Source organism: Rhinolophus ferrumequinum, chromosome 6 (genome assembly GCF_004115265.2).
Source record: "Rhinolophus ferrumequinum isolate MPI-CBG mRhiFer1 chromosome 6, mRhiFer1_v1.p, whole genome shotgun sequence".
Taxonomy (NCBI): domain Eukaryota; kingdom Metazoa; phylum Chordata; class Mammalia; order Chiroptera; family Rhinolophidae; genus Rhinolophus; species Rhinolophus ferrumequinum.
Window position 1 is genome coordinate 44345432 of NC_046289.1, and position 257779 is coordinate 44603210.

The 257779-nt window shown below is 45.2% G+C and overlaps 5 protein-coding genes and 4 non-coding genes across 11 annotated transcripts; 7 read left to right on the forward strand and 2 right to left on the reverse strand.

Moving 5' to 3' along the window:
• Positions 1 to 111967: 111967 nt before the first annotated feature.
• On the forward strand, positions 111968 to 126913 carry LCTL (lactase like). Its single transcript, XM_033109573.1, has 14 exons — positions 111968 to 112101; positions 112634 to 112773; positions 113147 to 113310; positions 113963 to 114050; positions 114309 to 114418; positions 115834 to 115962; positions 116064 to 116159; positions 118083 to 118137; positions 118234 to 118395; positions 121855 to 122129; positions 122653 to 122779; positions 122972 to 123171; positions 124070 to 124133; positions 125569 to 126913. Exons 2-14 carry the CDS (start codon positions 112656 to 112658, stop codon positions 125682 to 125684), a joined length of 1704 nt encoding a protein of 567 aa, XP_032965464.1. The 5' UTR covers positions 111968 to 112101; positions 112634 to 112655; the 3' UTR covers positions 125685 to 126913.
• On the reverse strand, positions 125690 to 156676 carry ZWILCH (zwilch kinetochore protein). Of its 3 annotated transcripts, XM_033109570.1 has the most exons (19): positions 156399 to 156676; positions 154506 to 154557; positions 151877 to 151972; positions 148760 to 148878; positions 146627 to 146826; positions 146022 to 146092; positions 145408 to 145563; positions 143424 to 143495; positions 139588 to 139681; positions 139053 to 139102; positions 138336 to 138441; positions 137722 to 137801; positions 135871 to 136027; positions 135390 to 135418; positions 132556 to 132692; positions 131365 to 131460; positions 130073 to 130185; positions 126920 to 127035; positions 125690 to 125825 (listed from the first exon to the last, which is right to left on the reverse strand). In XM_033109570.1, the coding sequence occupies exons 1-18, from the start codon at positions 156449 to 156451 to the stop codon at positions 126947 to 126949; spliced, it is 1770 nt and encodes a 589-aa protein (XP_032965461.1). In that variant the 5' UTR covers positions 156452 to 156676; the 3' UTR covers positions 125690 to 125825; positions 126920 to 126946. The 3 variants fall into 3 exon arrangements, with proteins under 3 accessions (XP_032965461.1, XP_032965462.1, XP_032965463.1); XM_033109571.1 differs by lacking the exon at positions 135390 to 135418 and having other exon boundaries at positions 132556 to 132670; XM_033109572.1 differs by lacking the exon at positions 143424 to 143495 and having other exon boundaries at positions 156399 to 156675.
• A 191-nt stretch (positions 156677 to 156867) lies between these two features.
• RPL4 (ribosomal protein L4) lies at positions 156868 to 161866 on the forward strand. Its single transcript, XM_033107262.1, has 10 exons — positions 156868 to 157007; positions 158497 to 158668; positions 158859 to 158965; positions 159326 to 159464; positions 159895 to 160019; positions 160459 to 160588; positions 160860 to 161016; positions 161167 to 161250; positions 161348 to 161468; positions 161549 to 161866. The coding sequence occupies exons 1-10, from the start codon at positions 157005 to 157007 to the stop codon at positions 161777 to 161779; spliced, it is 1269 nt and encodes a 422-aa protein (XP_032963153.1). The 5' UTR covers positions 156868 to 157004; the 3' UTR covers positions 161780 to 161866.
• On the forward strand, positions 158717 to 158787 carry LOC117024260 (small nucleolar RNA SNORD18). Its single transcript, XR_004423345.1, has one exon. It is a non-coding gene; the product is annotated as a small nucleolar RNA SNORD18 (small nucleolar RNA).
• Positions 159168 to 159266, forward strand: LOC117024261 (small nucleolar RNA SNORD16). The gene has a single exon (XR_004423346.1). It is a non-coding gene; the product is annotated as a small nucleolar RNA SNORD16 (small nucleolar RNA).
• Positions 159723 to 159794, forward strand: LOC117024258 (small nucleolar RNA SNORD18). Its single transcript, XR_004423343.1, has one exon. It is a non-coding gene; the product is annotated as a small nucleolar RNA SNORD18 (small nucleolar RNA).
• On the forward strand, positions 160649 to 160716 carry LOC117024259 (small nucleolar RNA SNORD18). Its single transcript, XR_004423344.1, has one exon. It is a non-coding gene; the product is annotated as a small nucleolar RNA SNORD18 (small nucleolar RNA).
• Positions 161867 to 162016: 150 nt separating the features above from the next.
• SNAPC5 (small nuclear RNA activating complex polypeptide 5) lies at positions 162017 to 168573 on the forward strand. Its single transcript, XM_033107264.1, has 3 exons — positions 162017 to 163278; positions 164503 to 164592; positions 165410 to 168573. The coding sequence occupies exons 1-3, from the start codon at positions 163189 to 163191 to the stop codon at positions 165518 to 165520; spliced, it is 291 nt and encodes a 96-aa protein (XP_032963155.1). The 5' UTR covers positions 162017 to 163188; the 3' UTR covers positions 165521 to 168573.
• On the reverse strand, positions 168304 to 239376 carry MAP2K1 (mitogen-activated protein kinase kinase 1). The gene is made up of 11 exons (XM_033107263.1): positions 238782 to 239376; positions 205404 to 205614; positions 204022 to 204168; positions 196586 to 196663; positions 195983 to 196034; positions 177866 to 177990; positions 174985 to 175186; positions 173613 to 173677; positions 170673 to 170734; positions 170234 to 170279; positions 168304 to 169327 (listed from the first exon to the last, which is right to left on the reverse strand). The coding sequence occupies exons 1-11, from the start codon at positions 238859 to 238861 to the stop codon at positions 169214 to 169216; spliced, it is 1182 nt and encodes a 393-aa protein (XP_032963154.1). The 5' UTR covers positions 238862 to 239376; the 3' UTR covers positions 168304 to 169213.
• Positions 239377 to 257779: the final 18403 nt, after the last annotated feature.

The window sequence follows — 257779 nt, forward strand, 5'->3', positions numbered from 1 at the left end:
CATCGCAAGGAAGGCTAATAAAAATGGGTGCGCGTGTGAGCCTTCCTAGCTTGCGTCTCTTGGGAGCAGGGGGCAGCTGGTTTGTTGGGGTAGCGGGATCTTCCGTGATGGCACGAGGTCTCCACATCCCCTGCGCAAAGTCAGGGGTGGCTCTGCTGGGCCAAACCCAGGGCGTGGGACGCTTCGCGCACGGGGACTCCAGGCTTGCCCCAGGTAGGGAGTTACAGAGGGTGGGGTAGAGGCGGGGAGTGTCTCCTCTCCGGCTGCTTAGTCGCCACAGCCCTCCCTCGGAGCCAGGCGGGCCGCCAGCCGTCCCGGGCCCCCTCAGGCTGTTGCTTCCTCTTCCCCCTTCCCCAATTTATTCTCTGAACCACGGAAAGGAATGTGGGTAGGGGGTCGTGCTTTCCCCAGCCACGTTTCGCAACGGAAATAGGGGTAGGCTTGGGGACGGGGTCCCTCCGGGTGTGGGACGAGCTGGGGGGCGCGGCGGTAGCAGCAGGCCGTCCGGCGCGGGAAGGGTTAAGGCCGGTCCAGGCCCTGGAGCCGGCGCGGCGGGGTACCTCCTCGGGCGCGCTCGCTCATCCGAGGGTGGCAAAAGTTCAAGCTTGTAAAGTCCGGATTGGTCCCGCGCGGAGGGAAAAAAGGCCCGGTCCCCCCTTCCCCCCCGGGCGCGGCGCCGATTGGCGGGGCCACGGGGCGGGCACCGCCCTCTCCCCTGCGCGCGGCGGTCCCGCCCCCGGCACGGCGCCCCGCCCCTTTCCGGGCAGGAGCCGGAGTTCGGCCCCTTGCTGAATGAAAGAAATTCCGCTACTCCGATTGGCCCGGGGCTGGGCGCCATTCCCCCACCGGGGCCGCAGGGGCTCGGGCGAGCGGGTCTTCCTCGGGGTGCCCACGTGTGGGCATGGCCTTCCGAGTGTGCGGCGGTGCGAGTCCCCGGCCCTGAGTCTGTGTGCGCTGGGGGAAGGGCAGTATTTGCAGGAAGGATTCGGAACCATTTGAGCTTTACCTGGAGCCAGGTAGTGCTGGTGCTGCGCTCTCTGGGGGAGGCAGTTGCTCTCCCGAATGGAAGATTGAGCTGAGAGGCTTCCCCACCCTCATCCCCTACTACTTTGGCTAAATCAAAATAGTTGTCTTTGGCTCAGTTTTGTGTTTGAAAATGGGAATGATGATGCCTGCCCTGCGTTGTTCACAGACCCATATAGATCCTGGGAGAGAGTGCATTTTAAGAGGGCAAATCCCAAGTGATCGGCAGGATGGATTTTCACAAGTGAACACACACCTGTGTAACCAGTACCCAGAAGACGACGTGACCTGCACCCCAGAAGCCTCCTCTCTTGTGGCCTCTTTTAGTCACTTCTCGCCCCCAGGGAAATTAATGCATCTTAAAATACAAGGAGAAATTCAATGTACTGTATTTTCTTTTATCAGGGTATTTGCTGGTTTGGCTGTGGATTACAATAATAGTTCATGGTACTGAGTCCTTACTATGGGCAAGGCAATGTTCCAAGCATTACAAAGATTTAGTCATTTAGTTCTCACAACAACCCAGATAGGTATTACCTCCATTTTACAGATGAGGAAACTGAGGCACAGGATCTTGCCTTTCAATTTGCCATTGAAATGACGGTATTGAAAGTGCTGAAATGTTAAAACCCAAGGGGCATAAACCAGTATGGGCTCTCACCCCCAGCGGCCAGAAAGTGGAGTGTGGGTCTGCGTAGCTAAAGCACAGCCTTCAGAGCAGCTATTTTCAAACTGGGGCCCATTGGGCTTGCTGTATCAAAGAATATTGAGGGGAGGCCCGGGACTCCATAGAACAGCACTTTGGGGGTAGGAGGTATGGTTGTTACCACAAATTTACAGATAAGGACACTGAGGCACAGAGACATTAAGTAACTTCCACAAACTTGTTTAGTGGCAGAGGTGGAATTTGAACCCAGCCAGTAATGGCTGGGGTAAGGGGTATGTATGTTAAATACACATGCATGCCCCTTACCTGTCCCATTCCCTTTGCTTTCCTAATGGGCCAGCAGGCAGGAGACAGATTACCCCACAGGGCTTCTACTAATGCTCAGCACCTACTCCTGGGGGCAACTGTGTGAACCGTGGCTCTTTCCCTTCCATCCCCCCCAAACCTCTCTGAGGTACAATGGCATCCTTTTCTGCAGCGTTCCTGGGGAGCGCTGTGAGAGATGCCTGGCCTCTGTTGGGGCCTCAGGCCTAGGAGAGACTGAAGCATCCTAGGAGGACTGCCTTCTTTCCTGAGCAGTAATTTGGACCAAGTTTGGCTTCAGCTCTTGCTCATTGAGAGATGTGGTATTGGGGGTGGGGTGCCATTAGGGGCTATTTGGATGAACCTGAAGAGCAGTAAATCCAGAGTCTGCTAGGCCTGAGTTCCACACTGACCCTACTTAACCTTTCTCAGCTCTGTAAGCCTCGGGGTTCTCATCTGTGAAATGGGAGTAGGAATCATGCTTGAGGTGGTTGCCAAAATTGGGACATGAGGACCCAGAGTCATCCCTCCTTATGGGAAGACTTCTTCTGAGGGGAGATAGTATCAAGAAGGGAAGGGTGGTGACAGTCATTCCCACTGTCCTTGGATTCCCAGGGCCCATGCAGCCTAGTACCAACCTGCACTGTGACCACAAGAGGGTGTGTGCGGTGGGGCCCAGCAGGGCAGGGCCGTGGAGCTACAGCCCCTGGAAAACAAGCTCCAGTTTCTTGGGGGTGTAGAAGCAAAGAAGTAAGTCTAACCTCTCAGATTCAAATCTAACCCCTCCCCATTATTCCAATTTCCCCCAAAGCACCCTGCATTTCCCCTTGACAGCACTCCTCACAGTTTGTAACTGTACAATTCCTTGTGGTTCTCCTCTGCCTCTGGAATGTAAGCCCAACGTGGGTAGAGATAGTGAAACTATCAGGCACAGGCCACACAGCAGCGTGGAGGGAGTGGAGTCAGAAGCAGGCCATTTGATGCCATTCTGTCCATGCCTTCAAAGAAGCTAATTTGCACAGGACAGCGCCTGCCCCATTTCTCCTCCCCAGTCTCCCTAGCACAATGCACGTCACACAGTGGGTGCTCAATAAATATTTGTCATGTGGTTGAACTGTAATCCCTCACTTCACCAAGCTCCATGCTCACCATCATCTGGTACCAAACACTTATATGCACTATCTCATCAAATCCCCCGAACAACATAAGAAGTTATTCTTATCCGGCCTAGTTCTTTTACAGAAGGAAAGCAACCAAGACATTCAATAATTTGTCTCTGGTCACACAGCCAATAGGTGGCAGAGTTGGGACTTGAACCCAGGGCTGCTTGAGGTAAGTGTCCATCCTCTTAACACCTGGTCCTAGAAAAGAAAACATGGTCCTTTGCCCTTGGGAAGTTTCCACATTAGCTAGGAAGACACAAGGCATGAAACAAATCACATAAGGCAGAGCTTGCTTCTTGGTGGTGGAAGGGGTAGGCTCCAGGGGCCACTGCTTCTGAACAGAAGGTCACAGAGGGAGTTTGGGCCACCTCTCCTAAAGTCAGATGGAGACTAATTCATCCTAACCCACTTCACAGGAAACTGATGGATAAACCAAGGTCCTATTTACTAATTTTTAAGGAGAATAACTTAAAACTTAGCCCAACTGGCTAAGTGGTATTGTCTGCCCTTTAGGAAGGTAAATCTACTTGGCCAACATGTCCCCAAATGGAGGAGTTGGGATACCCTTGGGTGGTAGACAACCCCTCTGAGGCTTTGATGAATGCTATGAACACCTCTCTTGAAAAATGCACATGTGCATGAATGGAAATTTGTGTTCATTCATTCGACACATGCTTACTGAGCTCCTAATGGGTTGCCAGGCCGTGTTCTAGGTGCTAGGGATCCTACAGTAAGTAAAACACAAACATTCCTGAGCTCAAGGAGTCTCGTGGGAGGACAGACAGACCATAAACAATCAGCTATACGGTGTTTTGGAAGGTAAAGGTGCCAAGATCAAAAACAAAGCAGAGAAGAGGAGAGAGGAATGCCAAGAGAGGGTATAGGTGGTTCAAAGAAAGTAGCCGAAGAAGGCTCCCCAGAGAACATGATATCTGAGCAAGGACTTGATGGTGGTGGGGGAACTGCTATGACACCATCTGGGAGAAGAATGTTCCAGACACAGAGAACAGCAAGAGCAAGGATCTTGAGGCGGGACCGTGCCTGGCGTGTTCCAGTACCATTGAAGAGGAAAGGAGATGGGAGAAATACTGGAGGCAGCCTGTAGGCTGACACCGGCCATTGTTGGGTCTTTGGCTTGTCCTCTGAGTGAGCCAGGAGATCGGAGGTTCCGAGTGGAGCATGATCTGCCTTGCTTTAGCTGGCTCCCTCTAGCGGTCCTGTGGAGAATAAACTGTAGGGGGCAGGGTGGCAAGGGGCCTGGTGCTGTGATCCAAGGAGAGGTCATACTGGTTTGGGGAGAATTGGCCAGTTCCTGGACATATTTGAAGCTAGAACCAGCATGATTTGCTGTTACATATCTAAGAGAGTGAGAGAACGTCTGAACAGTGTACACATGTTATCAACGCTTATTCATTTTTAAAATCAATTCACTTGTATTTAGCCCTATCATAAGCTGTAATATCCATGAAGTCACGAATGTCCTAGTTATATTTATCACTTTAAAACAAATACATAAAATATGTTTATCTGTGAATGACCTGAAATTATCCTGGGAACTACCAGGATACATGCAATGTTGAGAACACTGGTTTAACCAATTCCTAACCTCACCCACTTTTAGGCATTTTTGTTTGTTTATTTATTGGCTTTTTACTACTTTCCCTCAGAGAGAATGATTTTCCTGGTCCTGTCTATAATTATGGGGCCCATTACCACAGCCTCTCTAAATCCACTGCTGGTTTTACTATTGCTGCTCCATGCAGCCTGTGCTTGGACAGTACAAAGTAATAGTTCTTAACCATTACTTTAGAACCATTACTTTGTTGAACCCAACAGACCTGGATTCAAATCCTGCACAGCCATCTTTTACCTCTGTGGTCTTGGACAACTCTCTTCACCTCCTGCAATAACCCCCAATACTGTGCTATTATTATTCCCAGTTTATAGATTACAGATGGGGAGCCCGAGACTTAACTGGTAATAATAATACTGGGAGGTTGTTTTGAAGATTAAAATGCTTAGCACAGTGCCTGGCATCTAATAAGTTCTCGGTAAATGGTAGCTATTAGTGAAATGAACATGGAGCCAATCATTATCAGGTTGAGCCACTGAACCAACCCTGCCAACTACTCACTCCCTAGGAGATTCAGTTTCCTCATCTATAAAATGGACCTACTTGACTGAGTTAAATAGGTAAAGTCCTGACACACTGTAGGACTCAGCAGCTCATCGTGGGAAGTGACCTGGAGAAGGAAGGTGGGCTGTGTAAGGGAACCAAGAGAAACTTCCCCTCCAATGGCTACTGGTCACAAGTCTGGGCTGCATTTAACCCTCCACTATCTAAACAGCCTTTCACGAGTGCAGAGCAGAATGGGACAGGGACGGGGAGCCTGAGGAGATACTAGGACCAGGAAAGGAGCCGGACTTGCCCAAGATCACAGGGCCAATTAGAGGCATTAGGGAATGGAGCCGAGGTTTGCTGACTCCCAGGGCTCCTTGCCCCTTATCCCAGTGCTTAAGGCTTCTTGCCCGCCCCCAGTTGGGCAATGTGTGTAGCGCAGGAGGTAAAAGGGCAGGGCAAGCTGTGCGGTCAGACTGCCTGGGTCCTAATCCTGGCTCTGCTCCTTACAGAGTGACCTTCGTTACTTTACCTATCCTTTCTGAGTTTCGGTTTCCTCATATGTAAAATGGGTTTAATAATAATAGTACCTACCTTATAGGATCATCGTGAGTATTGATTGAGATAACATAGGCAAAGCTTTCAGAGCTGCTGTTGCCATTTTGCTCCTTGTGGATGTCACAGGAGAGGCCACACCCTACACGTTCTCAGCTTCCAGAAATATCAAATGTTTGAATGAAGAGAGGTGTGAATGAGTGAAGTGCAGACAGTCTCACAGTTGTTGAGAGGGCTGGAGGCAGTAGCACAAAGGTCAGGCTGAGGACTGTGGATTTGCTACAGTGAAACTGGATTACCTGCACCAATCTGTCTCAAACTGAGTGCTGGGGTGAGGGTGGGGAGGTCTTGAAGCAAAGGATTTTTCTGGAGAGCTCATTTGAGTCAAAAGATGATGGTGAAATGTATTTACATATTATATTATATTTGTAATAGATTCCATTTAATATTAAAGCTAACCCAGATACATCAGGGAATAGAATGCAAAACTCCCAGGAATTCTGGACAGAGCTGGGAGACTTCTAAAGAATGGCATAGTCACTGAGTAGCATCAGACCACGAGCCCAGACCTCACCTGAACCCAGCGCCTCCTGGAAGAGGCTCACTCCCCTCCACCTGAAGGGGAATACAGGCACCCTCGATTAAGAAACGATACCCAGGGATACGGCTCATTTTGGTGCTTGGCTGTAATGTTTCTACTGGGCACTTGCTACAGGCCAAAGGCATTTAGGGCAGGGAGCCCTGCCCTTCAGGGACTGGGAGTTTATTGGAAGAAATGTCTGTCTGCATCTAATCGTTCCTTTACACCATGGCCAGAGAGAGCCTTCCTGCCTTCCTTTCTGACCCTGAGGCTCCCAGAATGAAAACCCTTCACTGGATCTCCATAACCAGCAAGAGTAGCTTCTCCACCCCGTTAAGTGTAGGTTCCACCTCATCTCCCTCTCCCACCATGTGGGCCCTGAACAAGAGAGTGTGTGCTCCTGAGAACACCCCAAATTTCCTGTGTCCCGCTCTCTGTCACCCAGCCTTCACACAAGCTCGTCTGTCTGCCTGGAATGCCATTCTCCTTTTCCTCTGAACAAATATTTTTTTCTCTTTCTCCTCCAGTGAGGCTCTATTCCTTGCACTGTCCTGGCATTTGTACATTTTCCTTCCCAGGGCTGAAAATGATGAGTCAATATCTGAGAGCACAGCCTGAGTGTTCCTTATCTCTGTACCCCTACCTAGTCCAGCACACAGGAGGGGCTCCAGAAATTGGGGAGAGGAGATTTAATTTTTGATATATATGACAGAGGTACCAACTTCCTCTCCCTGCAGCCATGCCCACACCTGTTGATGCTGCAATTCCATTTTATATTTATACCATACAGATGTGCTTGCATCTGAGTGAAATGATGTATTTATACAGTTACATAACACACAACTTAACGACTAGGAAGTTATGTTCCAGAAGGTTACTGTATAATAAAAAGAAACTGGAAACCACCTTTGTCAGTAGAGGATCTAGTTAAATAAATCATGGTAGATCATCCAGCTGTTGAAAAGGAATGCGGCTGTCCTCGGTATCAAAAGATCAAGATACTAAGTGGCTAACAACAATGTGTACAGTATTCTACAATTTGCATACATTTTTTACAAAGCATATGCGAGTATGTTTGCATATGCATAAAATGTCTGTGGAAAGAAACCTGGTAAGCTGGTAGAGATGACTGTCTGGTCGGGTGAGGACAGGGAGGCTGGAAGCCAGGTGAGAGGAAGATCAACCCATGCCTGTTTGGGTTTTTGTTTGCTTGCTCGCTTGTTTTAATTCATTTTATTAAATAGGTAATGCTTGCATATGGTATAAACTCTAAGCAGGACCAGAGTGTCCGTGAAAAGAAGCCTCCATCTTTCTCCTGCCTCCAGCCTTCTTGGTGGGCACTATTCAATACCTTTCGAAGGTTTGCACCGTGGGCTGAATTACCCATTCTAAAGGAATTCAATCAAGTATTGAAAAATAAAAAAGTGTATTTTAAAATAGTAAACATTTGTTGAAGAAAAGAATAACTCAACAAAAGAAGAGTTGATTGAAGAATTAAATACATGAAAAAGTTCAATAACCTGCAGGACCTGACTGAGTGACAAATGAAATGACAGAAACAAAACGAGCTGTAAGTAAGAACTGACGACAATTGGAGTGTCTCCTATCCTGTCTTGCTCTTGGTTTCCTGTGTGTTCCTCTTCCTAGCTAGACCAGGGCAGGCTTTATGCTCTTGCTTACTTCCTAGAGCTAGGCATATAGAAAGTGTATCCTAAACATTTCTTACCTTAATCTTCACTAGTACTAGCCATGCTCTGGGGAGGGGCTGAGGGACATAGTTGCCAGTGCCTTCCAGGGCCCAGGACTGTGTGCAGGGTTGCATTATGCGTTCCCTGAGCCCTAGACTCTTTTGTCTTCATGGGCCCCTTCTTCCATTATATATATATATATATATATGTTATACATATATATTATATATATGTATACATATATGTTATACATATATATTATATATAACATATTATATCATATAATATATACATATTATATATATATTTTTTTTATTTTTAACAAGTGTAGTGGCATCAAGATAAATGTAGTCCAGGCTGGGTTCATTCATTGTTATATATTCATTATTACTCATTGTTTTCCCCTTCTGGTTTCAAACACAAGTAAAATTGAAACATTTCATAGCCCCCCTAAAATTCTCGTGGGCCCTAGGCACTGAGTCTCCTGCCTCTAATGGATCCTTTGGCCCTGGGCCTGTGCCCTGAGCCTGTGTCCTGGGCCTAGCTGGTGTTCAATAAACAGGCACTGCTTCTGGGTGCAGTTTGGCCAGGGAATATGCATGGGCTGTATCCCAGCTCCAGCATTCCCCGCTGGGGCTCTGAAGGCAATCACCAAGGCTTCCTGAGCTTAGTTTCCTCCCTGCGAAAATGCAGTGTTGCAGTGAGGATTAGACGTAACATAAGGTGCTTAATAAATGCCTAATATTATTGGTTTATTTGTCCCCAGGATGAAAGAGTACCTCTGGAGGTGGGCCAGGAGGTAGGACCCCAACCACAGCCAAGAATCCCAGCCCCTTCAGAAGGAGAGATGGAAGGAAGGTGGTGGTGGGAGGTACAGTCATCTGGCCTTCTCTTAGTGTAAGTCTGGAGCAGATAAAGAAAGATTCAAAATCAGCTGCTGCTCGGGGCTTCTCAGCCTTCACTGTGTGTAATAGTCACCTGGGAGCTTGAAAATCACTAAGTCTCAATCCCCACCCCAGACCGTTATTAATCAGAATATCTACTTTGGGTCTCAGGTATGTTGTGTGTTTTTTTGTTAAGCTCTCCCAGGTGATTCTAATATGGGGCAAGACGAAGCATCCCCACGGCTGTTCCTGTGGATGGAAGGATGGAGCCGGGGAATGACCTATCTTGTCCAGCAGACAACTTCTCACTCCGACAACATCTAAGACCACGAACTCTCAGTGGCTGCCAGAAGTGGATTGTAAGTAGGGCGAACTTGTAAGGGTCCCTTCCAAGACCCTGCACCCAACAGAGTGTTCCTTTTCTTAAAGACAGCCTCCCAAATGGTGTAACTTCAGGTTGTCCTTAGCCTGGATCCAACCGTGTGGGTGCCGCTCTCAGCCCAGAACCTTGCTGGACCCTCAGATAAAGGGAGAAGAACATGCCCCTGCCTAACGGTGGGGGTGTATAACGAAGAAGACACAGGACTTACCCCAGCAAGCACTGAGTGGGTTTCTCCAAGGGTGGGCAGTGGGCCCCTCCGCCTAAAGACTCAGGTGTACTTAACCTGCCCTCCTGAGCCATCCCAGACCCAGCATCTCTGGGTTAGGCCAGCGGCTGCATGGCTCACGTTCTCCCAAGGGGATTCTCATGCACAGAAATATTTTTGAGTTAAGAGAGGACCCATGTTCTATATCTTAATCAGGGAGGAGGTTACACAATACATGTGTCAAAAAAATCAACACTTAAGATATATACTTTATGTACCTGACTCAAAAACAAAATGGAAACAAAACAAAAGAAAATCAAACTACCACGTGTCTGCAGCTTAATGAAGGAGAATCAGGGCAGCTGCCTGGAAGAGAGGCTCTTTGAGGTAGGCCTATGCAGGGAGAGGAGCAGGGAACAGGACAGCGGGGGAAGAGACTCCTGTAGCCATAGCAGTGGGAGGCAGGTGGGAACAGAGAGAAGGTTGGTTCTGAGGCCACTGCTTCACTCTCACCTGGAAAGAAGGTGTCCTCAGAGGCCCACAGGCTGCTGCGGTCAGCATAGGTAGCCCTATGTAAACTCCCCACTTGCCTCCAAGTGCTTCCAGGTCATTCTCCCCAACAAGACGGCATTGTTTAGGGCTTCAATGCCGGGCAAGAAAAACAGAGAGCCCAATTGTCCCTGTCATAATGGGTATATAATTTATAATAATGTCAGCTATTAAAGGATTTTAGTAATTAACTGACAGTGGTGTGCTATTTCACTGAATTTTTGCCTGCTATAATGATCTTGAACTTTGCGAGGCGGTTTTGAACTTGCTCAAAATAAGCCCTGAATACAAAGAAGGGCAAGATCATTCCAAATGAGGGGTAAGAGAGGTTGGACAAAATGAGGCTGTTCTCCCAGGAAGAGGGGTGAGCTGTGCAGAACCAGGGAGATCTGAGGCCCACTGTCTTCCCAGGGAGCTGCACAGCCAGTAAAATGCCTGCCAGTCCAGAGTGGTGAATAAAGCAAGTGAGCTGTTTCATAATGATGTGCTAAGTGGCATTCTTTTCAACACACCTTGTTTGCGTGATACACAGCTAGGAATATTTTTCTCTTCCCCTAAGAAATATGCTTCCATTCTCATTTTTCTTAAAACATATGACAATCTTGGTAAACCTTTTGCTCTTCTGATTTTTAATAGACACATATGATGGGGGGGGAAAGCCAGCACAAGCTCAATGATAAATAGTAACTGACACTGAGTGCTAGAGAGGCATTAGGGAGTGGTGGGGTCTGTGGCAAGTTGGTGAGCTCAGGCCCAATGTGAACACAACATCTGCTACTCCACTCTAGATAATCAAGACTACAGGCCCCTGGCAGAGGCTGTTAGGTGCCTATTGCAACCTCAGTTCTCCTTTTTCTTCTCTTTAACAGCAGGATGATAATTCTTTTTTTTTTTTTTTTTTAGCTGGGCATATTTTATCCTCGGGAGAAGGACTAGCTTAGCCTGAGCATAGGCACAGGACTAGCCCTATCCATCCTTGCACTTGGTGTAGCCATGTGACTATTTCTGGCCAATAAGATCTAAGTAGAAGTTTTATGCAGGAATTTTGGGAAGGCTGCATAAGGAGAGCTGACTCAGCTGGGAGGCACCCTTTTATGCTTTCAACTTTTTCTTCTCCTAAATTATGATTGTGATGGCTGGAGCCCTCGACGCCATCATGCAGCATGAAGCAAACTTCAAATGGGAGCTATCCACTGACGACAACAGAGCAGAAAGAGAGGAGCCTAAGCCTGATGACTTTTTTAATCCACCACCCCAGGCCAGGGCTGCCTATCTGTCACCTGGCTATTTTTATATGAGAAAGAAGCATCTATCTTGTTTAAGCTACTGTTACTTTGCATTTTTCTCTTACCATCTGCCCAACTTAATCCTAATTAATACAACTGGCCTTACTATCACCAGCTCACCCAAGCTTTCACATTTAGCTAGGTTACACAGATTGGTAGATGACATAGCTTGATGTCATGAATGCTGGAAACCTTTTAAAAATATTTAAAATACTGAACAGGCCAAGAAAACCATGTCTGAGCTACATTCAGCCCAAGCACCCCTCGGGCCTGTACCACTGATGGCAGTTATGAGGACTGTTGACAAATAGCCAGTCCTCTCTTTTCTTGGAACATATTTGGAGTAGGATTCTACGTGCTGCTCTACCCCCTTGAACTCGGCATATCTATGTGGCTTGCTTTGCCAACGCAATATGAGCAGAAGTGATGTGAAACAGGTGATTGAAGAGCCAGTGTTGGGTTTGCCACATTCTCTTTTTTCTGCCTCTGTTATTATGGAAGCAAGTCAATATGGCGTTTCCTCCAACTGCAGCTTTGAATCGGAAGACCAGAGCCTGATCACCCACCAAGTAGTGTACACACAAGAAATAAAGATGGTTGGAAAGCCACTGGGACTTGGGGGTGTTTGTTACCACAGCCTGACCTAGACCATCCTGATTGATTTGCCATCTGCACCCTGGATATTGATCGTTGGAATTTTATGAAGCCCTCCTGCGGTCTTTATCTCTAGGGTGAAATTTCCCCATACTTGTAGCCTTCTTACTCGTTCTAGTTTTCCCCCATTTATCCATGCATTCATACATCAAACACAGGGGTCAAGTCAAATCACTGCTGTCTGGGAGCTCACATCCTTCCTTTGACTGGGTTGTTTCTCTTTCTGATATCCCTTTGGACCCTTCCCAACCTGCCTCATATCCAACCTAGCACCGGAAAGGAAAGGAATGAAAGAAGGATGAAGTCCTTTGAGGGGAGCCTCTTAGGGCTAGCATGTGTGTCAGGGTTTGTTTGTTTCTTTCTTTTATCTAACTCAACCCTTATCATCTTCAGTAAGAAAACCAAGACTCAGAGATGTTAACTAACTTGCCCAAAGTCACACAGTTGGAAAGCAGCAGACCTAGACTTGAAGCCAGTTCTGACAAGGCCTGTGCCCCTCGACTACCCTACACCACCTGCCTCCACGGAAGTCTCTTTCCTGTGGTCAGTGACACTACTGGAAGCCATCTGTAGCTACAGGGCAGCCTAGCAGAGGGCCCATCTCCCACTTTGACTCCTTCTTTCATCACAGATTGAAAAAGCGTTTGAAACTTCCCTGAATCTGATGCACGCAGTGCAAGCCCATGGGCAGCAGAGGAAAACAGGAGTGCTTGGTCTGCAATACACGGGAGCCTAGATTGCTTGAACACGGGGTTTGGAATTGGTGAGTGGAAGCTGTGCCCATTAGGGAGCTTTGGGCTGCAAGTAATACAACTCAATGGGGTCCAAACAATAAGAATTTTTTTTTTTTATTTCATGAAAAAAGAAAGTTGGAGGTAGGATAGTTCTCAGAGAAGTTCCACAAAGACATTGAGGAGTCAGCTCTCTCCATGTCTGCTGATTCATCCTCAGTGGGTCAGTTTTGCCTTAGGCTGTTTTTCCTCACTGTTGCAAAATGGCTACTGCAGGTCCAGGAGTCACATCACACACAGTGAAGAATCTCTCTCCTGCTGTCTCCTTCCTAAGAGTAAACCTTTTCCCAGAAACTCCCTAGCAGATTTCCCCTCAAGTCTCATTTGCCAGAATGGGATCGCTGATTGACTTCAGCTAAAGAAATGTTACTTGGTAGGGGGCTAGATATCTTCCATTCATCCATTCCATTCCCTTCTCCATCCTCTCTGTGTCCTGTGAGGCTGACGTGTGTGGACTGCATCAACAGGCAGCCTTGCTCTCTCACTTCAGGTTGGACTCGGCCAAGGGGAGACACCAGCAAGTGCCCCCAGAACAGGAAGAGGAAGCAGTCAGGGTATTTACTCCCCTGTGTGCTTCCTGCTGGGTGGCCATGAGTTATCTGCATCTTCTACTGAAGACCTCAGCTCCTGTAAGGCAGCACTCTCCATACCATTCCCTCTCCTGGTTTTGGTTCCCGCTCGCTCCCTTGGGGTCTCCTCAGGCCTAGGGGGCGGTATCTCCCCACCATTGCTAGCCCCAGGCTACTTCACCACCCCTCCTGCAATGCCCAAACCTTCCACAGGCACGCACGCACGCACGCACGCACGCACGCACGCCTTTGTAAGTAGTCCTTTATCCACCCCTCTCAATAGTCTGAATGTGCTATTCTCTACCCTTCCCCAGACCTGACTGATACACCAGCTGGGCATAAAGCTCCCTTTTCAGTCTTGAATCACTGTCTCCTGGGCCTTTTCCCAGAAGGTCTCTTTAGCACTTAACCCCCAGTCTGTCCCAAATACCATGCATCTCCTTCTTGCTCCCCCAGGCTGACTTCCCCATGTCTGTCAGCCTCCCAGGATCAAAACCTGGTTGTTAGCTTCTCTGTCCCACTGCCCTGCCTGCCTCACCTCAATCCAGAACAGGTTTCATCGATTCCACCTCTGCTCCCTCTCTCCCATCCCTCACTCCCTACCCAGTTTCAGGCCTCCATCACTGCTCACCTGCCTCATGACAGACAGCAGCCTCCTACATGACCCCCTGCTTCTGATTCACGCCCCCCCTGCCGTCACAGGAAACTCCCTTAACCACAGCTCTGATCCTGATCTGATTCTCCTGATCAAAAACCTGCTCCTGTTTCCTGCAAATTAAACTCCAAATGCCTTAATCTGACATCAAAGCTCTCCACATTCAGTCCCCAACCCTGTTTCCCAGGCTCAGTTCCTACTGCAAGTATAACCCTCTGGCTATGCAGGTTGTATCAGTCAGCTATTTCTGGATAAAAAGTCACCCCAAGTCCCAGTAGCTTAAAACAACAACTTATATTATTGCTAACAAGTCTAAGGTCAGCCAGAAGTCCTGCTGCTCTGGGCCCGGCTCAGCTGATCTTGGCTTGGCTCACGCATATGTCTAAGCAGCTAACAGGTTGGCTGGACTTGGCTGGTCTAGGATGGCTTCCCCCACATGTCTGGTGGTTGTCTGGGGGAAAGAAAGTGACAGGGCTGCATGTCACTCATCACCTAGCGCACTAGTCTGGTGACTTATTAGTTATCTATTGCTGCGTAACAAATTACAGAGCTAAGCACAACAAGCTTTTACTTTCCCCCAGGTTCTGTGGGTCAGGAATCCAAGTGCCCTGTAGCCGGGTATCTTTGGGTCAGGGCTTCTCATAAGGCTGCAGTCAAGGAATGGACGAGGGCTTCAGTCACCTCAAGGCTCACACAGGGGGAGGATCTATTTCTAAATCTCGCTCACGTGGTTTTTGGCAGGTCTCAGGTCCTCCCGGGCTGTTGACCAGAGACATCATTTCCGTGCCACGTGGGCTTCTCCATAGGGCATTCATGGCATAGCAGCTGCAGCCCCTCAAAGCTTGCCAGCAAGAGAGCAAAAGGGAGGGCAAGATGGAAGTCACAAAGTCTTTTCGTAACCTAATATCAGAAGTGCCAGCCCACGTCTTTTGTTGTATTTTATTCATGAGAAGTGAGGCACTAGGTCCAGCCAACACCCAGTGGGAGAGGATTAAACAGGATATTAATCCCAGGAGGTGGGGATCACTGGGACATTTTAGAGGCTTTCTGTCACACCGAGGCTTGGTCAGACACTGGTGGCAGGGTTCCAAGAACAGCAACAGCGAGTCCAGAGGTGGGCAGTGCCTCTTGAGGCCTAGGCTCGGAACGTGCATATGTATGGCCAAAGCAAGTCATAGGGCCAAGTGCCAATTCAAGGGACGGGGAAACAGACTCCATCTCTTGATCAGAAAAGCTGCCTAGTTACATTGCAAAGAGAATATTGGCAAGGGTGGGGGAATCATGTCCATGTTTGCAAAGCCACACAGGCTTTCCCACTGGTCCCCCTAAATGCCTTGTGCTTTCTAACCTAGGGCCCTCTAGGCACACAGTTTCCTCTTTCTTTCCTGGCCCCACCTCTGCCTGTTACCATCCTGCCAGTCTTCAAGGACCTGTATTAGTTTCCTTTTGCTGCTATAACAAATTACCACAAACGTAGTGCCTTAAAACAACTCAAATTGTAGGACCTTATAGTTCTGTAGATGGGTGTCACTGGGCTAAAACAAGAGCACTGGTAGGGCTGCATACCTTTCTGGGGGCTCTAGGGAAAATTCATTTCCTTGCATTTTCCAGCTTCTAGAGGCAGCCCGCATTTCTTGGCTTCTGGCCCCTTCACCCATCTTCAAAGCCAGAATGACTGAGAAAGTCCTTCTCACTTACATCACTGACACTGATTCTCTCAGTCTCCCTCTTCCACTTATAAGGACCCTTGTGAGTACATTGGGGCCACCCGATATTACAGGATAATCTCCCATCTCAAGGTCAGCCGATTAGCAACCCTAATTCCCCTTTCCTAGGGAACCTAACAGAATCACAGATTCCAGAGACTAGGACATGGACATCTTGGAGGGTGGGCATTATTCTGTCTACCGTCCCCCCACTCCCGCCCCCATGAACAAGAATGGCAGCAGCATTTGTTGAGCACTTACTATATGCCTGTCGGCGTGCCCAGTGTTCCCTTCCCTAAACGATCTTATCCATTCTTCACAACCCTTTGAGAAGGTTCTATTAGTGTTCTCATTTTGCAGACTCATAGGAGTTAAGCAATTCCTCAAAGCCCAATGAGAACGTGCTGGGTATTTGGGATTCGAACTCAAGTCTGCCCAACTATGAAGCCACAGTCCCAACCGCTTGCTCATGAGGCTCCTATGAAGCCATCCGATCCCTTCAACTACACGTCACCCGTCCTCTGTGCTCCCAGAGCTGAGCGATTGGGCCTCTCTTTTGAGAAATACTCTTCTGAAGTCTCAGTTTGGGGCAGGGCCACCTCAGCGGGCAAAGTAATCATAGTAGTTTGTTAATGAAAATCTACTAATGACAGTTCACGTGCAACATCTCTCACACCCATTGCTAAGGCAGGTGCTCTTTCCACTCTTCAGCGGAGAAAACTGGCTCAGAGGGGTAAGGTTCAGCCTCAGGGCTCCTTAGCATCAGTGCTGGGAGTTGAACCCAAGCAGATTTCCAAAGCTAGTTCTTCCCTTTGCTGGGCTGCCTCTGCAGTAGTAAGTGGGGTGAAACATATATATCATTACCTAACGAAGCTGGCAATGTAGCACGATGGTTCAATGGGAGATTCTGGAGTCATATTTCTAAGGTTCAAGTTCCAGCCTTCCCATTTCCTGCCTGTGTGATTTGGGCAAGTTACTTAACCCACACCTGCCTCAATGTCTTCACCTGTAAAATGGACATAATGATAGCACCTGCCTCAGAAGGGCTGTGTGGGGATTAACGGAGCTAATATCCCTGAAGTGCTTGTGGCAGTCACTCGATAAGTGTTAGGTATTCCTGTGTGTTGGTCTTGTCAGCTGACGGTCAGGCATGGCCCTGCCCCAATGTCTGGCCACGTCACTGGCCTCTGCTCCAGCCTTGCTAGGCATCTCTCTTCTGTGCAAGGGCATCCCCCAAGCTACCTAAATGGAAGGTTATCTGGAAGAGCAAAGAAGGTAAGTGTTGAGAAAATGCTTGTGAACTCTGGAGTGAAGTGCCCACGTTGGCTGCAATGACCTTAGGAAGGGCTTCAGTCAGGCTCTAACCCATAGGCCCCAGGGAGGACCCAGCGCAGGCCTGCTCAGTGTGCACTCCAGGGGAACAGAGCGCCAGCAGCTGTCGTATTTCTTCCTCCCCTCCCACCCATCTCCACACCCCACCCCACCCCAGCCCCCCCCCCCCATCCATCCTGGGGTGGCTGTGGCTGCAGGAATGCGATGGTATCTCAGCAAACAGACAGTTTGTTCCCAGAGGAGACTGGGCCACCCCCAGGAGGCCCCACTCTCCCAGGCACAGTAAACACAAGGGTCTGTCCTCTTTATCAGCTTGGCTCAGCAGCAGCGGAGACAGTCTGCCCGCTGGAGAGTCTCTGCAGAGCGATAAGCCGCTGGGCCCCTTGTTGGCTGCCCTCCTGGGGCTGCATCCGAGCTACTCCTCCGGAATAAGAATCTGGGGGCTGGCCTGGCTTGGAGCCTAAACACCTCATCCAGGGGCTGGGGGCTGAGGGTGGGGGCTGGCTGCCTGTACTCTGAGGGTGTTGTCCACTCCCCTGAAAGAAGCAAAGGCCTAGAGTGGTGCCAAGAGGGCAGCGTGCACAGCCTGCAAAGCCCCCAGTTGCTCTCAAAGACTTGTGAATCCTTTAATTACATGGCTTTGCAAGAGATCTTCATCATCATCTTTGCAGACCATATATATTGATGACCGTTTTCCCTCCAATGTGTTCCAGTCCACACTCTATTCAATGAATTAATGCACAGAAAGCACTTGGCACTGGTTCTGCTAAGGGCTCGGTGACAGTGAGCTTGCAGTAGGTGCGGTGCAGCAGTAGCAGACCTGCCATCGTCCCAGGGATGTGGGCCACCCCCGGTCCCTTGGAATTATATAACAGCTAACCTACGTGGGGAGGGGGTCCATCATATCCTCCGTTTCTCAGCTGACAGGAGGTGGGGAATACTGGAGGGCACAGCATTCCCATTTGTCAGAGGAGGAAACAGGAGCACAGAGAGATGATGCACTTTGCCTGAGGCTGCACAGCCAGGACACGGCACTGCTAGGACCAGCCCCCAGCCCTCAGACTCAAAGTCTGACACATCCTTTTCCACCCTGGCCACTTCCTGCGCTCCAGTAACCATTGAGGAGCCCAGGCTGGGTCACTGGTCCATGTCCTGGATCCTCCCAGGGATCAGGCAGGGACAGATCAGGATCCTGGGGGGTGGGGAGTGGCTAACAGCTCCCCCATAGCACCCTAGAAAACAGCAGTGACTGCAACTCCGAAATAATTGGTGGCAGCTGTGAGCTCACAGGCTGAGCACTTGGCTGAGAGTCCAATAGCCCCAGGCTCCAGGCCCAACTCTGCTGTGTTTAAGGTGATGACCTGGGGCTGGGCATTTACCCTCTCTGGGCTTGGTCTCAAGATCTTTATTTCCTTATCTGTAAAATGTCGCCTCCTTTGCCTTGGCTACCTTCTCTGAAAGTTGCTGAGTGAATTAAATGAAATAGTACACGTTAAAACCTTCTGATTTGGAGCTTCTGAGTAAAACGTCCTCTCCTCCTGATCAGCTGACTTTCAACCCCCTGACTTTCATTCAGTGCCAAGCTCATGCCTCTTCTTCCAGGAAGGCCTCCTGGTCTTTCAGCTGGTCACAACAGAAGCCTCCCTGGAGCCATCACATCTCTCCTGAGGTACCTTCTCCCTTGCATAGGGTCAAAGTTCAGGACCGATTCCTCCTGGCATTCCCAGATCCCAGCATAGCATCCAACAACCTATTAAGTGCTTAACAAAGTGAATGAGTAAATGAACTACCAAAGAGAAATGGCCGCTGTATCCCTCTTCGCTGCCTACAAGACTTAGAGAGCATGTCTCCTCCTCCCCTTTGGGCAGCTCACACTGGCGAAGACCCCTGAGTGGAAACTCTTCCTGAATATCGCTTCCTTGCTTTGCCACCTCGTACTCAGCTCCAGAGCCTCGTGTGTTCCCGAGGATTCTGTCCTGACTGCCTGGCCTGGCCTTCAAGGCTCTTCCCAGCCAGGCCTCTGTGTCTGCTCAGCTTCTTCTCTGGTGCCTGGTCCTGAGAGAACCCTGTCCCTGGACCTTCCTGCCGTATCTGTTCTTCAACACTCACAGAAACACCTCTGCTCAGCCACGACCATTGCAGGAACTTCAGACGTCTTCTCCTTTCTAAATGCTCCCCCCCCACACACATATACCGCAGGGACCCTCTCCTAGCCAAGGGATGTCCAGGTGGCCTTTGGTTCTCATGAATGGGTCCACCATCACTCACCCCAACAACGCAACAGGGCCACTGAATCTCTCTCCCCCGTATCAACAGGCTCTGATTCTCAGAGTAGCAGAGAGAAGGGATGGGTACTGAGCTGGAATTTCATATAGAACAGCCCCAACTATGTCTCAGGTTTTCTCTAGGCCACATCTTCCTCCCAGCACCTGCTGGAGTCTTCCTGCTTCCATATCTTATTCAGATACTACATCACGGGGTGCCCCTTCTCCACGGCTGCAGCCTGGGACCTCTGGCTACCTCCCCAGGCATGGCCATGGCCTTGCTGCCATCTGCTCCTGAACCCCCACCCTGTCACCACCACAGTCACAGATACTGAGTGTCTACACTGCCAGGTATACAGGTACTGCGGACACAGCAGAGAACACAACTGACACGGTCCCTTCCCTCATGGAGCTTTCACTCTAATGAAGGAAATGAAGGAAACAGACAAAACAAATGAGCAAAATATACAGCATTTTAAGTTAGTCTTATTATAGGGAACTACTATCATTGAAAGTAAGGACTTTGGGCTGGCCCAGTGACTCAGGAGGTTGGAGCTCTGTGCTCTTAACGCCGAAGGCTGCCGGTTCGATTCCCACATGGGCCAGTGGGCTCTCAACCACAAGGTTGTCGGTTCAACCCTTCACTCCCGCATGGGATGGTGGGCTGCGCCCCCTGCAACTAACAACGGCAACTGGACCTGGAGCTGAGCTGCGCCCTCCACAAGTAAGATTTAAAGGACAACAACTTGACTTGGAAAAAGTCCTGGAAATATACACTGTTCCCCAATTAAGTCCTGTTCCCCTTCCCCAATAAAATCTTTAAAAAAAAAAAATGTAAGGACTTTGGCTAAAATTAAAGCAGGGATGAGTTTGAGGAGTGTGGATTAGCGTTACTATTTATTACTATGGAGTGGTTAAATAGGCTGCCTTGAGAAAGTGACATTTATTCAAAGAGTTGAAAGAGGCAAAGGGGTAGGCTCTGAAGGTCTGGGTGAACAGCATTCCAAACAGAGGGAACAGCCAGTGCAAAGGCCCTTGCTTGAATTCGTGTTCCCTCCTCTGTGCGCTCACATTTTTCACTCCTTTATTTGGCCCTTAGCAGAGTTCTAGAGTGTTAGGTGAGCTTGTTCACTTGGCCACCGGTCCTGCTGCACCAGGAGCTCCTTGGGGCAGGGACCCTGTAATGGTCAACTTCATAGTCACCCCACACCCCACCCTGACAGGTCCAGACACACACACACCCAGACCCACACACTCATGCCCAGACATACACACCTACACTTGCACGGAGACCATCCAGCAGGGCAAATAGAGAGGCCTCGGTTATTGTCTACTGAGATGAACTGAAGGCAGAGTAAATAATAATTAAATGCGCCCAGCCCTGTCTAGCTTACAAAGGTCTCCCTTGTGCCTACTCTTTGAGCTTGAGAACTGGGTGGTTATTAAAGTGAGGCTCAGAGAGGCCAAGGTGAGCAGGCTGGTAATTGGTATTTGCAATACTGGAACACAGCTCTTCTGATTACCATCCAATATATGTTTTCATTAAAAAAAATAGGTCAGAGGTGAATGTAGCACAAAATTCAAAATGTTTATAGAGGGAAGTGTCCCTCTTCCCCCACGCCATACCTACCCCAGGCCCCCAGCTCTCTCCCTGGAGTCTGACCGCAGGGTTTATTTCCAATTTACTTAAATGGAGATTTAGGCTCCCTTCTCTCTGAGAAGAGAATCTGCTTTGCAAATACAGCGGACAGGGTGAAAACAGGCTGGGAGCCCCAGCTCTGGAAGCACATCCCCTCTGCTCCTAGAGACGAGGCTGTCTGGGCCCAGGCTGGGCATCCATTTGGTTTCCCCAAACCACAGCCTCTTGGATCCATGACGTGCTCACTGCGTGTCCTACCTCGTAGTCCCTGGGGAGGTTCCAGTCTCCATGAGGAACATATTGTCCTCCAGAGGGGAGGCAGGGACAAGGCAGAAGGGGGAAGGGGCTTGGGAGAGGGCTTGGGGAGTGGCAGCTGGGCACTGCGGAGGAAATCACACGGTGCTGGAGTGTCCTTAACATGAGAACCCCACGTGCGGACCTTTGTATTCTTCCCCCGTGGTTTTCCAGCGGATGAACTGTGAGTTCCCTGTGAGATGCACGGTGCTGGAATCACTGGGTGACTACGCAGCACATCCAGCAGTGTCCCAGGCACACTCGACTACAACCGTGTGGTTGTGCCTGCCTTTCCTTTACTGGGAGCAGATGAAAGTGAGTCAGCGCTGGGCCTGCTGGGAGCAGCTTCCAGTCAGGGGAGGGCGCACACACACCCCGCGGGGACAGAGCTCAGGGAGCCTTGGGGAACCAAAGGACGGTGTTCCTCCTGGAGTGAGAGAAGCAGAGAAAAGACGAAACACCCAGGACCACAGGCAGAGGAGCTGACATATGTAAAGAGCAGGGATATTGACGAAATGTTAAGGAGAACTTTGGTCTTGGGCGGCACAGACCAAACAGGAAGAGTTGGCGGGGGTCAGAAGTGAGGGGCCTGAATGTCAAGGGGAGTGTTTGACTTTATCTTATAGGTGGAGGTTTCCAAGCAGGCTTGTGGCACGATATGATTAGTGTCTGCTCTGGATCTCACAGATTGTGAGTACAGCAGACAATAGGTTGGAGGCAGGAGATTCTAGAGGTTTCCAGGGCATGGGATATCAAGGCCTGACTAAAGCTGAGAGCATGTATTCACAATGCTTATTTCTTAAACAGGACGATGGGTACACGATATTCATGTTCTTTTTTTTATATGTCTGATAGTTCATAATGAGAAAGAAATTTTAAATAAAAGAGATGTCCATGAATACCAGGGGTGCCAAAAAAAATGTACACAAGTGGACACTTTGGTCCACGTTGCTCAAGCAGTAGCTCACCGTCATCAGAAGTGTCTGGACGCAGATGGTAACCACTGTGAGCACCTCTTGTAATTGCGGAAGTCAGACGTGACTTGTATTCATCTTTTGTTGTCGGTATAGATCGAGTATTACACTTTTAATAGTTTTCCATTCTTAAAATGTGTATACTTTTTTTTTTGGCACGTTCTGTATAAGCTCCTAGCGGATGAAGATAGTAATTGCTAATACTGAAGCTTATTATGCCCTCAATAAGAGTCCTCAATAGGCACTATTCCTAGGACTTTACAAATATGCGCTCATTTAATCCTCACAACTCTATGAGACAGGTGTTTTACTCCCAAATTACAGATGAAGTCAATGAGGTACAGGGAAGTTGAATATCTTATTCGAGGTCACCCAGTGAGTAGGCTAGAACGCTGGATTCAAGGATCGCGCTCTTAACCAGGGCTTGTACTGCCACGTGGGTTCTGTGCACTAACACATCCCCAGCACCTGGCACCAAATCTACAGTAAGTTTTTGTTGAATGAATGAAGCCCAGAGAAGTTCAGCAAGTTCCCTTAGGTTACACAGCCCTTCAAGTTTAGGCCCCTAAGCGAGCCTAGGTGGCAGGCTCTGATGCAGTGCTCCTTTCCCAACCTGGCTACACCCTTCTTCCCTCTCCTGTTCCTCTTACTGTCTCCATTCCCAGCTGTCCCCAGTCACTATGCTGGCATCCAAAGCCTGTCAGCCCACAGGCCACGCACTGGGTGGGGCTAGATTGGGCGGGGCTAGGAGGGGCGGGGCCCACACAGACAGAGGCAGCTGTCTTACAGCTAGCTCTGTCGCTTGGTATCTGTGTTACAAACTATGAGAGATCCAGCTATTGGGGGTTTGTTTTCCAACCCCAAATGGCAGTGCCTTGGCAAGGCCTAGGCTGGGTAGACCCGGGAGGAGGTCCAAAGAGCCATCCTCTGCCCGGGAACCAGATGCCAAGATTCTAGGCTCAAGGCCTGAAAACATCCCCTACTGTGGCCAAATATGGCAGTTGAAGGGGTCTTTCCACTGCTAGTGCCTGGGGAGCTTCCGGAGATACCCACTCCCCACCCCCACTCTTGTCCTCTAGCAAAACTGTCACTGGTTTTCCCAGTGTGATACACAGACCAGCATTAGCAGAGTCCCCTGAGAACTTGTCAGAAATGCAAATTCTTGGGCCTCATCTCAGCCCCACTGAATTAGGAATTCTAGAGACAGTGTCCAGCAATCTGGTTTAACCAGCCCTCCAGGGATTATGATGCAGGCTCAAATCTGAAAACCATCGTTCTAATCTGTAATTTCCCTGATTCTGGCCTAAAGCACAGCTGCCATCTTTCTTGTGCTCAAAACATCATCAATGGCTCCCGACTGTCCTAGAATCAAGCCCAAGCCCTTCTCCTGCCATCCAAGGCCTTTCACAACTTAACCCCCCTTTATACTCCAGCCCCCCACCCCCCAAGTCCAGCCAGCCTCTACAACTCTTTTAGACAACTACATAAGCTGTCTTCCCCAAAACACATCCTGCATGTGTTTCCAGGCCCTTGTTAATGCTGTTCCCTGTGCCTGGATTGTCCTTCCTTCTTTTGAGTTTCTCTCTTCCAGGAAATCTTTCCAGAGTGCCCAATTCTTGATGCCTCTCTCTGGAAACGCCTCCGTCTTTGTACTCTTGACCAGGTCTTAGCATTGATTGGGGTTTGGCTTTGTTATAGTCTAAATTGTGTCCCCCTCAAAATTCATTGTTGAAGTCCCAACCCCCAGTACCTCAGAATGTGATTCTATTCAGAGAGACGGCTTTTAAAGAGGCGACTAAGTTAAAATGAGGGTGTAGTGCGGGCCTTGGTCCATTCTGATTTGTATCCTTAAAAAAAGAGGAAATCAGGGCCGGCCCGGTGGCTCAGGCAGTTGGAGCTCCGTGCTCCTAACCCCGAAGGCTGCTGGTTTGATTCCCACACATGGGCCAGTGGGCTCTCAATCACAGTGTTGTAGGTTCAATTCCTCGAGTCCCGCAAGGGATGGTGGGCTCCGCCCCCTGCAACTAAGATTGAACATAGCACTTTGAGCTGAGCTGCCGGTGAGCTGCTGGATGGCTCAGTTGGTTGGAGCATGGGCTCTCAACCAGAAGGTTGCCAGTTTGACTGAGCCCCTTGCAACTAGAAACGGCAACTGGACCTGGAGCTGAGCTGCGCCCTCCACAGCTAGGATTGAAAGGACAACAACTTGACTTAAAAAAAAGTCCTGGAAGTACACACTGTTCCCCAATAAAGTCCTGTTCCCCTTCCCCAATAAAATCTTTCAAAAAAAAAAAAAAGAGGAAATCTGGAGACACAGGGGACGTGTGCCCATAGTGCAAAGAAAACGTGAAGAGGCTGCAAGAGGGCGGCTGTCGTTAACCAAAGAAAGAGGCCACAGAGGAAACCAATCTTGTGGCACCTTGATCTTGGACTTACAGCCTCCAGAACTGTGAGAAAATAAATGTCTGTTGTTTAAGCCAGTCTGTGGTATTTTGTTATGACAGCCCTAATAGACTAATATAGATTTCCTAGGGGTTCATTATATTTTTCCTGAGGTCTCTGGCTCCACTTTCAAAATGTCACTCCCGCCCAGGCCACTGTGGCAGTCTGTGCCACTGCTCCCTAGCATGACCCTGGACCCCAACAATAGCCACTTACCAGATGGGGATCCCAGCTCTCCCACTGGGGGCATGGATACACACACACAAAGGCAGATGGACACTGTCGACTCCCTCTCTGTCCCAGCTTCACGAATGGCTTCTCTCTGAGGAAGAGTGTGCTTAGCATTAAAAGGGAAGAAGAAATCATTTCCAGTTAGTGGATTCCACCTTCCTTATTCCTTGCCTCTTCCCCTTTCCTCAAGTCACCTTGCGATACAAGCGACAACACTTAATATGACCCACCTAGGAAACTCTGACATCTAGTGCACAGAGTCCTGAAAACCTGGGTTCCAGACTTGGCTCCCTAACCTGCTGTGTGGCCCTGGTCTCTCTCTGGGCTCTGGATGTCCCTGTGAAAGGAAGAGCCTGGATGAGCAAATGCCAAGCAGTTCTGGGGGAATATGAGAGGCTCCAACTGATTAGAACAGAATGTGGGGTGGGAAGCAGGCAAATCAGGTTGGAGGAGAAAGAAGAAGCTGGACCATGGAGATCCTTGCAAAACCACACCAGGAGGTGAGAATTGTGAAGCCAGGCAGTGAGGGGCCACAGGCAGGCTTCCGAGCCGAGCGCGGAGGGGCCAAGGCACCTGATGATGACTGGCCGTGCAGCAGGGGGCAGGAAGCTGCCTCAGAATGCCCACGCCCCCGCCTTCCTAGCTTCCTCCCTTGCCACACTCCCTGGGTTTACTCCTCACCTCCTTGGAATATTCCAAGCCCTTTCCCACCTCGTGACCTTTACCCTTGCTGTTTCCTTTGCTGGAAAAGTGGAAGACGCAAACATTGCTAGCAAGCCCTTACTAGGACTAAACACTTCCTAAGCACTTCACATATATTTACTCATTTAATCCTCTCCACAACCCTACAGGTAGATACTGTTATTATTCTTATTGTGCAGATGAGCAAGCTGAGGCACAGAGAGAAGTGACTTGCAGAAGACCTCACAGCGGGGGCAGGGCTGGGATTCAACTCTTACCCCTTGGGAACAGCTTGCCTCGCCCTTCACCACCCAGCATAAAACCCCTCCCCATGCACACCTCCCACTACCCCTAACCATCTGTGGTTTTCAGCAGAGCATTTTTGTCTTCCTGACATTTTGCATTTCTTTTTTGGTCTCTGTTATCTGAGTTGTCCATCCGATTGTGAGCTCTGTGAAGGCAAGACTTTGTCTTGTTCACCCTTGTATCCCTGGCTCCCAGCACAGGGCCTGGCATATAGCAGGGACTCAATAAAGTTTTTTGAATGATTGACTAAAGGAACAGGCATGTGGATGTGAGATGGGAAAACTCAGCTCAAGCCTCACTGGACCCCTCTCCTTTCCTGAACCCCCAGGCCCGAGAGAAAGGGTCCCTCCCTCCCGCTTTGTGCCCCCTATCCCTGCACTTGTTAGCCCACCCAAATGTGTCTCCCCACGAGACTGTTCACCACCTAAAGTCAGCAACCGTGTCACGGCCATCTTAATACAAAGTATACTAATTAGAACACATTCTTACTATTGCTTTCAGGTGTACAAAACAATGTAGTGATTAGACAGTTACACACCTCACCAAGTGGGAACCCCAACAAGTCTACTGTACATGGCTATTCCAATACCATTGAGTGTATTCCCTATGCTGTACTTTACATCCCGTGACTGTATATTTTGGAGCGTTTATTGTGTCCGGCACTGTTCTAAGCATTGTACAGGAACCCATTTAATCATTCCCACAGTTTTGTGAGGTGTATACCGCTATCCCCATTCTATAGATGAGGAAATGGAGGCAGAGTTAGATTAAGTATCTTGCCCAAAGTCATACACCTAGTAAATGGCAAATCCAGGATTTGGACTCAGGCCCTCCGGACTATAAAGTCAGTGCTGTCTTCCCCATGCAGCAGCGGCAGGGCTGCGCCCCACTGGGTCCTGGGTGGGGCTGAGGCCTGCATCAAGCTCTGGCCTCCTCATGGGCTGGCTAGCACCTCTTCCTGACTATACACAGGCCTGCAGGCCCTCAGGGCCACACGTGGAGCATTGGTGGACCTGAAGCCTGAATACAGAGACTGTGCCCCTGCATCTACTGGGGTTTCCAGTGCAGAGGAAAGAGCTGGCAGGGCAGCCGCTTCTGGGATATACTCGTTTCCTGTTGCTGCCATAACAAATTGCCACAAATTTAGTGGCTTAAAAGAACACAGATTTATGATCTTATAGTTCTGTAGGTCAGAACTTGGACAAGGGTCTCTAAAATCCAGGTGTGAGAAGGGGCAAATCCATTTTCTGGCCTTTTCCAGCTTCTAGAGGCCTCCTGCATTCCCAGGCACCTGGCGTCCTCCTCCATCTTCAAAACCAGCAATAGCAGATCCCGTCCTCACGTGCATCTCTCTGACTCTGCTTCTTTCATCCTCTCTCTTTCTCTGGCTCTCTTCTTCTGCCTCCCTCTTCCAATTTTAAGGACTCCTGTGATTACATTGGCCCCCTCCAGAGCATTGAGAACAATCTTTCCACCTTAAGGTCAGCTGGTAGTAACCTTCATTCCATCTGCAACCTTAATTCTGCATTTCATGTACGCTAACACATTCATGGGTTCTGGGGATTAGGATGTGGCCATCTTGGCGGGGAGGGGCATGAGTCTACCTACCACACCAGGTGTTTCTCAGACTGTTCCTCAAACTTCCCCAGCCCTAAATATCTATGAAATCATTGCAGCAGCCCCAAAGACCTGCCCAATAGGACAGCCCGGGCCGCAGTTCCCTCGAGGTCTCCAGTGTTGGGACAGGTAGGGGGCACAGGCCTCCCTCAGAGAAGCCCCTCACGACCTACAAGGAAAACACATGAGGGCCAGCCAAGGACTTGTAGTGGAGAGTGATCCCTTAGAACACTGCCAGCTGTTATCAATATCTCACTAATCCTGAGCAGGAAAAGATTCTCATCCCCATTGTCAAGGGCAGGAAAGTGAGGCTTGGAGAAATGAGGTCACTTGCCCAACATATTGCCAAAAGCCTATGTACGTGCACATGCTCTGAATGGTGTGCTCACTCTGCAACCCTGCTTCACACAGTGAGGGCTGTGCATCATCCGGGTGGTCAAGGGCCTGGAATTCAGACAAACATGACCCTTCTTGCCCCATAATAATGCTTTATTGAACATAAGTTGACCCAAAATATTCCTTCTTTTTTAAAATAGCACAAATATATAAAATAAAATGCAAAAGTCACTTGAATTTTTAAGAAAAAGCCTGAGTCCTAATAGAAACTTGGGGGTCGAGGGGTGGGAGTGGGGGTTTGCATTGGTCATGTCTGTTAATCTTGGAGGTACATTTTTCTATTCCCCAATCTTGAGGGACATTTCAAAGAAGCGAGGTGCCACAGCACCAACACAAAACTGCAGACACATATGTGAGCACACACACTGTGGGAACAGAGCCCCAGAGAGCAGTTTCCAGGCTCTCGGCCTCGCGTGAAAAGGTGCTGGCTCAGGTAGTAAATGGCCATCAACTGTGATTGGATGGCCATCAGCTGTGGCTAGTTGGCCGTCAACTGTAACCAGTGAGCCATTGGCCACTAATATAACTGCCGTGGCTACGCTAGCAGAAAATGGGGGCTAGCAAGAAGATGGAGGCTGAGCTAGCAAGAGCAGATTGCAGTTAGCACGAAGGAGTGTGATGGAGTGTGGATTGCGGATTCTGTGGCTCCTGCTTCCTGTGTCTCCAACCCAGCTGCCAGTGAGACTATAGTGATATGACTCCCCTACTTACGGCTCCGTGGGTGTTCCTTTTTGGCCTCACTATATCCTGCATTCTTATGTGGGGAACGGGACCAGAGACCCCGCGTGACTCTCCGCATGACACACACACACACACACACACACACACACACACACACAGCCACTCTCCCCAGAGGCCCAGAAAAGTCTGTGGTCCAGCTGCAGCTGACTCAATTCTTCCTTTCCAATATGGATGCTTTATATTTCTTTTTCTTGCCTGACTGCACTAGCTAGAACTTCTAGTGCAATACTGAATAGAAATGGTGAGTGGACAGCCTCAGCCCATTAAAAAAAAAAAAAAAAAAATCTTACCATTTGCAACAACATGGATGGACCTAAAGGGTATTATGCTAAGTGAAATAAGTCAGAGAAAGACAAATACCATATGATCTTACTTATACGTGGAATCTAAAGGACAAAATAAAGAAACAAACGAAAAAAGCCCAGCAAAAATAGATGTTAGCTGTGAATTTTTCACAGATGCCCTTAATGAAGCTGAGAAGCTCCCTTTTATCTTTTATTCCTAACTTAATTGAGAGTTTTTATCCAGAATGAATGTCAGATTTTGTCAAATGCTTTTTCTGCACTTACTGAAATGATCATATGGTTTTTCACGTTTAGTCTGTTAATATGATCAATTACATTGTTTTTTTTTTTTAAATAGTACATCAACCTTGCATACCTGGGTAAACTCTACTTGATATAATGCATTATCTTTTTCATATATTGCCAAATTCAATTTGCGAAAACTTTGCTATTAATTTTAACATCTATGTTCATAAGGGGTATTGGTCTGTAGTTTTCTTGTAATGTCTTTGCCTGGTTTTAGTATGAGAGTAACGCCAGCCTAATAGAATGGGTTATGAAGTATGCCCTCCTCTTCAGTTTCCTAGATTTTGTGTATAATAGTATGCTTTCTTCCTTAAATATCTGATAGAATTCTTCAGTGAAGCCATCTGAGCCTAGAGTTTTCTTTGTGGAAGGTTTTTCACTGCAAATTTAATGTTTTCAATAGATATTGGGCTATTCAGGTTATCTATTTCTTCTTAAGTTTTGGAAGATTGTGTCTTTCAAGGAATTTGTCCACTTCATCTAAATTGTCAAGTATATTGCCACATCTTGTATATCGCATTCCCTTATTAGTATTCTAATATCTGTAGAATCTGTAGTGATGGCCATTCCCAGTGTTGGTAATTTTTAATCTATTATTTTTCTGGGTTTTATTCCATTAGTTTTTGTTCTGATCTTCATTGTTTCCCTCTACTTCCTTTGGGTTTTTTTTACTCTTCTAATTCTTTAAGGTAGACACTGAGGTAATAGATTGAGGATATATTCTTTTTAATATAGGCAGTTTAGTGCTATAATTTTTCCTCTGCATACTGCTTTAGATGTATCCCACAAATTTGGATATGTTGTGTTTTAATTTACATTCAGTTCAAAATTTTTAATTTACCTTTGATTTCTCCTTTGGCTCATGGTTTACTTAGAAGTATGTTGCTTAGTTTCCAAATATTTGGGGATTTTCCAGAGATCTTTCTGTTGTTATTTTCTGATTACTTCCATTGTGATCAGAGAACATACTTGGTATGACTTGAATCGTTTTAAATTCATTGAGACATGTTTAATGGCCCAGAGTGTGATCTGTCTTGATAAATGTTCTGTATGCACTTGAAAAGAAAGTGTATTCTGCAATTGCTAGATATGGTGTTCTAGAAATGTCAATTAGGTCAAGTCGGTTGGTAGTGTTTTTGAAATCCTCTATGTCATTCTATATCACTGATTTTCTGTGTCTTTATTCTATGAATTATTGAGAGAAGAGTATTGAAATACGTCTGTAATTGTGAATTTGTCTATTCTTCTTGCAGTTCTATTACTTTTTGCTTCATGTACTTTGAAGTGTGGTTATCAGGTGTATAACCATTTAAGATTGTTATGTCACTTTAATGAATTGACCTCTTTATCATTATAAAATTAACTCCTTTATCCCTAGTATTGGTTTTGTTCTGATATCTATATTGTCTGATATTAGCATAGCCACTGCAGCTTTCTCTTGATTCGTATTAGTATGGTATACTTTTTCTATCCTTTTACTTTTAATTTTTTTTTCTCTTTATATTTAAAGTGGGTTTCTTGAAGGCAGCATATGGTTTGGTCTTCTTTTATTTTTTTTAACTTTAAACAGTGAAACTTTATGTTTAAAATGAATAATGAAAGTAGTTTGGATGATAAAAGCAGTTTAAGGGTCTTGTTCTTTTATCCAATCTGACAATCTCTGGCTTTTACTGGGGGTGTTCACCTTTAATCACATTTAATGTGACTATTGATAGAATTGGGTTTAAATCTATCATTTTGCTATTTGCTTTCTATGTGTTTTATCTGTCATTTGTTCCTTTTTCATCTTGTGAAAAAAATTAACTGAGTAGTTTCTTAAGATTCTATTTTATCTCTTTTGTTAGCTTATTAGCTATAATTCTTTTTGTGTGTGTGTTGTTAGTGGTTTCTTTAGTATACCGCTTTAATTTATCACAGTCTACCTTCAAATGATACTATACCACTTTGCATAGAATACAAGAATTTTATAATAGTATTCTTACCTTTGTCTCAGCCTTTGTGCAATTGTTGTCAGACATTTTACATTTGTATTTATATTGAATTTATAAATTCAGCAATACATTGTTATTATTTTTCCTCTAGTCAATTATATTTTAAATATATTAATAAATAAGAAAAATAGTAGTAACCATTTCCAGTGCTCTTTATACTTTGTGTAGATCTGGGTTTCCATCAGGCATCATTTTCCTTCAGCTTGAATCTTGTGAGAGTTTAAAAATTCTTGTAGGGAAGATATGTTAGTGATGGATTCTTTCCACTACCATATGTCAAAAAAAAGTTTTTCCTTCACTTTTATTTTTGAAAGATGTTTTTTCTGTTTAAAGATTTTCCTTCCTTCCTTCCTTCCTTCCTTCCTTCCTTCCTTCCTTCCTTCCTTCCTTCCTTCCTTCCTTTATTTTTTATATTTTGAGAATGTTCCAGTCTTCTATGTTGCATTTTTTACAATAAGAAATCTGCTGCCATCCTTAGCTTTGTTTTTCAGTATGTAATGTGTCTTTTTTTTTTTTTTTTTAACCTCTGGCTACTTACAAATTTTTCTCTTAATCACCAGTTTTAAGCAATTTGATTATGATGTGCTTTGGTTTCGTTTTCTTTCTGTTTCTTTTGCTGGGCTTTGTTGCATTGCTCAGATCTGTGGGTTTATAGTTTTCATCAAATTTGGAAAAATTTCAACCATTATTTCTTTAAATCTTTTATCAATCCTGCTCTCTGTTCCTTAAAAGATTTCAGTTACACGTATATTTGGCCTCTTGAAGTTTTTCCCACAGTTCCCTGATGCTTGGTTCATTTTTCTTAATCCATTTTTTCTTGCTGTGTTTCATTTTGGGCAATTTCTTTAACTGTGTCTTCAAAATCACTATTTTTTTTTCCTTCCGTAACATTCAATCTATCATTAATTCTATTCAGTATGTTTTTCATCTTAGACATTGTGGTTTTCATCTTTAGAAGTTTGATTTTGGATCTTTTTTATGTCTTATGTGTCTCTATTTAACATGTTCAAGCTTTAGCTTCTTGAACTTATGGTATACAATGTAATAGCTGTTTTTATCTCCTTTATTTATTATGCACTAATGACCCTCTCCTTATGGAGGGCTGCATTTTCCTTTTTCTTTGCATACCTGGTAATTTTAATTAGATGCCAAGCATTGTGACCTGTTGGGGTAAAATCCTTTTGTATTACTAAAGTTATTCCTGAGATTACTTCTGGGACATAGTCAAGCTACTTGGAAAGAGTGTGATGTTTTTAGGTCTTGACATTAAGCTTCACGAGGCAGAAGCGTAGCGATTAGTCTAGGGCTACGTCTCCCCACTACTGAGATGAGATCTTCCACAGCACTCCAACTGATGGCCCATGAGCTACGATGTTTTATGCTGTGCATGTTGGGAAGAGAAACTATGCTAAGCTCTGTAAAGCTCCAGGTGCTATTCCTTCTAATCTTTGGGGTTCTTTCCTGGCCTTGGGTAGTTTTCTCACACACATGCGCTGATCAGTACTCAACTGAGTACTAGAGAGAACTCTGACTTTCCAGATGTAGCTCTCTCCTATCCAGTGCTTTTCCCTGTGAATTCTAGCTACCTCGGCTTCCTTGGACTCCCAGCTCAATCTCCCAACTCAAGATGACTGCTGGGCTCTTCCTGGGTCACTGTCCCTTAGCTGTGGCCTAGAAATGCCCTCCAGTCAGTAATTTGGAGCAATCATCATAGCATCTCATTTGTTTTCCATCACTGTCCTCTATTACCTGATATCCACTGTCTGGAGCATCTTTGTTTCTTATATTTTTGTCTGGTTTTAAATTGTTTTCAGGTAGTAGGGTTAATCCAGTTCCTGCTACCTGAAATTATCAATAATCAGAATTTGATATTTAAAACAAAAACAGTACTATTTACAAATATTAAATACAAATATATCTGACAAAAGAAGCACAAGACCTGTACAGTGAAAACTATAAAATGTTGCTAAGAGGAAATTAAAGCATATTTAAATAAATACCATCTTCATGTATCAGAAGAATCACTATTGCTAAGATGACAATTCTGTCCAAATTGACATGTAGATTCAATAAAATCCTAATCACAATCCTAGCAGCTATTTTTTGTTGAAATTACCAAACTGATTTTAAAATCCATATGGAAATGCAAAGGACCTAAAATACCCAAAACAATTTTGAAAACAAAAATCAAAGTTGGAGGCGCCGGCCCGCTGGCTCAGGCGGTTAGAGCTCCATGCTCCTAACTCCGAAGGCTGCCAGTTCGATTCCCAATGGGCCAGTGGGCTCTCAACCACAAGGTTGCCAGTTCAATTCCTTGAGTCCTGCAAGGGATGGTGGGCAGCAACCCCTGCAACTAAAATTGAACACGGCACCTTGAACTGAGCTGCCGCTGAGCTCCTGCATGGCTCAGTTGGTTGGAGCGCGTCCTCTCAACCACAAGGTTGCCAGTTCGACTCCCGCAAGGGATGGTGGGCTGTGCCCCCTGCAACTAGCGACGGCAACTGAACCTGGAGCTGAGCTGCGCCCTCCACAACTAAGACTGAAAGGACAACTTGACTTGGAAAAAACCCTGGAAGTAGTACACATTGTTCCCCAATAAAGTCCTGTACCCCTTCCCCAATAAAAAATCTTTTAAAAAAAATCAAAGTTGGAGGACTTACACTACCTGTCCTCAAGACTTATAAAGCTACAGTAATCAAGGCAGTGTGGCATTGCCCTCAAGAGAGGCAAATATATCAACGAAACAGAACAGAGAGTTCAGAAATAGACCCACAAGTAAGTGGTCGATTGATTTGTGACAAATGTTCCAAGATAATTCAATACGGAAACTTTTGTTTCCTTTTGGTTTTTTTTTGAAGACTTTTGTTGTCTTTTCAACAAATGGTGCTAGGACAATTGGATATCAGGATGAGGAGGAGGAGGAGGAGGAGGAGGAAAGGGAGGGGGAGGGGAGGAGGAGGAGGAGGAGGGGAGGGGGAGGGGGAAGAGGAAGGGGAGGAGAAAAAGGAGAAGGAGAACTTTAATCCATACCTTGCACCATACATAAAAAATTAACTCAAAGTGCATCATAGACCTAAATGTAAAACCTAATACGACAAAACTTTAGAAGAAAACAAGAGGAAATCTTTGTGACCCCGGATTAGGCAAAGATTCTTTTAGATGCACACCAAAACTACAATTGATACAAGAAAAAAACTGATAAATTGGACTTTATCAACATAAGAACTTCTGCTCTTTGAAAGGCACTAGTAAGAGGATGAAGAGAGAAGCTACAGATGGGGAGAAAATACTTGCAAATCAGATATTTGATAAAGGACTTGTACCCAGAATATACATAGGACTCTCAAAACTCCATAATGCGAAAATAAACAACTCAATTTTTTTAAATGGGCAAGTGATTTGAAGGAAACAGTTCACCAAAGAAGATATACAGATAGCAAATAAGCAAATGAAAAGCTGCACAATATCGCTCGTCATTAGGGAAATGTAAATGAATATCACGGCACACGTTAGAATGTCTAAAACCAAAAAGCCTGATCATACCAAATGTTGGCAAAGACGTGGAACAACTGGAATTCTTACACTGCTGGTTGGAAGGAAAACGGTAGAACCACTTTGGAAAACAGTTTAGCCATTTCTTTAAAAAGCTAACCATGCATCTACTATATGACCCAGCCTCCCATTCCTAGGTATTAACCCAAGAAGAATGAAAGCTTATGTTCAGACAAAGACTCGTGTATGAATGTTCATAGCAGCTTTATTTATAACAGTAAAAAACTGGAAGCATCCCAAATGCCCACGGACAGGTGGATAGATAAGCAAATTGTGGAACATCCATTCAATGGAAAACTAGTCAGCCATAAAAAGGAACGGACAATTAAAATATGTACGCTATGCATGAATCTCAAATAATTATGCTAGTGAAAGAAGCCTTATACCCCAGAATACCTCCTGTCTGACTCCACTTATATAAACTTCTTGAAAATGCGAACTAATGGTTAGTAACCTAAAGCAGATCCCTGGTTGCCTAGGGACTGAGGTGGGTGGGTAGGAGAGGGGAAGAGAGGGAAGGATTACAGAGTGGCAGAAGAAACTTGGCAATGATGGACATGTTCATTTTCTTGATTATGGTGATGGTTTCATGAGCATAAACATATGTCAAAACTTATCATGTTGTACACTGTAAATACATGCAATTTATTGTATGTCAACCACATCTTAACTGAGCTGTTTTTAAAACATGAAAAAAAGAAACAGAGATAAATCTGACCTGGACTCTGCTTCTAGCACCCTCCTGGCGAGGGGGAGGAGGGCTGTGCATTGTAACCTAATCAAACCCTCGGCTGGAAGGGCGGAGTTTGGGCACAGAGCTCGGTGAGAAGAGCGCTGAAAGCACAACCTTCTGAGTTCCTGAAGTCACCCCCCCACACACACGGGAGGCTGGCTCTCCCTTATCTCTAATGGGCCTTCTCTCTCCAACATTCTTTCATCCTAAGACGTTTCCAGCCAAAAAGAGTCTTCCTGAAATTGGGCCGGGCAGACTGAGGAGGCAAGAATGGTATTAGAGCCCCAACTCTGGAGCCAGGCTCTCTGCACACATTCGTGTATTTAACACTCCTGTCACCCCGTTATGAGCTATTAGTGTGGTCTGTGGTCACACTTTGCTAATGAAGAAACTGAGGAGGCGGGGAGAACAATGGAGGCTGATAAAGGTGACACACTGATCCAAGGACAACAGCTGACTGAGCCTTCCAGCCACAGCACGGCCCTGGGGGTGTTCACACCAGTGGGGGGGCGGGTAGTTTTAAGCGTCTTCTCACTCTTATTTTGGATCCCACCCCACTCCAAATAAGGCATATTAAACCCACAGATCCGCCAGTAAATGATTTTTTACTGGGATTATTCATTGTACTGCAGGGTCTTTGTTGTCTTTAGGAGCCAAGACATGTATTTTTTCCCAGTTTCAAACATTTTCTTAAACTCTAAGTTCTAATGGCAAAAGAGCCTTATTTGTTAAGGGTCTTTTCTGGGGGTGTGATGGGAGTCCTGGCTTTGTGGGCAAGGATGTGAAGATCCCGTAAGAGGCCCTGGGCTCAAATACAGGCAGTGGGGCGCAGCGCTTCAGGGAAGCTTAGCTTGGCATGCACGCTCGAGTCCGAGCGGTCTGCTGCATACGCTGGCTGCACTGCCATTCCTGTGTAACCTTCGCACTGCCACCCCACCTCTCTGAGCCTCGGTGTCTTCTTCTGTGACGTTGGGACCTTAATACCTACTTGACAGGGTCGGTGACTAAAGCATCTTTGGTTACGTGGTGTTTACGTTCCTTTGCTGTGCAGAGACACGTGAAGACTCAAGAACTAATGTCTGAATAGGTGCCAGAAATCCCGTCCTGTTGGCCATTTCAGAGCCCTGCTGGACTGGGGCTGTTTTCCTTTGGAGTCATCTTACCTTATCAAGTCACAAGTCCCTGAGTCACCCCCAGCCCCGGTGCCAGCTCCCAGGCTGTCCCCGCCACACTTCCTGTGGCCCTCCTCCACCCGTCCCACATTGTTCCCTGCCCCACGACATTCAGGGACGTTTTGTCTCTCTGGGTCTGGCGACTGTGAGCCGCTGGGAACAGGAACTGCTGGATAGAGGCCCCTGGCCATTTCCAGGAAGTCCATGTGGAATGGAAGAGAACGTGTCAAGCAGCAGGCCTGTCTGCACAGCCTGGATTCCAGCTTCCAGCCACTCACCGCCTGTTACCTCCACCCCCACCCGCCCGTGACAGAGGGCAATAACAAGGTCAGAACAAAAGACACCAGGCCGACTTTGGGCCCCCATTTGCCTTTCATAGTCACAATGTTCACCCACCATTCTAGCAGGGTCCTGGATGTGCCATTAAAGGTTCTGGATATGGGGCGGTCCAGGGGCCTGGGGGCCAGGGGCCAGGCAGCCTCAGCACTGGAGCGGGGAGCATTGGCATTGGTTATTTCTAACACATATAGAAGTGCATCAATAGTTTAACCGCTGGTGTGGTCATGCCCATGCATGCCAACTGAAGGTCAGCCCTGCAGGTTCAGCCCTCTCTACTTACTCAGGAGACACCCCTTCCAGGAAGCCCTACCTGACGCCATCAGCCAATATTAGGGGCCCTTTCCATTGGCTGTGATTACCCCCATCATACCACTTGTCAGACCATGATCCCCAATACCTGTTGCCTTATCTGTCTCTCCCTCGAGATATTCTGGGAAGAAGGATTCAGGCTGTCTTTTCCATCTCTATCTCCATGAAAGGGGCTGCACTTTTTTCTTAAATGAATAAAAGATATTTATAGGTTCAGAATCAGTCTGGCTGGGTTCAAATCTCTGCCTCCCTTCTCATAGTTATGAGATCTTAATATGTTTGTGAACCCACTGTACCTCAGTTTCCAACTCTGATGAATGGGTTAATAATGGCTGCCTAAAGCATTAGCTAGAACCATTTGGGCTGTGTCTTCCTTCTTTTTTCACTAACCCTTAGATGAAGCTTGAGCCACCACCTGCCACAGACCCAGACAGAGGGGTAGCTTCTGGTTGGAAGGGGAAAGATCTCCTGAAAGACCTCACTTGAACTTGGCTGCTGCCCAACCCCTCCTAACTCTGCTAAATGCAAGGCCCATCCCTCTTTGTGAACTCCCAGGCTTTGAAATGTGTGCATTGACATATGTGCTACATATGAAAGGGTCACTGTTATCTTAATGGGAACAACTTACTTTTACAAAGGGCTTTGGGAGTCACACACCTGATCTTAATTAACCTCCCTGTTACAAGCACCCTGTAATACCAATAACAGGAGCTTCCCTTTGTACAGATGAGAAAACTAAGGTTTCAAGAGTCCCACAGCCTGCTCACTCATGGTGGGGTTTCAGGCAGCCGTCAGTGGGCTGGAAGAGGAAACTGAGGGAGGGCAAAGGGGCTTTCCCCGGGCTTTTGAAACCTGATCCCACAGCTGATCAGGCCCCCTCTTACCTGCAAGTTAGACCTAGAAAGCAAACAAACCCTGTGCGCTTGCTGACTCTCTGGACAGGGAAGATCCAGGGAGAAACGGCCCAGGGAGTGTACGGAGCTGACTCTCCACCCTTGGTTTTTATAAGTTCAGGCAGGAGAAAAAGCTGGGAGAAAATCTGCTACTAATAAGGAAATCAATTAGTTGGTGTGCGTGTCACGAAATGCTTCAATAAAGATATGCCTTTCGGGGTTTTTTTCCTCTCCCTTTAATTTTTTCCCCCAAACAGACCTGGCTGGGGCCAGAAGGCGTTTCCAGCCTCCTCCTGTAAGAGGGTGGCTACGACGCAGCTGTGTCTGGAGCTGATTACCTACCAGAGGGATATGCTCCACTGCCCTGCTGGCATCGTGGGCAGCCACGGGGTCCCCTCCTCTGCCTGGCACGGCTACACCCATGGGGGGGTTCAAGGAGCAAGGGGGTGTCCACCCCAGGTCCCTATCAACCTGGTCCTCCAACACACACAATGACACACATACAACAGTCACTCCAAATCACACGCCTGTGTAATCACACACACGTCCACAAACACACATATAATCTCTCCTAATAACATGCTCACAAGCAGTCCAAATTGCCCACAGACCCACATATAACCCACATACATGCACACATACAATTACACATACACTCACCCCCGAACATACATATACACAATCACCCTTCTCCATAGACACATATAATCACACACACTCCAATCGTACACACTCACATATACAAATCACCATACATAATCTACACACACTCTCACGCACAATTAATTACACCACGTACTCACCATCCCCCACATAGAATCACACACCTAATCATACAGTCATTCACATAATCACACACACACACACCTAATTGCCTACGATTGCACACACAATCACACACATATATTTAATTTGGGAACCCAGGAATATCTGAGCTAGGATGGATCTTCAAAGTCTTCAATTCTAACCCTTCCTCACATTATCCGTGGGGAAAGTGAGGCCCAGAAAGAAGACATGAATTGCACAAAAGACACTTCTCTATCCCTACCCACCACCCAGTTAAAGACGTCTTGGGATGAGAACTATTGACCAGGGGATCTGGGAATGAGAGGTGGAGCCCAGCCCCCAAAGAACTTCAGCCAAATCTCCTAATGAGGAAATATAGAAATAATAACCAGGAAGGACTCCACAAAACCCCATAGTCTACGTGCAGAAACTAGGGCCTTACTGGGGATCAGGCTTCCTGAACCGTGGCTCTGCCAAACTTGGTTGCTCGGTGACCTAGGGCAAGATGCTTCATCTCTCTGAGCCTCAGTTTTTTCAACTGTAAAAGGGGAATAAAACTGATCTCATGGGATCATGGGGAGGGAGAACAAGTTCACGTCTCCAGAGCATTCAGCACTGTGCCTGGCAGGCAGCAGGTATTCAACCAATCCTACTTCCTTTTCCCTCTGTCCCTTACTCAGGCCACAGGTTTGCTGTCTGACCTGGGTGAGTGCCTTCCTTCTCCAGGCTCTGGCCTCTCCAGTTAAACAGATCTCTAATGCCAAATGGCAATGAGCTTCTTGGCTGAGAGCTGGAGAACAGAGTGGGCCCAGGTGGTAACCAAGATAATGGCCTAGAACTTGCCCCTGAGATTCTGGGCCTTTAGGTTCGAGGGGAGCAGGGTATTGCCCCTCAGAGAGAAAGCTTTGAGGGGAACTCAGCCTTTGTCAGCCCCAGCCTGGTGAGGCTGGTATTTGAAATATTCTTCTGAGCGGTTGAGAGACGCTGGGAGGTCTCAGGGCAAGCTGGGAGGAGGGATGGGGTTGCCTAGGAAACCATGTGTTTTCACTTTTCTGAGAGGGGGAGCCTGAAGAGGAAGGGCCTGGGGTGCATACAAGTGGAGGGGAGTAGGGGGGAATGTGTACCCTTGGGGGGCAAGCTGAGGGGGAAGGGAGGAAGCCAGTCAGGAAGGGGCTCAGTGCGAAGCTTGAGAGAAAAGTGACTGAGGACAAACGGCAGACTAAGAACCACCAAAATGCTTGCCAAAACTACAGATTCCCAGGCCCTGCCAGGGACCCATGAAGTGGGCAGGAGGCTGGACAGGGGAATGAAAATCTGTTATTAACCAGCTCCTGGCCTGGGAACATGGGGAGGACAACAGGGGTATCAAATCAAGGAGAAGAAAACAGGCCAATCCTGGCCCCTGTTGGGACATGGGTGTCTTCATCCATAAAAGTAGGGCTAGAGGAGGGTGGAGCAAATGGCACCAAAGGCTTCTCTGCACATCCAATCCCTGGAGGCTGTGTCAGCAGCCTGGGCTTTCTGCAACCGGCTGAACTGGACTCAAATTCAAGTTCTCCCAGTTACTGGCATAATCTTGGACAAGTCGTTTCCCTGAGCCTCAGTTTGCTTGACTGCAAGATGGGTATAACACCTATTATAATTTATCATTTTATTAATGTGGTAGAGTAACATGTAATATGAGACCTGTTCTTCTATCCTTGCCTTGGGGTATAAGAGCTTCTCAGTCTGGTTCCTGCTGAAATTACCTTTCATCTCCACCCCCCCACCCACCCCAGCCACCTTACATCCTCCTGCTATACCCCCGATACCTCACACGGGGGCCCAGGCCTTGCCTATGCTGGGCTGTCTGTCTTCTTCCTTGTAATCACGCAGACCAGCTCAAACATCCCGCCCTGGCTGTTCCCTGGCTTCCCCTCCCCTGGGACTCCACAATGCCTGCTCCATTCTTGCCAAGCTCTTCACCACTGCCTCTCAGCTCAGCAGCCCCCTAGCTGACACATGGCACTCACAGAGGGAAGGGGGAACTGCTGGGTGGCTGCATGAGATCTGGGTCAAACTCACCGGCAGGTATGCCCTGCAGGACCAGCCCAGCTTAGCGCCCCAAAGAGCACGTTATACTACATCCCCCACCCCAAGTGTCTTCACCTGCAACTTCCTGGGTTACTTCAGACCACCGGTAGCTGGGAAGGAGGGGAGAGGTATCTTCTTGTCCTTTTTTCATGTGTAGGTGGTTCTAGTTCCCCCCGCCGCCATCACCTAGGGGCTGAAGGTGGTCTTTGGGTGGCACCTTACAGAGAAAAGAGGAGCCCTTTAAGCTGACGTGAAGAGGGCATTCATTCTAAGCCACCGGAGCAACCACAGTAAAGGCGGCCCATGTAGCTGAGGACAAAGAAGCACTTCTAGGAAAATGGACTCAGCTGTCTCCAACCCCATTGCAAAGGAACCCAACCATTTTTGCTGGATCAGGGTATGGGCCCCCACTGGCAGTTGGCACATTCTGGGGCTCAGCTAGCCCTGCCTCTTTGCCACCCAGGCTCTGGGAAAGGAAAGCCTTCTAGACCCAGAATGGGGAAGATCTTGATGGGAGACTAGGAGAGGGGGTGGCTTTGGTCACTTGTGCCCTTCTCTGCGTCCCAAGTATCTCTTCTATAAAACAGGTATGGGGCGATCTCCCACAAGGGCTCTCTGGGCTCCCAGTTGGCCAGTTCCTCCCATATCAGCTGCCAGGGGCTGGTTAGGGCCTCTCTGCCCCCCCTGCCCCCCCACCCCCCCACCCCCCTACCCCCCGCAGGCCTTCACAGGCCGTCCACCCACCAGCAGCCCCACTTCTCCCATACCCTCCCCAGGCCCCAGGGGCTGGGAGCAGGTTAGGCCTCCTTCCTGCTCTGCGGGACACCCCCACCCCAGCTTTGCCCTGGGGGAGCCCGGAGGGACCAGCCCGCCAGCGTGGAGCCGGAGCGGAGCTGGAGCCGGGTGGGGGGAGAAGCCGGCCCGCCAGGGAGGCCGGCGGCGGGAGACAGCGCGGAGACAGGAGCGATAAGCCGGCAGCTCCCCGGGCGGCCCCTACGGGCCCTTCTGGGTCACAAAAAAAACGAACTCAAACATCCGGCGCGGGGAGGAGTGGAGCGGGGCAGGGAGAGGAGGGGGGCCCACTCAGGCGGGTGGGGTGCACAGGACTCCCTGCATGGTCTCACTCGGTTAGGACCCCGCCCCCACTCCCGCCCCCCTGCCTCCGGAAGGCTAAGGGTTGGGGAGGTAAAGGGCCACTGTGCCCTACTGGGACAGGCTGTGGACCAGGGGCTAAGGTCCCTGCTCTCACCCTTTGGGACAGTGGGGCCCAGGAACTGGGGTGCGCAGGGCTCTCTAGGAACTTGGGAATGGAGCACTCTTACCACCCAACTGCCAGCAGGCTTTCCTCATCCCTGCAGAAGAGTCTTCCAGCCTCCTGATTGGGGTGCTTCCTGCCCTGGGGAACCACTGGTTAGGGCCTCTCTGCCCCCATCCTGATAGTGCATGGGACCCAACCCCCAGCCCAACAGGGGCTGTACTTTAAGACTCGGGAAGTGGGTGAGGTCTGGTTACCAGCATTGACTGACCACATACATACCGTGTGCCTAACCATTATTATTATTATTATCCTTTAAAACACAAAAATCCAGAGAGGCTGGTTTGGCTTGGCTTTGGCTTGGCTAAGGCCCCTGTCCCTTCCAAGTATCACACGCCCTCCTTTTACAGTTTCTCAGTCAAACATCTCAATAGCCTGCACTTGCTCTATACACTTCCTTGAATCCCTTTGCATCTGTGTTTTCATTCATTAATACTCATTCATTCCAATGCACGAGGCCCTTACTCCAATGCCAGGCACCAACCCTGGTGTGGCAATGTACGCGGGACACAGAACAGGCCCCTGCCCCGCACAGTATTTCACAGTCGAAAGAGAAAGAAAAGGAGCACAATCAAAATCTTGTTGACAGTTGTGAGGAGCATTTCGCAGTGGGAACAGTGTGTACAAAACAAGAAAATTGGCCTCCTTGGAGTGGGGATGGGGTTCAGGGACCTTCCTTTAGAAGGCAGTTTGCCCCAGGGATCTGACAGCCCGGGAGACCCAAGTGAAGGGGGTAAGGGGGTGGACTCTGGGGGTCTCCCCTGTGGAGGTGCTGAAGCTGGAGGGGACTCCCACAGGTAGGAGAAGCTTGAAGCAGGTGCCTCGTTCAGAGCTGAGGCTGGAAATATGAATGGGTGTGGGGCAGATGCCAGAAGGCTTCCTGAGCGCTGATCCATGGTAAGAATGGTGGTGGGGTGACAAGAGAGTGTGAGAAACCTGGCTGCACCGTGACCTGGGTGTGTTTTAAGCCCCCCACCCTCACCCCCAGCCACTGTGCAGTGAATGGACTCAAGGGGTGAGGATAGAGCAGGGAGACCAGACAGGAGGCTGTGGCAGACGCCCATGGAAGAGATGCCAGGGGCTTGCCCCCATCTGACCGCCTCATCGCTCGCTCCATCGAACTGCGTTTGACAGGTTCCTCGGTGAGCTCCACGTGGCCACGTCGCCGTGATCCTCTGTGCTGCTGGGCCTGCTGGCTGCTCCCTCACTGAACTGCCCCTGTCCGCGGCATCCTGGGCCCAGGGTCTCCAGCACCTCCCACTTCCGCCTTCCCACCACTGTGCTCAGGCCCTTCCACTCCACCCATAATGTCCGGACATGCAGGCTTCGGGCTCCCCTTACTCTTCAGACAGCCTCAGCCACGCTCACAGATCCAACCACTGCCTAGACACAAATGACTTTCAAACATCTTCCCCCTCTGCTCCAAACACCTTTGTCCACTGCACTCTGGACGTCCCACCTGGCTTTCCTTGGGTACCTGAAAGCATCCTGCCCCCAGAAGACATGTTTCGATCCCCCTGCATTCCCCCAGCCGGAAACTTAGTGCCATCTTCAACCCCTCCCACTCTGTCTCTCACACACCGGACCCCACCATCCCCCTTCATATCTCAGATTCATTTGCTCTTCTCCTTGCCCATAGCAACTGCTTTTTAAAACACAGATCGGTCTCACCTGTCCTTCATGCTGCTTCTCTGACTCTCCGTCAGCCTCAGAAGAAGCCCAGGATTCCTGGCGCAGCTTCCATGACCTCCAAGGCCCAGGATTTACACTCTCATCCCCCACCAGCCCTCCTGCCTCACTGCCATTCTTTAGACACACTTTTACACAGGTTATTTCTTCTGCCTGCTGATCTGTACACTCTGCTAAGACCCTCTCCTCCAGGAAACCTGCCCTGACTCCTGGTTCTGCTTGCTCCCTGCATTCCTCCCACTTGGCGTTGGTGATGGATGGGGAAGACAGACCTTGCCCTTCCTATATGGTCAGGAATCGCTGGAGAAGAGGTCTGACCTAACAGACCTACTTCTAGGAGTCATGGCCACAAAAAGATGGGACATCAGAGACAGACAGAGAGTTAGTCCAGCTCCATTCTGGACCTGCAGGATGATTACAAGGGGAGCCTATGGGACATCCCCATTGGCCCAGAACCCTTCATACCAACTGCACAGGGCTCACCTAGAGGTGCTATGGGAGGCGTCAGGAAGGCAGCTCATGTTGCCCATCTCCCTTCCTGGAAGTCCCCTTAGAGCCCCTCTGCTAGGAGACGCATTATCCTCCCCTCTCCCCTGATCAACTGCAAACTCTCCAAGACGGGATGTACACATTGAACAGCACTTCTTGCTAGATCCCCCTTAGAGATCAAGCATCCAACCCTGATCAGCTGCGGGCAGCTTAGGGCTGTGTGACAGGATGGTACTTATGTTTCAACACTCTACGTACACAGAGCAGAACCCTGAGGAACTCCGTGTTCACAAACACACAGTGGGGGGATTACCTAGAGGGCTGTTTCCCACAGTGGGTGGCCTGCTTTGCTCTGCCGACAGCTTGGCGTATAAAGTTGCTTGAAATCCCTCCTGCTATAGAGACGTGGGCTAATCCGAGGGGCCTCCATCTCTACCTCGGCCCTGCGGCTGACAGAACACTCCTCAAATGAGGCCGTGAGAGGGCAGAAAGGGTCTTCAGAGCTCACCTGCTACAGCCCGTCATCGACAGACGGAGAAACTGAGGCCCAGAGGGGGTCGGGGGCTTACTCGGGGCTACAGAGCAGGGCAATAGGCCGGACCGCAAGTTCCCAGATACCAGGCCCGTGCTCTCCGGTTGCTTCGGGGCCTAGGCGTGGAAACGTTCTGAATTCAGTGGGGGTGGTATTTTCTAAAGGCACCAGTGACTCTGCAGTTGGTTAAGTCGTGGGGAAGGAAGACTGAGGGGCCTCGCTTTAATAATTTTTGGAGGGGGGTTACTGCTGACAGAATGACACAGCTGGCTTTGGGGAGGTTGTACAGAAGTCCCTAGAGACTCCTAGAGCTGCATAAATTCTCCGTGATTAGTTTAAAATCACTACAACACACTTATACATACAAACTCATATACCACTGCTGTTTTCATTTAGCTGATTTTACTATACGAGCGTGCCATACTCATTGAAAAAAATTAGACAATACAGATAAACAAAAATCAAGCAATGTAATTCATCCACAAGTCTACCTCGAGCGACAAAGAGGCAGTACTGCCAAGGAGTCGGGAGTGCAAGCACAACAGACTACCTTGACCTGAATTCAGCCCTGACTGTCCTGCTTAGCGGCTGTGTGACCTTCAACAGGACGCTTAACTTCTCTGAGCCACAGTTTCCTCATTTATAAGATGGACACTAGTCTAGAAGTTATGGTGATATTCACTTGGTGTTTGGCCTTCCAGAAACCACCCCCATTTTCAAGGACAAATGTAGAGAAAAATAGTTCATAGAATTGGACCAAGTAACCTTTGCCTTCCCACCCCACCCAGCTTCTGTGATTGTAGCATGTTGATGATGGGCCCTGGGGGCAGGGGCCTTTTTTGCCTCCAGGCCTCCGTTTCCCTGCCTGTATTCTAGATTCAGGACCAAAACAGTTACTCTGTTGGCCAGGCCTGATGGACCATCTTTGTGCCCTGGCTGGACCATCTTTGTGCCCTGATCCCTGGAGAGGTGCCAATGGCCAGGAGGCCAGCCCAGGCCGCTGGTGACCGGAGCAGCTGAGTGCAGTCAGAATCTCTAGACCACTGCAAGCCTTCCCCAGCAGCGCTGTGTACCCGCGGCAGGCCAACCAAGCCAAATACATGGGTGCATGCACTTCACGCAGCCTCCCTAGCTGAGCCACATCAAAGACCAACTACAGGCCAATTACACCGAGATGTTGAGTCACAGGCCATGGGGGCGGCATCCCAGACCACTGACCCTTAGGGGTGCAGGAGGAAGTACTAGAGATTCATCCATTCATCAACTCACTCACTTATTCATTCACTGGTTCGTTCATTCAATAAACTCACAGAGCATTGTCTAAATACCATGCATTGTGTTAATGCCGAGGATTCAGACTGAGCAAAACAGCCCCTGCTTTCAGGTGGCTCCTGGGCTGGCAAGGACATAATTCCCAAAGGTACCATCAAGGTCCATGCACTGCGAGGTGAGATCCAGAGGAAAGCATGAGCCCTTCTAGTTTTTGAGATTCAGGAAGACTTACCAGACAGAAGACGTGGCCTTTGAAGCAGGCTTTGATGGTCCCTTGAAGGTAGGAGTAGGCCAGACAGAAAAGAGAGTCAAGACGTCCTGGCAGAGGGTCCAGAGTTAGCAAACGCTGTGATTGGTGAGTTGATCATAGAAATCACAGAGTGAGCCCTGGAAAAAGCCAGAGATCAACTTGTCCCATCCCCTCATGTTACAGAAAGGAAGACTGTGGCCCGGGCGAGCCCAAGTGTGGCTGGCATTGCCTTGCAGGAGGAGGGATCTGAAAACTTTGCCACAGTTAATGTGAGTCACCAGCTTAGCTGCCCAAAGGCTTGAGGTTCAGGCCAAACTGAAGACAGGTGTCCCAGGCAAAGCCTGTCTCTTCCCAAGGGACCTGCAAGGAGTCGTTTGTGTCCTTGTGTTTTTATGGCCTGCCTTTATTTGGTTAGTTAGTTATCATCACTAATAGAATAAGCAGCCAAGAACCTGAAGCTCTTTCTACTTTTAAGTAGCACAGAGAGCAGGATAAAATATGTCTGAGCTTCTGCAAGAGAGCTTCAGGGTAGATGTGAGGAAGAACTTTCTAAGGGTGGATGGGCCAAGTGGGGCACAGGAACAAAGGCCAGAGAAGAGGCCCCATAGGACCCACTTGTCTCCTCACTCCAAGCTCCCTTTTCTATCGCACAGCGGTCCGTGCCCTGGTACCCCCAAGGGAACTGTATGTCTGGGTCTCCTATGAGAAGGGCCCTGAGCTCTGGAGGCTCTTCTGGGGCCCAAAGTGGTTCAGATTTGGGGCATGCACCCATTTGGGAGTCTGACAAAGACTCCCGTCCCAGAAAAACTCTCCACCTGTCCAGATTTCACCTGCAGTTTCAGCAGTTCCTGGAGCCCCTGAGGCCTGTCTGTGAACTCCAGTGTGGTGGGAGGAGGCTCAGAAGACAGACAGGCCCGAGTTCCAAGGCAGGCGCCACCTGTCACCAGATATGTGACCTTGAGTCACATAACAGCTCTGGGCCTCAACTTCCCTGCTGTGAAAAGGCGAGAAAGACTACCCTTCCCACAGAGTTTGGCAGGAGATTGATTAATGCATGTAAAGCAGCGAGCACAGCGCTGGGCACTGAGAGAGGGTGTGTATGCATGTCTTTCCCTCCCTCCTGAAGGGCAGGCTCATCAGAGATAGCGGGAGAGACAAATTAAACAGACAGAAACTTCTTCAAAAACTCTCTCCACAGTAGAAGACTGGGACTTTTGTTCACTTCTCAAGGCTTTCCAACCTTTCTACAAAGAACACACATTTATATATATATATATATATATATATATATATATATATATATATATATATACACACACACACACACACACACACACACACACACACACAATGTTATTATAGGGGAGAAATAGGTCCAACGTGGGCGTATGAATAAGCTTGCCCTGTGGAGCTGCACAGGCCCCTAACCCTGGCACCTCCCCACCATGGCACCTGTCCCACTCAGCCCTCAGGCACACTTTTGTGTCTTTGTTCACGTGGTTTCCTCACCTGATACTTCCTTCTGCTCTTTTCTACCTAGGAAACTCCTAGCCAACCATCACAACCCACCCCAAATGCCCCCTCTTGTCTGTGTTGGACAAGCTTGCCACCACACCGAGCCTGCCCACAGGAATTTGGTCTCCCCTCCAGCACAGATGTGTTCTGGCTAGTTGTTGAAAGCTGGGACCAAGGTCCTCACATCCCACCTCGTACCCTGCGCCAAGTGGTAGTTTTGTGACCTGGGTAAATGTCAAAACCTAGGTGACCTCATCAACCCTTCTCAGGAGTTTCTGAGAAGGTGAGCACGTCCTGATTCCGGACCTTATAGTAAACCCTGTGCTGGGTGGGACCAGCCAGAGAAGCAAAGGAAAGGCGGTGCAGAGGGGTGAACTGAGCTCTAACTCAAGAGCAGTGACTCTCAACCTTTTATTCATTATTGCCTCCCCACCCCAGCCTTTGGAGACAGTGTTTTCTATTTGCTCCCCACCACAAAATTCCAACACCCCAGATACACTGTATGTCTGTCTAAGTACCATACATATATTCATGATTTCAGATTTTTTCATGCATCTTCTCTGAACTGATTTTTGCCCCCCGGGGGGCAATATTACCCCGTGAGAATGGCTGCTTTAGGGGAGGGAATCATCCACATTAGCCCCACCAGCCTTCACACCAGCCTGTGAGGAAGGCACCAGGAACCCCTTTGTACAGATGTTTAACCTGAGGCACAGCTGAGTTAACGGCCCAGCCAGGATTCTCAGAACACAGATCCCTTGACTCGCCACTTGCCTTGAGGGAGACAGCAGGCAGCTGCATGCTGACGGGGAGAAGCCCTGAGCTGGGAGGCAGTCCCTTCCTGCTTCCGGGCCTCAGTTTACTTTCTCCTAAAGTGAGGAGGGGGTCTCAGTGTATCCTAAGTACCCCGAAGGTTTCAAGCCTCTCAAAGGAGTCTTTGGTGGCCTCCCCCATGCTGGGAGAGGGCCCGCCACCGACTGGAGCTGCTGGAGTCAGGTGGAGGGAGGGGGTGGCTGAGCTGCCAGCCCCAGAGACTGAGACGTCTGCTCCCAGCTGGCGGCCTCCCAGGGGTGCTCGGCTGGGAGCCTGGCTGGCCCCAGCTTTCCCCAGGGCCTGATAAAGCAGAAAAAAAGAAAGCACACTGTGAAGGGAAGGAAGCACCAGCAGACAAAGGAGGGAAGGGCACGCTGATTCCATCAGCTCCAAGCCCTCAGCCACCCTGGAGGGCTGGGCAGGGCAGGACGTGCAGACGGGTGGCCTGGGGAGCTGGCGGCAGGATGCTGGGAGCCGGCTGCCCAGTGATCATGGTGACTGCCTATCCTGGTGCCCAGGCTGCCTGGGGTGGGGACAGGGACCGGCCAGTGGAGACAGGCTTCAGCACACTGGCCCTGCAGCCTCCCCACAATTATTCCCATACAGTGGTGTCTTTGAGCCTCTTATGGGGCCAAAGCACACAGCTAGTCAGGGGCAAAGCCAGGTTGGGGCCTGGGTCTTTGGCTTCAAACTCCAGGCTCTCTTCTACCCCATATCTCACTGTGTCTACCAAAACCTGATTCTGTCATCTGAGGAGGCAGGGAACCGCTCAGAACATAGAAATTGAATCGACCCAGCTCATGATGTACCGGGCACTGACTTCATCTCCTCAAGGGCCCCATGACGTCGGCTGTGTTATCATTTCTACTTTACCGAGGAGGAAACTGAGACCTAGAGCGGTGAAAAAACACGCCCAAGGAACTAGGGTTGGAATCAGAGCCCATGTTCCTCACAGCTGGGCCTTTGCAAGGGCCTCCAGGGCATCCAGCTTTCCCCTGGTCGGGGGTGGGGGCTCCAGGGAGGGGGCAGGAAGCCTCCCAGACTCCTGTCCCAGAGCTCCGGGGCCTTCTCTGAGGGCTGAAGGAGGGGGAAGAACAGCTAGACTTTTTTTCTAAAATTAGGAACCAGAAAAGATACTCTAAACTTGCAAACAGAAAAAAAAAAAAAAGGAGTGCAGCGTACGTAGCTTGGCTCTGGCCCTTCCTTGGGGTCCCAGTGGGATGAATGACACCCAGTGGGATGGGTGGACTGGGAATCTGCAGGTCGGGGTTCGGTGCCAGCTCTGCCACTACGTCCAGCTGTCCATCTACCTCTCACCGGGCTGCTGAGAGGAGCAGAGAGAATCTGCTCTCCTCAGAGGCTCTCCCCAAAGGGGAGCTGAGAGGACGTGAGATGGGCTTGAGAGGTGTCCCACTGAAGCGTCCCCCCTTCTCAGTCAATGGTCCCCGGGCTAGCGGCACCCAAGGATGGGTCAGACCGGACGCCTCCGCTCTAGAAGCTCACAGCCAGTGAGGAGCCCTCACGCACATTCTCCCACCAGGAGATACTGACAACCAGACCACCATTCACTCAGCAGCCCCAGGAGACAGAGATTCTCTCCATTTGACGGGGGCGCACACTGAGGCTTGGAGAGTGAAGGACCTTCACGAAGCCTCACTCCAAGCCTGAAGCCTTTGCAGTGTTTCTCGTGGGGGTGGGAAGTACTGAAGGGCTTTAGAGAAGGGAGGCTGACGAGGAGGTGGTGCTGGCTCTGGACCTCAGAGGCCGAGCACAGCTTACCCCCTGCTTGTTCTCTGTCCCCTGTCTTCCCGCAACCACCCCACCTGGAGTCACAAAGAGCATCTCACCAGGACCTAAAATCACAGCTCATGAGGCTGGAAGGCCCTCAGGGGCCGGCTGACTCAAGTTTTCAGCCACCTTCCTGTGAGAAAACAGGCTCAGAGAGGGACATGATGTGCCCAAGCTCACACAGCATGGGGTGAAAGCCAACCTGAGAGCCCAGGTCTCCTGACTCCCAGTGCAGTGCTCTCTCCCAGGTAGGTAGCACATGCAGCATTCTCTGGGGTCCTGTCCCCACTCAGTACAGTTCACTGGGGTGACTCATTCACCCTATTCAATGGCTGAATCTCCTTCCTGAGGTGTGCTGGGCTCAAAGCAGAGTGCTGCAGGGAGCGGGAGACCCTAGGCTTGGGCCAGGGTGGAGGAGGGGCCATGGGTGAGAAGGAGGCAACAGGGCAGGGCTAAGGGACCCTGGATATTACATCCAGGGACAAAGTGATGGCTCCGCCCTCCTTCCCTGCTATGCAAGTACCCCAGCCAGGGCATTGGGCAGAAAGGACCCCTCACTCACCCAGGCACAGGGGTACTGAAAACGGGGCTAGTGCTAAGCCTAGGTGACCTAAAGTACCAAAAATAGGGGCTGGAGGGGGGATCGAAAACACAAAACAAACACATAACCGCCCCCAAAGGAAAAGTCCAGAGTCTGAATTTTAAACAGGAAGAACCAGGCGTCAGACTCGGAGGAAGATAACAGGGCCCAGCTGAGCAAAGAAACAACAGAAAAAGAACTGAGGAACGCTGGAGGTGGGGGAGGGTGTTCCTGCCCGGAGCCTGAGACCTTCCCAGCTCTCCCTGGTCCCCAGGGAGCAGAGGTGCTGGGGTGCCAGCTGCCACGCGGTGACAAGGGTCCAGGCTCACCTGAGGAACTGTGGAAGGCCTGCGGAAGGAGAGTACCAGGGAATGCAGGAAAGAGCCTGGGTTGGGAGCCAGGCAGACCAAGGCTGGAATCCTTGGGCAGGTGACTTTCTGAGCCTGTTTCCCCGTCTGAAAAAGGTGACTAAGAAGATCTACCTTGAAGTGTAGAGAGGACCAACGTAGACAGGAATGGCCAGCGCTGGGCCATTGTATGAACCACAGAGGGCTGATTTTTATTATCCCGGAGACCCCGAGGTCCACAGGCCCAGTGAGTGCGGCCTCCTTCCTCTTCTGGAAGCACTGTGGGCACATGGGTTCGTGCCTTTGACAGGTCCTGGCAGCCTGGTGAATCAAAGACGGTCCTTCTAACACCAGACAGACAACATCTAACCCATGAGTCTGCTCGGGCCGCCATAACAAAGAACCACAGGCTGGCTGGCGCACACCATAGAAATTCATTTTCTCACAGTTCTGGAGACTGGAAGTCTGAAATCAGGTGTCGGCGGGGTTGGTTCCTTCTGAGGCCTCTCTCCTTGGCTTGTAAAGGCCACCTTCTCCCTGTAGATCTGCATAGATCTGTCTCTCAATCTCCTCCTCTGATAAGGACACCAGTCTTATTGGATTAGGGACCATCCTAATGACCACGTTTTAACTTAGTTACCTTTTAAAGACCCTATCTCCAAATCTAGTCACATTCTGAGGTACTGAGGGTTAGGACTTCATTATATGAATTTTGGTGGGGACACAATTCAACCCGTAACACTCGCCAAGTCCCCTCTACCAAGCCTCCCCATTCAGGGCTCCATCCCAGAATCTTCCGGAAGGAGAAATAACCATCCTGAAGTCCAACTCAAGTTTTTCAAGAGAGGGTAAGTGATCATCTTAGGTGACACACAAAGAAAAATATCCATAAAATCTAGACTCCTGGAGGAGAACACAATCCAGAGAGAAGAGAATCCAAAGAGAACAATCTTGAGTCCCTCAGCCGAGGGCATCCTGAAGGTGACGTCCTCATGTCTGTGTGCTCTGCCAGCTCAGAAAAGTTGGGGATTGAAGACTTTGGTGAGGGTAGGGAGGGCGACACAAGTCTGCCTGCAACTTCCCCAGAGTGCCAGAAAGAAAACAGCTAGTGTTTATGAGCACCTACTGTGTGCGGGCACTGTTCAAAGCACTTCACATGTATTAACTTGTCTAAGCCGCACAACAATCCTATGATATATGAGACAATTTGTACAACCACTTTAGACAAGGGAAAACTGAAGCACAGAGAAGTTAGGCGACTTGCCCGTGACCACACATTTGACAATGACTGAGCGTGGCATTGCTAGGATTCAATCCCAGCAATCCTGCTTCCAGGGACTGTGTTCTCATCGGTAATGCTTCACTGCAGGTGAAGTGGCACGAAACAAACCCTAGGCTGGTCGTCTGGCCTGGCACTTCTAGCACTTGCAGTGGGACCTTGGCCTCCAGTGTCCCCACCTGCCACAGGACACGTAAGAGCAGATGACTCTTGAGTCTAAGGCAAGCTACCCCTTCCCTCTTTCTTGTCCCTTTGAGGCTTCCCTCAGGAGCAGAAGAGCCGTCTCTGGCCTCACTGCTGTGGAACAAAGTTGCCTCTCAGGGACTAAGGGTCTGGAGGGCAGAGCAGGGAACAAGACAAGCCCTCGGCCGTGTTTGCCTCTGTGCATCCTCCACAGCTGCTTTGCCCACACAGGGGTGGCCCTGGCTCAGCAAGGTGGTAAAGTCTATTTTGGGGAAACCATCCCCAAAATAGAGGCCCCGCGAGCAAGGAGAGGAGGTCCCGGGTGTAGTCGGGTCTGTGCCTGGCTCCTGGAGGTGAACCTTCTCCTGCCTCAGCCACCGTGCGAGTCCTGCCCCCACCACCACCTCCAGAAGGTCCCCAGCCTCTCACTCCACTCCCAGCCTCCCCCACCCAGGGCAGAGGCCTGGAGGTAGGAACCTCAGGGTATCACAGCATCTGTCACTTACCCCCTTGGACCTCACCAAACCAGTGCACCCATCCAAACTTCTCCACAGCTACGAGGGGAAAAGGGTGCTGTAGATGGATACTTGCGGACAAGGTGAAATGTTGTGGAAATATTGGTAAGTGAAAAAAAGGGGAAAACTTTACAAAACAATATATAAAATATTATTCTATAGTCTTTAACACACATATACACAGAGATATTTTGAAACACATGCCTAGGCAGAAAAGCTCCACCAAAATGTTACCAGTGGTTTCCCTGGGAACGGACACTATGATCTCTCTCTCTCTCTCTCTCTCTCTCCCTCTCCCCTTCTCTCTCTCCTTCTTTCCTTCCTTCCTTCCTTCCTTTCTGTTTTTTCTATTTCCTTACACTTGTGATAAAGTCTGTTTTGGAAGCCATAAAAACACAAATTAACTATATAAGCAAACATGAGAAATAGAGTAGTAATGTTAAAAACGTGCACAGAGCTTGGACACCTCCCGCAATAACCTCTCTCCTTAGACGATTGTAATCCGTCTCCCCCCGCCGGCCCTCTATTTTTTTCCAACTTCTCTTCATAAACCTCACACATGCCCTTCTTTTTATAATTTTCAAAGAAATATCACGTCCATTACACGTGTCAGTCCTCAGGGGATGAGTGAGGCCGATGATTAGCATGAACGCATTACGCAGATGAGGAAACTGAGGCCCAAGGAAGAGCTGTGACTTGTTCCAAAGTCATCTTGCAAGTGAGAGGCAGAGTGGGCTTCACCCCCTGCCTCTGGAGCCCTCCAGTCTGGGGGTGCCCTCAGGGACTTGGGGGACCTGAGCCAGAGCTTTGGAAGTCAGGGGGCTGAGAGCAGAAGGTGTTGGTCTGAACTCTTCTGGACCCAAAGGAATCACTACTGTGTTTTTTTGTTTTTGTTTTGAGGAGCACAAGAGACTTACAGGCAAAAAAGGCCCAGTTGAGACCAAGTGAAAAATTAAAGTGTGATTTAAGCAAAGAAAATGTGTTGGGGCGTGGTGAAGTGGAAAGGAATGAAGAGGACTACAAAATCAAGCAAGAGCGAGTCAGTTAGGAAAATTAATTTACATCAAGGAGTTTGGATTTCATCCAAAGGCTGGTGGGTAACCATTAGCAGGGAAGTTGCATGACCAGTTTTGACTTTTAGGAGGGTCAGTCTGTCCAGAAGGTCGACAGCTGATTGGTGGCATGGAGAACAGGTAGGAGGGCACTGCCTTACACCAGGTGAAAGATGATGATGGTGTGAAATAAGGTGATTGCAGGGCTAATGGGGGCAAACGAATGACTGGACAGCCCAGCGTAAGTGACAGAAAAGGTAATAGCAAGGTTGGCATTTAGGTTTCTGGCTTCAGCAGCTGGCCAGATAGATGGTGGTGTGATTCAGTGAGCTAGCTGGATAAAGTATGTGGTGAATTGTTTTGTACATATGGAGTTTGAGGTTCCTGTAAGCCAAGTCCAAATGTCCAATATGCAGGTGGACATAGGGGTTTGTGGCTCTGAGCCAGAGATCCCTCCCTGGGACTCAGCAGCAGCAGCGGGGTAGTGGTCAGAGACATGGCAGTGACTTAACACAAGGAAAACTGGGAGAGGACATTGCATGGAACGTGAATCGCCAACTTGCTCTGAAGCTTTCTGCCTAGATTTCTCCAACTGCAAAAGAGCAAGCAGTTCCCTGCAGGAAGAACAAGCTTGGCCTTCTCCCCATTTACCCCTCCGTCCTAAGTTGGCTGGAGGGACCCTACCTGCTGGAATAGAGTCTGGGGCTCAGCCACATCCTGTTCTCTGTCCTGTGCCTTAGGCCTGGCCCTTAGAGCCATCCTCCCCCGCCCCTCTTCTTGGCTCCCCCACACTCCCCACAGGGCCCTGGCTCCTTCATGGAGGTGCTCAGCAATTGCCCTGCCTGAACTGGAAAGGCGGGGAGGGCAGTGGGCACAGCGCTGGCCCAGGTACCAGGCTCTGCCTGTCCTGGCTTACCATGTGACCCAGCGCAGCCAGCCAGTCCACCTCTCGCGGCCTCTGCCCGAGAGTGAAAGATGCCCCTTTATGGTCCCTGCAGAACGAGCATTAACTGAGCACAGAACTTCGCTAAAAGACGTTCAAGCTAAGCACTAGCAGCGCCACGGCTGCACCGTGGACAGAGTGGAGTCTCCAGGCAGGTCACTGGCCCCCGTCTGGAAAAGAGCTCTTTGCCTGCACTTAGAGGCACAACGTACCACTGAACCGCGGGGGATGGGACTTCACTTTCCTGGGCCTCGGGATTCCTCCATGTAAAATGGGAGGTGAGTGGACAGGGCCCTGCACGGCCAGTTTTTAAAAACCAACCACGACAAGAACAACAGCTTCTCTGGCTCTGCTTCTGGCCTGGGGGATGGAAAGCCAAGAATAACAGTGGACTTCCATGGGCCCAGGACTTTACAGGTTATACCATATTCCAAAACACCCAATGTGTTTGCTGCCTTCCCAAACATGGGAAAGGGTGGACGCTTCTGGTAAGCAGATCTAGAGAGGGCAAGTTTCAGGCAGGGAGGAGTCAGGGCCATATGGGAGCCTGGAGCACCCGGGCCCAGATCAGTTTGGCCCCTGTGACCCTGGAGCTGCCCTCTGGCTCCACAGACTGAGCAATGTAACCACAGAATGATAATCGTGCCATTCATAATAGCCACCCTTTACGCATCACTCACCTTGTGCCAACAATGGGAGGTGCTGTACTTGATTTAATTTATTTAAACTTCAGGCAACTGGATGAGGAAGGTTCTATTATCATCCCCTGGTTGGTGAATGGGAAAACTAAGGCACAAGGAGATCCAGGAACACGCCTCAGGTGAGACAGCTGGCAAGCGGCAGAGCTGGGATTTGAACCCAGGCAGCCTGACCCCAGCACTGACTCCCTTTAAACGCTGTTACACTGGCTCCCAGGAGAACGGCCCCGGATGCATGAGACCCCAGGCCCCATCTCAGCTGCAAGCCTTCCTACTGCTCTTGTCTCTCTATGCCCACGAAGCACGTCCCAGCCCGACTGGGACACAACAGAGGGGGACACATTAGGGATGTGAGACCAGCACCCCACTGTTAAACCCCCACAAGGGCCCCTTGAAACGCCCGATGCTATCCTCTCCACTGTACTCTCAACAGGTGGCTTCGTGAGGCGGAATTAGGTGCGTGCCATGACACATCCTGCAAACACCATCTATCATTCGGCCCTGTTCATGTGAAATTCAATAAGCACACACATCTATCTGCATAGAGACACGACAGGAAGGATGCTCCCCAGTGAGGTAACCATGGCTACGTCTGGGTGGTAGGACTTGTAGGTTTCTCTTTATATTTTTCTATACTTAAAAAATATTTTTAAACAATCACTTGCATCATTTCTATCAAAATAATACAAAATTTTTATGAAGCATCTAAGGGCCAAAGCCAGGTTGGAACCCAGGTCTACGGGGCTCGAAACCCTTCATTCTTTGCCCTTTTCCATTCTACCTCACTGAAATGCTGTCACTTCTTCAGTCTGAGGCTGGGTGTCCTCCGGGGGCAGGGCCAGCTTCCAACATCACGGAGTCAAGTGTCAGCTACTCCCCAGGCTGCCCTCCTTTGGAGGAGGGTGGGCGCTGACACCTTCAGCCTTAGCAGAATAATTTGAGGTACTCTCAGCATATTTAGCCATCAACCCACCTCCAGTGTCTTAAATCCCACCATTAACTTTAGTAATAAGTACGAATAATCAGTAATAATCGGCAAAGGAATTACCAGTGGCTTTTTTCCTTATCTCTATATACTAATATTTTGACAATGATTCATATATTGCCTTACAGTAAGAAAAATATTTTTTTCAAAATTATAAGATTAGCGGAACTCCAAGCTTTGATTCTTACCCCAGGACATAAAGGTTTTCTTTTTCTCTATCTCCCATGTAAAACCTCTAAGCTAAACACTTTATGCACATTACCCATGATCTCAGGGATATACACATATAATATCCTTGCGAGAAAGAAACTCTTGTCTCCATGTTCGAGTGGAGGAGCTGAGACTCTGAGAGGCTACAAGGGTAGGAGACCTGCCCGAGGTCACACAGGCAAGAAGCCGCCCAGTCTGGGTTCAAACCCAGCTCTGTCTGCCGCCCCAGTCAGGGTTCTCTCCCTGAGGCTGCCCTTTCAGCCGCCCCCACCCCCCATCTCCTCCACATCACACCACCACCTTACTTCCGCCCTGCCTTCCCTTCCAATTTGGTCACCAGCTTCTGCCAGTCCACCCCGACTGACCACCAGAGGAGGAACTGGTTAGCATTCCTTCTACTAGATCCTATAAAACGCTTGGGTCCGGGCAGCCACATCCACGCTGTAATTAGAAGCACATTTCTGTGGCTCGGTGGTGCCCGCTGCAGACCCTGGGCCAGCATCATACTGCTGTGTGCCTGCCAGGAATACACACCATGTAATTTCTGCCCTATTGACCAAAGGTGTTCTTTGTCCTTCCCAAACCACACAAAAACCCCATCTAGGGGACGGGGCCCAAGCCTGAGAGAGTTTAAAGCCAGTCTCCCACAAATGGGAGGGACGGGTCCATGGGAAGGAGGCAGGCCCTAGTGGCCCAGGGCTGGGCTCCGAACCTGGAACAGAGTACACGGGAGCAGAGCCGCCACCCACGTACTTCCTTACCTGGAAGCCAGAGAGGGGAAAGGAGGCCAAAGCCACATACTCTTCAGGGCCCTGTGGGGGTCCCAGCTCTCCAGGACAGGAAATCTCCCCAACCCCACTTTGTGGGAAGGACAGACCACTGCCCAAGCACATGTTGGGTGCCAGGAATACAGAAATGAAAGGCTGGCCCTGCCCTCAAGGAACACCCAGTCCCCCAGGGGAGACAGACCCGTACTCATAAATCAGTCTTTCCGCACTACCTGGCCATGTGTGCTTCTGTGCGGACCCAAAGCTGTGCAGACTTGTGTAGTAGCAATCAGAGGGGGGCAAGGAGAATCGCCAGGGGAGTGAAAACAGAGGCAAAGGCATGCCCCCCCCAACACTCCCCCACCAGGTCTGAGGGTGTCAGCAACACCGAGACAGGCAGGGGTGGGGAGGGGTTAAGCTGATAACACTACTGGGTGGGCTGGCAGGGGGTGCCTCAAAGGCCTGCTGAGGAGGTCAGACAGGCCCTCTAGGCGGTGGGAGCTGTTCAAAGGTTTTAAATAGAGTAAAACGGTCCAATTTGCATTTGGGAGCTGGAACTTGGGAACTTCTAGGGAAGAGAAGTGTGAATGAGTGTGTGTGGGGGGTTTGTTGGCAAGGCTGGGGGCGAAAGAGGCTTGTTGGGGAAGTAGGGTCAGGGTCCCAGTAGGAGGAGAGGAGGAGGGAGAGCAGGCCAGGGCCGGGGAGAAGCTGGGGAGGTAGGAGTCACAGGGCTTGGTGACTGACTCTCCCTGGGGAGCGAGGGCCAGCAGGGCACCCAGAGTCTCGCCTGGGTCCATGGCTGGTACACCCCACAGGAGCTGGCACAGGTCTGGAGAGAGGTGAGGAGTGCAGTGTCAGACCAGCCTCACGAGGGTGTCTGTGGGGTCCCTCGCCATGGTGGGACTCATACCCGCACAATCCTCAGCCTCCCCTTGGCCCTGACTATCCCCCAAACCTCACCCCCGTCTCCTACCTCCAGCCTCCAACAGTCTCTGTCCAAAATATCCCACATCTACGGGGGGCTTTGAGGGCCCCTCCTCCCAGCACCACCTCCCACCCCTAGAGACGTGGGTTTGGTCCAGCCATCTAGTCTCCCTGGGCAAGAAGCCAGGGGCAGCTGGGGGAGGCCATGCATGCCACGTCTGGGGACCACACCCAGTGGGGGTTGACAGGCAACCCTGCATCACCCCGGCTGGGATCCTGGGACACAGGAGGAGCCCCCACCCCTGCTCCCTGGGCACAGACTCGGTCCCCGGCGCATCCTCACACCTGTGCAGCGAGCAGAATGTCTGACCCCATCGCTGAGATAAGGGCACTGCAGCCCAGACAGGCTATATGATGCTTTTCTGATCACGTCCCCTCTAGCCTCTGTGTCCCCATCTGGACAAGGGGGCTCTGTGTGGCTCCTGGAAGAGAGTGGAAGGGGTCTGGGAGCCAGCTGTGTGCTCCGCTGCCCCGGGGTCTAGGACATACCTGCACCCATCGGGCCTCAGTTTGCGCATCTAGAAAATGGGCACCGTGGTGTCCTCCCCCTCCCGCCCAGTGGCTGTAAGGACTGAATGGAGTGTGGACGTTACGAAGTACACACCAAACCTGTCTCCAGAGAGGGGGAACTTATCGTTCACATACTGATGATTTTAGAAGGAGAATACAGTTTTGGATCACATGTATCATTTTAAAATAACACCAAAAATTTGTTCTCTAAAACTTAAACCACAGCATGTCTGAGGCAGAGCAATCCCTGGGCCCCAGACCTGGCTCTACATCCTCCCCAGACACCCCCACCCCAGCCTGACTCCTGGAAAAACACCCCCCTGGCTCCCCAGCCTGGCGAAGGGCTGGGGGACACTTTCCCAGCAATGAGTCCAGCTCAGCCGGGTGGGACACAGTGGCGGCAGCTGATAAGACGGCCTGTTTAGTTCTGTCTGCCGCAGGCCTGGGGGAGGTCCCGGCGGCAGACAGTGTGGCTGTGGCCTCTTCCCCTTCCTGGGCCAGCCTGGTGCCCCCCAGGCTGGGCCCGCCTTTGCCAGGGGGTCCTGCAGCCACTGTCTCCAGGCCCCTGACTAGAATGAGCTGGGCGCCAGGGCGAGCACAGTCATGCGTGGTTGTTGGTTTACGTTATTCTGTCGTTTGGTGTATTACATTCTTTCAGTTCAGAAAGCTCCATAGGGTTTCCGTCCCTCATCTGCTGCCCTCCTCCCCCGTGCTCTCCCCAGAGGCCAGTGCTGTGGGAAGACTTGTGGATGTACAAACAAACATGTGTGTATATCCTGGCCTTGGTGCTCCATGCATCCTCCCCACAGCACTGGCATGAGGGCGTCCAGGGGGTGTGCCCGCGTCTCTGGATAAGTCTTGGTCCATAGGTGCCACCTTGTCACTGGCCACCAGCCCTGCCCATCGGCCATTCCTCTGCCTGGCACATGCTCCTCCATTCCCCTCTCTCACACCCCTTACTCCCCATACCCTTCCTTTCCTTCTTTGCTCTGCTCATTCTTTCTCATCCTCCAAGTGTCAACTTAAATGCCTTCCCTCTGAGCCCTCTCTGGTTCCCAGGCTTCAGCCCTCCCCTGCTTGGTGCTTCCATGACACCCCAAACGTTTTTTTACCATGCCCATCTGGAATAGCTTGTTTAATGATCTGTGCCCCCACTAGAGAGTAGGGCGACCAACTTGTCCCAGTTTACCATAGATGTTTCCCGTTTGGGCACTGAGAAATCCACATTCCCGGGAGGCCCTTGGGCCCTGACCAGTGAAGACAGTTGGTCACTCAGGAAGACACTGACTCTGCGAGGGACAGGAAGGACTCTCCCTCATCCATCTCAGTCCCTCCAGCATCTACAGTCTCCATAAGTATTTGCTGCATCATAAAATAACAGCCCCACTTAGGACATAGCAATTACTCTACGCCAGGCACTGTTCTAAGCACCCTACACATATAAACTCATTTAATCTTCACAACAACCCAACAAAGCAAACGAAGGCCCCAGGTTAAGACAATTGCCCAAGGTCACACAGCAAGTGAGGGTTGGAGCCAGGATTCAAGGGTCTTTACCCCGCCACTCTGGGTGCACAGCTATTCCTCGGTCTCCTGCACTGGCCTGCAGGGGCTCCTGCAGAGGGAGAGTTGGGAAGGAAGAAGCCCCTGGGCTCCCACAGCCCTGCGGTGGGCAGTACTGCCAGAGACCGGGCTGGCCAGGCCCGGAGGAGAAACCTTGCTTTAGGACAGCACTGCTGGAGTATGAGCACTCCTAGGAACTCCACCCAATGCCCCAGAGCTTTGCTACACAGTTGAGAATTCTCTCTGCTGTGGGCAGAGGGGCCAGGCTCAGAAAGGGAAATAAGGGGAACAATAATCACTGTCCCCATTTTACAGGCAGCTTACAGAGGATTAATGATCTGGCTTCTGAAAGCCTAAGAGCTCTGCATAGCTGCCCCTTCAACAAAGAACTCCTCTTTTGTTTAAAAAATAGAAAAAAAGAAAGACAGAAAAAGAAAAAAGGAAGGAAGGAAGAAAAAAGCTTCCCCTTCATTATGGAGTCCTGGGACCTCAGCCCTGGCTCAGCTTCTTTTTCACTCTGGCTGTGTGTCCTTGCACAGGTTTCTGAACCTCTCTGAGCCTCTTTCCCCACCTGTAAAGTGAGACTAACAATCGTACCTACCTCATAAAATTGTTTGTGGATTCAATGAAAATATATAAAGTATTTAAAAGAGTTGTGATACAGAGCAAACCCTCGGTAAGTGTTGACTGACGTTATTTCATTTTTATGCTGTTCCTTCTTAGAATGCCCTTCTCCGCGACATGGTGCAACCCAACACGCTTCAAGGCTTTCCTGGCCCCGTGACTCACACCTGCCCTGGTGTGTCTGAGATCCGGGGACACTCTGCACCTTGGGAGCTGCAGCCTCATCTGTTATTTGCAGTAAAAGGCTGACGAGTAGCACAGTCAGACCTGACCCTACTCAGTTACAATAAACCGGCCGCTGGGAACAGTCAGAAGGATTGCAGGGACATGACTGAGTGGCTTCTGTCAGAAGGTTTCGGGAAGTGGGGGTGTGAGTGAACAGAGCCTGAGATAGTGTGTGGGGATCAGGAGCACCCACATTCCAGTCTGGACCCCAGCTCCTTTATTAGCTAACTGTGTGACCGTGGGTTCCGAGTTGCCTTCCTCATCTGGAAAACGGGGGACAAGCACCATCCTCCTAGTGCTATTAGGAAGATGCTTTAAGTAACACACGGGGGGCACTTCCCTAGGACCAGGACGGGCCACCAAACGCACAGCTGTACAGCTTCATGCAGGTTCCAGCCGGCTGAGCAGCAGCTTCCTGTCTACAGCTCTACGGTCATTCCTCATACCTCAGACCTCATACCTCACACCGTGCTTGAGGGCACACTCCTAGCAGGGAGCCTAGGAGCATGGATGGTGTGGTAAGTGTTGCAGACATGGTACTTCCCTATTCCCTTCCACTGCTCCCTGATGGAAGGGACAAAGGTCTGGAGGACTGTCACTCTTTCCTTTTTAAAAAAATTTTTATTGGGGAACAGTGTGTTTCTCTGGAGCCCATCAGCTCCAAGTCCAGTCACCATTTTCAGTCTTTAGTTGTAGGGGGCACTGCCCACCATCCCATGCGGGAATCGAACCAGCAACCTTGTTGTTGAGAGCTTACGCTCTAACCAACTGAGCCATCCGGCTGCCCCAGAGGAGTAGTCACTCTTAAGTTGCTTTAGGCAAGTCACCCAGTTCAGCTGGGCTGGAAGAGGGAAGGAAGGAGAGAGGAAAAGAAATAAGGGAGCGAGGAAGCGGGGAGGGTGAGATGGAAGGAGGTGGGGAGAAGTGAGAAAGGAAGGCGAAGGGAGAAAGGAAGAAAAAGGGGAAATGGGGAAAAGGAAGGAAAGAGGGAAGGGAGGAGGGAAGAAAAGAAGGAAATGAAGGAAGAAAGAGATGGGGCCGGTGCAGGCCAAGCTGACCACGAGAGAGAAGGGTGGAGGGCTGACCACGTCAACCACTCTGTCTGGGTAACAGGAGCTTCCCAAGGTATGAGTTCAATCCCATTTTCTTCCCCTGGGTCTCCTCAGCCTGCCACCCAGGGATACCAGTTCAAAATTTACTTGATGGAAATCTGCCACCTTAAAACAAGGGGCAGAAGAAAAGAACAAAGTTGGTGGCCTCACACTTCCTGGTTTCAAAACATATTACAAAGTCCACTAATTAAAACAATACCATACTGGCATAAGACAGACATATACCTCAATGGGACCGAAAAGGAGCCCGAAAATAAACCCTCACGTATACTGTCAAATGATCTTGGTCAAGGATGCCAAGGCTACATAATGTAGAAAGGACAGTGTCTTCAAGAAACTGTGCAGGGAAAACCGGGCAAGCACATCCGAAAGAATTAAGTTAGATCCTTGCCTTACACCATATACAAAAATCAATTCAAAATGGGTTAAAGACCTAAATGTAAGACCTGAAAATATAAAACTACTAGTAGACAACATAGGGGAAAAGCTTCATAACACTGAATTTGACAATGATGTCTTGGATCTGACACCAAAAGCACAGGCAACAAAAGCAAAAATAGACAAAGGGGACTACATCAAACTTAAAAACTTCCACAAACCAACGAAACAATCAACAGAGTGAAAAGGCAATCTACAGAATGGGAGAAAATATTTGCAAACCATATATTTAATAAGGGGCTAATATCCAGAATATATGAAGAACTTCTATAACTCAATAGTGTGCGTGTGTGTGCACACACCCTGTCAACCCTTTCTGGGTTCTATTTCCCCGTGGGACAGGGAGGAGGTTGGAAAGTGTCTCCACTCCTCCAAGGCACACACGCACACACACACACATAATTTAAAAATAGGCAAAGGACTTGAATAGATATTTCTCCAAAGCAGACATACAAACGGCCCACAAGCACATGAAACGCTCAACATCACTCATCATCAGGGAAAGGCAAATCATAACCACAATGAAATGTCACCTCATACTCGTTAAGATGGTCACCATCAAAAAAACAGAAAATAACAAGTGCTGGTGAGGATGTGGAGAAATTGGAACCCCTGTGCACTGCTGGTAGAAATGTAAAAGGGAGTGGCCGCTGTGGAAAACAAAATGGAGTTTCCTTTAAGAAAAATTAAAAATAAAATTACCATACGATCCAGCAATTCCACTTCTTGGTATATGTCTTTGTCTATTCAGGCTGCTGTAACAATGGATCATAGACTGGGTGACTCATAAACAACAGAAGTTTATTTCTCACAGTTCTAAAGTCCAGGTGTCTGAGATCAGGGTGCTGCATGATCAGGTTTTGGGGAGAACCTGCTTCTGGGTTGCAGACTGCTGACTGCTCGATTATCCTCACCTAGTAGAAACCAGAGAGCTAGCTAGCGCTCTGGCCTCTTCTTCTAAGGGCACTAATAACATTTATGAGGGCTCTAACCTCCTGGCCTAATTACCACCCTAAGGCCCCACCTCCAAATAACATCTCATTAAGATTAGAGTTTCAACATATGTATTTGGAGGACACAAACATTTAGTCCATAGCAGTGTATATTCACAAGAATTGCAAACAGGATCTCGAAGCTGTATTTCCATATCCATGTTCAGTACAGCATTATTCACAATCACCAAGAGGTGAAAGTAACCTACATGTCCATCAAAGGATGAATGGATCGACAAAATGTAGCATACACATGCAGGGGAATGTTTGTTATTCCACCTTATAAAAAGAAGGAAATCTTGTCACAAGGTATAACATGGATGAACCTTGAGGACACTATGTTAAGTGAAATGTCAGTCACAAAAAGACAAATACTGCATGATTCCATTTATACGAGGTATATAAAATAGTTAAACTCAGAAGCAGAAAGCAGAATGTGGTTTCCAGGGGCTGAGGGGAGGGGGGGCTGAGGGGAGGGGGAGCTGAGGGGAGGGGGGCTGAGGGGAGGGGGAGCTGAGGAGTTGTTCAATGGGTAGTCGGTGATACAAAATGAAAAAATCTGTTGCACGATACAGTTAACGCTACTGTACGTTTAAAAATCATTAAGATGGTAACTTTTATGTTATGTGTTTCTCACAGTTAAAAAATAAAATGCATAAATCTGAAAAAAAAAAAATACTGGGGAAGGAGTTCCACCATCCTAACCCAATTTCTGGTTCTTGTCCACATTTCCTCATTGCAATCAAAGTACACAAACACGGTATACTTCAAAAGAAAAAAATACTCCACTGTTTTGTCATTGCAAAAGTAATAATGCTTATTGAATTGTAAAAATGCAAACAATAGAGACATGTAAAAACAAAAACCCCCTTCAGCATGCCCCATGGCTCAGAAGTGACCTCCAACACTTGCCATGTCCTTTCCCTGCTTCTTTTACATATTTACAAATAGACTCTTCCTTTTCACACAAATGGAACCTCGGGGTTTAGTTATTGCCTTGCAACTTTTCTTCTTTTGTTGTGGGTGATCAAATTAATTGCAATTTAATCCAAATTAAAACAACAATGCATGTGCCTCAACAAGCCAAAAGTCACAGAGATGGGGACCAAGAAAATGCCGCCCCTCTTTCCTCCCACCCCCATGAAATCCATGGAACTATCCAGAACAGGCTGGCAGAAACCTTTCCTCGGGTCCACATGCAGGGAAGAAAGGGTTCATATCCCTCATATGTGGAATTCCTACCGATGAAATGGAGAAAGTCAAACTATAGAAAAATGAGCAAACAAAGCAGTGATACCAGAGGTGGCGGTTGAGGGTGGAAGGGGGTCAAAAGGCATAAACATCCAGTTGTAAGATAAGTCCGTCCTGGGGACGTAATGTACAGCATGGTAACTATGGTTAACGATACTCTAGTGTATATTTGAAAGTTGCTAAGAGAGTAGATCTTAAATGTTCTCATCACAAGAAAAAAAAACTTAACTATATGAGGTGATAGATGCTAACTAAATTTATTGTGGTAATCATTTCACAATATATAGACATATTAAATCATTACGTTGTATATCTGAACCTTATACAATGTTATAGGCCAAGCAGACCAAGAGAGTCAATCAATATCTCAATAAAACTGGGGGAAAAAAGAAAACTGGGCAAAATTACTTGCCACTTTCTTTCAATATATGCACACCCTTTTCTTTAGGTTCATACAAACATAACCAACATATTTACCCTGGTGAAGCCTTTGAGGCTTGCTCCTGCCACACACACACACACACACACACACACACACAGACACACACACTTTTTTTAAAACACAAAATGGGATACTTTAGGTACGACTGCACAACTGCCTTTCGTCGCCTAACAGATTATCACAGACAACCCCACCGGTCACTGCATGTAGATCCAACGAGCTCATGCTTAGTAGTCTACAGTATTTGCCGGTATGGATGTAACCAAATTTATCCACCCATACCCCAGAGGTAGACACTGAAATTGTCACTATGATCAACACAGCAATTAAAAAAAAAAAATTTTTTTTAAGTTCTGGAAGTGGGATTGGTGGGGGAAAGGGCTTGCAGGTTTCTATTTCAATAGTTAGTGCTTGGTGGAAAAGGGTATTTTGTTTCTATTTTTATTTGCATTTCCCCAACAACGGGGGAGGTCTGTGCCTTTCTCATTTTGCATTTCCTCTCCTTTGAAGTGTGTATTGTCCATTTTTCTATTGTTTGACTTTCTCTAACTAATCTGTAGGAATTCTGTATGAGGAATTACGAGGGATATGAGGCATGAACCCTTTATCTCCGTTATACATAATAAACATTTCTTTCCATGTGCTGTTGCCTCTAGTCTTGTTTGTGGAGTCTTACCATCTAGACATTTAAACATCTTATGTGGTCTAATCCGTCTCTTCCCTTATGGTCCTGAGTTCCTGGCTAGTTTGAGAAGATCCTCCCTACCTCCAAGATTATACTTTTCCTAAATATTTACCTTATATTTTGACTTCTAATTTTTCATATGTAGGTCATTTATCCAGATGGATACAACTTTCTTTTTATTTATCACCTGCAGCCTTTCTCATTAGCTTACACAGATTAGCTCACTCTTTTTAAATGCTACATTCTGTTCCCCTGAAAGATACACTAACTTATTTAATAATAGCTACGAATTATTGAGTGCTTATTACATGCCAGGCACAGACCTAAACATCGCTAAACATAGGCATTGCACATATTAGCTCATTTAACCCTCACAAGTTATGGGTAGATTCTATTATCTCTTTTTATAAATGAGGAAATATATCTTGTCAAGATCACACAGCTAGGAAATCAGTGGTAAAGCTAGGATTCTGACCTAATCCAAGGAAAAAGGACTCAAAAATCCCAAGCTCTTAAGCACCATACGCACTTTCTCTACTGTTTACAAATGTGACTTGAAATGTCCCATACTTTCATTTCTGTAAGGACGGAGAAAGGGGGAAAATAAACATTTCATACATTCTTCCTCTACCCCAAACCCTATACTGGGGGTTTTCACAGGTTGTCTCCCGGAATTCTTTGGAAAGTCCTCTTTCTGGTGGAGCTATCCACTTTCCAGACACAAAACTGGAAACTCAGCGAGGTTAAGCCACTCACCCAAGGTCTGTAGGTGACTGTGGTGGCTTCAAGCCCAGTTCCATATCGCTGGTGTATTCCAGTTTTTCACTTATGTGAAGGGTATGTTTACTAGCTTTACAAACAACACATCGATGAACCCATAGTTTTGTTTTGCTTTTCTTTCGCTGCTACCGCACTATTTTCTTGGGATATATTCCCAGAGTGAGTCAAAGAGTATGAATACTTTTATGGTTTTCCATCTATACTGCCAAACTGTTATTACAAAGGGCTGCACCCACGTTCTCTGACACTAGCCCTAAGGGGAGCTTCATTTCCTACAAATTCAAACATTCAGGTGGGGAAACTGAGCTTCCAATGGGGGGCGCTGTGCCACATTTAACCCATTAAACCCCAAGCAGAAGCTTTATAGAGCGATCTAGTGGATAAGCTTTTAAGGAAAAGACAAATCGGACAAACAAAAACCAACCAAACAAAAACCCCTTTCTGATGTCGTACCCCTTGGGGAAAGCGCTCCCATCAGCTTGGTCCGGGAGTAGGGAAGCCCAGGGAGGCGTCTTGGGGAGGGAGCAACCCAGGGAGGAGGGTCGAGCCAGGTCGGGGACCAGGGCCGGAGGGCGTGGCCCTGTTTCACCTCCATCCCGGCGCCCGCCGGGACCTAGGCCCTGGCGGGGGCGGCCGATAAGGCGGGAGCGGCCAGTCACCACAGCGGTCCCGGCCGGGCGAGAAGGTGGAAAGGGTCCCCAGTCGGGGGAGAGTAGATAACGCCCCGCGCTCAGTCCTCCGAGACTCAATGACGCCGCGGCCGCGGGATATAGAGGCGCCCTGGCCCGGGCGCGGCTCCCGGCCCCCGGCTCCCGGCGCCCACAGCGGGCAGGCCCGGGGCAGCAGGGCAGCGGGGCAGCGGACGCGCCCATGGCCGGGAGGCTCCAGGAACGCCCACGGCGGGACCGCCCCAGCGCCCTCACCCGCCTGCAGAGCCGCGGCCCAGCTAGACCACCAAGAGGCCTCCACCAGCGCCAGGATCCTGGCCCCTGCCCGGGTCTGCCTGGTGACTTTAGACAAAAGTCTTCCCCTTGGACTTCGTTTTCCTTCTCTGTAAAACAGGGGCATTGAGGAATTGTCAATAACCCCTCCACACAGAGCATGTCGGGCGCTTTGCAGTGTACAAGGACCCCCTGTCACGGAGCTTGGCTCTCCAACAGCTCTAGAGGAAGATGGTGCTGACGTTTCCCCCTTTCCACAGGTCGCGGGTTAAGGGACTTGCCCTGGCCACCTGGCCACAGAGCATCTGGACAAGGTCCAGAACCCAGCATGCCAGCGTCTCTCCCATTGCCCCACAAAGAGGGGTCTCTCCCTTTAAAGGTTGATAAGGAAATCCCCAACAGTGGCATTTGCATTCTGCCTTTTCAAATTCCTCAAATTCCCCACATAAAATTCAGTTGGCTCCCAGACAGCCAGGGAGGAGGAGGGCTGGGACAGGCTGCACAGGGGCAGCCAGGAGCCATAAACTGGCCCCAGCCCTCTGACAGAGACACAACTTTGGGGGTGGGTGGAAATTCATACACACATAGAAAATCTCCCTTTAATCACCCCACTGCCAAAACCAAACATCTCAAGACAACAGCAAGCCATCCTGACGTCTCCACCTGGCATTCAAGGCCCTGCCCAGCTTGGCACAGACCCTCCTGTACCTGCCAGCCCTCCACAGCACCCCTTCCACTGCACACAATTTGCCTGCTGCAATGTCTCACCCACCCTCTTGCCTCTCTGGCAGTCCAAAAGCCTTCCTTTTTCTCCCTACTCACCCCCATAAGAATTTAACTCTTCATGGTGCCATCCTGATTTTTTTTTTTTTTTTTGCATTCAATTTGCCTTAAGAACCATGCCCCAAGTAAGATGTGATGCTCTGTAAAACAGCTATGGTTGATTGCATGCCTGTGTCAGGCCCGCTCATACAGTATCAAATCCTGTCAACAAGCCCAGGAGATAGGCAATATCACTCCCATTTTACAGATATGGAAAACTGAGCTCAAAGAGGTTTGTTAACTTGTCCAGGGTCACAGAACCAGGAATTGGATTAGCCTAAGTCCAGACTGAGGCAGAACATGAGTAAAAAGCGACTGACTGGGAGACCTTGGATCGCCTGGGGGTGCTGGCACTAATGCAGTGTGACTTCTCTTGGGCAAGTCCCTCCCGTTCTCTGGGCCTCAGTCTCCTAGGAGAGAAATGGAGATGATGAAAGCACCTCCTTCCTAGGGCATCGATGAGGCTGGGCCCAGAGGTCAGCCCCTTCTGGAGAAATCTGGTTTACAGGTATGCCCCTTCCCCCAGGTTATAAGCATTAATTCATGGAAACTGAATTAGCTGTGCCCCATGCAACCCAGGCAGGCCTCTTCTGGAAACAGGTGGCCATTTCCTTCTGGCGTGTGGGCAATACCATCAACCTCTGGGCCCTCGGCTTCCATCCTCTGTACACACTCCTGTTCCTCCCCTCTCTCCACCCGCAGGCTCTCAGGGCCCTGCTCCCTCTCTCTTCCCCGTTTAAACTCTCTCAGGGATAAGCCACTCCATCAGTAAGTTACAGTTGAGTATGAATGAGTTCAAGTTACCAGCATGCTCATCCCAAAATACGCATGTTATCTATCAGCCTGGGATTCTGGACAGTTACTAATTTGGGGAAATAAGCCCCTCTCTCTCCCCAGGCAGGAAGTGCATCTGGAATTTCATATTTTTATATTTTTATTGTTTTTCCCTCTGCCCCCCCCCACATCCTGAGCTGGGGGAGAGGGTTTATATGAACCCACTAATTAACAGAGAACAGAAGCCTTTTTATTTTATAAATACAAGCATAGATATACTGTATGAGTAGAAATGCCGAATGTTCCCTAGAGAGTGTTTAAACTTTTAAAAATATTCCCCCCAGGGTCTGGGCAGGTGGGGCCCTGAGGGGCTTTTCCATGGAAGACATTGTGGGGGATGGGGGTGTCCCTCAGGAGAAGGGAGGCTCCTTGGGCTCTGAGCTGGGCCCTTTTGCAACATGGCCTCAAGCCCACGGGGGCCCCCTAAGTGTTAATTCCTGCCCAGCTGTACAGGCCCTTCCCCACATGGGCACCTTTGCCAGGGCAAAGGTGAGAGAATAGTTAATGACAGCTGTCCCAAAGGTTAGTGGACCTGGATTCTGGGGTGGCCAGGCAGGGCTGTGAGACCTTGGGCAAAGGTCTGGACTCTGGCTCTCTTCCATCTGAAGCATGGAAGTTACCGGTGAGAGGAGCCCTGGGGAATCTTCCCGCTCTAACGTCTGGTGCGGCTGTTCAGATGCTGTTCTGGGAGCTGCAGGCGGACTCAGCTCACCTGTAGGTGGCTGGACTCTGTCCTACAGGTTAAATGCCTCCGATCACTTCAAACGTGGGCTATTATTCATCCTCATGATGACACAAAACAGCCCTCTACCATTATACCAGTTTCAGACGCGGAAACAGGCTCCGTGTTTGACCTGCCACCCAGACCCTGTGAAAAAAGCCAAGCAGAAGGGACTCTCCCTTTTCTGCAACTATGGAAACTGAGGTCTAGAGAAATCCAACAACTCTTGTCATGGGGCCGGGTCCTTGTTCATCAAACCCTGGGAAGCACCAAGTGCGAGCTGAGTGCCTGTGGTGGGTCACTGCCCCTCCGGGGCTAAGTTTCCCTCGCTGCGACGTGAGGCTAATGGGATTTGGCCTCACGTTTGGCACATTCGGAGGAGAGAGACCACGCTAAAACAGACAGGAAAAAACCCTCTTCTTCCTTGCCAAGGAAGTGGCCTGAGTGGCGCCATCTGGTGGCTTGGCCTCATCACTGCAGGAGCTCCAGAGTCTGGGAGGCTCAGGGCCTTCCGGTTAGATTTCCCAGAGTTTCCAGAAACAATCTGCACGAGTTTTGAGCCCAGATCTGGATGCAACCAGAAGAATTCAGAGGAAGCCGGTTTGACGGCTAGAGCAGCTTCCACTCTGGCCCTGACAAAGGAAGGGCTCCTTCCTACCTGGTCTCCAGGGAACCAGAGAGCCAGGCTGCTGTGGTAGCATCTCACATGCCACCCCAGAGATTCCTGTGCCCACAGCACAATGGGGAGACTGAGGCCCTGGAAAGAATATCCAGCCCTTGATCACAGTCACACAGCAAACAGGGAAGCAGACAGGCCCAGGAGTAATTCCGTGCTTACCGTGTGTAGCAAAGCCTAGCTTGCTGTGTGACCTTGCACAAAGGACACACCATCTCTGAGCCTCAGTTTTCATTAGAAAAGGACATCACGTGTAAAGTTGCTCTGCAAATGATATGAGCTGTATTTATCATTATTATTCCAGCAGATGTTTCCACTGTCACGTCTCAGCCTCTCTACAGTGAGGGCCCCATAGCACCACTTCACAGAGGCCCACAGCTTGAACAGCTTGCCCTGGAATACACTTAGTAAGTGGTCAGTCAGGAATTCAAACACTGGCTATTTCAGGAACCGCAAGCCAAAGACATAAGGGACACAGAGGTGTGATGCTGGAAGACTCCTTTCAGGTGGTTCCAGAAAAAGGATTCATATGGGAGAATGAGAATGATGAAGCAGAATGGGGCAGACTGTAAACAATTGAGGAATCTAGCTATGGGTTATACAGGAATTCTCTGTTCTAGTTTTGCAACTTTTCCCTAAATTTGAAATTATATCACAAAAATGTTTTAAAGCCCAGCTATTTCAAAATGCCATCTCGGTGCCACTACACACTCCTGGGGAGCAGATGAAAAACCCAGGCTTCTGAGCTCTTTGCTCTAGACCTGTGGTCCAATTCCTGAGTCCTCTGGTGGAAAACGTGCCTGCTGGCCACAGCCCCACAATCCCTCCGTGGAAAGTCAGAGGGTCCCTGCTCAGCAGCCAGCATTACCCAGGTCCCCAAGCCTCCTCAGGGCCTCTCCTCAGCCTGCCTGTTTCCCAGCCCCCACCTCACTCCCACCCAGGTCCCGGCCAGGCTGTGGTGTGAGGCCGAGGTGGGGTTTATTTATAAGTTCCCGCTGATTATGAATCACTGGAGGAACTGCCTGCAGACTGGAGACAAAAGTCTGGGGCTGCCTGGCCAGGAGGAAACACTCTTTACATTCGACTTTCCCCTTGGCACAGGTCTCCCCGCGCCTGGCCTGGTCAGGTTCTGCCAGCCCCTTCTGTTCTCAGAGGCAGAAGCACATTTGCCGCCAAGTCCTGTCGGCCTGTCCGCCTTGCTGTGTAAACAGGACCTGGGGCTGGCGGCCTGGCCCCACACTGGAAATGAGCCTGCCTTCCGCAGCCCGGCTACTTCCTCCTCACATCCGGAGACTCCTCAGAGTTCAGATGAGGGCTCTTGTGCAGGAGCGAGAAGAAGCTGGGGTTTTGCCCTCTATGGTCTTCATCAGCCCTGATGGAGGATCAATCGACGAACGGAGGAGCAGAGGACTCAAAGCCCAGTACAAATGATCCCTTCTCTGGCAAACCACCCACCCTGGTCTGCCCCCTATTGTAGTTCATAGTTTAGTTACAGTCAATGAACATGGACGGAGCACCTCCTATGTTCCAGGCTCTGAGTAAGGTTCCTGTGAGGCAGTGAGGCGTGGAGATATCTCATTCATATCATCATTAATTCCTTTCATTTGACTGTAAGCCTCTTACGGGCAGAGTTACTGTCTGACTCATGATTTGCTAATCTTACAAAGTTCCTAGCATGGTACGTACACGTAGTAAAAGCTCAAAAAAGTTTCTGTTGCATTGACCTGGATTAAACTAGGGCACGCCAACTAGAAGGAGCCCAAGTGCCAGCCCACTCCCCTTTTAGGGCCTCTGTCCCCACCCTGCCTTGGCATTCTGTGACCTGAGAGCCATATTCCTTCTAGGAGCAACTTGGTTTCCCTTTATGAATATCTGAACCAGGTTTCTATGAGTGACTAAACGTGTAAGGGATTTGATTTTAGGAGGTGCTAGAAACCGTCACCTCACCTCACCCTGAAACACCTTCCCCACTGCTCTGAGATGTCACCCACTTGGAGGCATCCCTCTGGGTTGGGCATTGCCTTCTCTCCAGAGTCATTGATGTGATGGTAAATCTCCCCTTGGGTGGGTAGCACTTCTGGGTGAATGAAGGGAGTTCACTCTGGGTGGTTGGCTTTGTATCCCCATTGTACAGATGAGAAAACTGTAGCTTAGAGAAGTGACACACTTGATCAGGGCTAATACAAGGGAGAGTCAGGTTTTGAGCTCAGCTCTCTGCAGCCGATGCCCACTAGTCTTCACACGGAGTTGAACTGCCTTCCCTTTATCGGATGCCATCTTCAAGTAGGACGAAAGGGGGAAAGCTACGTCTCGTGAGAGGGAGGGAAGAGTGAACGTCAAGTCCAAAACTTGCTATGCCAGCCATTCCAGGCTGTGCCCATGCAATCTTTCCATCTCTCCATTTGTCAATATCTGCATTTAACAGATGGCAAAACTGAGGCTTGGAGAGGTTAGGATGGGCTCAAGGTCATCAAGCTAGTGATGGCAGCCAGGACGCTACCAGGCCCCCGCTCCTGTCTGGATAGCCTGGGGTTGGTACAGTTCCACGGAAAAGCCAGCCTGACGTGCAGGGACACCTGGACAGAATGATTGTCAGAGGGCTTTAGGCCAAATGTGATGCAGGGCTTTCTTATAACGTAAGGGTTGGGAGACGGGCAAACATCTAAAGGTGTTTTTATTCCTGTAGCTTCTATTTTACTTGCCTCAAGGGTTTTGCAAGAGTCCTGCACAGCTGTATAAAGCAAGGCCTTCTCCTTTTCTGAATGTGAACCTACACCTTCCACGGCCTAGCTCTAGAAGCCTCTCCCAGAGGAGTTAGGGTTACCAGGTGAGGCTTAAATCCCACTCACTTTCTAGCTCAGAAGCCTCCGGTAAATCTGTCCAAGGGTCAGTTTCCTTATTTGCTCATCTGCAAAATGGGGATAATATTAGCAATTCACAAAGCTGTCTTTGGGAAGAAATGAGTTAAGACATGAGCTATCTTCAGAAAGCAAAGTGTGAGCAAAGAGATGGTCATTATGGCGGCCTGCACTGGTCTTGTGCCTTCACACAGGATGTCCCCTCCTCACCACCAAGATCCTCAAGTACCTGAGGGAGGGCAGGGTGACGGGGGTGCTGTGTCCTGCTCTTCAGCTCTACCTTCCCCTCGTCTCATTCCGTACCATCCCTCCTTGCCCGTTATGCTAAGCAAAATGGTGTGTGACCCTCTCAGTTCCTGCTGATGGCGTAGACTCATTAGACCTGGAGGCAGAGGAATGGGCTCAGGACTTCTCTAGGTCCTGTCTGACCAGAACATTCTGAGAGATGAAAGCCCCCTGAACAGGGTCCTGAAGTCTCTTGCCTCCACCAGTGGGCAGGGATTTTTACATCCATTGGCCCACTTAACTTCACAGCAATCCTACCAATTAGACACCATGAGCCCCATTTGGCAGATGAGAAAACCGAGGCTCAGAGGGGCTCAGTGACTTGCCCCAAACCACTAGGCTAGTAGGTGGTTTCAAACCAAGGCCAGCGGCTCATGTGTACTCGTTTCAGTAGCTGAGGTCTTGGTGCCCAGGAAAGACCCAGGTCTGAATCCTGACCCTGACTCTCATGAACTATGCGGCCTGGAGCAAGTTCACTCACCTGAGGCTGTCTCTGAAAATGAGGACAATGACACCCTATTGGTTGTTGGAAAAGTTCAATGATACAATAGATGTAGACCCCCGATGCCGCAGCTGGCATGCAGGGCTGAATCAATGTTCATGGGCCCCCACCCCTGCCACTAGGCTTCCCCCAACTCTAGGGACTCTTCTTCGTCAATGACGACCTCAGTGTCCCCATCAAAAGAGCAGGAAGGAGGGTGGCACCAGCTCCAGCGGCAGGATCCTGACTGGAAAGCATGGACCTCTTAGCAGCTGAGCTCCCCAGTTTCTGTCTGTGTGCTGGTATCTGGCATGGTGCCCACACAAAGTGGGTGCTCGGAAAACATTGTTGAATGAATAGATTTTGTTTGGATGCCGAAAGGCACTGCCACCTGTTTGCTGTTCCAGGGGACAATGGGTCGGCCTATTAGGAATGGGGGGTGTCCCAGCACGTCTGAGGGGTGAGGTCACTGGGCTTGCGTGCACTGCTTACAGGAAGCATGCTAGTTCGAGAACGCCTGATGCCAGCCGGCAGACATTTCCTGGCTGGCATCAGCCCCCTGCCTCTTCCTCCTCCTCTCGGGCCCCCAGGCCTGGCCCTGGGCTGGCTTTTCTTCTTGCCTCCAGTCCCATCCTGGGATTAGGATGCCTGCGTGTCCCCTGGGGTCCTCCCCTCCCTGCGCCCTCCCAGGATCCAGGGCCACCTTGTCCTCAGCAGTCGGAGGAGATAGAGCTGCTGTCCTCTCCAAGGCCACCTCCTCCCTTAGGGGTCTTGGCACCCTGCTGGGGTAGGCGCCCCAATTTGACTCCTTCCATCGACCACGTCAGTGGACCCTTGGGCTGTCCCATGCATGAGACAAGGGGGCCGTGTTATACCAATAATACCCCGGTGCTCCAGAAGCACAGCACCCCCAACAGCTCTTGGTGTGACTGACAGAGGGTGACACTGAGGCACAGGCAGGTTAAAACAGTTTTCTAGGACTGTCCTGAAGTCCAGACTGGGGACTCCTGCCAAGTGCTGGGACTGGCTCCTGCTTCTCCACAGTCTTTGGGCAAAACCCTTCTTTGGGGCTCTTTCTCCTCCTCTGAAAAATGAGCAGAAAGGGTTGGATAAGACTTTTGCTCCTTCCAGCCTTCTGACTCGGAGTACATCCTCCCTCCTTCAACAAATTCACCCACACCCCCTGTTACGTGACTCACCAAAGCCCCTCAACCATTCTCCCCTGTGCTTTTCTGCTTCAGTGACAGAACTGTATATAACTCAGCAGTGTTAATAATCTCTCACTTGCATACATCGGTACTGTTTTAAAAATCACTTTCACACATAAAACTTTAATTTTCCTTATACCCCATTTTACAGATGAAGAAACTGAGGCCCAGAGGAGCTGTCTGGGTAGCTGGCCTATGGCAGAGCTGGGATTTGAACCTGTGCCTGTGCAGGGGCTGTGTTTAACTCATCCTCCCTGCTCCCTTGGCCTGGGTGCTGGGCCAGGCACAAACCAGAAGCCTAATAAACCTGTGTGGGCATGTGTTTGCTCTTCTGGGGTCTGACATGCCCATTTAAATGGGGGTCTTCTGGAGATGACCAGAGGGAATTGGTTGGACTTTCAGACCCACAACAGGACCAAATCGGCAGGTACTTCTGCCTTCCCATGTGCTCTGGTGGTCACCAGAGCTGGGGAGCCATTCCCTTAGTTTCCCCATCTATAAAACGGGAGTAACAAACACGCTCAAGTCTTAGGGATGGTGTGAGTATGTACTGGTGCCAAGTCACCTCCCTCCACTGGGCCAAGGCAGCCAGGCCCTGCCAGCTTCTGGGGTTTAAAAGTAGGAGCTGGCCTTGTGCCACCAAGGTAGGCTGGGAGCCCACACCTCCATCTCCCAGCTTCAGCACCGCTCACATCAAAGCCCAGCCACTCTCCGTTCCCGCCAACCCAAACCTGGCTGGCAGGAGTGGCTGCAGCCAAGAAAAAGGCTGGGTCTGACAGGGGATTTTTGCTGTCCAGCGCTCAGTGATTGTGGTGTAATGACCTCGGTGGCCGTCAAAGGGGACTCTGTTCTCTGAAGCCAGGGCTCCCCCAAGGTGGGAGGGAGCCAGCTACCCACAGCGTGAACTCGGGCCAACAGGGCTGCTGGCTCTGGACCTGGCAGAGGCCTCCATGCTTCACGCGCATGACCTCATTTAATCCTGTGACAACCTTGCCAAAGTGCTGTGACTATCTGCATTGAGTGGACAGGCAAATTGAGGTGCAGGGAGATGAAATGACTCATCCATAGTCTCACTACTAGTGAGGGGCAAACCAGGTCTGTCTGACCCCACTAGGCACAACGAATGACCCCAGCACCAAGATCTGGCTACAACCTGTTTCACAGTAAGTCCACACTGATGGCTGGATTGGATCGACTTGAGCACCTACTGTGTGCTAGCCTAGCTACTTTGTTTGAATGTCATTGGACCTAAAATTGAGTAACTTAGAGAAGGAGGCATCACTAGCCCCATTGTACAAATGAGTAAACTGAGGCTCACACAAGATCCACTTCAAATATCCACAGGCCCAGGGAACTGTTTAGTAGCTGAGCTGACCCCTTCACCCCCTTCTTCCTGCCATGTTGGAAACAGAACAACAGTCCCCAGTGGTACTATCCTCCTGACTCCCGAATAATGCCCCTATGTGTGTGTGGCCTGTATTGCCAAGTGCAGCTGGATTGTGGCTCCTCATTCTTTGGTGTCTAGGAGGACCTGGCCCTGTCCTTTTTCCTTGGCAAGATCAGAAGTAAACAGCTCAATGAATTATCAAAAAGCGAATACAACAGTGTAACCTCCAAAGCCCTGCTTTTGGAAATGAGTCTGTTCACCCAAGCAGCACAGAAGCACTTGGGGAAGCCAGACTGAAGGATCAGCCTGGGACTTGGAACGACTGCCCTTCTAAGGTGCTGCCTACTGGTGCGGGAGCTGCCAGCCTCTTCCTGACAGTGCAGAAGTGAGTGGCAGCCTCGGCATCCCCTGCAGCTTGCTGGCAATGCAGCAGCTCAGGCCCACCCCAGACACACTGAGCACCAGTCAGCTGCGGGCACTGAAAGCTACTGAGGCCCCGTCTCCAGACGTCCTCACTGAATTGTTCTGGGCTGGGGCCTGGGCCTTGGTATTCCTGACGGCTCCCTCTGGGCAAGCACACCAGAGGTACCTCTGAGGCTCGGGGGCAGCTGGGCAGCTGGGCAGCTGGGCTGTGGAGCCACGAGTCCTCAGTGCTGCTACTGTTCTACCTCTGCCCTTCATGGAGGACGAGAAAGAGCGCCCTGTCCGAGGGCACACCGTGTGTGAGCAGATGCGTCTAATGTTAAAACAGGAAGTGATCTTGGAGTTAAACTTATCCAACCCCCTCTTACTGCACTGAGAGAAACTGAGGCCAAGGGAGGAGCACTGAAGTCTAGGGCTTCTCTCCATCACACCATGCTGTCTCTTGGCTGCTGTTGTCTCCCTACAGAGATCAGATTCCAGACCAAGCAGAGGACAGGCCCCTCTGCACCTCTGGCTCTTCTGCTACGAATGGCGAAACACTTTCTCCCCTAAATATCAATATGTAGATTAAGGACCTTCTCGCTCACTGGGGTCATAGTATGAAAAATGCAACTCTGCAAGAAACCAAGACTCCATTAAGGGAATACTGAAAACTGCTATTATATCCATTTTGGAAATGAAACAAAACAAACCTGAAAAATATTTGCCAATAATTATGACAAGCCAAAGATTAATTTGATGATATCCTTCCTATGTAAAGCACTTTTACAATCAATAAGAAATAGACAACTCAAAAGTGAGCAATGGATATCAGAAAAGTTATAAAAGGCCCATAAGGGGCGGCCAGAGGGCTCAGCTGGTTAGAGCGCGAGCTCTCAACAACTAGGCTGCCGGTCCAATTCCCGCGTGGGATGGTGGGCTGCGCCCCCTGCAACTAAAGATTGAAAACAGCGACTGGACTTGGAGCTGGGCTGCGCCCTCCACAACTAGATTGAAGGATGACAACTTGGAGCTGAGGGGCCCTGGAGAAACACACTGACCCCCAATATTCCCCAATAAAATAATAATAATACAAAGGCCCATAAATATAACAAAAGGTGTCCAACTTCACTTACAGTTGAAAAACCGCGAATGAAAACACTGGGACACAAACCTCACTCATCAGGTAAATAAAGATTTCAGAAACGACTCGGTCATGATGTGGGGAAACAGGCAAGTGCACACACGCCGCGTGAACACGTAAATGTACAAAATGTGGTTTTGGCAGCTTGGTGACATCTATGAACATTTTAAACATGCGTGTTCTTTGACTCAGTAATTCCCCTCCTAGAAAGTTACCTTGCAGATAAATTCATACAGGGACCCAAAGATTAGGTACAAAGTGTCATATCAGCACTGCTAGCAATACTGGAAGACTGGCAAGGACCCCAACGCCCATGGATGCGGTCATTCAAACAACGAGAGTGACTCACGCGTCCCACTTGGAAGGGTGTGTACGTTGCAGAACAGTGTACGAGTTATGATTGTTTGCACAAAAAATAGATAAATATTTACATAGTTCATACGTGCACAGAAATGTCTGGAATGATACACTAAACTGTTAATATTAAACAATGAGATAGAGGGGGAGACTTTTCCTTTTTTTAAAAATCTCATATGAGTTTGCGATGTTCACCCAAAAGCCCATACTACTTTTGTTACAAGTCATTTTTAACGCAATTGAGTTGTGCTTAGTACTCTTTCAGTGGTTGCTGGAGACAATGTCGGTTTGAGATGGGGTGCAACATACTAGAACTTTCTCAGAAGGACCCCTGGAAATCTCATTTTAATAGTTAGCAGTCACCAGTACAACAAAATGCAGACCATGCTACTGGTAAAATCCATTGTTTAAATTAAGTGATAAAATCTGCCGAACTATATTCCTTGTATGTCTTTATATCAGGCTAGAGGATAAAAGCAGAAATTCAGGGAGAGAAGACAGAAAGGGGAGTGGCTGTGGGGTTAGTACATAAAGGCTTATGACAGCATGAAGCTAAATGAAAAGCTCCACTGGGTCAACCCCCCGTTTTCCCAGTGTCCACGGGGGTGTGAGGGGCCCAAGGGGAACAGCAGTGTCCCAGCTAGAGAGGGACTTCTTTCCTCAGAACTTGGAGCAGGACAGCCCCTTGGCGTTCACTTAATTTGCAAACTGAAAAGAAGGTGCATGAAGCCCTTCTTCCGGTCAGGTGAAGGGCGGGGGCCGGGGGAGGCGTGGGTGGGGAACGCTGGCTCCTGTGGGTGCAGCAGAAAGGTGTCCGCAGACCCCAAGGTCTGGGTCCAGGTCTCACCATAGGAGGAGTGCCCACCTGCCGTGCCCCCATGACGTGACGTGGTTCCCTTCAGACCCCCGGACTTCTTATGCCCACCCCTCTTCCCACCGTCAAATCCTGTTCTCAAGGGGGCAGGGGGGAGGGAAGGGTGCAGGGGGAGGTTGGGTCATGCTTTCCACTGATGCACAAGATATAGAGCTGGATAGAGCCTGGAGATTCCTTGGGACAATTTCCTCATTTTATAGCTGGGAGAAGAGGTCCAAAGAGCAGAAGGGACTTGCCCAAGGTCATCCAGACAGCTAGTGGCAGAGCTGAAACTGGGCCTTTGAATGAGGAAAAGTCCCAACCCGTCTGTCTCCACACTCTTCTGGATCTGTCTGGCTGACCTTCTCCATGGCCCCATCTGTTTGTTATTCAACAAATATTTACTGAGCACCTGCTATATGCCAGAAAATGTTCTAGGCCCTGAGGACACTGCAGTGAACCAAACAGACAAAACTCCTACGCTCGTGGAGCTTATATTCTAGCATAATTACACTGCCCACCTGCTATGTTTTATGGAGTGCAGCTGGGAAGGTCTGGTCAGCAAAAACCACTCTGTCCATGTCCCATGCTTTGCAGGACAGAGGGTCTCATCTCCAGAGAAAATGGAGCATCATCCAGGAGTGGGCCCAAGGGATCCCCGGAGCCCAGCTCTGCAGGGGAAACACGCCCCCACCCATGAGAACCATCTCCTTTGATCCCCAGAACCACCCTATGAAGTATTCTTATCACCACTTTACAAGTGAGGAAACGGAGGCCCAGAAAGTGAACACACCAGGCAAGTAAGTGGCAGGCCTGGGCTCTCTCCTGCCCTCAGACAGGGGTTCTGGCTACTGCCCAGGCTCGGGCGGGGTGGGGGGGTGGTGGAGCAAGGGGAACACGGTGTGTTTTCTATCTGGCTCCTACTTTTGGAGGAGAGAGTGGGGGTGGGGGCTCTGCTGATATTTTCTCAGGGTGCTCAGAGAAGGTCACATTGCCTGCCCTGCCCTTCAGTCCCAGCCCCCGTCCTGGGACTCTAGTACCCAGAAGAGTTCCTCACCATGGAGGGTACCAGCCTTTTCTGTGAAGCTTAATGAAAAACATAGGCCTTCTCCCTAGAAATATTCTAAACGCCCCCGTCACATCCTTTTGCATACAAATTCCCTGAAGCCCATCCTTGTACCAACCACTCTGGGCAGGGTGGGCCCTCCAGGGAGCTCTCCTAATGGGGGGGGGGGGTGAATCACAGCATGAAGTTGAAAGTTCAGTCCCCCCTGACGTTCCTGCTGCCCCTTCAGAGCATGGCTATTTGAGGGGCCGGCAGCTTGTCCCGGGAGGCACCTCTGGCCAGGCTGTGCTGCCCAGATGGGGTGTGAGTGCCCCCTGGGGGCGGCTCGTCCAAGTGTCCCAGGAAATATGAAGCCACCCCCTTCCCTACTGTCATTTAATTTGATGCCAAGACTTGGTCAAGAAAAGTTGTTACTTAAAACACTATTTTTAAATTAAAATGGTCACCGATGGGCGTTAGAATGCCAACTCTGCTTTAAATGTAGGACACAATCTGTCACACTACTTCAGTCTCCAGGGAATAGGAACTTGCTCTCCCCTGCCTGCAGTGGTGTGACCATGGAAGTCTTTACCTCTCTCTGCCAAATTTTCTCAGCTGTAAAATGGCCATAATAACACTCCCTGCCCCGCAGGGCTTCTATGAGGGTTAATGCACGTAAAAGCACCCAGAACACAGCGCCCGAGAGATGGAATCTCTTACTGCTGTCACTACTGCCGTTGTTATTATTGACGGTCGTAGGTGTTAACGCTGGAGAACTGCTGGAGCCACGCCCCTGCAGCACAGAAGGACCCGGACTGGAGCCTCACACCCATTAGGAACCCAGGATCCACACACCCCCAGTGCCCCCAGCTGTTCCCCACCTCCCAGCTCCCCTACTCTGTCAGGGCACCAGTGTCGCCGCAGCTCCTCCAGCAGCTCAGAGGTGAGCTGCAGCCTATCCCAACCCCCACGTTTGTGGGGTCCTGCAGATCTGAGGGTCTTAAGCGCTACAGGTTCAGGAAGCTGAGGGAGAGGGAGTGCTGGGCACGAGGGATAGGGAGGGGGAGACGCTCCAGGTGAAGAGCACTGAGAAGAGCCGTGATCCTGAGGGTGGCCTCAGACAGTCCTGGTGAGGAGCCAGGAAGACCAGGCATTGGTGCCCATTTGGTCCCGCTCTGGGGGTGTTACCTTGGGCAATTCATTTCCCCTCTCTGGGCCTCAGTTTGCTTCTGGCAGTGAGGAAGGCTGGACTCACCAGATGAGTCCAAGTCCTGGGGGGCCTGGCTCTAGCCGCTTGGCGGAGAACTAATTTCTTTCTTTGTCCAGACCCGTGGGGCAGGGTCCTTGGTCTACACTTCCCAAAGCCTAACAACTCAAGTCTTTGGCCTCCTGCTAGGCTTTCGAGGGCTCAACATCTGTGTCAGGGCTCAAACAGGTTCCGAGAGCTGAAGGGGGCTCAGGGGACCCTCTAAATCCAAGCGTCCATTTCACAGCCAAGGGGACTGGGTGCGAGAGGGAAGTGCAGGGACCTGTCCAAGGTCACAGAGGGAGACACGATAAGCCCAGGGATCTATTTCCTGGTCCTACTGATTTATAAGCCCCGACGACCACCTTCAGCAAGGCCAGCTTGGTAACAGCCCCGCATGGAGGCAGAGAGCACCAAAAAGAATCCTTTCTCCTCCAGTGGGGCTGCGGAAGGTAGAGGGCTGGCACTGGTCTCACAAAGGAGTCTCAACCCCGCCCAAATCAACTTCCAAGGCCTGGTCTGCCTGGCCTCCTCTCCCGAGCGTAAAACACAGAAGGGGCCCTGACGCTGTCCTCACCCCCAGACCAGCCATAGCTGGCGGAGAGAAGGGGAGGGAGGGAGGGGAAGAGATAGAGTGATAGCTCAACTCAGTTTACCCAAGACTGTTCCAGTTTTCTGAGTCCCAGGAACTGCAAACCAGGGTACCCCTCCTCTTCGGGGAAATGGCCATGGGGGTTCATGGCCCAGGTAGGCCCTGGAAGCCGTTTGGGCCTCATTTCCCTAATAAAGCCTGGAGAGGAGCTGCAGGCTGGCTTCCCTGGAGAGGAAGGGATGTCCAGCCTGCATCTCCTCTCTGGGCTTTATCAGGGAAACAAGGCCCGAGGGCTTCCAGGACCCACCTGGGCCACTGACCCCATGTCCCTGCAGACTCACGACTGACTAGTGATATCAGAGCAGCATGTTACCTGCTCTCCAAGAAAGAGAGTGGAACGTCACCTTGCCCTCAACAGCAGAGCTGCCAGGGACCAGGGTGGGTGCTCAGCCCACACTGGTGTTCAGTTCCCAGGAGCCCAGAGGACCACCTCCCTTGCTGCCCACCCAGGCCCCAGCCCCTGGGCTGCAGGGTAGAGAGATGACAAGAACCACTGATGAAATCTGAGATATCCTTGGAAACAACTGAGCCTGAGGTATGAGTTACGTCTGAGGTTCCAGGCACCAAGGAAACCTCCCTTAGAAGGGGAATTTCTGGGGGAGCGTGTCTCGACAGACAGGGCTATGAGCACATCACAGAAGTTTCTGAGTCCCAGCAAGACCTCAGAACAGGCAGGATGATCCTCAGGCCCCCAAGAGCCTGGAGAGGGCCATACAATTAAATTGAGACTACCCTTTGGGGATAAAGGGAAGAACCCAAACTGCCTGAGTTTGTACCACTTCCCCCTTCTGCCTCCCCTCCCCCAGGAGGGCTTAACATGGATAGTGAATGCTATGAGGGAAAAATTCATTTCTATTCCTTCTCATCTGAATCACTGACCTAAAATTTACTCCTGCTACATTGCCCGTCCAGTTCACTCCTCCCTCCGTGTCCCCAAACCCTCTCAAAGCCCCAAAAGGATAGAGAAACGGAGGGGAAAATGAACCCCCGTCAGAAGGCACAGATGCATCAGTGTCCTGGGGTTCAAATACCGGCTCTGCCACTTACCAGCCGCAAGCCTGTACCAAGCTCATAAAGCTTCTGAACCTTGATTTTCCTATCTATAAAATAGGGATAATAAGCCCCAAGTCAGGGACTGATGAATGAGCTAATTCACACAGACCGACCCTGAATCAGCATTCATTTCCTCCTTCCACCTGGGGCCTCGATTTGCCCATCTGTACTGTGAGAAGTCTGCCCCAGCTGGTCACCCAGGTGACCTTCTGGCTCTTTTGGTCAGTTGGCTCCGGCTGGCTTTCTGTTACCCACAGAGGGTTCCAGCATGAAACAGCGACATCTGCCAGAGCACAACTCCAGCTTTCAGGAGGGAGGGGCCCACCTCAGCCCTGATTAAATCCTGTTGAAAGCTCTAGCTGGCCCTGGCCAGGCCCAATGCCCAGCACACACCTGTCAGGAATGAATGACCCTTTATACCAGACCCGTCCTGGAGACCCCAGCCATCAACCCTATGCCCCAGACAGCCTGCTGCATTGCCCTCTGTCTGGGCATTTTGTGTGATTGAGTGGAAGATGCTAATATTTGAAGCCACAGACAGGTGGGCTGGGCTGCTTGCTCAGTTACAATGCACAGATGGGGGAGGGGCCGCCGCAGGTGAGATCAGGCTTCCAAGTGGATGGAATCCAGCATCTGCCAGCCTCTTCTCCCAGGATGCTCCTGTGGAGACCACAGAGCCCGGGCATTCAAAGGAGGAATGGGTAGATACAGCCCTTTCTCTGGGTACCCGCTTCATTAGCTCTGGGGCAAGGAGAGGAAGGGGGCATGAGAGAGAAAAGGATGGATGGAGATGCTGAAAGAAGTGAAGAGATCAAGCTCAGACACTGCCCCCTTCTAGAAACACTCCCTGCTGCCCGTAACAGGAAATGGCTGCCCCAGCCGGATCCAGAGCTTGGTACTGACGAGAGCCCACTGCCTGTCCTCCTGGGTAATGAGGTGCTCTCAGCAACCCCCCCCCCGCCCCAGTTTAGCCACCTGGTACTCTTCTGGGGACTCGAGTCACAGCTTCTCCTTTCTGACCTTCACACATAAAGGGTGGCCCGTTCCCCGCTTCCTGGCTAAGACTTGGTTGTCCCCTAGGGGACCCACTACTCTGAGATGCACACAAAGCTTCCAACAAGCACGAGTGATTCCCCTTTGCCAAAGTGTCACGTACCTCTTCCCTAAGAAATCAAAGCAAAAAGGAAAAAACCCACAAGTTTAATTTCCAGCGGGGTCTTCTGTGACAATTGCCTTGTAGTTACTCAGGGAGCGTTTAGGGCTAACAGTTGGGGGGCTGGGTGTGGTTAGGCCTGAGCTGTCCAACATGGGCCCACCTGCCACGTGTGGCTATTGAGAACTGAACTGTGCCCCGTCTGAGCTGAGATGCACTGTTAGTGTAAAATGCACCTGAGCTCAAAGACTTAGTAGAAAAGAAAGAATGTTAAAAATCTCATTAACAATTTTTATACTGATTACATGTTGAAATGATAATATTTTGGACATATTAGGGTAAGAAAATATGGTATTAAAATTAGTTCTACTTATTTCTTTTTACTTTTTAATGTGGCTACTAAAACAACTATACTACACTTGTGGCTCACGTTGTATTTCTATTGGACGGCATTGGGTTGAGTATTTCTTTCCTCCCCGCGAGGCTCTGAGCTCTCTCAGGGCAGCAAAGGCAGCCCGGGAGGGAAAAAAGCCTCTAAGACATTAGGAAAGGCCTTGAATGCCAGGCTGAGAATTGCCCTCTCAGCACTGGGGAGCACTGAATCTGGGAAGGGGTTCTCATAAGGCCAGTTCCATGTACCCGTCATCCAGGAAGACAGACTCCCAGCCCCAACCCTCTGCCCCACCAGGTCGAGGAGGGGGTGGTACCTGAAAGCAGAGTACTGTTGGGGTAGGAAGGGAAACGACGTCCAGGAGGACAGAGCAACCGCTCAGTGGCAGCTGAGTCAGGCCATGCCGGGAGGGGACCAGAGAGAAGGGAACGGACCGGAGGTCAAAAGAGGAGAGGAATAAAAGAGGGCAGGGAAGAGGAAAGCAGCCAAAAGTGGGAACAGAGGAGGAAAGAGTAGCTATCTTTGAAGGAAGTTTCTTTGAAGGAAATAGTACAGTCCTGATCTTTGAGCCCTCCACACTGTGAGGCAGACTTTCAAAGAACTCCCCCCCTACCCCCCATCTCCCAGAGGAAGGAAGTCTCCAGGTGACACTGTTGGTCTCCCCCCACCCTTCCCTGAGCCGCAGGCCCCTGCCACCACCTGAGCTGGCCCTGTACCACACTGGCCCAGGGGCAGGCTTGGAACTGGTGGAGAACTGGGTAGAAGACAGGCAGCTTTGGAGCCAACATTTGCCACCACTTCCCGCCCTAAGATGGATGCTAGACTTGGCAGGATCGGGTCCTTAAGAAGACCTGTTTCTCATTTAAGAAGGAGCTGTGTCTGCAAAGGGCCTGGACTTACCATGAGCAGGGCCCGGGCCCTGTCCGTGCCTCCGCTATGCTGCAGACAAGCGTCCAGGCAGAGGGAAGGTATTAGCATCACAGCCACTGACCTCTGGGAGGCAAAACCAGACTGAAGAAGGCGCTGGTGCAATGGTGCCCTTTCTGGTTATCCGAGGATGTAGAGGGGTGGGGTGGGGGGAGGGTCAGCAAACTATCACTTGAGTTTGTATGGCCACCTGGGTTTGTATGGCCTATGAGCTAAGAATGGCTTTATGGTTTTTAATGGTTTGCCAAAAAATCATAAGATGAATATTATTTCATGACCCATGAAAATTATAGCAAATTCAAATTTCAGCATCTCTAAATGAAGTTTCACTGGCAAACAGCCATGTCCATTCGTTTACAGATTGTCTATAGCTGCTTTCACGATACAACAACAGGGTGGGGCAGTTTTAACAGAGGCCGTGGGGCCAGCAAAGCCTAAAATATTTACTATCTGGCCCTTCACAGAAAATATTTTCAGACTTAAAAGGTACTGATTTTCAGGATCAGACAGACCTGGGTGGGAATCCAGCCCAGCACTTGCTAATGGGGTAACCTGGGAGATAAAAAGGGTCAACCTTGTATGTTGAGAGGTTTAAGTGAGATGACGCAGGTACATACTCAATAAGTGTTAGCCATTGTTCTTTCTGCCATTATTATTCCTCGTAGGTGGAAGAGGCCGAAGACCTTCAGATCTCCGTCACCACCCAGACAGTGAGCTCCACTGGACATGCCACACTCGGCCTGATGGCCTGCTCCCCTAAACCCGCTCCTCCTCCTGACACCCCCATCCTGGCTGGTGATAGGGAATCGTGGGACCGTTGTCAAGTGCCCTTCACCCTGACTCTCCAACCCAGCAAGTGCGGGGTGGGCAGCTCACATCTGTGAGCAGGTGAGCAGGCAAGGCTGAGCAGCCAGGTAATGAAGGAAACAAGGACGAGAGGGATGTGTGTGGCATTGCCCTTGTTACGGGCAATCCCAAGATCCTTATCGGCTGGTGGTGTTGTCACCATTTTACAGAAGAGGAGACTAAGGCTCAGAGAAGACAAGTGACTTGCTGAAGTATACACGGATACATATATATACCGGGGATGCCAAAAAAATGTATACAAGTGGACACTTTGGTCAACGCTGCTCAAGCAGTAGTTCGCCATAATCAGTGTCTGGACGCTTGATGGTAACCACTTTGAGCACCTCTTGTAATTGCAGAAGTCAAATGTGACTTCATCTTTTGTTATCGGTATATATTATTACAATTTTAATAGTTTTTTCCTTTTTTAAAGTGTGTATACATTTTTTGATATAAATATATATACATATATATACATATATATATATACATATATATATCACATAATTTGAAATTCCAAATGTAGAAAAGAATGCAATAAAAAGTCTGACTCCCAACCCTGAATCCCAGCCACCAAGTTCTCTGTCCTGGAAGCAGCTGGCCTTGTGTGTCCTTCCAAAGATATTCTATGCATATATAAGCAAATATGAAAAAAAATATACACACATAAATAAATAGCTATATGTAGACATCCTTCCCTCCCCATTTTCTTTACCCAAATGGTAGTAAACTATATACATTGATCTGTGTGTTGCTTTTAACACTTACAACATATCTTGTGTTCTTTCCCCATTAGGATAGAGAGTAATTTCATTCTGTTTCACATAGCATTCCATTGCATGAATGTATAATTTATTTACCCAACCCTATAATGATGGACATTTGAGTTGTTTCCAATCTTTTGCAATTACAAAAGTAATGCTGCAGTGAATAGCCTTATATATTTGCTGCTTCATACGTGTGTGAGTATATCTGTAGGATAAATTCCTAAAGTAGAATTGCTGGGTTAAGAGCTCTGTGCATTCATAGTTTTGATAGATAATGTCAAAGAGTCTGCAATACAGATTGATCCAATTTACAATCCCACCAGCAACACGTGAACACAGAGGCAGGATTCGAATTCAGGTCCATCTGGTTCCAAAGCCAGCACTTGTTCTGCTGCACCATGACCAGCACTGCATGACAAGAAAAGTTTTTCCTGATAACTGAGGCCACCTCCCACTCTTGGGTGGTCATGCTGACCCACCTGGAATGCCTGACGGACATGTGGAAGTCCTCCCTGATCCCTCCTCCACACCCTCAATATTTAACTAACATTAAGTCCTGTTGGTTCTACCTCTGAAATAGTTCTTGAAAGCTTCCATTTGTCTCATCCCAGCTGCCACCTCCCAGTCCAGACCACCATACTTTCTCACTTGGATTATTCCAATGGCCTCTTACCTGGTCTGTCTGCCTCCACGCTCAGGTCTACCAATCCCCTCTCTACATCTCCTGTGGATAAAACCACTAACTATTCTCCACTCTTCATTCTTCTCTTCTTTATTAACAGAACCCCTGTGGGCACCTTTCCCAGCCTGCCTTGTAGACAGATGGGACCACGTGACCAAGCTCTGGCTTCCCAGGGAGAGCACTTATGACAGGCAGAGCTCCCATCTGCCCTTAAAGGGGAAGGGCACACTTTCTACCTGCCTCTCCCCGTCCCACTGCTGGAACACGACCAACAGTCACCTTAGACCTCGAGATGAGGCTGGGAGTTGAGGATGGCAGAGCCACAAACGAGAAGGAGCCTCAGGAGGCTTCTGGGCGAAGAGCAAGGTCCTGGCAGGGAGCCCTGGCTGATGCACCAACGGCACGGCCCACGCTGCCTCAATACCTGAGATCCAGCCAGCCAGCCAGCACGGATACGGCAGGAAGCAAAACCTTCTTGGGAGTTGACTTGGAGCTCAGCCATTGAAATGTCATTCTCCTGGGTTCCTGCTACACACACAAACACACCCGCACACGTGCTCATGCCTGGCAGCTCTCTGCTAGGAAAGAATGCGGCCTTTTCCCTTTCGTCCATCATCACTATGGTTTCAGACAGCCTGCATTCCTCCTCCGTGACGTCAGCAGCCTCTCACTCCGGGCAGTCACGGAGAACCTACACACACTCAGTGATCCACTCTACTGGGCCAGCTCTACTCTCTGGGCCAAAGGAAGAGCAGCCGAGACAGTCCCCAAAAAGGTGATCAGCACACACACCTAGTACACATGGACGTACATTCTCTTTATCTATAACCAGGTGTATCCACGACGGGCTACGTGCACAGCTGGATCTGAAAGGACGGGCTACGTGCACAGCTGGATCTGAAAGCTGGATCTGAGTCCTTTCTGAACAGCAGCCTCTGCTCTCCAGAGCGAGGATGCCAGTATTGGTGACATCATGTCATTCAGAGCTCAGATCTGTGTATAACCATTCATGTTGCACAGGCTGTGGTCCCCACCTGCCAAGGCCACCTGTACAATCCCCTGCCAAGTTCACCTAACTATGTCGTCAGTTCTCAAAGCATGTCTCATATGATCTCACAGGAAAGAACAGTTAATAAACATGAGTTTTCTACCTTTTTTCTTTTCCTACTATAGCTTTATAGTTAAGTTTTGAAAATAGGTAGTGTGAATCTTCTAGTTTTGTCTTCTTTCTCAAACTTGTTCTGGCTTTTCTAGTTTCCTTGATTTTCTGTATACATGTTAGAATCAGCTTGTCAATTTCTACTGAAAATATCGTGCTGGAACTTTAATTGGAATTGTATTAAATCTCTAGATCAGTTTGGGAAAATTTAACATCTTACCAACTTTGAGCCCAACAGTCCATGAACATAGTATATCATTCCATTTGTTTAGGTCTTCTTTGATTTCTTTCATCATTTTGTAGTTTTCAGCATATAGATCCGGCACCTAAGTAATTCATGGATTTTGGTTCTGCTGTGGGTGGTACTTTTAAAAAATGTATTCAATTTCCAATTGTTTATTGCTACTATAGAGCAGTAGGCTGGTTTGTTTGTTTGTTTGTTTATTTTTGGTTTTTTGTTTTGTTCTGTTCTGTTTTGTTTTGTATAGTGACCCTGTATCCTGTGATCTTACTAAACTTACTTATCACTACAAGCAGCTTTTTGTAGATCTTGGGGGCATTTTCTATGTAGACAATGTTACATATGAATTGTGCTGTTTCTCCCTTTCTAATCTGTGAGCTTTTCCCCCCTTATCTTATTGTATTGCTTGAAAGCTCCACTATAATGTTGAAGAGAATGTTAAGAGTGGAAATCCTTGTTTTTGGTCTTCCCTTTGTGCTTCCCAGAGTGTCTGGGAATTTACTGCTGACATCGCTTGCTAGCTTAGTGATGAGGGGTGGAGATATTCCCATTGTCTGTTCTCAGCGATCCTGTCTCTCTCTCAGCAGTAAGGGATATCTGATGACCTGGACCCCCTCCTTTTTCTGTCTCTCCCCATGGATACATATTTTTTTTAATTCCTTTTCCCTAGTTGCACTAAGTCTTCCCCCTGTACCCTAAGCATTGCCTTTTCTTTTTTAAATAATACTTTTCTTTATTTTAAGTGTGTTTTTCCAGGACCCATCAGCTCCAAGTCAAGCAGTCATTTCAATCTAGTTGTGGAGGGCGCAGCTCACAGTGGCCCATGCGGGGATCGAACCGGCAACCTTGTTGTTAAGAGCACCGCGCTCTAACCAACTGAGCTAACTGGACACCCCAGCATTGCCCTTTCTTACCTAAGCCGCTTGAGTTTTGTGGTGGAGAAATGGTAGAGGCATCCAGGGCAGGGCATTGTTTCTTTCCTGAAGTGGGAACTATACATCTCCCCTAGACCTCCCTTTTAAAGAGGGTTTTTCACCCTTTTTAAAACTTTTCTTCTTTCATGAGCTCATTAGCCAGAATTAAGAAGTACCTCACCCAGTGATTGTCATTGTACCTAGATGTCCCTTCCTCTCTGAGAGCCAAGCTTTGTCCTGGGCCCTGTCCCTCAGCCCGACTCCTGTCCAGGAGCCTTCTCTGACCTTATGTACGTAGCCCCCAGTGCCCTCGCCACAGCTCTGCACTCCAACACGTCTGTGTCACATGGCTGCACCAGCTCACTCTAGGGACCACACCACAATGAATACAACTTTCCCCATTTTATCCATGAGGAAACAGTCTCACAGCAACTGACTCCCCCACCATCACATAGCCAGGTGGTGCAAAAACCCACAGCACTCATCAGCCACCATCAATTATTCAATCAGACATCTGTGAGGCGGCGTGGAGGGAGGAATTTTTAGGGCTAGAGAAGTGGAGAGGGTCTTCGAGTTTTAATGATAGCAGACAGTGGAATAAGAGTGGAATTGAAGATTTAAGAGAGGAGATCTAAGGGGAGGAAGCAGATGTGGATTAAGGAGTCATTTAAGTTGGAATAGCAGGGAGAGAAAAGGAACTTAGGCCTTAGAACCACAACTCCAAAACAGAAGCCTCTATTTTCTCTAGTGTTAGGGCGTGCAGGGGCCCAGGCTGGAATTCGCAGGACTTCAATCAGTTGCCTTCTTAGGCCACTTTCCCTAGCAGCCCTCCCAGCCAGGGAGCAGGAATGGAGATAAGACATGGACCCCCAGTGGAGGAGGGGAACAAAGTGCTGCAAGAGACGGGCAGGGCCAATGGTGGCTGGCCCCTGTCCGGAGGGCTCCTGGAGGAAGTGGACCAAGCACATAGTGAGCAGTCAGTAAGTCTTTTTCTTAATTGCTTTAAATGTCCCAGGAAATATCTGTGGACGAATTCTCTGAATCCCAGGGTGGAGCTCATGGTGGCCATGCTGCCACTGCCATCACTTTGCATGCCTGAGCTCACAGAGGCAGGGAGATGTCTGCGTCTGGGCCTGGGGGAAGGCACAGGCAGCTGTCTGTGCCAGGCAGCAGGGGGAAGAGGGATGCTGAAGGCATGAAGACAAGGGCAGTGACCTGGCCTCCGCATGCCGGCCTTAAAGGTCAGGCTAAAGCTGGCGACTCTGTGACGACTGCCCAGGCACAGGCTGGCTGTCAGGGGCTGCAGGGACCCTTCCTGCACATGTCATTGTTGCCTGTCATGTGTGCAGCTGTATCTCCAGTGCCCAGAACTGTGCCTGGCACGGATAGATGCGCGACAAATTTGTTAAGTATATGAATTAATAAATTTCTTCCTCACAATATCCTTGTGTGATATAATAATTTCTACTTTACGGAGCAGGAACTAAGATTGAAAGGAGTTCAGACTCAGCTTTTGTGGGAGGCAGAATTCTAAGAGTGACCCCATGACACTTGACCTGGTAGGAGCCCCTCCCCTTTGTGTGTGGGTGGTATTTGTGAACATGATGAGATTTCATTCTCACGGTTATGTTATATGACAAAAGGGAGACCTGGGTGGGCCTCATCGAATCACTTGAGCCATTGAAAAGTAATTTTCTCCAGCTGGTGGCAGAAGGGGACGTCAGAGCGATTTGAAGCACCAGACCCCTTCAATGCACCATTGTAGCTTTGAAGATGGAGGCACCACACACAAGAACCAGAGTGGCTTCTAGGGGCTGACGGTGACCCCCAGCTAACAGCCTGCAAGGAAATAGGACCTCAGTCTTATAACCACAAGGAACTGAATTCTGCCAACAACATGAATGACACTGGAAATGAATTCTTCCCTAACGTGTCCAGAGAAGAGCCCCGTCACAACTTGATTTTGACCTTGCAAGACCCTAAGCAGAGAACCCAGACATCCCCACTTGGACTTCTGCCCCACAGAACTGTGAGTTACTCAGTGCATGTTCAGTGCTTTCCTGGGCCCTCAGCTCACAGATGGCAGGTCAATGGAGCTCTCAGCCTCCGAAACTGCATGAGCCAATCCTTCCTAGTAAATCTTTTGCCATGTTATCTATACTCATATATTTCCTATTGGTTCCTTTTCTCTGAAGAACCCTGACTAGTGCAGGTCCCTCCCAGCAGGCACGATCACCCATTTCCAGCACTTGAGTCACGCTGTTCACCAACACTGCCCATGGCACACCCATCATGTGTCACAGCTTCTCCGAAAAGACTCTAAGGTGGAATTTAAGGAACAGGGTGTTTATTAGAGAGGCTCTTAGGATCAACACCTGTGGAAGGGAGTGAACAGAAGCAGGAGTGGGCAGAGGGAGCAGGTGAGCTGTGGTGCAGGTCCCAGCCCACGGGAGCTCGGGAGTACACGTGCCCTTCAGAAGTGTCCTGAGTAGGGCTGGGACGGCCTCAGTAAGGCAGTGGATGTGGGCCACCTGGGGAAGCGGTGTAACCTTAGTGAAGCAGCTCTTGGCAGTAGAGGCCATCCCTGACAGCACGCCCAGCAGCTGGGGCAGCAAGTTCTTCCTAGAAGAGGGGTCTGGGTGCTGCAGCGCCCTGGCCACCACAATTTGTCACGTGGCAGTCACTTCCCCCACCTGCTCCAGACAGACTCCCTGGAGTGGAGGGAGCCTACAAGCTGAGTCAATTCTACATCCTTTGCCTCTCTCCTCCCACCCCAAACCACCTTCGAGGCTGTCATCCTTGGCACAGACCCCAGGTGCTCGTGGAGTTCAGAGGGTGTCTGTGAGGGGGGGGGGGGGGGTGCCACGCCCAGGCTGCAGGGCAGGGAGCCAAGCTGGAAGCCAGGAGCTCGGGTTCCCTGCGTGGCCTCCTAATACTGACCCTCAGAGAGCAGACACTGCCTCCAGGACACGGTTTATAGAGTTGTGGCTAAGTGGGTTGGATGTCACAGTGATGGGGGACAGGCACCGTTGGTGATGAAAGAATTGTCCCAGGTCCCATCCTGGTGAAAACCCTGTTTATAAATCTCCCAAGTCTAGAACCTGTCTGTTTTGTTTTGTTTTTACATATACAAAAAGTATATGTAAAATTTATGTATATTTTACAAAGCATTTTGTCGTATGGCTTAAAAGCATACACGGGAATGCAACCACTCTGTAAATCAAGGAAAGATAAGTACTTTGTTTAGTTTGACATTTGATCAAGAAATAGTCCTTGTTCAGAAAATCATGTCAGGTGTTTGACTCCCCAGAACGACAGCCCTGTATCCACCTGCATTTTACTGGCCACATTCTCAGTGCTTCTCTTTATCGCTAAGGGGTACTGAAACATGACAACGTTTTCCTAGTGTAGTGGTGCTTATACATTTACAGATTGAAATACCTTGTGTTTTATTCTCAGTTGCTTTCTTTTTATTTCTCCTTTATATTACAATTAAGGCACTATATTTGGTTTTTCATTATGTCTCTGGATCGGTGGTAATATCTGTGAATTTCATTTCAGGATGGTAAAGGGGCATCCACAACATTTTATATTAGAAGGAGGGTGATAGGTCTGACAGGTTAATCACCTCTGACGTGGGTGTCTTCCTCTTGACACTATCTCCAAAACTCTTCCCATCGCTCACCACCATCACCATCCCGGGAAAGTGGATTCTGAAACCTGTGGGGGGAGGGTGCCCTCTGCAGGCCCGGCCCCCTTTACGGGTGCACCCTCCCAGCTTTATTCCTTTCACTCTACAAGGCTTCAGGCAGCGATGCTGGGCCCAGGCAGGGAATCTCCCAGGGCAGAGACAGAGACCAGCCCACGTAGCAGACCTTACGGCATCAGTGGGTATCTATGTGGCGCTTGAGTCTGTCTGAACAACTAGAAAGGTGCCTGGGAGCTAAGGAGTAGGGTTACCGGGTAAAATACAAGATGCCCAGTTCATTTGGATTTCAGATAAACCACAAATCATTTTAGTGTAAGTATGTACCATGCAATGCTTGGAACATATTTACAGTAAAATAGTACAAGTTGCTCATCCAAAGTTGAAATGTAACTGGGCGTTCTGTATTTTTGTTTGCAAACCTGGCAGCCCTACTCGGGAACCAAGTCCACATGTCTGTGTGACCCACCATTGTCAGTATGGCTGAGTGACTATGGGGACAGTGTGCGTGTGTGCGTGTGTGAGTGTGTGTGCAGGGGCTGTGCACAAACCCCAAAGGTACCATGGGAAGGCAGAACTGGAGGATGATACTACCACGAATGCCAGGCCTGAGGCGTGCGCCTGTCAAGGAAAGAGGGTCAGGAACAACTCACGTGGACGCAGCTTGAGTGCTGGGCCCATCACCCAGCAGGCTCCGGGGACTCCTGGGGTTCAGATTCCCAGAACTAGTCCCTCCACACATACACACCCACCTCTAGATTCTGTGTCACTGGGTCTAGGCTAGAACCTGGCTCCTGTTTCCCTGGGTTGGTGACAGTTTTGTCATTAATGTAAGTTAAGGCCTAGACCCAGGCTTTGAGGTGTGGGGAACAGGCAGCCCTGCTCCTTGGAGGTCCGTGGGCTCAGCTCCCCAGTGGATGCACTGGCTGGAGCCTGACTTACCTTCTCCTGTCAGCAGTCCAGCCTCCTGGCTATGGTTCATCTTCTCTGCCTTCCCAGCGGTCTGCTGCGTCCCTGTGGAGAAGGTTCTAGTATGAACAACACTGTTCAGATGAAGAAACTGAGGTCACAAGACAGAGCCAGGACCGGAACCCCGCCTGCCTGAGTCCAGGCTGATGGAAGGACCGGGCTCCAGAGTGATCCCCGCCGCCAGCCCCGCCTGGGTCTCCTCAGCTCCCCAAGGGCCCGCAGGCACGGCCCCTATTCGTTCACATTTCCCGGCCCGGCCAGGTCCAATTGCAGTCTGTGTGCCGTGTTCCAAGTTCCTGACCACCCCTTCCTTCCCACCCTCTCTCCTCTGTGCTGGGAAGACGTTCTGCACAGCTGGCTGTGCCTGGTCTTCCTGCACCAGAATATTATTACCTACAGGTGAGCGCTCTGATGATGCAGACGCAGCCCCATTCGCCACTGCTTGGCGCGGTAGGGCGTTCTGGGCGTGCTGGGAGAATGAATCGCGGGGGGAGACCTATCTGATAAGTGGCCTACAGAACTGACTTCAGGTGTCCTCAGCTGCCTGAATAAAGTTTCCCGAAAATAAGACCGGGTCTTATATTAAGTTTTGCTCCAAAAAACACATTAGGGCTTATGTTCAGGGGATGTCCTCCTGGAAAATCATGCCAGGGCTTATTTTCCGGTTAGGTCTGATTTTCGGGGAAACACGGCATCATCAGGAAGCCCCATAGCTGCAAACACCACTTTCCGAAAACCTAGGACTGTCAGCTGTTGAATGTGAACACTGTCTGATTAGGAACGAGCCCAAATGCTCACAGGTCGGTAAGTGCTTCCTAGCCACACAGGAGGAGGAATTGTGAGGAATAACTTCATGTCTTCAGTGCCGTGTGCCGGGTGATCACAGCTGCATAGACAGCCTGGAGCTTCCATTATTCACTAATGTTATTTTGCGGTCATTTGCAAGTCCTTAAAGTCCCACGGAATGGATATTCACATATCTTAGGATCGCTTCAAATTCAGGAGTCTTAGGGTTAAGTGAAAAATTGTATTTATATAGTACATGAATTTCCTACGGCTGCTGTAACAAATTACCACAAATTTAGTGGCTTAAAACAACACAAATTTATTATCTTACAGTCCTGGAGAACAGAAGTCCCAAATGGGTCTCACTTGGCTAAAATCAAGGTGTGGGCAGGGCTGCATTCCTGCTGGAGGCTCTAGGGGAGAATCAGTTTCCCTACCTTCTCCTGCTTCTAGAAGCTGCTCTCATTTCTTGGCCAGTGGCTCCCTTTCAGCCAGCAATCACATCACTCCAACTTCTGCTTCTGTTATCACGTCTCTCTCTCCCTCCCTCTGACTCTCCTGCCTCCCCTTGCCTTACCCTTTAAGGGCCCTGTTACACTGGGACCACCTGGATAGTGCAGGATAACTTCCCCATCTCAAGACCCCTAGCTTAGTCACATCTACAAAGTCCCTTCATATTCACAGGTTCCAGGGGTTAGGATATGAATCTCTTTTGTGGGCATATTATTTTGCCTATCACACCTAGTTTAACGGTCAAAATCCAATCATGTTATCAGCCGGAGAGGGAGCTGTACCACAACTGGGAAGTGTGTGGAAAATTTGGCATCAAGGACGTGGGCTACTTGACCGTGACATAGATTTTTTTGTATTAAGAAGTAATTTGTACATATGTACTTGGTATGTACAGATTATAATGATTGTAATGTATAAGACAATTTGGTCTTTTGGAGTGATGGCTTTTTAATTAATAATTGAATAACTTAAACTGAGGGTTTTAAGTTGAACTCTTACCAAGTTCATACACAGTATTAGAACATATAAGAAAACTTTACATTCACCATATTTTAATTTTTACTATTACTTAATTTAGATTTTTATTTTTATAAGTTTAACTTATTTGGTTTTATAAATATTATTTAGTACTCAGGAGGAAAGCTCTCAATGGTTGTCAGAAGTCAGAGTACTGAAATAGGAAGTCTAATTTTTAAATAAAGTTTAAAATATTTCAAGTTATTTGATTAGCTAAGTTTATAAACAGGACCAAACATTATTCAAAGAGCTCTCAAAGGAGACGGTTAAAATTTGCTGGACGTAAATAGAATAGTGAGATTTGCAAGCTGAATTTAAAGTGAAGAAAGCAATCCCTGGTTTTGTTTCCCCTGAAGGGGGAATAAAGAGGGAAGGTGTTGCCCTGAGCTGTTGCCACAGCAGCCTGAGGAAAGACTGGCGTGAGGTCCCAAAGGGCTGCACAGACCCGGGACAAATCACATCAGACTGAGGCAAGTGGATGCCTCTCGCTGCATTTTTTGATTGTTCATTGTTGTTTTGAACTTTTTTTTGTATTGTGAGAAAAAAGTAAGCGTTTATTTTTTAGATGTCATATTTTCAATTTAAAAGAAAATGGGCACAGTTACAGGATCAAAAGTTAAGTAGGAACTCTATCAGGTTAGAATCAAATTGGAGAGGACCTCTCTTCCAGTAAAGGCAGATTTAGATGACTCAGACCATCCTTGCTACTGAAAGCAACTTAAAAAAAACTGGCCACAACATTTTCATAATCTTAAAAGCATCAAAAAGCTAACAAGACACAAAGAAGTTGCCCGGCCAGCGAGTCTGGCATTGGGAGGCGCTTCTGCAGTGATGGAGTTGGCCATGCAGAGAGAGGTGGCTGAGAAGCTGAGCAGAACCTCTGCGAGCCTTGAGTGGGTCAAGGAACAGAGATTAGGGCACAGAACCGGGAAACCAACCCCCACTCAGGAGTGGGAAATTCAAGAGGCGGCACTCTAAGAGTCAGTGTGGACCAGAAGCAAACTGGCCCTCGCCAGGTCACTGCTCTGGCTGTGAACGATCTGCGCCAGCCACGAAGTCTGAAGCCTTCCACTGGACTAAGGTGATCCTGGATTGCTAGTGTCCCAGAGGCCTGGGAGCAGCTAACTGCACTCCTCCCTGAAAGAAGATGACATCCTTGTAGGCCTCACGTCATTTTGAAAGGTGGTGTTTCACACAAATGTCCATCCTCCAATTAAAGATGCACAAGGTGACAAGACCACCTAACCAAGGGCCAGCTGAAACGAGAGACATCCAAAAGATCCGTGAGATATGATCAGATCACACTGTGAAACAAATGTGCTTGTTGTTTTTCCAAAAGGGAGTCGTGTGCGTGTGTGTGCGTGTGTACGTGTGTGTGTGTGTGTGTGTGTGTGTGTGTGTGTGTGTGTGTGTATTCCCAAGGGGAAAGGGCTGGAAGAGAATGCTGGCCTCTGCACACCGGCCTCCTGCCTGTCCCTTCCCCTCCACTCACAACTCACGCCCCCAGGTGGCCCTGAGAAGTCTTGATTGCACTTTCCTTCCTTTGTGCCTTTGTTCCAAGGGTTCCCAAATCCTACTGGAGCCCCCCAGGATGGATGCCATTTCCTATAAGCCTTCCCTACTCCTTCCAGCCAGGATTCATCTTTTTCTCCCCTATTATCTTCATCTCTTGGTACCCTCTTATCCCTCTGCCGTGGACTTTGAACTGTTGTATTCCTGCCTCGAGCCCCACTGGACCAAGAGCCCCTCCCGTTTTCACCTTGCATGCCCTCTGCCCAGGGCTGGGCACTTTGGAGGGCAACCACAGGGGGGCAGTAGACAGGACTGCTCGTCAAAACTCTTGTCAATTCCTACCACCGTTATCTTGACCCTGGTTCTAAAGGCCAAGGGAACACTCAGGGGACCCACTTCCACCCAAGCCCTCCCACAGGCGGACGTGTGAAGACTTACGACACTAGTGCTTACATTTTCAGTGTGCTTGAACACACCCAGGATCTCAATTTTTCCCAGCAGCTGTGAAGGGTCGGCATCGTTAGCCCCATTTGACAGGCGAGAGACTGAGGCTTAGGGAGTGACTAGCCCACCGATTCTCAAGCCTGGATACAGTTCGGAATCACCTGAGAGCTTTTAAAAAATAAGTCCAAATCACTTGGGGTATTGCCCAGGTGTTGGTATTTTTTAAAGCTCTCTAGGAGATTCTAATATGTAACCATCGGCCAAGTTCAAGGCTCACAGCCAGTGGGAAGCTGAGCCAGTTCTAGAATCCCAAATCCTAAGGTAGTGCTCTTCCTTTTATCCCGGGAATTGGGGAGGTTGCTGGACCATTGGTTACTTGGGGTCCTACAAGCAAGAAGAGTGTTCAGAGCGGGTGGGCTCCACCGTCTTGGATTCTGTGAGGCCCACCCCTTCCCTCCTTTCCTTCCCTGACTCCAGAACTCAGGCCCAGACAGCTGAGGCCCAGGGGACACCGGGTGACTCAGATGCTTCCTGTTTTCTTGGCTACAGTGACAGGGGGATGGAAACGGCCTGGGCTGGGGTTCATGGCCTAAGACAGGGCCCTGGAAAGAGAAGGAGGTTGAGCTGTGGGGCCAGCCTGCCCTGAGATGCAGGAGGGGTGAGCTAGGCAGAGCCACACGGGGTGGTTGACCGGCCTCAGCGAGTGGAGATGAGGGTGATTTGTTGAGTGGCCAGGTCAGCAAAGCCAGCTTTTCTTGAAATGCAGGGATTTTCTGAGTCCTCAGCGGTTGAAGGAGAGACCTGCAGTTCCCCCTGGATGTTTGGTTCAGGCAAAGCTGGCAAGCTGGGAGGCTGTTTGGGTCAGAGGCAAGAGCTCTACTGGAGGCAAAGGATCTGTGTTACCTGGTCCAAGCCCTGCCATGAATTACCGTGTAACCCTGAGTAAGCCTCTGCTCATCTCTGAGCCCCTGCTTCCTCTCCTGTGAGATGGGAAGAGGTTGGCATAAACTGAGCCCTGAGAGGCCCTGGGATTTTAAGACAAACCATAACGTCTCCCAGCCTTACAGAGCACAGTGCAGCCGCTAGGGAACATTTACATGATTTTGATTTGAAGCCAGACAATAACCCTAAAAGTTAGGCAGGGAAACTACTGTAATTACCCGACTGCTGTTGTAGACAATAACTAGGGAGACTAAGACAGCTGCTGGCCAAGGGTATCTGGAAATGGGGACTTGGACACTCGTGGTGGCCCAACTTGGTTGCTCCCTTCCTCGAAGGGCAACACCTTGGAGATGTTTATGAAAACTTATGCATGCTTGAATCCTGGCCTCGCTCATCTCCCTGCCGGGGTCACCCTCCGCAAATGATCCTAAATTCAGAAAAGCCTTGTTGGACAGGAAGATGTTCACTAGATGAATTTTGTATGAATGAAGTGTTAAACACAGTGCGGCCCTTTAGTGATAGGAAAATGCAGACTGTACAATGAGTGTTAGCTACCTATTTCTGAATAACAAATTACCCTCAAAACGAGTGGCTGAACAAGCATTTCTTACTACCTCCCCGTTTCTGTGGGTCAGGAAGCCAGGCCCACGTTGGCTGGGGGCCTCTGGCTGAGGGTCCCTCAGGAGGCTACAATCTGGGTGTGGGCTGGGGCTGCGCTCATGTCCACGTCTGGCTGGGAGAGGACCCGCTTCCCGGTTCACTCACAGAGCTGCTCCCCAGTCTCAGGTGCTTGCTGGCTCCTGAGAGAGACACCAGCTCCCCCACGTGTGGGCCCTCCATGGAGCACCCCCAACACGGCAGCTGGCTTCCCCAGAGCAAAGGAGCAACCCGGACGCACGGTCCTTCTGTCACCTGATCTTGAAAGTGACCTCCCTCATTTCTGCTGTCCAGCCAGTCGTTCCTCGGGATCTACAACGGATTGGTTCCAAGACTCTTGAGGATACCAAAGTCCAAGGTGGCTCAAGTCCCTTACATAAAATGGCATAGAACAATGCATACAGTCAGCCCCTGCACCTGTGGATTCCTGGCCGCGGATTAAAACTATCGTAGAGTCCATGGATTCGGAACCCTCGAATAAGGAGGGCCAACTGTATGCTGTTCATTAAGAGCGAGTCACTAGATCTAGTCCAGGTTCAAGGGGAGGGGATTACATAAGCCAGGAGGCGGGGACTGTAGGGGAGGTAAACGTTTCCTCAACCTTCTTAGGGTCCCTGGCTAGGTCTAAAAATTATTAGGTTGGTGCAAAAGTAATCGCGGTTTAAAAGGTTAAAAATAATTGCAAAAAACTGCGATTGCTTTTGCACCAACCTAATAAATTGAAAAAGACAGATTAACAGGAGAAAAGCACACACATGTATTTACTATAAGTTTTACGTGACACAGGAGCCTACATAATGAAATGAAGACCTGAAGAAGCAGTTAGACTTAAGTATTTGGATGCTAGGTTTGCTGAAGAGTAGGAGGTCGTGTAGAAATATGAGGCCAGAGAACGAGGCAAGTGTAGTACAGTAAACTGGGAGAAACTGGCAAGGGCTGTTTGTTCAGATTCCTCTTGGTGTCCCTTTGTCTTTAGAGATAAAGCTGCTCCTTTCCCGCTGGTACAAGGAGGGTACCTCTCACAGGAGGGGTTTATGACCTGATTCGGGAGAAAAGGGCAGCGGAAGATCAAGGAGACCTTCCTGCTTCTGCTGTTTTCTCATATGGCTTCAATGTGAAATATTCACTATGCCAAGGTGCCATATTTCAGGGCACCGTGTCCTGATCCCTATCTAGACCACTGGGAGCCAGCTCAGACACTGCCTATCATATAGCATATGTGAAATGTTCATGAGCTTCAGTGAAAGGAGGACAACACGATGATCACTTCTGAGGAAGAATACAACAGGGAAAATAAATGGGAAGGAATGTGTTAAAAACACATGTACACCCCTACAAATCAAATGGGGTCTACATGATAAAGCACCTTTATAAATTGGGTCTTTTGCTCTTCCACACAGGTATTCACTTATGCATCATTCCCCCCGCCCCCCAATTATTTATCCTCCAAAGTTCAGTAACTACTTTTCTGGCCTAAAGGCCAAGGGGCTGGGTAAGAAGGAGTCCAGGCCCCACCTTCTGTCCTTGAGCCCGTGAAGCAATAGGAAGCTACAAATTCTCACACTGGGACAGGCTCAGGGGCTGTAGTCCAGGCAAATCCTAACCACCTCTTATCTCACTGCATATTCCTGGGTTTATGGGATGCTGAGGAGTCGGCTTTGGGGTGGTCCTGCAGGCAGCATTGTTTGGGGAGGATTTGGTTGTAGAGGGCGTGGCAAGGAGTGGAGAGACAAAGGAAGTGACCCAGAGAGAAAGGGGAAAGCAGCTGACATGGTGGAAAAACACCTGAAAGTTGAAGTCTGGGCCTGTCAGTCACTCGAGTGACTCATTCAAGTCTCAGTTTCCTCATCCATAGAATGGGATGAAAATAAATATTGTCTTTCCTCATTCAGCAGAGTTAAATGAGATTGATTATGCACAGCAATACACGCTATAAACTGTTACGCTCTGGACCTGTGTTGGTTTCTTCAGGGATTAACTAGAGCAAATATACCCACTTCTTGCTATTGAGCTCCCAGTAGGAGTCAAGCCCGTCCCCAACCACCAGCAGGCAGGGGGCCTTGTTGGCTCCCACATCCTGAGCCACAGTTTCATTCTCATCTCTAACAAGTTACGTTAGTTAAATGATGATGCTGAATATGCTTCTTTTAAAAAGAATGAAGTTACCTCTCATGAAAGATGATTGGGCAACATCCATCAAAATCACAATTGACTACGCAATTCCATTTTTAGGACTAGACACACACACACACACACACACACACACACACACGCGTGCACGGATATGAAATTACATGTACCGGCATTTTCACTGCAGCATTATTTGTGAGAGCAAAGCATTGTAAAGAAAACAATGTCCATCCACAGGGGACTGGTTAGATCAGTTATGGATCACCCATAGCATGGAATGCTGTGAAGCCATTAAAACGAAGGAGGCAGTGCTGGGTGCACTGATCCAGAAAGATCTCCAACACGTATTATAAAATGATAAAAAGCCAGTTGCCAAACTACGTCATCTATCTCTCTCCACTAATGCAGAAAGTCAAACCAAACTACCTGATTTGTATGAAATACTGAGGAAACACAGGGAATGACTCTGCCAGTTGTCAGAAGTGGCCGTTTGGGGAAGGGAAGGTGGGGAGAAGGGATAAGAAGGGCCTTACCCTTTTTTATTCCATATACTTCAGGAACGGTTGCCATTTTTTTTCTTCTTCCTTTCTTTTCTTTCTTTCTTCCTGTCTCTCTCTCTTTTAGAAACTGTTTATTTTCCTTTTTTTGTTGAAGAGTCTGTGGAAGACTGGCTGAAGAGCCCTCTGTGGTTGTCCCTACCCATTCAATGGCCTGCGCAGTGGAGACTTCAGCAGGGAACGGCTGAACAGGCGCGGAGGTCACCTGCACGCCTCTAGACCAGTCTGCGACCTCGGGTTGAGTGGCAGTAAACTTAGGCAGTGAAGAGGTCCATTTACCCTGAAATTCCTCCTCAGTCGCGGCCTTTGCATCAGGAGCCTGCTCTTTCTCTTCAGACTCTTCGGGGTCTCTGTAGAAGTAGCGATGGGGTGACCTCCCGCAGGGGCTCATGGGACATGGTGCTGCGTGGGCGCACAGCTTCCGGGGTCAGCACGCACCACCTCAGCCCTGATGAGTGAGCTCGCTTGTTGTTGCATGGGTTGGCAATGTCCACATAGCGCAGAGGAGAGTCTGTTCCACAGAACGAGGGTAGGCAGGTTAACATCAGAAGCCTCTGTGAGAGGTGGTCAGCCCGGGGACCAGTGACCCCCGGAAGTCACGTCTCCCGGAAGCCTGCGGGGAGCTGCGTAGTGCAGGTTAGTTACAGGACTGAAGCACTAGCAACAGGAGTGGCTTCTGGGGAGCAGCACACTTCGGCACAGCCGCTGGCTGCTATTCCTGGATGACACTGGTATTAGCTAGGTTTTCTAGGGCAACTATATAGCATTGCTGCCGGCAGAAGCTTCTCCAGATTTATGATGTGGATACCCTCGCGTTTCCTCTGGGAGCTGTGCTGTTCCACTTGGACATCAAGGTCGCTGCCACCTGGGTGGATTCCTGCTGCAATAAAATTCTATTTTTTAGCAGGACTTTATTGGGGAACAGTGTGTACTTCCAGGACTTTTCAAAGTCAAGTTGTTGTCCTTTCAGTCTTAGTTGTGGAGGGCGCAGCTCAACTCCAGGTCCAGTTGCCGTTGTTAGTTGCAGGGGGCGGAGCCCACCACCCTTGTGGGAGTCCAGGAGTCCAACAGGCAACCTTCCGGTTGAGGCCACGCTCCAACCAACTGAGCCATCTGGCCACCCGGGAGCCCAGCGGCAGTTCATTGACTTCATTCTAGTTGAGGAGGGCGCAGCTCGCTGTCCCATGTGGGAGTCAAACAGGCAGCCCCGTTGCCCAGGGCTCGAGCTCTAACCAACTGAGCCACCCGTCCGCCCGTTGCAATAAATTTGAGGACATCCTCCTACTTCATTTTCAGGACCTCAAGGGCTCCAGTCACTGTGAAAGTTTCCCTTTAAGTTATAACAGTGAAGCAGAAAAATGCTTTTTGGACAACCTCTCTAGGTAGCATGAAAAGGGGTTGCCATTTCTTTGTGATGTGAATATATTCATATATTTTCTGTGTAATTTTTTAAACTTAAAATATGTATTTTTAATTTTAATATATTTTAATTTTATATAGTTATATTTGTATTTTTTTGTTATAGTTGAATTTTAGGTAATTATATAAAAGTTTTCATCCCTAAGTTTCAGAAAACTTCTGAGATCATCACTGGGCCTGCAGACACTTATTCCTTAGGATGGCGTCACCTCTCTGTAGGAGGACCCAGGCGCCCCTCTTCCAAGATGGCGCCTCTTCCCAGATGAGGTGCTCTATGTATCTCGGAGTTTGTCAGACCAGGACCCCAGAACCCCTACCCCAGGCCTGCTCCCTGCCCAGGGATGTTCCCTTGAGCGTGTTCTCACACCATCTGTGTAGGGATGAAAGCAAAACAAATAAAAACCCTTCATTTATTCCTTCCTTAAACAAACAGTATTGCCCTGGACAAAGTGACAGAGGTTCAATGGTAAATAACAACAGATAAGGTTAGAGTCTAGTAAGGTGACAGACTCTAATCAAACAGCCTCCTAAATGAAAGTGAAATGAGGTCTGTGATGGATGCTCTGTAAAACAGACCCAGAGAATGTCCTAAGGAGAGAAAAGCTGAGGAGACTTTCCCCCATTTTCACCGAGACTCTTTCCCACTCCCCACCCATCCATCCTTTCCACTTTTCATGAACTGGAACCCGAAGACTTGGCTGGGGTCTTCAGCAGCCGCCCTGGGGGCTCCCCATGAGTGGAGATGAAGGGAGAAAATGCAAGGCAGGACCCAGGAAATCACCAGCAGATGAGCTCAGACCAAAGAGCCCTGGTGGGGATGTGCTGTCCAGGGAAACAGGCTGGCTCCAGACCTGTCACCATCATCATTTCTTGTTCTCAGGCACCAGCCTTGAGCCATCCACGGCCACAGTTCTAAGCACCATCCCCTCCCCAACCTTGGCCCGCAGGGGTCCTGGGCAGCAAGGTTTCACTACCAATGCCAGTGTCTGGATGGAGAAAAGACTTCTTCGTGTGTGTGTGTGTACACACTGCATACTATACACAGGTCCGTACTCCGTGGATAGTGTCAATTCATTCCAGATTTACTGGAACAGCCTCAATTTTCACATATTTGGATACCACAAACCATTGAAATATCCTGAAAATTCCAATATGATTATTTATGTAGCACTCCTTCAGTCTTGTTCCAAAAAAAGGATTTGAGAACCAGCTTGCAGAGTCGTATATACTTCAGAGGATTTAAAAATAACAGACAAGGGAATCGGGGAGAAGGGAGAGTTAGATGACGCACAGAAATGCATAATTCAAGTCCTGTGTACATGCTGGAGGCAGATCCCAAATGTATCTCGGAATTTCCAAGCAGCCAGAACTAAAAGGGAAACAAGATGGCACGGATTCCTGCCCTTGACACCTGCAGGAGTTTTCCCCAAAAGTCCTCAGAAAGACTCAGTGTGACTTCAAGTTAGAAAGGAACAAATTCATGTTCCGCATCTTAATAGTGGTTTGGTTACACAAATGACCGCATTTGTCAAAACTCACAGAACAGTATACTTAAGATTTGTGCATTTCACCGTCAGCAAACTTTACCACAAAAAGAAAAGAATTATAAACAAATGTAGTTAATGATATGCTTGCTGAAGTGTTTAGGGCTGAGGTGAACTGACATTCACAGCTTATTTTGAAATGCATCAAAAAGGTAAGATGAATTGCTGGATGGAAGGAGGAATAGAGGGACTGACAAGCGAGAAAGCAAGTGTAGTAAAATAGAGTCTCAGTGGCGGGCAGAGGGTGTGGACAGTAGGATTCTCTGAACTTAATCTGTGCTTGAACATTTTTATAATAAAAGGTTGGAGGCTCTGAGAAATGAAGTTGCCTTTGGAAATTACCATCAACACCCACAGGGTAAAAGACCCCAAGTTTTGTTTGCAGAGCTAGAGCTAGCAGCTGACCCCCTGGGCACCTGGCCCGTGGGCAGTGAGTGACAAGCTCTGCCCTTTTGGGTGCAGAGCTCTGGCTTCAGCAGGGACGGAGAAGCCTGGCTCCTGCAGAGCCCACAGCATGGCAGGGTTTTGGCATCAAAGATCGTGGAAGCCCCTTGTCAGGCCCCTTGGAGGCACTGTGCCTCATCCAGAGACCCTTAGAAGGGGCAGAGTTGGATTTCAGCCTTGACAATATGATTACATGGATGATGGCATCGCTTATGGGGGCTTTTCTCTCTGCTGGCACCGCACTAAGCATTTACATTTATATATCATTGAATAACACAGATACTATTGTCATTACCATTCACATGTGCAAAATGACTCGGAAAAGTTCAGTAACTCATATGTAACACTCAGCTGGCAAATGCTGAGCTGTGATTCAAAGTTCTGTTTGGCGCCAGAGGTTTCGATCCTAAGCCTGCCCTCTTCTGCTCCACACCTGCTCTCCCCAGCCCTTCCACTTTCTTTCCCATCCCCTCTCCCAAAGGCCTGTCACACACTTGTCTCTGCTCTGGCCTCAGAAGAGAGCTCAGGAGAAAGTCCGACTCAGGCTCAGAGTGCGCCTTATAAACCAAGCACCCCACTTCTGCCCCTGTATTTCTCCCCAGAATGCTGCTCTGACTGACTTCCCTGCCTACCACAAAATTAAGACCTAGGCACTTGAAAACAGCCTGTTGCCTCTTTAATAGAATCCCTGAGCTAAGGAAGACTTCAGACAGTGATAGCCAGGAGGAAATGAAAGCCCAGAGAGGGGCAGTGCTGGCCCCATGTCACACAGTATGCCAGGACTGAGCCTTGTCTCCTTAGCTCAGGGCTGGGCAGAGCTGAATTGGGATGCAGGGCTGTCGGGAGGTGTTGGGAGGTGGTGGATGGGGCCTAGAGACCCTCTCTCGGGATAGAAAGACTAGTCCTAAGACCAGAGAGGAGAATTGCTGGGCCCTGCAGTATTATCCGGGGGACTCTGAAGAGTGATTCTCATTTCATAGATGGGGAGCCTCAGTTCCCGAGAGGCTGTGCCTGTCACTGGATCCCACAGCCAGTTCCTGGCTACAGGGAGGCAGGGATCCTTCTCCCTGAATCTCCAGGATCCTTCCCACTTCACCCTGGATGAGCTCTGAAGGATCCTGAGACACAGAGCAGGCTGGGTGGCCCAGCGAATCCGAGCTGCAGCTCCCTGGTATCCATATCCACTGCATCCCCACCCGCACCTTCCCTCCCTCCATGCTTGGGACCCATCAGTCCTCCCCAGGACCCAAGACCAGACCTTTGGCTTTTACCAAGTCCCTTCCTAAATGTCACAGAGCTTGGGCCATAGCCTGAGCCCTGCAGGAGCTATTGGGAGAGGTGCCCCGAGCTCTGCAGCCCCTGGCAGTGAAGCAAGAGGAGACAGTTACAGGGGCCCAAGGGTTAAGCCACCCCCGACACACCTGCTGTTCAGCCAGGCCTGGCCCCCAGGGACTTCAGGGTCCTGCCCTGGTTGCTCTAGGCCCCAGGGCCCAAGCAGCCCCTGGAGCGTGTGTATGTGGGGGAGGGAGTCTGTAGGGGGGTCACCCAGCTGTGAGGCCCACGTCCTTCCAGCCAGAGCCAGGCGTAGAGCCATGGGAGGAGCGCAGGATCAGTCAGTGGAGATTGGGTCCACAGACAGAGCCTAAGGAACCCTGGCCATGCCAGGCCAGCGAGCAGACCCTCCAACACAAACACTGGGCCCCTGGCTGTGCGGGAAGAGGGCATTTTTCAGAGATGACATCAGCTCTTAAAGTTTTATGTTTCCTGCCTACCTCAGCCCAGAGAGCCACGTCCCCAGAGCCCATGAGCCTGGAAAGGCGGGCAGCAGCTCCACTGCAAGTGGCACATCACTGGCCTTGCACAGGACAGATGGCCATAATGGTGGCTGTCCAGCGGCCGGCTCTCCATGACGACACAGGCCTGCCTCTGTAGCACAGATGCCGGAGGAGAGGAGATCTGAGGTCCCCAAACACGCCTCGGGGCCTTGGCTCATGCTTCCCTCTGTTCCCCTGCCTGCCCTGCTCTGCCATCTAGCAAATGCCTCCCTGTCCTCCAAGAATCACGTCGTGTCCCCTGCTGTGAAGCCAGCCCACCCCCCAGAGCCTCCGCCATGTCCTGTCCACCCTTCCACTAGAGGTCTGACCCCTCTGAGCCATGTTTAGAACCACCAACCTTTACCTTTCTCCTCGCTCCTTCCTCCGTCGGACTGGAGCCCCCGGAGAGCACAGGCCAAGTCCCATGTCACTTTGGTCCGCAGGGCCTCCTATAGTACTTGGTGGGGACTCAGGAGGCGTTTGCGGAGGAAAGGCTGGAGCAGACAGCGGCGAGACAGCTCTACTCAGCATTCCCCGTCCCTTCACCGGGTATTTGCTGGGGGACCAGCCCTGGCCTCCACTCTGACAGGCAGTTTCTGCCCCAGGAACGTGCCTGGGGAGCCTCAGAGTCTAGCGGGAAAGCGCCTTAGTCACCTTACCACAGCCTTTGACAGTGCTGTCCAAGGCAGCCAGCCCCAGCCCCCAGCTGAGCCCCAGGTGCGGGGAGGGGACGTCAGAGGGACAGCAGAACCTGCCTGTGTCTGGCCACCTGCCCCCAGGCCTTCCTCAGCAAACCTCTGGACAATTGCACGTGGCAAGACCCAGAGTTGCTCAGGCAGGAAATGGTGGAGGAGCTCAGAACGGGTTCAGTAGTGCTGCCAGCCTCAGAGCAGGGCCTCCTCCAGGCTGGCATGAGGTGCAGAGGGGCCACTTCTGTCTGCACTGCAGAACAAATCTGCCCTTACTGGGGGCCTGGAAATCCACAGCCCGTCTGCTACACCAAGGCTGAGGCTGCTTCGGCGGCAGGGGATGCTGGGCGGATTACATGAATCAATATGTGAAAACACCTGGGAAGCACCCACTATGTGTTATTCTTTTTCAGGATAATCATCATGTTAGTATTTGTGCTGCCGAAGCGAGCACTATCATGTTATTTAGATTCTACTCACATGATTAAGTGCCAGCTGAGTGCTGGGAATGCTGGGTGAGCACGGCAGGCATGCCCGTCTCCCAGGAGCCTAGAGGTGGGCAGGAAACACAGACAAATAAACAGCTGACATGGAAGCACAGGGCTGGAGGGGTAAATCCTAACCTGGCTGGGGGGCGGGGGGAGTCAGGGAAGGCTTCCTGTAGGATGTGCTGCTGCCCACAGACCTGAAGGATGAGTAGAAAGAAATTAATCAACTACAAAAGGGCAAACCCCTCCCAGCTGAAAGAACCACAATGAGGGTTCAGCTAAAGGAAAGAAGGATGCAGGCTGAGTGAGGTGAAGTGAGCTGCAAGAGGGGAAAGGGAGAAGTGGGGGCACTGCCGTGAAGGAAGCCCCAGTGGGGGACCTGGGCAGCCAGGGTGGGGAGAAGGAGGTGCTGAGCTTCCAGGGAGGGTGTGTTCCAAAAGGTAGTCCTGGTTAAATGAGTAAGTGAAGGAATGAATGAGGGGTCCTAAGAGGAGGGCGAGGTGGAAAAACCAACTTTCCCTTCTACAGTGAATGTTCTCTGGCCGCAGGGAGGGGTAGACACAGAGACAAGTGCCCACATATGCCGAGCCCCACTCTGCCATCCCCACCTCAAGCTTAGCAGGCTAAGGTGTGGCACATCAGGCCCAGAAAGGGCCAGGGGGCCTGGGTCGCTGCCCCTCTGCCCTGGGAGAGGGCTGACTACGCCACAGGCCCAAGGCCCAGCTGCCAGGCTGCTGACTCAGGCCCCACGGGCCAGCTCAGCATTCCTGGCCGCCCCACTAAATGGGATATTGAAGCTCTTTGGAGGGGAGGGAGGTTAGGCCACTGACCACGCCCCCAACCAGAACCTTCGGCTGGACTGTGGGCTCCGCTCTCAGGGGGCAGCACAAGCCCTGGCTGTCAGTCTGAGAACCCTCTGGCCACCAGCAGCTGCTCTGGGGAGTCTGGGACCAAGGACAATTAGGTAAGTAAGCTGGCTAGGCTGGCATCAGAGAGGGGAGCCCAGTGGGACGGAATCACCCTGACCCTTAGGACTGCAGGCCCTGAAATGGAGACCCTGTTCACGGACCCCAGCTTGGAGAGGGGTCTGTCTCTCTGCTCATACCACTGTGTGTAGGTGGGGGTGCTGCAGGCGCCTCCCCTACCCGACTGGAGCTTCCCTATGGCAGAGGTGGTTTTCCCATTAGATTGGGGCTTCTCACAGGGTATGGGCTGGGTCTCCCCCATCACACAGGGAGCGGAGTTTGGAGCCTTTCCCATCAGCCCCTGCGCTGCCCGAGCCCCGTGTTCATCCCCTCCTTACTGTCTCACACAGGAATCCCACCTGGTACTCAGCATCAGCCTCTGCGGGTGGGGCCCAGCACAACCAACCCTTCTCTAGATAACGCGCCCCGCTTCATCCTGTCCTCTTCCCATCCTGGCCTTCGCCCCAGGCTGTGATCTGGCCCCCTAATCCTAGCTGTGTGGGCCTCTACCTGTCAGGTGTGCTTTTCCAGGAATAGGGGAGGGCCGGGCGCCATGAAGCCAGTGCCGGCTGTCACCCTTTGGTGGGTGCTACTGCTGGTACCCAGGCTGGGGGCCACCAGGACGGGATCCCCAGAAGAGGCCTCCTTCTACTACGGAACCTTCCCACTTGGTATGTCCATTCCTCTTTAGGTCTGTCTGTCTGTCAGCTTGCCCACCTTGGCTGGCTCGCCAAGGAGTTTGGTATTTTAGCTTCCTGACAGGTAGAATGTGGAAAATAACTCCTTGTAGTTGTTGTAAAATGGAAGTCCCTGACAGTTTTTGAAGTGACCGTGCAGACAGTATGCTAATCAGAGCTAACTTTGTCCAAACTAATGTTTGTAGTGTCTTATGCCTTCACCCATCCTGCCCCTCATGCCCGCACTCCTAGGGAGCCAGGGGTTGGCAACTGGGGACGGGACTTGCCCTGCGGCCCAACACCATAGCCCCAGTGCTGGGTGAGAAGTTGGGGAGCCCAGAGCCCAGCGTGGGGTCTCTGCTTGCAGGCTTCTCCTGGGGCGTGGGCAGTTCTGCCTTCCAGACGGAGGGCGCCTGGGACCAGGATGGGAAAGGGGCCAGCATCTGGGACGCCTTCACGCACAGTGGGAAGGGGAAGGTGCTCGGGGACGAAACAGCAGATGTGGCCTGTGATGGCTACTACAAGGTCCAGGTGCGTGAAGGGGTGTGTGTGTGAGCATGTGTGAGCTGAGAGGTGGGCAGTGACAGGCCGGGGAGCCCAGGTGACGACGTCAACCCAGTGCTCTGCTAAACACCCCCACCAAAGGGTGCAGTGCCAGTGGGGATTGGGGCGTATGCGGGGTGTGGGAAGGTGGATGTAGGAAGGAAGGAAAGCAGGGCCCTCCTTGAGCCAGGGCCTTGGTCCAAGTGCCGGGTGGCCACAGGGCTGATGCCACGGCCCCAGGACCTGCAGGCTAGCGTGGCCTGAACTCCTGGGCCCAGCATGTGAGTGGGCCCCCTGTGGAGCGAGTGGGACCGGCTCATCCTGAATCCCTCTGCTCCACACCCACTTTCCTCTCTGGATTGACTTCTTGGGGAATTCATCACCCAAGTTTTTTAGGAACACCCTGATGGACTTCTCAAAGTGCCCTCATAGCCTGCATTTTATTTGACTCTTGGCATATTCCTAGAAGGAAGTGGGGGCAGATGGCATTGCACCTATTGTATAGATGTGGACAGCTGCTCCCTCACCCACCAGTAGTAGGAACAGGAGTGAGCCTTGGCCTGGGGGCCCCTAGTGTGACCCCTCCCTGCCCACCCCAGGGCCCCAGGTGACCCTGCCCTGCCTCCTGCCATCTGCACAGGAGGACATCCTTCTGCTGAGGGAGCTGCACGTGAACCACTACCGATTCTCCCTGTCTTGGCCTCGGATCCTACCCACTGGCATCCGAGGTGAGTTAGGGCCCCTTTGGGCCATGTTGCTTTGCAGGGACACCGTGAGTCCTGGGAAGGGAGATCGCTGACGTGGTTTCTTCCGGCAGCAGCTCTCACAGGCTCTGCAGATAGCTGGGCTCCCAGGTCTACATAAACCACCCGTCTGCGTGACGAGGTGCTGGTGGGCTAAGGTGCCTTCGGGCCCACGAATGCTGCGTTGCAGAAGGCCAAGGCCACGGCCCTTTCTTGTCAAGTCCCCTTTTATCTCACCTTCAGCTGACCAAGTGAACCAGGAGGGAATCAAATTCTACAGCGACTTCATCGATGCCCTTCTGGGGAACAACGTCACCCCCATTGTGACCTTGTACCACTGGGATCTCCCACAGGTGAGAGCCGTGCAGGCTCAGAGGCCCACAGAACTCAGCAGGGGGAGCCTGGTCTGGGGACCTGGGGTATCCTGCGGCAGGGGGGTAAGGTGGGTTTCTGGACCGAAAAATGTGAGGGAGTGAAAGAGAAATCTCTCTGACTCACCAATGGCCGGAGATCACGCTAGTGTCACTGATGTTTGTAATAAGTGATAAGTGCAGATTTTGATGTTTTCTGAAACATTTGCCCTAAAAACAACAAATCAAACTATAAAGACAGAAAGGACACGGCATGATTAACAAGTTTGTTTAGACGTTTTTCCCAGTTTGTTTGAGCCAGCCCCCTATGTGCTCGTATGAGCCCCAGCCCCTCCCCAAGTGATTTCCACTAAGTCTCCCCGTGCTTAAGAATATCACTGGCAGACATTACTTGTCAAGTGATATTCACATTCATTTAACAAGGCCCCACGGGGATCGTGGCTCAGCCGGGACAGGAGCCCTGTGTGTCCCTCTCGGTAACACAGGCGGCGGGAGGTCAGAGGATAGAGACATGGCTTCAGGGAGCTGTTGGGGAGGAGGTGGAGTCCTGTCAGTACTTGGAAGGGTGGGGCATGAGGTGGGATGAAGGGGTGTTCTAGCTCAAGGAGCAAGGCCAGGAGGCAGGGAAGGGCTGGGCAAGTGATTGCGTTGGAGTTTGAGAGCAGGCAGGAGGGGAAAGGATAGAGTTTGCACACACGTAACTTGGAAGGCCTCAACAGCTCAGCTAAGGGAACGAGGGTTTGTTCTGTGCGAAGGGAAGTCACCAGAGGCCCCTAAGCTGGGACTAAGGGCCTAGAGCAGGCATTAGAGAGATGAACTAACTGGAAACCACCTCCCACCCTCTCCCTTAGTTAATTGCTCTCACTAACCTACCACTTCAGCATCCCCTCAAGCCCACCAAGGAGAGCTTGGTAGATAATATTGATGGAATGATGAATCTTGGGAAAATCTGCCCTTGTAAGCAGGTGCCTTTGGGTGGGAGAGAGCCCCCTGCTGAAGAAAGCGAAACCCATTCTCATAACAGGTTTCTGACATCTGTACGGCTGCCCAAACCCTAATCAGAGCTTCTATGCCCAGTATCGTATCTTATTTCTTCAAAAGTTATATTCAAGACTATTTTCCCATTATCAGACCTCTTTCCCTTTACAAATTTTCTTATTCAATCTGTCAAGTTCCTCCATCTTGTCTGTATGTCACACAGCTCATTTCCACATTTATGTTGTTTCATGGTTCATCTCTGCCGCCATCTTCAAGCCTGAACGCCCACGACCCTGCATCTTTGCTCTCCTTTCCTCTAAACATCCTCTGTAGCTGTGATCATCCATCTTTCTTCCACAAACTTGGCCAATTGGCTCCAAAGGTCTTTTCTGCTTCTCTCTCCACTCGTATGTTCACAGCTGCTCCAAGTCGAGTACGGCGGCTGGCAGAACATAAGCATGACCAAGTACTTCACTGATTATGCCAATCTGTGCTTTGAGGTCTTTGGGGACCGGGTGAAGCACTGGGTCACTTTCAGTGATCCTCGGGTAAGCAGGACCCCTCTCCAGGTGGGAAAACCCACTTCCCAGACCGAGTGTACCCTGCCAATTCTTATGGGTCCTGCGGTCCCCACTTGCCATCCCTGTAGAAAATGGCAGAAAAAGGCTATGAGACGGGTCACCATGCCCCAGGCCTGAAGCTCCACGGCACGGGTCTGTACAAAGCGGCACACCACATCATTAAGGTGAGATGGGCCCTTGTGGGAGGGAAGGCTGGGTTCAATGTGGAGGGATGAACCCGTGTCAGCTCAGCCTGCCCCAGGGGTCTAAGCCTGAGCTCGGTCCTCGGCCACTCCACCTCAAAACCAGCATATTCCAAAGCACTTTTGCACCGTCCTCTTTCCTTCTATAAGGATTTATGAGGGAATGTCCTGTAATCCAGGGCTCTGCTGGACACAGCAGCTAAGACAGAATAGTGGCTGCTGTCTAGAACCTACAATCTAGCCTAAGGACGGAGCACATGCGTGTGAAAACTTGTCATCTACAGGCTTAAACTGTCTCGTGTGGAATGGTGACAGGAGGAAGGAGGGATGACAGTGAACTAGGGGCAAAAACTGTCAATGAATGAGAAATAACTGGAGAATGGTGAGGGCCAGCAGTCAGAAGGGGTTAGGCGTGCTCGCTCGTCTCATAGCATGGACTTCAACAGAACTGGGGTTTTGAAGAAGGAAGGGGAAATAGTTTGGAAGCAGCAATAAAGAGCAGGGCAAACACTTCCCTAAGGTGTGTGTGGTGTGAGAAAACAAAAATGGCCTGTGCTGGAAAGAGCTGTAGTGGAGGCTCAGTTAGGGCACGAAAGTGACGGAAACACTCAGAGAGGATGATGAAGGCGACCTACCATGAGTTATAAGGCTACCAGAAAGGCTTGAGAAGGGAGGGAGGGAATCGGGTCACATTACAGGACATACTAGGTCTGGACAGTTAAGTTCGCGAACTCATCCTAGAAAAAGCACTACAGACCTCATGGCTGAGTATCACTACGGTCACCTTCGAAGTACGCCCCTTGGGAAGCTATGCACCAATGCCAGCGCCTAGTCCACCCTTCAAAGCAGTTTTGGAACTCTTTTTCTGGAATGGCCATCGGAGCTGTCGTCGTATTCCCCTGATGTCCTGAATGTCATCAAAATGTCTTCCTTTCAATATTGCCTTTCTCTTCGGGTAAAGAAAGAAGTCATTGGGGGCCAGATCAGGTGAATAGGGAAGGTGTTCAGATACAGTTATTTGTTTACTGGCTAAAAACTTCCTCAGAGACAAGTGCCGTGTGAGCTGGTGCATTGTCATGACGCAAGAGCCATGAATTGTTGGCGAAAAGTTCAGGTCGTCTAACTGTTTCATGCAATCTTTTCAGCACTTCCAAATAGTAAACTTGGTTAACTGTTTGCCCAGGTGGTACAAATTCATAATGAATAATCCCTTTGATATCAAAAAAGTTTAGCAACATCGTTGCAACAAGTTCACGAACTTAATTGTCAGACCTTGCATATGCGCATACTGGGGATGACTGGGGATAGGGATGCAAGGCATGATGGGGGACTCTGAGCAGAAGGCGGACAGTCTGATCCAGAAGGAAGGCAAGGGGCCACTGGGTGACATATCAGACCCTCAAATTCGTATTAAAGAAAAAATTTGCTCTTTCTAAATTTGGCTTATGATATATTAAACTGTGAATATTTAAAAGGCAGAGATCTGAAGACATCAGTCAGTCACTGGTAGAAAATATGGGGGGAAGATTTTCCAGATGCTTGGTATTTTCCTAACTTCCGAGCTCATTATGGGAAAAGCACTGCCGAGTTACTGCAGAGGACAACCAAGATACACAGCAAGAAACTTCCGCAAAAATCTTCGAAGTAGGAAATAACACAAAGTGGTGGTTTATGTGTTTATGCCAGATTTAGATCAATTTTCCTCTACCGTACAAAAAACAAATAAGTGCCTCTGGAGGTTAGAGGATGGCAGACTATAGATTGGGATCATCAAGGCTGGACTTAATGAAAATGACAGGACTTTACGTGGATCTCTAGAGTTAGGCAGGAAAGGTCACCTCAGACTGACAGGGAGGAGAGAAATGGGCAGGGAAGGCACCTCGGGTGAATTCCTTCCTCTTTCAGGCCCATGCCCAAGCCTGGCATTCTTACCACCACACATGGCGCAGCAAGCAGCAAGGTGAGGTTTACCACCACGTGTGCCCAGGACAGACAAGTACCCAGAGGAGCGATGTCATCCTTACCTGCCACCCGCTTCTCTTTCTTTTCTTGTAAGGGCTTGTGGGGATTTCATTAAACTGCGATTGGGGAGAACCTGTGGACATTAGTAACCCCAAGGACGTAGAAGCTGCTGAGAGATACCTGCAGTTCTGCCTGGGCTGGTTTGCCAACCCCATTTATGCTGGTGACTACCCCCAAGTTATGAAGGAGCATATCGGTGAGCCAAGTCCCATTTCTCTCTCTCTCTCTCTCTTTCTCTCTCTCTCTCTCTCTTAATTGGGGAATATTGGGGAACAGTGTGTTTTTCCAGGACCCATCAGTTCCATGGCAAGTCGTTTTCAATCTAGTTGAGGGAGCAGCTTAGCTCTAGGCCAAGTCGTCGTCTTCAATCTAGTTGTGGAAGGCGCAGCTCACTGGCCCACGTGGGAATCAAACCGGGGACCTAAGTGTTATGCGCGCTGCGCTCTAACCACTGAGCCAACTGGCTGCCCGCCAAGTCCTATTCTAAACTCCAGACTCCACAGTAACAGCACTGAACTCATGCAATGACCGAAAGGCAGGGCAATGGAAGGACACACCGGGCTTGGGTGAGGCACTCAAGGCATCACCAGCCCCCAAGGAATTGAGAACTGGTTATTTGTGCCGGCGTGGGGGGTGTGGAGGGAGGACGGGACACCCAAATAAATCCCTCAACATGGAAAGAGAAAAATTAAGCAATTCTCTGGGCTGCTTGCTTTTATGTTCTGCTGTCCTGGCTCCTCCTCCCCACTCCACTCCGTTTTAACTGCAGTGAAGTAGAAGACTTCAAAGTCACAACTGTGGCAGTGGCAGTTCTAACCCTGGTTCTTTCTGTCACTTAAGAAATACTTTCCAAGCTTTGGTTTCCAGTGTCAGAGAAGAGAATAAAGACAGGTAGAGCTCACAAGACTGTATCAGTTTGGATGCTTTTAAGTACCACATAACAGAAAATTCCAACTAAAATTGCTTGAAAAGTAGGGAATTTACCATCTCACCTGAGTCCAGAAAAGGATGATCCAGGACTAGTTAATCCAGCCCTCAGGAATGTCTTTGAGGATCCAGGCCCATTCCATCTTTCCATTCTGGCACCTTGAGTTAGTCCATTAACTACTCCCTGTGGGAACAAGACAGCTGCAGCAGCTCCAGGCATCACGTCTTCACACAACATCACCCAGAGGCAGAAAAAAGGAAATAGCTCTGTCATATCTGTTTTTAAAAACAAGGAAAATCTTCCCAGGAAACAGCTCCCCAGGAAGCTGCCTTCCCTTTGTGCTTCAAGGGACAAACATGTCACATGCCCTGGAGGGCCCTAGGCCACCAGGACTAGGGCCTTGGGGAGGGTCTGGGACTCCCATAAATGGTACAGTCCCTTGGAGGAGGGTGAGGAAGAGGGCGAGGAAGGAGACAGACATGGGACCACTGTGCAGGCAACCAGCGGTGTCTGGTGTTAGGAATTTAAACATATTTCTGTGTGATTGAGAGGTATCAGCCTGCACCCCACTAACAATAATAAATAAAAATAAAAAAGGGAGACAAGGATGACACTGAAATAGGTTACAACCTCACACAACGCAGGTATCTTGGATGTTTGACTAAGAGAGAACTGTCAGCATTTCCAAACTTTCCCTTTCTAAAGCACCATTTATCAGACTCATCTGGGACAGGAGCAGCAACTTCTGACTCCAGCCCTTCACTAACCAGTAATTGGACAAGGTGCTTCATCTCTTTGGGTGTTGGTCTTATCATCTGAAAATGAAGGATTAGACAAAATAATCTCTAAAAATCTTTTGGCAATAAGCAATTCTGTGACACATTTATACACGTACACTCAGAATCTTGAGAAGGATTCCTCAAGATGCACAAGGAAAGAGCCCTTGTGAGCACACAGTGCAGTGTTCCTGCAGACACATCCCATCACTCAAATGGGCATTCAATCCCCTGGGCCCCTCAGAGGCCATTGCAGGAGCCAGAACAGGACTGCACTAAAAAGCCAAATTGATTATTTGTCATAAAGCAGTTCTTGGGCTTAAGGCCAATCATCCCAGACCCCACCAACTCCAGCTTTGTGATAACTCAAATGGAAAATGGGCTGAATTTTTCACTTCATACAATGTGGAAAGAAGGATCCTCTAAGCAGTTGATGTTTTCTTTAGTGAAAGCATCTGCTTGAAATTTTGTTCACAAATTACTTTCAGGCATCTCAAGCACCCATTTAGTCACAATAAATATATGAACAAAAGTAATTCTAGACCAGTGCTGGCCAATAGAACTTTTGGTGATGATGGAAATGTGATATGTAATATATATATATACATATATAGATGAATATACAGATATACATTATACAGACATATAATGTGTCTGTGCTGTCCAATATGACAGCGTTTAGCCATTTGTGCCTATTTAAATTTAAATGAAGTTTAAAGAATTAAAAATTCAGTCCTTTAGTGTAGCTGAATTACAGATGCAGTTACACTAGCCATATTCTAATAGCCACACGTGGTAAGTGGCTACTGTATTAAGACAGTACAATGAGAATATGTTGTGTGGTTTTTCTCAAGTTACTAAATGTAGCGGAAAGTAATAACATGCTGATATTTTAAATGCATTTAATAATACAAACTTTTCACTCATTTAATCTAAACCGATAGCCTCTGTGGAAACATTTTTAATGGTTATATTTTATATCAATGCATAAAAATGTTACTTTTCTTTATTCATTTAAAACTTTTTTTTGATAGGTTATATAAAGAAGTGCATGTTTCAAATTTTTTAAAGAAAGTACAAAGTGAAAATTCAGTTTCAGTTCTGCCCCCCACCTCCCTACCCCACTGCTCCCATCCTCCCCAGGAGGAAGCATACTTCCGGATATGGATTGTGCACGTGTGAGCAAAAACACTGCTGCTAGGTGGTATTTACGATATGCAACTCTCTGCATCTTTGTTTCACTTAAATATGTATCTTGGCATTCTTTCCATGTTGGTATACAAAGTGCTGCCTCATTCCTTTCAATGGCTGCAGTGCTGTACTGATGGATATCCCATCATTTATTTAACCAGTCTCTCCTAATAGACATTTAGATGATTTCTAACCTCTTCCTACTCAGTCTACAATGAAGATCCTTGTACATATACCCTTTTACATGTGTGAGTAAAATGTAGGATGGATTTAGAATTGGTCAATGAAAGGACATAGACTGTTACAATTTTGAAAGCTAGGACAAAATTCAAACTTTCCTAACACAGACGTGTACCAGCTTACATTACAACCACGCACGAATGTGATCACCATACCCCCCACCCCCCTACCCCCTTACTGGCCTTCCAGTTCTCTTCCCAGAGGCAACCAAAACCACCAATTTTCAATGTTAGAAATAATACAGGAATCCAACTTTTACTTTTTTCCAGATGTCCACATACCACTTACTGAATAATCTGTGAAAGTATTACTTTTAAGCAATGTAAACTTTTAAATTTTTGGATAGTCTTCAAATGTCAAAATTCCAGTTTGAAAAGCTACGGTTATTATTTTCCATACAAATGAATCACAAAGTCCAGGATCTGGAAAACAGGTTTTAAGTGAACATGACAGCATCATCATGGTACATAAAATAATTGTAAGTAAAACTTTGTTAAATTCCATTTTTCCCTCTCAATAGGAAGAAAGAGTGCAGAGCAAGGCCTGGATGTGTCAAGGTTACCGGAGTTCTCACTCCAGGAAAAGAGCTACATTAAAGGCACATCTGATTTCTTGGGATTGGGTCATTTTACGACTCGGTACATCACCGCAAAGAACTACCCCTCCCGCCAGGGTCCCAGCTACCAGAACGATCGTGACTTAATAGAACTGGTTGACCCAAACTGGCCTGATCTGGGGTCTACGTGGCTATATTCTGTGCCCTGGGGATTCAGGAGGCTCCTTAACTTTGCCCAGGTGATTATAACAATTAAGCTATTTAAAAGGCATTTTTGACCTGAATTCATGGTTGTAGAGCTTAAGCACCGGTACTTACATTTTAAAGTTAATAAAACAAAATAAATCCAGTTACTCATACTTCAGAGGGTACTAGATGTAGAACTTATAGACTAATGCCTACTGTCAATAACCTTTCAATGTATACAACTGTAGCTAAGTCTTACCCCACAATTATTCCACAAAATAATTACTGCCCTTCTCACCTGAAATGGAATACGTGTATAACAATGTATTAACAAGACCTGTAATACATTTTCTCTACAATGACGCTCATTTATTGAGAAATGTATTCTTTCATATGAATTTGCCTCCTGCCTACATTCATCTCTAAATAAACATGTGAACTGGCATCTGCCAAACATAAACACACTCGATTAGAATATAACAGGCTTGAACGTGTGTGCCTACATGTGTCTCAGACTCAGAAACCCACCTGTAAATTGGAATTTTTAAGCTATTCGTTATTATGACTCACTTTCAGACTCAATATGGTGATCCTCCCATGTATGTGATGGAAAATGGAGCATCTCAAAAATTACACAGCACTCATTTATGTGACAAGTGGAGAATCCAATACCTCAAAGGATATATAAATGAAATGCTAAAAGGTGAGACACAAACCAAGACTGTCTTCACATATTTTTCTATTAATATTTAACCTGGACAAAATCTGATAAGACACATGACTGATGAAAACTTGTTTCTAATATGTCATAAATGAAAACACTTAAGATTATCTTTACAATATTATTTTCCAAGTAAATTAAATATATTAAATATGGCATAAAATGTCTTTGCAGCTATAAAAGATGGAGCTCACATAAAAGGGTACACTTCCTGGTCTCTGTTGGATAAGTTTGAATGGGAGAATGGATACTCAGATAGATATGGATTCTACTATGTCAAATTTAACAACAGAAATAAGCCACGCTATCCAAAGGCTTCGGTTCATTACTATAAGAAGATTATAACTGCCAATGGGTTTCCCAATCCAAGAGAGGTAGGACTGATTAATGACCCATGTCACTCATTCTGGATTTTAGAACTAGGCAGCTGGGGTGAGAGAGTTTGGCGAGCACCTCTCCTCTCACCTCCAGGAAGGAGGACAGAGGTATGTGGGAGCGTGGCTTTTTGTCTCTTCCCGGAACTCACACAACCTCTTTGTTCATTTGCTTAGAAGGGGTAAGCACGCCTTAAACTTCAGTCCTAACATGCAGAATATTAAGGGCAGACTAGGGTTATGCAGGAGTCCTGTTTGCTTTAGGTTATAATAGTGAACAGAGACTTTTAGTTATATGTTATTCTAAACGTTGTATTGTAAGGCAAACAAATACCACCTATTCTTCAACATACATGAAAAGTTAAGTAAATCAAATGTACAACGACTACATAATTTTCATTTCTTTTCCCACCAAGCGGCAGTCATACAAATGCACTGGCTCCAAAATGAGATTTAAAATAATCAAACTTAATAATCCTTTAAAACCTACAAACGTTTTCAATAACCTATACATTTTCCTATCAGCTCTCTATGTTGCTGCACCTAATTGTCATTTGGAATGTCTTAATAAAAATATTTTTTAAAACAAAATCTTACTTGTTCACCAACATTCTTTTAGGGTGAGCCCAGTGGGAATATACATGGAAGCAGTGACAGATAGCTACCAGCCAGTCACTAGTTCTGTGTTACTAGAAAAGCACTAGATTATAAGCTCCTCAAGAATAAAGACTGTGTTTTGACCCCGCATAATGACAGACATAGATGTTCGATAAATATGAACTATTTTAAGCTATAAGCAGATTTAAAACATTTTTTATCTTACACTATTCCAAAAATAAGTTCAAACAGCAAAAAATTAGTGTAAGACAACATTACTTATCAAGTGGCTTTTTCTTAGGTGAAAAGTTGGTACTTCAAAGCCTTGGAAACTTGCTCTATCAACAACCAGATGCTTGCTGCAGGTTAGTATATTTTAATTATTCCCTTTGATAATTAAACCACATAATTGTATAATGATATTACCAAAAACCTCAAAATGTGGGTCTACCCTAAGTCAAGCTTCCAAAACCATGATTAAAAATGGATTTCTTCTTTACTCTGATGCAATGACAAATTCCTATTTTATAAGCATTTTAAATAATATTTTTAAAAAACCTACCAAAAAGAGAAATATTTTATCCACTCTATAGTTTTATCATTTCTGAATCCTACTGTAAACTTATAAATCTACTATTTTGTTATAGTGGGCTATGAGGAAGGAGGGGGAAAATTCAACCATTATACCAAATGGAATGAAGAAAAGTCAAAGAACACTCTAGATATTACATTCACTCATTCAGCAAGTAATTGTTAAACACTCACTATTAGCGAGGGGGTGTTTTAAGCTCTGGGGACACAGCAATGAACAAAACAAGGTTCCTCACCTCATAGAAAGCATCATTTCTTATGCAATGGGACCTAAAAGGCTAAGAGATACAGAGTAACAAAGATGCAACTATATACATCAACAAATGCCAACACATAGCATTTAAAAAAAATTTTTGTCTTTATTTCTCTATCAGAGGAATGCACTTCCTGTTTTAACAAACTCACCTTTAATGTGGTATCAGAGGTGGAAAGTGCTAGACAAAGTCCCACCAATTCAGCTATTTTTATACCACTGTGCCCACCCCCTTACCCCCATCTAAATAACCAGGCAATCTTAAGAATGTATATGACATTAAATTAAATTTTTATTTTATTGTGAGAGACATGATGGAGAATTTACTGTTGAGCTTATGACTCCATGAGAGCGGGTAGGGCCTATGCCTTATTTATCTTGGCAACCAGAGTGCCAGGCAAAAAACCTAAAAGCAGGTATTACATCAATGTCCACTTCTATATTCATGTCCATGATATACGTTTAACATTTAATGCTTCAAGACTATTACTTAACTATGCAAGAATTACCATACAAAATTTCAATATAGAAACTCCTAGACCTCTTAAGATACAAAATAACATCTTCAAAAGGTTGGAAATGTTTCCCAAGGATTTTTTTTTCACCAATCCCCCCAGTGAAAATGATAGAAACCATGAAATATAGCTGCTACTGTTCTGACATTAATTATGGTAAGCATGCATACTGATACACATTTAGACTTTATTACAGTACCAATGGAAGAGCCACATGTAGGCATTCTTTACCCCATATTTTCTGAAATATTTTCCAAAGCCCACCTGTGATTTTTTTAATAACATTTAATTCACCAGATTCTCTTTTATAGCATATGAGAATTAGAAAGTGTGCTGCCATTTTCCAAGTTTTTCCAATACAGTTAAAGCTTTTAGGATGAAGCAATACTCGCTAAAATGATCACATTCCCCTTTGTGGTGGTGTTCTCTGTCCTGTTTCAGAGCCTTTGCTAAGTCACATGCAGATGGCGACGGAGATCGTGGTACCTACAGTCTGTACCCTCTGTGTACTAATCGCTGCGCTTCTCCTAATGCTCCTCCTGCAAAGACAGCGCTGAGACAGGGTTACATTCTGCAGCTTCACCTTGCAGAGAAAATCTTCTGGATCTTCTTCCTTTTTTGGCTTCGAAGAGTTACATACATTTCTGTTTTCAGGATCTGTAATAATTACTTTTTCTTCTTTCTTTTTGGGGCTGATGCTGGGATTTAAGAGTTAGAAAATAAAAATAAGCATTTAATAAATAAAATAAAATTCACCTGTCATCTCACCCCTCTCAAAGTCAAACTTATTTTACTGTATATTATGCACCTGTTTTCAGTTGGCAAAAGGGCTCATAGTGTACAGATTGTTTTATGACTGGATTGCTTTCATTTTTAAATCTGTCCTGAAACATAACATTAATGTAGAAATGAATGCCATCTCAGCACTGTCCTACAAATGATGGATAGAGTTGATTATCTAAGATAACAATCCTTTCAGGCTGTAAATCCTATCAGGCAACCAGGGAAAAGCATTAGGTGGGGACCAAACAAATGAGCATATACACTTTTCTAAATTCAATTCGCTTCACTCAATGAAACATCTCTAAGAAATATTATATATTTAATTTGTGTATCTTTTCTTTAACTAGATATTTTGTTTTTTAAAATAAGGGTTCATTTTATTCTTAACTATGCTAAAATTAACTAATATCCATTTGGGAACAAAACACGGCTTAAGAAAGAATAATATCAGGCATTTTACTTATCTGATTCTATTTAATGTTGTTTCTGAAACACAAAAACAGTAACATAATAGAAAATGCCAGTACATTAAACCTTTGGTTAATACCATTTCAAATTAAACATTTTAAAAATCGTATTTACATCGGGGGGATTTAGTCCTACAATGCGGCTGGGGTAAAACTGCTTTTAATTAACCTTCGCTTTCAATGTCAAACTGATACTATGACTGTTCAGGGTTTCCCCCTTCCATCAATGTTTTTGAAATCAAACTCTCTTTCTACTCTATATATCCAGATGTAAAGTACAAAGATACTACCACACACAAAACAATGTTTTTGTTTCTCTGGTTTTAGGATTAAACTAACCTATTTAGTTGACTACAGAAGGTAGAAAGGAAATTAAAGACTTGCACCGCTCAGTAACATCTGGTCAGCTTCGATGGGCTTACTGATAAGTAATCCATATTCCTAATGTATTAAGTCGGCATTTCTGTTGTAGAAAGAACTAAAACTTAAGGTACTTAACACATTACAAAGTATTCAAAGAGAACAAAATGTGAACAGATTACCTGACAGAGGACCTCCATCAGCACACTTCACTTGAAATGCACCTGGCTACAGGTAACCATGCTAGTAAAGGATATCCTTTCTTCCAGGCTACCGTTTAATGTTAATTCAGAAAAATCTGTAAATCAGAAAGATAGCGAGATCAGAATTGCTTACTACCCTGCTGGCTTTTGTACCATGTATACATGCTAGAAAATTTACAATAATTGAGAGGTAGTCTGAATTACATAGGTAATTCTACTTTAAGAATTCTACAAATTCTACTTTAAGAGAATTTGTTAGACAAAAATCAGAAAGGATAATTCCTTTAAATAGTTAACCTTCTTGGTACACTGAAAATATGACTAAAAAAACTAAAAGACAAAGCAGATTTTTAAAAAATTATGTATTTTAAATTTGGGAACCTACTGCTTTATTTTTTTGTGCCTCATCCACTAAGGTTAAACAATTGTCTTTTTTCCAATCTTAACATGTATTTCAGAAAACATTTACTACTTGGCATTTGTAGTCTTAGGGCTAGACACATATCTGTCTTTTTTTCTCCAGATGACTGTTGTATTTCAAAATAAATGGTACAATTAACATTTAGATGAAATTATGTCCACTTCTTTGTGGTTCAACATTTTGGTTTCCAAATTCTCACCATTACCAACAATCATTTGCGGAGCACTCACTGGGTGAACAGCACTGTAGTGGACACTGTTTTTCTCCCCCACTAACTCCAAATCATTATTCTCTCTCCCCAGGGCAGACAAAGGTACACATTTCTTTCTTAAGTCTTCCTGCTCTTGATGTCAACTGTTTTACTCAAGAGTATCATACCATTAGATATTCTGAAAAACTAGTATTCAACCTAAGTGCTCAGTACAATGAAATAGAAAATCTAACTCCTTAAATGCAAATGATCTTTGGCAAAAAAATAAATCATTATTGGGCTTTAATATTTACAACCAGGGCTTTGTTTGAATACAAATGAGGTCCTCCTTTAACAGGTGGTCTTGCTTTGGGCCAAAGGTCTCTGAATAATTTCTAGACAAACACACAAAGAATGCATGATGGGTGGAAGAAGTTATAAGATTCAAGCTAAAATGGAGTTTGTGTTTCTAAGCACACATGTAGAATTTCATAAAAATTCTTTATTTTCATAAAAGGAGTCATGGGACCAATATATCATCAAATTGTTTAAACTCTAACATTCAAAAAAACTTTCACTCTTTTGGAAAGGAACTGCATCATAAAGACTCTAAAAGATATGTTCAGTATACTTCACTTATTTAGCATCATTGGAAAAAGGTGTTTAATCTTGCATGAATTTCCTCATAACAGAGATTTAATCTTTATGTAATAAAATTTTAAAATGGTATTTTTCAAAAATGTATCACATATGTTCATGTCCTTAAAACTTTCTTTTTAATAAAAGTAATACATATCTTTTTTAAAAAAACACCTGAAACAACATAAGGAGATAAAATAAAATGTTTAAGCTGGTGGTTCGCAACCTCAGTTGCACAATGGAATCACCTGGAGAACTTAAATATTATTGATGTCCAGGCTCTATTTCCAGAGATTCTGATTTACTGCATCTGGGTATTAGAACTTTAAAAGCTCCCCAGATGATTCTAATGTTCAGCCAAGCTGAGAACTACCCCTGCCCTCACCATTCCACACCTCAGGAATTTGGTTGTATCCTTCCAGACCTTTTTCTATGCCCCATTCTCCATGTTTTTTCCCAGGACTTTGCTACTGTAAAAATACTACCGTTAATAACCTTGTTTTTAGGTCTTCTTGCACGTCTGGTTATGTGTGTGGAATAAATTCCTATTAATGAAACTGCTGGGCAAAAACAATGTATTCTTGTAAAATTTTGGCGAATGTTGCCTTCCACAGGAGCTATACAGCTTTACACTCCAACCAGCAATGTGTGAGGCTGACTGCCTGTTCCCCCGTGTCCTGGCCAGCACTGTGACATCCAACTTTTTGATCTTGCTAAACTGACAGGTGAAAAATGGTATGTAACGTAACACATAAATTTGCATTTCTCTTTGTATAGGTGGAGGTGAGCATCTTTTATTTTTAAGATGACATTTGAATTTCCTTTTTGGTAAACTGTTCATTTTACTTGATCATTTTTCTATTGAGTTATTAATATATTTCTTATTGATCTGAAATGTCTTTACTAGGGAATATAGCTCCTTTTCTGAACTAGAGCTGCAAATTACTTTTCCTAGTTTATCATTTGTCTGTTGTTTGGCTTCTTGTATTTTTTGCTATGCAGGAATGTTTCTATTTTTATATAGTTGATTTTTAATCTTTTATAGCTTCCATGTATTATATCACTTAGAAAAGACAGCATGATTTTAACTGATGATTCTCAGGAAAATTCTTTCAGTTTCTTTAGGACTTATACAATTTAGCCATACAAGTAGAGAAGTTCCAATTCTAGTTGAGAGATTTCATTATCCCTGAATCAAAATATATTTTGGGGAGAAGGATAAACATTTTCTGGAAATAATTTTCAAGGTATCAATCACTTAAATAGGACTATTAGTAGTCCCAGCAGTAGTAAACTATAGGCTTTTGAAGTCTTCTGGGCTTCTGTCTTAAAACCATCAGATTTGATTTTGGATAATCCTTGCAATATTTGAATGAAGACATTTAAGACCTATACGAATAAGAGACAACAGCATCATACAATCCACTGATGTGAAACTAATAGTTTCATAGGTGCTTACTGAAGGAGAACTTGGTGGGCCAGCTAAATACACCTGAGGCTGAAAGACATTCTTTGACTAATGTGAACCATCTTTGATAGAATATTAGAAATCTCAACCCTTATTCCAAAGAGAAGAAATTACAGTAGAAATATAATCACTATTTTAAACAGGGCACAAAAGTGTGAAGTATGGCACTTCAATCTTCTAACTCTATTTTTACTCCTATGTCCCTATTGCTTGATTTCTTTTAATAAAAGTTCCTCTATTCAGGATAATGAAAAAAGCACCTCTTCATGATTTTTTTTCAGAATAAAAATGTTTTACACCTAGAGTTCAGGAAAATTATTTAAAATTGGGCACAAGAGCTAAAATAATGATCTCTATCAGTAACATTTTATTTTCATTTTCAATTTATCTAAATAGATTACAAACCATATTTACCAGGTTTGTGGCAATTCAGATGGTCTACAGGTGGACTGTCACTCAGTTGCCAAACTGTTTTCACCTTTTTTTGACCGCTACTTATTTCCACTCTCCATTTCTGTGGATTCTCACTAAGGAATAAAAACATCAAAGGAAAAAAACCTAGTTATTTCCTTCCTTTCTTCTTTCTATAGTCCTTTAGTAAAGTCCTTATGTGATGAGCACTAAGGGAGAAGATATGAACAGGTCACGATTCTAAATTTGGATTTTAGAGTATGAACTGCCTACAGGACACTGAAGTTGGGGATTCACATCTAACAGGCATTTAGAAACATGGGTCCGAAGCTCAGGAGAAGCTGGAAATGTGGGCTATGAATTTTCATTAGCCCAGAGGAATTAAAGCCTTGAGTATGAATGCAATCGCCCAGGGAAGATAGAAAGTAAGAAAAGAGGGCAGAGGATAGAGCTCTGCTGAAAACTCGCATATAAGAAGCAGACAGAGGAAGAACTTGGCTGAGAACTATTCTCAGTCTTGGAGGTGGGCTAGAGAGGTAGAATTAAAATTAACACAGAATGTTATGTCGCAGAAATGAAGGAAGGCGATAGGTTCAAGAAAGCAATTGTGTTAAAGCTAAACCGCCTTATAAGTACTTTCTAAAAGAGAAAGAATTGGTGGGCCAGCTAATTACACCAGGACTAAAAAACACTGTTTTACTGGAAAGTGTCCATTGGATTTGGTGATTAGAAGGCCCCTGGTGATCTTTGCCAGAGCAGTTTCATGGGAACTGTTGAGGTTTGAATAAGAGAGAACTAAATAAAGGGAAGGTATAAATAGAGTGACTTCAGTGTGAGAGGAAGTTCAAGTACCTGATATGCTGAGGGGAGGCCATCATTTGAGGCAAACTCAGTGTCCATGTGGATGGCCAATCTCATCTTAGCCTCACCGTTCTCTATCTCCCCAACCCCAAACTCTTCTCTCACTCCCACTGCCATAGCCTTGACTCTCTTGCCATTACCCTGATCACTTTTTTCCCAAGCTGTCATTTCCCTTCTGGCTATACTTTCTACCCTGTCTGGCAAAGGAATTACAAATTGAGAGAAAAATGAAAGACTGGAGGCCCAACGGTCGAAAGAGAGTAGACAGAAGGTCTGGGAGAAGGCAGAGGGAGAACTCCATGAGACGCGCCCTGAGAAGGGGTAAGATGATTCCGGTTTCAGAGGTGAAGCAGCTCTGGGTCAGGGGGTCCCCCTGGTGCAGACACTGAATCATGACCGGACTTAAAGTATTATTTAATTATTAAAGTGCTTACCTTTGATATAAGTTTTTTACAGCAGTTGGTCTGACAGGCAGCTGAAAAATGTGTTGCTCATCAAGAGGATTTTGTTTATAATATTTTATGCAGGATCTAAACAAATGAAAACGTGAAGCTCTTTTAGAAGAAACTGCCACTTGGAGGTAAAGGCTTCCGTGTAATCTAAGGCTCGAAGGGAACGTGTCACTGAATACCACTAACCACCACATTCACGACAGAATCTTTTCAGGGACGCAAAAGGCAAAAACAAACACAATACCCCCAGCTCCCAACAAACATAGCCTGTGTTGTTTTTCTTTGAAAGGAACTGTCATTTGCTTTTTAAAAATTAATATACATATTTCTCATAAACATAAAACATATTTAGGTTGAGCCCAAATAAAGGTTTAAGTAGGGAGAGAGACCTATCAGAAAGAGAAAAACAAAGAGGCAAGAGAGAAAGATACAGCCTTCATGGTTTTCAGAGTCTGGGGAATTAAAGAGTTAACTTATTTATACTACTAATGGAAAAAAAAAACCCAATAACAATTTCAAACTTTTCCCTTTAAGACTAAGGCAAATTCTAGTTTTGGAAAAGACAGTGAGTGGTACATTTCCTTTCACAGGGAAAAAGAAACCCAGTCCTTCTACTGGGTGGTTCACTTATTTCCAGTTTGAGCCCTCCAATACACACAAGACACCAGCAATCCACGTATCAGGATTATTCCAAACTGACTGGCGGAAATCTCTAAAATTATAGCAATACTATTGACAGAGAGGTCTGGTTATATTTAATTCAATTCAGTTATACTCGTACAGATGGCTGGCAATTAGTTTGGCCCAAATATATAAGGATGTAAAGAAAAGGGATGGAACTAATATTTATTAAGTACCTAGCAAGTGACATGTACTTTATATGCTTTACATCATTTAATCCTGACAACAAATACATGAGGTTAATAGATCCCTTTTGTAGATAGGAAAACAAGATGCAGTAAAAGGGAACTTCCTCTGGAAGTTAGAAAGTGCTAGAGCCAAGTGTCAAACCTGATTTCTTCTGAATCCATAGCCTTTGCTTCCTATTAGAGTGTGAAAATAGAGTGCATAGATTCTATCCTAACTGATAATAAAAAAAAAGGCACATATTTTGGCTGAACTATTTTGGAAGAGAAACATTTTTACATAGGTAAACAACAGAGAAATACTTACTGTGTTAAAGAAAAGAGGAGCTCATGTTGAGGTTTAATGAAAAGCTTGCAACTGACTAATATTTCTAGAATATGGTGAAGTTTTTGAACACGATAAACTTGTTCTTGTATATCTACTGATGGAGAAATAAAATATTCCTGGAATGAAAAAAAGTATAAGTATTATAAGGAATTAAAGAAGTGGAACCTTTGGAAAGAATATGGCTATGCATGTTAAACCTAAGTGTGAATGCTTCATTCATAGAGGGAAAAAAACAGCGAGATAGAATATACCATCTTTCAATACTACCGTGTTTCCCCAAAAATAAGACCTAACTGGAAAATAAGCCCTAGCATGATTTTTCAGGAGGACATCCCCTGAACATAAGCCCTAATGCGTCTTTTGGAGCAAAAATTAATATAAGACCCGGTCTTATTTTCGGGGAAACACGGTATTCCTCTAACTAACCTGTAAGTAAAGGCTTCACTGAGACTGTTCTAAGAAAACCATTATACATATTCTCTGGTGAAGGCAAATCACAGAACTGCTTTATGAAGGAGGTCTAAGTGGGTGACTCATGACACCCATTAGCCTCTCCAGATGGAATGGCAAATCCACAAAATAATTCTTAACTTCAATACTCTTGAGCTAGGTTGACGGAGGTGTCCACCTCTAAAAATAGGTAGCAAACCTGAAGTACCAAGAAACTGAGCAAGTATATTGATAAGATTCCACTCACATATATTACTAGTAAATGGGTGCAAAACTTTAGAAATTTGGCAATGTATTATAATGCCAAGTATAAAGTGCTCAGACCTTCTAATCCTATTTCTGAGAACCCATCCTAAGGAAATAATCCACGGTAAATACGGTAGGTGGCATTTTATGATAGTCCCCAAGATTCCCACCTCCTGGAGTACACATCTTGTATAATACTATCCCCTTGAGGGAGGCCAGAACCTCTGAATACGATGGGATGTCACTCCCATGACTGGGTTACTAACTGATGGACTCTGAATTAATCAAAAGGGAGACTTCGGTCATTACTGTGACCCAATCAGGTGAGTTCTTTAAAAGAAAATGATTAGAGACGTTCTCCTGCTGGTTCTGAAGAAACAAAACGCCTATCAGGTGTAGAGAGGGCCACACAGCAAGGACCCACAAGCAACTTCTACGACCTGAGACTGGTCCTAGGCCAACAGCTAGCAAGAAAATGGAGACCTTTGTCATAGTGCCACAAGGAAATGAATTCTGCCAACAATAAATGAGGCAACTTGGAAGTGGATCTTTCCCTAGTCAAGCCTCCAGAGGAATGTGCAGACAGCTGACACCTTGATTTCAGCCTTGTGAAACTCTTGAGAGAGGACCAAGCTAAAATGTGCCCAACTCCTGACTCCTAGAAACTGTAAGATAATAAATTTGTGTTCATTTAAGCTTTTAAGTTTGTAGTAATTTGTTATGTAACAGAAAACTAATATAGTAAGGGAAAAACATCAGAATCATTTGGAATACGAGATGGCTTATTTAAAAAGACATATTCCTAAACCCTAGACCTATTGAGTCACTGGGGCCTAGGAATTATCATTTTAACAAGCCTTCCTGGGATTCTCAAGTTTAAGGACTATTGTGTCAAAAGTTTGGAGTCAAACCACACTAAAAACAAACAAACAAACAAAACCAGGTACATGAAATGACTAGAGGGAAATTCACAAAAATAAGAGTACTCATTTGGGTGATGAGATTTAGGGTACATTTGCCCTATACAGTATTCTAACTTTCAAAAACGTTATTACCTTTCTAAATTTAAAAAAACATTATCAAACCATTCCCCTGTGGGCCCTCCATTATCATATATGTACATATATATATAGTTGTTGCTAGAGCATGTTTCCACTAAAAAGGTATATTCTTAATAAAATGGATGCTGTTCAATCTCCTAAACTTTCTAAGACACTAGAAAAATACAAAAACTTGGGGGGTGGGGATAAGGGGGAAGGTGAGGGGATTAGAAAACAGTCGGTAACCACAAGATGGGTTTTGAAAATTAATTTGGGGAATGTAATCAATAATGTTGTAAAGATTTTGTAGGGTATCCGATGGACACGTGTCCCATTTGGGAGACCACCTTAGGGATGATGTAGATGTCTGATCACTCCACTGTACACCTGAAGCTGAACAATAATGAATGCCAACTATAATTTTATATATATATATGTATATATATGTATGTATATACTTACAAGAAGCGGAGTATAGCATTAGGAATAGAGACAGTGGAAATGTAATGGCTCTGTGCGATGTCAGAGGGATAGAGGATGGGGGAGGGGGGTTCACACAGTGTGAGGGATATAAATGATAAATGTCTAAGTATCACTTTGTCTTGTGCACCTGAAACTAATAATAAAAAAGAAATACAAAAGCTTGTAATCATGATCCTGAAACCCAGAAGTCTCTTTTGAATCAATATATTAAAGAATATCGTTAAGTTCTTTGGAATTTGTGTATACTAGAAGTGGGTCAAAAGAATATAAAGCAAAAATTCCTCTATAGGGCCTAACAAAGAAAAGGATTCCCTGATCACTTCAGATAAATGAGTTATGAGAGTACACTAGCTTGAGCAGAATACAACTATATGTAAACATCATAAATTTATAGAGAATGAGAAATGACACTAAATGGGCTACTTTTATGTCTATCTTACTAGGCAGTAGTAATTAAGGGCATTAACTGTCTCATTTATCTGTTTTCTAGGACCTAGGACAGAGGCTGGCACAGATTAGGCATTTAATAATTATATACATAATGAATTAATGAATAAAAGAAAAATCAACTTTTGAATAAAAAAATAAACTCACCAAATGATTCAAAGATGCAAGTTCCTGACCTATTATGAAAAAACATGTAAGCTTTTACATGTTAAAGAACCCAAGTAAAAATTTTCATAGTTCATATGTAAAAGAGATGTTCAAGCTCAATAGTTCCTCAGAAATGGTCAAATTTTTTGGCACATTACACCATAAATATATACCAGTAGTTATTCCAAAAATGATCACAGTTTGGCCTAATAAAAACAACCAAGTGTTGGGTATTAAAGTAGCATCTCATAAAAGGGTTATTATTTACTACACTAATCATAGAATCTCAAAAATTTTAAGCTAAAAGAAATAAAAATTATAGTTATCTTTAATCTGTTTACTGAGAGGGAAATTAAAGGTCCAGAGAACAGGGACAAAGCCAGGACTACTAGGGACAAGCAGAAAGATAAAATCTGAGAATACCTACGGGCTGACAACTGTGATATACTTCTTAATTTTTTGAGCTGGGAAAGGGACTTACCTATGAAAAAACTGATGTAATCTTTCTTTAGTTTGTCCAAACCAACTTCCAAAAGCATCTGAACTGGAACAGTCCCACTGAGAGAAACTGTGTCCATGGTTCCATGGTAAGACTGATGAATGAGCTTACTTAGTAAACTGTTACTTCCACTATGGAGCTAGAAATCAAGAAAATTTTATGAAACTATGAATAAATCCAAGAAGCAAAAGAGAAGCAAACTGCATCAGCTACAAGCTAAAAACTGTAAGCTTGCATCTTTACTCTCCTGATACTATAAATTGTTTGGATAAAAGCCCTCAAGTTGCACACAGTTTCTAACATGCCATTCTTGACTCATTTGCTCAAGTCCAAAGCAATTAAGAAGGGTTTAAACTTATCACCCCCAGATGTAATTCCACCAAAGAGAAGGCAGAGTTGGTCTTTTGAAGCTTTACAACTAGGAATTCTCTTCTCCTGGCTAAGTGCTATCTGGCATCTTTTTCCAAATTGAACATCTTCAACTACACTGAAAACCTGATGCTACAGGTAAACTCTCCCTCAATGGTCCATGAACGTGTCATAAGGAACTCCTTATTGGCTACAATATCCAACATACTAACTTGATTATTTACAAATTAAAAAGAGCTGTGAACTTACAGATCTAACATGTATTCCAAATGTTAAACAATTAAATTTAAACATACCTAAAATGTTTGATAGTTTCTCACTACTGCCTATTACCTCTAATTTTCATCACAATCTTTTGCACTTTCTTTTTAAAAACTATTTCCACTTCGTTTGCACTCATTGCACATGGTAGGGATATACTCGTGAACACTTCACAAACAGAAACTCTCAAGAAAAAAATTCAATGGCCAAGACTAAAATGCCTATAATCACTAATGCCCAACTAAGGGGCAGAATTTTCATGCCTATGCTCTAGAGTGTATCTTTGTTCACACCTATGAAAGTTTCAAAGTTTTATAGCTATGAATTGGCAGCAATGTTATTTAAAATAATTCCTATTAAATGAGGAATCTTTTTGTTTCTAGCTTTTTACTTACCTTTTTCTTGATTATAAAAGCACAAATTCACTATGAAAAATTCATGACGTACAGAAATGTATAATGCAGTTGGAAAAACTAATTTGTAACGCTACCTTCCAGAGGTGACTGCTAAAACATTTTAGCATTTGATTCCAGGTTTTTCTCTCCAAAGTGTGCATTTTTTTAATAGCATATACTCCTTTCTTTTCACTGAACATAAGAAGCATTTCTCCACATCATCTATCAGCATCATTTTTAGCCAACTATCACACGTTGCATTCTGTGGTTATATTATTATTTACTTAGTCATTCCATTAACAGTGGAAACTTAGGTCATTTAAAATTTTTTGCTACCATAGATGAGGCTTTAATGATTACTCTGATACATAAAATCTTGATACATATTTCTGTGTATGAGCTTAAGATGGATCCTAACAAAAAGAATTGATTCACATGGCATAACACATTTGGAGGATCATTATCAAAATTGCTTTTTAGAGTATTCCAATTTGTACTGTCATCAGTAGTATATGAGAATTATCATTCACAACAACAGCAACAATGACAATATTAGTAGCTTACAAATATTGAGCACTTACCTGTGAACAAGGTGCTTTACATGAATTATTTAATCCTAAAACAACACTATGAGGTAGTAGTATTTCTACCCCTACTTTACAGATGAGGAAACTTGAGCTCAGAGAAGGAGACAGCTATAAGTCGCAGGGCTGGAATTCAAGCTCAGGAAGTCTATGCCAGAGCCTGGGTTCTTAACCATAGTGCTATGCTGCTGAGAAAATGTTCTAACACACAATCCTAGACCTACCCATGGCTGTACGTCACCACGTTGTAGACTCTGGATGATCAATGTGAAACACTTCACCAAGTCTTGATAGGAAATCACACCTTGAAAAACCAAGTCAGTCTAACATTATTTTCACGGTATTTCTGCAGATCAAATACATCATTAATCTTAAGGATACACAAATGAAGTGGAAGATAAGTATCTGTATTTTGTGCATGGGGAAAGGGGAAGAAAAAGGCAAAAAAAAAGACTTAATGCATTTCTAAAGAAAGAAATTAAACTGACTGCCACAAAATAACACACTTAGTAAAATATTAAGGAATACCTTTTCCTTTTACTAATAATCGTACTTTCATTAAAGTATATGTGTTGGTATATAAACACAGCATAAAAACCACCTAAGTCTTATACTTAAGGCAGGAGAAAACAATAGATTCTGCGAATTGCCTTGTCTGAGTACAATTCTTGTGCAGAATGTGCCAGTGCATTAGTAGAAATAAATTTGTATTAATAAAACAGGAACCAACTTCCACACAAAGCTAGTAGTACAGACTGTATTTCCAAAAGGCTTCATTAAAAGTAAACCTAAGAAGTAGCAGGAACAATTTTATTTTACAATCCTGATGGACACCTACTACTACTCATTTTGCACCACAGCTGCTCAGCAAAATCGAGATCACACCGTACTGTGAAAAGACACTCGATGGAACGATCAAATGCAGCACTGTCGTGCTTCACTGTCTGAAAAAAAAGCATCAGAGAATACTCAGTTTCATTTTTTTAAAAAGGTTAATTTAAGGCCAATAAGCTTTCAAATGCTGCTCTTAGAAAATATGGATCTATGATCACACACAAAGAAAGAGGCACAAATCAATAGACAGTGAAAAACTGGGCCCCTAAAATTGTTTTAAAACTGCAATGCCTTAAAACAAGCATCAACTTTCCTTCATATAAAAATATTTAATTAAATTACTGTTGTCTCCATTTTCCTATTTTTCAAATGACAACACAATTAGCTTAATTGAATAATACCACCCCTGGCATATTAACGTGCCATCTTATAATATATTAATAAAATAATGTGTTATAGTATATTAACATATTCATTTCTACTTCTCTGCAGTTGAGCAATTAATAATACATATGTATTAGTTCTCTTTAAAAATATTTATCAGCTCGTAAGAAAAACAATCACCAGAGCTGACATTAAAGACCAAGAAAAAAACTACCCTGTACACTCCTTCCACTGTACAGATTCACTTGAGATAGATGATACAGGATGAAACATAACAGTAAAATCACATTTTGAAAGTGATTTCAATATACATTTCTAACTGATAACAACCACGTACCTCTGTGTCTTTTTTTGTAGAATCACCAAATCCATCCAGCTTATTTAAGTCTAGAAAGTGACAAAAGTTTATTAATTCTGCATTTTATTTTTCTGCTTTCCAAATTATTTCCATCCTGATTCTATTTTCAAATGGCAAATGAGGACAATAAAAATGTAACTGGAGTTTAGCAAATGACTTAACTCTCCGACAGAAGTCATAATCGATACCCACCAGGTAGGCGTACGAGGATGAATGGAGGTACCTGACACACAATGGCAGGTACATGGTAAGTGCTCAAAGGCTACTGTTCCATCCCTCTTTTCCTATAATCTCAAATATGGTTGTGGTCTATAAATTTTAAAGTAAATCTTATTCTTAAAATTACTTAGGCTGTTACCATTAGCAATTCTGAATGAAAGACTTCATAGCTTCATATATCCCAATCAAAAACAGTACTAAGCCTAGAAAGACAATTTATATTTAACGATAGCAAGAATAAATTCCCAGGTAAGAAAAACAAACAATGCAGAGCATGAGTTAGGAAAACAAACACCATTCAGGAATTCCTGCACAACTTCAACAGCAGGTTTTGCTTCCAGAGGCGCAGGCCATTCAGTAACACCAGTCCTCAAACCATCAGCCAAAACCTATGAGAGATTTAAAAAGCACAAAAGCTTGTTAGTAGAAAACATAGTTTAATCAGTAAGGATGTATTTACTAATAATAATAGTAGCAGTAATATTTCTTGAATGTTTAATCTCATGCCAGGAACTGTTCTAAGTGTTTCATATGTAGTATGTTATTTAATCCTCACAAAAACTCTATGAGGGAGACATTAATATTTACCTCCACTTTATTGAAGCTAAAAAAGGGTAAGTAAGTTGCTTAAGGCCACACAATTAGTGCCTGGCAGTACCAGGGCACACACCCAAAGCTGGTGTTCTGAACTATGACGCCCTATGCGTAGATGCTACAGGATTCGAGGCTGATGAGCCTGCTCTGAAGATGCTTGTAATGTGGGGTACGAGGTCCAGATAATACAGATGAAGTAACTAAATGGAAGCTTATATAAAAGTAATATAAATGCATGTGCCTATATATACAATATCTAAACCAAAGTACTAACGAAAGGGGGTCAAGATAGGCTGGAATAGCCAGGGGTACAATGTGAAACCTCAGCTCAACTCCAACTCAAACGTGGGAAGCATCAGCTAAACGTGGGAAGCAGGGCTGGGAAGGAGCATGGAATGAGATGAAGAATGTGGGATGATTCTAACCAGCTGGAGAAAACACCTAGGGAACGCTGGGAAAAAAGATTATAAGGAATAGGGGCTAGACAGCAATAGTGATCTTAAATCTTAAAAAAATTGTTTATTTTGCAGAGAAGAAAACAGCCACTGTTGATTTTGGTGCAAGAAAAATGACATGATCAAATAGTTAAGAATTCCTCATCAGAAATACCCAGGATGGACTCTAAGGAAAAGAGCAAGTACCATGTTTCTCTATAGAAGTGACCTCAATCTCTACCCCCAGGGGGTCTTTGGCAAAACGTGCAGATAATTTTTGGTGTCACAATGACTGGGGGAGCAGGAGCACTTTGAGCATTTAATTTGGTAGAGGCCAAGGATGCAAAACATTTTGCGATGTGTCCAATGAACGCAAACCACAAAGCGTGGTCCTGCCCACAATGCCCATAGGGTCCCTGTCGAGAAACAATGAGAGATCATTAGAGTGGTCCAGGAGGGACGTGATAAGGTTTTAACCAAGATGAACACAGGGACAGAAACTTCAAAGGAAGAAAAGAACAATGTATGAGGGAGGGAGGGAAAAAGGAAAAACAAAAAATCCTTCCCAAAAAACACAGAGGGTTGAACTTGAAGAGACTATGGCCCTGTGCACATCTAAGATTCTGTGAATTTATAAGGGAGATTATAACAAAGCATGGATGACTTTCAAGTCAGACAGACAGACATTGAACCAGCTCTTTCGTTTACTAGTGGCATAACTGAACCATCCAGCACCACATGTTTGGCACATAGTAGAGTGGCCGCTTCTAGCTGTGGTAGTAAGGGTGGTGGTAGAAATAGTTCTTACTAAGTAAAATACAGTTGACCCTTGAACAACATGGATTTGAACTGCATGGGTCCAGTTATATGTAGATTTTTAAATAAATACAAATGTGTTTTCTCTTCCTTATGGTTTTCTTAATAACATTTTCTTCTTCCTAGCTTACTTTATTGTGAAAATACAGTATAATATATACAACATTCAAAACGTGTTAATCAACTATTTGTTATTAGTAAGGCTTCCAGTCAACAGTAGGCTATTAGTAGTTAAGTTGTGGGGGAGTCAAAAGTTATACTCAGATTGTCGATTGTGGGGCGGGGGGCTGGGGCAGTCGGTGCCCTTAACCCCTGTGTTGTTCAAGGGTAAACTATATAAGGGAAATGGAAGGAATGGTGGAACCAGATAGGGGTTCCCGGTCCAGAGATCTAGTCTAGAGAAGATTTCATGTTTCATTTTGGACATATTGAATTTGAGGCAATAGCACTCTACTCAAGTTGGAAATAATTTGATGGAAGTAAGAAAGACGGGAACTGGTTATCAGCTTAAAGCAGAGATCTGGAGTTCCCTTGTAAAGGCATTAGTCAAATCATTGAATATATAAGGTCTCTGCCAGGGTAGAGAGAGAAGGGCAGAGACACGAGGGGAGAAGTATGATGGCAGCCCACAGCAATGGTCCTGAAAGAGGTGCTTTCAAGAAGAAAGGTGAGAAAGGCAGAAAAAATACCAAATTTTGTACAAACAGAGCAATAACAACAATAGGAGGAAAAAGTATGCAGAATGCTTGGTCCTATACTAGCGGCTGAAGGCACAAGAGGTACCTGGCACTGAAGTCTAGTAAGGGAGACAGGTAAGTAAATGAATTACTGTGTGTGGTAAACGCTTTGACGCGGTATGTGTGGAGTTCTATAGCAGCACAAAGCACAAGCAGCATAGGCCATGCTGGGGGATCAATGCAATCGTCCTCACAGAGAGCTCACCCAGCAAAGAGGTGGGAGAAGGGCATACCAAGCAGAACAAGACTCACGCACCAGAAAGTGACAGAGTGACAGGATCAGAGCTACTACACGCAGGAAGCTCAATAGGGCAAGGGTTGGAGATTCACAGTGTTAGATTAAGCTAAAGAAGTAAGTCGGTGCCAATAGGAACAAGAAAAGGTGCTAAATGTCATTCGCCGTCAGGGAAATGCCACTTAATGAGACACTACTTCATCCCACTAGGACGGCTATAACACAAACCAAACAAAGTAAGATGAAATGAAAGCAGATAATATCAAGCACTGGCAAGGATGTGGGGAAAGTGAACCCTCATACTCTGCTGCTATGAATATAAAATGGTGGAGCCACTTTGGAAAAGTTATAGTTTGGCAGTTCCTCAAAAGGTTAAACATAGAGGTAAACCTATGATCCATCATCTCCACCCAAGAGATGTGAAAAGATATGCCACACAAAAACCTGTACATGACTATTCACGGCAGGCAGCATTACTTAGAATAACCAAAAAGTAGAAACAACTGAAACATCCATCAGCTGATAGATGGATAAACAAAATGTGGTATAGCTATACAACTGAATGCTGTTCAGCAATAAAAAGGAATAAAGTACTGCAGAAAGTACCTTAGTGGTTGCCAAGGGCCAATGGGGGTGGGAGGTAACTGCTAATGGGTATGGGATTTCTTTTGGGGGTGATGAAAATGCTCTAAAATTAAATATGGTCATGGTTGTACAACTCTTTAAGTATACTAAAAACTACTGAACAAGTGAATTTTATGGGATGTAATTTATATCTCAATAAAGCTGTTAAAAAAAGAAATAAGAAAATAAGTAAGGCAGTGACTGAATATAACTGGCTTTGTATGCCAGGCTAAGACATTTGGAATTTCTACTGCATTAAAATGAGGCACCCCCTTGAGATTCAATTTGTAGAGTGGAGCTAAAATTACTGAAACATAAAATTCTTGAAGCACATGCTCATTAATCTTTAGCATCAATCAAAACCCAAGTTATTACCAAGCAGATTACATGTGCATTTAAAATAATTGGCAACTAACCCACCTGGAAGGAGGGGAATCCATCATATAAATAAAAACCAAACACTCTAGCAGCAAAGGCAGAACTGTAGCTACTATTTAACGCTCCTTTTAAATACAAGGACAACTGCCCCATAGTAAAATTAAACTGTCCAAATTGCCAAGAGTACTCAATGCATACATAACATTTGGAACAAATTTTGAAGAACACAAAACTAAGTAACAATGATATTAGCAAACATTTTTATGAAAACATAAGATTTAATGCAAGTTACAAATTCCAGAAGGATACTCACAAGGAGAAATTTCAGTTCTCTGTGAAGATGACTCAAAGGACTTCTAGGATCTCCTGACTCCACTTTAATATTCTACAAAGTTCCCAAAGTCAGTTTTCATTGGTAATCTCATCTTCTTGGCATAAGAGTCATACATAGTAAGTTGAATTTCAACTACCCACACATTAAAAAACATATTTCATAAAGCACTAATGAATTGAAAAAGTAGGCGATACTTCATTTAGAACACGTTACTCAGAGCAAGATACCATAGATCCTGCCCATCCCGATGCAGCAACCTAAATTCATTCAGGCCACCACATGCCCTCTCTATACCACAACTGTACCTACATGGGACAACTGCTGTCCTGCTCTCTCCCACTGAATTTCCAAAGGACAAGTAGGAGAAATATAAATATATCTCAAGACTCAATGACAAAGTTAGCATTACCACACACCAAAAATACCTCCCCCATAAAAATGTCCATTTTTATTAATGTCCATTCTCATTAATGTCCATTCTAATTAAACCAACAGTGTGCTGTCCTACCTGGAGGTCAAGTTTTACAACCCTAAGATATTAAAGAAAAAGAAAAAAGAGAGAGAGAAAGACAGAGAGAGAGAGAGAGAGAGAGAGAGAGGCAGTGAACAAAAATAAAAAAGTAAATTCTGTTGTAGGTAAATTCCTATTGTAGGAAAAGAAAAGCATTAAGAATGTAATTATCCATAATTCCACCACCCTGAGGGAACCACTATTAATACTATCCAGGCTTCTCTGTATACATTTTTTAAAAATATAGTTGAGATTTTATTACGTATACAGTTTTGTACTTTTTCCTTTGGTTTACTTAAAAATAAGCATTTTCTATTATTATTATTAAAGATACTTTAAATAGTGATTTTTAAAGAAAGTATGTTTCACCATGGATATCTATTCTAATCATTTCCTTATTGAACATACAGATTTTGTTTTTAATATTTTGGAAACACAGCTATATTACTGTGAATATCTTTGTACATACAGAGAGTGCCAAAAAAATGTATACACATTTTAAGAAAGGAAAAAACTGTATTAAAATTGTAATACTCAATATATACCCATAACAAGTCACGTTTGACTTCTGCAATTACAAAAGGTGCTCAAAGTGGTTACCATCAGCGTCCAGACACTTCTGATTACGACCAACTATGCTTGACCAAAGTGTCCACTTGTATCACTGTGCATGCCACTTCGATTTCTTCACAGTACCATGCGTTTCAAACTTATCAGGAATGCTGCCAATTGTTAGATGTGTTAGAGGTTCTGTTATATATTCACGCCTCCATTGTCGTTGTACTTCCACAACATTCTCGAATTTCAAATACCACTTTAAAATGATCTTGCACTCCTTGAATGACAACCATGCTTCCACCATTTTCTTTGACTGTCCTGCCTGTCCCATGGTGATGATAGCATGCATTTGATTAACGCCATCTTTTGAGCAAACATCGTACTACACATTGCTACCATAATTCAATTCAACTTCGAAAAGTAATACGTAGATCACATCCCTTAAAATGTGTATACATTTTTTCGGCACCGTCAGTATATATTTGTTAGCAATTCTGATTAATTTCTTAAGACAGATTCCTAGAAATGTAAATATAGGGTGAAAAGGCTTTTAATAGTGTGATTCTTGATGTGTTGCCAATATCTGCACTCTTCTAAGAATAGCAGAGATGGTAAGCACTCTGATGATTAGCACTTTGATGATTTCACTTGTGTCCCAACTTCAAGAGATTTTATTAATCACTGGAAAATTCTTACGTTACATAATTGCAGCACTGTGGGCAACTGATAGATCAGATCACCTGGCCAAACCTCCACTAGCTGCCCTGGTGAGACTTCAGGGGCCACTTGAGCCTTTCAGAGCTCAGGGAGGGCTGGGGCTGGGCTCAGCAACAAGCAAGTTAAAAGTAAACGCACTGAGTAAACGCAGCAACAGAAAGCAGGCTTCGCTCTTACCAGAGTTGCATTTGAAGAAAGTGGAGGAATTTGAAGAATCTCATCCACGGGACTCCAGGAAACATCCAAAGTGATGGTAGTTTGCGACGCAGGGACTGTGTCATCCAAGGCAGTGGACTTCAAGAGCTCATACTGGGCAAAGCCCCTGGCTGTAACCTGAAAAGAGCGCATCCAGTAGGCAATTCACTATGCTGTCACATGACCAAAGGCCCATTATTGAAACTACTTTCGTTTCTCAAAAGAAGGAAAAATGCCATACTTTTATCCCAAATGGAAAAATAAGACAACTTTTTTAAATCACAAAGATTAGCTAAAAGACAGAAGGCATATACCAAAAAAGTACCAAAAAAATGTATACACATGTCTTGTATTCATCTTTTGTTATCGATATATATTATTACAATTTTAATAAAGTTTTTTCCTTTCTTAAAATGTGTATACATTTTTTTGGCACCCTCTGTATTTTAATTTTAATCATTAGCTGATATGAAAATAAAAACAAACATTTCGATACTACAGAAAAATATCTAGTCCTATTAAAAGTGAAAAAAATTTAAATTAGGAAGACAGGTAGGTAACAGTTTGAAGAAAATAATGAGAAAAGAAATACTTACAGTAGACAAGTGATGTCTTTTCTTATGTGAATTTTTTAAGTCTTCAAGATTTACAGAATAATTTTTATCAGCTATGGGACATTAAAGAAAAAAAATAATTTAAAGGTACAATTCAAAATAACAGCACTAGAAAATTCAAATTCTGAGGGTACCATAATTTAACACTAATAACAGTTGAGATTAAATTTTAAATCACAGATGAATGAAATCTTTATAGAAAAATGAAAGTGGAACAAAGGTCAATACTACCACCAAAAATATAATTATATGCCTACTATAAGACTGGAAATATATTGTCATTGTATTCAATTTTTTTTTATTCTCCAATAAAGAAAAATTTCCAAAATGACACATACAAATCAAATGAAACCCAAACAAAACAGTTATAAACTCTTGTCCAGATTTTTGTAGACCTGTTTCTGGAGATTCTAGAATACCGCCTACACGCTGCAAGTTACACACAAGAGTAGATTCATGGCTAACACAAGTTCCACTGTGTGCACCTCCCTCTTAACAATATGAATTTTCAGTTAAAACCACGAAACAATAACTATCAAATAATACGCACACATACACCCATAAAAGTAGTAAGAGTGAGCTCTCACCTTTACAACTGACCACATATAAGACGATTCCTGCAATGCTGCTATTTGTTGTGATAAGCTCAGCTCCAAGCCAACAGGTCCCTTCAGGATCTGAACTGTCACACCTCACCCAGAGGGGAGGAAGGGCAGTAACTGGCCGACTAATCTTCAAATGGGTCATATTAGGATTGTGAGCCATGGTGTAAAGTCCGATTAACTGCCTTGAAAACAAGAGTAAGAAGAATAAATTATAGGTAGAGATTGCCAATCAGTCAAGAATTTTCTTTTCCAAAGATATCACTAAGGTTTGTCCCAGAAACAAAAATCTGGAAATTAAGTTGCAAAGTACACATAAATATTTCACCCAGTGAAGAAGTGAGAGGAGGGCACACCAGGCAGATCAAGGCTCACACACCAGAAAGTGACAGGATCAGAGCCACTCTAAGCAGGGAGTTCAATATGGTAAAGGTAGAGGTTCAGTGGGAGTGAAAGCATGTTGTGAAATGAAGCTAAGGAAATAAATAGAATGTGTCAGTTATATCTCAATAAAGCTGGGGGCGGGGGCAGAGAAAGAAGTAGGAGCCAATAAGCACATGAAAAGATGCTTGATGTCATTAGTCATTGGGACACATAAGGAAATCTGACTATGAACTGTGAATTTGATACTAGCATTGTAACAAGGTTAAATTTCCAGATTTTGATCATTGTTCTGTGGCATGTAAAAGAATGTACTTGTTCTTAGCAAATACATCGTGAAGTATTTAGGGGTAAAGAATAATAATGTCTCCAACATACTGTCAATATTTCACAAAAAATTGTGCATGTGAGATGTGTATATTATATATCAATAGACAGTGGGAGTGGGGGAGGAGGAGGAATGAAGAATGACAAAGCAGATGCAGCAAAATGTAAATAATTGTTGAACCTGTGTTAAGGATATACAGAAGTTCCTACACTATTCTTGTAACTGTTCTGTAAATTTGAAAATATGTCAAAATTAAAAGTTACCCCAAAATGTGACCTAAATTTTTTTCCAAAGAGATGAAAACTGAATTTATTGCCAACAGATGTTCAGGAAAGGAATTTCTAAGGGGTTGTACTTCAAAAAGGAAATACAATAATCCCAGAAGGAAGGTCTGAAATGCAAGAAGAAATGGAGAGCAAAGAAATGATAAGCATATGGGTAAATCCCAACAAACACTGGCTGGAGAAAACAATACAAATAAATAATGTTTAAGTTGTGGGGGAGGAAAGAAAAAAGGCCTTCAAATATGATTTAAAATCAAGAAGCCAAGAAAGTGTTAATTTAGCTACATAAAAATGTTAGAAGCTTCCACATAACAAAACAAACAAAAACCACCACGAAGGAAAGTCACTTTGTGAATAGTGTCATTATAGTTGTTCTCTAATATTATTATTTATAGGACTATATCTTTCAGAACTCCTTGGTGGCAAGGACTTTTTGGTTTTGGAGGTGGGGAGGCCGGGCAGAGGGAAGTGTAGATGGCTACACAGGGAGGAGGCAGGAAGTAAGGCTGGCAAGGCAGACAGAGGCAGCAGGGTTTCTAACACAGCGGGGTCATTCTTCATTGGGCAGGAGAGCCCCATGCATTGCAGGACATTTACAATCCATGGTCCAGGCCAATAGCTCCCCTCAGTCGTCATGATAACCAAAAAGTACCCCTGCAATTTCCAAATGCCTGCTGGGTACCCTTGGTGGAAGACTTCTGGACTAGACAAGGAAGGCTCCTGTGTGTCACTCAAAAGGAATTTGGATGTTTTCATGAGGCAATGAGAACCGCTGAGGGATTTATAAGCAGGGGAGGAACACAATCAGGCTTTCTGGCAGGAGTGAGGAAGAAAGATTGGAGGGGAACCAGATTAGACACAAGGAAAACATTTAAGCAACAACAACAAACGGTACAGGGATTGGAGAAAGGGAAGATCACTGCAGCCTTCTTGGTCATGCCCGGGATACCTATGGGATATTCAAGTAGCGCTATCCTTAGAGAGAGTTAGGTATACCTATCTGGGAGGGGAGGGGAAGGAGGGATCTAGGATAGACATATATTTTTCCCAATGTTTATAAGAATGCTTCCATTTAAATTCCTACCCTCCATCCTAGTCCTACCCCAATACTAAGAAAAAACTTACCTTGCCCTCCCAACTGGTAAAGCAAGTGGTCCGACATTCTCACCACTAGAGAAATCAGAAATAGCAGTTTCTTCAGATTGTAGTTCTTCAACAGGACTTGTTTCTTCCTTTTCTAAAGGCTTTAAAAATGTTTTAAAATTATTTAACCAGGTAAAAGAACATTTAAGATAGCAGTCAACTCTTCCATGCTAAAACATAATGTACTGATTTCTACAACCTGAAGCACAAACGATTGGGTTATGGCAAGAATCGTAACTACAAACCAGTTTGGTACCAACAAATCTTGCCCTAAGAAGCATTTCCACTGTCCTATCAAAACATATTGCTCTAGATTGCTACTGATAAAGGAAGTATCTGATGCCATTAGAAAAGAAAGTGTTCCAACACGTACGAAATGATGCGTTCAAGACAAAATACCAAGGGAGACCCAGGGGAGGGAGACTCCCCAAGTCCGTCCAGCTCTTTGCTCCCGAACATGAACATCCACAGCCCTTGCTCCTTAAAGCTATTCCTCTGCGGGCTATCACTCTCAGTTGGGTGACAGGGTTCTGATATCTCTGAGTTTCAGTAGTTAACTAGCTCAGCTTTGCCAACAATAACAATTATGAGTAAACGTTTCCTAAGCATTACCAGGTACTAGCTACTGCTCTAAGTTTTCTTTTATTCTTCATAAAAGCCCTGAGATAGATACTATTACTAACCCTGTTTTCGAGATGGGAAACCTGAGGTAGCGAATGGCTGAATAACTTGCCTAGGATAACACAGCTGCTGAGTGCAAAGCCAACATTTGAATCTAGGTAGTCTCTTCTGGCAGTACATCTGCTGCTGACTTAATAGCTTATCAGACCTAGATGTTTCCTCAGCTTTGAATTTCTTTTGCCAGATTCCAGATTTCATTCTCTTCCAGACTTGGGTTTCCAAAAAGTTCCTAGAACTAGAAGTACCCAAGAAACATCATTTTTTCCTCTGTTCTACTTTTCAATAGTCATATACCTAAAACTCATGCTTTAAGCTCTACTGATCTTTGCAGAAACAACGGCCATTTTAATTGCTCACCATCCAAAAATGCCAGGGCCTAACTAAATTCCAGGTAACTACTTACAACTCTGAGCTGCATTCTGATCAGCATCCTAACCAAGATTTCCACAAATACCCTCTGCTCATCTTTACCTTTCCCAAGATAACAACTCATCTTCATCTGACCATCTCTATTTTTTCATAAATTTCCCCTTCTCCCCACTACAAACGTCTAAAGTCAGCCATAATTCACCTATAATTATTTTCCAAGCATTTGTCCACCATAGATAAGCACTAATAACACCCATTCGTTAACATAAAAAATAAAGTAGTTCCCCTCCTCAGAAAAGAGTTTTCATGTGTGTGTATTTAAAATAAAGAGCTCCCCGTTCATTTATCACAATGCCTGTCCAGACAGCATGAGTGAGGGTCCCAAAGCAGACCGGTGCTGCGTTCCTTCTGAAGGAACCTCCACTTTCCCCTATGAGAGCCTGTTCCTATTACTTCAGGACACAATGTAACCAAAGGAATGGATGCTGGTCCCCAGCAACCATGTAATGTGACAGCATACCAGCACTCAGTGAAAACCACTCTGTCAAAACAGTTACCATAGTTAAAACACAAAAGTTTAAGATTGTAATTATAAAATGATACAAAAATAAGAAGTTCCCTCTTGTTACATTTAACAAACAAAAATGAAAGTAGAACTTCATAGTTACTTATGCTGTGTCCTTCACTATAGCAGTCACCTGCCAAATGCGGCTACTGAACACTTGAAATGTGGCCAGACCAAACTGAGATGTAAGCGTAAAATAAACACCAGATTTTGATGATGTAGTATGGAAAAAAGAACTTAAAACATCTCATTAATGATTTTTTATATTAATTAGCTGTTGAAATAATAGCAGATTAAATAAAAAACATTACTAAACCTAATTTCAAACCCAGCAATCCCACATCCGCGTTACTGACTGTAAACAACAGTTATGCGTACACAAAAATCTGTACAAAAATGATTATATTAGCTCTGTTTGTGACTGAAAACTGAAAACAACACAAATGTCCTTCAAAGGGTGAATGGGTAAATAAACTGTGGTATATCCATTCCATGAAACACTATAACTAAAAGAAATGGACTACTGATACAACTTGGATGAATCTCACAGGCATTATGCTAAGTGAAAGAAGCCAAACTCCAAAGGCTACACACTGTATGATTCCATTCATGACATTCTTAAAGAGACAAAACTACAGAGAGGGAAAAGAGTTGCCCAGGGATAGCGGTTGTGGGAGGGTATGATTTTAAAGGGATAGCACAGGGAGTTTTGGGGGTGATGGAATTATTTTGTGTCCTGATTGTCGTGCTGATTACCAGAATCTATATCTGTGTTAAAATTCACATGACTGGACAACAAAAGAAAAAAAGTCAATTTTACTTTATCATAATTACACTTATTTCTTTTTGTGTAATAGGGCGACTAGAAAATTTTAGGGGCCGGCCCAGTGGCTCAGGTAGTTAGAGTGCCATGCTCCTAAGGCCGGGTCGCCGGTTCAATTCCCACACGGGCCAGTGAGCTGCGTCCTCTACAGCAACGATTGTGAACAACGGTTCTCCCTGGAGCTGGGCTGCCACGAGCTGCGTGAACAGCTGGAGGTCGGCGTGAGCTGCCTTGGGCTACCGTGTGCTGCCATGAGCAGCCAGCCGGTGGCCATCATGAGAGGCCAGCAGCCAGCGTGACCTGCTGTGAGCGGCCGACTGACTACCAGCAATCGCAATCGACTGCCTGGGAGGCGGGGGACGCGCAAGGCTCATAATACCAGCATGGGCCAGAGAGCTGTGTCCTACACAACTAGACTGACAAACAGTGGCTTGAACCGGAGTGGGGAGGGAGGCAGAAGGAGAGGGGGGAAAAAAGAAAATTTTAAATTACATATGTGGTTCACATTATATTTCTATTGGACAGCACTGCACTTATTCCTAAAGGAATTAGAATCCACTTTCAAAACTATGATTAAAAAATGTGTACATTTGAGATGATTCCCACAAAACCAAATCTGGCTATTAAGAATTAAACAACCACAAAGCCCAAGCATACTTACCACTTTTTCCAAGATGAAGACTACATCATTTTCATTTAGAATATTTTTCAAAGGGTTCGGTTGGCCTTTGCTGATCAACTGCACTTGGACATCAGCCTATCAAAAACAGACAATGTCAAGCAATGTTTTACACACACATACACACACAAACACACACACGTACAAATATTTAAACACATAAAGACCAGGTCTCTGCAAGTAACTGGAAAGGAGAATTTGAATAAGACATGTTTTAAAAGTAAGATTTCATTTATTTTTTGTCCATGTTGTTTTTCATGTTTAGAAAATCTAGATTACATCTGTAGCTATACATGCTTCAAGGTCCACGTGAAGTGCATCCTGCCTTGTAAAGCTGTCTTTTGATTAGGATCACACTGACATCCTTTTCCTCTAATCATATTGTACTTATCATGTACACAAAATTAACCCTTTACTAGATATTATCCTTTCTTCTGATTATACTATGGAATTTAGAACTTTATCAGTTTATAGGAAATACATGGTTTTTTTTACTCCAATTACAATACATGTTTATTGTAGAAGAGTTTGAAAATAGATAGCTAAAAGAGATTTAAAAAAAAATTCACCTATAACTCTACTAGCCAGAGTAATCACTACTGTTATTAATCTTGTTGGTATATATTTTGCCAGATCTTTTTCCAGGCATACAAATAAATCTATTTAAATCAAAATGTATCTGTTACTTAGATATCTAGATAGGATTTTGCTTAATAAAATAGAATATTCTAATAGTTTTATAACATGAACTTTCCATGCCATTAAATGCTCTTTGGTTGTGTAGTACGGTGGCTCTAACATCTTATATAATTAACTCCACATTGTTTGACATTTAGGTAGTTTAAGTTATTTGCTATAATAAACAATTGATAATGGACATCTTGAATTACTTTCTTAAGGTGAATACATAAAATCATATTGGTAGTGTCAAATTGCCTTTCAAATATATCATACCCACATATTTGCATTCTTATCACTTATTCAACACGTTATTTTCATTTACTTTTATTATCTTATAGCAAAAAATTTAATTTTCATTTGATCACTAATGAAGGTAAACACTTTCTAATATGCTTATTATTGACAAATTTCTCATTATTTAAATCTATTTAATTTCTTATTTTGGTTATTGAAGCATTTAGAAACCAAGTTCACAGAACAAAGGATGCTGTGTCTCTCTAATCTACTAGGTTCTTGAGTTTCAAATACTGTTGTGGTTGGAATTATGTTCCCCTCAAAAGATACATTGAAGTCCTAACCCCTGGTTCCTCTGAATGTGACTTTATTTGGAAATAGGGTGTTTGCAAATGTAATCAAGATGAGGATTAACTTGGATTAAAGGGAGGGGTCCTAAATCCAATGACTGGTGTACTTATAAAATGAGACTTAAAGACACAGACATATAGGGAGAAGGCCAGGTGTTGACAAAGGCAGAGATTAGAGATTAACATGTGTCTGTAATCTAAGAAACACCAAGGATTGTTGGAAACCATCAGAAGCTAGGAGGAGGCAAGGAAGGATCCTTTCCCAGAGCCTTCAGTGGGAACAAGGCCTTGTTGACACTTTGATTTCAGACTCCTAGTCTTCAGAACAGTGAAAGAATAAACTTCTGATGTTTTAAGCAAACTAATTTATGGTACTTTGTTACAGTAGCACTAGGAAACTAATACAGGCATCAAGTGGCAAGAATTCAGATAGGGAGGGGATTGATATTTACCTGGATATACTTGATTCCTGAGTTTGATTAGTGAGAATTCAAATAGTGAAAGATAACTATATTTGTATTTTTCTTTCTGTTATTACTTATTTGTGTCCTTCAATTATGGTTGTTTTTTTTCTGATTGATTTTAAAGAGCTTTTTACATATTTTATATATATGGATATTACGCTGTCATTTATGACTATTTCTCCATAGAGTAGTCTTTTTGGATATAATTTGCTTTAGTACAATTATTTTACGGATTAAACTCTATGGGGAGTTTAATCTATGGAACAGTTGGCGTATGTTAGATGTTTAATAAGTCCACGAATGTTTATACAACTTTATTCATAACTATCAAAAACTGGAAACAATCCAAGCGTCCATCAAGTGCTGAATAAATAACCAAACTGTACTGCATCCATACAATGGAATACTATTCAGCAATAAAAAGGAATGAACTACTGATACACAACAACGCAGATGAATCTTAAATGCACTATACTCATTGATAGAAACCAGACCCAAAAGGCTACATACTATGTGATAATTTGGAAAAAAGAACTCAAAATATCGCATTAATGATTTTATTTATATGACATTCTGGAAAAGGCAAAACAGGAGACAGGAAACAGAGGTAGAAAACAGGTTAGCGGTTGCCAGGGACCGGGAGCAAGGGAAAATGTTGACTATAAAGGAACATGGGGAGATTTTTGCAGGTGATAGAAATGTTCTATATCTTGATTATGTGACTGGTTATATGACTGGATGAATCTATAAAAACTCATAGAACTGAACTCTAAAAAGGTGACATTTACTCTATGGAAATTAACTTCAACAAACTGAACTTTTAAAAACTCACAATTTTAGGATTACTGAATCATGTTTAAAAACCAAATAAGTTTTTCATACCTCATAGATAAATGGATCTTTACAGATTCCTTTCTTTTCTTCATCAACTTCCCTGAAATGCAGAACCACATGTGAAAAAACAGGGCTATACTGTAGTATTCTGTCATTTAAACTTAGAAGTTAATCATCACTTCATCTCTGTGAGAGACACAAGTGAGAAAAGCAGAATGCAACGGCTTCTCAGAGCCAGCAGGAAATTAGAGTATCTACCTCTACTCTTATATTTTTTAAAACACATTACTAGCCACTATTAAAATGTAACTTACCACATGACTTTTGGAACGAAAAAAAAAGACTGGATTTTGATCTGTCACCGACTCAGTGGGCAACCACACAGAAGTTATTTGATGATCCCAGGCAGTAGATTTCTATGGCTAAAATGGAAGCATCTATCCTCCCTCCATTTTTATAAACTGTTACTGAAATATTAGTAAATTTGACGATGATAAACAAGTTCCTTTTAAAAATGTAAAAACAAAACTCTAGGATATCATCTAATAATTATCATTTCAGTCAAGAAAGTTTTAAAATAGTGATCCCAAAGCATTTAAACTATAAACCATTAACATACCAAAATGCACATCAGTCTGATCTATACTCAAAAGAGGAAAGAATCTTTAGAGTCCTAAAGGAATCCAGTGGAATTGTTTCAAAATACCAATTATTTTTTGATCTACTCTATGACTTACTGAAATAAAAATAGGAGAGATTAGGCCTATCAGTGACTGACTGATTCACTTTTGCCATTTTGGACAAGACTGTGACTTATTCTTAAAGATGTTTGTCTTTTAGGTATAACTCACGGATGTTATTCAATCAATCGTTCAACAATCATTTCTCAAGCATGTGTACATTTCTCAAACCATAGAATGAAATACATCGCAGTTAATAAAAAATAATGAAACAGATCTATAGGCTCTCATTTTGAAAGCTATTCAAGATATTGTTAGTTTAAAAAAGCTAGTGCTCCTTCTACAGTGATCAAAAAATTGACAAGAATTACCACTTTTGTAAGCAGGGAGAAAAGCAATAAAGATAAACAATGAAAAGTTATGTATGGCATTTAGAAAATAAGGGGTTAGATGACATCAGTGGTTCGCAAAGTGTGGTGTCAGGCCAGCAGCATCTGCTTCACCTGTCATTTGTTAGAAAGGCAAATTCTTTGCCACCACCCACCTTCCCAGGCCCAGCCCCCATACTTATTAATCAGAAACCCTAGAGGTGGGGCCCAGAATCTGTGTTTTGACTACTCTCCTAGTAATTCTCATGCGCACTCAAATGTGAGAACTACTTACTGGATTCGATTTTTACGTTGGATGCAGAACTAGAGAGAATCCTCTTTGGTACTAGTACGTCACTGTACTAATAAAATGAAGTCTTAGAGCATAGTGAAATTAAAGGTGCTTTACAAAGCCAGCGCACCATCACGTTATCATTACAGCTGTCGCTCATATGGTAACTATCTCGAATAGGCTATAATAATATGTTTCACACCAGCAAGGCTTCGAACAAGTGAAGGATGCCAACATGTAGTATACGTACTGGAAAGTGCCTCTAATATACTGCAAGTTGTATGCATTATTAGAACGAATAAAATGTCCCTTGGAAAACTTGTCATCTTCCACCTCAGTTGATAACGTACAGGCATTTTCTCCTAAACTGGACTACAACCAAGCCCCCACGGAGCCAGCCCCACACTGGAGCAGATAACCTGCCTCTTCTCAACTCCCGGACCCCGGGAAAGCTGACCCAGTCTTTAACGTACGCGCCGCAGAGAACTGACAAGACGCTAATCTCTAAGGCTGCCGCAAGAGGCTTGGGGCAGGGACCGAGATACCCCGAGGGAGTAATGCTGTCCTCGCAACCTAGCCAACAGCAGGGGCTACAACTCACTTCAGGAGACGGGTGTAAAACTCTTCAGCAGCTCGGTTCATTCGCGACCACATCCCGCCTCGGTCTGACAGCAGACGCTGAACCGCCAAACTGAACTGCGCGCCGGACGCTGACGCCCGGAGTCCTGACCCTTCCCGCCGGGACTACTTTTACCACCCCCACTGCTCCCAACAGGTCCCGTTGGTCCACAAGTTAAACTTTTGTTTTAGGGCACACAGCGGTTTTCCCTGTCCCAATAATTTTCCATTTCTGTATGAAAAAGTTAAAATATATTACAGTAGTTGAAATGAAGACACCACGTCTCGCGAGAGTTGGCCACGCCTACTTACGAATTAGTCCGCGAAAAGGAGTCCTTTGTTTCTAGGCGCTATTGTTGGCTTGGAAGTCAATAGATACCGTAATTTGATGCATATGAAGAAATAATACCCTGTTTTTTATTTTTTTAGAGTGGCAGAGAGATATTTTTATGTCCCTGGATTGGTTCTGAGGCGGAGCAAGGTGGGGGACGGGTTGAAGGTTACATATAGAAGGCGGGAGTGCTAAGCATTTCCTTTTCCTGTGGGAGCCTCCGGGTTGAGAGGAGCGTGGCCGTCTCCTCTCCCCGCCATGGTGAGTGGAAGTTCTTTCGACTGGACTTTCCCATGCTCTCGGGCTCGGCAGGAATGGGTTGGGGTTCAGGGCATAAAATCTGAAGGAGAGAAATCGAGGAAAAGGAGACAAGGACCAAAGGCCTCTGTTCCTCGGAGCTGGGTTATGCGGCTATACGGCAGCCATCTTAGAGACAACGTGGGAGTCCCGGCACAGGGCGCGCCTGGAGGCAACACAGGAGGACACCAGATCATTCTTAGGCGCAGAGGGACCTTCGGAATTCTAAATTTCCTTGATCTTAGAAGGCATGGGCTATACTGAAGACTTGAACGTTCGTGGGGCCTAAGACCGAATCGTGGTGCAATTCAATTTAGGGCTTTTTCCATGTGCTAATTAGTAAAGAATATTACATATTTTGGGAGAGATTTTGTTAAAGAAAAACTAATTCTCCACTTTTTGAATTCTGTTCACCTTAAGAATTGCCATTATAAAAAGTTTTCTGGTCCCCTTAACCTTAAAATTGTTGTTTGCTGTCCCCTTCTAAGTTTTTTAACTCAGACAGCTCATAGCGTGGCTAACATTAAATGTACTGCATTTCCACAAATAATGCCTGTATATGTTCTGTGTAGTGTCCTGGGACATGAGTTCAGTGAACAAAATAGGCAAAAAACCCTGCTTGGATAGTAATTGCGTTAGGTAAAATATTACATAGTAATGTTTGATGGTAGTGCTGTGGACATAGGGGTTGGAAAGGAGGCAGTTGGGCTTGAAACAATGCTTTAAGTAGAAGAAGCCTTTGGTGGGGAAAAAAGGCTGCATCTACCAGGAAACCAGCAGCTGAATAGGTAGTTAGGTTTTAAACAGTGATCAGGGAAACTTAGAGAAGGTGGCCTGAAGGAGGTGAGTATGCCAAGTATCTTTCAGGAGAAGACGGGGTACCTCTGAGGGGTATGGCCCTATGTGTAGGGAGGAGTGCATCTGAAAAAGGATGGGAGATGAGATGGAGCAGATTGGGTAGGCCATCTTCGGGACTAAGTTTTACTTTCGGGTGATCTTTGGAGAAGGTGTTTTTACTCGTAAGTTTTGGAAGATGTGTTTAGAATTGGATGAAGGAGGTGAGAGTGGACGTGTGCAGTAGAGCTGTGGTAGGCAAGATTTGCTGACATTTGGAATGAAAGAGTTGAGATGGTGGCTTTAAACAGCATTTTCAAACTTCACAGTATGGTTTTGATCATTTTGCTTTGTAAGCCCTGGTTTGAAAGTTTAATGATAAACCATTCTCTTTGAAAAAATTATGTAGCAGAACTTGATTCTAAGTGTCTTTCCAGTGTAAGAGTTGATGTTAATAGATTTGATATGCTGGTAATTTAGCCTTTGTTTTAGCTTTAAGGATTGTCAACCTCACCAAATCCGTAGTCTAGTAACTAGAGTGTTTAATGGCAGTGTTGGCACATGAGAAGAGTGCCTGTGACATGGCTTGTCAATATAAACATCTTTTCCTTTTTCCCAGGCGTGTGCTCGTCCACTGATATCGGTGTACTCCGAAAAGGGGGAATCATCTGGCAAAAATGTCACTTTGCCTGCTGTGTTCAAGGCTCCCATTCGACCGGATATTGTGAACTTTGTTCACACCAACTTGCGGAAAAACAATAGACAGCCCTATGCTGTCAGTGAATTAGCAGGTATGGATTTAGATCTTTCATGGGTTGATATTTTAAGAGCTGCTTAACAGCAGTGATGAAATTCCACTCCATTGGTCCGTGTTTCTGAATCTCATGATTTTCCTGGATGTTCTGATGCTGTTTGCCACTATACATACTAGTTATATTGGTATGGTTGGGTAGCTGAAACTTGTGTTTTTTCCGATTTCAGGTCATCAAACCAGTGCTGAGTCATGGGGTACTGGCAGAGCTGTGGCTCGAATTCCCAGAGTTCGAGGTGGTGGGACTCATCGTTCTGGCCAGGGTGCCTTTGGCAATGTATCCTTTGCGTCACTACCTAAATTGGTCAGCCATCATGGAATTTAGCAGACGGAACCTGGTTTATTCATGTTAGTAATTTGAAAATACTTGTGTTGAAGACGCTAATAGTTCCCAGGTTGCTCTACACAGATTTGGAATCTGGAAAAAATTTTTGTCAAATATTAAAGACAATAGGAGCTTGACATTAGGAAGTTTTGCTTGCCATGATGTCGTAATTTGCGTCATACTCTGTTCTCAGCGACAGTTGCCTGCTGTCAGTAAGCTGGTTCGGAAGGATGACGACAATTCTTACTGAGCAAGACATAACCTTTTAAATTCCTAACATTGGAAAAATGTGGTTCTTAACTGGGAAAATAGATGTGTCGTGGAGGCCGCATGTTTGCACCAACTAAAACCTGGCGCCGTTGGCACCGCAGAGTAAACACAACGCAGAAGCGATACGCCATCTGCTCTGCCTTGGCTGCCTCGGCCTTACCAGCGCTGGTTATGTCTAAAGGTTTGTGGTATTTTGTATTACAGGACTGGTATAAAATACACATTTTTCCCCCCTTCACCTGAATTTTTTGTGTTAATAGCCTGTGTAAATTCTATTTATCCCAGAGTACTCAAATTTCCTTCTAAATAGTTGTAACAATCTAACACATAAGTCATCAGTGAATATTATGTAATGGGAAGTAATTCAAACAGTGATTTAATATATTAGAAAACTTCAACTTAAAACGTCATCTTGTTGCCTATTCTTTTTATTTAACTGTCAAAATGATGAGTTTCCACTTCATTGGTCCGTGTTTCTGAAACACATGATATTTGTGGAAGTTCTGATTTGGCATGTTGCATACCATTTTGCTTTCGTGGGTTAAATAAAATGTTTCTTGATATTTCAAAAAGTCCGGGGTAACCAGGTCAATGTTAATTGGCTTTGTTAGGTCATCGTATTGAGGAAGTTCCTGAACTTCCTTTGGTGGTTGAAGATAAAGTGGAAGGCTACAAGAAGACCAAGGAGGCTGTTTTGCTTCTTAAGAAGCTTAAGGCCTGGAATGATATCAAAAAGGTAGGTTTACTGGACACATTCACAGTTTGGTAATCTTTCACAAATCATGTCAGGATTTAATTTTCTAAAGATTATTGAAGGACAGTATTAAGTTCAGTGGACATGAGCAGAGACTCTGGAACCACTACACTGCTTGACAATGGGATATATTCTGAGAAATGCATTTTTAGATGATTTTGTTGTCATGTGGACATAGCATGCTGACACAAGCCTGGGTGGTGTAACTTGCATATCTAGGCTATGTGATATACCACTGTCTATATGCATTCCAGCACATAACTCTACTTGAGTTTAAATCCTGACTGCCATTGATGGCTGTGTTTTAATGTTAGGCAAGTCATTTCTATCTTGTTTAATCTGTAAAAATGGGGTTTTTTAACAATGAAGATCTGTTACAGGGATCATCTTAATCAGAACACTAAATCATCTCACTTTGTAGGTCTATGCCTCTCAGCGAATGAGAGCTGGCAAGGGCAAAATGAGAAACCGTCGTCGTATCCAGCGCAGGGGCCCTTGCATTATCTATAACGAGGACAATGGCATCATCAAAGCCTTCAGAAACATCCCTGGTAATTCTTAGATTGCCAACGTGTTTTGATTGCCTATACTATGCAAGCTTATTCAGCTTTTTATTATGATGAGATTCTACTTTATGGTCCGTGTTTCTGAAACATGATTTTGTGGAACTTCTGATTCTAGGTGAATGCCTGTATCATTAGTAGTTGAAACTGCATAATTAATGATAGTTCTCAGGTACCTTAGGTAGCACATAATCCATAAAGATAATTTGTGTTTCTTCTGTTGAAATATACGTGCCCTAATTCTCTCTCCCTTTAAAAGGAATTACTCTGCTTAATGTAAGCAAACTGAACATTTTGAAACTTGCTCCTGGTGGGCATGTGGGCCGTTTCTGCATTTGGACTGAAAGTGCTTTCCGCAAGTTAGATGAGCTGTATGGCACGTGGCGTAAAGCCGCCTCCCTCAAGAGTAACTACAAGTAAGTGTTCTTCATACTCACATACTGAACATAGATGTTTATATTGTGGATATTTACATGTCTCTGTTGAGGTTTGTGTTCTTCAGTCAATCACACAAGAAATAAGAATTGAGCATCGATTATCAACATTTTTCTTGTTTTTTCTTTCAGCCTTCCCATGCACAAGATGCTCAATACAGACCTTAGCAGAATCTTGAAAAGCCCAGAGATTCAGAGAGCCCTCCGAGCACCACGGTAAAGTTGTGATACTTAACAGTAATTCTTGCCCCGACCTCATACAATGGGTTAGTTTTTAAATGTGGATGTTAATACAGTGTCTACCTTTTGATAGCAAAAAGATTCATCGCAGAGTCCTGAAGAAGAATCCACTGAAAAACCTGAGAATCATGTTGAAGCTAAACCCATATGCAAAGACCATGCGCCGGAACACCATTCTTCGCCAGGCCAAGAATGTAAGTGATAATTTGGTTTTTGCTAATGTTAAGTTTTTAGAAGGATTTGATTTTTAGATTTTCTTCCTAATTTGTTGCAGCACAAGCTCCGGATGGATAAAGCAGCAGCAGCTCTAGAAGCCAAATCAGATGAGAAGGGGGTTCCAGGCAAGAAGCCAGTGGTAGGAAAGAAAGGAAAGAAGGCTGTTGGCATTACAAAGCAGAAGAAGCCTCTAGTGGGAAAAAAGGCTGCAGCTACCAAGAAACCAGCAGCTGAGAAGAAGCCTGCAGAAAAGAAACCCACCACAGAAGAAAAGAAGCCCGTGGCATAAACTTAAATTTGTTTATTTCATGAAAGTGAGATCACTTTGGACAGCTAATTTTGAATAAAGGGATCAAAGAGGCAAGGAGAAACATGACTTGTTGGATGTGTTGTGTGAATCATTTGTTACAGTCTGGTATGAAATGGAGCATTGGATTTATACTAAATCCATGCTGTTGAATGGAAAGGGGTGTTCCATAAATCTGGATATAAAATCCGTTTGGTACAATCTGGATATAAAATCCATTTTGTAAGTACCATATTTTGCTGTGTATAATGAAATACACTCCTATGTTTTTGGACCAAGTTTTCAGGGAAACAGTACTACCCATGTATAATGGGTATCCTTATTTCCCCCTCATAAATGTGGGCCAAAAAAGTGCGCACAGCAAAATACAGTAACGTCTTGAGAAAGATGGTTAAAAGACTTGTCAGAAATATACAGAAGCTGTTAGAATTTAGCCTCCCAGCCAAAAAAAACCCACACTGGAAAATTCCATAAAGATTTGACATTTTCAGTAACCACAAGAGGGCAGTCAATACACACTTTGGGGTGCAGCAGTACGAAACAGTTCCCTCAGAAATGTTACAACCTACTGTAATAGAACTGCTCTTGGAGGAAATGCTTGCCACCCTCATTGTTGGCCCTTGAAAGTGCCAGAAGCATCTCAGAACCACTTGTGTGGTTTCCTTTTAACTAGGAGATGAATATATTGACCAAACATGGTGCAGAGGAGAGTACCTACAAGTGTTCTTTGCTAAAGCTTTTAATTTGTTCTGTCAATGTCTTCATCCTCGAGTTTACATGATTCCTACTCTTGTCCCATGTCAGGATCTTGATGTCCCCCTTCACCCCCCACTGGCAGTCTGAAATCCACAGGGTGATGTATAATCCCATTTGCAGATTCTAGAGCTCTCAGTTCCCCAACACAAAGACACCATCTCTCAATCCAATTTGTTAGCGTTGCTCAAATTTAATGCTCTTTAATTTTCGCGGACCTCCTGGGATATACATTCTGGTGGCCGGGAATCCTTTCCCACAAAAACCAGTAGGGTACGTGTGCCGTGCTAAGTGCTGGCGATACTGGCCGTGCCTTCAAATGCGTCTGCAGGTTTTGTGGCGTTAAAAATAGCCTCTTGTTCAACTGAAGCATTTGATACTCGATACTTGACCATTTCAATCTCCAGGTTCTTGACCACTCCAACGCCCTGTGCTTTAGGAATCCTGACCATTCGAGTCGGTATTTTCGTTTAAAACCCGCGTTTGTCCCGCAACAGAGCTGGCAGGAAGTACCCCGTCTCATGTGCCACCAGGCCGGCCCAGTCCACTTCCGTTTCCGGGAACGTGGAGGCCGTGGCGTCATCACCGAGCGCCTGACCGACTGGGTGGCGTGGAGGGCCCGGGCGTGAGGAGACGCGATGCTGAGCCGGCTCCAGGAGCTGCGGAAGGAGGAGGAGACGCTGCTCCGGCTGAAGGCGGCACTGCACGACCAGCTGAACCGGCTCAAGGTGACTCCGCGGCGCCCACCCCACCGCTGCCCCTACCCCAGGCCGCCTGGCTCTACGCTAACCCCTGGCGTCTGCGGCGCCCCGCTGCTACCGGCGATCCCTCCCTCACCTGGCCGTCGGGGTGCTGACCTGGTGGCTTACAATCCCCTGGATTGTTTGTTCTGAGATCAGGGACCCTCTTCAGAATCTTGATCCTGCAGGTCTAGGTTGACGCCCAGCAGCCTGCACGTAGGGCAGGTTCACTCCTATACCCGACACCCCAGAAATGCACCTGCCCCCCACGACACACGCTGAGGAAGTGCGATCTCCGTAAGGCTCGCCCGACCTCCCCCCTCCCACCGACCTCTTCCTCCCGAGCTCCGACAGCATTTACTCGCCACTATTTCCAAGCTTGTATTGCCGCCGCTTCAAACAGCTCGAGCATTGCAAAGCTAGAAGAGTCGCACACTCTCCCGTTCTGCGAAGACAGAGGCCCTAGAGAAGAGACTTATCGCAGAGTTCCCACTAGCTTTTCTTCCCTGAGGTACTGACTCCACGACCTTGACAGGCAGTGGAGATTTGGGCCCACCAGGACCATTTCCCAGACCTGTGGAGTTCAGCCCCCGTGGGATGACGCTGGATGATCCCTGCTCAGCGCCCTCCTACAGGATCTTTAAGTCCAAATGAGATGAGGGTTATGAAAGCCCTTGGTAAACGGAAAGCATTGTACAGCTGTGACATATCAAAATAGTAAGCATTTTTCCTCAAGACAGTGGTGATGGCCGACATTTATGTTCTCATAGCATCAAAGTACCTGTACACGTACCTAATGTGTTGATGATGACTTCCAAAGCCTAGATTCCTTTAGCTCCCAGAAATACTTCCTTTCTTCCTGCTTTCAGTTTTTCATTACTGGGTAGACAAGCTCAAGTGTTGGGAATCTGCCCTCTGTGGAATCAAAAGATGATACCTGGCTTTTTTAAGGGCACACTTGTGTTTTCTGCCCAGGGCTGCTAGGTCTGGGGGAGTGGAATCCTTGGCTCAGCTGGAATTCCTGTACACCCTAGGCTTTCTTTGCTCATTTTCTTTAAAGGCAGGGAAAGCTTATGAGCCCCACCCTTCTAGAGCTGCAGAGATTACAGTTTTCACTTCCTCTCATGATGCCAACCTTTTACAACATGGACAATTTTCCCACATCAGTAGCCCAGTGAAATAGTAAGGAAAATATCTTTAACTCTTTTCTAGGTTGAAGAACTGGCCCTCCAATCAATGATTAATTCCAGAAGAGGGGATGAGACACTGTCTTCCCAACCTGCACCTGAACAGTCACATGATGTAAGCTCAATCAAGTGTGGGCCTAGGGAGGGAAGACAAAGTCTATTCTGCTTTCATGCTACTTGGAGATCAAAAATTGTTGTAAATAACATTATTGAGCCCAAAAGACTCTGGGAAGTGCTGTTAAGAATTTTCTAGTTCGATAAATTGTCTATTCCATAATACTGTTTTAGACAAGGAACAACCCACCGTTATACCAGCTGGTTACACTTTGACTTATTAATTTGGGTATCGTTATATTACCTTCACCATCCTAGTCAGCCATCCTCTCTAGTTACTCTAATGAACCCAACCAAGGAGTGTGTGAAGATCTTTGCACGGATATGTCAAACTTACTGCTCTAGGAATAAGTAAGTTTGGGGTTCAAAAATAGAGTGTAGCTTCAACTACAAAGCACAGTGCACAAAGTGAGTTCTAGTTTTCATCATATTCCCTCCTTACCTATCACAGGCCCTCAATGTAAATCAGTAAAATCATCATCTTTCTAAATACACCATATTTTAGCAGTTCTTCTCCCAGATGTGTGTGAAGCTATTTAAACCCATTTGAAAGCAGCACATCTAAGTCAGCATAATTTTTATGTAACAACCATATTTGTATATCAGGTAACAATTCTAGAGAATTTACCTTCTCATTTTGGCACTGGAGGCTTATTGGGGTAGAATTTGGAGAAACAGGAAAGTAGCCATACCTCTAGTGGTAAATACTGATTGGAAATGAATATGCAACTGAGATTTGGCTTTAAGACATTTTTAAGAATTTGCTGTTTTAAGGCCAGTGTCCTTCCTACTAATCCATAATGTCCTTGGCAAAGCAGGTGTTGGTGCATGTAGACAATGAAGCATCAATCAACCAAACTACACTGGAGTTGAGCACAAGGAGCCATGTGCCAGAAGAAGAGGAGGAGGAAGAAGAATCAGATTCCTGAAGGGGAAAGAGCCAGGTTTAGTTACACAAATGTCATAAGTCTCAGGAACTTGCGCTCTTCAAAGAATTCTTGCCACGGGTCCCAGGGCCTGCTTTAAAGGGAAGCAAGAACTTTAGAAGGATGTGTACTTGTAAAAGTGGTTCCATCAATAATTCAAGTTTCAGAATGCTTTAACAAAAATCAGTGACAGAAAAGCAAAGATGCAATGTCTGAGCGTTGAGCAGTATGGGTGGTGCTGTGTCTATTCTGGTCAGATGCAGTAATTGTGTCCAAAACAGAAAATTTCCTCCGAAATTGTATTGAGAAAGTCTGGCATTTGCAAAAAGGGCAGAGTGTAAATACAGCCTTTCCAATCAACAATGCCTCCTTTAAGAAAACCAATTAGAGGCTGTTTGCATACCACTGAACCCTTGTAAGCAGAGCCCCAGTTTAGCAGAGAAACATGATGCGGACAGAGAGCCACTTGAGAGTACAAGCTGTTGCTATCTTTCAGTGACATCACAACACACTGCCCACTACAGACTGCTTTGTGCGACTGTCATCACATTGAGGTTGAGACATCACTATGGTAAAATGTGCTTAGAAATAAATTAGATAAATCACCTTCATGCAGCTTGCTGGTTTCCAAATAGCAACAGGGAAATGGGTCGGTTCCTCCTCTGGGGAAAACAGTACAGACGGATGGTTTAAAATGTATTTCTGGACTTAGAAAATGTGCCTTTACAGAAGGAATAACGAGGGGCGGCCGGTTAGCTCAGTTGGTTAGAACTCAGTGCTCTTAACAACAAGGTTGCCGGTTCGATCCCCACATGGGCCACTATGAGCTGCGCCCTCCACAACTAGATTGAAACAACTACTTGACTTGGAGCTGATGGGTCCTGGAAAAACACACTTAAATAAAAATTTTTTTAAAAAAGGAGTAACTATGCTTGGGAAACTGGATTTTTATAATAAAGAGATGACAATTACAGAATAAGTATTCTTAAAACTTGATATTTGAAGGTGAGATTCATTTCTTACTCTTACTGAATAATATACAGTTAAGTAGTTGGTTAACTTTATAAAAGTAATTTGCTTTGTCCAAGTAAGAAAAGCCAAACAAAATACAAAGAACCTTTTGAAGCAGAACTTATGTAACTGTTCCAGAAGAGAGAACATGGATATATCTGTTAATCATCGTTTCATTATTTTGAGTTATTTTGAACTACTCTTACAGGAAATAGCTGAAAATGTAAATGAGCATGTTTCTTGGAAAACACAGTATGAGGATAGCTTTGCAATGAAAAGCATCAAGATATACATTTTGGGGGTCTAATTTAAAATATGAGGATGGGTTTTTAAGAGCTAGAAAATTGGCTAGGAATTCTAGCTCTACCACTACTGATCGCTTGCTCGCTCACCTCTCTGCAACTCTCACTTTCTCATCTGTAAAACGAGGGTACTCACATCTGCTTTTGCAATTTTTACAGGTTACTGTGAGGTGCTAATGAGATATCACTGAAAAATCCAACTATTGTTGGTGTCTCAGAAGTTTGAGGAAGGAATCTGGCATGGGGAACTCAAAACAAACTGACGCAGGGAACATCCTTCTTGAGAATGTGATCATTCTTGGTAATTACAGGGAAAAAATCTTTTGCCTCTCAAAATGTGGTATCTTTGGATACGAAAAGAGAATTTAAAAGCACTCCTCAAAAAATACTGAGCATGAAAGCGTTCAGGTCCAGGCTGTAGACTCCAGGGTACGCCATTCCTTCCTCCTCAGGTGCAATTTGCACGTTTAAATGAGACATTCACAGTAGTAGTGGCATCTTCTCTATTAGCAAAAGACACAGTCTGAGGAGGGTGTGGGTCTTAAACCTCAGCCTGAATGTATGTCAAAAATGTGTAAGTTAGACTGTTGTCTTAGAACAGATATTAGCCTCACAGCAACAAAAAAATGACTGATTAGCTCAGGCAGCAGTATATACAACACTGGCCAGTTTTTAAAGCTCTGAATTCCAAGCTTGTATTCCAAGCTCTGGTAGATTCAGAGGGGAACTATCTGCTCAGGAGGTTTACCCAAGTTCTGTTTTTAATTTGAAAACAAAGTAGGCCTTTTATTTTTAAATACGTATTTACGTTGGCTTTCTATAACCTGCCCTCTCAAAGAAGAAAATGGGGGAAGAGGCACTGACCAGGCAGCCTAACATGTATTTCAAGTCCAAAAGTCAATTTTCAAAGAAGGAAAGGGTACCAGTGGCCAGCTGGGACATGGCTTTGTTTTCTGTGATCTCACTGCAGGCAGGACAAAGCCAGCACCAGGCACATGCCTGCTCTCCAGAAGGTGTAGTTAAGTATAATTGGTGCAAAGGGAAACCATTGCTCAGTGAAACAAAATAACACGGACAGACCGTACCGGGTGATGGCTCCAGTGCCAGCCAGGTCCCCTGGCCCCCAGCAAGGTGCTCCTGTGAGAATGCTAGCCCCTGCCAACTGCTTTTCCCTTATAGAAAGAGATGGAAGGAATAGATGGGATCTATCCAAAGAAAAAGTGGTTGGCAGAGTCACAGATAAGGGTGTTTGCTGAGACAAGTTGGACAAAATCCAAAGATCAGGATGACAGGAAGCCCCATTAGTCCAAAGCACGGAACTTATCCTCAGGGTGGCATTTCACCTTCCAGCCTCTTTCCTGTCTTTATCTCTATCCTCACAGTAATGCTTCACTACGTCATCTGATTTCTTGTGTGCTAGAGACATTGAACATCCTACCACAAAAGTAGAAATACCTATCAGCCTTTTAACTTTAGTATATTTATTAGAGTAAGAGATTATTTGTTAAACATCTGAATTAAAATGATTAAAAGGATTTTCATACAATTTTTAGGCACTATACACACTGTTGTTTACAATAGCGTCAGTAATTGGATTGGGGGAAGATAAATCTCATACATTTTAATGCCTTGATCCATTTGTAACATTCAAAGTAACTCCATTTTAGAAACACTAATCCAAACTTAGAGACATATACCACTAAATATCCCACACAGTATATTTAAAAATAAATATAGAACCACCAGAACAACCAGAAGTCTACAAATCATCAAAGTAGACTGGTAAGCCCCAATTATCATGGCAGTGCAGGGCTCTGGCTAGATTTTGATGGAAATTGCTGAATTCTACACCAAAAGCAAAAACATAATAAAATAACATGATAAACACTTTCTGAAGCTCATTTTCATAGTAGCAAAGCATGCTTCACATGCATTGCCTGTGAAGGGTCTTACAAGGCTCCTTCCTCAAGTAGAAAGAAGGTATGCCTGGCAAGAATGAAGTACCACCAAGTGTCAAAAGAATCCCCAAAATACAGGCGGCCAGCCAGTCACGGTGAGGAAAGCAGTGCAATTTTCAGTAAGAATGACAACCCACAGTCACCAAAGTTTCACTGTAATTCAAAGTTGCACATGTTTTGATCATCGATATACACAAAAATAGCCCCAAGCACAAAGCCAATCTACTTAGGGAAATAACAATAGTAACAAGAGTACAGTAATATTCAAAATGACACGAATAGAATTTTGGCACATGCTGTGTTCTTCATCCTTTGTCATAGGTGAAATAAATGCACATGTGAACAGAGACGGGCATGGGAACGAGGCCCGAAAGCAACATGGCAGGCCACTGGGCAGGGGACCTGCTCTGCTGTTTTTCAAATGCTCACACACCAGCCGCATGGGTTGGTGTGCTGGGCTGGTTAAGGCCGATGGTGGAGCAGAGCCAACCCGCAAAATCCACTTCCTCAGCATCAGATCTCTTGATAAAAGCATGAACCTGCGTGTGAGGAAATGGAAAGGAAGCGGTGGGAAAAAGCTACCAAGAAGGAAAATGCAAGAGTCCTGGTGGGTCTAGAGCAGGGGTGTCCAAACTTTTTTCAACGTTTTTCACCAAGGGCCATATGCGGTAAAATACACAAACAGCCGGGCCACTCACTCGAGGTGAAGTACGTATTGCCTCACCTGGTTTATTTAAGTCAACTAAATATATTTTTGGAATTTGCTGCGGGCCAATTAACAATGGATCATGGGCCACAGTTGGCCCGCGGGCCGCAGTTTGGACACCCCTGCTCTAGAGCTTGTGCCACACTTGGAAGGAGCTCCTGAAGCCTGCCCTTGAGCAGCAGTGGGGCCAGGAAAGCGGGCCAGCTGCAGCAGCAGGCCGCTCTGCCTGGGTCTGCCAGCACACCAGTGTGAGGCCCTGGGCCTGCTCTCACACTCTGAATGGGGGACAGCAGCTCTGCCTTCAATGCCCCACAGGGTAGTGAGAAGGAACAAAGGAAATGATGGACTTGGAAGTGTGTGTTACACCCTACAGGCTCTCCGAGGCATGTGAGCTCAGGTATTTGCAGTATTCCTACCCAACTCCTCCGCCTACTACTGCCACCAAATGAGGGGAGGCAAGTGGAGAGCAGCTTGGGGAGGGTGCTGAATGGAAGGTGAGCCAGTCAGTATTAGGAAAAGACCCTGTCCCCGTGAAGGGGCAGGTTGGCCCTTTCCCTGGACTCCTCGGGCTGCAGGGCCACCCAGCTTTTCCTTCAAACTGATGGGAGGACACAGACTGACTCTGGTACCCTGCAGCTGCAGGGTCAGCTGGACCGCAGTGGTCAAAGCAGAGCAGGAAAAGGACTCAAGAAGTACTGGATGGATAACTGACAGGAGAATCTAAAATAAGTGGACTTACCATGAGCTGCTTCAAATCTGCTCTCTCTGCAGGATTTTTTATTAAGCTTAAAGGAAGAAAGATAACGTGAAAACTATTGCCAGGAGCTGGCTCTAACTCCAATGACTTCTGTTTGCCTGCCTGCCCTCCCCACACCCTAGAGGCACTGAGGATGCCTGAGCCTTATTCACCTTGCTGTTCTTAGCACAACGTCATGCCCACAGTAGGTTAAATGTCTGCTGAACTAAGGTCAAGAGGCAATATGCCAGTCCCTGTACAGCAAGTGCCAAAAGCAGCTGCTATTTTACCCACTGCTATTGTCAGGCCACCTAAGTCTAGAAGAAGGGCAGTAGCCAAAGGGATCACAGGAGACAGGAAAGAGCAAAGCCATGCTCCCCAAGTTGAGGTGGGAGCCTGACAGAACCAGGGTACTCTTCCAGAGAACAAGGAGCCGACTCACCATTTATTCACAAAATCTTGAAATTCCAGACTGAATACTCCACTGGGCAGTTTTGGAGGAGGCTACAAATAAGTAAATGTCAACACATAAATGCCCGGCTTCCTGCCCCAGCCATCCCCTTCCCACGCCCACCTCTGGGTAGTGCTACCCTTATCCAGTCAAGGAAAGGCATGGGTAACAAGCCAATGGCTGCCTGCTGGGTCACTGGTGGAACCACTAGTCTCAACCCAGTTAGAACTGGGGCCACATAAGTGTTCTAGCACTCACTTATCTAGTGACTGAACAAATCACTGTTCCTCTTGAGTCTCAGTTTACCCTTCTATGGAAGGAGGAGGGCCTAATGATCTCTGGGACCCTCTCCAGCTCACACTCTACCAGTGTAAATCTTGGTGTGTGGCAAGGAAACGACCAGCAATTACTAGTAGCAGCAGCCAGGGGCCATATGCAATCCTCCAGGCAGTCCAGCCCAGGCAACTCCTGTGGCAGGCACAGAAGACTAGCTCGCTAAGTGATAAAATGTATCTCCCTCTTCTGAAGCCTGAAGGAGAAGAGAAAGGTTAGTAAAACATTAACTGGTAGAGGGCTGGGTCTGGAGGAATGTTAGCTGCGCGCTCACTCCAGGAATAAGGCTATGGACAGGCATTAGAGCAAGAGCTTTGTTTTTCTGGGGCGGGGAGGGGAGATCACACAGGGCTACACAGGACAAGGCCTGTGAGCACCCAGCTCCTGTGCTCCACGCAGCTCAGGAAACATGACCCACGCTCAGGTACCCTGTGTGCGGCTTCCTTATGAGTGGACGTCCAGACACTGCCCAGGGTGACACTGCTCTGATGCACTGCCCAAATCAACAGGTGATTCGAGACTAAAAATTAAATACTGACAACTATCAAAAGAGCCCAGCCTAGCCCTCTTCGCCTGAAGGCCTTATCAGAACAGCAGGTGAATCAGCCTGCTCCGAGGCCCAGCTTTGAGGCCCACCCTGCAGACTGTCCCTGCTGCTAACGCGATGGAGGAATCATTTGAGGGGGAGGCCAGGCCAGTCCTGAGCAGGAGGGAGCCAGGCAAGGCCGGGGCTGTGCCAGCAGGGTATGAGGTGCAGGCACCTGTCAGCCTCCAGGGAGGCTGGGGAGGAGTAGGTGATAAGGAAGAGCACCAGGTGGGAAGAACACGAGCCTGTCTCCTTACCTGTATGAAGAGGACACAAAACCAATTTGACCCACCTGAGCAGTGCTTGGAGAACTGCGCAGGGTACTGTGAGAACGTGGGAAAGCAGTGCACACTGGGCGACGGGCACCTGCATATTTGACCTCAGGCCCTCTCTTCCCTTAATGTGGCTCCCACTCAGCTTAGGTCGCAGCAGTAAGAGGATGTCTTTCCTGACTACTGTAAATGCACGCGCACAGCCTTTCTTGAGTCCTTAAGCAGCCAAGATCAGATCCTGAACCCTTCCGTGTCCCATGGTGCTTAGCTTAAAGCTGCGCAGTCAGGAGAGATCAGCTAACCTTCCTCGTAGACTGAACCAGTGACAGTGACTTATTAACTGCTGGGGTGAACCAGAATCTTCCTTGGAGAGTTTGTAATAGATAAGGGGACCTTTTCTGAGCCTTCTGGGATGTGGTTTTAGACAGCAGTAAAAAGGATGAAAAGTTATTCCACTAGTCTCAGGAAGAAGAAAACAGGGCGATGCCCTTACCATACACCTCAGTTGAGTGGGGGCCTCCAGCTCCCTCCCCAACACGCCAGAGCTTATCCCTTGCCCACTCCCCGTGTTGCTCCTGAGCCCGAGAGTGCTGGCCCTATCACCTAAAACCCTGCCCTGAGCCCAGCCCAGCTCTTCCAGCCCTGCCCCCTCCTGAGCAGCCGCGGTCCCAGCTTCCCACTCCCCCAAACCTACCCAAATTAGATGAATGCTTGGCAGTCTCTTCCTTCCTTGATCCTTTTTTCATTTAAACATACTGGTTTATATATTTATAAATAATACAGAGGGTGCCAAAAAATGTATACACATTTTAAGAAATGAAAACTATTAAAATTGTAATAGGCAGTATAAATTGATAACAAATGATGAATACAAGTCACGTCTGACTTCTGCAATTACAAGAGGTGCTCAAAGTGGTTACCATCAGTGTCCAGACACTTCTGATTACAACCAACTACTGCTTGAGCAACGTTGACCAAAGCGTCACTTGTGTACATTTTTGTGGCACCCCCGTATATGTTCCTTGTATTAAAGTCAGCTAATAGCAATAAGCAAAAAGAAACCTTAGTTACCTGTAGTTTCATCTCACAGAGATAACCATTATATTACTTTCCAGACTATATACGGACATACAGGCATAGATTTTTTTTTTAAAGAACTGATCATAATATACATACTATTTTATAATGTGCTTTTTTCATGCAACAATTTATAGTGAATGTTTTTCATATCTATTTCTACACTGGTCATTTTTTTATGTTCATCGCTTTTTAATGGCATTTACAAGACAAAAACATGTATTGCAGTTGTATATGCATTTGCCTGGCCTCTCCCAAACAATCGAATAGTCTTCAAGACCAGGGACTCTGGATTTTCCAGCTTTGGATCCCACCTCGTCCCTACCGCCACCCGCAGTGCTTAACACATAGTAAGTGCACAAGAAATGCTTGGTGAGTGAAGGAATGAGAATGTAAGTGGTAAGGTGGAGGCTCTGGAATCTGAGAAAGGCTAAGAGACTCTGAATTACCTGAAGATGTTCTCTGGGGAAGAGATTCTAAACCAGCCTCTAAACCAGCCACTAAATTACAAGAGCATGATGCACAAAGCAGAACCCATGGATCCTGGGGCGCAAGCAACCCATACTGTGGGCAAGACTCGTGGGTTTCCCAGTTCAATCAACTGAGTTTTCTCTTAAGAGGAGCAAATAAATTCCATGGTCAACGAAGCCATGCAGTACTTACCTCATTGACTATGTAATCCAACAACTCAAAAATTGCCATGGGAGGTCGGCTGTCCATTCCATAAGCTACAGATTTTAATAAAAAGAAAGGAGAAAACCCTTCTCAGAAACAGACAGGAGGTTATTTGCCAATAACAGGTTAGGAGTTGGTCATGGATCCCAAGGACCGGCACAGGGTAGTGAGCGATACACAGAGACAAACAGCCGTAGGTCAAGCCTGACCCCACAGAGGACCAGCAAAGGCCACAGTCAGCAGCCTGGGTATGAGACTGGGCTCTGCCACATCCAAGGTTTGTGACCTTGGGCAAATCAACTGACCACTAAGCCTAGGTCTGAGGTTTATAAAGTAGAGACAGATGATAATTAACACCTGCCCTTCCTCCCTTCCTTATATTGAGAGGAGCAAATGAGATAGTACTGAGTAACTAAAGGACTTAGTTTTCATTTTCCCTGAACTTGGATTTCTTCCTTTTATACCCCAGAGACACGAGCATCCTCAGGGGCCACAGCCACCAGCCTTTTCCAAGGACCCGCCATCAGTTACTTCCAGCCCCAAAAACTTTCTCTCATACACACCCTCTTCCATGTGGGCCTCATGAGGGTAAAGACCAGGTCTCCCTGGTCAGACAGGAATGTCCTGGCAGGAGCTATATTAGAAGAAGATGGCTGGGCCAGAACCTGCCAAGTACCAGCTTTACTTCACAGTATTCACATTCAAAGAGGCAGGCAGAGCTGCAAAGTGCTCCCCACCTCGGCCAGACCTGACCACTTACTAGTGTACGCGGCCTTGGTAAGTCAAGCACTCTATGCCTCAGTTTCCTCATATCTAAATGGAGATAACAGTGCTCACACACAATTGCTATTCTCATTAAAGAATGCTAGGTGAATCCATGAAGATAGAAAGCAGATTAGTGGTTGCCAGGGGGTGGGGTAAGAGGAGTTGGGAATGAATGCTAATGGAGGTGGGGTTTCTTTTCGGGGTGATGGAAATGTTCTGGGGTGACATAGTGGTAATGGAGGAATATACTAAAAACACGGAATTGAACACTTTAAAATGTGCATTTTATGTTATGTGTATTTTACCTCAATTAAAAAAAACCTACCTATAAAAAAAGAAAATGTCATTTTAAAAATCAGACAATGCATGTAAGTGCTCAGTGCCGTGCTGGGAACATAGCAGCACTCAACAAATGGTAGGACGTTGTTGGTAATAACAGTAATTTCCTACGCCCACCTGGAGACTCCTGCTGTTCTTCCTGACCCCAGGCTGGCGTCCAGAGACAGGGAATCGGTCTTGGGAGAATGTGCAGATAATCAGCCCCAGAAATGCCCAACAGTAAGGGACCCTCCCAGTCCAAGCTGGGGATACTCACAGCTGAGGGGCCTCCCAGGGGTCCTTGGCCTCGGCGGTGTCTCAGCCGCATCTCCCTCCACCTGGCACCCGAACAGCAGCTCCAGCTCCTTGGCATCGGGAGGGGGGATGGGGTACCTCCCAATCGCCATCTCAACCAGCGAGAGCCCCATGCTCCAGATGTCCGACTGCACCGAGTAGTGAGTCCCCTGGAGTCTTTCCGGCTACAAGAGAGACAGACACAGTTAGGGTCACCTGTGAGCTAATTTAGCCCACACAGAAGAGGAATGGGGGAGTCTCATGGATGCTCGAGGGAGCCTCAGGACATCCTGCCCGAGACCTGCCTGCACTGCAGGAGGGTGGGCTGCTGCGTGTCCCGGCCCGGGGTCTGCTGATACAGTGTATCTTCTTCTGTCCCTTCCTTTCCAGAGCTCACATCCCATTTCAATAACCTTTTAAATTCGGCCTCTCACCTGCCCCCAAATACTGTGCTTCCCATATCCTAGCCAGCTGCCATGGCTCTGGCCCCTCCTCAACACACTGTCTCCCCTATAACCTGCCCTAAACAGTATCCAACCTGGGTGAACTCTGGCTGCTGCTTCAGCTGTGGTTATAGCTTTGCCCAGCCCGAACGCTGTCTTGAGTGAGTGGGGCAGCCCGTCCAGAGCCCAGCAGGAGAGGCTCACTGTGTTACCTGAGTCTGAAACATGAAGCTTCCGGAACATGGGTCATGAATGAGATGGTACACTAGGTAGAAAGAACACTGGCCTGACGAGTCAGGAAAGCTGAGTTCTAAGTATAGCACTGCCATCTACTCACTGTTCTTGGACAACATGGAATGGTAGAAAAGGCAAAGAATCTGGCATTAGGAGACCTGGGTTCAAGTCCTAACTCTAGGACCTGTAAGCAATGTGACCCTGAGCCTCTGTTTCCTCATCTATGAAATGGGGCTCATGATAATGGGAACAGGAACATAACAAAATACCTGTTCTCCTCACTAGGGTTACTGAGATGGTCAAAGCAAAGAAAACGGATGTGGGATCTTGCAAAATGCTGTACAAATACGAGTTGTTATTGGTGGGAAAAGTCAAAGAAAAAAGTCTATAGTGCTATATAAAAGCGTCATTTTTATTGAGCATTATTTGAAATAGCACATATATTTCAAGAACTCTACAAAAAAATCTTTATTCTGACCATCATACATTTATTTGGACAACAAATTAACTTCTCCCATAGGATTTTTCTCTAACTCCAACGCTGAACTATTGTGGAACTGACCACATAACCACAAAAACCCAAACCATTAAACCCTGGATCAATAAGTCAGGGCCTGTTAATTGATTTTGAATGTGCACATTGGCAATTGAGTGGTCAAGGATGCTAGCTGCTCAGTTTTTAGACATGTATGGAAGAAGCAATGAGGGGATGACAGGGAGAAAACTGGAAGAACGCTCTGAAGGGCCCGTGGCTTTCATCTGTCGTAAGACTGTGGGTTACTGGAGGAGGATGGAGATGTGGGTCAGCACCAGCTGAGTGACACTGACAGTGAGTGGAGTGGCGGTGGGACAGGGCAGGCGAGAAGGAATGAACATGTGGACATGAACTTCCCGTGGGGAGGCAGGAGCAGCTGACAAACCCCACCTGAGAGGCGTGTGGGCGTGCTCGCAAAGGAAGACTTACTGACAAAAACGGGACCTCGCTTTCAATCCCAGCTCTGAAAGGTAAGTGAACAGGTCACTTAACCTTCCTCAATTTAGAGTCCCTCATCTCTAAAACGGGAATAATCTTTACTTCCTGGGACAACCTCATTGATCAAAGATCACTCAAGTGCTTAAAACAGAACACCTAAACCGCTCCCTGTGCTAAGACGCCCCGAGCTCTGTGCTGCCCCCCAATCCTCGCATGCACTCACAGCCGCCTCCATGGCGCCCCTCACTCACTCCACTGCTCCCCTGCTCTGCCCCCCTCAGCCCTCACCAGTCACACTTCTCCCTGTGTTGTCTCAGCAGTGTGCTAGCCATTAACCCACCCATTCAGTCAACCAAACGTTCCCTGAGCACCCACTGTGTGCCAGGCCCCAAACCAGACCCTAGGCCCTAACCCTGCCCCCAAGGAGCTCGCTGTATGGAACAGGGAAGAGAACAAGCTGGCGCTGCCATGGGCATGGGCACAGCCACGCACAGAGCTCTGGTGATAGTGGGAACCACTGAAGTTAGAAGCAGGAGGGAAGATCCCCCAGGACGGGGCATCAGCTGAATCAGAGCAGAGACGCCAGCCAAGGGCCAGGGAGCTATGTGAGCTACGCTGTGGTGAGAAGCAGAGGCAGTTAACGGGGAGACATGCGGGGAGGAAGCAGAAGAGGCTGGACTGGGGAAACCATTCTGAATAGACTCATATGCGTCAGGGGCCACGGGATGCTGAAAGGATGGGGAACTAGAAAGGGAGGCTGATACTCAGGTCTCTACCTTGGGAAACCAAGGAAACAGTGATGCCATTTATTGGTAATGGAAGAGAAAAGGTGGGGCAGTATTGGATGGGGCCATTTCTCAGCACGTTGGGTTTGAAGTTCAGGAGACAATCAGGCAGAGGTGTCCAGAGGGTAGACGGAGCTCACAATCTCTTCAAAATGGAAGCTAAGCTCTGGAAAACATCCGAGTGTTGGCGACAGTGGAAGCTGTGATCTACAATCTCTTCTAGTAAGAGGCCCAGTACCCCAATTATGCTCCAACGCCTATGAAAGGCTGAGACCCCCATTAGACTGCAATCTCCTCAAGGAGGAGACACAATACTTCACCCCCTCCCATCTCCCATCACCAGACTCTGCCTTCACAGGGAAAGGCATCTAAGTGGCTCCTATCCCTGACCAGACAAGAAGCTCAAGAAAAGGAACTCGCTGCTCATACCGACATGTAGGACCTCGTGCCCACGAAGGAGTTGGCCATGGAGTCGATGAGCTGCCCGCTGACCCCAAAGTCACACAGGTTGATCTCCCCACGAGAGTTCACTAAGATGTTGGAAGGCTTGACATCTGCAGGGAGAAAAAAATAGAAAACTAGGGAAATGATACAGGAAGTCTGGGAGGGAAAGGGTCAGCGCTCCATAGATGAGCCTTGACCATGAGTGCCAGGACACACCCCACCCCACCACAGAGCCAGCCCTCAGCTTGCACACACTGGACACCAAGGCCCTTTATTCCCCCTTGTTCAGGGTTCGAGGAAGGACTGTCGGGAAAGGACATGACAAGCTGCTGGAGAAGCAGGACAGAAAGCCAGAGGATTTCCACTCTGAGAATCCACACTTGGCCAGATGACCCACAGGAAGGAGTCAGTTACCATCCATGATCAAGATTTCAAAGTCTATTGCTTCAACCACCCCTACTGGCAAGACATGGTATCTGTGCTTGGATCATAAGGCAGGAAGGAAAACACAAATAATAAGACCTGTATGCTCGCTGACGCTACAGACCAAAGACTAAAGGGGGAGGGAAGGGGTGCGACTTCCTCTTCTTGACCTCCATTCCAAGCACAGACCATGTGGGTTTTATGAATATGTACTGGCAGGTGTTAGGAGGGGCTGACATGATTCTCTTTCCCTGAAGTCATTTATTTCTGTAACAGCTGACACAGCTGCATCTACCTGTTAGTCAAGGAGAACCCCTCTCTATCAGAGAACTGGGGGGGCCTGAAAAACTGCTCCTCAGGGTGGTCAAGGAAGTGCCCCCAATACCAGTCCTGTCCCCCTTCCCTGCACGTGGACTTTCCCACTTCCCGCCTTGGCTACCATCACCACCACCTCTCCCTTTGCAGAGAGGGGTAAACTTTCAAGTGTTTTTCTTCCACCATCTCCTCTGATTCAAATAGCTGCCTGTACAGTGAGCAGACCAGAGCCAAGAATTCTCATTTAGTTGGGAAAACTGAGGCTGGGACTTCAAAAAAGTCCCCAGGGGCCGGCCCGGTGGCTCAGGTGGTTAGAGCTCCATGCTCCTAACTCCGAAGGCTGCCGGTTCGATTCCCACATGAGCCAGTGGGCTCTCAACCACAAGGTTGCTGGTTCGACTCCCGCAAGGGATGGTGGGCTGTGCCCCCTGCAACTAGAAACAGCAACTGGGCCTGGAGCTGAGCTGTGCCCTCCCAACTAAGACTGAAAGGACAACAACTTGACTTGGAAAAAAGGCCTGGAAGTACACACTGTTCCCCAGTAAAGTCCTGTTCCCCTTCCCCAATAAAATCTTAAAAAAAAAAAAAAGTCCTCAGGACAGGGTTTTGTGGTCAGACATCAGCAAACATGAGACCCACTGAAGAGCAGGCCACACACAGGGGCAAAATCATAAACTATGACAGGGAATCTTCGACAGACGTAATATAGATACTATATAGAACATCTGGAGAATCAGGAACATCTGGAGAATCAGGAAAAAAACCCAAATCCCCATAAGTCCAACCTACCAGAACCACTATTAACATTTTATTTTTCCCTTCAATACTCTCATACGAATGCATCTATTCATTCTTAAATGGTGTCTAACAGATGTACTGAAGTGTTTTTACACAAGCAAATTGAAAAACAGAATCACCGTCCTATTGCACTGTCCTTCCCCTGGCCCAGCCCCCCTAGCCCCGCCATCTCCAGCCCAGGGGGGTCAAAACCACATTCCCGCGCCAGCTCTAGCCCCTCTCCACCTGCCACCAGCTCCACACAGGAGGGTACAAGTCGGCTGTCTGCTTCGCACTGTAACCCCAGAGCCAGGACAAGACCTGGCAAGCGGCAGGTGCTCCCAAACACGGTGAATGACTGACCTAAAGCCACTATAAACCAATGCACACACTTCAAGCCATCTGTGCGGTCTTTCTAAGACACAGCTCTCATAATGTCACAGGATATGAGAACACAGGATACGAGAACTTTCCACACCCCTCAGCAACCCCGTGTCTCCTACACACAGACTTTCAGAATGTAGGCATCAGGAGTGGCCTTAGGGGGCATCCGGTTCCTCCCTTCATGGTGGAGACAAAATGTCTAAGGCCCAAAGGAGTCCAGGACTTGTCCGAGGTCAGACAGCAAAAACGGGGTATAGTGGAACCAGAACTCACAACTTCTGACACCTAAATTGGTCCTGTTCCCACGCGCCTTGCTCTTGCTGCCACGGTTTCACTCATTCACCTACTCTTCACTGAGCACCTACTACGAGCCAGGCATCAGGCACCACACCAGGGAGACGATAGCGAGCAAACCGATCAAGCTCCCAATGAAAAATAAAGCTTACATTTTAGTGTGAGGAGACAGACAGAAACAGACTGCAAGCACACGGGGAGATCACAAGCTTCAGGAACTCAGAGACTAGCTTTTCTTTGGTTTCTTTTCCACGCCTGCAATCAGGACAGGCCCAGACAAATGCTTTAACCAAGGGGCCCTCCTCTCCACAGCGCTTGGCCCTTGTCAAACAGAGGACAGAGGTCTGCACCCTGGAAGTCGGTGCTCAGTGTCTGGAAAGTGCTGCTGAGGAACAGCACAGCACTGCACGAGCTAGGCGTGTGACAGCGCTTCCTGGGGCCTGGCTGGGGGGGCACCACCATGAGCCCCTCTCCCACTCTCACCGCATGCCACAGCCCTTCATTCATCCCTGTGCCGGCACCACCAATATGGAGCCCTTAGCTCCCTCACCTTCCAAAACCTTCCACGGCCTGTTTGGAAAGGACTTGTTAGGCCTTGTTTTAAAGTGAAAAAGCAGAGGTGGCTGAAGGGACAGAGATCTGTATTCAAATCCTGGCCCTGCCACCTGCTCTACATGTGGCCTTGGGCAAGCCACTTCACTTCTCTAGTCTGTCTCTGAAAATTGCAGCTCTGGCAGCCTCGCCAGATGGAGACCAGGATCAATCTAATGCAGTGTGGGCATTTAAATAGCACACCATGTGACAGGAACACAAAGAACGATTCTTTCATACGCTGTGCGCTAAGAGAAGGCAGCACCAGCGCCTCCCCCAGGCCCGGACCTCCTTCCTCTGTGGCTCAGACACTTCTCTCCAGGCTGCAGCTGCTGCTCAGGAGTGGCTGCACTACCTCTGCAGCTGTCCTTCTATCTGAGTTCCGTTCACATGGCAAGCAAGCCTCCTTTTTTTCAAACTTACATAACACACTTTCCTCCATCCCTGGCCGTCAGCTCCAGCTTCCCCCACCCGACCCAGGAAACGGCACCGCCTGGGAGGCTGCAAAGATCCATGATGGGGTAGGTTCTGAGAGGAGCAGACGGAAACCCTGAGGGGCGTTGCCTTGCTTGGACCAAATCCATCCTGGGAGCCAGATGCTCTGCACATGGCCCCTCTTGATGACCCAGGAAGCCTGACAAGAAGTTGCTTGGAGACCAGGGCATACATACTAAATCCCTCAACTCCAGAGCATGTAGCTGGAGCGCCCAGGCCGGGACAAGCTCCTCCCTGGCAGCTCCAGTCAAGTCAGGCTCTTCTCTGGGGGCAGAAAGGGGTACACGTCAGACAAGGCCCGAGAGAGACTGTCCCCTCCAACTGTCAGCATCCACATCTGCTTTCTATCATCATGACCCCTCCCTCCTCTGTCCCTGCCCCAGTATCTCCCTCCTGCAGTGGGACAGCCCTGCCCAGAGCCCGCAGTGGCTCCCACCTGCCGTACAGCAGCGCCCAAGCCCCTCGGCCTGCCTTTCCAAGCCCTCCACTGTCCCTTCTGCTCTCCAACGTGTCTCTACGTCCACCCCCTCCAGGCTCCTGCTCACCCGCCTAACTATGCTGCTCTTGCACTGGTCCCTGCATCTAAAACACCCTCCTTTACCACCCACCCTCTCACCTCTATTTCTAGGTGCCTAGTTCTTCTAAGTTCCCTTCCCAACTTGGAATACTGCCCTGCTCCTGAAGCCCAGGGTCTTAACTGGCTTCCTCCCACTTCTTTCTGGGTTTCCCCGAAAATAAGACCTAACCAGGAAATAAGCCCTAGCGTGATTTTTCAGGATCACATCCCCATAAGCCCTAATGCGTCTTTTGGAGCAAAAATTAATATAAGACCCGGTCTTACTTTCGGGCAAACACGGTAGCAGCAAACTTAAAACTTGTTCAAGTAACAGGTCCAGTGCCTCCCTACTTCCTGAAGCCTTCTCAGGCCATGGGTTCTCTTTCTGATCCTTCAGTATCAACAGGGTGAGGCTGGGAGAAGCCCCCGCACCTGGTGGGCCAGGCTACACTGCGGAAGCATCCGCCACTGCCTAAGTTCCCAGGCTGACAAGCTTCCCTAGGAAACCGCTGACGCTCCGGTTTCATACGCCCATCCTCCCCAGCCTCTGCAACAAGAGGACAGGTAAACCTCCTTCTCCAAAAATGGACAAGGAGATTTTATGAAAAACGAAGTGGAAGAAAATATGTTCTTCTCTGATATTTTCTTTCTCAGAAATAACCATTGTTCAAAGCCCGCTGATTTCCCCCCAAGAGCACACTATTTTTACTTAATTTGTATTTCTTTACAACAAGGGGTTTGGCTTAAATAATTCAGCGGGTCATCTGTTTATTCTATAAACACTATACAGTGGCTGCACTGAGATGAGTAGAAAGGACACAGTTGCTGTCCTCAAGGCTGTTGCCACTACGGGAGACAGAATGCAACAAACAACAAGCACATGTGCACGTGTGTGACAGTAAGGGCAAAGAGAGACAGTAAGGGCAAAGAGGGCAGGGCATTGTGGACTCGGTCTAAAATCTTCCAGCCAGCCAGGATCGATGCCAACCTGACGAGCTAGCAAGGGCCACCAGGCAGATGAAGCAAGGGGAGCATCAGCCCCCATATGGTACTATGTTCAAGTAACCTCACTGGGTTTGGTTTATGGGTTTGGTTTAGGCTAATATTGTAAGAAGCTGCATTCCCTATTGGTGGGGTGCGGGAGGAAGGCAAGATGGAAGAGGTGGGACATGGAGGAATGGAAGGGCAGAGGAGCAGGGGAGGCAATGGGGAGCATAAGAGAAACAGAAAAGGAGAGATGGAGGGAAGAAATGAGGGCCCCAGAGAAGCAAGTTGAGCAACACTTGGACACCAGACTGGCTCATCTGTGACAAAGGCTGAATCCAAAAGTAAGATGATCTTGAATAAGTGAGAGTTAAAGGTTAAAGAAAAGAAAAAAAGATTTTTAAATGGTGACTCTAGACTTCAAATGACCTCTTCTCAGCATCCCTGGTAGAGCCTTAATAACCCTTCTCCAAAGATGAAGAAACAGAAGGGAAAGGTAGTTAACCCCGAAAAGTCAGTCTCAGAGCCACTTCCAGTCATCCATGGCCTCAGAGCTCATTAAGTAGCAAAGATAATTAAAATTCAGAGAAAAAGCCCAAACCCTTCAATTAGCATGACCTGTAACCTCTTTTTCCCACCCAATCTTCCCCAAGAGCATTAAACAGAAGCTCCAGCTCCCTCCCCTGGCTGCCTTCTCCCAGCTGAGGGGAATGGATGCAGCTAAAAGACTGGGGTGGGAGGATGGGGGCGCCAGTGAACCCAGCCAACCTAGGAAGACACCACAATAGCTATGGGTCATTGAGCACCTACCAGGCCAGCCCTTTTAAATATATTGTCTTCTTTAATCCTCATAAAAATAGTATGAAGCAAGCATTATAAACCCTTGTGTACAAATAAGAAAACACTGAGGCCCAGAGTTATCGGTTAAGATTACACTAACGGCAGAGGATAGAGAACTCAGAGCGTCTTGATTGATTATGCAAAGCAAATGGCAAACCACAGTGAGCTGTACTCCGAAGTTGCAGAAAAGCCATTTATTAAGTTGTAGGTGAAAGTGGTCGAAAGGCACCGCTTCCAGTTACAAGATAAATAAGTCCTGGAGATGTAATGTACAGCAAGCACGATGACTACAGTTAACAATACTGTATTATATACTTAAAATTTGCTAAGAGAGATCTTAAAAGTTATTGTCACAAGAAAAAAATTGTAACTACATGTGTTGATCAATGTTAACTAAATTTATTGTGGTGCTTATTACAAAATATGTACATATAGCAACTCATTGTTATACATCTAAAACTAATACAACGTTTTATGTCAATTATGTCTCAATTTTTTAAAAGTTGTGGTTGGGGAAGGGGGTCACTCATGTTATATAGATAGAACAAGCTTAATCTGGGAGAAGGATGTGACTTGGGGTAGGTTAAAATCCTTGAAATCTGCTTGTGAGAGAAAATAACTCCCTGCTCTGGGTTAGTCAGTGAGCGCTTCCTGCTGTGCTCCAGCTCGTTATCCTCCCTGACAAGTTTCACTGCAAGACGCAGCGGGAACTAGAGGTGGTTTTCCAGCTCCTTCTGACTAACAACTGAGTTCAACAGGGAGCCTTCCCAGGAGCAGGAGCAGGTGCCAGGTCCTAACAAGCAGCTATTTTTATCTCTCTTCATTTTCAAGACTTTTGCAACCAAGTCTAGCAACTGTACTTAAATTTTTCGTTTTGAAATGCTTTCATTCTCTACCTCTGTGCGCCCCTCTCTGCAAATTCAGCGCTCACATCTGACCCAAAAGGCACACAAATGCTGACAATTCAACATTAGATGATGTTGCAAGAGTCAGTATTTGGTTTTCATCAGTACAAGCCATTCCAAGAAATGGTCTAAATTTTAAAAATAGGATGTAACAAAAGCTAGAGGAAAACTATAAGGGGTTACACTACAGAGAGACAGAAAGAGGGGAACCAAAGGAAAGAGGGGCAGTAAAGGAAAAAGCTTATGGGTCCTAGATCCCCTGATCTCTCATTTCTAATGATGCATACTTGGCAGAGCAGCCCAATTTAACATACAGAAATTAAGGCTCAAATGAAGTCCCTTGCCAAAAGTCATAAAACAACCTTTCCACTAAAATATCTGCCTTAAAATAGTGTATTTCCCTCTCCAGACTGTCTAGGCTATTTCAGAAGACAAGCAGATACTCAGTCTATCACAAAGCCAATCAACCACCAGTGGGCAGGAAAACAATGTTGGCTAATTTGGATATTCATCATCTGCTACTCAAGAAAGGAAAATCAGCTAAAAACCTATTTTGACCTGCTGAAGACTTAGTCTGCTCAGCAGGAGAAGGGAAAAAGAAAGACAATGGAAAAGAGAAGGCCAGGCTGGAGATCCGTTCATTTTAAAATGAAGAGTGGGAGAGAATTTCTAGGAAACATCACTGGGTTTATGGTGATCCAAGCTCCAGCAAAGTAAGGCATTACCATTTGTGCCTGGGTCACAGCTCAGCATGATTCACCACAGAAGTCTGGAAGGCCGCTCCCCAGCCATTCCTAGCTTAGCTTGGGACAAGTCCCTGAAAGAAGCACTAAAAGAGTGTGATTGACAATTTAAGGACAAATGTAAGCAAAGTAACTCTGTTCCTTGTGTAGTCTACAAAGAAAAAGCCTCTCACCCCCCCCCCACCCTCCCCACACACACTTATTTGGAAGTGCTCTTTCCTCCAGCTGCTTCAGATGGAGACTGACCACCTCCGCCATGATGCTTCCCTAAAGGGAGCCGAGGAAGCCCTCTCCCTCCTCCAACTTCCCATCTGCTTCGCTTGAGGAGCTAGAGACAAACTCATCTAGAAGCCATAATCCATCGCTGTGGATCTAGGAGCTGACATACTTCTAGAGAGAACGTGACACTCATTTCTAACCAAGAGACCAGCATACTGGATTCCAGCTACTTACTAGCCACTCTCTGGTTCGCCCCATCTGTAAGGCGGGGCAGTCTAGACAGAGTTCAAAGGAATCAGCCTCCCTCTAGATTCACTGCCCCCCTTGGGGGGGGAGGAGACTAGTGAGCAAAAGAAGCAGAAGTGCAGCTAGGGTGGCCTCCTGGACACCATGGCAACGTATGGATCAAAGCACAGACATCGTCCTGACACACCCACAGGACTGCGCTCAGGACAGAACCCTGTGTGCGGCCTCAGGGGCCACCCTTCTGTCTCAGGGAGGCCTGGCAACATGCCAGAAAAGGCCTGGCAGGCAGGGCAGTGCTTTGCAAGAATTGCAGAAGCTACTCAGAAACTCATTACATGTGAATCTGCCACCAACAGCTGGTAAAACAACAACAAAACAAAAACAAACGTGGGCCACTGCAGATCTTGCTTTTCTGTGCCCACAGGAAGTCTGAAGAGAGGAAGGCTTCAGACACTGAAATCCTGCCTGTGACTGAGGACCCAGTTCCTCTGGAGACCGCTGCTGGGATACCCATGGGGTGCTCTGGAGATGCCCAGCTGTCCCCAGAGTAGGATCCAAAAACGCTCTTCTAGTCTCCAGGGAAGTTTTAATGTCATTCTGACCTGACAGCTCCCTGTTGTTATAACTCTTTATCCCGGGCAATAAGGAACTCTTTTGCAGTGCACTCCAAGCAGGTGGCCCCAAGGTACAAACTACTCCAGCTCTGAAGAGAACCATCTAGCTTGCTCCAATTATAGTCTGGCTCAAAAACCCAGGCTGGCTTTCTCAGCACCCTGCAGGCCCAGGCTACCAATACTCGGCATAAAGATCTAGCAGGCTACACACTGCTTCACCTGATAGAAGGGAAAGCAAAACAAGCTGAGGTATAATTTAACACTGTTCTTAGCCAGTCACTGATCATCAGCCAGCAACCCCAAGGCAGTAATAATTTACGGGCTAAACTGTATGAACTCCATATTGATCTAAACCATGTAATGCTTCTCCAGGGTCTCCATCAAAATAAGACGGTGGTCATTAGAGTGGGTTAAGAAGAGTGGTGGACTGGAAATGCACATCACTGCTTTAAATGGATGGAATCAGAGCTGTATTCTAGTCCCTTCTCACCCACTCACACAGTCTAACTCAGAGCCTAAGCACCTGGGCGTCAGCCTTGGACGAAGTGGACCTATGACCTCCTGCCACAGGAAATGGAAAGACTACACAGAACCCTTTGTAGCTAATTCCTGTCAGAGTTCCAGGGTCAGGGGGAAAAAAAAAACCCTCTCCTACCTATGCCATCCATCACGTTTTCATCACGAACTTAAAGTTGAGTTTTGTGATTAAATTCTAAAGTTTCCAGTCAGAGGATTCTTCTTCCCCTGAACCCAGTGGTTGGGAAGCTTGTTCTATAACGGCCCAGCGAGCAAACATTTTAGGCTTGGAGGGCCACACGGTCTCTTTCACAAGCTCTGTCATTATAGCACAGAAGCAGTTACAGACAACACTTACACAAGCATGCCTGTTTCCAATAAAACTTAATTTACAGACATCAAAATGTGAATTGCACAGAATTGTAACGTCACAAAATTCTGAAAAAGGATTCTTAGCTTGCAGGCCATACAAAAACAGGCAGGGTGGGCCAGATTTGGCCTGCAGGCTGCCAGTTCGTCCACCCCTGCCTTTATGGCTTAATTATTGTTTTGGTTTATGTTGGCAGTTTTTTTGTCCTTCTGACCTAATGCTTTATAGTATTTATAATGGAAAAACTTTGTTTTTTTTCTAATTTGCTTGCTTTCAGCATCCATTCCTCCTCCCCACCTTTAATAGAACCCCCTTTTTTCACCTGAGATATGCTCCTCCTCCAACAACAAGTGTTTCTCCTATAGGGTGTCAACCAAGACACCTCATCTATCCCACCACTGAGGTGGGCCTATCACCCAGGATGGCCAACCAGACTACTCTAGTTCCCTGAACACAATGATTGGTCCAGGAGTGGGTAGGCACTCCAAGCAGAGCCAATCAGTAGTTCAAGCACTGATCTGGATACAGAGGAGAGTGGGCGGAGCTCTTTCTCAGGGACAGGGAACAGTAGACTAGATGTGTGTGGGGGGGCGTGGGGGGGGTTAGTGAGGTCCGTGCGCCCGCCCAGTGAAGACAGTCAGACTAAAAGGACAGACTAAAAGAGTCACCTAGTACTCTTCTTTACAACGAAGAGTAAAGCAGAGAGGTACAGAGTCCTGAGACTGGCATTCGACCCCATATTCCTCCCTGCCTTCAGACCTCCTGGTAGCCCAGGCCAATACATTCCCTCTTTGGATTAAGTAGCCTTGAAGTGAGTTTCAGACGAAACCAAAGAATCCTATCTAGTTATATCACGTCAGATTCTATTTGAAAGTTGGCAGGGTAGTGACTCATGCATAAAACAATGACACTGGCTGTGTTCTACCAGGAGTCACTTACAGACATGTTTCTTTTCCACTGTTAGACTCTAAGCAATTGGAGGACATAATTCATTTGAGCCATCTGTACGCCCTCCATAGTGATTCATCCAATACCATGAATTTGGTAAATATTCTATAAACATTTTACAAATATGAATTATTTTTATTGGATGGGGGAAGCAACTGTGAGAAGGGCAAATAAAGATGTGCACGTTCCTATCCAGCAGAATGTCACCCAGAGATCTCACAGAAAACTTATACTCCCAGATATGTCACAGATCTAATGCCCACCCCCTGATCAACAGCCCACAAACCACATACACCAGGCTGAGACGCACAGACTGCTTCACCCTTCGAACATGCAGTGCAAATAAAACACAATGTCTGCAAAACGCCAGGACGGATCAGAGCGAACCAGTTTACCACGGATGAAATTCTCAACAGCTGGCTAGAGCTTCAGACAGTGGGAGTATCAGCTGTGCTTGTCCTGCCCAAGAAGTCCTGCTCCACAATGACAGAGACAAATCTCTGTAGGAATTGAGGGTGAGAACATACTTATCTCTAAGTTCCCATCCAGTGTGTAGGGAAATGTAGGAAAGCTAGCATGTGCACACCCAAAGCGGTGTACCTCACTAGAAACAAGACACACACCCAGTTAGAGAAAGATAGCTGAACAACTTTCAAGATGTCTCTACCAAGCTGTACCTAAATGGCACCTGGAAAGTTTTCTCCCCTTGAATACCATTATTGTACTTCCTCTTATTTAAAAAGTAATTTTTAAGTGCAGGAATTGCCTAGTTTTGCATCACCAACATATTCCTAAAAAGCAGTGTTTGAATCAAATTAATGTGATTTGCTTGCCTTTATGAAGATTCTATGAGAACATGTATTTGAAAGATCATGTTGTAGTGTTTTTAAAAAGCAAAGGATTGCCCCCAGAGCAACTTGTGTTATAAATTACTTTTGTACACTAGTTTTCCTTAGAGTGGGCACACCTAGAAATCACTTTCATCTAATTTAAAATCCTAAGTGTCACCTCTGCATGCTAGATTAGGTAACAGGGAGCCAACCTGTCTCCAACACTCAGTATGAGAGGATGGTGTCTCATGATACCTGCAAGATTGTTGTGGGAGTAGATGCTCTGGGGGCACTGACCCCTGAGTCCTCTGGGAGGTGACTGAGCCTGAAGTCCACCCCCGCAGTGACACTAAGCAGGCCAATTGGCCCAGAAGCAGTGCCCTGTAGTAGGTGTGAACTCGGCACAGCTGCTTTTCTGCTTGAGTGACCCAGCTCCCCAACCAGAGCGTCCCTAGTCCCTATCCGACAAAGTCTATGGGTTCAGCTTTTCAAAGGATTCCCTGAGCTTTCCTAGGATCCTTCTAGTGAGTAAGTTTTGAGAAGCTTAAACCACATTAGGCTGGTTTCTGTTGCTGATAATTATAACAGCCTATACCAAGTCATCTGCTAAGCAGCAGCTAATGTATATTACATGTCCATTATGTGAGCACTATTCTAAGTGCTTTGTAGGCATTATCTCAATTAATCCTCAAAACCTTTTAGGTAGGCTCTATTTTCTCCAATTCCCTGAGGTTTGGAGAAGTTAAATAACTCACCCAAGGCTACACAGTAAGTAAACAGTCAGGATTCAAACTTTTATCACTGTGACGGCATGAAAGAACTTGTTATAATATTTTGTAGCTCCTCCCAACAAGAGGTAGAATAGGTCGCTCTACTCTTTGAATCTTGGCTTGACCATGTAACTCGCTTTAACCGACAGGACAGTAACAAACTTGACATAAGCAGAGGCTTACGCGGTGCTGGAATGTTGGGATTACCCTCTTTTGCTACTGAAACCCTAAGACCATCGTGGGAAGGAAGACGCAAGGGATTTAGCCTCCCAGATGATATAAAAAAAAAACGGGGAGATCAGCCTTGCCAGCCCACAGATTGTAGAAAGGAATAAACTGTTGTTGTTTTAAACTACTAAGTTTTGAGGTGGTTTATTACACAGCAAAAGCTAATTGAAATAATCACTAAGCTATCGCCAGCAAATCAGTATCAACAGTAGGAATAAGCAGAAATTTGGAGCAGAGAAAAAGCCTTTTTATACTTCCTCATTTTTTCTCAGGGACAGAATGAGAAGAACAGCGTTTACATTTCATCAGGAAAGAATATATTTAGAGCAGAGGAAGAATTTACTGGCAGCGAGGAGGCCTAAAGACAGAAGCAGGGAGGTGCTCTCTCCTTCTCACCCTAACTCGGGTTTCCAGGACTCATCCACTCATTGTGCTTCTTGCTCAGGAACCAAGTGGTACAAGAGTACCATTCCACAGGCCAGACCTCACAGCCAATTCTTTCAGAACTTCTGGAGAAGACACACAAACAGCAAAGAGTCTGAGGAGCTAATAAGCAGCCAGGCCAGGTCAGCCCGCATACATGCTGCTCACTGGGGCAGAAGTCCTTCTAGTGACTTCCCCCTTCTTGGCTGGGTAAGTAGTGAACTCTCCACCAAAGACATCTGTCCAGAGACCTGTCTGGCTCACAAAGTAGCTCTTCATGCCAAAGAGTAATAACTGGTGGAGCCAGACAAGAAATTCCTGGGAAAGTGGAGGAGCACCAGGCTGAAAAGGAAAGCACGCTGGTTATTCCAGGAATGAGCTGAGACCTTCCTCTCTAAAATGCAAATCAAGTTAGAGCTTTCCATCAAAACCACAGAGAAGGCACATGGTAGGAAAAAAACACAGGACTAGATTAATGACTGTGTTACGAATAGGAGACATGAGTTCCTGGCCCAGTTTCATTGCTGATTCCTGTGTGTTCCGACAAAAAGTTATTCACACACCTACCCCTTTAACAACTCTTTGAGGAGGAGCTATTTTCTGCAATTATGTTAGGGACTGGAAAAACAAAGATGAATTAGACATGGTTCCTGATTTGAGGAAACCCAAAGCCTAGCAAGAGAAATATATAAACTCTGTGAGCTTTGGTTTCCACAAGTGTAAAATAGGAAAAATACACCTATTTCACAGGTTGTTTGAACAACAAATAAGTACCATAAAGCACATAATATGGTACTTGGTATGTAATAGGTCCTCAATAAATAATGACCATTATTTATTATGGACACTGTGTCAAAGGAATACAGAGGCCGCGCACTTAAAGGGCTGGTTCATGGGAAAGCTTCTCGGAAGAAGAGATGGCTGAGCTACTGATAACATTATTACTGTTAGCTAATACTTATTAATGATTTATACGGAAGACTAACTCAAAATTATATGAAGTAAGTATGCTATTGTTCTTTGGCATGACTTGTCCTCAATTACAAATGAATAAACAATTCAGAGAGTTTATACACCCTTTGATGTCAGCAAGTCAGGATTTGCACTTCGACTGGCCACTTCCCCTGCCACAGTGCTGTACTTAAAGGCTGAGCAAAGGTATGAGGAGTATGAGGGGAGCAGTGGGGATCAGAGAGGAGGCATTCCCAGGAAAGGCAGGAGGAGGAGCACACAAAGGTATGGTGCATGAAAGGAACTTCATCTCACTCAGTCTCAATTTCTTCACAAATTACATAAAGGAATAAGGAAGGCAATTAGCATCTGTTAAGCTCTTCTATATGCAAAACACTTTGCCAGTTGCTTCCTTTTGTGACATCACAAATCCTCACAGCAACCTAGAGCAGGCATGAGGACTCCATTTCATGCCTGATGTAATAATGGCTTTACTCCGGCAGAGCCTTCTAACGACACTGACCTCATGGGTACCTCTCAGCGCAATTCCGTATGTCGACTGCAGCCCTAGCACAGGGCCCCATGCTCAAGAAGTGTTCCTTCTTCTCCTTTCAGCTACTCCTATTTCCCAGAAATAAGTATACTAAAATATTCTAACATGGAACTCAGAGGTCTTAAAAAACCATAGATTAAGGGCCATAAAACTACTGGAAAACTGCTGTCCCCTCGCCATACCATACTTCCTACTGATACTTTCTTAACTGCCAGTGAAAAGAGGACAAAATGGTAGCCGTTTTGCTGCAGGAAGAAAGCAGAGACTTTCTACAGTTTTACTTTTTAAGTGTATAATTTCATTTTGTTTTTTTTCCAATAAATTGTATTGGGGAATATTGGGGAACAGTGTGCTTCTCCAGGGCCCATCAGCTCCAAGTCATTGTCCTTCAATCTGGTTGTGAAGGGCACAGCCCACTGGCCCATGTGGGAATCGAACCAGCAACCCCATAGCTCAGGGCTCACGCTCTAACCAACTGAGCCACCCGGCCGCCCCTAATTGATGTATTTTGAAAAAAATGTATACGTCTGTGAACGCACCATGAAAATGAAGATTTAATATTTTGATTACTCTAGAAAGTTCCTTCATGCCCATTTGAAGTTAATTCTCACTCTACCATTCCTACCCCACAGACCCACAGGCAATTATTGATTTACTTTATGTTACTGTGGATTAATTCTGTCCTAGAATTTCATATAAATGGAACCATGTAATATGTACTCTTTTGTGTCAGGCCTCTTTCATTTAGCATAATGTTTTCTGTTGTTTGAATATATCAAAGTTTGTTTACCCACCCATCTGGTGATAAACATTTTGGTTGTTTCTAGTTTGGGGCTATTAGGAATAAAGATGCTATCAACATTTGTGCACAAGCCTTTGTGTGGATAGATGTTTTGATTTCTCTTAGGTCAATACGGAAAAGTGGGTTGATGATTTAATTTTCAAAGAAACTACCAAACTGTTTTCCAAAGTTGTCATCCCTTTCCCTGGCTACTTTTAAGACTCTCTCTTTATCACTGGTTTTCAGCAACTTGACTATGTTTTTACTTTTCGGTTTTTTACAGCTTTGTTGGTATATAATTTTTATACAATAAATAAATCCATATAAAGTATATCATTTGATGAATATATATGACATCACCACAATCAAGATTAGAAACCTATCGGATGTGAGGGCGATCTGGCTGCGACATCTGTCACCCCACTGATCGCCAGGGTAGATTCGGCTGATCTGGCTGGCTCGGCGGGTGTCCCCTTCCTCCCTCACTGATCCATGTGAGTCCCTTCCGAAGCTGCGCACTCGGAAGAGGGCGACCTTCCCCGATGGAGGAGAGGACCATCTTCTTAGTCAAGGGTATCCGAGTAGCTGCGCTCCCCTGCTAGAACCTCCAAACAAGCTCTCAAGACTAGAAACCTATCACCACTAAAAGTTTCCTCATGCTCCTTTGTACTTCTTCTCTTTTTCCCCTTCCCTCATTCTCCAGGCAACCACTGATCTGCATTTTGTCACTACAGTTTGCAATTTCTGGAATTATATAAATGGAATCACATTATGTGCTTTTTGCCTGGCTCTTTCATTGAGGATCATTCTTTGAGGATTCACCCATATTGTTCGATGTATCGGTGGTCTTTCTATTCCTAACCAGTATCCTATTTGTGGATATACCACAATTTGTTTATCCAGTCAACTGCTGATGGACATTTGGATTGTTTCTAGTTTTTGGCTATCACAAATAAAACTACTATGAACATTCACATACAAGTCCCTGACTGGACACATGCTTTCATTTCTTCAGAGCAAATCCTCGGAGTGAGATGACTGAATGTACAGCAGATACATGCTTAACATTTATGAGACAGATAAGCTGTTTTCCAACATGATGCACCATTCCAATACAATGTACCATTTTACATTCCCACCAGCAGCATGTGAGAATTCCAGCTGATCCACATACTCAGTACCATAGGGTCAGTCTTTTTAGATACCCGGTGTTTTGTAATGTAATTAAAACCACAATGAGATTTCCCTAATAACTAATGATGTTGAATACCTTTTCATGTATTTTCTTTAGTGTCTGTTCCAATCTTTTACCCATTTTTTTATTGGGTTGTTTATCTTTTTATTATTAAGTTGTAAGAAGTCTTTATATATTCTACATAAAGTCATTTGACAGACACGCTTTTGCCAATATTTTCTTAGTCTGTGGCTGGCCTTTTTGTTTTTAATCACTGTCTGTTAAAAAGCAAATGTTTTTAATTTAGATGAAGTTGAATTTATTGATTTTTCTTTTATAATTTGTGCCCTTTGTGTCCCATTTAAAAACTCTTTGTTAAAACACAGGTCACTAAGATAGCTCCTTATGCCTCTTTTAGTTTTATAGTTTTAACTCTTTTCCAGTTAGGCCTATGATCCACTGAGAGTTAATTTTTGTATATGGTGTGAGGTTAGGTTTGTGAATAGGATATCCAATTGTTCCAGCATCATTGGCTGAAAAGATCATTCTTTCCTTATTGAACTACATTGTAATCTTTGTTAAAACTCAACTGACTATATATGTATGTGTCTATTTCTGAATTCTTCATTCTATTTTATCTATTATGTTTAGCTTTATACCTATACAACAATGTACTGATTACTATATCTTTATAACAAATTTTGAAATGAGGTAGTATAAGTCCTCCAACTTTTTCAAAGTTGTTTTGGCTATTCTATGTCCTTTGCATTTCCATATAAATTTTAGACACAATTTGACAATTCTATAAAAAAAGGATGCTGGGATTTTCAATGGGATGGCCTTGAATCTATAGATCAATAAAAGCAAAACTGGCACCTTAACAACACTAATGGTGGTGAAGGTTGCACAACAATCTTGAGTGTATATAATACCACTGAACTGTACACTTAAAATTGGTTAAAATGGTAAATTTTATGTTATGTGTATTTTACCACAATTTAAGAAAACAAATTTTAATGAAGAAAATGTCTTGTAAAATTTAGAATGTACCACCCAACGTATGGTCACTCATAAGCTGGCCAGTCAATTCCACCAGTCCTCCGCAGTCCGCAGTCCTCCGCAGTCCTCTCCAGTCCTCCCCAGTTCTCTCCAGTTCTCTCCAGTCCTCCTCCACCCTCCCTCTTTACTCCTGTCACTGTTAGCACACTGCAGCTGATGTGACATGGTCGAGAGCACTTTGTTTTTCTTTCCTCTGACGTCATCTTTTTTTAAAACAAACTTTATTGAGGTCTGATTTATATATTATAAAATGCAGCTACTTTAGTGAAAAGTTTGACTTTTGATAAATGCATATACCCATGTATGTATCACCACAATCAAGATGTAACATTTCCATCACCCCAAAAAGTTCCCTCATGTTCCTGTGAAGTTAATCTCTCCCTAGATCCTCAGGCAACCACTGATACTTTCTGTCACTATAGATTCGTTGTTGTTTTCTCTGTGATTTTATATAAATGAAATTTTGTGTTGGGTTTCTTTCATCCAGCATAAATGTTTTTGAGATTAATCAGCTGTTATGTGTATCAGTAGCCTGTTCATTTTTATTGCTGACTAGTATTCTATTGTATGGAGATACTACAATTTATTTATCTCTTTGCCTATTGAAGTACATTTTGATTGTTTCTACAATGAATAGTTGCTATAAATATTTGTACACGAGTCTGGGTGGACATATGTTTTCATTTATCTTGGATTAATATCTAAAAGTAGTATATCACATGGCAAGTGCATGTGTACCTTTATTAAAACAAACCAGAGTTTCTTTTATAATCAAACTCACATCCAGTCAGTTAGTCATGACTTTGGGCCTATGTACAATCTACTCCGTGGCAGACAGTGCACCGGGGGCTGGGTAAGTAAATCCTAGCTGAGCCTCTGGTCCAGGCTTGCTGCACGACTATGCCTATCACAGCTTCAGGTATCAGGTAAACCACAGACCCAAGAGGATGGTGGGACTTGCTGCTCCAGTCATCAAGCTAAATCATCAAAGACTTGTAATAAAACTTAAAAATACTATTAAATGGCTTTTACACCAAAACACAAAAGAAGATGCAACAACTTCCAGATTTCAGCTAAAATTTTAAAAGTAACAACTAGCAAATAATTTCTTACCTCTATGCATAATCTTGTGCTTCTCCCTCAAATATGTCAGGCCTTTTATTACCTAGAGGAAAGAGAATGTAAAGATATGGGAAACTGAAATACTGGTGAATAGAAAATACTCAATGCCTCTATTTTAAAATGATCTAGAAAATATTTCACCTAACATTACAAATTTACCTTTTTTATTTTGTTTGATTGTTTTAACCTGCCTTGTCAAGAAACCAGCTTTTTACTTTGCATATAGAATATTGTTTTTAAGTAAAATTGATTATCTCAAGTTTAAACAACATTAAAAAATACTTTGTTTGAATTCATTTCTTTCTAAACCTAAAATCTAGAAAGAGGCTTTCTGATATCACAAATCGGAATTCTTTTGGATACTCTTTCATATTTTTCAAGACAGATTTTAATACAGAGAAAGTCACTTTTCCAATTTAACGAGAGAGAATATTGTATCCAGAATCTAGATAGGGAAAATTCTAGTGAGTAAACCCCATTTTCTTACAAACTTCCCCTTTGATGACTTCCTAGCTTCCTCCCTTGTCCATTTCCTACCAACTCATTAAGTTATCAAGGAGGGGACCTGGAAGAAAAACTTCACAGTATACTCACAGCAATGCTAACTTTTCCTAAAATTTGTTCAGGAATTCTTCCAGCTTTCTTCAGGACTTGATCCAAGGAACCCCCATCCTAAGAACAAGAATACCAGTCCATTTAGTGACAATGTTTCTAACTAATCTTTTAAGTGTTCAACCTCAGGAGGAAAGTGAATCTCACAGGTGGCAGATCCTCCTAGAAGGGTACCCTTTGGTTTGTTCCAGATACCAAATGTCATATAAACGCAAAACATTGTGGGGACTATCAAATAACTAGTAACTCAAATCTTATGAATAATCATTAAATAAATTACTAATTCAGTGGTCAAACAAAGGGCTTGATTTGCACTGACAGTACAGTGTTGTGATTAGGAGTGCAGGTTCTAGAGGCAAACTGTCATTTTGAATCCCAACTCTTCTGCTTATTAAGTAAGGGACTTTGACCAAGATACTCAACTTATAAAATAGGGTTGATAATAATTGTAAGGTTATTATAATGATCACAAGACTATTATAACTATTAAACAAGCTAAAACGTATAAAGCACTAAGAACAATGTGTAGCACATAGTAAGTGCTCAATAAATGTTAACCATTTTATCACCGTCATATAAGTCACAACTTTCATCTGGTATTATCTTAACAAATCATAATCAATAAAAAATCTTAAAATGTCATGGAAAGCAATAAATTCTTTCCACAAATCCCACAAAGTGCCATGGGCTATGTTAGGTTCTATGGGAGACAGAGATATGAAAAGGACCTAGTTCCTGACCTCAATAAATTTACAAACTAGTGCAGGAATATATAAATCTCAATAAAATATAAACCTGAAATCTTCAAGAAATGCTTCACTCAGGGAACTCTAACATTTCAAGGCAGAAATAGGTTCATACCCTATGGCTTCAGGTGTAACCAATTATCAGCTGCAATTTAAAATTACCCCCAAAAGTAGAGAAAATTCCTGCAAACTCCGACTGATTTTCTAAAGTATCCTATCTACACTAAGTAGTTACCATCATCACTTATTTATTAATCACTTCTGTGTACAGCACAGGCATATGTAAGAAATTGGGATGGAAAAACCTATACATACATACAGAAAAAAAAAAACACTCTGCTTGGGCAGACAGGACCTATTCATAAAGAGGCAAGGCACCTTAAATCCTCCTCTGAAACAAGGTAGGGAACAAGTAATTGAATGCCAAACATTGGCTACAGGTGCTCAGAGGAGAAGCGATTCCTGCAGAGTAGCTGAGGGAAGGGCTCACAACAGGAGTGAGACAGAAGCTGAACCCTGGAGGTGGCAAGACCAGGGCGACGTTCCCTTCAGAATCACCAGGGCCCTACAATGTAACCATGGAATGCAAGGTTGCAGAACAACACGTAACATGATGAACTAAAGAAGGACAAAGGAAAATCCCATTTTTATAAAAGTGAAAAAGTGTGTGTTTGCTCACACAAAACCAGAACATCAAAATTGTTATCAATTGTTATTTCCAGGCGAGGTAGTAAGACTATCAAGGATTTTTGTTGTATGATGGGTTCTTCTTTGGGCTTTTCTATTGTTTATAAATTTTCAACAATGAATGTTTTACTCTTTTTAATGATGAAACTCATTTATGAAAGTGAAGAATTAAATCCTTAAATTAACAGTTATTTACTGAGTACCCATTTTGTGCAAAGGTACTGTTAGGTAGATACAACAACGGCTTTCTTTGTAAAGGAGGTGAGAAAACAAGTAAGATTCATTCAGGGATACAGACTCTCAGGAAATGTTACCTAAACAATGCTAAAAATAGATTATCAACTTAAAAATTCTATGCTGATAAGAGGATAGTTTGGGCCAATCATTTTCTGTCACGTCAACTCTGGATCATGGATGCTGATAGAAAAAGAAATAAGTACAGGTGTGGATCCTCAAAATGCACACTAACACCCCTGAATATGTCTGCCTTCTAATCATAATAAACCCCCCAGCACAACTACCTAATGATGGGTCAGTACACCAAGGAGCATGATAGAGGAGTCCAAAATTCAACCTAAAAAATCAAACATGCTATTATCTCCACACAGATACAAGAGTAGAATTATGAATCTAAAACCGAACAGAACTCCCCTGTAAACACACTTATCTTCCAAGAGCCCTTCTCAGGCTAAGGCTTGAGGCATCCTAAGAGCCTGGCTGCCTTCAGGACGCCACAGGCCCCTAGTGGCCAAGTCAAGACACCACCACAGCTCAGGTAACCAAACCCAAGTCAGCCAGCTCCTCGAAATCCCTAGCACCTCTCAATTCCCTTTACTGATGGAAAGAGGAACTCCAGTGCAGAGAGTTGCGGGGCCATTTCTATTTTGCTTCCAATTGAATGTGGCTTCAGATCCTTGTTTGAACAGCTTTGCCTAATTCTCAGGTAGGACTTCAATCACGGTAACAAAACGATTGTGTCAAAATCTGATTCAAATGAAGTAGAAACGCTAACCTTGTGGTTCTCAGGTTCCATAGCCGAGGAGAGAGGGCAGCTCAGCTAACTGTCTTGGTTTACACTTCCCTGGGAAGCTGAACACTTGTTAAAAAAGAAGAAACCTTGGCTCTTTTCCCTTTAACCTCCTTCTGTGCTATAAGCAGTTACAGTGTGAACAATGGAATTAGCAAGATTTCAGAAGCATGAACCACAGTTAGAATTACCTAGAGTTGCCTGCAGCTCACCTCACAACCTTTTAATTCTACTTCACTGTTGCCAAGGACCTGCCTTCACTGACTAAAGCTGCTGAAATTGTGCTTATTTTTAGAACCCGATTATTAACTAAGTCAATGGTGCTTTTGTGAAGGTTTTCTATAGGAGAGACAAATGCTTTCTGGGGGGGAAAAAAGAGCTCAAAAGCTTTTACTTCTGCATGAGAACCATCACCCCTGCGTACCCAGTCCCCTTGCTGCCCCACCGACCACCAGAGCAGGAATCTACTTTCCCAAAGACAAGAGCATTCCTGTTCTGCTCAGGGAGCACTCATTTACCCCTGGGGTCTCAAAATGCAGCCTGGGCAGTGCACACACAGCTTAATTCTAGGAAAGTCAGCCCCTGGCCAGTGCTATAGAAGATGGGGCTCAATGAATGCTGATGACACAAATTTACTTCAAAATGCATCCAAAAAATGATTTAAACAATGGATAGATGGACAATATTTGGTAAAGCAAATATGGCAAAACGTTAACTAAAGAATCTAGGTGACGGGTTTACAGGGCACATTATATAATTCCTTCAACTTTCCATATGTTTCAAATTTTCATAATAAAGTGTTGGGGTAGAATGTTAATGACAAAGAATATCACGCAAAGACTGTGACACAGAAAGGACCAAAGCACCTCAGAAGCTGGGGTATGGTTAATGAACAGAGCTCTGCATGTCAACACCTTTGAAATGTGGCAGCTGAGGCAAAGTAGAAATCCCGAACGAGAAGTAGCAGCCAGCAGTCAAGTCAGCCTCCCGACAGGAGGGCCTGCTCAGGAAGAGTGTCCAGAAAGCCACTCTGGTCCTCAAGGCTGCTTGGACTTCAGGCCACCAGTGCTTCCCTACAGGGTCCCGCCTCTGGCAGCTCTGAGCCTTTCCGGTAGTAGTAATAGACTATTCCCGCCGCCGGCGGAGACTATACACCCCCAGGCACGGACTGCCTGCCTCTCGCTGACTCCAGGACTCTCCCACTGAGCCCAGGCCTGACTGCCGCCCCATCCTCGCTTCCCTCCTTGGCATTCAACACTGATCACCTAATAGGTGTCAGACCCTGTGCTTGGCCCTCAAAGGGTTTGGCCCTCCCAGCCTCTGACAGCCAGTTTTCCAGGCGCAGGCTCCCCAGGGTAATTCCAGAGATATCCTCTGCTTCAGGAACTTGTGTGGGAGGACCTCACTATTCCCACAGAACCAAATCCATTGAGGGGGAGAGAGGGGACTGACCTGCAGATGCTGGAAATGGGCCAAGAGAATAGGAAACCAGCCCTGGTCATGTCCTGTCATCTTTTCCTCCTAGAGGGGAAGGCTGGAAGGATGGGGGTGGGACAGGGCAAGGGGCACAAAGATCAGGATCAAATCTATGAATCCTGAGTGAACAAAGGAGGATTCCAGAATGACAAAGCCTCAAAACAGGCCAATTTAAGATAAATAAAAAAACTGTCCCCCACATGGCAAGAGGCCACGTAAAGCTAATAAAAAAGATTCCAGGAAGGTCTGAATAAATGAATAGGCTACTGCCTATCAACATTTGGGGCCTAAGCATAACCTCTGAAGCTAGCACCCTAGAGTTCAACCACGTTCGCCCCATAAATAGCCTCCTGGTTCTCCTATTAAATGGAGAATTCTGGGTGACACAGACTTAGAGGAAAAATTTTCCGATGGTTCAGAAGACAGCAAGTATGAAATGACACATACCTGGTGCTCAGAAGCCCGTACGTCCACAATGGCACCCCTCACTCGAGGGAGCCAAGAACACAGCCATCCAACTCTAGCGGGGCAGAGATACTGTTCTCAACGTTTCTATCCCCTCAGCAGTTCACATGGCACCTTGACCTTGCACATAAGACACTGAAAATAAGTGTTTGTGAAGCCGAACCCATGTTGATTAACTAATGTAAATCCTGACAAGCTACAAGTGCCAAAAACCATAGAAACACAGGATGCTAACATGGAGAGGATTCCCTGCAGAAGACCTGGCCCAAATACTTCTTTGCAGAAATGAGAAAATCCTGAGTATATGACTTGCAAAAGGTAATGGAGAGAGTATGAAACTGAAAGAAAGCAAACGAATTAGAGACACTGGTTGGAGTTCAGCACAGACACTTACTGGTTATGTGATGTAGGCTAATTGCAAAACCTGTCACGCCCTTACTCTCTCCATCTATCATATGGGGTGGAGGACGGGGAGTGGGGTCAACAATCCATCTCACATGACAAGGCTGATGTGATTAATAACTTACATAACGTGAAAAGGACTCAGCAAGTGGTGGAAGATGCAAAAGCCAGTTGCTTTTATGTCTAATCATGCCACCACCCACCTTCCATTATTTTGGTGAGACCTAAGAGGAAAGAAGGCTACTCTCGACTTTCCTGTCATTGGCTTATCACCATCACTTCCACCTTCTTCTAGTTTTCCTGGCCCTCCACTGCCATATACACATAATCACCCAAAACTCTTGGCCTAGAGCTGGAAAACCAACCACCATGAGCACAAAGGACACAACAGACCCAAAGGATAAGGAAAAGCACCTCCCCCAGCCTCACCCCACCAACAGGAAGCCAAGACCCAAGTGAAAAATAATCAGCACCCCAGGCCCGGGCTAGGAACAAGCCAGAATGTTCACATGCTTCCCACAGACACTGCTCTGCTCTTGTTGAAGCAAGAGGGAATAAACACTTTCTCAGTAACCCGGAGACACGCAGATGTTTTCAGGATCCATGTTCCACGTAGGACCTGCCAAAGTCGGCAGGTGCCTGCACGAGTGTGCATGGCACTTCTTTATCATTAAAATAGACATTTAAAAGAATGGGGACCAGCAAGGGACAAACCTCCGAGGGAAGGCTCTCCTGGAGTTTATTCCCATCAGGCACCGCGGCTCTCATTCCAGAGGCCAGGGCAGGTCTAGAGAGTCCGGAAGGAAGTGGAGAAGTTGCTAAGGGACACTATGCTGGACTGAAAGCACAGCAGTCCTGACTCAGGAGACTTTTATCTCTGAACGGTCCACCCCAGTGAGAATAAAGCAAAAGCTAATGATTGCAGAAGACGTGCTGTGAGCCAGACCCTGCTAGAAGACTTACACCTATTATTACACCTATTACACCACAAAGAGACAGGTGTAATAATGGCCATTGTACAGATGAGGAAACTAAGAATCAAAAAGATAAAGAAACTTGCCCAAGGTCATGATGAGATGGTGACAATCAGTAAAAAAAAATAATTATTAGCACCTGCTGTGTGCCAAGACTATTCTGGGCTTTGGAGGCTCAGTGACAAACAAGATTTTTGTGGAGAAGAGCGGTATGAACAAACATCTGAATCCAAAGTCCCCTGTGCCATGCTACCTAATGGGAAGAGAAACAAATAGCAGCCATGAAGCCAAACTCTCTCTTTGAAGTTCTAGGCATCAAGGAGGAAACAGGGCCCCAATCACTATCCAGGGAATTAATCAAAACACAGGCACTGGGGTCAGACGGCAGCAGTTTAAGTTCTACCAATGCCACTTAGTATGGCCGTGGGTAAGTAATTCCATTTCTCTGAGACTATTTCCTCATTTGTAAAACCAGGGTGATGTATCCAACCATGAAAATTGTTGTGAAAATGCAACAAAATATTAATTTGCTTAGGATGTGTTTGATATAATACAGACCCAATATATATCAGTTTGTCGTTATTAGAATTGCTAACAGTGTTATTGTTGTTATTATTACTGTTAGTCACTGGGAAGAGAAAAAAGGTTCTCCAGGCAGTTAATGGTAAGAAGACTGGCAGCTCACATGTACGTGATTAGCTCACAACTGCCCTCTCACGTGCCCTCTTTGTTGTGTGTCAAAGGGGATTACTTCTCTACACGCCCAAAGAAACCCTTCAGGCCGCCCGTGGATCAGATTATAAACTCGCTGAGGGCAGGGACTGTCGCACTCATCTACACAACCCCGGAACCGGGTGCCTCACTCACAGCACTGCATATTATAAATGGATTAACCAGATTTTACCTATAGCAAAATCTTGGGGTCAAGAAAACTGGGAAATGTGCTCCAGGCACATCCACTAGGGGTAACTGGTTACCGTCACCTCTCTTTGAAGAGAGGCAGGGACCTAGGCAGGAGGCCTTTCATCGTTTGGCTCGTCCAATTTCTACAGTCAGACTTCCCAGGTGACCAAGACAGTACGGGGACCCAGGGAAACTAGCTGGTCAGGCCACCTCTCAGAGCGAAGATTAGACGAGAACCACTGTCATGCAGGGTGTCATGCGTGGTCTCTGTCCCGCTCCCCACATAAGAACGCAGGATATGGTGAGGCCAAAAAGGAACACCCACGGAGCCATAGGTAGGGGAGTCACACCACTATAGTCTCGCTGGCGGCTGGGTTGGAGACACAGGAAGCAGGAGCCAGACTATCCGCAACCTGCCGTCCACTTCGCTGCAATCGCAACCCGCACTCCACCGTGCTAACTGCAATCCGCTCTTCCTAGCTCAGCCACCATCTTCTTTGCTTGCCCCCATTTGCTGCTAGCGTAGCCACGGCAGTTATATTAGTGGCCAATGGCTCACTGGTTACAGCTGACGGCCAACTAGCCACAGCTGATGGCCATCCAATCACAGTTGATGGCCATTTACTACCTGAGGCAGCACCTTTCCACGCGAGGCCGAGAGCCTGGAAACTGCACTCCCGGCTCTGTCCCCACAGCCACCCAAGCCCAGGCTCCAGAGGCCAACAGGCCGCCACATACCATGTGCTCCATGCAGATGCTGATCTCGCCATCACTGTAGAAGGCACCGTAGAAGCCCACGATGTATGGGGAGTTACACTCATGGAGAACCTGCAGCTCCCTTATGATCTGGTTCCGGATTGCAGGTTTGATCTCCAGGTGAATTAGCTGAGGAAAAAAAAGTGGGAGGAAGAGAGGCTTTAAAAATATATGGATGGATGGATGGGAGCTTTCTTAAAAGCTTAAGCTCTTAAAAGTAGGATGAGAGGAAACAGGCAAGTTTTAACAAAAAGTTTCTGCCAAAAAGTTACTGAGTACCAACATACCAAGGCAGGTGTTGGCATTTGAGGAACTCTAACCAGAGGAAGACCAGCTGTGCCTCTGCTCCTGGGAGCCAAGACTGAGGAAGGGCTTACCCCTCCCAGAACAAGGCTGAATGGTGTGCTTCCTCTAAAAGGACCCGTGAAGCAGAGAGATGAAGGGAAAGTGGCCTCAAGGACTTGGCTACTAGTCAAGAGCTGTAGGAGTAGAAGGAAACGAGGAAATGGCTATGCTGACCTGAGCTGCCCAAGAGATTTCTCTTTGACCTCAGGAGCCTAATGTGGTTGAGATTTAGTAAAGGCCTCAGGTGCCACCTGATATCCCCCTAATTTGTCCCTTATTTCAGCCAGGGAGACAGGTGACAGACACAGGAAATGGTTCCCAAATAAGACTGAACTAAAAAGCAGCACAATGAGTGCCAGAGGGATATGGAAACAGTGGTCCTCAGTGCAGGCTGGAGCAGCTAGAGAAAGCTAAACAAGAGTGAACCCCAAAGATACACACTGTTTGAAACGATGGAAGGAACAACACAAGCAAAAATATGTGGACAGGAATAAACATAGTTTGCTGAAAACATGGAAGGGTCCCACTTCGCTGTATTCAGAAAGAGGAAAACCCAGCGTAGATGGGAAGGGAAATCCAGCTCAAAGAGCGCATGGCATGGTGGGGATCTGAGATGTTACACTGCAGGGAAATGAGGGGGACCACTGGCACGCTGGGGCATGGGGAGACAACTTGAAATGAGGGTTTTCTGCATCCCTGAGGCTTGGTAAATGCAACAGCTTCTCCTGCACTTGATAAATGACAACCATGCACTCTAGCATTTTTTCCAGAGCACACGGCAAGCTAACGAAGGGTCACTTGCTGTTATTTTCCAGTCTCAGGACGGCATAAATACACTAACACATCATTAGTGTATTTACCTACCATCTGATAGATAACATGAGTTCGAAATTCGAACAGCACAAAAGGTACTGAGTGAAAAGTCAGTCTTCCTTCCACCCTTGTCCCCAGGCCCCCACGTCTTCCAAGAGGTAAGCCAATTACCCGTTTACCAAGCAAGCTTAATGCAGTGGCCTCACCTTCCTGGCCATGACCAGGCCGGATGGCTTGTGGGAGACCTTGAACACGACCCCGCCATTGCCAGCGCCCAGCTCACTGATCTTCTCGAAGTCATCGTCCTTCAGTTCCCCCACCTTCTGCTTCTGGGTAAGAAAGGCCTCCAGGCGCTTCCGCTGCTGCTCGTCCAGCTCCAGCTCCTCCAGCTTCTTCTGCAAAGCCTCCAGGTTGGTCCTGTCCCAAAGCGGGGAGCACAGGTCACTACTGTCACCAGAGAAGTCCACTCAGAGAAAGAGGCTGGGAGCGAGGGTTCTATCTGCTACAGCTCTGCCCCCTTCACACCACCATCCCACACAATTCAACAGCGACAAGGCCTTGGTTTCCTCACTTGCAAAATAACATGCTACGAGTCTATGCTACTAGAGGAACCGAAGAATCCACTATAATCCAAAATGAGCCACCTTAATTTGCTTTAAATCCCCAGCTTCAAAAGCCCCGCTAGTGCTGTTAGTTGTATTGACACCATATACAAAATAAAATCTATTTACTAAAACCACTAAACTAAAACCAAACCAAGTCATCAAAACAGGTTCTAAAGTGAATCACCACAGTAGAAACCCTTCTTTCCAATGTGATCGGGTCGGGAATCAGGTTAATCAAAATAAAGCACGAATGGGGTGGCCGGATGGTCAGTTGGTTAGAGCGCGAGCTCTTAACAGCAAGGCTGCCGGTTCAATTCCCACATGGGATGGTGGGCTGCGCCCTCTGCAACTAAAGACTGAAAACGGTGACTGGATTTGGAGCTGGGCTGCGCCCTCCACAACTAGACTGATGGACAACGACTTGGAGCTGATGGGCCCTGGAGAAACACACTGTTCCTCAATAGTCCCCAATAAAAAAATTAAAAAAAAAAAAAGCACAAATCATAAAAAAAATACCTAAAGTTTTTATTTTTGAGTAATACATATAAATGTGCACTCATTCACCCACCTTGTAACATAGGGCAAGGCCCTCTCTTTGAGTAAGGGTCCACTGGTAAGAGCCTCATATTCTTTCGTATATGAACCAGAACATAATACATTGTCTATCATTTCCAATTCCTGATTCTTTAAAGTGGAGTAAAAATGTAGACACTTACAGAAAAACATCAGAATAAAAGTCTAAGAGTTTTATGATTTCCCGAATCTTCATGCTCATCTAATTGAACAATAATGTTTTTCAGTGACTTGGAATTATAGTGTCTTTCTACAGCGCAGTTCATAGGGGGGAAAAGAAAGAAAACCACCTCATTTGCAGCCATACTTCATCAGTCCATCTGATATTAAAATACATTACTTAACTCCAACACCAGCTATAACTGTGCAAATGGCTTTGGGAACAAACTGGCTCTTGGTAAGCACATAATTCAACCAGTGGGTGCTGAAGGAGTGGGCAAAGCCGCGAGCAGCCTGCTAGCTGGGCATTCAGCCTGCTGCGGGCATCACTCAGTGTGTCTTACAGGAGAGAACTGAAAAGAGTTCATTACTCCTGGGAGTTCATTGCGAAGAGGGTGGTAAAGAGCGCTTCTACTATGTTTCATCTGATTTCAGTTCCTAGTCTAAGCAAACAACACAGGTGACAAGACAGGCCGCCATCACTCATCAGAATGTGGGTGCCCCCATCCCCACACACATACACACCATTTCTGAGCTTGAATTCATACTCTTCATTCACACTCTCTTCCAATCTCAAAAAAGCAGGGAGATGGAGACCTAATGCCTCCCCAGTGTACGGAAGCTCCAACACGGCCTGACAAATAACACAGGACATGGGGCCAAAGAGGACACAAGGCTGATTTTACTTATTTTTCTCACTGGGTAACTTGGGGGGGAGGAAAGACGATGCTATGGACTGAACTGTGCCCCCCCAAATTCATATGTTGAAGCCCTAACCCCCAAATGTAACTATGCTTAGAGAGAGGCCTTTTAGAAGGTAATTAAGGTTAAATAAGGTCATATAAGTGGAGTCCTAATCAGACAGGATTGGTGGCCTTATAAGAGACGTGACCTCCTCCCCCACAACCTCACATACACTGGCACCCTTCTTGGACTTCAAGCCTCCAGAACTGTGAGAAAACAAATTTTTGTTGTTTAAGCCACCAGTTTATGGTATTTTATTATGCAGCCTGAGCAGGCTAGGATAGCTGGTCAATACCTGTTTCCCCGAAAATAAGACCTAGCCAGACCATCTGCTCTAGTGCGTCTTTTGGAGCAAAAATTAATATAAGACCTGGTCTTATTTTACTGTAAGACCAGGTATAATATAATATAAAATATAATATAATGTAATACCGGGTCATATATTAATTTTTGCTCCAGAAGACGCATTAGAGCTGATGGTCCGGCTAGGTCTTATTTTCGGGGAAACACGGTATTCTCATCCTACAAAAAGGCTCAACTAAGTCTCACAGCTGCCCCCAGACGCTCAGGTGTGGGGACCTGGAACAGTGTGGTTGGAGTGCATAGTGCACATCCTCTGGTTTCCTTTCTCTCAGGTCTCTCCACAAAGGAGCCCATTGATAACATTTAAACACACATGTCAAATGCAGACACACCCCACAGCAGGCCAGCTGGAAATGCAGACTCTAAAAGGTACTATCAAAAAGCCACACACATACACACACACACACACACACACACGGTATGAGGGAGGAAAGGAGGGCTGGGTGAAAGGAAAAGTCACTCTCCTCACAACACTGTGTATTATGCTAAGTGTTTTCTGTTTATGAATGCATTTAATCCACGATGCTACAATGACAACAGGTAATAAACTCAAACATACGCAACTGAAGTAACTTGTCCAAGGTTACACAGCAAGTCAGCGGCGGATTCAAACCTGGGCAGAGAGAATCTCTAACCTTCACCACAATACCATGCTGCTGCATTACCTCTTCAAAGAGTTCCTTCCAGACTTCAAGGGAGTCAACTAGCAAACATGGTATGATGTCAGTGTGGGGCACTGATGCACCAGGCTCAATCAGACGTGAAGACGGCGTGCCTACACGAGAGCCCTTTGCCCCACAGGCAATCCTGTTTCCCTTGCACATCAAGCTGAACACTGCCTTGCAATAACACTGGCCACAAGAAACCCCACCTATGTGGCCAATAAAATAAAATAAAAGGAACACTGATTCTGTTTCTCTTCCTGAGTCTCTGTAGAAATACGTAATTCTCCCACCTTCAGGAAGGAAAAGTAAATCTGGGCCTTGGGCCACCGCCCTCCCTCCTCCACCACCTACCCAACTGCCCCACCAGTAAGGAACTGGCTCCTGCTTGGTGCTCGCAGAAGGTGGAACCAGGGAGAGACTATACAGGGCAAAGACTATAAACTGTTGCAGCAAGACTCTAATGACGGCCAGGGGAACAGTGTCGCCAAAATAACAAATCATTAGTAACCTGGAATCCTGGATTCTCATCCCAAGTTAGTCATCAACTAGCTGTGTGACCATTTTAACCTTGACACATGTCAGTTTTCTGTTCTGTAAAATGGAGTAACAACTCCATGCCTACTTCACCAGGGGAGGAACAAAACAAAAACGAATGGGAAGAAACACTAGAATGTTGACACATTCCCACACTCATTTTAGGACAGGTGGGGGAAGGCTGGAGGAAAAGGAGCCAAGGCGGCAACAGCAAGATCCAGAAATACTACCTTTCCTTTAATTTAGTAATTCGTAAAACCCTCTAAAAGTTTTTTAAAATTGTTTCAGAGAATGAAAGACAAAAGATTTTATCTGAAAGTGAAAGGAAAATCCTGGCATCAAAATGACTTTCAGGACTCATTAAAAAGATATCCCCCCCCAACAGTATTCAGTATTGCTTCCTCTCGCACAGGGTTCCATGATGTTCGACAAGTCTCACTTCTGCCCTTCCAGGGTAAATGCTTCAAGCAAAGGAAATAGGAAGAGGGGCTCCTCACCCCTCACCCACAGCAACCTCCAAAACTCAGACGGTAAAAACCTGCCTCCTACATAATCTTTGGTTTTCAATGAAAAACAACAAAATCAGAAGTAGGGATTGAGAAAAGACATTGAAGCCCAGCACAATAATCTCTGACACCCATATACAGTCCTCTCCAGGGACCAGCTGTGATGAGCTCTGACCCCCATCCAGTTCACTACAGCAGAGAGAAAACCACACTCTGGAATGTGAATTCTGCACCACGGCAAACACAAGGTCGTTGAGATACAAGATTACAGGTTTGAAATGGGAAGGCAGGGAAAGGCAAAGAATGCTGCGAAAAACAAGGGCTGTCATTTGTGTTCTGCAAACACCCGGAGGCACAATGAAGTGGGTGGGGACAGGACGCTCCTCCAGGCGAGAACATCTCCTTCCCTCTCCTCTCACCAATCTGCTCAGCCTAATTACGGGACCACCACTGGAATCTTCCATGTGTGGCTTGGGGTTTAGATCCAGAAGCAATGTAACATGTAGCCCAGGGAGGGATCTTACAGACCACCCGATCCAACCCGCTTTACGGGTCAGGAAACGGAGACCCAGAGGACCAGGTCACAGCTTACTGGTTGCAGGTCTCCCAGCACCCAGGACAGAGCTGCTCTCAAGGCCCCACACTCCCACCTCCAACTCTCATGGCCACTGAAATAGGAAGGTGACCTAAAGGAACGACTGAAGTGGGAGGCAGACGAGGGCCAAAGGAATAGGGTCTTTAAACAGCCACACGCTGAACAGAAATTGGCCACAACTGCACGCAGAACACCATCCAGCTGTCTGTCCGCAGCCTGAGCCTGGCTCTAGCCTGGCAGAGCAAGGCTCCTCTGCCAGGAGGGAGCCCAGAGGGAAGAGCAGAGGATGGCAACCAATCTCAGTGCTGGAAGGAGAATGTTCCAGTGCAGGTAACTGCCCTCACTGAAGAGAGCCCAAGGAGTTTTGAAGTTCTCACTCCCCTGTGGCATTTGGCAAATAGGAACGCTCCTGGGGCAGGGAAGAGGGAAGCAGAGGCATGAAGACCCAAGCCCAGTGGGCACAGCACCCAAAGACTCCAGCTGCAACCCCTTGATCCACACCCTACACCAGTCCCCATCTGCGAGACCTGGGGCAAGTTACCTCCCTTTCTGGTCCTCAGTTTCCATATATATATATATATATATATATATATATATAGTGGGGGGAGGAGAGGAGAGAGGGGCGAGTTGTCTAGATGTCTCTGAGGTCCAAGCCTCTCGATGTGACAGCCAGCTGAGGTGCAGAATGAGGCTGAGGGGTGCCCAGGCTGAGGGGCTGCCCCAGGCCGTGGGGGAAAGAGAAGAACTGGCTTCAGGGTTCTCTGCACAGTCAATCCATGGACAACAGGGGCTGTAGGGTGTGCGGGGTCGGGGGTCACAGAGTAGTAAGAGAGGAAAGGAGAACGGGCCTGAAGAAGGCAGAGGGCCAAAGGCACCACTTACCAACTTCCAGACTCGACCCTTGCTAGCCCTTCTGTGTTAGAGAATGCAGACGTGCCAGCTAGCAGCAGCCCCAGACAACCTGGTGAAGAAGGGCCTCCATCTATACCCGCCACACCCCCACCCCGCAGGCCACTCTAGGAAGGCTAGTCAACCCACTAGGCAGTACAATTCTAGGCTTATGTATTCAGGCTCTGTGAAAGAAGCCAGATGCAAAAGAATACATGCTATGTCATTCCATCTGTAAAAAATTTTTTTCAAAAAAGGCAAAACTAATCTATGTAATTATAAAGTAGGAAAGAAATCACCCTTTGTGGGGGAGGGAGGGTAGTAACCAGAAGGGGGCATGTGATGGTTAACTTCACATGTCCATTTGTCTAGGCCACAGCGCCAAGATATTAGTCAAACATTATTCTGGATGTTCCTATGAAAGTATGCTTTTTGAGGGGTGGGGTGGGGTAGTGAGATTAACATTCAAATTGGTCGACTGAGTCAAGCACCAGATTACCATCTCTAATGTGAGTGGGCCTCATCCAATCAGTTGAAGGTCTTAATAAAACAAAGGCTGACCTCCCTGAAGAAAGAACTCGGCCAGCAGACTGCCTAGGAACTCAAATTGCAACTCTGTCATGGGTCTCCAGCCTGACAGACTACCCTGGAGATTTCGGACTTACCGAGGCTTCCACAATTACATAAGCCACTTCTTTTAAAAGTCCCAGTCTATCTGTCTCCTCTGTCTCTCAATCTCAATTTCTCTCTCTAGATAGGAAGGAAGGAAGGAAGGAAGGAAGGAAGGAAGGAAGGAAGGAAGGAAGGAAGGAAGGAAGGAAGGGGAAGGGGAAGGGGAGGGAAAGGAAAGGAAAGGAAAGGAAAGGAAAGGAAAGGAAAGGAAAGGAAAGGAAAGGAAAGGAAAGGAAAGGAAAGGAGAAAGAGAGAGAAAGAAATGTTGGGTGCTGTGTTCTGATTTATTTTAATTCTTTTTTTTTTTCCTCTTTGTGTTTCAGTTTGGATAATTTCTATTGACCTATCTTCAGGGTCCCTGATTCTTTCCTTAGTTCTGTCCAGTCTGCTGAGGAGCCTGTTAACCTTTGATGTCAACTTTTTTTTTTTTTAATTTCTAGCATTTCCACTCAACCTATTTTTAGACTGCATCTCTTCTGAAATTCCTCGTTTGTTCATGCAAGCTGTTGTCCACCTGTAACATTAATCATGGTTATTGTACAGCCCGTCTGACAATTCCAACATCTGAGTCATCCCTGAGTCTGGTTCTGTGGATTGCCTTATCTCTTGATAATATAACCGGTTGGTTTTTTCTCTCACTTGATTTTTGTGCCTTGTAATTTTTGACTGAAAGCTGGACATTATTACAGAAGAATAGAGACTGAGGGAAATCGTCTTCATGCTTGACAATGGGCGTGCTCTCCTGTCATGCTGTCAGTGTCTGTTAGTCAGGCTATTAGTCAGGAGTTGAGCTGGGCTGAGGTTTCCTTGTTAATGTTAAAACCACAGGCTGCAAATTTCTCCAATACTGAGTTTTATCTTGTGCTAAAAGTGGAGTCTGAGCTGCAGTGGTTTTTTTCCTACTCCTCCCTCAGCTTTGAACTGTCCCCTCATGCCTGGCTACAGAGTGGAGTCTTTTTCCATGCTCTTGTCCCCCCACCAGGGTAAACTGAAATGACTGTGTTTGGTGCTGGGCTTGTGGAGGAGTAGGTGGAGGGTGACAGGTCTCTTGTCCTGGCCCAGCCGCAGTCTTCAGCAGGCCTTTGAGCATGGCTTCCCCTCCTCTCCACAGCAGCCAAACTGTACCTTTTATTTGTGGCAATTCTTGGGCAGGAGAAGTTTCCTATACCTCCTCCAGCAATAGGAGACCTTTGTAGACCTCTGCTTGTTGGTGTTAAGCCCAGCTTCGGACTTAGATTCTTCAGCATGGGAAGTCATGCTTCAGCGAAGCCATTCTCCTTCATGGTTCCTAACGCACTTCACTGAATTTAGCAGAGGTATTTTTTTTCCCTTTTCCTTGACGCTGCTGCTCACGTCTTGGTCACCCACTCTTTTCTGCCTGCTAAGAGATGTGTAGGTGAGAAAAAGCTCACAGCCATTGTCCTTGATAGCAGCCCCCAGGCCCACTTCCAGGGACAGAGATATATGCAGGAAATCAGCTGCTTCCAGGTCAGCACAGAACTGGTCTTTCACAACGGCACAGGAAAGTACTAGAAAGTAGAGAAACATGCATGTGGCTGCCAGATACTTTATCTCATCCTCATTGCGTCTTCCTGTGAGACTAAATTAATTGTTTCATCTTCCCAGATCTTCCCTGAGAGTACATTCATTTCTACACTAGAAGGCCCTCAGTGAAATAGCGAAAGGAACACAGACAGCAAATGGCAGATGAAGACAATGATGTGATGATAACAGAAGCTGGTTGTAGAGATTAGAGTGCAATGTAAAAAAACGTTAGACTCACCTAAAATGCTAAACAAATATTTAATATTGTTATTCTACTGTCAGCTAATTATTGGTTAAGAAGAATAACACTTGATTTGAGAGTATCTATAGATTTATTGCACACCTGCTATATGCCACGTATTCTGCTGTGGATAAACTTCTTTAATCTCCTAACACCATCATGCTGGCATTACCACTGCTAGTGGTGTCTCACCACCACTCCCCAAAAGACAAGGGAACAAGGACCGCTCAACAGTTCCCCTTATTCTCACAAGGGTCCTAGGACACAAATGGCTCTATAGTTCAGGATATGCTGGAGTAATCAGAGTAAGTTTTGTGGGGATATGAGACCTGAATTGGTCTAGAACAATACATAAAATTTAGACAGATGTTGAATTGTACTTTTATACAGCTGAAAATTGTTATTAATCAAAGTTACCCTGATAAATTTAAAAAGTTTTAATTTTCCATGGCAAAAACAGAGAAAGGGCATTCTAGTAGGGTCCACTCTGTAGATAACGGTATAGAACTGAGATTTAAGAATATTATAAGGGCCGGCCCGGTGGCTCAGGCGGTTAGAGCTCCATGCTCCTAACTCCGAAGGCTGCCGGTTCGATTCCCACATGGGCCAGTGGGCTCTCAACCACAAGGTTGCCGGTTCGACTCCAACAAGGGATGGTGGGCTGCGCCCCCTGCAACTAGCAATGACAACTGAACCTGGAGCTGACCTGCGCCCTCCACAACTAAGACTTGAAGCTGAACGGCACCCTCCACAACTAAGATTGAAAGGACAACAACTTGACTTGGAAAAAAGGCCTGGAAGTACACACTGTTCCCCAATAAAGTCCTGTTCCCCTTCCCCAATAAAATCTTTATTAAAAAAAAAAAAGAATATTATAAGCAAAGAGTTAAGTGTTAGGAGAATAAAATAAAGAGAATTAAGATAGACGTTTATCTTTAATTTCACTTTAAACAAGTAAGAATCATATTCCTAGACTTAAAAAAAAAAATTCAACTTACCACTTGGAATCAACAGGTTCCTGAAATCATATATAAATTACCCTCCCACAGCATGTTTCCGCGAGACTCACTGAAAAACACATGTGACAAACACATGCATACACACACACACACACATACATACACAGAGGAACCTCTGGAGTGACAGACAATACCACTCACTCACATAGACTCTTCTTAAATATTGAACAATATCCTGAATCAGAGAGTGGTGTCACACTGTTGCTTGAAAAACTGACAGCCTATATAGGTTCCTTCTGCCCCAGTGGAAAAAATTTGTTTCATGTTAGCTACACATGAATTAATTCCTAAAGGATCAGGCTTCCATAGAAGTACAAAAAGGAAAAGAAATGGAGTTTGGAGGGAAAGGAAAAAAAGACCAGGAGACAGAGGACAAAAACAAATATCACCTTTACTTGACAGGGGCAAGAGAAGGACGTAACAGCCTGATAAAGAATAAAATTTAGATGCAGTTAAGAGATGAGCTTCCTAAATGCTAGCTGTGGTACACCCATTAACTCATTTAATACTCACAACATTAAAAAATAGGTACGTTGTTGTCCTTTTACAGATATGGAAATGGAGACCAAGAGCAGTTAAGTAATTTACCCAAAGGAAGGGCTGGAACTCCAAAGCTTCGTCTTTTCTCCACACTTTGCTGAAGAGCTCAAGTCCTTCAAACAAATCTCCCACCAACTCATCCCTAACACTCGATATTTACCCATCAGTGATTTATTTCTTTGAGGTCAAGAACTGTGTTCTGTTAAAAAGTCAAAGTTCCTGAAAGGACAATAAATACCCAAAGAGGAATGCCCTTCAGAGAACACTCAAGGCTGACACAAGATTGGGGTCAGAAGGGAACAGACAGGACACTGCCCAGGTGTCCTCCCCCACTGGGAGGAGCAGTAAGAAATCTGCCATCAGAAAAACAGAGGGAGCCCAGGGTCTGGTGGTGGCCACAGAATGGGTGTGGCTGGCTGTTCGGAAAGGACAATTGGTTGACTGTGGCCCTAGAAAGATGATGTATTTGACCCCACCCGATTCCCTGTTCTTGAGAACCTGACCTTTTAGAAACTTCCTGTCATAATGGCCCATAAAGATGCAGGTTGCTCTTCAATGGGAGAGGAGGTAGAGGACCCAATGTGACCATAATCTAAAGACCTCATAACCCAGAACCAAGAGGACGCTCCAGTCCCCAGGGCAGAAAGATCAACAGTGAGTGCCCGGAAGCACAGCTAAGGGCAGGGAGATGTAGTCAGAAGAATCACAGCACTCAAAAGGCTACCATTCTAGTCCTCGTTGAAGAATGTCAATTCCCCAGACCTGCTTCCTCCCTTCAATACACAAACAACATGTTTGACCTTTCTCCTTGCCCAAAGTATATAGGAAGGGTCAGCAAACCCCACCTGTGAGCACACATCACCTTTGAGGAAAATTCCACTCCCTAGATGGCTCTCTAGCAACGCTCAGGGAATCCTGATCTCAGGATCAGGCTGAAAGGCCATACAAAGTGCTCACTGAGGCACTCAACTTCTTAATCTAGGGCGTGGAAAACTACTATCCAGGTCCTCAAATTAATAGCAATTGGCCTGGCAGGGTCAAAATCTACCTGGCAGAATATCATGAACCAGAGAAAATGAAATTTAATTAAACCAAAACTGACATGCTTGCTTCTGTCTTGTGAAAGAAGGTGGAGGGTGGAGAAATAAGCACGCTAACAAACCCCTCCTAGCAGAGGCTCCCGGAAGGCCAGAAGGCTTGCCCACAGCTTAGAAGGCTCTGCTCCTAAGCCTGGGCATAGGCAGGAGCAGGCCTGAGCAGCACGTCGGGGTGGAGCTGCAGAGCTGAATTTTGTGGCAGAATAAAATGGGAGAGGCATGTTTTAGGGGTGGCTGTGAAACGCAAGGAAAGGAAAAGGATGCACCATGGCAGAGTGTCAAAGATCATTTAAGACCAAAAATACCTAATACTAGTAGGTTGTAAGTTCTTTATTGCTAAAATGTAATTCTTCCCACGCCAGACCTTCAGTCCAATCTGCCATGCACACAAATAGCTCTGCGTGTATTTTGTTCTGACTGCTGTTTGGGGGAAACCAAGAAAAGGGGGCTGAATTCCAAGCTGGTTCAACACAGAGAGAAAAGAAAAACCACAGAAAGGGAAACGTGAGTCCCACAGGAGGAGTGACCATGAGAATGTAAACCTCTAAAACTGCGCCAAAGTAGAAGAGGGCAGGGTATAGGAAACTTGAGCAGAAGTCTGGCTTCCACCCATTTATACCTACAGCTGTGAAAATGCAATACAGATTTATTATGGAGCAGCCACTGTGTGACAGGCAGGCACTATACATGCTCTGCTAGAGGCTAAGAAGGTGCAGGCGAGGAAGGTCCTGCCCATACCAGGCAGAGTGTGAGTGTGTGAGTGTGTGTGTGTGTGTGTGTGTGTGTGTAACAAGCATGGAGACAGGGATACAGAGATGAAAGAGAAACAGAGAGATATGACAGTGCAAGCCAAACACAGGGAAAAATACTAACAAGTACAGCAACTGCAGGGCAAGGCAGACCCTAATCCTGAAAGTGAGGTGGGCACAGGGGGTTATGGGGACAGCAAAAAAGACCCTAATTCTACCTAAGATGAGGAAGGGAAAGTGCACGTCAGAAAATGGAATGCTGAAGCTTAGTCCTGAAGGGAGTCAGTGTTTGCAGCAGAGGGAAAAGCACTCCAGGCTTGGGCATCAGTATGAACAAAAAAGTACTGAAAGTTACAAGCTGCTGCAAGTGGCCAAAGAGTAGATGCATCCAGAAGGGAGCCCAGATGCGGCTGGAGGGTAAGCTGGGGCTAGACCATGAAGGGCACAGCACACCAAACTAAGGAATTAGGTTTGGGGAGGAGGTGGGGGAATGAGGGAGATATTAGTCAAAGGATACAAACTTGCAATTAGAAGATAAATAGGTTCTGGAGATCTAATGCAGGGCATAATGATTAGAGTCAACAACACTGTATTACATACTTCAAAGTTGCTAAGAGACTAGATCTTAAATGTTCTCATCAGAAAAAAGAAGTGATAATTATGCGACAGGATAGAGCTGTTAGCTAATGCTATAGGGGTAATCATATTGCAATACATAAATGTATCAAATCAACACATGGATACTCTTTAAACTTACACAAAGTTAAAAAAAAAAAAATCATTGAGGGAGCAGCTGGATGGCTCAGTTGGTTAGAGCCCGAGCTCTGAACAAGGCTGCCGGTTCAATTCCCGCATGGGATGGTGGGTAGTGCCCCCTGCAATTAAAGATTAAAAACGGCGACTGGACTTGGGGCTGAGCTGCGCCCTCCACAACTAGATTGTATGACGACTTGGAGCTGATGGAACCTGGAGAAACACACGGTTCCCCAATATTCCCCAATAAAATTTATTTAAAAAACAACAATAACAACAACAAAAACGACAGTCCTAGCATACCAGCCTAGATAGAATGCCTCTGGATGTTTAGGGTTCAGCAAAGAGCGGCTTGACATCTTAGCTTCTAAAAAATGCCATAAGAATACTTGTTTTAATATTTAAACATCTAAAATACATGCAAGATATCACAATTTGACCAGGATGCAATTTAAGTATGCAGTTTTGGGGTCAAATCACCCATAACATGCTTATGCAAAGCAGACATTTGAGTAAGTGCAAAAATTCTATTTTGCAACCTTCATAGAAATGGAGTCAAGAGCTCCCAACTCAGGAGATACTGGCTTCCTTGAGACAAAGAGCGTATAGAAATCCGAAGTCTAAAGCCTGCTGAGCTCAGCTTTTCAGGTCCTTGGAAGCCCACTGTGGACTCCTTTGTTAGATAAGTAACTTCTCATCACCTCGTCTGAGGAAATAACCCTCAACTGAAAGTCGGGAGGCCTGGGGCCCTCCATCAACTCTGCTGGTAACTGGTCACCTACCCTTGAACATCTCTCATTTGCATTAAACGGAAGCACACTCCTCCTATATCACAAGGGACTGTTATAAGTACCTGCACAGAGAATGGTGAGAATGTCTTCCGAAACACTTAGATAGGTAAACACACTGAAAAGATACTCTGCTAAAAACAACAAAAATGCCTTTCTTCTAACTTGCTTTTGGTTAGAAAAGTGTGATTGTGGATGACACCTCACATTAATTATAAATCCTCAAAGAGCATTAAAGACTATACCAACGATCAAGATTAGAAAACAAAATCTACTAAGACAATAATACTCTACTGCATATTAAGTAGAGTTTATTAAACTTCAGCTGTAGAGAAAAGACAACTGCAAAATCAGCATTAAGCATTCTTCAGATCTTGGTCACTTTGGGTCAAAATTCTACAGGCTCTGCCTCGCATTCAAAAGGGACTCATGTTCTTACAACAGCAGATAAGATGTGTCCACCAAGCTCTTCCTCTTCATTTCTCCCCACCCACTTCCTTTTCTTCCAAAGGCGAGTCTCTCATTCACCCACTGGTTTGCCACATCCTGCCTCTGAAGCTACTTCCTAGGAGCTGCCTGGGCTATTCTGAGATGAGTGTTAACACCTTCAGGACCTCAGACCACCCGTATACTTCTGGCATCCCCTACCCACCCCAGTCATTTACAGTCTAGTAACTAGATTCTACTGGACCAGGTAATACTCCCAACTTCCTTCATGCCAGGCACTGAATAAGCACTATACCTACAACAGTCAGGCAAGAGCAACATATCTTGGTCCCATCTGGGGCTTCACTAGCCCAGATTTTGCTTAGTCAAAAAAAAAAAAAAAAAAAAAAGGAGGCGGAGAGGAAGAAATGATTTAAGAATGGTTACCAAGAAACTCAATGCACATAACATTGCATTTGATAGCAGGAAAAACCCAATATAGGCATACCTTGTTTTATTGCACAGCGCTTTATTGTAGTTCACAGAGGTTGTACTGTTTACAAATTGAAGGCAAGACCCTCCACCCCAGCAAAAAGATTACAACTCACTTTACTGTAATACTCACTTTATTGTGGTGGGCTGGAACCGAACCCACATCTCTGAGGCATACCTACAGAGCAAATCTCCTCTCCCACATGAGTTCTGTAAACTAACACCAACATTCATTCATTCCATATTTACAAACTACCACACTAGGCCTGGACTAGATGGGGCATAGAGACCGCAATCTTTTTTTTTTTTTTTTTTAATTGGGGAATATTGGGGAACAGTGTGTTTCTCCAGGGCCCTGCAGCTCCAAGTCGTGGTCCTTCAATCTAGTTGTGGAGGGCGCAGCTCAGCTCCAAGTCCAGTCGCCGTTTTCAATCTTTAGTTGTAGGGGGCGCTGCCCACCATCCCATGCGGGAATTGAACTGGCAACCTTGTTGAGAGCTTGTGCTCTAAAGAACTGAGCCATCCGGCCGCCTCTCCGGAAGCTCAGCGGCAGCTCGTTGTCTTCAATCTAGTTGTGGAGGGCACAGCTCACTGGCCCGTGTGGCAATCAAACCAGCAGCCCTGTGTTTAGAGCTCGCGCTCTAACCCACTGAGCCATCCGGCCGCCCTGGGCCTGCAGTCTTGACCTCCAGAAGTTCCCAGTTATCGTGGTGAAGCACAATAGATATGTATGAAGAGCACCACACACACACCCCCAAATAGTTTGTCACCCTAGTTCATGGACAACCCCACTGGAGCTTTTCCAAGGGAGACTAGGCAAAGTCTCACGGTCAAGGTAATATCTGACTTCAACCTGAAAGGAGAGGTCAGCTCCCAAACATTGGCAATAAACTTGAAGGAGAAACCCCAAATGAAATGTAAATAGTTGTGGGTAACATTTTATTGAGTGTTCACTATGCTTTAGGTGTTATGCCAAAGACCTTACATTTAACCCTCAACATAACACTACAATCTAGGTATTATTACCCCAAAACTTGGTAAGGAGGAAGCTAGGTATGAGAGAGGTAAAGTGACGAGCCCAACTGACACCACTTGTTTATGGGTGAGGCCAGGACTCCATCCTGCGCGGGCGCCTCCGCCGATCACTCCTGACACTGAGAGCAGGACAGAGTGTGTGCCTGGGGGGAGCGGGTCCTGGTACTAGAAAAGGAGCATGGCATAATTAGCTCCCGTTTTCCCCTTAATTAAAGAGATCTGAGATCTCTGTAGTCAAGAAAGAAGAGGAAGATCTTTTTCAAATCAAGAAATCAATAAACACTGACCACCTACATGTGAGCCTGTGCAAAGAATTATCCTCTGAAGTGTTACAACTGGGCTTCCTGCTAGACATTACCCAGTGCAGGTCAATTAGGCCGCTCTGGCTGGCCAGACGTGTGTCCCTCCTAAAAGTTCCCACTTAAACAAAGAGCACGCCACCCCCAATATGGGAGGATCAGAGTCCAGTCATCACACACCAGCTCCCGAGCTTCCCCAAGTCCACTAGCAGGAGAACGGAGAACATTGAAGCTTCTATGACAAATGAGAAGTATTATTTTTTTCAAGCTCCAGACTTGGACCTATTGTTATATTTTAATAATCCTCAGCAATCTGAACATCTGCCTTCTTTGAGACATCAAAATCTGATGATTTTTAGAGCTAAAGAGCCAAAAGGTATACTGTTAAAGAGAAAAACGAACAATAATTTTTCTCTCCCTCCACATATACTTACCACCCTTCCCTCTTTTTCTTTTGTTTGCTAAATTAAATCCTATCAGTCAAACCCACACAGGGTTACCCCTAGGCTGCAGCTGACCATACAGAAATACGCCAAGACTTTAATGGATCTCACCAAAGATATGTCAAAAGAAGCTGTGAGGGTTAACAGGAAATGAATTCACTCTGTGGTGGGGACCTTTAACAATGAACAAATGGTCACCTATATTCATTTTAAACTGAACATATAAACTCCCCTCTGGTTGTAAGACAGCTCGAAGGGCAGGCCGTAGGGCAGGACAGAGAAAAGGAGCCTCGAGGTAAGTCGGGGGCCCTGGGCCTCAGCCCAGGTCTTCAGTAGCCATACAATCTGAGTAAGCTGCCCAGGTTCTCTGAGTCTCAATCTCTTCAGGATACTTCCAGCAAGTTGAACTACCAAGATCTTTTCCATGCCTAACATTTAAGGACAGACAGGCAGCTGTACTCAGGGGAGAAGGAATGAAAGGTGCTGGTGGTGAAAAGGATTAATATAATGTAACGCTATCGTCGGTCCAGAAATAGCCTGGTTTGTGCTGCATTCACCTTATCAGCCTAGATTTATTGGGAAAGGAGGTGGGGTGCAGGAGGACTGGTGGGTGGGAATCACAGCCACCTACAGTGAAATCAAACTCTGCTCCCAAATGAGTTCTTCTGAAGTGTGATTTATCCGGAGAGTGTTAAACAACTACCAGCAGTATGAAACCATGTTACTGAAATTGTGTTACTGCACAAACTTAACTTTCCCCAATGGGATCTGCAGAGAGGATGCAGAGCTGAGAATCCTGTGTCTCTGGCCATCTGTCCTATCCCAGTCTCTGGAGAGGCGTGGGGGGGAGTGTGAAAAGCCACAGGTGCCATGTATATTCAGCCACCAATGTCACATATCCATCAAGGAGCCCAGAATAAATGTCAGCTCAGCATGTAAAAAGAGGCTTGCCAATCCAGCCAGCCCAGAACACTCCCGAGCCTTCCTCCGTGCCAGGCATGGGGCTGAGGGAACACCACAGAGTGTCACTGCCAGTTTCCCCTCTGGGCCAATAAGGGGCCCCTGGCTGAAAAGGCAGTCCAGACGATCACAGGTACTCCTGGCTGCCTGTATGACTTGACTTCCACAGGCCCTTAACCAGGGTCAGTTTCCTACCTACTGAGTAGAGATAACACACATCCTTCCTGCCTCACGTGGTTGAATGAGGAAATAAATGGATATAAAAACAGTGAAGAGTATACAAAGCTTTGCAGAACAAATGCTATTATTACCACCAACACTGGGACCCTTTTGTGCCGAAACACTGTAAACTAAAAATAATCAACCACCAACCACAGGGTTTAGCAGAGCCTTGACTTTGCAACAAGAGGTCTGCCCTCTGCCTTTACTGCCATCTCAAGGCTTGTTTAGTTATTCAACTAAATGTTACCAAACCAGATGCCAGGGAATAGGCTATGCACTGGAGATAATGATAAATAAGACGCAATCCCAGACTTCTCCAAGTCCAGTCCAACGAGACAGAGTCACACAAACAACTGAAATGTGGTAGGATACGTACGGAGTGCTTTAAAAAGTGGGGCAGGTGACCGCTGCCTGGAGTGGGTGGAGGAGGTCTGTGATGGATTTACAGACGTGGCGACCTACAAACTGAGTTCTGACGTAAGATTATAGACTCTCCACTTGCACTGAGGGTGGGGAAGGGAATTCCCAGCAGAAGACACAGTCTGAGCAGAGGCCAGGGCCCACTGGGGAATACACGTGGATGAACCTTGAAGGAAAAGTTGAACCCCAGATCTAAACAGAGCTGACCCCCAACATCTGGCTAGAGCCACAGGAAGAGTGTTACTTTCCCCTTATGTCAGTGACTACCCCTCCTACACACACACACACACACACCAGTAAATCCTCTTCACACTCCTGGAGAAGAAAGCTCAGCTTCCTGGGTAGTGCTTGTCATGCAGATGGCGGTCCTAGAGGAGCTGGGAGGAGTCTATATTGGGATGTACTATGCGACAGTTGTTTCCCAGGCACCTTTTGCAGCCTCCTGTTCACTGAACATAATTCTTTTGCTTCCTGCACATCCCCCAAAATTCCAAGTATGCCCGGCGTTGTCTCTATTCTAAGTCTGTGTAGATAAAGAACAGCTGAAGAGCCCCATCACTGGAAGTGCTTTGGGAGGTGAGAATTTTCTTTCCTCCTCACCTGACAGAATAAGGCACCCAGGGCATCTCACTCACCCTGCCCCTACCATCAGTCCTGTTAATTATAAGCAGCAGTTTATACACACGGAGTGCCTGAATCCTTTCCGCTGGGCAGGTGTAATACCCATTTTATAAATGTGGACACAGACTCAAGGATGTGAAAAAACTTGCACAAGATCACTCGGATAGTAAGAGACAGACACAGGAATCAACTCCAATTCTGCTGGCTCCAGACTTTCTGCTGTGCCCACCGTCTCCAGGCGATGCTTACTCAAAAGCCACACTCACAATTCAAAACAGAACCCGCTGTGTGATAAGGCCAGCTTCTCTTAACCCTTCTTTGTAGTCCTGGGTTCTTTTATCTGCCAAAAGATAGGAGTGCAACAAAGATCTCCAAGATTCCTTTCAACAATAAAATTTAATCTACTTAGTGTCTCAGAGCTTAAACACGCTCAGTGGTAGGTAACCTACATGATCACGTGGAGTTCATTATATAAACCCTGGAAAGTAGCGCGGCATTACCGTCACCCCACTTTGCAGAGCAGCAGCAGGCACACAGTGGTCATATGATGAGTTGTCGGTTAACAGTTGCGCCAGGGAAGGAGATCAGATCACACATTTTGCCTCTATACAAGGTACTGTTATTTAAAAGCACTGCAGCCTGAAAAGTCTGAAGCCTGCAGACTTTCAAACCCCTCTGGAAGAGAGGATAATCTCTGCAGTCAAATGAAACACTTGGGGAGGCAGAAACATTCATTCAGAATCTGACTGGGAAGCTGGGCTCTTCACTGCACTGCTAGCAAGCACCCCAAACAAGCACCACTCTAAGAGGGGAACAGAATGTCCTCCTCAGACCATCCTGAATTTGGGCCTGTTCATTCCAAAACTCTCATAAGCCTATTCCCAATTTTCTAGAAACTAGACCCTACTCTACAAACAATACAGGGTGCTCTGCCCCCCCTCGACCCCGTAGCGCTCAGGCAGTTGGACAGACCCGATGTGAGAGCTCCCTGGGATCCCTCCCGGCTGTCCCCACCATCTTTCAAGCCCTCTCCACCCCTGCCTTTGCGCTCTTAGGGAAGACAGGCTCTTTCCCGGATACACCGCCACCATTCTCATTTTGCTGTTTTTAATCTCTCTCGACATACTCATGCACGTGACTTTAACATTTCTTTAGGGAAAACCCTAAAACTTTAATTTCTCAGTTTCTGAAAGACAACCTTCTAAACCATGAGTCTGTTATAATGAAATCAAACATATTTAGGCTTCCTAAAAATATTACCCCAGCACTATGCCTTCCTTTTGCTTCCACATGCCCATCCCCCAAACACACACATATATACTGTGTTTCCCTGAAAATAAGACCTAGCCGGACCATCAGCTCTTATGCGTCTTTTGGAGCAAAAATTAATATAAGACCTGGTCTTGGAAAAGAAAGAATAGAATAGAATAGACTGGGTCTCATATTAATTTTTGCCCCAAAAGACGCATGTGAGCTGATGGTCCGGCTAGGTCTTATTTTCGGGGAAACATAGTATACTTTAGACTGTCATTTGGATACCGGAATGTGTAATTTAAATGTCTTTAATAGCATCTACTAAAAGGACATTTGCACATGATTCTTCACTTTACCTCAAAGCTATGATCCAAACTGGAGCTTTTAATGAATTTCAGAACTAAACAGGTAATACATGGATGGCAAATACTAACAATAAAATTCAGACCAGAATTTAAAATGCAATCAACTTGCCTATAACATTTGTATCTTTTTCAATTTTCAGCAAAAGTCCTTTGTGTCCATCTCTCAGCTCCGTGCCTAGTATATATAAGGTATGTACTGACTATCCGTTAAATGAATGTTAATACATCTTAATCTTTTTAACACATCTACTGTTACAATTTTGTTCTAAATCTATTTGACCTTAACACAAATGCCATTTGAATCAATAGCAAATAACAAGCAGCTGCTTGCATTCAAAGTATACATACCTCTGTCATTTGACCTGTTTTGAAGTTCTCTTCTTGTTTGGAAGACAAATGGTTAGCAGCTGCAAGTTCAATTACAAAACACTTGGTAGGAAGGCAGAGAAAGAAGCAGAGGGAATCAAAGTGCTATTTCATACATTAAGCGTGGAATTTTTTTCCAACAAATATCTTTCATGTCCCTAGGGGAAACTAATCCAGACATGCCCTTTGAACTTGGGAAAACACAGGGCTGTAGTTTGGGAGGCCAGGCAAAGCTGGGACCGTAGGGGAGTCACTCCTTTCACAAATCTCCATTCTGTTAATTTTTCTTTAAGGGAGTGTGGAGCAAGGGAAAAGCCACCAGTCGAAAGGCCTGGATTAATTAGGTATATGACAAGGTACTTCTTACCTTTGTCACTCATTTTCTCCTTCACAAAATAAAGAAGCAAAAATCAAATAAATTAATAAAAGGGTAAAACTGGTTTACCTCTAAGCACTAACAGAATTCTTCTGCAATGACGGAAATGTTCTAATCTGTGCTCTCCAATACAGCAGCCTAGCCACACGTGGCCACTGGGCCCCTGAAGTGTTCTAACGCAACTTAGGAACTGATTTTTAAACTTCAATTTTAATTAACTTAAACTTAAATAGCTACATATGGCTAGTGGCCATAGTTTTGCTGAGTGAAGCTCTAAAAAGACCTCTAGCATTTTACTCAATCTTTGGAGGACGTGTGGAAAAAGCATAGGTATTAGAGTAAGACAGACGTGGGTGCTAAACTTAGTTCCGCCACTTACTAGTTGTGCAAACTTGTTTAAATAACTTCCTTGAACTTCATTTTCTTTATTTTTACAAAAGAATATTATGCGCTTTCTTGAATTTTAGTGCAAATTCAACATAACGAAGGTAAAATAGACCAGACAGACCCTCAACAATGATAGTTATTTTTCTAGTTACAGTGTCCTTTAGGGATAAGTTTCACATCTTCTGACTTCATCTTACTGTTCCTTCCGGATGTGTTCCTTCCCCATAATTAATTATCACCCCACAGATTAACAGCTGTGATCATACCAATGCAGCTAAAGATGCAGCCCTTGTCTTTCAAGAAAGCAGCTAGCTCAGGAATTGTTCCAGGTCCTCAGCTGCGGGCGAGCCTTCTGTAACCCAAGTCCTGCGCACCCCCGGAACTGCTGATTTCCGCCTACCCTGGGTCCCCTCCACCTCAAACCAGCATTCAGGAATTCACAAAACCCCTCCCGATGACTGACTGCCTATCAAGCTGCAGCTTTGTTCAATGCAACTAAAACACCTGTTGATGGTTTCTGGTACTTTCCTCATGAACTCTCCCCTTGACTTCCCCTAATAAATAGTTTATGGCTTTTTTTTAATTTAGAAATGTTTATGACTATCTTTAAAAAAATTTTTTTGGTAATTGCTCAGTGATTTAGAACATTCAGAAATAGAAATATAGCAAGCTACATTTATGGTTACCCCAGCATTAGTTTAGTTCCCAAAATAAAACAAGGCAAAGGAGTCTGTCTTCTGAGTGTTCCAGTAAAACAATAACAGTGTTGCAATCTTAAATTAATAGACCCTGTTAAGCGCCTGATCCAAAAGTTTCACTGGTTCTTCCTTTGGTAAATGTAACATTTCCACGGTTCCAATGGCCAAGTTTATCAGTGAACATACATGAATGACTAAAGTAAGCAGGATAAATTTTCCATTATTAATAACTGTTGGAATGTGAAGCTGCTTGTTTCCCCATCATTACGCAGACTCAGAGCTGGAGAGGGGAGAGGAGAACTGAAATACAGGCAGGCATTTTGGTAGGATTTCAATCTGGATTTGACTAAGCCATTAGACAAAAGGTTTCCAGTTAGCTTGGAATTCATGTTAACCTCTGAGGCCTCCCCCAACAAGGACATTCCTGAAGGACTGTTTACTGAAGGATGAAATCAAATAGGGCAAATAATTTTGACTCTGCACTCTTAAATGTGGTGACAGTCTGAACTTATTTTTTAAAACTAACCTGGATATGTAAGTTATAACTCAATAAAGAAGGAAACATAATTAACCCAAATCCAGACAAACCTGTGAGTACAATACGATTGTCTAATCAGTCATTACAACTCCCCAAATTTCAAGATTTAACCTGAATCTAGAACTCATGTGGATCATTCACTCAATTTTTCTACTTTGTCTGAAAAGTAAATGCATCTTAAGAGCATTCAAGATTCTGAACCTTTCTTGGTAACAGTTAAACTCAAAACAGATCAATTCCAGTAAGGCATTCATTTCAAGGGGACTTTTGTCTGTGGTTATTTTTGAAAACCACTGCCTTTAAAACTGACATTATGAAGCTTAAAAATAGGTCCTTCTACTAAGGATCCTGGACTGAAATATCCTTTCCTTCCCCCCATTTCCTTATTCCCTTTTCCCTCAAACACCTAGGAAAGTGGTAATAGAGAGGGGTATCTTCTCCCCAGTTTCAGATTATTACTTGAAAAGAGGTTTTTAAAATTTGTTTTAGAAAATTGGGTAAGGTTACCAAACTTCAGGGTTAGGTAAACTTGGAAAATTTTCAAACCAAAGTAAGTATATAATATATACACCGTAAGAAAATGAGTTGAGATATAAACTCAACCACCTCTTTCCACTCTGTATGAACTCCTGGCAAGCTCCTTCCCCTCTCTGAGACTGATTTCCTCGTCTCACAAATGAAGGCACTGGGCTAAAGGATCTGTAAGGTCTCATCCAGTCCTAAGAGGCTCTGCCTCTCTAAAGCTGGGCAGCTGCTTCTTATTTTCATGGCTCCTTGGAAAGAGCAGGAAAGCCTCTGGCCCAGCAGGTGCCTGGGAAGCCTCGTTATACATAATAGTGTTCCCTTGGGACACAAGACCAATGAAAGATGTTGAGAGAAAATATAAAAGGTGTGGAGAGAAAAAAAACTTATGTTTTGCAGATGACACTAGTAAATCTAGAAATGCATATATATTCAATCAAAACAGTACTAGATATAATGAGTAAATTTAACAAAGCTGCAGGAAATAAACAATTGATACAAATCAAACCATAGGCAAGGTGAAAAATACAAATGTAAACATGTTCAATCACAACAGCATCAAAATGTTAAGTATTTGAAATATTAACAGGACAAAAAAGAATTATTCAGAAGAAACTACAACACCATAAAGAGGAGACAATAACTAGAAAGGTATACCATGAAAATTTTTAGTTTCTTTACGCATTACCACGTTTTAAAAGGACTATCAAAACTACATAAGAATGAGTTAAAAAAATAAATTTTAGAAATAGAACAAAATACCATAAAGACCAAACAAAGGTAAATCTGAAAATACAACAAGTGAATAAATAAATCATATTTAATACACTCCAGTCAGATACTAGAACTCATTGTGGAGAAAAATTAATTTAGATCCATATCTCACGCCAAAAACATTAATTAATTCCAGATGGGATAAAGAGTTAACCATAGAAGGGAGAGAAAAGGCTAGAAGGAAATGAAGCCACATACTCCTGCTGGTTATGAAGATGTCTAAATACTAAAAAAAAGTAAGCTACCCCACATAACAGACATGCTTTTGAAGATTAAAAAAATATTTTTTCTTAATACAACATAAAAGGAAAACATCACAACAGGACAATGTAATAACTACATAATTTGTAAAACCTTAAAATACAAAGCACACTGACCTACTGCTTCAATAAACTAGAAGACAAGTAATTGTATATGGGTTAATAAATGATATGAACAAAAAAGAAAATACAAACCACATAAAAACTATTCAGACATATCTTAAAAAACTGCATGTGATTTTTCAAAGTGTCCAGCTGGCGCCACAAAACTGTCCTACCTACCTCTCCAGCTTCATCTCCTGCAACCTGCACTGATAAACCAGGCACACTCCTTGCCGGCTCCTTCACGCATCCCAAGCTTTCCCTCGTGTGAAGTGGCTCATCGTGAGCTCTCTTTCTGCCCCCCCCCCGCCCCCATTCCCATGGAAATCCCAGCCATCCTTCAAGACCCAGCTCAAATGTCATCTCCTCTGTGAAGGCTCTCCTAATCTTCCTCACTGGATGTGCATCTTCCTCCTCTCAATGAGCTCCCACAGTACTTTCTCTGTACTTCTTCTTTCAGGGCACTTTTCTTACTCTGCAGCCATTTGTTTCCTTCTTCTTGTGCCCCTGCAACCTCTTCCTATTATATGAGAGTTTAAGGTCCTTGGAAGCAAAGACAGCCTTAGTCACCTACCTACAGCTTCCAGCATAGTAAATTACATTCAGTAAGCAGTCAATAAATATTAAACTGAATTCATGAAATACAGAAAAATAATCCCATTTCAAAAACACAGCCTGGCTAACAAAGTAAAGCAGACTGACTTTTAAAGGAGCCCTTATTAAACTGCCTACTAAACTGCCAAAAAAAAAAATCACTAAACTTAAAAAAAAAAAAAAACTTGAGGAAACAGTTGAAATATACATTGTAAATTACTTCTTTTTTGGGGGGAACATATTTTGTTAATGTGTAACAGCGGTAATATGGTTCATTGCCTCTGATTCTGCACATGAATTAATCTAAAAGCTGAACAAATTGGTTTAGAACATTTACAAGAGTATCAATAAAAATCTGGAAGCCACCTAAATAATCAACAAAGGTCATCTATGAAGCCAGACCCTATCAAATTCTACTCTTTGGTCAAAAATAAATTACAAGCATAAGGATTATGTCCCTCATAATTGTGTGAAAATTGTGTGTGTGGAGGGGGGTGACTTATCAACTGATCACAACTACTTAAGTATGAATATAATGGAAAAACCAAAAGTGAAACTAGAAAACTTAATGTCTGTAGGTTCTTTCTTCAAAAGGTGTTTATATATTCTTTTTTTTTTTTTTTTTTTGAAAGTTGTGCTTAAGAAGGCAAATGTTCAAAGAAGCGGTGAGGGGAAAAGAGGTCACTCTATCCTTGTCCACTTTCTCTTCAACCCCCATGTAACCTCTTCTTAATCTGACTCCCTTGCTGACATCAAAGCAGGAGGCCCCAAGGACCTACCAAGAAATCGGAGGCAGGATCAGCATTTTTAGCAGTGGGCCCTGCACCAGGATTCAGAGAACACCTGCTACTTTAAAACAAAACATCATTCATCCTGAGAGGTGTTAACTTTGCAAACAGGTATGTGAGCCTCCAACAGTTCTGAGCTTTCAGGCAACAGAACCAGGGCACAGGACATGAAATAAAATCACAAATCAAGTGTCAGTCAGAGACCATGATTTTTCAAAAGTGGCAACTTCTGGAAAGAACAACAGAAACAAAATTGGGACCCTATGCTTTCTTCTTAGACTCACTGCATCTTCTTCCGAGCCTGTGGGTTCTCTGGATTTTTTTTTTCAACATGTCAGAAAGATTTGCCACTGCTTGACCTGTGCTTCCTGTGATGATGCTGGAAATAACTACCAATTCATATAGAGGAAAGCTAGCAAGGAGTTTTTTTTATTGGTTTATTTGGTTCAACATTATTTTGGCTTTGTCCACTGTACCAAAAATTATTTATTTGATATCAACAGTGTTATAAGACACAGGGATCCAAAATACATGATCCCTAATAATCAAGTTAAGGAAATAAAGACACAAATGGAACATTTAGTGAGTAAGAAAGCATTATGATTAAAAAAATATTGCATTTAATGTGGTGTTTATTACACAAATAGGCCAGAAGTTCAAAAGGGAAGAGAAAAATGTGAGTTAACATTAAAAAAGGCGTAAAACTTAGGATGAATTTTGGTTTGGGGGCACTTTTAAAAAATGTATTACAAAGTTTTTCAAACATACAGAAAAATGAAGACTAAATAGTGAAACTCATAAACTAAACAAATGTGAATATCTGCCGCATTTGCTTTGTCCATTATGCATGTATGTGTATTTTTTCTGAACAATTTCATATAAGTTTCATGCATCAGCTGTGAATCACAACTCTCCTACATAATAATACTATTATTACATCTAAAAAATTAACAACTCTATTCAAATTTCCCTAATTGTGCCAAGAATGCATGTTATAGCTATTTCATTCTTTGATTCAGTACCCAATCGAGGTTCATGCATTCCATTTAGTTGGCATGTTCCTTAGTCTCTTATTCTAGAACAACACCATTACCCATCCCCCAACTTTTACCCTATGACACTGACTTTTTAAAGAGACTGGATCAGTTGTCTCAGAGAATATTCCACATCCTGGATTTGTCTGTTTCCTCCTGGTGCCATTTAACTTGTTCCTCTGTCCCTGTATTTGCTATAAACAGGAAGTTAGGTTTCAGACTTGATTAGATGCAGGTTGGGGTTGGATTTTAAAGGATGAGCAGCATATACAACGTCTAAATCAACGTGATTTATCGACATTTGCAGGTTGGTATTAAGATCAAAGGTACCAGTCAAGCTATCTGAGAAGGAACTCACAGCTGGCATCCTTACCAACACTTCCCATTTGGACAGCCTGTCAGTAATCATAAAGCACTTTCCTACATTATTTCAGGTGATGCTCACCTGCCCTCACAGGTTTGCTCCATTATCATCCTTACTTTACTAAGAAGGAAAATCAAGGCTCAGTGAAGTTAAATGACATGCTCAAGGGCAACAATTAAGATGTGGTGTATAACTAAGTCTCAAACCCAGGTCCTAGACTATCATGGAGTTACTCAGAAAAGGCTATATGGCAAATGAGATTTATGCTCGGTCTTGAAAGATGGGTAGCATTCATGCATTCCAGGCACTGTGCTAGACGCTGGGGAAATATCAGTACACCAGACAGTCATCGTCCCTGCCCTTATACTATGTTTCCCCGAAAATAAGACCTAGCTGGACAATCAGCTCTAATGCATCTTTTGGAGCAAAAATTAACATAAGACCCGGTCTTATAGTAAAATAAGTATTGTATTATATTATATTCTACCCGGTCTTATAAGACTTATAAGACCGGTCTTATAAGACCGGGTATAATATAATATAATACTTATAATACTTATAGTAAAATAAGTATAATATAATATAATACTTATAATACTTATAGTAAAATAAGACCGGATATAATACCGGGTATAATATAATATAATATATTATTTTACTATATTTATTTTACTATAAGACCGGGTCTTATATTAATTTTTGCTCCAAAAGACGCATTAGAGCTGATTGTCTGGCTAGGTCTTATTTTCGCAGAAACACAGTAGAAGCTAAAGTGTGGTGGCAAGTACAAAACAAAAATAAAATCACACAGGAAATCGGAGGAGGGCATTCCAGACAAAGGAAACCATGTGAGCAAGACTAGACAGAGGTAAGAAGCAGTATGCTGGGGCAAGGGGAGAACAATAAGGAGATGAGTCAGTGTGGGCCACAGCAGGTGAACTGGGAAAGAGAAAAACCAAACTAGATGGATAAAGCAGGGTCAACAGCTACACTACTGAAGTAGTCTCTCCCTTTCTTTCAAAGATGCACAAATAAGTGAAATTAGAATTTTGTGTTTATGTTCGCACAAGAGCTCCACACATCTCCTTGCCACTGGCTAAGTCAACTTTAGGAATTGTTTTCCATTCTGTATTTGCTTTAACAACAGCAGAGACGTTCTTCCCAAGCACATGGGCTTCAGCTGGCCTTACTTTTCACCAGAAGCTGTTCTCAAGAGACAGCACCAGTATTACTACAGCAACAAACCAGTAGAAGCATCCAAGTTCAAAACTACAAAATCAGTTCAAAAGCCCCTAGTTATCATGGGGCACATCCTTGAAAACCTGTAAGAGACCCCGAAAAAGCACATCACCCGATCTCAACCTTTTTGTTCCCTTCCTTAAAGGCCTTCACACTAGAACAGGTGTGTGTCCCTTACAAACACGGCAGAATTGCTGATGCTATAAACTATGCTCTGAATGCAAAACTTAAGTCTGAGTGTTTCAGGGTTACCTTGAAATGGTTCAAAATCCACAATCTGTGGCTGCCACCAAGAACAAGCAATGCACCCTCCTGTTTATTTAGCACCTTATGGTCTTCGAAGCACTTATCTTATTTAATCTTCACAATACTCCTTCCAAGTAGAAATTATTCAATCATTTAATCAACAGATATCTACTGAGTACCTACTAGGGGCCAGACACTGTTCTATATACAGAACAAGGAACAAAGCCAAGCCCTCACCCTCATGAAATTTACATTTTAATGATGGGGGCAGATAAATACTTGTACACAATGCAATTTTACTTAGCGGTAAGTGCTATGAAGGAAAGGAGAGCACAACAAAGGCGTAGAGAATGACAGCGAGTGCTTTATTAGAGTGATCAGGATGTCCTCTGTGCGGGGACATTTGAGCAGAGGTCGGAAGGAAATGAGGAAGCAAGTCATGTGGGTATTTGGGAGAAGAGCATTCCAGGCAGAGGGAATGGCAAGTGCAAAGGCTCTGAGACAGGGACGGGCCCACCCTACTTCAGAACAGCACGGAGAGCACTGTGGCTAGAGTGCACGAGTGAAGGGGACAGTGGGAGAAAACAAAGGACCTGATCACGTAGGGCCTTGTAAGCCATCAAGGTAAAGATTTTATAAACCATTATTATCTCCACTCTACAGGCAAGGAAACTAAATGGCAGAAAGTACAAAGGACTTGCCTAAGGTCAAAGAAAAAGTGAGGTCTTGAGAAGTACCCTGTGTTGCTATTGTGATTTCTACTTACGGCTCAGGCTTATCCTCATGGAGATTAAAAGTGTTCTGTACAAAACAAAGAAAGATTAAGTATGTGCCTCATCTTGGAAAGACAGGCACGGTACCCTAAGACCCAGCAATCCCATTTCTGAGTGCATTCACTCCACAGAGAACTCTCACGCGGGTCCAAAGGAGCTACGCACAAGGGTGGTCACAGCCATACTGGGTAAGGCATCATGGGGCTGGAAACAACAGGGGTCTTATTCTAGGGGAATAACAAGTGAGATGTGGTACGTGCACATGACGGACTGCAACTGAGAGAAATAGTGAACTATATGCACATACAGCATCATGAAGAGATCTCAGAAACGTGGGGTTTTTTTAAAGATAAGAAACTGAAATAAGAGTTTGGGAAAAGGAACACTGCTCCTGTTCAAATATTCTGGTTCTTTTCCAAGAAGATCCCAGCCCCCTGGGAAGATCAGTGTGACCATGTGATATGCTTTGGCCAATAAAATGGGAGCAAAAGTGACATGGGTCACTTGTGGGCAGAAACTTTAAAAGCCAAAATGTGGTTCACAAGATTCCCTTCTCACATACGCGTATCTCAGAGATGGTGCCTCCATCAGCCTGGTCCCTGATGGAATCAAAATAACAGAGCTTCCCCCTGACCTGGAAGTGTGTTAAATAAGATTTTGTTGTTGTTACTTCAACTTAACCCAGTCTATCCCGACTAATGCAGATTTATAGTACAATAACATTTTTAATAAAAACTGAATATATTTAAGGTATACAACATGATGATTTAATATAAGTAGACATAGTGAAATGATTACTAGTCAAGCTAATTAATCTATCCATCTCCTCAAATAGTTACCATTTGTGTGTGTGTGGGGTAAGAGCACCTAAAATCTACTCTGTTACCGTAGCAAATTTCCAATATTCAGTACCGTGTATTAACGAGAGTCATAATGCTATACATAGATCTAGACTTGTTCACTCTACATAACTGCAACTTTCTACCCTTTGACCAATAGCTCTCCATTTCCCCCACCCCCCCATCCCTGACAAGCACCTTTCTACTCTGTATCTGTGTATTCCACTTTTTTAAGATTCCACTTATAAGTGATACCATGCAGTACTTTTTTCCTATGTCTGGCTTATTTCACTTAGCATAATGTCCACCAGGTTCACCCATGTTGTCGCAAATGGCAGGACCTCCTTTTTTCAGGCTGAATAATAGCACAATAGTATTCAGCATTCTAAGCACAGAAACATACAAAACAATACTATCTACCTCACAAAGGTACACATATACCTAACAAAAGGGTAGACTGATAAGACTATACACTGAATACCCTAGAGTGAGTGAATAGTGACTGTGAAAGAAAAGCAAATGGGGGTGGGGGAATAAGAATAAGAGGGAAAATAAAAGAAAAAATGAAAAGGTATAAAAATTATTAAACACATTGTACAAATATTAGAAATTTCATTCACTCAACAATTCACTCAACAAACATTTCTGCACTTATTTATGTGCCAAATACTGTATTCTAGGTACTACTTACAGAACAGTGAATCAAAAATAAGCAGCCCTATGCTTATAGTTTATGGCGTACAGAAGAGAGAAATATTAAAAATACCCTAGGAAAAGATTATTGATAGTGAATGAGTGTCATTAAAAACTGAGGTGCAAGGGTGGCCCGATTGCTCAGTTGGTTAGAGTGCAGTGCTCTTAACAACAAGGTTGCCGGTTCGATCCCCACATGGGACAGTGAGCTGTGCCCTCCACAACTAGACTGAAACAACTACTTGATTGGAGCTGACGGGTCCTGGAAAAACACACTTAAATAAATAAAAGTTAAAAAAAATTAACTTTTTTTTTTAAAAAAAAAGCAAAAAACTACTGAGGTGACATGAGAAAAAGGGATCTACTTTAGGTAGTCTGTGAACATCTCTGAGGAAATGACATTTAAGTAGAGAGGTGAAGATTGCTTCCTTCCTAACTTGAGAAGAGGAAAGGATGATTCAGGCAAAAAGGAACAGCACATGCAAGGGCCTGATGGGAGCACGGATCATCCCACCGAGGAAGTGAAACAGGACCAATGTGGTGGAAGAAAGGAGCAGCAGGAAATGTAATCAAAGAGATGGGGGTGGGAGCCACACAGTGGCTCAGAGTCTCATAGTCCAATATAAGAAGTTTGGATTTTATTCTAACTGCAATGAAACCATGAAAACATTTTAAAGAGGGGAATATGATCTTATTCCCAATTAATTTCATTCCAACACTTAGCACCCTTCCAATATGATCATACGTTTTTTGCAAAACCTGCAAAAGAAGTATTTTTGTATTCATTTTCTTCAAGCACCTCCCAGAACCTGCATAAACTTCAGGTTCCACATAACCTAGCTCTGTCTGAACGGGTTAAGCGCTACGTTCAGACAAGGTGCCAGGGAGCCACAGAGAAGCAATCTTGCCAATTTAATACCAATAGTTCTTTACTGTCAATGGATTTTTTTCTTCTTTAGTTTACACTGTATGATAGAGTTCACAACTGTGCCCTGATGGAATCACAGAAATCACGGTAACAGTAGCTTTGCTTGAGAAACACTCTCAAAGGTGAAAGATGAAGATGTGTACAGCTTCTAATACCAACCCTTGTCCCATTAGTGCCAGAAAATGTAGTGGAACAGTCCCTGTTTGTCTCAGGCAGCCTACACAAAGATGCCTCCTATTGTAACACAGCAATGAGTCATGGAGGTGGATGCAGATGGCACAGAAAACTAAGCAAGGGAGAGTCATCCAGAAGCAAAGGCACCTTAACACACACACATATCCACCGGAGGAATGAAAATTACCTTCCAGTTTCCTTCAGCCTTCTCAACATTTATCCAATTAACAAAGGCACTAACTAACGTTTATGGAAGATTTACTACCATGTTTCCCCGAAAATCAGACCTAGCCGGACCATAATCTCTAATCCATCTTTTGGAGCAAAAATTAATATAAGATCCGGTCTTATAACATATAAGACCCAGTCTTACATTAAAATAAGACTGGGTATTACATTATATTAGACGCGGTCTTAAATACTATATTAAAATAAGACCGTGTGTTATACTAATTTTTGCTCCAAAAGACGCATTAGAGCTGATGGTCCAGTTAGGTCTTATTTTCGGGGAAACACGGTATGTATTAGCTTATTTAATCTTCACAACTACCCTAAGTCAGTTCTATCATTAGCCCCATTTTCACAGATGAAAAAACTAAACCTAAGCCTTAAAAAGACTAAAAGATTTGTCCCTAGTCACAAAACTACAAGTAACACAGCCAAGTTTCAAACTTAGCCTAACTCCAGAGTCCAACCTCTTAACCACTGTTTAGAATCTCCCAGTCCCACCCAAATTTTTCTGCCATCAGCTCCAGGGTAGCTTCTTCTTTTCCTCTCTGTATGATTTTCTGTTAATGAAATTTCCTCCCCTTTGCAAGAATACAACTGTAGTGTCACAATTAACAACAGAATGAACAGGTACTTCTACTTAGTACCTTCCTCCAAATCAAATAGGAGCAGAATGATCAGGTCACAACATTCAGCCAGAATTCACTCTGTTCAAAACAAAAGGTCAAAAGTTAGTCCTGAAAACAGTGACAGTTACTAAGGAATCCCCTGTCTCTGGGGGTTTTCAATCTGTTTTAAGGGGATAAAATTCTGTACACTAAAACTAAATGAATGTTTGCAAAGCAATGCACTGACCTGTACAAGTCAATATCATGCAAAACAGACACTAGGGGATTGAAGAGGATTTGTTGGGAGCAGGTGTGAAGAACCTGGCTGAGCTCACACCACAGGTCCACTACTGGCCTTAGGATCATTACAGAGATGGACAAAGTCACCAACAGGTCCCTGGACTATGAAAATCTAGAGAGGAAGGAAGGTTACAGAAATCACCGAAGGGCAGAAGGTTCAGGACTGCTCCATTCACTTAATCAGCTAGCTTCCTAAAGTCTCCCGTGTGCAGGTAAAAGTATAAGAGCCAAATCTTTCCTGGTTATTTCTCCAGCTAGCAGGGTCTCTCTCCCCTACACAGTCGTTCCTGTACCTCACCCCAAACCAAAAAAATTGGGGGAGCTCAGAAACCCCCATGAAACAATCTCATTATAATTTAATGTAATCGAGTGCTGGTTCGTGAGCAACCCTGGAAGCTGCAAAGATGGAGCATCTTGTGTGTAGTATTCGTGGCCCTGGTGTTCCTGTGTCAGGAGTGTGGGGATCACGGGGAAGTAACAAATGCCAGGAGAGGCACTGGTGAGGAGTGATTTGCAGAATGCAGGAATGAATGAAAGAGAGAATGAAGGAATGAATGAAGTCAGATGAAAAGGAAAGCCGCTCCCTATCAGACCAGATGGTTTCCAGGAAGAAGGGCAAGGACCAGGAGCCCCCAAAGTCGGCGATGGAAGAGCCTCACGGGGTTGTCGGTGTACACACGCCCCCGCTGGCCAGGCAGCGGGCCGGCAACCAGGCATTCCCGGCCCACAGGTGTCAGGCACCTAGGTGAGGATGCTCTAGTTGGTCCCAACTCCACTCCATACCCTGAGCCAGTCTCCAAGATGCAGATAACATCTTAATTCTTTCCAAGAATGTGTTCCCTTCTCCCCGTTACAAGTCAGAATCCCAGAGGATCGAATTCAGAAAACAGCGGGGGGAGGGGGGCGGGGCGGCGGGTGAACCAATCTTTCATTTTCTTGTGGCCAGGGATGACTGAAGGGGTCGGGAAAGAGGGGAAAAATCGAGACTGACTGGCCTGAATCCGGAGCACAATCAGTGCTTAGTCACAGATACCACGGCAGCCGGGAGTTCCTCGCTCCTGCCATTCCGAGACGTACGTGACGAACTCGAGCGGAGCTCGGCGCGCGGTGCACAAGCTCCTGCACCCCCTCGGGGACCTCGCCAGCCCAGCCTGGCGGTCGCCGCCCACCCCATACTTACTCCGCCGAGCTGGTGCCGTTAACCGCGGAGCCGTCTGGGGCCGGGTTCAGCTGGATGGGCGTCGGCTTCTTCTTGGGCATTTTGAACCCGGGAAAGGCGCTTCCAACTCCAAGGGGAAGGCGGCCCCTCTGCTTCCTCCCTCTGCGCTGCCCCGCGACCGCCACGCGGGGCCAACTGGGAGTCGCGGGCTTGGGGGCTGCTTTCGAGGGGGCGCGCCCCGCGCGGTCCCCTCAGCGCCGAGGAGCTGGTGGCGGTCTCGCGGGACCCCCACCCTAACTCGCCCAGGGCTCGGCGCACAGGGAACCGAAGGGCTTCCTCGCCGGCGCAGTTCGGCAGCCCGGGATTCCTTCCCGCTTTCCCTCAGTCAACGGGTCTCCTCGGGTTCGAGCGGCTCCGCCGAGCGCGCACCAGAGCCCTGCTCCAACCACAACCCAAGAAAGTACCGCCACCGCCGTCGCCGCGCTTCTAGCCGCTCCGCGAAGCGGTCCCTGGGAGGGACGGGAGGCGGGGGAGGGGTGGGGAAGGGGGAAGCCTCGCCCCCCGCCCCCCACTGGGGCTGCTGCCTTTTCCACACACCCACTCGGCTCCGCCCCAATTGCCTCGCCGACAGCCAATGGGAGCAAGCCTCGGAGGCAGATGACGCGGAAATACGTCACGGGGGCGCGGCGCGCTGCCCTGGGGGCGGAGTCCGGCGCGGGTTCCACAGCGCCCTCTGCTGACCGGAGGCAGCCAGGTAGACCCTCCGGAAAAGGACGTCATGCATCCTGGTTCCCCCAGGGAGCCGTTGTGTTGAGTTTATTCTGGACGGTACCCTGCTGACTCCTCCTCTGTAGTGACTGGAGCCCCGGGACTAAGTTACATTGACAGAGATGAAATAAAATAAAATAAGGTGAAGAACCCCTTCTCATGACAAGAGGAGAGGCAAAGTGGGAGATTAGAAAACTTGTTGAGAGACTCCTTGTGCTTAACAATCTGGTATATATGTACATACATACGTATATATTATATATATACATACAAACATATATATATATATTATATATATATTACATACATATATATGTAATACCACTGATCTACCGATGAGGGTACAGTGAGATGAATACTCAGTATTGATAAGGTTGTAAATTGGGGCAATCTGTTTGAGAGCAGATTAGTAATATTTTTTAAAGCCTTAAATAAAAAACCCTTTCATCCAATAAGCCCAGCTCTATGAAACTTGAAGAGTAAAGATGAGAATAAAAAGCTTAAGATAAAAGAGGCACAATGCCTACTCAAATATGCTCATCCAGTTTTCCCCTTTGTCCTTGCTAAAGTAATCCTAAAGGCATTAGGTGTGCAGAAACAAAGTAAGCATCTACAACTGGTGGTCCAGAGCAGGGTGTCAGCCACTCAAGCAGGGAAGGAGGCTGTAGAAAGCAGAGAGGGTGAGGAGGGCGTGCCCACCAAGTAGGCAGCCCTCCACTAAATCTTGTAGCCCTAGAGCCAAGTGGAGAGGCATGGAAGCTTAGATGGGGGCCTAAATATGATTAAAGATAATATAGCCAGATTTCTCACTGTGGGAAAAAGAAGTTTCAAATCAGGAAAGGAAGGAAAGGGAAAGAGAGAAAACCCTGTGGTGTTGTTTTGGAATTGGAAGTATTGATGTGAACACATAGTTTTCAATATATAGGAAAACATGTAAATGTATGCATGTGTGTGTGTAGATGTCACTCTGTATTCATGTTAAATATGCCAACTTTTCATATCAGAGTAAAATAATAAACATAAAAATTAATTGAAACTAATTTTTTCAGAACAATGTATATTGAGGAGCAAGGCAGGCTATCTTAATTCTAGCACAGTTTTATATTTACTAGTGCAAATGAATACTGGTGGAATTTTGACAAATCGATTGAGCTTTTCAAGGCCTCATTTTCACCCTGTGAAAAATATGAAAGTCCTCCAATACGGAAATATTATGATTCTGTGAATGCTGCTGAGGGTTGGCCTCCACTGAGTGGTATTTCTAAACCCTCACTGTAGCTTGAGGAGTCCAGATCAAGAAATGCCCTGGTGGTTTAAGTTTGTTAGAATAGCCCAAGATAGGAGTTTTCCTTATTTCCATTTTAGATAGGCAGTGATTCATCAATCCTGTCAACTTTTCCTAAGTGCCTAACATAAGTGCTGACCATATAGACAAGAATAAGACTCAGATATATGTGTGTGAACTAGTGATTACAATGTGATAAACACTATGTATTAGCCTGGACCGTATGGAGTTGCCGTTTGTGCGTGTAAAAAGTGCTTAGATTTTGGCAATTTCATATGGTTCATCCCATACGTACATATCATAGTGAGATCACAAATGTGAGGAACCAAGAAATACAAGGTCAACCAATGATGAAAATGTATCATGAACTGAGAGCTAGGTTTAACTCGGTACTCTATGAGGTCCAAAATCAAATAAAAGAAAACAACAAACAAACAGAAGAGCACGAATTTGAGAAAAAATGACCTGGATTCATTCCAGTTCTGCCTTGGACTGATTATTTTCTTTCTGGCCTCTGCTAACTCATCTATAAAATGAGAATTATACTACCTACTGTACCAGATTGTTATGAACATTAAATCAAATTGTGAAAGAACAGTGCCCAACATAGAGGAACTAAATAAATGGTGCGAGTGGTGGATTTTCATCATGTAAACATAATCTGACGGAAGGAGAATAATTAATAGAGGCTTTCTGGAAAAAATTTTGATTTTCAGTAGTATTCACACACTTTGACTCAGTAATCCCACTTCTATGAATCTCCTGTAAGGAAATTAGGAAAGCTATGTACCAGAATGGTATTATTTAAATAGCTAAAATCTGAAACCACCTAAATATTCAACAAAAGGGAAATTATTACATCATTTATGATACACCCATATGATGGAATGTTGGTCAAGAAAATATTGGCTTTTCTCTCCAGAAATTTCAATCAGTAAGCAATTTTTTGGACAATCGTTCTGGAATGTTATCTATTTTCTTACCAAGGAAGAGAAAAAGTGACTTGCTTAGTATCAACCTGTGTTTATGTAAACACTCAAATAAAAATGTAAGTGGAATGAGCCAGCATTGGGCCACCACCATTTTTGGTAAAATATAATAAAGTATGTAAACATCTGGGAAATGTCCAGGACTTTCATTTACATAGAATATTCAGTACAAGGCTTAGGGACAACTGACTGGCCATTTGGGAAAGAAATGAAGGTGACTCTCTAGTTTACTCCTATGTGAAAAATGAATTACAGGTTCATCAAAGATGAAACCATAGAAGTTCATCAGAAAGTCCATCAGAAAAGGAACATCAGAAAATAGTTTTTTAAAATTTGGGATGGAAAAAAACCATTCTAAGCAAGAACAAACCCCAAAAACTATAAAGGTAAAAGATTGATAAAATTAACCTCAAAAGCATTTAAAATTTCTCCATGGGGGAAAAATGCTTTGTACAAAGACATAAGTACACAAGTGAGATCTTGAGAAAACAAATGATTGCAATATATATAACAAAAGTCTAATTTCTTGACTATAAAAACAATTCTTAAAAATAAAGAAAAAGAAAAAATAAATAAATAAATAAATAAATAAAAATAATAAATAAAGAAAGAAAGAAAAAGGACCATCTACCCAACAGAAAAATGGTCAAAGCACATGAATATACATAGTTCATAGAAAAAGTAATAGAGTTTTCAAATATATGAGAAAATGTTCACCCTCATTTAATAGAGAAGTGCAAATTAAAATTAGATATCACCTTTCACTTCTCAATATCAAGTGTGTGTGGGGAGGAAGCACTCTCAGACACTATTGCTAGGAGTATAATTGCTGCAATCTTTTTTTTTTTTTGCTGCAATCTTTTTAAACAGCATTGTGGCACTAACTTTTTTTTAAAGTCCCATAAGTGACCCAGCAATTTCACTGTTAGGATTTTTCCCTACAAATTTACTTAGACATATGTCCAAAAAAAGATTCTTTAAAAGCATGTTCACTGCAATATTTAAAATCTTTTTAAAAACTGGAAACAACTCCACTATCGAGAGGAGAGTAAATTATGGAATGCAATTAAATAAATTATCATACATTTGTACAAAGAAGTACTATCCAGTCATTCAAAGAGAATTAGATAGACTTATCTATGCTGGTATAGAAAGATCTCCAAAATGTGTTATGTTACAAAAGAAAAAACAGAGTAGAACATTGTGTATGATGGTCCTATTTGTTATAGGAAAATGGATATATTTACATATATGCTTTATATAATAGAAAATTTCTGGAAAGACACAAAAGAAACTGTTAACCGTGGTCGCTTCCAAGGAGGAGCCCTAAGAAGTCTGGGGGTAGACTAAGGTTTCCTTTTCGTTTGGTATTGTTTGAATTTTTATTATATATAACTTATTCAATTAAAAACAACATTAAACATTTTTTAAAAATATTAAAATGGGAATGTAAAATAGTACAGATATTCGGAAAACAGTCTGGCAGTTTCTCAAACTGTTAAATATAGAGTTACTATATGACTCGGCCATTCCACTCCTAACAATATACTCAAGAGCAATGAAAATGTACATCCATACAAAAACCTGTACATAAATGTCTATAGCAGCGTTACTCATAAAAGCCAAAAGGTGGAAAGAACCCAAACGTTCATCAACTGATGAATGGGTAAACAAAATGTGGCATATTCGTACAATGGAATATTACCCATAAAAAAGAATGAAGTGCTGATCCATGCTTCAACATGAATGGACCTTGAAAACATTATACTAAGTGAAAGAAGCCAATCACGAAAGACCATGTGTTATATGATATATAAAATTTCCAAAACAGGCAAATCAATAGAGACCAAAAGCAGATTAGGGGTTGCTTAGGGCTTGCTGGGGCAGGTGAATGAGTGATAGTAGGATGATAGCTAAAGGGTATGGAGTTTCTTTACGAGGTGATGAAAATGTCCTAAAACTGACTGTGGTGATAGCTGCACATCTTTCTGAATTTATTAAAACTATTGAATTGTACACTTTAAATGGGTGAATTGTATGTTATGTGAACTGTTTCTCCATAAAGCTGTTATTAAAACAATAGCAACATGAACAAGGAAATTCAAGGGAAAAATAAAATATAGTCAAGACGGTAACGAAGAACAAAGCTGAAGGATTTACACTATCAGATATCGAGATCCATCTAAAGATTGAGTATTTAAGACAATATGGCACTGGCACAAGGACAAATAGGCCAATGCAGTAGAATAGAGAATCTGGAAATCAACCCATATGTATTTGATCACCCAGTTTATGACAAAGATGGCAATACAGTACCGCGGGGGGGAAGGATGTTCTTTTAATAAATGCACTGGGTCAATTAAATATCCATATGGAAAAAAATAAGTCTTAACCCCTACTTCTCTCTTTACATAACAAATCAACTCTAGATGGATTATAGAACTAAAACCTTTTTTGAAGAAAATATTGGAGAATATCTTCATGACAGTAGGGTAGGCAAAGATTTCTTAAACAAGACACACACAAAAACACAAATCATAAAGGAAAAATATGATAAATTGGACTATATTAAAGTTAATTGCTTCTGACCCTCAAAAAGGGTAAAAAAGAGAGAAGACATTTGCAATGCATATATTGCAAAGAGAACTTATATCCAAACTGTATAATATTAAGAACCCCTACATATTAGCAAGAAAAAGACAGACAATCCAATAAAAAAAATGGGTAAAAAGACTTGCACAGGCACTTCATAAAAGAAGATATCCAAATGGTCAATAATCATGAAAAGACGCTGAACTTCTTTAATTATCAGAGAAATGCAAATTAAAACCATAATGTGCGTACTTAATGCCGGCAACCTCTATATATAACACAGGTGTATTCCACTTATGATTTATGTACTTTTCTGGATGTGTGTTTCTCCTTCAATAAAACAATTACTAGAGAAAAGAAAAAGAAATTCACAATAAGACTTTTTTCCCTCAGAAAATGGGACAGGATGACCAAAATGCATTTTTATTTGTTCTGTTTTTCTTTTTAAAGTGAAAGAATAACATAGGCCTTTCTTACATTAAAACATTTACGTCTTCTGAATATTTTGTTTTTGTTGCAAATTTTGTGGATTTTTAAAAAATTATATAACTAATACCAGCTTATTGTGTTAGGAAAGAAAACTAGAAAAGCATAAAAAAAGATCAGAAAAACCATTCTTGATACATTACTCAGTGATAACTTCTGTTTACATTATGAGCTCCTGTATTTATCTTAGCCATACTCACACACTGTTGATAGTATAGGGTTAGTGAATTTTATGATATTATCAATTTATGAGTTTTATTTTAGAGGCACGTCCGTATTTGCCTCTTACAATTTAAGATCTTTTATTCTCTTACTATGACACATTCAGTTGGGATATTCAAAATTTAAAAAATGTCTAGTTATTGCAAACAGAAGTCATTTCATATGAAGAAATTCCACCTTATATTTTCTTCTCATTTTAATATCATATTTTCCTACTTTCTAGTTGTGAGAGAACTCTGACTTTATTCAATGCTTTACTATCATTAACTCCCTTTGCCAAGAATTCATTCTCCTCAGGGTGGGTCTAATATTTTAAATGTCTAAATAAATTGCTAAGGAATACAATCCTTTGTCTAGATGTTTAAGGTCCTGTGAGTTTGGCAGCTGTTCCTATTGAGTCAGTGAGTAAAGGGTGACAGTGTGAAGGGTCACACTACCCTCCCTTCCCACTTCAGAGGAGGTACATCCGCTTCCTCAATTCTGGATGTCAGACATTCTGAGTGCAGTGAAGCCACTGGGTTATTTTGGGAGCCACTTTTAATGGTCACTTGCCCTTCATTTAAAGGAAAAGATGCCTCAACAAGGTGAGGGATGATGCAATTTCAATCGTTCTCTAAGGATGTGGCTTCCACCAGACAGGATGTCAGATCTGGCACCTTTTTTTTTTTTTTGGAGGAGAGTGAGGGTAGGGACCTTGCCCTGGCTTGGCCTTTGAGAGAGGAGACATGGTACTCTGCTTTTCACCCTTGGGCAGCACAGTGAAAGAAGATATACTTGGACATACCAGCTTTCTAGAGAGCAGCTGTGGAGAAGGAAGTCTTGACTTCCTTTGGAATCAGAGTCCAGGATCCCAGATATTCTTATTCTCAAATCTGATCTGAGATTAAACAAATCTCTTTCCCAGGATTTTCAGTTGAATGTTTGACATCCTTGGTCTTTTAAAATTTTTTTAATCCTTTTTTCTATTCAACAGAAAACCCCTGCATCATCCTTTTCCTGCCAAGTGCTCTGCAAAGATTATAAGCAGGAAATTTAAAATGAGAATGACCATTTGAGCTACAGTCGTCTGGGAGTTGTGATAAGAGCATATGGCACCTACACATGCGGAGCCATCTTAAATCCATACATCTTTTTTATAATTCACACTCTTGCTCAGAGGCCAGTTTAACATATAGAGAGCTGAGAATTTGCCTGAAAGAGTTTCATCTCCAACAGTGAACTAACTGTACATGACACATAGTTCTGGGTTACGTATGCTTTAGGATAGTATAAACTATAATTATTGATACATTGATGTGTATTGTAGTTTTATATACTCCTAAGGAGCAAGGTATCTCTTCTCTACAATGTGCCAGATTGTTTTGACAGCCTCATAAGAATAAACGTTGTTATTATAATGATAGCATTGTTGTGTCATTATAATTACTACTGAACCATATGGTTATTTATCCTTGCTCCTGTGTGTGCTTTCTCTGACTAGATAGACCTTTATAACTAGAACTTAGAATGGCATCGGATAGGGGGCTTCTGTACATAGAAAATAACAGTTCATTGTAGAATTTTACAGCTGAACCATAGAGGTCATGGTGTCCAATCACCCAGTTTTGTAAATGAGAAAACTCAGCCTTGGAGGGGTCAGTGGTGTCCTTCAATCACACAGATAGTTAGGGGTCGTACAGGACACATCTCCCGATTCCCAGGCCAACAAGCGTTACAAAAGTCTCGCTACCTTGCCAAATAATAGGTAGGTAAACTTGGTTTTGTTTGATAGTCATAAGGTAGGTTTGTTTGTGACATTTTCAAGTATCTTTAATTATTAAGATACCAAAGCTCTTGGGAATGCCCATAAATAACAATAATATGAGTATTTTTCCTTTGTCACCCCTTTCTCTAATTTTAATGTTTACCTTCAATTTTAAGTGATATCAAACCATATTTGGCATAAGTTTAATAGATTTGGATGGGTGATAACCCATACTTCTTTTGAGTTCTATGAATTTGGGACCAAACTTAGAAACTGACAAATCTAGATACCATTCAAATTCAGTTTATAAATTTTTTTAAAAAAAAAGCAATTTCATATGATGTCCAGAATGCATATAGTTTAAATTTAGAAATTTATTTTAGGGAAATAATCAGAGATGTGCACAAAGATTTATGTACAATAGGAATGTTTATTTCAATAGCGTTACTCAGAATAAGATGTAGACACAAATTAATTTTTCCTTTGTACCCAACTTGTTTACTCTCTTTTATTGAATCCAATAGGTTTTTTTTTCCTTGGAAGAAACTACAAGAATTTGTTAACAGTAATTACCTTTAGAAAGAAAGAATTGCTGAGTGGTAAGAAAAGATTTCACTTTTCATTTTGTACCTTTTTGTATTATTTGATTTTTCTGTCCATATAAATGTACTACTTTTTTATTTTCTTCAAAAACATCAACAGATTGTCTTAGGTTGGAAGATTATGGACAATTTTTGGTTTCCTTCTTTAGATTTCTCTGTATTAAAGAAGTAATAAATTATCTTAAAAATTAATGTCCAGAAATAGAGGGTTTTATGATACATCTACATGATGAAATTCAATACATCAGTTTAAAAATCTCTTTTCAAAAGAATAATGGTAATGGCGTGGTAAAGCGTTCTGAAAATAGTGAAAAAAGCACTTATAAAAAGTATGAGCACCATTTTATTACTAAAATACAATATAAACATGTATGGCAGAGAGGGGGGACATAGGTAGAAAGAAGAAAAAGGAAATATCTCAAAGTGTTAACAGTATGTATTGCTAGCACGCAAAAAAGTAAGGGTGAGACTATTTTATTTTATTTTTTTTAAAGATTTTTTTTTTAATTGGGGAAGGGGAACAGGACTCTATTGGGGAACAGTGTGTACTTCCAGGCCCTTCTCCCAAGTCAAGCTGTTGTCCCTTCAATCTTAGTTGTGGAGGGTGCTTTTCAGCTTCAAAGTTGCTGTCCTTTCAGTCTTAGTTGTGGAGGGCGCAGCCCAGGTCCAGTTGCCGCTTTCAGGAGTCGAACCGGCAACCTTGTGGTGGAGAGGACGCACTCCAACCAACTGAGCCATCCGGAAGCTCAGCGGCAGCTCAGCTCAAGGTGCCGTGTTCAATTTTAGTTTCAGAAAATTGTCCCATCCCCTGTGGGACTCGAGGAGTTGAACCGGCAACCGTGTGGTTGAGAGCCCACTGGCCCATGTGGGAACCGAACCGGAATCCCCTGGAGTTAGGAGCACAACACTCCTACCGCCTGAGCCACCTGTCCAGATCCCGAAATATTTTTGATTCTCGTGCTCTTTGGTATTTTCTAGACTTGTTGGTGCACATTTATTAGTTGATAGTGCCTCAGACTCAGCCCCTTTTTCATCTACACTCACTGATTAGGTGACCTCTACCATCTATACATTGATGAGCTCACAGTTTTATTATGTCTGGTCTAGACTGCTCATCCTGAATTTCGACACACATGTGTAGCCAACTGCCTCCTTGGAATTTCTACTTGGATGGATCAGTGAACATCTCAAACTCAAAACATCTGAACTGGAGCACTTGATCCCGCTCCCTTACCCACTGTAACCATCTTAATTCCTGTCTATCCAGCATCACTCACGTCTAACCTGTCACAAAATTCTGAGGCCCTGCCCTGGGCCCTGGGCTTCTGAGGCTCCTCTCTGGCCCTTGTCTGGCCACACCCCTCCCTACATGGTGAGAAGTCCACAGGGCCAACAGGCCATGCCTGCATACAACCTGTGCTGCTTTCCTTCTAGACCATTCTCTGGTTACCTAAGACTCCAGAATTCCCTGCCCAAACAGTGCAAGCTTGCTGCCAGGGCCTTCAGTGGCTTCTTCCCCTGGTCCACTCTCCTGGGGGCAGAGTGACAGACTGCACTCAGGTGTAGACTCCTCTGGCCCCAAGATATGGCAAAAGACCTACTTGAAGAATATGTGGACAAAGTTTGGTTGGTGAGCTGGATTTCCGTGCACCTGTGGGTGAAGGTCCTTGCAGTGTGGGATGCAGTTGGAGGTGGGAAGAGAAGGGGGGAGAAGACAGAAGAAGACAGGCTAGGGGCCAGCTCCCCCCATGTTCCATTACGACATTCTAAGAAATGTGAGAAATCAATTCCAACCTGGGTGTCCACATTGTTATTAAAATATATTTTTCAAGATAGGAGGATAGAACATATTTTATTTAATGGTCTCTGCAACTTAATTTATAACTTTTACCTATGTAAGCATTTGGGTTTGGGCTTCCATCTTTTCTCTTGCCCTGGGCCCTGCAACCATCAGGGGTGGGCCTGCCTTTGAGTCCTATCTCCCAAATGTATAATCTTAACTGGTCCTCTGCTTTCCCGCTGGCCTCCTGATAGTCCATTCCTTACACAGCAGCTACAGGAGCTTAAAAAACAAACATTAGTGTACTGCTTAAGGCCCACCAGTGGATCCTTCGCTAAAACCCTTATCAGAACTTTCCAGCTCTGCCTCCTCCATACCTCACCTCATCCTACTCTCCCCTCACCCCCTCACCCCAAAATACCAAACTCTGGCCACTGTGACCTTCTTTGCTCCTCCTGAACACCCCTGCTTCTTCTCACCTTGGAGCTTTTGAGCTTCCTGTTTACTCAGCTTGGAGCTGTTTTCCCTTAGCCCTTTGCTTGGCTGCCCATTTCTTGCCATAAAGACTCTGCTCAAATGTCACTGAGCTACCCTTTCTACATTGTCCTCTAATCACTCTCTGTCACATTGCCATTTTATTTTCTTCTTTTATTATCTTCTATATCTATTTACTTATTTTCTGGTTCCCTATTGGAAGAGAGGTCCTCACCTGTCTTGTTCCCCATTTCATCGCTGGCTCTGAGAACCATACCTGGCATATAGACAATAAGTATTTGTTGAATGAATAAATCTCTCCCTTCTCTTTCTAACCAGATCCCGTAAACTATATCTTGAGGCACATTAATTAAGTAATATGATCCAGTGTGATCTCTGTTTTATAGAAGATGCTGGTTGCCAAAAAAGTTTGGGTTACACTATAAATCAGTAGCAAATACTGGACAGGATCCAGGGCCAGTGTCTCACCAGCCCCAGGCTCTTTCCACAGCAGCCTACCTGAGAGCTCAATGAAGCCAAATAACCCACCCTCCTCATGTGTTTTCCTATACTCTTTGCAAAAATATCTATAGAACGGTACCTTTTAGAGAAGGAAAAATGCTTAGCAAGTTTCTAAAAAAATTCCATCTGTGATGTGCTGTAATGCCCTCTTATAAAAAAGAAATATCCCAAAGATTTTATTCAAAACTGTGTCACAGGGGAGCAATTACATGTGAAGATATTTATGTCATGTTTATGTATAGTAATAAAAATTAAAAGTCACCTTACAAAAAAACACAAACTTTTTGTCACAGTTTTTCAGCCCTCATTGGCAATAAAAAATAGGTAGTTTCTTTTTGCATAAAATTATTTTGTTTATTTCAGGCCGATTAGCCAGTTTGCAATGTAAACATTAAAAGAAACATTCTCACCTTGAAAGGTTAAGACTGCTGGAGAGAACAGCTATAAAAATGAAATAATCAGCTAATTCACGTGGCCCTTTTTATTCCTCCCCTTGCAACTATAGTACTTTCATTGTTTTGCTTTGCTTTTGTTTGCTTTTTAATACAAAAAATAATAATAAGACAAAAAGTGAGTACTCATTCAATTCCTGTAAGGTAACGAGTCCCAAATTCAGTGCTATATACCCTCAATCACTGGGAACTCGATAAATATAATGAAATGAATTCAAATATTATTGAGGGAATTTTCTTCTGTTTTAAAAACATGTTTTATACTTTGAATATTTTTACAAAAACCGTGGCAGACTCACTTTCTTGAGGCAGACTTACTATAGGATAGACGGCACACATTGAAACTATAAAATTTGAACAGTGTTGACATCTGTGGAGAAACCATCACCACAATCAAGATAATGAACACATCCATCATCCCCCAACTGTTTCCTTGGGCCACTTTAGAATCCCTTCCTCATTTGCCCACTGCCCCCAGTATAGTTTGCATTTTCTGGAATTTTATATACACGGAATTGCATGGTATGTCCACTTTAATATGCTCTTTTTCAGTCAGGCTTCTTTCACTCAGCGTAATTGCTGAGATTCACGCATGTTGTGTAGATCAATGTCCATTGATTGCTGAGTAGTATGCCATTTTATGGATATACTGCAATTTGTTTATCTATTACCTTTTGATGGATATTTGTGTCATTTCCAGTTTTTTGGCTATTCCAAATCAAGCTGCTATGAACATCTTTGTACAAGTCTTTATATGGCTCTGTTTTCAGTTCTCTTGGGTAGACACCTAAGAGTAAGATGGCTTAGTCATAGGGCAGGCATATGTTTAATCTTTAAGAAACGTCCAAACTATTTAAACTATTTTACATTCCCATCAGCAGTGTAGGAGGGTTCCAGTTGTTGCATGTCGTTGCCAGTATCTGATATGATCAGAATTTTTTAATTTTAGCCATTCTAGTGGATGTGTAGTGGTATCTCATTGTGACTTTACTGAAAAATGGTACTGAGTATCTTTACATGCTTATTTGACATCCATGTATCTTCTTTGAAGTGCATGTTTAAGTCTTTTGCCCATTTTGAATTGGGTTGTTTGTCTTATTATCGAGTTGTAAGAGTTCTTTGTATACTCTAGATACAAGTCTTTTGTCATGTATATGATTTGCAACTATATTCTTTCTGCTTGTGATTTGTCTTTTCGTTTTCCTTGAAGAGCAAGTTTTTAATTTTGATGAAGTCCGATTTATTGATCTTTTTCTTTTGTAGTTCATGTTTTTTGTGTTCTAGTTAAGGAACTTTCACCATTTGAATGCCATCAGGGAAATTTTCTTCCATATTTTGAATAACACCTCTAAAACTTTGAATCTTTAACAAAATGCTCCTTGGTCATGCAAGCCCTTAAGGAACTGCTCCCCAGCTCCATCACCTGGTGAGAAGGCTCTTATAAAATATTTGAACATAAGACATTTTAAAATTGTGAGTCAGAAATAACCTTGTGTGTTTTTCTTTTTTCAAATTTTTTTCAGAATTGCAAAATTCCTTACCATTTGGGACACATAGGAAATAATTAGAAAATGTGAGACATGAAAATCAAATGGTGCTGGTCTCAATCTGTCAGGTGGTTGAGTGCTTGTTCTACTCCATTCCACTTTGGGAATACAGTCATACACTGCTTAATGATGAGGATACATTCTGAGAAATATGTCATTAGGCAATTTCCTCATTGTGCAACCATCGCACAGTGCACTTACACAAACCTAGATGGCATTTGCCTACTACGTACCTAGGCTATAATGTATAGCTTATTGTTCCTGGGCTACAAACCTGTACAACATGTTGCTGTACTGAATACTGTGGGCAATTGTAATACAGTGGTAAATACAGTACTTTTATATGACTGGCAGTGCAGTTAGGTTCCTTCATACCAGCATCTCACAAACACAAGAGTAATATCTTGCGCTAAGACCATCAAGTTCCCAAAAAAGGTGTCCAAGGCCCTGGGGAGAGCAGTGCGTCTTGGGGCCACAGGCTCCTGGCTCCTCCCCAACTGCACCTGGGTGCATTATGGGAGGGAAAAAAGAAGGAGGAGGAGGTAGAAGGGAAGAAAGGAGGGAGGTATGGAGGGAGGGGTGAGCCCTGTGAGAAAGTCAGGTAGGGCCACCTCGTAGCCAACCTTGTAGCCACACTCTGGGTCCTGCTGGTGCTATAATGTTAGGACATCATTAGGCAATAGGCAATTTTCCCAGTTCCATTATAATCTTACAGAACCAGCGCTGTACATGCCGTTGAGTGAAACTTATTATGTGGAGCATGACTGTAGTTTCTTATCACACTTCATTTCCATTAAATTCTATTTGGATGGACGTTAAGAACATTTTCCTACCTTAATGTAAGCACTAAAGTCCTCCATGGGAGAGGAGAGTTCTTATTGGGAAGAATACTGTATTTTAACAAGTGCTTGAAGTTGGTGAGCACCCACATACACTGCCTCCTACTCCTATCCCGAGGACGTCAATTGCTCCAAGCTTAAGACAGAAAAATAGTCTCTGTAACAGAGGAGATGGGAAGGAGAGAGAGAAAAGTGGGGAAGGTGGCATGGAGATGAAGGTTTTGCCAAATGTGACGTAACCCTCTCTCCAGGAACCCCACAAAGTGTCTACATCTACAGTGATTTTTATTGCTGAAACTGGAGAAAGTGCCTGAATTGAAGTGGTTCAAGACAGAAGTAATATTTGAGATTCAGGAGCTCAGAGGCCCAGATGACCCTGACACCGTAGGTCTCATTGAGTATTTACAAAAATCTGGGGAGGGCCCTCAACTTACATAGACAGTGGAAATGATGGGGATTTGAGTCATTTGTACTTAACCTTTGAGGAGTAGGGTGACTTCAGTTGATATCCTGGGTCTTTGCATGATCCTGAAATGGCACAAGCTCCAATATCACAAGTTAAACACTACCTTTTGACCTCAATGGGCTTATTGGCTCAAGTATTTTTCTGGGAACAAACCTTAGGCCCCATCCAGAGCCCAAATTCATTTAAGCTTCCACCTTCACTCAGTATCCACAACATGGAAAAAAATCACAGAACAAAATATGGAGTGAGAAAAGCAAACCCAACTAGATTGCATACAGATTGATAGCACTTTTATAAAGCTCGAAAACAAGTAATATTAAACAACATATTGCTTATATTGCTTAGTCCTACATACATATATACTAAAACTATTTTTTCAATGAATGATAAAGACAAAATTCAGGATAGTGGTGATCTCAGTAGGATATAGATGCAGGGGAGTGGGAGAAGGGATAATCAGATGTAAGATACTGGCTAGTTCTCAGGTTGGATGGTATGTTTACAGGTGTGTATATTTTATTGCTGTGCTTTACATATATTACATCTATTATTTTGTAGGTATCAAATATTATATTAAAATATTTAAAGCCTTTTAGGGGCTATGGAAAAAAATCTATGATGAGACCTCTCAGTTCACAATAGCTATCCTAACCTTTTCATTTTTCTTAGCAACTCAATCTGAGTCAATTAGGTTGGTCTTTTTATTGAATCTTAATCATTTTTTATGCTTTTGTTATTTCTCTTATTTTAGGACACCTTCCATATATCTATCCAAATCCTACCTAATTCCAATGTTCTGCTCAAGTTCCAGATCTTTCCAGAAGTCTTCACTGACTACTCTAGCTCTCATTCATTGTTCTTTCCTTTAACACTTACCAATTTTGGGTTCCAGGTAAATCAGCATTGAATTGTATGTTGTCTTACATCATTTACAATAAGTCAGTGTATTGCAAACAACAAAATCTAGTCTCATTACTAGTTTAAACAGAAATTTATTAAAGGATACAGATGGACAGAAAATGAGGCTAGGCAACTAAACAGGACTGATGCCACAATTGTGCTGCTCTATTGGAGACCCTAGTGGTACCCACACTGGGCAAAAGTGGACTTCCACTCTCACTGCTGACATCGGACAGTGATCATGACCACTAACACCTCTAGCCCTGCTGCCCTTGGTTGTTTTTCTTTTTTTGGTTTGTTTTTGCCAGAATGGATTGCAAACAGTGCCTCCATCTTCCCTTCACCCTCTTCTGACCTGAAATCTCATTCAGTTGTGGAATTGGGGTACCCAGTATATAGCTAGCCGTACAGAATCTGGGAAGTTGAGTTTTTCGCTTCTATCTTAGGGATGAACTCATAAGATGGTGTGAGTCCCCAAACATAGAAAGGATGTTCAAAGGTTATCTTATCTTACCAATTTAGTTTATTACAGAAAACAAATAACACTCAATAAGTACCTATTGACTTATTACCCTTCAGTATCCTCCATTAAAACAGTATCTTTAGATCATCTAATCCACACTTTCTGTATTACAAAAGAGCAAACAGATTCAGAGCAATAAAGTGATTTGATCATGGTCCAACTTTTAGTTCTTAGTAGAGCTGATGTTGTGGTCTGAGGATGAATTCTAGGCAAGATTCCAAAAGGCATACCATGTACAGTGATGTAATAGTCATCATGTGCTGAGAATTGCTTGTATGCATTACTGTGAAAATACTAGCTCTTCGCATTCTTAATATTTATTTTTGGAAACACTGCAAAATTGTAGATTTGCAAAATTAATATATTAATTTAATATTTTTCTATTTTGTTATTTATGGCAGTCTGCTAATTGTCCCCCAACATCTTTTCACCCTTTCTTCCACAGTAATAGTAATCCTGAATTTTTACCGGGTCATGACCACCAAGAATAAAGACTATATTCCCAGCTTCCTTTGCAGCTGTGAGTGTGTGGCCACGGAATTACATTTTGGATGTAAGCAGAACTACTGTATGCAACTTCTGAGAAATGGTCTTAAAATACAGGGCCATGCCCTTTTCTCTTTCCTCGTTCCTGCTGACTGGAATGCAGTTGGAGCTCTAGCAGCTATCTTGGACAATGGGGAAATCTTGAGAATAGAATGCTCACATGGTAAAGCAAGAAGACAGGAGACTGGATTGCTAACACCATGGAGCACCAGACCAGCTGTAGACTTAATATGTCTAGACTTCTTGTACACGAGAGAGTTCATTTTTGGTTATTTTCTTCCTGTTATTTGTAGCTGAACCAGATCCTAATTCATAATCCCTGGCCTGGCCTCTCGATTGCTGATGCAAACTTGACTGGGTGATATGATCCCAACTGTCATGTGCAAGGTAGGGGCAAGTAGATGTCATAACCTTGAGATGGATTCCTCAAGTACACAGCAGACCACTACCACCAGCCAGCCCAGCACTTACCTCAGTGATAAGCCCAAATAACACTAGCTAAGCAACGAGATTCAGAGACTTTACCTTTTAAAGACTTGGCTTTAATCTTTTGGTTTTAAAAGACTTACCCCATTTCTCTTCTTTCACACGTCATCTCTGGACTGGGTACACTGCTTGCCAGAATAACTTTTACACTTCATACTCCATTACTCAATCTTTTGTCTTTATTTTAATAATCTATTTTTTTTTAACAAAAACACTATTTACTTTTAAAAACATTAAATTGTTTTAAAAGAGTTTTAATGGCATGGTCTGTGGGAAAGCTATCTTTTATATCACTGATGAAATTCTAAGGAAAACATATTTCTAGTATTCCTCACATATGGAAAAAAGAAACAATTATTAGTCTTTGGCAATTATATGTCAAAGCCTTACAAGTGTGGTAGTTATATTCACATGGGCCCATGATTACTTATCAAAGTCTTTACATTTTCTAAAGGGTCAAAAATTCTAAAAATTATATGGATGATGATAGGTAACATTTATTAAGGACTATTCATTCAACCTTCCTCATAACCCTACAAAGTAGATAATATTATTAATAATGAGGAAACTGAAGCACAGTTGAAAGTCACCAAATAAATGATTGAACTGAGATTCAAATCCTCAGGACTTCTGCTCTGGGCTTTTTTCTGGGGGCATAGAGGTAGGCTGGTATAGAACTTTTTAATTTTTCAAAGTGCTTTCATATTACTTTATTAGACATAGAGAATATAGACTCTTTGAATAATTAGAAGAATGCCTCTTGCCTCAGTTATCCGTACTCTTGAGGTTGACATATTTCCTGTTCAAATTAATGTTAATTTAGTTAATAGCTTAATATTAATTATCTTGCATGTATAGAAATAAAACCATAAAATTAAGAAAAATGTGGTACATATACATATCTGCACACAGCTTTATCAGGTTGGTGCAATTGCGGTTTAAAAGTTAAAAAAAAAATGCAAAAACTGCAATTACTTTTGCACCAACCTAATAGATAGAACTTACAATTCATTTGATTTTCACACATTTTCTTTTATAATTTTAATAAAATATTTCAAGCTACTGAAAAATAGAATAACATTATTCTTGGTTTGTCAAATCTTGATGCTATATTTGCTGCAGATAAGCTTTCTTTAGTTTTTTGAATAGTTAATGCATTTGTACGTTCAAAAAAGTATAACGTTAAGTCCTCATCCCACCCTGGCCCATATGCCCCGTTCCCATCTCCACAGGTGTTAGTTATATATTTTCCCCCAGTTTTGTGCGTGTGCAAGTGCACATGTGTGTCTAGAAGCAAATACACGAATATATTTGCTTAAAAAAATTAAGGGTAACAAAAAAAATTAAGGGTAACAAATTTTTGGCATTCTTCTGTGTGTCTACACTCCTAACACTAACTCTTTGTTGTTGTTATTGTTGTCAAATGATATTTAATTGAAATATCTTCCTTTGTAATTCCTAACTAGCTGGGCATTCTACTGCACCACTGTTGGTGTCATCTATGATGCCAGGAGGGTGGCTGCCATCAACATTGTAGCCCACAGACTGGGATGTCCCCAAGATCTCTTTAATGGTTCCAGATAGTTCTCTAGCTAAAGTTTGGTGCCCCATCTGTCAGGCAATGTTAACAATCTCAACTAAAGTGATATTTCCACTGTGCTTAATGTTTTTGTTGCTTCTTTCTGTCTCTTGGCGGTTCTTTGAGGGCTTTGATGATCAGGGCAGAGGCAGAAGGTGGTACTTGCTCAATCTGGGCCTGTCTGTCCTGAATGATTAGCATCCTGTCATCCTCAGAC

Bases quoted from the DNA above. Each gene is read 5' to 3' on its own strand.
- LCTL (XM_033109573.1), top strand. From the start codon at position 112,656: ATGAAGCCAGTGCCGGCTGTCACCCTTTGGTGGGTGCTACTGCTGGTA. The intron at 118,396-121,854 runs GTGAGCCAAGTC...CCCTCTCAATAG, and splicing joins AGTTATGAAGGAGCATATCG to GAAGAAAGAGTGCAGAGCAA. The intron at 122,130-122,652 runs GTGATTATAACA...ACTCACTTTCAG, and splicing joins GGCTCCTTAACTTTGCCCAG to ACTCAATATGGTGATCCTCC.
- ZWILCH (XM_033109570.1), bottom strand. From the start codon at position 156,451: ATGTGGTCGCGAATGAACCGAGCTGCTGAAGAGTTTTACACCCGTCTC. The intron at 145,564-146,021 runs GTAAGTATTTCT...CGCTCTTTTCAG, and splicing joins AAAGACATCACTTGTCTACT to GTTACAGCCAGGGGCTTTGC. The intron at 139,682-143,423 runs GTGAGTATCCTT...AATCTCTCATAG, and splicing joins GAGAACTGAAATTTCTCCTT to GTTTTGGCTGATGGTTTGAG.
- RPL4 (XM_033107262.1), top strand. The intron at 159,465-159,894 runs GTTTGTGGTATT...TGGCTTTGTTAG, and splicing joins AGCGCTGGTTATGTCTAAAG to GTCATCGTATTGAGGAAGTT. The intron at 161,251-161,347 runs GTAAAGTTGTGA...ACCTTTTGATAG, and splicing joins AGAGCCCTCCGAGCACCACG to CAAAAAGATTCATCGCAGAG.
- SNAPC5 (XM_033107264.1), top strand. From the start codon at position 163,189: ATGCTGAGCCGGCTCCAGGAGCTGCGGAAGGAGGAGGAGACGCTGCTC. The intron at 163,279-164,502 runs GTGACTCCGCGG...ACTCTTTTCTAG, and splicing joins ACCAGCTGAACCGGCTCAAG to GTTGAAGAACTGGCCCTCCA. The intron at 164,593-165,409 runs GTAAGCTCAATC...TTGGCAAAGCAG, and splicing joins CACCTGAACAGTCACATGAT to GTGTTGGTGCATGTAGACAA.
- MAP2K1 (XM_033107263.1), bottom strand. From the start codon at position 238,861: ATGCCCAAGAAGAAGCCGACGCCCATCCAGCTGAACCCGGCCCCAGAC. The intron at 205,615-238,781 runs GTAAGTATGGGG...GCTTTGGGACAG, and splicing joins AACGGCACCAGCTCGGCGGA to GACCAACCTGGAGGCTTTGC. The intron at 170,735-173,612 runs GTAAGTACTGCA...ACTTATTTGTAG, and splicing joins TGGATTACATAGTCAATGAG to CCTCCTCCAAAACTGCCCAG.